At 40.2% G+C, this 275,571-nt stretch overlaps 6 protein-coding genes and 1 long non-coding RNA gene across 20 annotated transcripts; 2 read left to right on the forward strand and 5 right to left on the reverse strand.

Moving 5' to 3' along the window:
* Positions 1–16,752: 16,752 nt before the first annotated feature.
* Positions 16,753–25,973, reverse strand: LOC128137805 (programmed cell death 1 ligand 2-like). The gene is made up of 6 exons (XM_052779001.1): positions 25,908–25,973; positions 24,215–24,577; positions 22,840–23,124; positions 22,138–22,278; positions 21,343–21,384; positions 16,753–19,169 (listed from the first exon to the last, which is right to left on the reverse strand). The coding sequence occupies exons 1-6, from the start codon at positions 25,960–25,962 to the stop codon at positions 19,087–19,089; spliced, it is 969 nt and encodes a 322-aa protein (XP_052634961.1). The 5' UTR covers positions 25,963–25,973; the 3' UTR covers positions 16,753–19,086.
* Positions 25,974–36,707: 10,734 nt separating this feature from the next.
* On the reverse strand, positions 36,708–60,163 carry LOC128137374 (programmed cell death 1 ligand 1-like). 4 transcript variants are annotated; one of them, XM_052778252.1, is made up of 10 exons: positions 49,881–50,269; positions 48,671–48,883; positions 47,458–47,517; positions 45,487–45,555; positions 44,461–44,814; positions 43,693–43,974; positions 42,335–42,445; positions 39,793–39,843; positions 38,763–38,828; positions 36,708–37,760 (listed from the first exon to the last, which is right to left on the reverse strand). In XM_052778252.1, the coding sequence occupies exons 4-10, from the start codon at positions 45,539–45,541 to the stop codon at positions 37,738–37,740; spliced, it is 942 nt and encodes a 313-aa protein (XP_052634212.1). In that variant the 5' UTR covers positions 45,542–45,555; positions 47,458–47,517; positions 48,671–48,883; positions 49,881–50,269; the 3' UTR covers positions 36,708–37,737. The 4 variants fall into 4 exon arrangements, with proteins under 4 accessions (XP_052634212.1, XP_052634213.1, XP_052634211.1 ...); XM_052778253.1 differs by lacking the exon at positions 47,458–47,517 and adding an exon at positions 47,667–47,959; XM_052778251.1 differs by lacking the exons at positions 47,458–47,517; positions 49,881–50,269 and adding an exon at positions 59,842–60,163 and having other exon boundaries at positions 36,709–37,760.
* A 407-nt stretch (positions 60,164–60,570) lies between these two features.
* On the forward strand, positions 60,571–93,216 carry PLGRKT (plasminogen receptor with a C-terminal lysine). The gene is made up of 4 exons (XM_052778431.1): positions 60,571–60,769; positions 82,671–82,801; positions 83,796–83,905; positions 88,668–93,216. The coding sequence occupies exons 1-4, from the start codon at positions 60,689–60,691 to the stop codon at positions 88,787–88,789; spliced, it is 444 nt and encodes a 147-aa protein (XP_052634391.1). The 5' UTR covers positions 60,571–60,688; the 3' UTR covers positions 88,790–93,216.
* A 2,483-nt stretch (positions 93,217–95,699) lies between these two features.
* LOC128137047 (relaxin-3-like) lies at positions 95,700–98,882 on the forward strand. Its single transcript, XM_052777650.1, has 2 exons — positions 95,700–95,937; positions 98,242–98,882. Exons 1-2 carry the CDS (start codon positions 95,703–95,705, stop codon positions 98,607–98,609), a joined length of 603 nt encoding a protein of 200 aa, XP_052633610.1. The 5' UTR covers positions 95,700–95,702; the 3' UTR covers positions 98,610–98,882.
* A 7,307-nt stretch (positions 98,883–106,189) lies between these two features.
* Positions 106,190–112,584, reverse strand: LOC128137572 (uncharacterized). The gene is made up of 2 exons (XR_008233741.1): positions 110,402–112,584; positions 106,190–109,313 (listed from the first exon to the last, which is right to left on the reverse strand). It is a non-coding gene; the product is annotated as an uncharacterized LOC128137572 (long non-coding RNA).
* A 1,599-nt stretch (positions 112,585–114,183) lies between these two features.
* Positions 114,184–180,721, reverse strand: JAK2 (Janus kinase 2). 9 transcript variants are annotated; one of them, XM_052777455.1, is made up of 25 exons: positions 180,498–180,721; positions 168,619–168,763; positions 165,407–165,657; positions 155,654–155,777; positions 154,735–154,852; positions 154,002–154,147; positions 152,319–152,640; positions 149,809–149,928; positions 146,132–146,289; positions 144,591–144,702; positions 142,713–142,899; positions 140,577–140,704; positions 139,939–140,073; positions 138,205–138,292; positions 135,981–136,108; positions 135,014–135,152; positions 132,932–133,083; positions 131,717–131,867; positions 130,896–131,032; positions 130,184–130,373; positions 129,137–129,261; positions 123,920–124,092; positions 122,512–122,629; positions 120,597–120,710; positions 114,184–118,310 (listed from the first exon to the last, which is right to left on the reverse strand). In XM_052777455.1, exons 3-25 carry the CDS (start codon positions 165,624–165,626, stop codon positions 118,203–118,205), a joined length of 3,393 nt encoding a protein of 1,130 aa, XP_052633415.1. In that variant the 5' UTR covers positions 165,627–165,657; positions 168,619–168,763; positions 180,498–180,721; the 3' UTR covers positions 114,184–118,202. The 9 variants fall into 9 exon arrangements, with proteins under 9 accessions (XP_052633415.1, XP_052633420.1, XP_052633419.1 ...); XM_052777456.1 differs by lacking the exon at positions 114,184–118,310 and adding an exon at positions 118,335–119,070; XM_052777457.1 differs by lacking the exons at positions 114,184–118,310; positions 120,597–120,710; positions 122,512–122,629; positions 123,920–124,092 and adding exons at positions 124,786–124,916; positions 127,426–127,500.
* Positions 180,722–223,790: 43,069 nt separating this feature from the next.
* Positions 223,791–257,431, reverse strand: RCL1 (RNA terminal phosphate cyclase like 1). 3 transcript variants are annotated; one of them, XR_008233619.1, is made up of 10 exons: positions 257,262–257,431; positions 254,487–254,558; positions 253,479–253,654; positions 248,509–248,583; positions 247,108–247,232; positions 244,429–244,554; positions 240,762–240,918; positions 234,260–234,363; positions 226,007–226,981; positions 223,791–225,892 (listed from the first exon to the last, which is right to left on the reverse strand). XR_008233619.1 is itself a non-coding variant. In XM_052777991.1 (9 exons), exons 1-9 carry the CDS (start codon positions 257,410–257,412, stop codon positions 226,930–226,932), a joined length of 1,038 nt encoding a protein of 345 aa, XP_052633951.1. In that variant the 5' UTR covers positions 257,413–257,431; the 3' UTR covers positions 223,791–226,929. The 3 variants fall into 3 exon arrangements, 2 of the variants coding, with proteins under 2 accessions (XP_052633951.1, XP_052633950.1); XM_052777991.1 differs by having other exon boundaries at positions 223,791–226,981; XM_052777990.1 differs by lacking the exons at positions 223,791–225,892; positions 226,007–226,981 and adding an exon at positions 226,988–229,362.
* Positions 257,432–275,571: the final 18,140 nt, after the last annotated feature.

A 275,571-nucleotide genomic window follows, 5' to 3' on the forward strand; every position in this document is an offset into this window, starting at 1 on the left:
ATCCAGGGGCATTGAAATATTGTAAGTCTAGATACCTAAGTCCTGATATTAGCAGGCTAGTGAAAGGAAGGAGAGGACACTGCTGGTGGCAAAAGTAGATACAGGATGAAAATGTTGCAGGAGGGTAGGTATTCTGCACAGTTGCCACTGTTAAGACTCCTGGTATTGCTTTGCAGCTGTTGCCATGAACTGTCATTTAGATTGTGCAGCTAGCTCTCACCTAATGTTATATCTGCAGCTGTTGCATGAACAATTATGGAAGGTCAGTCCTTGTATGTGAAATTGAAGAAAAAGAAAGATCCCTCCCTCCACTATTATCACTACCAGCAATGTAGCTCAAAGCCAAAAAAAACTTAGACTGTTAGCGAAGCATGGTCATAGTCAATGGCATGACATTTTTGCCATGCTGCTTACAGATGCAGGCGTTAAGTCACATAAGCCACAGAAGGTGTGTGACAATGCATGAACATCTGTGTTATGTATATCAAAATATCTTTATTTAAAGTCATCTTGACTTCTTAGAACTGGTTATGGAACAAATGAGTCCTTTACCTTGCAGATTTCTGCTGCTGAAATGTGAAGGTTGCCATAGATTAGCCTGTTATTTAAACTGCCTGTTTCATTAGTCATCCTTTGACCCACCAAAAATGGACTTTTTCACTGAGAACAGATCCGTGTAAACAGAACAAGGTAGGGCAAATATTCAGCTCATTTTCCTATAGACCATCCACAGAGATGATTTCAGGGGGTGAATTATAATGGTTGTAAGGAAATATCAAATTATTAATATCAGAAATTATAAAAAAAAAAAAAACAAACCAGTAAAAGGGAAGTTACTTGCTATAACATGCTATAACACCACAGGAAAATCTTATGTATTTTAAAAGGAAAATTAAAAAAAACAAACAAACAGTGGATTGAATGCTAAGTCTAGGCAGCTGCAAAGCCATGAGTTTTATTAAAGCACAGAGAAAAATCACTCTGATTATTGCAGACATTTTCTGAATTCAGCCAAGAGAAATCGTAGGAGTATTCCTTTGAAGAGACGAAAGGGTCTCTTAAGGGGTTAAAGGGTTAGAAAGAAGGGTAAGAACAGTTTATTCTCTTGTTACTGCAAAATCAAAGTCAGCAATCAGTGCTTATATACAGTATATGACCTGAAATACTGGGACAATACTCATTTATAATAGCTAGACTCCATCATTGTACCACACAAAACAGTCATTCTGGGATAGACCAGTACAGTTCTTTTGGATTAATGGTTATGTTTATACTCTTTCTGTCAAATTATTTTTTATTTTTACACCCAGCTATGGTTAAATAAAATAAAAACCTGATTCTGAGCAAAGTTAAGTGCAAGTAATAAAATTAATTGGATACATTCCACCTGTTTTCCCTAGCAATTATTCACAAATGGTCACAAAATCATTTGGCAACTATTTACCATTTGATAATTTGTAAGTTTATGCAGTTAATAATTATTGGTTTCAGATCATTCTCTAATTTCCTGTAAATACTCACCATCCATTTTATAGTGGTATGTCATTTCACACAAGTCACACAGTACTGTTTTCATTTTCTCACTGGACAATTCATGTAACTTACCAGCAGTATAAACCAGTAGTGTTAGAACTCATGTTTCCAGAGTTTTGCAATAGAGTTTTGAAATAATGTCTCTGGGGTTTTTTCAGTGGATGAACTGAACAACTGACAGAGTTTTATTCTAAATTTTGGAAATGTACATATTATTCAGAAGTGGCTTTCACCAAGCATTCAAGAACCAAACCTAAAATTTGCAAGTAAATTAGTAAGTTTGCTAGTGAATTCTGAAGTGGAAATATATGTATATACAAATATTACAATAAAGTCATAGTTATGGTTTAGTTAGGTTAGAAATCAAATACATTTGGGCCCAGAATACTTTCTTATGTTTACTTGTCTCTGAGAAAATAGAAAGGGAAAGAAAATAGAGCTCTTATCCATATGTTAACAGCCATACAAAATATATAAAGCCAAATATGAAGGGAGAAACAGATTTGAAAGTTCTGGAAGCAACCCATATCACTTAATGGATTAATCATTGCCAGTGTCAATAAATACATGTGCCAAAACCATGGGCTATCAGATTGAACATAGCTACCAAAACATTTGCAGAAGATTTGGGTTCTTTGGAATAAAATCCATATAGAAACAATCCTGTGGACTTCAGTTTGGTTTTCATAACTGCTATAAATTCAGTATGGGGGGTATTTTTAAAAAAAATTCTTCTACATCAGTGAAAATATCCCTAGAAATACATTATCTTCTTTCAGACTTTATTATCTGGGTTTCAGTGACTGATGAATATGCTCTTAGTTTCATGAGTAGCCTACCACTGACGTGTTTGCTTTGTGCACACGATTACTTTGCCAAAAGCCATTGTGGTTTCTGAAAACGTCTAGAGAATTGCATTCCCTGAAGATGTTTGAAATTTGATACTAGGAAGCTGAAACGTCCAGAATCACAGATAATTTTTAAAGTCTTGGCTTTAGGAAATAAGTTATTCTTTTGGATTCTGGAACATGCAATGCAGCCTCTTAAGGAAAGCACCAACATTATGAACTGCAGGTCATTTAATTGGATTGGATCAACTCTGATCAATAAAGAGGCTATATACAAATGATATATGGCTTTCCAGGAGGAAAAAGTGATTGTAGAATGAGCTAAATGACTCTTGGTATGCATTTTCTAACATCATTTTCAGTATAAAGCAGTGCTGGAAAAACATTTTCTATGCACTGTAAACAAACTGACTGAAGAACCATGCAAGCTGCCATCTGTGGAAGGCAATTAATTAAGCTTTTATGGGGTGATGGCTGCATGTTTTTAACAGTTAACACCCTCTACCTGAAGTATGGGGTACACAGTATGGTTACAGTATATTACATGCATATGGGAATTGTGGACAAAATGGAGAGATAGGAGCTCTTGCATGTGGAAGCATTGGTAGATAGGATGACCTAGACTTGTATGTTATACATTTAAATTATTGGTTTTACTAGGTGTTTCTGGAATTTTATGAACATTTGCTGTGTTGTATCATCGGAAACTGACAGCAGTGCACTTGAATTATCTTGCTATACATATTAGATTGATACATGTTATCCATAACACTTGTGTTATGGATACAGTGTTACCTGTAATAGATCATGCCCTGACTTGCCTGTTGAATTTGAAGAAGAATGTTTTCAGTCTGAAGATGAACAGTGAAGGAAAACATACATGTTGGAGGCAGGAATCTGATCTGGTAGGCTGTTGGACATCATCTGCAGCCTGTGACACCATCTCTATCCAAGAAGCAGGATCCTGACTTACAGGTGTCAAGATGCAAAACACATTTGCAAGTATCTTCTTGAGCAGATACAAGGGACAAAGTAAAAGAAAAGAAGAAAACAGAGGGATTTTCTTGTCTATGATTAGTGGATATTAACCTTAATTTCATCTTCTGTGTGTCTTCATTGTAGGCACTTGTCTGGACTGAGATGCATATTAAATAACCTCTGACAGTGTTTTAAGGTGCCTATAGCATTAGCAGTGCCCTCTGCAGGCTTTTATTTGGTAAGCAGAGAGCTATAACAATTCCGCTCTATTTTGATAACGTTTTTATATGGTTCAACTAGTTCTTTTAAAATATTTTGCTAGCGGAGCATCATCTGAACTTTGGAGTTTTATTCCCAAGCTGCTTGGAAACAAACACAGAGTTCTGTAAGTGAACATCCATGAAGTGCTACGCAAACAAATTACACACTTGTTTCAAGACCCTGGTTTCCTATCACTTGTGTGTTACAACCATACAGCATCCTGGGCAACAGATATTCCAGTTTCCATCTCTCTTCCCCTTAGGAACTCATCTCTGTCTATACTGTCTATACTGATCTGGCTATGTCTGAAAGAAATGGGCGATCAATTCAGTTTTTAGTTCTTTGTGATCGGTGGCTACACTGAAAAAAAAATCAGCTTTTTTTATAAGGCAGATTCAGCCAAGTTGATACTGAGGTGGAGCTGCGCCAACATCCCTAAAATACAGCTGCAGGTACAACTGAAATTGTCACTGTCAGAGGAGGCATCATATTTTGAGCTGTTTCCTGTTCAAGTCCAATCCAAAAGAAATTATTTTCAAACTCTGTTTTTTTTTCTATGTGTTAATGATCTGTCTCTTGCAGCTTAAAATATCTTCCAGTTGCAGGACAAAACTCAGAAGTCATTTATCTCTTGGTAAATTACATGAAAACTGATTGCTCATTCCAAATCATCATTGATTAAATGGTAACCCATTCAATGCAAGAATATCATCAGCATAAAGTAGAGCCTTTTCATTACTGTATTTATGAGTAAATTGCTCTTCTTCATGCCTATCCCCTGCACATCAAAGTATATTTTCCAATCAGGAGGCTCAGAGCATTGAGGACAATTATATGCCAAGAGTTCTGACTTCTGGTCTGAGACCATCCAGGGACATCTGTGTGGTGTCTAGGAAGTCACCTAAGTCTTTATTGTTAAAATCTTGCTAATAATATGTGCCTCACCAAATTGTTATGTGTGTAAATTAGTTAAGGAGACAGATTCCAAGCTGTTTGTCAAGCAGAAGCTTGTACTTAATGTCAGCTGAAGATCTGAAGGGGCAAAAGATGCAACACCAGGACTAGCTGGTAATACATACACACACAAGAATCGTGAATACTGTCAGTTATATTCTTAGATGGACCTCACAAATATTAAATAACCTATCAGAAAAGTAAACCCATTAAAGAAGAATGCATTGGAAAAATTCTAGAGAGGTGGTTGACTTTATCCACATTTAGAAAGATCTCTAATTAACTATCCTGTGGCCTGTTTAGAGGTTTGACATTTGTAAATAAACACTGTGTGGAGCTATAGAGCTTGTTCTTCTGGGGATGTAAATTAGATAACATCAAAACAGCAAAATAAAAGGGCAAGTGCTATATGAACTTCTGCTTTTAGGCTACACTCCAGTAGTCACATTTTTTCAGTCACTGAACCATGCCAACCTTTCAGCAGTTCCTTAACAGAGTTAAATAGACATTTTCCTAAATGTAATCAAAGCACTTGTTTTCAATGATATGATCTTAATAAAAAATAGAGAAGCATTTCAGCTTTTGTAGACCATACCCACAAAACTTTTGAGTAGGAAGCAAACTGGTTGGAATGCTGGCAGAACAAAACAATTCTGTACATAGATGCTTACTTGTTTTGGTGAGCATGTTATGTGTCATTGGATGCCAGTTTTCCAGCTCAGATACTGCTTTATGACTTGGCTCAATACTTATAGTAAATAAAGGACAATTAATGCAAAATAAGGACATACTCAGGCAGAAATGTTTCCATTACTCATCTTTTTGGAATTGTATGATGAAACATAGCATCAATTGTTCTTAAACAATCCTGGGAACCATAGGTCTCAGATTGACTGACATATTTACAGTCTTATTAAAAATAATTACTAGGTTTTAGTAAGAATACTATACTTCCCTATTAAGAGTTATTTTTCTGTTTTACTTATGTAGGTCAACGAAAATTGTTGGCCAGCCCCGAATATGTTGCAATAATCTCTGTGACTGAAAATGCGCATGCCTGATAGAGAACAGATGCAGCAAGAAGTTTAGTCAGAAGACTCCAGTTTAGCAAGCATGTGCTTTAAGTGCTTTGGTGATTCACATTGGCTTCAGTGGTACTGAAATACATTAAACACTTTACTACTTTCAGTGTGCCCTACTGTGAAGATGAGAGTTTTTTATTCACACATTGAAAATTAGTGAAGCATGTTTTTAATGCACTCCTAAACCAGGGCTACAATATCAACTCTTAAACACTTTTTTAATCATTGAAGTTTTGCCCTAATAAATACCAGCTTAACATTACTTTACTGGTAGTAATGAGAACATTATTTTATTAGTGTGTTCAAGTTGTTCTTGCCACTTGAACACTGGTGGCTGTTCTCACCCTTTCACACCAAAAAGGGCACCAAGGGCAACAAGAATGATCAAAGGCCTCAGGACTGCAGGCTGCTGACTAGGATCTGACTCAGGGTTAAAGCCAGCAAACAGAATGTGGAAAATTTTGTACGTGACCTGAAAAGGACTGCGAATGTGAATGTACATGTAAGATGTGTGAGTGAGGGCATGTGCATGTTTCACTATTGACCTTCAAGACTGATAGCTGGAGAGGAGGAACTGGATCAGGCCAACTCCTGCATGTCCATGCTTATATGAGTGTGGTTTGTGTTTACATGGGAATCACGGAGGGAAGAGATGAGGGAGTGTATTGGGTCTGGCTGAGATGGAGTTAATACTCCCCATAGCAGCCCTCATAGCACTGTGCTCTGCATCAGTAGCTAGAAAGGTGTTGATAACACACCAGTGTTTTGGCTACTGCTGAGCAGTGCTGGCACAGCATCAAGGCTGTCTCTCCAACATTTTTGCCCCCCCCTCAACGGCAGGCTGGGGCAGGGCGAGATCTCGGGAGGGGACATAACCAGGACAGCTGACCTAAACTAACCAAACAGATATTCCATACCATATGACGTCAGCTCAGATATAAAAGCTAAGTAAAGGGAGACGGAAGGGGGGCATTTTTTGTCTTCTGGAGCAACCACTACGCGTACTGAAGCCCTGCTTCCCAGGAAGTGGCTAGACATCGCCTGCTGATGGGAAGTAGAGAATAATATAATTTGTTTTTCTTTGCTTTCGCGCGCGACCTTGGCTTTCAGTTTATTAAACTGTCCTTATCTTGACCCATGAGCCTTTGGTTATATTTTCTTCCCCCTGTCCAGTTAAGAAGGGGGAGTGATAGAGCGGCTTTGGTGGGCACCTGGCATCCAGCCAGGGTCAACCCACTACAGGGGGAAACATTGCAAAATCTTACCAAACTTGACAGTATGAATAAGAACCTGGTGTTCACTGTCCCTTCCAGTATAAGACCTAGGGAGTATCCAGTGAAGCTTGCTTTGGGTTAGGTACTGAATAAATGGAAGGAGGAAGTCAGTGGGTCCACTTCTTGAGTAGGCTGTTGTGTTGTAGACATGTCTTCTCCCCATTTTATGATTTTTTCCAAAATCAGTGGATCAGCCAGTATCTATTGTTCCTTGAAGAGCATGAAGAAGATTGCATGAAGAATAAAAATCATAATGTCCAGGATCAAAACCACTGTCATTTCTATGCCACCTCCATTTGGGATGCATGATACATAGTCCATGAGCGGTCCCTAACATTAAATGAGGCGAAATTCTAATGCTTCATCCACAGTATCCAATGATCCTCCTTCAGCTTTTACTCAGGCAACACATTTCAAAATGCCATGTTTGTGTTCTTCGACAGAGTATCCATTTTATCTAGAAACTGCATACAAATAGATAGAATTCTAATTAATCTCTATTGACATGGAAAAAGGAACCTTAGTGACTCACCAATTACAAATTAATTTTTAATAGGTGGATTTGCAAAATTTTATTTTCTGTTTAATTCCTTTGACAGACATCTGAGACCATATGGGGAGGCATACAGGCAAAACTGCGCTTGCAACCTTTGCTTTTTCAGGTGGAAAAAATTACAAGCTTGCAAGACTTGTAAGCCAGCACAGGACATGCATAACTGAAGTTAGTAGAACTATTAAGCATATAGGTCTTGTCCTGGAAACTGTTCAGTATTTGCAGCTTCATTGAACATAAAGGGACTTGCAAGAGCTCGGTGCCCCTCAGGATTTAGCTCTATGTATACGTGGGAAAGCCAGATATGCCATTGCTTAGCAAAATCTGGAGAAAAGCTGAATTTAAAAGGTCTTTGTCATGTGCACGTGCTGTCTTGAGTCATGTGATGTCCTTGGCCTTGTAAGACTTCTGTCTTGTGATCCTTTTCCCTAAGTTTTTTAACAGTCCTTGAAATACTGACATTTCATCCCTCCTTCCTTCATACTCCCACTAAGAACTGGATTTCAAAATAATATACCTCTTGCTGAGACAGTAAAACAAAATGCCCATGTTACAGGCAGAGTCTTGTGATGTGTTCCAAACGTGGCTGTAAAGGTCTGAAGAGAAGTTTCCAAATGTGATGTGAAAATCTGTATTAAGGAGCTGAAAACTGAGCTTCTGCCAGTAGAAGAATGCAAGAGTTACAGAAATACAGGATTTTGCACCAAGAACAGGACATTATAATTTCATTACTGATGAAACAGGTGGAACCACTTAGCAATCTGGTGTTTCAACATGTAAATGACAGGTAAAATACAAGCCTCCCTCATGTCAATAGCAATGGAAGCAATACCACTGTTATGCCCGTTTGACAAGGGCTAGGTGTCATTAAAAGTGTAAGAACACTAGAGATGGATTCCAAGCCTCTGTTACAAATGCATACATGCTGATAGTGCACAGCAAATAATTTTGTTAAAAAGAAGAAGAAAGAAAAACAGATCTCTCAGCGGTATTGCTGTTTTCCCTCAATGTTTCCTACAAGAAGCAACTCAAGCTGTTGCTCTCATGGCATTCAGAAACAGCCCTCACACACACCCAACACCCCTGGACAGAGCACAGTGCTTAGGCATCAGACAGCTTGTCTGATTGTATTTGTATAGTCTGACTTGAAATGGCACCTTAGTCAAATAGCATAAAATACTCAGATGTCTGTATTTGTAAAGTAAAGCCTTTATAGACTTACCAGCAAAAAGGGATTATTGGAGGCATCAACCAGACAGTGGCACTCTGACTAAGTTGATGTTATGTAGGTAAAAATGTTAACAAATATGTTGTCATTTTATTTTTGCTTTTTCTGTGGCTGTTGGCACATACTGCTCAGGAGAAATTTGAAATATGAAATACGCAGAGGAGGGCAGGGGGAGAGGAGAGGAACCAGACAGAAAATAGGACAGCAAACTACTAGTCTGGCACACAAAGAAACCTTTACTAATTTGCTAACAAATTCCTGATTAGAGACCCCCATCAAAATCCCACTGCTGTTTGAGACACACAGTATGCCAGGGTTATGTGCCCAACAGTGAGGACTTGTTAAATAACTGAATAGCAATACAATTTGCTTAGCTGTGAAACTGTTTTCTGTTCACATCCTCAGGGCTGCTTAGTAAAACATGCTGCAGATTTTTAGCAGTCTATTCCTGTTTTCTTTGGGGGGGGGGGGGAGTATCATAGTTACCATCTGTCATTGTCTTTTTTTAATAGTACTTGCATTGTTCTTCCATTTTGCCATGTTTTTCTTCTGTAAATGGTGGGATCTTATTATGAGGTCTTGTTTATAATTCTCCATTATTCTGTTTGGTATTAGGTTATTCTGTAGTACTTGAGCTGATGATTTATTCAACTGAAAATCACTTGGCCCCATACCATGATACCTTGTATAATGCACTCTTTAAGGTAAAAGGCCTTGCCTGAGCATGGTTGTTCAGTAAGGGCAGAACTAGTGCAAGGAAGGTCTCTACCGCTTGCTATTGCGTTATCAGCACTACCATTCTTCTGGTCTGCTACACTGTGAGAAGTAGCAAAGTTGCAAAGTCATGCTGTGTAGCTGTCGGAAGCAGCCCTGAGATGGCATCTCGTTAGATTTAACCAAGTTTTTTTTGAAAAAGAGAGAAGTGAATAGGTCACTAAAGCATGTAACCAATCCACCTAACCTGAGAGAAGATCTGCTAGCAGCATTGTGGTCAGCTCAGCAGAGCTTAACTGTAGAGAAACGGGGACAACTTTTGTTTCTTGATTACTTTCATATTTTCAGGCAGAAAAATCCATCTGAGTGGGTAAGGGATCAAGTTGGCTGTATTTCTGCTCAGAGTTTTCCAAATCCCTGCTTGGGTCTTGGACTGTTCCTGCTTTCCTAAGGAAAAAAATCGTGCTGCTGTGCAATGAAGAGCAACTGGAAGTTAAATGACTTTTCATTTTTGTTAACAGACAGTTATATTTTAGTATGAATATAATAGCTCTATGCATCTCTGCTTCCCTATTGCAAAAAACCCCTTTGGTATTTAAAAATAGCAGCATGCAGGGCTGTAGTTAAATACAACAGTTAAAGTAGAAGGAGCATAGCTGCTGCAGAAGTGGCTGCTCTAAGAATAGGAGTCACAGGAGATGTCCTGGTCTTGTACAAAGATGATTGCTATTAAAACCAGTAATAATGAACACAGGATGTTCTACAGAAGGCAACGGACTCATCATTGCCAGGGCACTATGTGCAAGAGTAGGCTTTATCTGCCCTGGCCAGCCTCATCGGTGACCCCACCAGTGCACCCTCTGCCTGTGGGCCTGGGAGCCCCCTTCAAGCTTATGCCCAGGCACCCAAGCCTTGCCTGAGCTGAGCTGTAAGTAGGTCTCTGCCCAGCTCTGTTCCCTGCCATCCTGACTTCCTGCTTTTCCTGGCTGGACCATGGGCCCATGCTATGGATTGCCCTGTCTCCAAGCCTGGCTGGCTGTGCCTAACTGGATCCCCTGGGTGGGTCTTGGACCTGACTTGTCACCCTGGCTGGTGAGGGTTTGTTGGGAGATTGTGTCACCAGCCCTGGTCCTGCTTAGGCACCGTGGGGCTGTGCCCTGCTGGGGATGGCATGGTGCTGAGGTTGCCCTGCGCTCCTGGTTCATGGCCCCTCGTGGGGCAGCCCTGCTCTTGCAGCTCACTGACACTTATTTTGCCATGCAAGGGTAGTAAAACTAGTTATATGGGGATGGTAGTGAAACCTCAAGTGATGTGGCTTTTATTCCTTCGATGTCCTTCAGTCTGCTTCTATTAAGGTACATGCTTGCCTTCTCCATCAGTAAAATAGTATGATAACGTTTACGCACACTTGGAAAATACTTGAGATTCTCAGGTAGGAGATACTGTGTTGATGCTTCACTAGCTTACAAAGCCATGAAGTCAGCTAATTAAATCCCTTTCTCAGGAAATTCTATGCTTCTTACAAAATAGATAGGTGACAAATAGCTAAATTCAGTACAAAAAAGTAGTCCCTCTCTTGAGTCTTCTTATGTGAACTCATACCCAGGATAGAAAACAGGGCCAAAATAGGCCACCTTGTTCCTTTTGAGAGCAGCTGTCTGAGTTTTTAATGCAGTTACTCCTACCTTTTCAGGAACATAGCCAGCTATTTTGCTGCTGCTTTTAGCAGCAACTCTTCCCCGAAGTTAGAAGTTCAAATAAACATGGTATTGTGATGCTGGGGTGTATGGCCTGCTGTTTGGGCAGACTCTTTATAAAAGCAGGTAAGTACTTCCCTGTGTTCAAGTATATTTGCTGTAGTACAGTCTGCTGTACTTCAGTGGGCTTCTGTAAATATGTCACACCTGCTTGTACAAAGCAGCTTGCAGCACTGAGATCTCCAATTACTAGTTTTTGGAGGAAAACAAGCACAACCTTATCCTGCTGTCCCAGCCTTCCAAAAGCGAGAGGAGGAACCTCCGTTTTCATGAACAAAAGTGGGTTTTTAAAAGACACTGCGTCCTGTTAAAAGGCTAATAAAAATAAAAGTTCAACTTAAATCTATCAAAGTGGAAAAATTCAAAGAATTAGGCTGAAAATACAAGCCAGATTCCCTAACTCCTTCCAGTCTTGTTTCTTTTAGTTCCCTGTGGCTTTTTGGATTTAATTAAGGATTTAAAAGCCTTTCAGGGACATTCATAGTCACAAGGTGGAGTTTAAACCAGGATGTGTCACTTTTGCCCCCAGAGACTGGCTAGCACTGTTTGTTTCAAATGCTTTTGTAGCTGTTCTTCACACAGCCTATCTTCATGGCACAAAGCCCAGTTCTGCAAAAAGCCATGTCATGTTGTGCCTGCAAACGGCACACACACACACGGGTTAGCTGGCCAGTGTGTGCAGAATCAGAGCAGCAGGCAGGGCAGTAACTTGTACCTGTCCTCTGCACGAGTGCTCCCACTGTCACACAGCTATGAAGTGAAAGGCTGGTGTGGAGCAAGCCTGAGCATCTACCTACACATGGGAATGACCAGCTCACAGCAGTCACCGCGTAGGACTGAAGAACAGTTTACCTTGTTCCTTATTCCTGCTGTGAGGCTTCTGGTTTCTAAACCAGCAGCAGGCCCCTTTACTAGAGTGTTCACTCCATGACACTGCAAGATGAGAGCTGTTTCTCATGACAAGTAAGGTTTCAATATATATCAAAGCAGTGCACATGTTCTCCTGGGAAAAACCCAGCTTTGAACAAGTGTCTGGCCAGACACCAAGGGCAAAACAGACCTTTTTTTTGTTTATAGGACTGAGCAATCAGAGTCTCTGAGTAGGAACTCAGTAGTGGATAACTGCAGCTTGTTACTCTTGTTTATTAAAGGGGGTTATGAAGGAAAATTAATACAGGCAACGCTTACTACGTGGGAAACAGTGTCTCAAACGTTACAACCCCAGGAAAGCTGGTGTCCTCACAGGTATAGGCCTCAGCATGTGGTAAAAAGGGTTTGTGTGATCTTTAAGACAGGAACGCAGAATTGGAGGAGGTCTTATGATTAGCATGTCCCCAATATCACAAGACCCAAGTCATACAATCCCTCCCATAAACTCATTGCACTCTAGCTGTAAACAAGTTTGGGGTTTGCTCTGCCACTTTTACTGAAAAGCTTCTTCTGAGCCTCCCTACTCAAACTCTCAAGAAGCCTTATCTCTACACTGCATTTAGCACAGAGCCACTTTATACCTTTGCTTCTATGCTACTATTGACTTTGTAAACAACTCTTTTCCATCCTGGTGGACTATTCCTCCAATAACCTAAATGAGATGTTTTTCTTAACAGCAATCCTGTCTTCCATCTCAAGCAGGCAGGGAAAATCCAAGGACTACTCAAGTAGTACAAAGGGCAATGACAAAAAGGACAACTATGCAGGCTTGGAAAAGGGAAGTTTAATTATCTCAGTTATGATCTTGTTTTGAAATACCATATCAAAGAGGAAGTCATATGTGTAGCCTAGAACTGGTGCTAAGTTATATGCGCAGTTGTGCTGCTGTAACTGACAGGGTACCTGAGGCAGATCAATTAAAGAATTAAGCTGAAAATATGCAGATCAAGACCCAGCACAGAGAAGAGGCATCAGTTGATAACCTTTGACTTGAGAAAATCCTTGACCTTCTCTACATGGGACTGTGAGCCCATCTGTCTAGTAAATTTTGCTAATCACTTCCTACTTCCTTCATAGCTTTCCCTATTTGAGTCAAGAATCTTTCAGCTTCTGCCCATTAGCAATTCTCCTGTCAGGCAAGATGCACAACTAAATCTCCATGTTTTAAACTGTAGCCAGTCACCTGGAAGCACCAAGAATGTTAAGTTATCCCAGTGCACAGTTTGGCTTCCAGCATAACGGCAACCTTGTCTGAAGTATCAGAGATTGGGTAAGGTCAGCAATGACTAACTGAGCACAGTTGGCTCGTACCCTGAAATGGCTTCCAGAGTATGTCTTGTTCAAGACTGTTTTGACTGATGCAAGAAAATTTTTCACACTCTTGTGCTTTTTCCACCTTGCTCTCTCCAATGGGGGGTACAATTGTACAACTCAACATTGTGGAAATCCTGGGAATACCTGACTCAACCAACTTCCTCCCAGTGGAGGCAACTGGGACTCTGATCTTCTGTTCTTTTGCAGCAATTGTCATACACGTTTTCAATGTTGGAAAACTGAACAGCCTTGTAGAGGTGAAGTTTGAGGATTGTTGTAAAGAACCTGAACAATCCTTCATAAACTGTTACATAGGGGCAAGTAAAACAACTGATCCAGTAGTTTCTTCTGAAGTTAAACTGTTAAATCTATGTCAACAGCAAAATGTATGGGAAGGCAGAATTCATTCCAATTCACAGCATATAGTAATCTTCATCCAGCTCAGTGAAATTTAGACTCTCATGTAAATAAGCTTCTCAGATGGCAATTCGCCAGATTCTCCAAGTTTGCTGAATCAGATTCTGCTCATGGCTTTGAGCATTTAACTAGTCCAGAAGCAGGCTCTATCTCTGACATCTTCCCCAATATATCTAGCAAGGTCTACACTTTGTGGTTTACATTTTACTTCACAACTCTTTAGGAGCATGAGGTATATGCATGACAATCATACAGAAAATCAGTCTTTGTTTGTGTGGAGGTCTAAATAAGATGCTTTTGCTTAATAAACTTACAGCTGTCTTGTTGCCTCAGTTTTCTCACCAGTCTGAGACAGCTCCCTGGACTAGGGTTGCAATATTTTGGGGATGTAGCAAAGGATCCCTCAGCAGTTCATGGCTTCTTATATGAACCAGGAAATTCTTTGAGCGCGCAGTGCTTCATCTGACTTTACTATTTTCACAAAAATTCTGGGTGCCTCTTGAAACAAATGTTGTTGACCACCTGTTCCCTTTTCCCACCAAAAGCTTCTCCTTTCTCAGTGACATTCTCAGGTTTATATGTCTCTTCACCGATATCTGGCTTCTTTGTTCTGCCAGGTTTTACTTTACTGCTCCATGAATACAAGGTGGAAAGAGTTATTTCACTGTTTGTCAATTTAGCATTTTGGTATAGCTGTTGCTGAGCTGGAGCATTGTTAAGACTGACAGTTGTCTGTTTTAGATCTGGGAGGAGTATGTTCATCATCTTACCTGAAAAAAAAAGTGGATTCCATACAACAATGCAGTCATCCAGTAGCACAGCAACCTTCTTGCTAGCAACATTTCCATTGCAATTAGGACTCCATTTCTGACTAGGTAGATTCCCCACTCCCACCGCAGAAAGCCTTGTGTTCACCAGCTGAAATTCATGTAATCATCTTGCCCCACTGCTTGAAAAACATATGTATGTAAGGAATGCACTTACACCTACTCTTCAAATTTCTACTGAGTATGGTTTGTTTTATTTCCTTATGTAAAGTGGTTTCTAACCCAGACTTTGCATGAAAGAGATTCCACTTCTCACTTGGAAAAGCCCATTAAGGAAAGAGGGTTGTGAGTAAACAAACCTCAGCTGCAGAAAAAGGGCAGTAAACACGAAACCCAAAAGTAAATAGAGCTGAACTCAATTAATGTTTTTTTCAAGTCAGCTTCTAACAATGTTCGCATGGTGCACTTAACCTGTCAGCTACTTTTTACTGTATGACTGCATATTGAAGTTGAATGAAATACTACAGTGCACTGGCTATAAAACAGCATTTCAGGGTACGATTGACAACATGCTGAAGAAAACCAGGATGTCTTGTCAAACCAGATGGCAGTCATTGATCTGGGGCTATACTTTCAGGCCATGCTTTCATCAGAGTATAAGAAAAGTCAGATAATTACAAAGGATACAGAAGCTAATTTGAACAACAAAAATACAATCAAAGGTTACTTTGGGTTAGAAGGGACTTCTGGAGGTCACTTAGTTGACCCTCACCCCCACAGAAAAAAAAGCCCACTTTGAAGCTAGATCTGTTCCAGTAATGGTGATTCTTTACACTATAGAGATGCTTTGTAAAACTTTTCTCCTTTGCTATTTTGTGAAGTAGGAATGTATTGGTTTTGGTGGCAAGCAGCATGTTTCTGTCAGGTGAAGGAAGAAATTCTGTAAGAAAAGATGACTGCTCCATTTCTTAAGAAAGGCATAGGATTTTGTTCATTGGCAATCCAAAACTCTAAAAGGCATTTCCAACTGCTCGCAGTTAGCCATGGTCAGAATCAGCTGGTAGTTTTCTGGTATGCAGACATAAGTCTTGTAACACTTAGGTTTCAACTGGCCATTAGAAATTCCTCTTCCAATTCAGTCTTTTTCCAAAGATACTAACATGCTTGATATTAACTGTTGCTTTCCACCACGTCTGCGCTAGTGGAAATCAAGTAATTGAGTGGGTTTAGGCTGTTGCCAGTATGAAAGTGAATAAGGTACAAAACAGAGGTAATCTTCCTCTCCTCTGTGCTCCTAATCACAGAGCAAACTGCAACTCACAGATACTAAAAATGTTGCTGTGGTAGAAAAGCCCAGATAAACCTACTGCAAGCCCTTAAAATCTATGGTAAATAGCAGAAGTGAGGAATGAGCAGGAAGACTCATCACCCAACTTGCCAGTTGCTCCTGTGCTAAAATGGCAAATATCTCACTCACAGTAAAGCAGGTCAGAGGATTGCAAAAGTAGTGTTCCTTAGCTGGACAAGAAGAATTAAATACTTAAAACCTATTTTTTTTATACTTGCCTGTGAAAAATGGTCATCGTTAAAATTCAGTGAACTATGTTTTTGATGACTATAAATCAGTGAGTAGATTCTTTGCACATCTGTTCATACAAACATTCCACCAACTGTAACTGAATCCATACCTTTATACAGTAGATTAACATGCTATTGCTTATGACATTCTCCTAGTTTGGACAAACATATGGAGCTGAATAGAGGAGGTACATATCAGAAAAGATAATGGAAGCTTCCTATGCAATGTATCCACTATGCCACTCTAAAATGCCAGTTGAGAGTGTCAGTAAGTTTTAAAGTCAATCCCTACAAACTTATCTTTATATTACATCTAAAAATATTTAATATTTCTTGGTCTAATAATATTGACTCACTGTAAACTCCAAATTTATAAAAAAACCCCAAACCAAACAAACAAAAAAAACCCCCAAACCCCAAACCCTTCAAGCATTTTTCAGGCAGTTTATCTGTATCTGAAAACTCTTACTTCAGCTGTTCCAGGATAACAGCGTGTAAAACAGTAGATGAAGCAGAAAGAACAGAGACTCATCGTATCACACACGTATCATATGCTCGGTGGTTTGCAGTAAAAAACAATTCACGCATGAATTCATAGACACATATAGACTGGCCAAGCTGCTGACTAGCTAACTTTCACACACTAAGATGTGACAATCATCCTGATTTATTCTGATTGCAGGTCATAAGTATCCAGTGACAGTTGATAAAAATAGAAACTTGTAAACCAAGATACATTTCTGGGTATTCTTATGGTTATTACAGTAAACAGGACTATTGCCCCCTTCATATGAAAGGGAGTGGATAGGGCATAGGATTGTTGTGCAAAGCTGAGCTGCCTCTGCCTGGGGATGCCAGGTGAAATATTTCGGTGTACAGACCATTAAGAGGGAAAGCAGGACAGTGTTTGCTATGCCTGTAAAATGAGCGGGAAGTGCTGCCCACACCTGTTCTTTCCTGCCCACACCAAGGCAACATTTACTCAGCAGCATAAGATAATGTCAGGATGACTTTCATTTCAGTAAGGAACAATGATAATCACCATAATCTAATTTCAAAGGCTGTGAGGTACTATTTGTGTTCATCCACATAAATTCAGTTTGAATTACTTCCATTTTATGATTATGAGGAAAAAAGAAACAGAAAAATGCAAAATGAAGTCCTTTCAGGAACACAGCAGGTTAGATTTTTCACCGTGGCTGACAAGGGGCTCATAGTTCCCAGTGGAGTACAAATCTGGTATGGGGAGAAACTGCATGACCTTATGCACTGACCCTAACCTATTGCTACATGGTGCAAGCCAGGTCAGTCCCCAAGCTGCTATTGCATCTGAAGCTAAGCAATGCTTCAAGAAGCTGCCTCTGATTCTCTGACATCTACCTGATTTGCCATGTCAGCAATGACATAGCAAGCCTAGTGCGGATTTGTCTCAGCTGAATCCAATGGCTACAAATGAGTATTTAAAGGTACAATACGTAGGTATTAAAGTAGAGGTGATGACAGAGAGAGATTCATTTTTCTCTTCCACAGGTAAAATCAACAGCAGCCCTGCTATTTAAAATCAGCTGTCCTGGTGAAACAGAAGAGGGTGTGAATGCTGTCTTTCTGGTCTCATAGCAGCACTGTAGGTCCACTTCGTGCTGGTGCAAATAGCTGCAAAGTGACACTGGAGAAGCAGCTCCCATCTAAATCCAGAGCAAGTGCTATGAAGAAAACCTTAACATTACTGATGCGATTATTTCTGTGAAACAGATAGCACTCTTCCAAGAGTACAGTAATGACAAAAGTAGTTTCCATGTGAACACTTTTCTTCAATCTTGTTATGTCTATCTTAGGAGAAAACACAGCTCACCAGAGCCAATGCTCTTTGAAAATAATATGACAAATCCTATCCAGTGCCCTTGCTTCACTATCTGATGACTATCTAAGATGCAAAGCTCTTTCCTGCTGGGTGTTTTTTCAAAACTGGCATGGTAGAAGCTACACCAAGCACAAAGTGTATTCAGAGTTGAATGAGGCATTTTTAGGCATTCCAGTAATAGAAAGTAAAACAGATAAGTGCCTGGCATGGAAAAGACTCATCTTTTCCTTTGAGAAAAGTTAAAGTTACTGTTTAAAAATAATCAGTGGAGAAATCTGGCTGAGCTTCATTTTCACTTTTGCTTCCAAATTCCTCCTAAAGAAAATTCTGTTGAGTAATCAGTTTAAATGTAAAAGTTCTTAATGTCACGTAGTATAGTATCACAGTTCATGTTTTTTTACCTGACTTACTTATGCAGTTTTACATAGACCGTGCATAAAAATTCTCTTCTGTGATATAATGTTGATTTACTGTTGGTGTTGGGATTTTGTTTTTGTCTTGTCCTTTGATTTAACTTCTACCTCTTATTGATTTTGTTATATGAAATATCTTCCATATATTGCCATGCTGGTGGGTACTTGTTGAAATTTCCAGTTTAATATGTTGGAAAGCTTGGAAATGAGATACAGGCATGTAATGATGTCTCCACCTGAAAGATGACTGTTTAGACATAAGATAGCGTATGCAGCTTTCATTCAAACTCCCACAAGATGTTTGAATCCAAGCACCATTCCTGAGACTGGAACAGTTAATAAAGGCATTCTTAAACAAAAATTCCTTGAGTAAGTCCAGAAGTAAGGTGTATCAAAGGCACTCAGATAACCTCTTCACAATGGTAAACCACATTTCATGACAGCATAATTCTCAGTAACTTCAAGATATGGTTTCAGAAGAGGCATAGCTTTCCATTGCTGCAGTGCCAATAAATCCCCATGAGTTCACTGTTCATCCCAAAGCTAAAGTGCTGTAACTTTCCTCTGAAGTCCCCAAAAACAGATACAAAATGTGCAAATTACAGCATGGGAGATGAATACTTTTCACAGACCCACACTCCCACTGTCTCTTGAAGCTGTGACAGTCGACAGGTATAAAGCCTCAGTTTGAGAGTTAAAATCATCTCCTTAAAGAAAGAAAATTGAATAGTATTATTTTTAAAATCTGCAATAATTTAAGCAAATAAATACCCTGATTTTAACAACTGAGTGGTAAAAGAGTGAAAGCCCTATCTTCATTGTACGCAAGCTTTTCTGGGCCATGCTGAAGTTACAATGGCTCCTTAAAGCTGCCATTAATTACAGAGACATCCTGTTGCAATCTTTTCAGAGGGAAGAGTTCTCTCCCTCTCTCTCTCTCTTTTATCTGTGGTCCAAATTCTGAATTTTCTATTACATCAAAGCTATCACTGACTATCAATCAGCCACATAAATGAAATAACAGAACTGAAATCTGGTTAGATAGCATCCACAGGAATGCTTGTCAGTAAAATCTGTGCATCTGAATAAAAGTTTGCAGAACTGGGACTTCAGCAATGAGGTCAAATGTCCTACATCTTCAGTGCTGATACAGCTTGAGCTGTAAGTTAACATGATAACATGAACAATCCTTGTTACTGTAACCAGGGCCATATGGGTCATTTCCAAGGATCTCTGGTAAAGTTATCTGTGGCTTTCATGCTTCAACTACCTACTCATCATGGAAAAAAGGTTCTTTCCAGTGTTGCTTAAAAATATATGATGCGCAGAAATATAAATGTTTGTCATATGACTTACTGTACGCTGCACAAAGATTTTCAGTCATTAAAATGAAGAAGTAAAAGAAAACCACAAAAAGCAGCTACCTCTCCTTTAATTTCTTCATTTCAGTAAGTGCGCAGACAAGGCTAGGGCCTACAAAGTGAAAAAAATCTACAACAGTAATACACCAAGCCATGGGAAGCCACGCTGCGCTCAGACAACGTGCGCTGGAATTGTGTCCAGGCATGCACCAACGCTGTCCTCCAGATTGCTGCTTGCCTTGGGCTTCTGTTCACTTGCACATGGCATAATTCCACCAAAGTTTCACACCGTCACGTGAAAAATAAGAAGGGGCCTTTGACTACAGCAAGTGCTGATTTCTGAAAGGTGAAAGTGTTTTTCTGAAAGTGTCATTTTGACTGTAGTATCTACTGATAGCAGTGAATTGGACAGCTATGGGTAAGATGCAAGCACTACAGTCTAAGGTGGCATGGGAATCAGTGAATTCATGCCCTTTCTGTCCAATCTCTAGTTTTCATTTCACCTACGAAAGTTTTTTTTAAGCTGGTGACTTCCTGATGTATGATTTTTTAGCAGTGAGAAACATGGGTGGCTTCTCAAGTAAATCTTGTCCTTGGAAAAGCCCAAAGCTGCCTATGCATCCAGAAACAGCTACGTATTGTTTCTTCAGGCCACTTGGTCAGCTGCATCACAGTTTTGCTTCAGTTTTGCTCCTTGGGGGAGAATCATTCATATTCCTGGAGCACATCAGGCAGCCTCGGGGCTAGCCTCAATAGGCTGTGTTAGGGTCTGCTTGGACACCAAGGAAATACAGCTGAACCCAATACCACCGTACCTAACACTGGCCACAGCCTCTCTCCTGACAATACATTAACCTATCTGACTTTTATTTATAGGTGACAAAACTGATTTATATAAGTAGGTGTTTTAAGAGCTTTCTCATAATATTGCTTTATAGTTTTCTATGGTGATTTCTTTTTTTCAGTTCAATTTTAGTACAGGACAGTTATATGCATCCTGATACTTTTTTAGGCATTACCTTCCCTCTGCAATGTGAAAATTCCAGGATGTCTAGAAAAGTCACATACTCATAAGATGAGAAGTGGCTCAGTGGATGATCTAATATTCCAGATAAATGAGGTATTATTGTATTTGTTGTTAAAACCTGCGGCCTGAGCAGACTATTGCCACAAAAATCTTGATGCCTTCCAGAACAACCAGCTTTCTGTGTGTATCCTACTCAGCTGAGGCTACTAGAACTGCAGTTAGTATGCAGAGATGTATACCAAGCCCTGTATGCAGACTATCTGTATCTCAGTAAAAGGGAACAAACATTTATAAATTTTTACATTGCCTGTGAGAAAGTCATAATGTTAGATACTGCATTTTTAGAAAATTGAAGAAAAGTTGAATTTAAATTCAAAACTAGCGCCTATTTTGATGTAACATTATTATAGTTGCCATCTACAGATTTATAAAAACCTTAGCTGTAAGCAAGAAAAAGCTGTAAGCATAAATATAGAAAACCCTATGACTTACTGTTGTCATCTTTCAGGTTAGGGTTCAGTTTTCTTTTCCTCTCTGTTAAAGTAAATATATACAAATTTAGCTTAAGCATTTCTAGATTTGAAAGAAGCAATACAATTCAACAAACTTTTAGATTAAACTGAGCTTTAAGTTTATTATTAACTCATACCAAATTCATAAACTTCTCCACACTTCTTCTCTTTTACAAATTTTGAACAAAATTCTGAAGTCCTTAATAGCAAGACCTTCATTTCATGAAAATAAATACATTTGTCTGAGTTTACTGGAGTCTATTCATAGGCAAGAAAAGACTAGAATAATAGCCTGTTTGCTTTATTACTTTTCCACTGTTGCACTTACAAACAAGGAAAGAAACACTATTCGTAATAGTCCAGTACAGCATACCATGTTAGTTATAGAGCCTTAATGGAGATCGAAAATAAAAATTCTGTGTCATAAACCATAGCTACACTGTCTTTTTAGCCATGAAGAAAAACACTATTCAAACTATGTTTTTACAGCCCTCCTTACCCAAGCCAAAGCTTGTTTGTGTTCTTTACAGAATAGCAGCTGGTCAGATAAATAAATGTATCTTCCCATATACCTTGTCTCATGTAAGTAACAAGGTGAGGAAAATAAAACCCAACTCAAATGATCCAAGATTTCATTTTAGAACAGAGCTCATCTAGAAATAAAATGTGACCAAAGTCACACAAGCATGCCTAAAGTCACTAAAATTTCCAAAAGATCATTCACAGAAAAAATAAAGAATAAGTGAAAAGATCCACTATCTGAAGTAAAATGTACCTTTTCTGGGTTGCCCATTCTTGAATGATTTTCTCTTTTTAAAGATTATTAGTGCAGAGGGAAGGACAGCTACCATCACACATGTGGGGACAATAAATAAGATCAGGGATTTTTGTCCACTATACTGTGTACTCATTAAAGCTGTCAAAAACATGAAAAGAAAGTAAATTTATAACTTACAAAACAGGCATCATTTATGAAGTTATCAGTGCTGATTCTCCAAAGTCTTGCTCTGACTGAACAAAAGATTCTTAAAATTTATCAGCATAGTGTTTTACACTTATTTTATGAATACTTTATTCTGCGATATTACTATAAGAAGCTTTACAAAAAATGAGTCAAATCTCTCATTTGTATGGCATTTGAGTAAGCACTACTGCAATTTATCTGTATCCCATCTGAAGAACAATTAATTAGAAGTCTAGATCAGGGAAGACACCCATGCAGATTAAAGAATTTCCTCTGTACTGGCAGCCAAATAATGGGAACTATCCTGAAATTAAAATATACAGAAAAATAGCAGACTGGTTTGTTGGACTGCAAGCTAGCTGAGGCTTCAAAGGCATAAATAATGCTGACTTGTTTCTTCTCCAGAGCACCAATATTACACTGTTTTCTAGAACCAAATTCCAGTGATGGATCATAGGACATGATGTATGTAGAAATACTCTCTGTCTTGTGCAAGTCCAAGGTGATACGAACCTAAAGTGGAAATGTGAGCTGAAGTTTCTCCATTCAGTTCTTTATTCCAGAACACGCAGCTGTAATTCTCACTCATACTTGGTTTGAACGTCAGGATGCTGGTGACATTGTAAAGACCATCTGTGGTCAGCGTATAGGTGGTATTTGCAGATCCACTGAGATTGAAGTTCTTCTCATTTTGCCAGAAAACCTCTGCCAAAGGAAAGCCTTCTGACTGGCACATAAAAACAAACTTGTCTTCACCTGGTTTTCTCATTACTTGTGTGTTTATTCTTTTGTAAGATGCTGCATAAGAAGAAGTTGAGTGAAATTACTTTATGTAACAATAGTAATCTTCCCACTTCACTTTCCCTTCTTCTCTTTAATGCCATATTTTGTCTATGGCTGTACCTGAGGAACACTTATTTGAAATAATGAAGGGTGTTTTGTTGAACAATTCAATATTCATTACTCAATCTTCTCATGCCTACAGTGACAGAACTTACTCCGCTACTTTATACAAGGCAGCAGTTGACACTGAATTTATAATCTATCAATACAGAGGAAACAAGTGAAGTCTCATGGGACTCTATTTTCACTTTTTGAATATGCCGCTTCAAGAAAAAGGCTGTTTTTAATGTTTGTTTTATCAGAGCTTATAAACAAGCGTGATATCTTCATCATATTAGAACAAAATGAACTTAGAATTTCTGTAAGGACAGTTCAGAGGAACCAATGTGGGTCTTAAAAATGGCTGTATCTATTTTTGTATTTGACAAAGCTCGTTATTTAAATGCCTGGGTGGGAAATGAATGCTGCCTTATATCACACAGACATACTGCAGTTAGTGGGAAACACCAGAGGCCTTTCAAAGGACTGATCTATCATGCTATCCAATAATGTATGCCTTTATTACTAATGTCTATTTGGCTTCGATGAACACAGAAGAATCACACTTCCTTGCTCTGGCAGCTGCCGTCACTTGGAGAATTCCCAGCCACTTGGGTCGTTGCAGCAGGGCTCCTAAGTAAATTAAAGCACCTCTGGGAAACTTTTGGGAGTGGCCAGAGGTGGCCCAACAGGGCAGGGGGTCAAATGAGAGGTGGGGACACTGCAGAAGAGGGTGTGGGAAGAAGGAAGAGGGATGAAGGGCAGAGGAGGAGCATTAGCTCCCCCTCTCTGGCCCAGGCTGCTCCTGGAGAAACTCAGCTGGCTGTTGAAGCAAAGACCAGCCAGCACCAAGACAACTGCTTTGGTTCACCTGGAGGCTGAGCACCAGGTCCTGGTGAGAGAATTAGCAACAAATTCCTCCAAATTACTCAATTTCTACAAGCCTGTAGGAATTTAGTAGAGACATCTCAATGAATATATACTTACATTCAACTCAGCCACTAACCTTTTACTTCCAAAGTAATGTACTTGTAGTCCACGCCCTGGTAGTCAATGAGACAAAGATATGATCCCGCATCTGTGATCTTCACCCTGGTGATCTGAAGGAGAGCTCGTCCTAATTTCAGTTCACTGTGCAGAAGTGCTGCTCTTCCTATGTAATCATGATGTTGGGATAGAGAGAAAGCCTTCCCATTGCGGAGCGTGTACACCTCTTTTGATTTCGACTGGCCCTGCCTTTTTTGCTCCCAAACAACAGTCAGGAGTCCTAGGTTTAATGAGCCGTTCACAGGGAATCTGCATTCCATGGTGACATTGCTCTCATACTCCACAATGTACAGCTGTTGGGGAACTTCAACTGTAAATAAAGCTACAGCAGGAAAAGAAAACAGTTTTTTTGTATTAAAATACGTTCTGATTTTCCTTACATTTGGGCAAAAAGGTGTCACGTAGTCAGCCATATAGTTACTGGTTTGACTAAAAGTTTTACGCGGTTTTTTTCCTACTCACACTAGCATTTTTACTATGTCAGTCATATTTATAGTGAATCATCTATATTCTGTATAGATTACAGAGTCTGAAAGACAAGGACAAAACAAGCAAGGGGTTTTTTTACATTTTAGAAATAACTTAAGGCTGAGTCAGTGAATACGCAGGGAGCACTGCGTATGAAACTATGAAACTTAGGACATATATGTCCTAATATTCTAGTAAAAGCAACAGTTAATTATGGAAATAGTAAATCTAATTTCATCATCCTTCACAAAGAGAAAATCCAGTGTAACCCCTGTGAAACAGAGCTGCATTGGATAAGCAGGTGTAACATGGAAGCATTGCTGTGTAGCAATTACAGTCTTCCACAAGCCTGGGACCATGTGAGTATCATTTGATCCAATGCATCTTCTCAGATACATGCAGCAGTTATTACAGAAAGTATATTAAAGTAATCTTTTTAGCCATTCACCAAATCTGAAATTCATACTGTTATGAAAAGTTTACCATTTTGAAGTGTAATTGATAAAGGAGAGTTATTTATGATATATCATTCAACATACCTTCTTACTACTTTCTATATTGGATGTACCATATATTGGTAGATTTAGTTCAGAAGCACTTGGAAGTATTCATAATGACATTCAAAAGAGAAGTTCATGCAACTGTTTATGCATCCCTTTTATTTCATGTGTTTGTGAAATACTTACAGGGAAGGCTTCAATTTCTCTTAGCAATGTTTGTTTATTCACTTTAATACAACCGTGATGAGGGAAAAAATAATATGAGAAAGCACTAAGCCCCTTCTGGGTTTTGGCCAAGCTGCTCCTGCTACAGGTGTGGCCAGGGGAATACATGTGTTTTTACTTCACTCTGCCTCTATATGCAACTGAGGTTGCTCTACTTTACAATTGGCTTAGGTTGCTTTGGTCACCCTCCCTCTCATAGCTGTGCCTGATGATGCTGGACGCCTCAGCTGCCAATACACTATGCTTTAAAGAAGCCTGGCTGTGGAAAGTGACAGGCATCTGTCCTGTGCTCAATTCGTACACAGTGCCTTCTGTGAAACGTTGCAAAGCAGCAGCTCCAGACATCACTGGCTATTGGTGCAAGTGTCATTGGAGGTGCTGAAGCCCACGCACTGAGGGCGTAGCGGTATTTGCTGCATTGGTTCTGCTGGTGGAATTGAAAGGCAGTTTCGCTCTCACCTGAAACCATGGAGAGCTGTGTTTCCAGCAGCAGCATTGGGAAGATCTGCAACATTTTCTCAGGTGGATCTGAAACAAAAGTAGTATTGCATCAGAACTTGCAACAACCACCTTCTCCTGCTGAGGTGGATTAGAGCCATGCTAGCCTTCAAAACCCATCGCAGCTAAAAATCAGCAAAACTAAAACCAGACATGAGGCTACCACTAGAAACAAGGAAAATCCTGATTAAAACAACCCGTGCACACACATGGAATATGAACCACTGACCTGTGGCAATGAAGAGAAATAAAATATTTCTACAACTTCACCCGTAAGGCTTTCACGATCTGTAGCTTGCAGGCAGTCTTAGATAGCCTGATGAGACAGCATTTTTACAGCAAATTCACATTGAAACTCTGCCTCTGAATAATAAAAATCAATTGCAGTTGGCTTCTCACATGTGGGAGAGCTTCATAAACATGCACAAGCAGACTTTTTTAACTGCCTGCACTAACACCTGATCTAGTTTGCAAGATCGCTAACCCCGATTTTGTTTCAACTCTACTTTGCATACTTTTTTGAGGATACTTATTGTCCAAGTTCTTTAACCTCAAGACCAGCAGATGCCTGGAACTCAGTGTGAGGTACTGGAAATCTCAGGGTAGGTAAATTAAAGTTCGCTTCAGAATGGATTAGGTATGAACACTTACTGCTGCTAATTCTTTCACTTTGCACATGGCAGTGCCTGACATGTACAAAATACCTTCTATTACTGACAGTAAACCAACTGCCCTGAAATAATGCAGAAAGAGAAAGTCCAGTTTTAGAGTGAGTATCTTCCTGTTCCAGTAATAACCAAACTATTGTTTGTACTTTTGTATACAGATCAACATAACTAAAAAGCAAAAAACAAAAACCAGGGACAACATTTAAAACAAAACTGATGAAATAATAGAAAAGAAGGAAGAATTACTTTGAATAAAGCATGCCAGCATATAGTATAATCTGAAAAATTAGTGAAGGAGATCCGGAAATAATCATAAGGAAGTAAAGAACAGAAGGAGCAATTTTAGACTTCCCCAGAGCTAGCCTTACTGGAGAGGGTTTTAAATTTTACTTCCCCGTTCATTTGTGGCTCAGCTTGAAACATTCTGGCTCTAATTTTCTCAGGTGCTGCATTTCTCTGATTGCTTCTACCTTTGAGCTCTCAGTACCTCAGAAAGACAGGCTCAAGCTTTAGCAAAATTAGCAGCCAAAATCAGAGGGCTTTTCCTAGAAATTTAGACTTCTATATTTTGATGTCACCGCTAAAGGTGACGTTTATGTCACAATAAAGGTAGATATGGAAACTACAGTAAGCAGACTTACTACATATGAATGAAAGCTAATTACATGTAGCAGAGGACTGAGTTGCCACTACTTAATCTGTGATAAATCATACCATAAATACACATACCATACATACATACGGTACACATATCATAAATAAATAGAAGAACCCAAACAGGGAAACATTTTCGCTTGTGATACTGAAAGCAGAGTCATGGAATGCTTGTGGTCATCAGCAAGGATCTGTATTAGAAGGATCAAGTATCTATCAGCAAGGATGTGTATTAGAAGCCATCCTTCTTTATTTCCATGATTTTACTAGTGGACATCAAGCTGTTGCACAACCTCAGTGCAATCTACCCATGCAAATTAATCATGTTGCTCTGCCAGGCATCCTGACATACTTCCATAAGGAAGGTCTGCACCAGCGTCTGAAATGTTATTTCTTCCAAGCTTGCAGTACCGACCATTCACGCTGTTACAGAATAGCCCTCATTTTCTCCCTACCTTTTGTAAAACATATACCATCCCCTACTATCCAGTAGTCCCTGTACACAACTATCGTAACACATTCATGCACAGCACTGTCTTTTTTTTCCTTTAAGCAAAAGGTCATTTCTAAAGCATATTCATCATCTGTCTGTTACAACTTCACGGTGATATAACAAAGGAACACTGCACCATAAAAATCAGCACTCAGTGGTTCTGGCAGCAAAGTCAGGAATTGAAATCCACATCTGAGAACATGAAGTCGCATGACATTTCAACAGCAATTCAGATCCTGTCGGTAAATGAATTTCCCAGACTGACCTGCAGAAGAAAAGGCAAGTTTTCACACAGTGCTGTGTGATTATGAAAATGAAGCTGAATAAACCTTTGAGGGTTGAGGTGATGAAAACCATAGCATCAGACATCTGAAAACCATCATGGCTTTTTATGAGTTGTAATAGTTCCAGTGAGGATGTAGGGACCAAGACTAAAAATTTGAATGGCAACAATGAACACAAAGGCATGACAATATGAATGGGAAAAGGGAGGAATATAATCTCTTTTAATACAGCTTTTTTATTTTACTGAAAGTACTAAGTTGAAACCCATACTTGACTTTCTGTGGCCCAAAAGGAACATATTCTGATAAGTTTTCTTAGTGAATGCTGAGTGAAATCCAGAGGGCAATGATAATAAATTGCTAAAATTCCCCAAAGGTCAAAACAGCACTATGTATAGTTTTCCTCCTTTTGATTCAGTTTATCATGTCTATGACTTTAGTCCTGGCCCCAGCTCACACACCCACAAGGATTATAACACTCATCTCCAAAAATAATGTCATTTTTTGCCAGTGCAATGCACCAGTCCACATAAAATCTCACGTTGTTGCCGAACATCCTCCTGGTAACGAGTGAGAAAGATATTTCTTGTTCCCTCAGAAAATTTAGACTTGGCATTCCCATTTCAAACTGCACAAGCTCTATGCTCCAGGCCACAATATTGGTTTCAACATATTATTCCATTTTCGTTATATAGACTTAATTCAGTTCTACAGACAGAAGTGAAGAGATGCTTGTCCTAACAGAGCTGTATATTATAAAGATGATCTCAGGAGGTAAAAGTGGTGGCAAAAGGGGAACATCAGACTCTGCTATATGCTTAAATCATGAAGCTCTTGAGCAAAAGCTGGGATACTTCTTTTAAGTAGCTGTGCTTTGTATAGATCTCTTTGGCATGTGTTTATTGTTATGGCTACTGGATCTTACCTTCGGGGAACACTCAGGTTGTGAACCAACACTGAGTTGACGAGGGAGGTTGGCACCAATCTGGTCAGAATTGTTAATGATTTCTCAGTTAGTAACAACTCCCACAGTGTTGACAATAATGAAGAGTTTGCAAGAAGCTTAGTAAGCAAAGGAACATGGAAATCACAGAATATTGTGCAATCTACTTCTTAGTAATAAAGATTGAAACCCACATATGAATAATGTGAACTGTGAATTCAATTCTATTCCTTTCATCTGTGTATCTGAAAGATCAAGTTCTTTTCTTAAATAAAAGGAGCATCTTAGTATAAGACCGTAGTACAAGACCCTCTGACACCACCTTGGGTTAGTAGCCTTGCTATGATTGTCCCTGCTCATTGCAGGGGAGTTGGACCAGATAACCTTTAAAGATTCCTTCCAACGCAAACCATTCTTTGATTCTAGGATTGCTGCCAACACAAGGATAACAAACGATCCTGTGCTGGATGAATCTTTCTTCTGCCATCTACTAAATGAACACAACCAGAGGCACAGTCACTGATTCAGGGATATTATAGCCTAACAAAACGTTGATAACCCTTTCCCGGAAACATCATTTCAGCTATTAAAATATTTGTATTCCAGCAAACGGATGATTAAGAACAGTAAACTCATTTAGCATTTACATAATGACACTTAGCAGCAGTAAGCGAGGAGAGTTTTGCAACCAAGAGCATATCTTCCACTAGAATAATCAGAACTGTTGAAAAATCTAAACAAGCGTCCAAGCACACCGGCTCTTCTCCAGGTTTAAAGCAGAAGTCAAACATACATAGAAGTTCACAATAATCACTCAGACTTCAGTCTGAAAGATTAAAGGATTAAAAGATCAAGGAAAGGGTACTTGGTCCTGTTAAAGTTAAGTAGGTATTGTAGACAGACCCTTGTTTGCATTGCATTTCCCTGCAGACCAAGTTAGCGTGTTGGCAGCCCTTAGGATGTGATCATCCTCAGTTTTAGCAGGTATAACACAGGTGCTCTTACAAAGTTCCTGGAAGAAAGCAGGGACATTGCACTCCACAGCTGGGAGCTGGGAGGAGGATGGTAACATCACCAGGCTGGCCAGGTGGCCTGTGTCCACCTCCACACCAACTGTCAAGTGCACTTTAGCAAACAAGGTATTGCAAGTTATCTGAAAGACTGGTGAGAAATCATGAGCTGATAGACTTTGTTATAGATTTGAAACAGCAATGTTGCAATTGATTTGTTCATTCCTACATTCAACATTTTTGCTTTGCTACTGACATACTCTATAACATTACACAGGTCAGCTCAGATCACTCTTTTCTTATTCCCTCGCCTTCTACAGCCTTTGTATTTTTGTACTGCAAAGGTGGTGCCTGCACAAAGCACAAAAAACCCCCAGTGCCCTCTGGAAATATCCCAGGAAGACAAACTCACCTGAATACCAGAAGCAAACAAGCTGTGTTAACATGGCATCCTACCTGGCTCCGTTTGGCCAAAAGAAAGCATCAGAGCAATAACAGGCTAATGTGACTGTACTGCTTCTCATGCCTAAGCTAGTTTGTTTTGGGGTAATTCAGATCTTTGTGCATGAAACTGAGTTTTATGCTCATTTTGTTGGAAAACAGGCTATTTTCTCATACATATATGTACACTGCAAAAGACTGAGGGGTCCCAGTCACTGTTTGCTTGCTTTGTCTTTCTCTGTTACTGAAACTCCTTTGTCTTCTGTGCATCTTGAAGTTTCAAAAGCTACCTTCCAATACTCTCATGTGTGCAAAAAGACACAAACTTTTCAGCATCCTCATGAAAGACTAAATTGATTTTCCTTCCAGTTTAAAAAAAAAAAAAAGTTTTTAAAAAAAAAGGTTTAAAAATCCTAGGTCAGAAAATAAACAACAAAAAAAGCAGCATTAGATCCTTACACAAACTACATCTGTTCTAGATCTTACCATCAGAAGGAAGGTACTTTTGTTTCCATTTCAAGGATTTAATAAAAAAACTAGCAGTGCATATTAAAATTTGTCCAAAGTCCGTTTCTCAGGCCTGTCTCAGTATGTTCCATGGACGTAAGTCTTCTGCCCACTTTCTCTCCAACCCACTTCACCCACGCACCCTCTCACCTGCTGTTCCTTCTCTGTTGTTGCACCCTTATTGCAGTCCCTTGTTGTCCACCTCACTACACAGTCAATCTGCTGTTGGGTCCATTGCTTTATATCCGATGTTCACATCACCTGTGACAGCCTATTTGCATCGTTTCAGTCTGCTCTCCGTCTCACTTCAGCTTTCAGGTGAAGAGATATAATTTCTCACTTCCTTCTTTGCTCATCCTTGCTGTAGATTTTTACTTTCTCTGCATTGTTTAACTGTCACCTGTTATATCTTTTTCACTGTCACTTTTTTTGTTCAATATCAAATACAATAACTCTAACACAACCTCAAATAAATTTTTTTTTCCATAGATGTTAGGATAAGATTGGGTTGAAATTTTGTTACAGAAAATGTCATTACATTTAAAATGCAGCTGTGTATTCTAGAGAACACACACCTTTCAGCTATTAGCAGCAGCACTGAACAATACAGGCTAATGCTTTGGCGTGATACACTGCAAATTTTCTCTGATATCACCAGCTTCTACAGAAAGAAAGACTTTTCGGGGAAGCACAAGAAATTGTCCTCTTCCTAGCCTGTCCTCCTCCTGGGAATGCAGAAGGTGAAAGTCCCCAGACTTGCTGTACAATCAAAACAACCTACCATCTGCAGGTAGGGGTTTAATAACAACTAAAAGAAAGTAAGCAGGAACATATAGATACAAATTCATACAGATTTTTTTTCTCCATGCAATTCTTCCCTGAAATTCAGAATGAAAGATTTATGAACAGCAACATCCCAATGCATAATGTGAAGAGGCTCACTAGCACCACTCTTCTGCCTTTGCCTATGACAGAAGATCGAGTTGCAAGACAGGTTCAGCTTCTGAAACTCTTTATTCCTCAGGGTTTGAAGCTATAGGGACCCGTGGTTTAGGATCTGGGACTTATCCAATCTCTGGTTCAGTGTCAGAGTCCACTCTCCACAAATAATTTGAAAATAAACGTAATTTAAGCAAATCTTAAGAATATAGGAAAAAAATCTGCAATCCATCAGTCAGAAACAGAGTAAATATCGATTTGCATTTTAGCAGCATTATACTCACATCAGATCTTTATGCAGTCATTGGAAGAATCGGGTTCATAAAACAGCTAAGATTTTCAAAGTTTTAACAAAGTAGTTCTATCCTATTTGCATGATAGCAGAAACTATCCAACTCTCATGATCAGTTTAAAACATGCACCGACAGCACAGCTTGTAGGCTGATCTTATTCTGGCTTTCTGTCATAAAACAATTGTGTTAAAAGGAAACCACCAAGTTTCTTAGGAATTTGTGAGCAGTTCCAGTTTCATTTTGATGTTTCATGCTGACCATACACTTGAGTTCAGTGCTCTGCACTGCTAGAAAAGTGCATCCAAACAAGTTTATTCAAAACACTGTCTAAAATTTATATGCTCAAATTCTGCTTTTAATTACACCCATAATTTTTTGCTGGATTTATACCCATGTAGAGCAGTATACAGCCTTGGCATCTGAACTTGCATTTACTAGGACTGTTCTGCATTCATGAAACTATTAAGTTACATTTTCTTAGTTTTCAGCATACAGCCTTGGCATCTGAACTTGCATTTACTAGGACTGTTCTGCATTCATGAAACTATTAAGTTACATTTTCTTAGTTTTCAGCATACAGCCTTGGCATCTGAACTTGCATTTACTAGGACTGTTCTGCATTCATGAAACTATTAAGTTACATTTTCTTAGTTTTCATCAGATTAATTTTACAAGAATCCCTTAATGATTACCTAACATTTGCAGAACACATGCCCTGTTCATTTTCATCTATATCTATACCCATATTATTAAAAAAAAACCAAACAAACAAATCACAATGAGGGTAGTCAAACACTGTTGCCAAGCGAGGTTGTGAATCTCCATCCTTGCCAATACACCAAACTCAACAGGACAAAGCCTGGGCAATTGGATTTAAGTTGGCCCTGCTTTGAGTGGAAGGTTGGACTAGGTGACTGCCAGAGCTCCTTTCGAACATAAAGTATTCTATTCTATTAAACAACCTTATTAATGGATGTCTCTGTGCATTTTACTGTTACTAGGTACTGTTTACTTCCATACTGCAGCTCGTCACTCTATCTTTTAATTTATGACCACATTATGAGTGGGAGACATAAAAGAGGTTACAGTGGTCTCTTCCCAGGTTTCTTGGATGCATTGGTGCTACAGGTGGGACACACATACTCTTTTGTGTCCAGTTAGTTCCTCATCACTTGGAATAATTGTGCTCTAGCTCCGCACAAATAATGGTTGTGGCTGTAGTCCCATGAATCCTGGCTGGTTTGGGACTATGTATGATGATTGCCTGTCTCACAGTTCCAGTCTGACTCAGACTGTGAAACTGTGTCTCCTGCTGCCAGGTGCAGAGCAATCCATCTCAACAAACCCAAAACCACTGGTATAACTTTTTTTTTTTTTCCCCTCAGTAAACTTATCCTGTGTAGCCCTATCACATAAAGTAATTCCTGGGTAGCCTGACCTTCTTCCAGAAAAACTCCAATGACCTCTTTGGCAGCTGTCAGCAGTCAATGGTTTGGCTGACTGGACACTTGAAGGAGAGAGAAAAGTCCCTAGGGCCAGAGTTGAGCTTGATCTATGATTTACAATTAAAGTCAAGTTTGCCTGATGTCCTAACAGTTTCAGTAAAAGCAAGAGGGAAGAGATGTCAGCAAGTGAGATCTGTGCTCTTTTTGTAAGTATGTGAGAGTGGGGAATTGAAACTTCCTAAGGCACTTCTTCTTGACTGATGCTTATGCCTACTGTTTCTCTTAACTCCATCTTCACCCTCCACCTGCCACCAACTCTCGAAGGCCTTGTTTGCTTTGTGGCCTTCCACACTAAGACAAATAGCCTATTTAGGGAGAAGTATTTATGCAAACACACCTTGCAATTAATAACATTTTTAAAGGATTTATTAATGGTAAAATAAAGAAAAAGGCAGAAAAATGTGAATGATGTGCAAGTTGTGCAAAGCCTATAGGCATTTTGAGGTGGTAAAGGCAGGAGATAACCCTCTGCCAGAAACATTGTAAAAGATAGATCTCCCACCTGGAGTCATGGTGATTCCCAGCAAATGCCTTTGCAGAATACCAGTGTGCTACCAAGGGAGACTCTCTACCTGCATGAACTCCTCAGGGAAGCCTTGTTTTGTTGATTGCTATGTTCCTTCTCTTCTGATTAGCCCTTTGCTTGCCTACCCCATTCACTACTTCCTCACTTGTTTGTTAAGGAGCCTCTACCTCCCCTGTGTCTAGGTGTCTGGCTTCCCTGCAGGTATTGAGACTTCTTCTGGAAGGAAAACAAAAGTGTTCCTTGTTCTCTTCCCACCTGACAGAAAAGGTATCCAAAGTTACTTCACAGTCACCATCACTGTCTTCTACTGATTTTGAGCCAGCTCTGGCTACAATAGGTTTTCTTCATGTACTCCTCTTTTGGGAACAGCTCAGAGCAATTGCCCAAGAGTCAGTGACCTGCCTGGGCCATCTCATGAGCCCAGCAGTACCTGGCAGGTACTTGGCTGGGACAATCACCTAGATTGCAGGACCAGAGAAATATGGAGGAGACAGGGAATTGGGGAGAAGATGCTGCAAAACCAGAAGTCCCACTGTTAACATCTGCAAAAGCCGAAATTCCACTGTTAACATCTCTGCCATTGTGCTGGTTAGCCCATGCTTGGAGGATGCACCATTGGTACATGTCACTCAAGGACACTGATTTTTTGGTCAAAAGGGAAGAGGGACGCTGCTCCATGAAAAGCCCTGCAGGTCAATAGCAATGATTCCTTTTTTCTTATTATTAGTTATTCTTTAATGTAATTGTTATTAGTAATAGCATTCATATTCTACAAAACTAAATGCCACACCACAAAACAGGCCATCAGACTGGTTCGTAATTACATTTTTCAAATGAATGAGTCCTGAACTCAAATACCAGTACGCCAATTTAGATTGTGCACATGATCCAGGCTTTTCAGAGCACTTTTGGGCATCTAACAATGCTTGGCCATTAGGAAGCAAAACGCAACTTACTGAAGCTGAGTCTGCTCTAGCTTCCTGCTGGATTTCATTTTCCAGCTATCCAAAATCACTGAAGTAGCATGCAAAAATTGTTAACTGAAGGAAAAAAATATTATTACAAATATGGTGTTTAACTACATTTTTTATGTTAGGATAGGAAGGATTTCCTCTTACCTCGTTCTCATGACCTAAATGTGTCACACTTTCAGTTAGGTGCATATTCTCCCTCTTTCACGAGTAGAAAGTAATTGTGCTGAAACAACTCATGGCATTGGAGGATGAGCATGTGGGCCTGTCTCCCTATATTCATAAAAATGAAGCCGAGACACTTAGCTTGTCCTAAAAGCCTAATTTGTAAAATTGCTAAAATTAAATCAGACAAGTTCTGGTTTGGATGCAGAGAAATATAAAGTAGACCTTATTTAGAGAGGACAGGTCTTTTCACATCATCTGTTATCTACCACACATCCTGCTTTTCTAATGAAGTAGCAAAATTTCAAGCTTCCTATCAACCACTCAGGAATTCAAGCACTGGCATTTTGGACAGTAGGTTCAGCTGCAGAATTTAAAAATGCATTTATCTCCCCTCATTTCATTATCTTACTCATCTGCTATACAGCACTGTCAACAGTAACTTACCTTTTCTCCGTCTGGGAAAAGATAAACATAACAGTTCCTGCTGTCTGGTGGAGCTTGATAAAGACATCAGCTTCGGTTCCATGATACTAAGCATGCACTAATAGCACTGCCTTGCAAAGATTGATAATAACTAAAAGGAGTAGACTTTTCACTTTTACTTTAATATGCAAACAGCTGTTGCAGTCTCAAAGAGGAAGTAGAAAATGAACAGATTGTCTGGAAGGGGAATTATTTATGTAGTGATATGAAATTAGTAGTGGTATGAAACTAAATCTGTGCATTGAGAAGAGTCAGTGCTTTTTCTACAAATGGCCCTAATATTTCCAAAGCCATTCTTGCACTGCAGGAATAATTAAAATTGGCCATCGCCTTCAGTGATACCCCTACTAAAAGCATGACCTCTAAAAGCATGTTGGGAAGCAGGAAGGGGTGTTCAAGTTCACATAGCATCCTTGAAGAATCAAACAGCAAGAATCAGTATCAGAATATGCAAGCCCTGCCATGAATTAGGGAAATCACTATGTAGTAACTATTTACTTAACTGAGGTCTACCAACTCCATTATGGTTTTGGGATATATTTCTCTATCCTACTACATAGGGCAGCTTGCTGAGATGTATATTAAACACAATTTCACATTAGCTAGATCAAATACTGCCAGCAGTGAAGCCCTGGGCCAAGGGCTGCATTCACATTCTTAGGACTGCACAGCAGACTCATTTACTTTAAACTGAAAAATAAAACCAGAGTCCAATGAGACTCCATCTGCCTCTTCTTTGTGGAAGCCATTAGAGGGATGACATGGGTGTAGACACTATTCTACACCCAAATCTTAGATACCTGATTTTCCCAGAAAGAGCACAAGTAGTGCTAACACTACTTATCAACAAGTCAAAGAGAGCAGGAAAAAAACCACAAGAAAAACACAACATATTTTATTAAAAAAATATAACTGTGAATAGCATTGTAATAAATAATTTTCATCTGTGTATGACCAAAAAAAAAAAAAGCTATTTTGCACCTAGCAAAATGTAACAAAGCAATAGCTTAAGAAATGGAATCCAGGAGCATGTTCCCTCAGCATTTCTTAAGTAATCACATGAGCATTTATTTCATGTCCTAGAAGTGAGAAGGTTCCCTTTCTTCTGTTCCCAAGATGAACAAAAAGGCAGTCCAAATCAAGCGCCGTTCTTCCAGAATGTCCAAAGCGTTGCATTATCCCCAAATAGTAAATCAGAATAGTAATGAGCGGTAACCAAGTAGTGCCAGCTATATCACAAGGAAATTAAATTCCCAAAACACTTTTCAGAGAAAGAGATCAAGAAGATCAGTATTATCTAATAATTGCCTAGCCATAGTTGCCAAGAGGGTTACAGCATCTATTTCAGGCTTAGCTGTGAGTATCCGGTATTTTAAGATCTACCGTAAGGACAGAAATTGCCCTGTCTGTACAGCATCTTGTCTTACTGCACCCTTATCTTTTATGAGGATCAAGTATTGAAAAAACTGTTCAAAAGCTGCAAAACAAAATCTCTGCAAGGAACTGAGAGCTCAGGTGGGGAAAAAAAAAAAGAAAAAAAGAAAGCCCAGAAGGTGGCCTATTCAAGAACTAGCTATGAAATTCATGATGGTCATAGACCTAAAGTGCTTTACCTTAAAAGATCTTTTTGACGTGTCTTTGACAGTGCATAAACTTGAGAAAGCAGAAACTTGGATATTTAAATAAATACCTCCAAACCTAGTCACAGAAGCCTGAATTCAAGGACTTTTTACACTAAAATAATTCTATTAACTTCACTGCAGTTTTTCCTGAGTTACAACAATATGGAAGAAGATTGCCATCGCAGAACAGAAATAAAAAAAGAATATCCCCTTAACAGACAGAACACAGAACATCTGAGCTGTCAAACTTTCACCACAGAGGAAAAAAGCTTCCCCTGCTTTCTCTAGGTCTTCTCAATTTGCATATCTGTAAAAGGAAGAATTATATGAATAAATTATCAAATTACAAAATTATGAAGTCACAAAACAGTTCATGGCTTTGGGACTCTTTCCTAGAGTTTGGAGGTAACAAAAAAATTTCCTTCATTGTCAAAATTAAAGATCTAAAATGAAATTACTTAAAAGGTCAAATAGAAAGAGATGATGATCATGGGAGGAAATAAAGTGGTAGTTCAAACACACTGGCAGGAAGCGCTCTTTAGCAAATACAGTGAAATTGCTGTGGCTTAGGTCCCCCATTCTTTTAAAATCTTCTTTTAAAGTCTTTCAAATACATTCAGTGCTCTATCTGGTGGTACCCCTAGCAGCATATCCCCAGGCCTTAACTCCTTGACTTGGAGATCTATACCTGCGGAACCAGCAGGCTTACCTTTGTTTATGTTTACTACAGTAAAGTGTAGCAGGGAGGGATTTGGGATGTAATTAATATAACTGCTTTAGAAATCAGCAAGAACATGAAAGAAAAACTTCAATAACTTCACCCTTCTGTTCCACACCACAGTATGTTTCAGAGATTTCAGAGATTCGGTCATTTATTTTCTTGCTTTGCTGAGACAGAATCTCACAGCTTCAGACTTGCTTGAGTGGCTGTGATGGGTTAAGGTCTCCCTGCCCATTGCCATCACCACTCCTTCAGTTGTGCTGGCACAACTGTTTCTGTAGCAAAAGTGTGAGCTAGAGAAAAGACTAATTTGGGTTGTTACATATCTCCACATCACATTTTCCTTTGCATGGTTTTTCTTTTTTCTTTTTTAAACCAGATTAATTATTTGATACAACTCCCAGTACACAATGAGCTATGATGGTGAGTTTGTAAGACAGAGAATGGGAGGCTGTACTTCTCTTGAAGACTCTGTCTGTTGAAACAAGGGACTAAACAAATCAGCCATGAATGAAGGCTCTGATGACAATGGATGATTTATGCTGTGTGCAATTTGTTACTATTTTTCCCTTTATCATTTATACTTACATTTCAGCTCTTTGTCTTCAAAAGAAGCATCTCTGCAGTCATATGTATCCTTATCTTTTGACAGCTCTTTAAACAAACATACATACAGATAACAGTCAGTGTAGCTTAAACTTTTCATGTAGTGATAAATCTTTGTTAACAGCTGCTATCTTAGGCTGTCCAGGAACTATGTGACTTAAATACAGATCGGGAGAAGAGATTAATACCAAATAATGTCCATTTTGGGCAAGTATTCTCAGGAGAGATTTTCTCAGGAAAATCCCAACTGCCAGTATGAACTAACTTTCACACAGCAGCTTAATTTGAATTGGTCTCCAAATAAAACCATACAACAAATTAAAAAAACCCCAAACTTGAGCCATCATGAGAGGGGGCTAAAGGATTTTAATCTCTTATTTCCCACTGTAAATATTAACTCTCTCCACTCTTTCCTCCATTTCTCACTGTCATGGTTGTACTGGCCATTCATTGAGCTTTGCTCATAGCAAGTAGCACGAGTATCCCAACAGGAGGAAAAAGAAACTGCTAGGGAAGCTAAAGCTTCTTCCTGTGTTTCTCTCAACAGGGCCAAACCCTCTGTCCTTAATGTTGTGACAAAGACCCTCAAATGCGCACTATAATACTGGAGAAAACACAGGATGATGCCAACACGGCTCAAATTGCAGCATAGGATCTGCACACCAGGATGTGCTGCCATCCTGAGGTATACGTTCCAGGGATCATGTCCCATCCTATCACAGACTTTCCAAAACACAGCACACCACTCTGTCTTTTTCTTGTGCATATCAGGACTGCATCTGCTCCTGGAACAAGTATGCTTTTCTTTCATGTTTTCGTTTCAAGAAGTTCACATAGTAATGAAAAGTCACTGTTCAAGTGTAATTTACAGTTATTACATAAATGAAAAGTAGAAAGTAAAATGAAAGTTGAATGTAAATCTGCATTTTGTTGCCACCATTACAAAGTAAATTCTCAAGCAATTATTTCTACAAAAATCACACTGAGCTAGATTTATGCTGTATGTACATACTTGCTGTTGATGAAGTAGCCACAGGTGTTCTGTTGTCCTTATTTGCTCTAGCTGAAAGAAAATAAGAGAGAAAAATCAAAAAGAAAACAAAATACCTACTTCAGATCTAATGGGGGCTTAAGCACACTGGTGGAAAGGGCTCACTTAGCATAGCATGATGATTGGCTCTCAAAACACTCAATTTCTTCAAAGACTTTAAAATATATTCTTCAGTGCCCCCAGTCTTGTCAGTTTCCTTTCCTATTCCCTTTCCTTGTTCCTAAGCCAGAACTCCATTGATGCTATACACTAACATCACTGGAAAATACTTGTTCAAATGGTTTTCCATTGTATATTTTCACCCAGAATTTGAACTTATTGGCAACAGGGAACAAGAAGGGGATCACCTTCTTAGTGCTTTTTGAGGGGACAAAAAGCCCATAATCCAGGAAGGTTCCTTTCCGAAAGAATCATTTGTCCGGTCATCTAGGACAGCTTGGGTTTTGAGAGAAAAACCTGTTGCTACTACTTTAGCTTATGAAACAACTTGCAGTTTATAATACACACAACACACATATATATTATATATAACATAATCATGATAATGACATACATCATGACATGTATATACATTATCATGTATACACACAAACAAGAAATATTACACAAACAACCTAGGAAACTTCTGACCTTCACTGAAATCCCCAGATGGGAATCTTCTCAGAAGTCAAGGATTTTGCTGTCCCTTCTTCTAGTTTCATATTCTGCTCCTATTCCTATCATGTTCTTAGGACAAGTATATTCTTACACGTTATCTACAGGCCCTCTACAGCCTGTTAGCATCACCTGCAAGCCTGGTAAGCTCATGAACACTTCTCCCAGGACATGTTTCCATAGCATGGATGCAGGAGATGAGTTTGTGACCAAAACACTGAATATCCACATTCAGTTCTTCTATCTTGTATTTATTTTATGAAACTTCAACATGAACGCTCAGTGTAGAGTTTGCTTATAGATCTTTTTGTTAATTTGCAGACAGAAATTAGGGCTGTTTCTGGTTTTCACTGTGGAAAAGAGAGCTGGCAGACAGGAAAGCCAACAGTTCTGCTATACCACCTCAGAAAGTACACCTCTCAGTGTGGAAGCTTTTGAGATACCACTTGAAAAGACAGTACAACTAGCCTTTGCATTAATTCCAGCTGAGTTTCATGCTACTACACGCATTTGCATCTCCTACAAAACTCAAGAATTTTGAGGGAGCATTTAGTCAACTATCTTGTTCAGGTTTTTGGAGCATTTCTGGTAATAATTTACAGAGTCATGCCAGTATGATATTACAATGCTAAGAGTACTGTATCAGCTTCAATGCCTCTTGTATTTTTTCTCTGCAGACAACTTGACAAAAAAAAATATTCAAAAAGTTATTTGGAAAAAAAGAAGTAGCTACGCAATGGCTAAAAAAAAATCCACAAATTTACTATACAGAGGAAGAGTTCTGGCCAAAACCATAATGTTCAGTAAAAACACTCTCCTTTCGACATTTTCAAATGAGTCCTATGGATGTTCTGAAATCTGTATGACGTTACTCTGCATGAAGAGTAAAAAAATATCCCTGAATATAAAATCCTCAAACACACGTCCCTTCCCTCCAAGGAAAAACAAACCACAAACAACCAAAGACAAAAACTGTAACAGTATTTATTTCAGATTAAGCAACATATTTCAAACATTTTTTCTTTAATTTGGGGGCAAACCGTATTCTTTTCATGCTCAGATACCCTAAAAATTATTTCTCCAAGTTTTTTCTTTTGTTAGCTAGCAAGCGAAAACAAATTACCACCAATGCTTTAGCTCTTCAGCATGCTGTGATGCTGAAAATGTCCAGTTCAAGTCAGTGAAGTGAACTGAAAAAGCTCAAAACCTAACAAGGAAATTAATCAAGTGGTATGAAGCCACAGTGGGAATACTCCCTCTTGTGAAAAAAAAATCTTTCAGACTCAAAACCTTGGACATATAACTTCATATGTAGTTCACCATTTTTGTGGTGTTTTAACCAGAATAAAGATATATGTAGAATTCATAACAATTAGATCACTTAAAAAACGCTCTAACAGTTCAGTGAAAATTTTCAGAGAATAAAGGAAAAAAAACCCTAAAAAACCTCCAGTGCCCTATGTGTTGCCAGCATTCTGGTTCCCAATCAAAAGGGAGGACACAGAATAGGAAACCTCCGTTTCCAGTAAGTGCATAAGCTGTGTTTTGATCTTTGAATAGATTAGACACTAATCTTTCTGCTCTACATCATTACCTATAAGAAAAGTTAATAGAGGTGCATGGCTAAGTGGTTTGTGAGAGGCTGACAACCTGTTCCACTCTGCTAACTTGCTAGTATTTAACTAAGTCAGATAAAGAAAAAGAAATAAACAATGTGGTAAAAAATCTAGTGATTTCAGGATGAAAGATCTAAGGCAGACTTCTATTATCTCATTCCACCTCTGCGAGGATGAATTAACAGACCATATTGAGAATAAGTGAGATATACTACAATAAATAATTTGAATACCTTTTCTTAGGCAGAGCATAACTAGAAGCACTGATCCAAATAAAGCAGTCACAATGAGAATTGCTCCAACAAAACGTCTGCTCTCAGTCCACAGAACACCATCAGCTGAATCTTCGAGAAAAACAAGTGGGGGAAAGACATTACATAATTGCATAAGCTTCTCCCTTTCATTTTCATTTTCACCATATTATTTTTGCCATGAGAACTTCAGACATGATAACAGCATTTTAGATTGTGTCTGAGTTCAGGTGCTGATGGTGCACTTCACCATATCTCACCCCAATAAAGGAAAAATAGGTAGGAGATATTAATATTTATCTTCACTTCCTGCATTCCATGTGATAGTGCCTTTGATTCCTATCACAAATCCTGCTTGTCACCAAGGTATGAAGCGTTACATCTAGCTTAGTTTCCCATCAGGACTACAGAAAAGAGCTGATTGAGAAAGAGAGTCTCTTTCATCTGGTAAAGCTCTGAATGCAAAGGCTAAGTGGCCTCCTTGAATCCCAGAGGTGTTTCTTGCTAAAACCAAACTTGGCCACTCACCACTCGTTGAAAGGACGACTTGGCTTTCTCACTCTCAGCTGCCTGTTTCCACCCCTTGCCAGTCCCAAAAAGTGTGCCAGCACAGGCGTTTTTAAAACTGCCTGATGAACAGGACCAGGAAAATGAGCTGACCAAGTAACCGTCTGATAAACAGTAATACTATTTTTGAGTTGGATCAGGTCTCCAGTCTGGCTGTGCAAGAAAGCTTGTGCAAACATATCAGGGTACAATGCAGAAATTAAAATAGTAATCAAAAGCAAAAGCAGTAGGGGTCGTGCCCAGTTAAATGTCTGATGAGAAATTGTATTGGTCTTCTCCATTCATGCATCTTCCTTCAATCCAGACTTTATGAGAAAAAAAATCTGTGTACAATTTGTTACATTTAAATATGCTCAAAGCAAAGGCTATCGTGGCAGGAAAAGACCATATTGTTCAAATTTATTTGACAGTTATCATCAGCAAAACAGAACATTCTTGGAAGGTGTGTTTAATTTATATGGGTGGGTTTTATTTCTAGGCTCCGAGCTATATGCTTTTCAAATAATGGAACTTTTTTTAACACTCAGACTCAATTTTCACATAACTGTAGGTCATGCAAAATTCCTATCCTTGAATTCTGTCCACACACGCATGATGAACATGTTAGTACAGTGGAAGTATACGCTCATAGCAAAACTTAACAACACAGGAATTTCTTTTTAGCCTGTTCAAAATTAGAAAGGAAAGAGAAACAAATCATGGCTGATTCAACTGGGACAAAATGACATAGTACCTTGAAGTGTATTACCATAAATGAAATTTAGAAATGTTACCTGCTATGTGTAAAACCGCAGATGTATTTTCTTGCAGCTCTTTGTTCCAGAATATACAGTAAAAAATCTCATCAGTTCTACTTTTGATTGTAAGGGTACTTGTCACACGATACAGCTGGTCACTTCCAGTTTCATAACTTGTGTTTGCCTTATCAGTCAAATCTTCATATTCTCTGTTTTGCCATATCACTTCAGCTTGTGGATATCCTTCTGACTGACATGTCAATTTCCATTTGTTGCCTCCTGTGCTCACCACTCCTTGGGTTATAGTTCTATAAGGAGCTAAACAAATGGAAGGAAATGATTATTAGTAGGAAGCTAGAAGAACAGCATATATTAGCAAGACACCTTTTTTCTATCCCCAGCCCCTGGGTTGAGCTTCTGTACATCAGCTTGTCTTTTGTAAATAATACTCTTGACAGGAAAAGTAAATATCACTATTGTGTCTCTCCATAGTAACTGGAGGTACAGGATTTATTACAATTTTGATGCTGTTTAGAAAACTGCATTAGCTTTTTGGTCTTTGCCCCATCTAAATGGTTTTGTAACACAATACCTTATATGTCATTATGGGAAATAAATGACAGAACATGGATTCAACCTAGTCGGAAACACAAAGTTAGACAGCTGCACAAGGGCCATGAGGCAGCTCCTGTCTCTGGAGAGGTTTCTGTAAATGCTAACCCAGACCTGTCTTCCTTCAGGGACTCCTCTGAAATCTTGTAACAGTATCAGACAGCGTTGAACCTCCTGCGGTTGCTCACTCACCCTTAACTCTCAGGTTAATGGTCTTGTAGTCGGCTCCCCCGTAGCCAATAAGACAGCGGTAAAACCCTGCATCTCTGAGCTTCACATCAGTGATCTGAAGGAGAGACTGTCCCAAGTTCAGATTCTCCTTCAACAATTTTATTCTTCCCCTAAAGTCACTGTGCTGACTTTTGAAGTCTTCCTCTCCTTTAAGAAGTACATAAACCTGCTTCTTTAACTTATCTTTCTTTTCCCAGCTGACACTTAAATCTCCAAACTTTAATTTCCCATTCACTGGAAATGTGCATTCCATGGTCACATTGTTACCATGTTCCACAGTGTAGAGTGACTGGGGAGCTTCAACTGTGAATAACGCTGAAAAACAAGATTTGGAAGAAAACTTAATTTTCCAATTATAAGCCCAGTCTTCAAAGTCATGTCTTACCATATACATAGGACATTTTGAGGACCAAAAGTATCTGCCCTGTTCAGAAAAGTTAAACATTTTTGCATGCACTTGCCCAAGTTTGGGACAAACTGGCCTATTTATACCTGCAGACACCTGCTTTGTGCACACACACAGTGTGGTGCTGTACTAAAAACAGGCGAAAGTGCGTGCACAGCCCCTCTGCTGTTGCTTTCAGAACACTGCCATGGTAGCAGGTGATTGTTAGTGCCTCAGATGGGAATGGTCTTTTTACATAAATGTCGATTGTTTTTACAAACAATGTTAAAGAATACATGACAATTCCCTGGTTTGACAACAAAACTTTTTGTGTAATGCAATTGGTACCTTGTCTGAAACAGTGGCTATGCTGAAACACTGACAGGGATTTCAACCTGGCCCCATATCAAAGAACACATATTAAGCACACATATCTACTTTAATGTAAAAGCATGCTAAGACCTTTTTATTTAAAGCATTAAGGAAAAAAACCCAAATGCTAGCACCTGAAGGAAGACCGAGGAATTAACATTTCTGTGCTTGTACATGGAAAGGAAACATACTTAAACAGTTCTACTGCTTCTTACGACTCAGCTTCTTACCATTTAGGAAATGCCAGTAGAGTAAAAATATATATAAAAGCAAAGGCTTTTCCATGATGTAGATAGAACCTAAAATGATAAAATAACAGACAAATATAAATACCTGCTCATTTTCTAACTTGCACTGTAAAATACACTTTGTAGTCACTCCACACAAAGAACCGAAGGCACTGAATTCCACTTTAACCAAAAACATCACAAAATTGCACCTTTAACTAAGTAGACGATCAGGCAGAAAGCTTCCTGCATGGGTCCAAGAAGAACATCTAATTTTATTTGCTTTAAACATTTGTCCTTGGTTATGGCAAAATGTATGCTTTATCACTATCTATCAATTTGTTAATAAATAATCACAGATAACCAACTGTTCCCCTAAACTGTAGCAGGGATTGTTGCTCCTGCTAGGAGGAGACTGGAGTTTTCTATACGTGTTCAGTGGAAGAAATAGAACTTAGTTCTTCCCCACCTGTTTGCCTTACTTTAACATACTGTGAACATACCCCGTTTTATAACACCTGGTCTCACAGTACTTATCACTGGACTCGTGAAGTTAACCTATACTGTGAACAGAATTCATGCGTTAATCAATCACTTAATGAGTATTTACAGAACAGTGCCTTTGTAAAACAGTGCAAAACCTGTCAGCATACAAACAAAATCTGTCATCTTTAATTTCTGCTGCTTTACATCTGAACATGTAAATTATTTCAATTTTCTGTCAGTTTTTCCCCTCTTTATTGACATAGCTTTTATACTCCTACACAACACTTCAACATTATGAAAGACTGACTAATGTCAACTCATACACTTAACCTTCACACACCCACTGCGTTTCCCGAGTGTGTATTTTATATCAGAGCAATACTAGTATCAAACACTGCCATCATTTTTCAAATTAATCTCAAGAAAAATTCAAACTCACTGTAGTGGAAATCTTTTGTGAGTACAGAGAAGTGTAGAATTTTATCTAAATAAAGTCCTTACTTTGGATACCCAAACAGCCACAAAAATAAGGAAAGATTGCCTTCAACTGTTTTCTAGTGGTAGTTCCAGCAGCTGTATAAGAAATTAGGTGACTGTAACATGCCTCACCCTTCCTAAATGATGAATTTAATCTAGACTGTGACTCTTACTATTTTTGGCAAGATGTTTTATTTTTCTTTCTCTGGTTGTCAACTGTAAGATGACAATAAAGTAACAATATTGTCCTGAATCATAAGACACGTATGCCTTTACAGTGTCGTGGCTAAAGGGAATTAGACTCCTCATAAAAATTTGACTCAGGCTACTTTTTTCCTCAGATTGGTACTGCCTGATCCCAATAGCAGGTTTGCAGAAGGCAACATAGATGGAGCCAAGAAAGGGAGTCAATCTAATAAATAGTTACGCAGGCATAAGCAATTACAAAAGGATGTTCTGCTACCAGGGAAGGGAAATAGAAGTAAGATCCTCAGGACGAAAGATGTGTTTCATTGATAAATAGATCCCAGGCTTCTTAATGTAGTTATGTATCCAATTCTTTCCTTAGCCACAAGTGATGTTCCTAAAAGCACTAGCAAACTGCTGCCTAATCCTGTGGGTACCCAAGAGTTTCTGGTCATGTGCACGCATGAGAGTGCCTCCATCATGATGCCACTGCCTGAGTAACAAGCAGTCCAGGGCACCAATTAAGGTCCAGAGTAAAGCTTCTTAAACAAGACAGAGGCATACCGATCTCACAAGTGTGCTGTGATCACACTTACTCTAGAGGCAAGCCTGCAGAAGAGCAAGCCACTGAGACTGATGTGTACAGGTGTGCACCTCTCTGCGCTCCCCATGCCAGAATGACCAAAGTTGTAGCACACTCAGCCCCCAAACACTTTCTGCTTTTTTTAAAGTAGAGGCTGTAGCTGAGAGACTGCTCAGAACAAATAGGATGTGCACTACAGTCACAGAAAGATACCTATACCAATGCATGCAACCCATACCCACTTTCTTGTCAGGAAATCTGAATGCCAGTATGAACTCCAGGAGAGGTGTTCTGATTGACTGCTGGAAAACGGGTGACAACAAGTAAGCTTTTACAGTTCCAAGACCCACACTTGTATCCTGCAATTGCTGAACCTTAATTTGCATGCTTTTTCCCACTGTAGAGAAAAACAAGCCTTACTACACAGAAAAGAAGTATGACTATTACTTACAAAATTCCTCAAGACTGACAAAGTCTGCCGCTGTACTCAATTTTTCACTTTCAGGGAGAAGAAAAGTAAGTCCAGGTCAAATCCACATGCCCATGAAAAAACCCACTCCAATAACCATTACAGACCCTTCTCCTGTTTCACCCTGAGCAGAAGGATCCCCTGGCTGGATTGGTTGAAGCAGCTCAAGACCTAGATGCCAGTCAAAGATCTTTACCAAAGCTGCAATCTTCTCTCTATTTTTCTTACAGAACCTACCACAATGCTTCTTCTCACCTCCTGCCAGCTTCTGACATCTATGGCAAACATAGTTTTATAAAAGCAAAAAGATATTCACTGTGCAAAATGCTCTTCAGTATTACTGCTGTATGTTTTCCTCACAATCAAATGAAGAAGACAGGAAAAACAGAACTATTTGCCCAAAGACTTCTTGTGACAGAACTTAAATGTTGATGTAACTTCACCTACTTCTTTAGGAAACTTCCCCATTATTGGAAAATTCCCCACTAGGGAAAATTCTCTATTGCTAACAGTGGTTCACTGTAACCAGAGAGAGAAACACTGGGAAAATCAGTACATAAAATGCCACAGGCATTTTAAGAAACATGTCTTCTTATCAAAGCTGTATGTGAGCAACAGCCCTTGGACTACCAGTAGAAAGAAGTCATCCATCTACACAAACTCAGGATCCCTACAGTATTAATCTCAAGCTGTGCCAAACAGCTGCTAACAATAACTGGACATTTCTACACAACTTACTCTTGTCTGCAAAGGTCATAATTAGGAATAATGGGAAGAGCATTACCTACCCTTCTCTGGTAAGAACAGATATTCTCTCCCCAAGATTTGAGCACAATGAAGGCCCTTGCCTTGCTACTGTATAGTGCAAGAAGAGTTGTTAAGCCTATACATTAGCTTAGCACTGTCTTTTTCTTTTTCTTGATTCTAGAAGTCATTCAAGAATACAGAAAAAACTGCAAGTATTGGAAGCCAAAAGATGTACTCACATTAACTTGCGGATCGTAGCAGGATAACCTGGTGAACAGCACAAAACAGAACTTTAAACCTATGTTTCAGTGTAAGTTCACCCAGTTATGTTGTCTTTGCATATCTCAGAAAAGGGTTGAGATTCTCAGAAGAGTTAAAATACTGTGAAACGACCACTTAAAAGTTTTCAGAAAGTATTTTCTTCTTTCCACTTGACAGCCCACTCACAGTATCTGTCATGGAAGCAAAAACACACAATACACAAAACTGGTTAGGAGTTAACCTTTTTACTCAATGTGTGGGAGGAACATGGAGACAGTGATACATGAAATAGCTGAATGTACACATTTAGGCTCTAATAACCTGAAACCACCTTAGGAGGTTGAGGGGGTGGATTTCTGCAATAGGTGAGACGGATGAAGGTTAGTTTCCACTGATTTCTTCTGTACTTAAAAACAGGTTTAATGACATTTTCTCAGAAAAAAAAGATGTAACAAAAAGAAACTGAAACAAATTTGTAAAATCCTAACTGTGAGACCACAGAAGCCGTTGATGTAGCTAGCTTTCAATGTCATGAATTTAGTTTCCTCTTCCTCGTTGCTTGCCTTGAGGTCACAAGAGTTGCTTTTACCATATAAGCATTTAGTAACAAATAAAAGGCCAGGACAGGTTTTTTTGTTTTGTTTTTTTTTGGCAGTTGTTTGTTTGTTTTATATATATGTCTCTCTCTATGTATACACATACGCGCATCTGTATGAATACATACACATACATACACACACACACACACACGTTTTACCGCACAGTTATATACTGCGGTTGGTCGAGTTTTGCCTGTTTTACCTCTGTTCTGCCACGGATTTTCCAGACAAATACCTCAGCCTTGCCCGTCTCTGGGTACTCCTTAGCAAACCGCACGACCGGAGCAGCCTTCATTCAGGGAGGGAGCGCCCGGGAAGGCGCCGGCAGCCGCCGGCCTGTGCCGCGGACGCCCCACGGCAGGACGCGGTCCGTGCGGCGCCAGGCCGGGGCACCCGCTGCCGCCAGCCCCTCGCCCCTCGCCGGGCTAAGCTCCGGGACCGGCCGCCTGCACCGTCCCCGGGCGCAGGAGGGGCCGGCGGGATGCAGAAACACCCGCTCCCGCCCTCGCAGACAGCGGACCCGGGGGCGGGGGGGTGGTGGGGCGGCAGAGACCCTCCCGGCCCACCCCCGGCCCGGCTCCCCCCGTACCTGGCGGACCCTCGGGGCGCTGCGGGCCGCCTCCCCCGGCGGCTGCTCCCGGCGGCGGCCGCTGGGACTCTGCGGGGCGGCGGCGGCCGCCCCGCCTCGACTCGCCTCAGCCCGACCCGGCCCTCCCCGGTCGCCGCCGGTGCGTAAGACCCCGGCCCCGGCCTTCCCCGCCCGCCCCCACTGCGGGGTCATCGGCGGGGACCGCGCCGGGAAATCCTGCCGGCTGCGGCCCTTCGCGGAAAGCCCCGGCGCCGGGCTCCCAGCCCCGCGTTTCCCAGCGCTCAGCCGGAGCGCGCGGGGAGCCCTCCCGGGCCACCTTCCCGTTCCCGAAAGCCAGCGGCTGTCAGGAAACAAAACCGAAAGCGGGCACCAGCGCCGCTCCCCGTTGCTTTCCTTCTCCCGAAAAGGTGTACCCGGCGGGAGCGGCACGACGCATGGCTCAGGCAGCTCGCCCTTTTTTTTTTTTTTCAACAGGAAACACTTTCGTGGTGAAATCCTATCCTTCACTCCCCGAACGGATGGCTTGCAGGGTGAAACCTACTTAGGTGGAGGAAGACTGGCGTCAAAGGACTGGCCATCTGTCTGACTACACAGCATCCGGGATGGCCATGAAGTCCAGGAGCTGCCTGCTGCTTCTCCAGAGACAGAGAAGCAGTCCAACTTTATTTAAACAGCTCTGTTCCCTGCCACTTAAAGATCCTGCTGAGGGATAAAACTCCCACTCAATAACCTGATAATACAACCTGATAATACACTATGATATACAGCTTCTTTGCTGTGATAATGTTTCTTATGAAACATAACCCGAGCAAGATGTCTGCCGCAACTTTCCTGAAAGAAAGCAACCCCAAAATAAGACTATTACTCAGGACATTAATCTACCAAAGAACCAAGGAGCCATTGCAAGAACAGTTTACTAGCGAGTACATTTACAGGGTGGAATATAAAGTAAAAAATGTAAGCCATGGCAGCACGCACGTGTCAGAGATGCGTACTGAAGGAGGGGAAGGACACCCAGCCCCCCATGTCTCTCTGTGCTGTAAGTATCAGGTATTGCCACCTGCAATACGAAGTTAACGTTTTCATGGGCCGTAAGCCAGCAGCTGCTTGAGAAGCCAGCAGCGTCCCTACCTGGAAGACATCGGGTTTTCTGTTGATACAGCACATTGCCGTGGAGATGGCCTGACAAGGACCCGTTTCATTCACTGACTTGGGTCCAAATCTTCCAAAATCAGGTAACACGAGCCCCTCAGAAAGGAGGATGTGGAATGTTAAGTTGTATGATAAAAGCTCCTCGGCACGCCCCCAGAGGGGCAATGGCAGGTGGGGAAGCCCAAATAACACCCTGTCCCTGCTGCTCCCAGGCCCATCACAGGAGATACCAGCCCATCAGAGACCCATCTCCACAAGCACAGAGGAGCACAGAGGCCCCAAGGCAGGTGGGAACGCAAATAAAAGGCTCAGGGGAAGGGACACCCTGCCTAGGGCACTCCCAGGAGAGCCTCAGCCCCAGGTCTGATGCCCACCAGACTGAGCCAACACCACAGCACCTTTCAGCCTGAGGGAGCCGCTGCCTGGTGGTGTGCTGTGGGACACATAATGGGATGCAGGGGAAGAGCATTTCGGCATTGCACAGGGCTTGTTATGAGATGCTTAGGGAAGGAACCAAAGGTTCCAAAGGGATATAGATCTAGGAGATTTTGGGAGGAACAAGTGTGAGACAACAGAGGGATAAGTGGTTAAAAAGGACCAGTTGCATAGAAATAGTTGCTGGATGATGCACTTGTCTGGCCATGCCCTGCACCCAGTCAGTGCAGTCTGTCCCCTTTTCTTGTTAAATCGCTTTCTGGCTTTTCTGACTCTTTATTCGGGGTGAGTGTGTGTGTATATGGGGGTCTGAGTGCCAGCAACTGGAGTCGTACCATGGGTCGGAGGACCCACGTGTCCCTAGTGCAGCAACTAGAGACCGGAGTGGGTGGACTTCAGTGCCAGCAACTGGAGTGAGATCTTGGCTGTAGGGGGCCCTGTGTCTGTGATGCCAGCAGCTGGACTGGGACCATGGGGCAGAGGGGCCCTGTGTCTGTGTGCTGGTGGCTGGGGACACTTGAGTGACACCAAGTGCCAGCCCCTGGGATGGGCATCGTGGTATAACCCCAGCTGGCAAATAAGCACCACACAGGTGCTCGCTCACTTCCCTCCCCTGCAGTGAGATGGGGGAGAGTATCAGAAAAAAGTAAAACTCGTGGGTTGAGATAAAGACAGTTTAATAAGACAGAAAGGAAAATAATAAGAAGAAGAACAACAATAATGACAATAATAATAATAAAAGAATTGGAATATACAAAACAAGTGATGCACAATGCAATTGCTCACGACTTGCTGACCAATGCCCAGTCAGTTTCCGAGCAGCAACCCGCCCTCCCCGGCCAACTCCCCCCAGCTTATATACTGGGCATGACATCAGATGATATGGAATACCCCTTTGGCCAGTTTGGGTCAGCTGTCCTGGCTGTGTCCCCTCCCAAATTCTTGTGCCCCTCCAGCCTTCTTGCTGGCTGGGCATGAGAAGCTGGAAAATCCTTAACTTAGTATAAACACCACTTAGTAGCAACTGAAAACATCAGCATGTTATCAACATTATTCTCCTACTAAATTCAAAACCAAACCACTATACCAGCTACTAGAAAGAAAATAAACTCTATCCCAGCCAAGACCAGGACAATGAGGCAAGTGACCAAAGGCCCATATTCCCTGGGTGCAACGCCCAGAGCAAGAGGGCGTGTGAGTGTGTGCACACAAGCAAAGATTCAGCTGGATGAGCCAGCAAGTACATGCGGTGCGTGGGAGGCAGGGGCTGGGATTCTCTGAAGGTAAGACCACAGAAGGAGCTGGGACCCTACTGAATGGTCCAAGGGAGTCCCAGACACCTGCTGGAGAGACCATGGGTCTGGGGAGTCTCTAGGGGAGAGACCCAGTGGGGATGTGGGGATGTCTCCAAGGGAGACACCACGGGCAGTTGGTACTGGGGGAGCAGGGGATTTCTGGCCAGCTCTAGGTGGAGGTGTGTGCGGGGCGAGTGGGGTTTATGCATGTAAGGGAGGTGTCAGTACCAGCAACTGGAGAGTGGCTGCAGACCTCGTGGACTCATGTGTCTAGATGCTAGACTAGGAGACTGGGATCCAGGGGCAGCTAGTGGACAGACTGAATGTCTGAGCACAGCTGCAGGAGGAATCCACCTTGTACGTATGTATATACATTCCCACCAGCAGACCTCTGTTATGCTCAGCCAGAGAGAGTAACATGATGAAGCTGTTGATGCTGTTTGTGCAAGTGCTCCGCATGTCTGTCTGTGTCATCTGTATGGCTGGCTGCGTGTACGTATATAATGTGGCGTATACATGAGCTCTGTGTGCATGTGCCTACTGGGAACACATGCTCAGCTCATACTGGTTGGACCTGTTGGCATGGGGCTGCAGCAGCCTCACCTCTCTTGGGCTGTCAGATCTGCCTGAATCTCCTGACATGCAGAACTGCTCCTTTCAGCCAGAATCACAGCATCAACAACTGTTACTCCCATTCTCTGTGTGTTAGATACCTTTCAAAATAAAAGACACAGAGCTACATTTGGAATGCAATAGCTGGAATGTTTTACTGTATTCTGTCATACACTCTGAACAACATTTATGGACTTAAGCTGCAAATTTACTACTGAACTTATACCCGCAAACCTACTGGTTGTAGTTGAAAATAATGTATTGTTTTCTGTAGAGAAATCAATTTTTCTACCTTTGTTCCTTTTATTGGCCTGCTGACTTAATGATCGATGTCTACCCCAACCTTAATACATGCCCTGCTCTGTTATTGGTGTATAGTTTTAGTTGCACTTTATTGCTAAATCTGACATTAGAGACAAGACTGAACTTCTATAACACGTGCGTTAGTGAAACTAATTCCATTTTCCATATGGAAGTGGAATATGGAAACATTTTCCAATTGGGAACTGAAAGTAGCTTATGCACAGTACGACTGCATCCTTCCTGAGGCTTCCGGAGCACAGGTTGGTTTTGCTGCACATCTCCCCTGTTTTCAAACAAGTACCTCAATGGAACTGTATAAAAACGTGCATTTACTCTTAGTATGCTGAAGAAAGAATACAGATTAGACCAAGCTTAATGACAGGTACACTTAAAGTATTATTTATGGCCAAAGGGGAAACAGAGCTTCTATATAAAACTAAGACTTTTTTGCTATCACACCAAGCCTGCATTCGTCTACACCACATAATTATGTTAGTCATAAAATCATGGTGGTACCATGCAAAGATAACGAAAAATAAAACAAATTAGCCACAGAAAATGGATCACTTAGTGAAACTGCTGCCAGAGACAAGCCAAATAACACCAAGCTGCAGGCAGGTCAAGAAAAGTTTAGACAGAGCAGGCCTGAAAAACCTCAGCCTGAGGCCTTGCAAACTCAGTACAAAGCTTATGGCCAGCTACTAGGACTGGAGATACAGTATCACAAGGCTACATGGTAACAACAGTTCCCTGGGACTACAGGGATTAGTTGTAGTAGTTACAGTGTACTGTAGCATACCTAGCATATGTAGTTTGTGTATTGGTCACATTTGGTATTTAATATGCAGTGTTACATACCTAAAATCCTTCTGTGGATCTAAAGACTGCAGGTCAAACAGAAGATAGGTGACTAAAGTTAACACCTGGCTTTACAAAGCTGTCTTCATTACCAGGAGGGCTAAAAGGTGTAGCCAACCGATACCTACGAGACCATGCCTCAGAGCACATCTGGTTCTCTGGAAATCCTTCTCACATCCACAGGGACTGCTGCAGAGGGTAACCAGAGCCCACCGTGATAACAGCAACAGCGTCCGTGACCTCTGCATACACCATAGAGAAGAGGACAGCAAGCTGTACAAACTCCATAACGATAATCCAGAAGTGTTAGAGAACTTCTCTAATGGTATCAATCATGATCAGGTACTGGAGGGCTCTGTTAGACTCACAAAATGTGACAATATGAGAAGGACAGTAGAAACAAAAAATTAAATGTTAAAAGCTTCTTCTATTCTTCAGTTTCTTACAGTGAAGAAAATGCTTTCTAGTAAACACTAAATCAAATCCCACTAGAAAGGAAGAAGATAATCAGATCATGGGAGTGTGTATCACCTGGTTAGCACTTGTGATGCAAGAATCCTTTTCCAAATGAAAAACCAAATAAGCAAATACGAGCTGAGCAAACATTATCCCTGGGAATTACTAAACAGCAGCATATCTCTTTACTAACTTCTTCACTTTGAAGTCACAGGTGAAACAAATCTATTCCACATGTTGTTATCCAGTGGGTTCCTCTCCAGCTGCAGATTTCACCACCTAAATTAACAACAGAATTTGGATTTTGCTTTTAAAATATCAGGAATTAGATGAGCAGGAATTAAAATTACCCATCCAGTTTTGTCCATGCAGTTCAGAAAAGAGGCACACTGGTCATGGGAACTGGTGCCAGACATGAAGGTAACCAGTACAACTAATTCAGCTCATATTTTGATAAGCTTTAAATTGTTTAGTAATAAACATGTCATTTGTAAATGGCAAATTTACCTATACAGCTAGGTAGTGTACATAAAAATAAAGCTACAAAACAGTCACAAAACCAGACAATACAGTCACTAACCAGTCTGAGAAGTCTCTTTCCAGTAAGAACAACAACTACAAAAACATTCCCAGAATGAAGAGGAAGCTTCTAGTTTAAGAGCAACTTTACTGAGCTGATAAGTGCTTTAGTTAACTAAGAGGATTAGATAACATTGGGATTTCCCTTATTGCAAACAAAAAAATGCTGTGTCAAAGCTAAAGGTTTACATTCACTCTGTGTACGTTCTCCAATTTTCAAAGTTCACATATCTATATATATTCTCGCACTTCCTTTTTTTCAAAAGTTGAATACTATGGGAAAACAAAACCCCCAGATCTTCAAGGATGTAATAATTTTTTGTCATTAACAGAAGATAGCAGAAATCTGGATTTTTTTGCTGAACACTCATACCCAAAATAGAAATAAGCAATTGTCACAAGTTAAAGAACTAATTATCATGGGGTTAAAAAAGTCTTACAGTCATCCATGTTTAGTCAGTACGCTTCTAGTGTACTCAGACAAATACATTGTGGTAAAATAGGGAAATTGGTCTGCTAAAGACTATGAACTTAGGGCATTGATTTTTATCTCTTTCAAACTGTTTAACTATTTTGATCCAGCAACTTTAAAGTTGTAAGGTATTAAAAAAGCATTTGCTGTCCCATTTTGAAAAATGTTGACAGATTTTGGAATTTAATTTTGTAGATAATCCTTCCAGTTCTATGGAATCAATCAGGCAGACTGATACAGATGTAACCTCCTTTCCAAATATTAATTCTACAGGCTACCTCTAGCATGATTTGCTTCCTTATTGATTTGGATTGTGAAACTGAAGCAGATAATGAATTGTTTTATGCCCAAACCATTATAGTAAAATTCAAACTGATTCATCCAAGTGCACTACGTATAAAGATAAGAGAAAGAGCGCTTGCTTTCTTTTAAACATTTCTTCTGGTTGTTCTTCTATGTTCCTTTTTCTTTCTTGTCATGTAAAAATCACATTTAACTTATCCAATAAACATCTGCATTGGCACAAGTTATACTTATTTCCATTTTTTGGTTACTTAATTCTTTTGGTTAAGTACCACAACCAAAATTTCTAAGATTTAATTATTTTTGGACCAACTATTTGTGGAGAAAATACATCTTATAATTTAAATCTTTAGAAAAAGATGACAAGAATGAAGGAGACATGACTGCCTGGCTAATGGCTGCCAGTTTTGTGTTCCTACAAAATGTCTTTATGGCTGTGTGTGGGTCTTCTGCAACAGCAGCAATCCCTATAGCTTTCTGGTCTAATGGAACACTGCCTGCCCCCAGAAATGCCAATGATCCAACAGCACCATACAATATATGATGCTGCCTGATTTTTTGCTCCATATCATGACCTGACAGATTGGTGGCAACAGGCCATAGCCTGGAGTACTGGGACAAGAGCCTGTGCCTAAGCCTAGGTTTTATACTGCTGTACTCCACAGGACAATGGTTCCCAGCTGATGATGTGCCAGCACATCACGAATAAGGCACCGTACTGAAGCAGACTTGGTGGCATGACTTAACCCAGCTCTTGTTCTTCATTATGCATTTGAAACACAGTGGTAGCAAGATGCTGATGGAGGCGTAAAACAGGTATCAATCAGCTAAGCAGGACAGAGATTCTGGATTTGACTGTGGCTTTTCAGAGGTGTTTCTGATTGCCTGTAACAGCCACTCAGATGAAGAGCAGCAATGTGGCTGGGGGCGTGGGAACCAGAACAGGACAGGCAATGTTCCCCAGTGCGGTGCCATAAATATTCACAATGTCAGTGAAGTCATACTGTTCAGCTCGTGTGTACAGCAGCAAGCAGGTATCAGCAAGGATAGGCGAGTGCTGCAGCCCCTGTTGCAGATGGGCTCCTCCCCAGCGTCTGCGGTCTGGTGTAGCTCAAACCTGCCTCCCCACCACATGCATAAACCATAGTGGCTCTTCATGCCCTGTGCAAAACTAGCCTCCATTCTCTCTGCTACTTCTGAAATCCTTAATCCTTTCTTCAAAAACTAGCCCCCTTTCCCTAGCAATCAGCCACAGTTTCCCCCCTTGTTCTCTATTCTTGTATTATTGAAATTTGCTGCCCCATCATGTTAACCCCTCCACAGAAACCAGACCTCTACAATACAGAGGTCTACCAGAGCTGCAATACAGAGTTCTACTGCACTCTGAAACATCTTTCTGCTTAAGGAAAGAAGAAATTTGGGCAGACCGAAATGGTTTGCTTGGCTGCGAGGGGCTTGGCGGGTGGGGGTGGATGATATCTTTGGTAACCTGCTTTGAAGAAGAATTACATTCTCTCAAATTTACCAGTGAGACACCCATCAATCACAGTTTTCTCCGATGAAGCCTCAGTAAAGAAACGCTTGTCAGTCGCTGCCAGTGCAGTACTACCATCTTGCGTGGAGCTGGAGTATAGCAGGAAATTTCTGCCCTGGATCTCTACTGCACCAGGAGCAGGCAACACCTCAGGGAGTTGCGTGCCACCTTCGTGTTCATCACAAAAGCCACTACTCCAGCCCACTTGGAGGATGGATTCTTCTACTCAAGGATGGACAGGTCTGTTACCAGCAGTGCGTAATTTCATCTATTAGTTATAATTTTTTCTGTCCTCCTCTGCCTTCTCACTCCCTGACCCTTTCTTACAGCATTGCTCTCTCCCTCCTTCTCAGTATGCCACTCTTTATTAATTTTTTCAGTTCCTTCCCATTATTATGCTAATCTCCATTTTTCATAACATTTTACACAACCACCCATCACTCATGTATCTAACAGACTTCCATGTAGCCTTCTACAAAACCTTACTACCTTCTTGGATTGCAAGCAATCAGAATTAAGTACACATAGTCCAATGCATCCTCCAGTTCTTTGCACAGGATTGTCATTTTGTGAGTCAGCTTCCCTGTTTCCCCCTCCCTTGGTTGTTGCTGTCATTCACTGTATCTTCATGACAGAGAATGTTTTGATTCTAGATACAACCTTACGAATGTACTAAAGCCCAGAGAATTTTGGCAGAACAGAGCTTTTCAATGTTCCTTTCCTATGACTCGCAGCTAGTTTAGATAAACCAAGACTTGTGCAAGGATTTTTATTCAAGTGAGCAATATAATACCTTCAGTAAAACTATTAACTGTAGGCAAAACCCTCCCTTTCAAAGGGGTATGCAGAATCTTGAGCCAGATGCCTTCATCCTTGCAAATGCTTACCTCTATAAGCAGTTAAATCAACACTCACTCTATACTGTAAATTGACAGTAGAAGTTTGACATGGACCAGTCTCTAAAACCTCTGGAGCTGAAAATACATGTTTTCATGTCATGTTTTTAAAGTTTGTAACTCCTTAGACACTAAAACTATGTGTGGTCAAGCGATTAAATACTTTTAAAAGTCACAGGCATTTCTAAAATATCACCAAAAAAAATCAAGTTCTTGGAAAGACTTGAGGTAAAAGTGTTAAGCAATTTTCCACAACAGAAAAAGAATGGCTTTTTTTCGTTACTTTTCTTCTATTTTTGCTGTGCCATTAAAAAAAGGCGAGAGAGAAAAAATGGGAAGAGACCTGTCTTCTCAGACATTTTTTTCAAAACCACAACCTTTGCAAAAACGTATGCATTTAGAAAATGAATTAATACTAACAACAAGCATCACTTGCAGGTAAAGACTTTAGCAGATATAAGTATGTGAAAATGACACTTATTACAACTGAATCTTGAACTAGAAGACTCTTTCTAGAAAAAGATGATTAATTCTTGTCGTAAGGCGAGATGGCAAATTCCACTATGAGATGGTGTTTGAAATGCCATATATTCTCATGGACTGGTGTTGGAAAATTTAATGAGGTACTCTTTAGTGCCAAAAGAATCACAGGAATCCTATCCAATATTTGTATCACTCTCTAAAAAGCCGGCTAGCAGAGCATAATTTTTGTCTCAACACTTCTTTAATTACAAAAATTTAATTTCTTTGGATTTCAAAGTCAGCCTTTAATTATGATGATGCCACGAAAACATTCTGACCCATGATGAAAGGCAGAGTAAGACAATAAGCCTAAGTGTCAAAAGCATTGAATTCCTTACTCTGCTAACTTACACTTAGTACCTGGTTGCATCATGCCCGAGTTGTGAACCTGCCAGGGCCCATGTATACATTTTACGCGGAGAAGAGATGTTGGAAGTTTCTCGGGACAGTTTCTATAGACAAATAAAAAAAAAAAAAAAAGGAAAATGACACACAGCCCGCTGCGGGACTGGCAGTTCCCATCCGGTGCATTTTCAATACCCACCCAAGCTGCAAAAACAGGACGAAACCCATCGCTTCTTCACACGTGTATGTTCTGGAGTTGCCTGAAACCTGCAACGTCATTCCAGTGCCACGATACTCCTCGGTTAAAAACGCACGTGGTACCAGTCCCACTCGAACGGAACCGCATTTTTTTCAGACAACTGGAGGATTTAGCTCAGAAAGAAAACAAAAACAGGCGAGACGAAGCGTTAACCTGGTTACAGAAACCAAGGGCCCAGCCACATACAAGCGGTGCCGTTCTCCCACAGGGACCTTTCAAATGGCGGCGGCCACTGCCCTCCCTCAGGGAGCACCCTCCGGCCGCGCGCACCCTGCCCCGCTCTCCCGCCCTCACGAGGCCGCGGAGCGCGGGGGCGGCCGGCAGCCCCGGCGGGGCGGGGCCAGGCGAAGGGCGGCGGGGCAGCCCGGCGCCAGTCCTTTAAACTCCGCCCGCCTCTACCGGCGCCAGCCAATCGCCGGCCGCAGACAGCGCGGGCGGGGAGGCCGGTGACCTGCCGCGGAGCCGGCCGCAGCCGTAGCCCCCTGCCTGTGGCCGATCGGCGCCTTTCTCGGAGGAGAGAAGAGGTGAGGTGAGGCGAGGCGCGGCGCGGCGCGGCCCGGTGCGGCGGGGCCCGGCCCGGCCCGCCGGGCGCCGGGGGGCGGCCCGCCCAGCGGAGGCGGGCGCCGAGGGCCCGCGGGAGCGGTCGGTTCCCCGCCGGCGGCCCGCCCCGGGGCAGGCTCCTCCCGGGGGCGGGCGAGGGCGAGGCTGAGGCTGAGGAGAGGCGCCCGCGTTTCCCGCCGCGCTTGCCGGCTCAACCCGCTTCGTCTCTTCTGCGCTACAGGGTACGATGGGGTTCGTTTTCTCGAAGTCCGTGAATGACAGCCTGAAAGCTCAGCAGGAGTTTATGGTCATGAACTCACGGCTTCAGGTAACGCATACGCCGGCGGCGGTGTGGAGGAAGGTCACCCGCGGCCCGCTGTCTGCACAGAGCTGGGCTTGCGGCTTCGCCCGCTGAGGTTTGCTCCCCTCCCAGGGTTAAAGGTGCTCCGCTGGCACGCTCCACCACGCCCGGTGTGGTCATCAAACGCAGCAGGTTCAGATGTGTAAAGCACCTATTCTCTGGATCTAACCACTTCCTCGGAAGTCTGTGTTAACAAGTTGTAGAGGTGCAAACCATCCTTGTGGCAGCCAGACCCTAAAATTGCAGTTTGTAACTTACCTTGAACAGCCCCCTGAAGCACTGCTGGGCTACTCCAGTCTTAAGCAACATGTACATGTTAAAGTGAATTGGTAACCGCGCGGTTACTAAAGCATGGATACCATTCTCCTAAAATATATGAGTTAAAAATGTTTTGATGCTTCTGCTATACACAGGCTTTCAAACAACTTTTTCTTTAGGTTCAGTTAGGTAACTGCAGTTACTCCACGTTACTAGGAAGGCGTGACACAGCTGTTCGCTGGTTTAGAAACCTCAAACTAAATAGGGTGTAGGGGATTTTTTTTATTCCCTCTCATAATAAAGTAGCAGTGGAGAAAGAGAAGGAAAACCAGTTGGACTAAGGTTCAGAAAGTTGTGCTGAACAGAACTTACAGGTGTAGCACTAGTTACAGCTTTCTGATTTGTTATTAGGTATCTTATGATCTGTAACATGTTTATATACTAAATGCTAGAGTGCAATCTGAAGGACGTGCCTGGAGTTTGTGCCTTTAGTTTTGCGTTTAGATTGAATACGGGTGAATTTACAGTGTTTAAAGTAGTGATGGATGAACTTCCAATTTATTAAGTTGCCAGTAGATGGCGTATTCTAGTTTTCAAAGCAGCGTGCAGATAGGTTTTGTAGGATCACATGTAAACTGAACTCTGAAGGTGACCCTGGAAACGTGGCTAGGAAAGAGAAAGCATAAGGAAGGATGATATAATAAAATACTGGCTATCTCTTAACTGTTTAAAGAAAGTCAACTTTTTTTCAATGTTTGTAAACATAATTTTCTGTCTATGCTGGGTTATATGTTTCTCAGATGCAACCATGTCTTGTGTACGAACAATTTATATTTATTTTTTTCCCTATACAGAGGGGCTCTTCTCTCCCCACAAGTTTTTGGAAATCCAAATGATGGGAGGGTTTTCAGTTTGAGAGAATGATGATGAAATTAGAGTGGAGGCTTGCTTCATGATCTGCTTCTCTGCTGTGCAGAATGAAAGACAGAGTGGAGGAAACAGCGTGAATTCAGGCTAGCATTTGTAGGGTGCTGCAGGCTTTGAACGGCAAACAGTCTTTGGCCTCCTGACCCCAGATGCCTAACAACTCTAGTTCTAGCCCAAATGCTCAGGCTAACATAAAAAATGAACTTCTTTGAGGACAGTTACAAAAAAGCCCTTTCAAGATTGCATACGAAATTTTTGTAAGTTGCTCTTTAGGAAATCTCCCTGTATTGTATTTCTTTGTTATGACAATAGTAATAGTCAACATGGTAGATTTCTTTCTAACGCTACAAATGCCTGATCATATCTGATTTGTACTACGTTTGCAGACATACCAGCTATGTTAGAAAACCTGCATCTTTTAAAAATGCATAAAGTGGGCAGTTACGTTGTGTGCAAAAGATGCAGTGGGGGCAAGGGGAGGACTAAATTTTGTGTCATAAGGGGTGGAAGAAAATAGGTCTGCTCCAGGCTTAGGAAGAGTGTAGGGAAGGGGGAAAGACTGCCAGTTTTCTTTTCCGTATGTGAGTAAATCCTGTGATGTGTCTGGAGTCTAGTGTTAGACAAACTACTTTCAGGCGATTTGTGGAAAATAGTATAGCCTGATTTATTTGCTTTTAGACAGAAATTGTAACTAGAAATACCTGGAGAAGTTAGGTCATGCTAGAACCGGAATGAAATAGCTTAACTTAAAGCATTAGATATTCTTATACAGTGAAATACTGGGATTTGGATGCTATGAGTTTTCCCATCTTCCTCTGAAAACCATCATATTTATTGATAAGATAGATGTTTCCACTTAAAGCAATACGATGTATTTGCTATGAGAGATTCAAAAATACTGATTTGTTTTAAATGTAAATCTATCCCAAAACAACATGTGATTGAAACCTCTTGGAGCTTTTCCTAGCTTCTGAATGTACTTTGGAGTGCCCGATGATTACAATGTTGAGGGAATAGGGTACTATTGTTACTCCAAGCCAATTGGTGTGGATCAAGAAGTCATCAAAATTGTTTCTCCTAGAATGCCCTCCCTACTAGCACTGATGGTGTGACACTGCTCAGAAATGAAGTCTTTGGGTTGACCTGGAACAAAACACCACAGGTGTTGGTGACACAGTCAGAATCTGTGAAGGCTTCTCCTGTTTCTTGGAGATGAGGAGGAGTCATAAAGTTACTGTAAATTGTTTGGAAGAGGATTATTGTGCTACCAGTTTCCACGACAGAACACTTCTTTTTGCCTTTTTTTTTTTTTTTTTTAAGCCAAAAATATAGGTATATGCTCTTCTCTGAATGGAGAGAAGATACAAAGCTGTTCAGTCGTTGACTTATCCTCTGTGGAGGATTATAGGTTGGAAGGAGACCGTTGCAAAAATAGAAAGGTGAGCAACATGACAGAAGTTGCTAAGGTCCCCTCCAAATCCCAAGCCTTGGTGCATGCTAAACCTCAGTCAGTTTTATAGGTGCTCTGATGTGTGCTGGACACCTAGACCAGCTCAACTACTTCAGAATAAGAGAATGTTAAAAGGCGTTGTAAAGTTGTGTGCATATTTTTTTCTTTATACCCTTCTTGGGATAATTCTGAAAAGAAGGGGTTGTGGCCTTTTGTATCTTAATGCTTTTTGGAAGAATAATAAAAACCCAGCTGTCAGTTTGCCTTGATGTTGAAGGACTTGCCAGTTGTTTGTATTGTCTTGGTATGGCTCCAGAATGAAATACCATTCTGTACCAAATGGAAACTGTTTATGGTAGAGTTTGTTGAGGCTTCATTTTTATCATGCGCCTGCTCCTTGAAGTGTAACTTGCAAAATTCTTTCCAAACAGTATATCAGATCTACAGCTCAAGCCTAGCATATGGCCTTGATAAGAGCTTTTAGCATGGCTGAATGGGTAAGAGAAGGTTGCAGGTCTCGGAGCATTTATAGCAGATTATTTATTTATCATGAGCTATGTGGGTGCTCTTAACACAATTAAAAGCAGGAATTTAATGTATTTCTTTTGTTGAAGTGCTATGGTCTGTACCTACTGTTGTGGTTAGGCTTTTATTCCTTGCTGTTTTTTTCAACAACCCAAATGTTCACCTTGAAAAAGCTATTTCAATAACTATTTACTAAGAAAGCCATTTTAAGATGTACAAGGCAATCTGGAAGAAAATACACATTTTGATAAGAATGCAGCAATATTTATGGCTGATCGTTCATTCCTCAGTATGGATTAGAACACTTGAAATGTAACTTATTCTGTTTGATATTTCTAGGCAGTGACATTCCTTGACCAACAGGTGGGTCTTTTCGTAGGAAGACTTTATTGTGATGAGACAGGCTTAAGTATGATAATATAAGTATGTCTTCAAATCATTAAAAAAAATATTAAAACAACCTTGTATACTCCATATGTAGTGTTATTTAGAGTGATAAGCAAAATCATGGTAGACGATCATGGCACAGTACAAATTAAAATTTTAAATTTAATTAAATTTTATTTCTTACTGTTAATGAATTTGATTCTAGGACTACATAGAGCAAAGCTTACTAAATTAACCTTGTGTTACAGAAGAATATTTCTGTGCTGATGTGTAAAAGACATTCTAAGTGCCACTTAAAAGACTTTTACTTTAGGGTATAGACATAAAAATGCCTAAGCTCTCAAAGAAATTTTTGCCAAGCTTTCTCATGCAGTAGAGGAATCAAAAATGCTTTCTTTTGTCTTTCTTTCATTTTTCTTTTGTTTTGAATGGAACCCTACCAAGTCAGTACTATGCCACTCCCTCCCTGCCACCCCCCATCCCCCTACCCCCAGTTAGATTTTACTTTATGCCCTGCTGTTATTTTTATAGAGGTGATATTGCTTTTGGCTCTAAAAAGCTGCTTTTCCTTGCTTTGCTTGGGAAAATCTACACAAGGGAAACCAAGTACTCAGTGAAATACACAAAAGGTAACCCTTCAGAGGAGGAGGCTGAGATTTTGTTTTATAAGGGGGGTTTGGGGTTATTTTTCCAGTGGTGTTATGAGAGTTGAATGACATGAGGATGTCTTGATGTGTGTGGGACTAATACTGCATAATAAACAGTGTTTTCTAGTCCGTGAAAATAAAAAAATTAAAGTCCTTGTAGCATTTTAAATCCTCGGTAGCTGTTTTCAATTATATCTCAATGTATAAGGTGTTTTCTTACTTAACGGGAAGAAATTTTTCATTGGAACTCCACAAATAATTGGTGGTACACTAGTCCTTTAATGACTAGCCCTTTTACTCTTTCACGTATTAGCTTGCAGTATCATTAATAATGACATCTGAATTAATGACTAGTTTATAGTTTTGTAATATCACTCTTTTTTTTAACATGAGATGGCCAAAATGGGGAGGCAGTATCTGACTGATTTGTTTCTGATATCTTTATGTATAACAATCATACCTAAGGCATTAAGCACTCTCTTGATGTTGTCTAGCTCTTGAAGTTTTCATCTAGATACTGTTGTTGGCAAACTGTACCAAAAAGCAATAAGGAGAAAGAGGAACACTGCTTTTGGTCAGAGAATGGAAGAGAAAAATCTGTTATATAAGCAACTGCCTAGTGAAGTGAATGAGGGGAGGTGAGCTCAAAAAGCAAGAATTGTGTAGCTGGAGTTTACGCCATGTGGAAAAGATTAATTTCTAGCTTTGTTGAATTGCTAACTGTGATACTGATCAGGTTCTAAACAATCAACTTCTTTCTTCAATAATTCAGAGCACAAGAAATTCTATAAACTATCGCAAAGCATTTTTACTCCATTAACAAAAAAACCCCAAACAAACCAAAAACCCAACAAACCAGAAAATGAAAAAACTCTGTTTTCTCTAAACAAAACAATAAATCACATTTCCCCCACCCTAAAAATTGTTCCTAGTATAGCAGCACAATAGGAGCATTTTGCTGTCATGGCAGATGTTAAGTAAACAAGTCTAGAACATATCTGGTCCTTGCAGAAGCTTTTATGAGTGACAATGTTCTGGAGTTTCTGCAGAGTTGATGGTTGTGGAGAAAGGAGGCCCGTACATGCAGAAGTACACATGTGCACAGCCTGAGGAAAAAGCAGGAAGAACAAGAGCTGTTTCTGGTCACAAAACTGCAGAATCATGGGAATAACTGAGATGTAGTAGGGTAGCAGGGCAGCTCATGCAACTGGAAATCTGTAATGGACAGATACAAGCTCTTCAGGAGAGATAGGTAGGGAAGACAAGGAGAAGGGCTGCCCGTGATGTGATGGAGTAGCTTGTGGGTTAAGGTCAGAGGAGAGGCCACCACAGTGGGAGTGTGCTGCAGACCACTGAGCAGGGTGATGAAGTACATGAAGCCTTTAAGCAACTGAAGAAAGCCTCTGGATTACTGACTCCGGTTCTCATGCAACTTCAGTCTCCCTAACATCTGCTGGAAGGGCCATAAAGCAGGACATAAGCAATTGAGTACATTTCTGGAAAATGTGAAGGATAACTGTTTGATAACAGGTGGGTACTGGATGGACCATCCAGGGCTCACGTGCAGCCGGATTTGTTACTCACAAATAGGGAAGAACTGATCTGGGGATGTAATATCAAAGGCAGTCCTGGTTGTGGTGGCGAGATCAGGGTCCTGAGGGGGCTGAGGAAGGCGGGTAGCACAGTGCAGACCCTGGACACTGGGAAAGCAGGTTTTGTCTTACTTGGGAAGCTAGTAGGTGAGATGCTATAGGAGGCAGCTCTGGAGGATAAAGGAGTTCAGGAAAGCTGACATGTTTAAGGACAACCTCATCCTAGTGGCCCTGGCAAGACAGAGCTCCTGGCGACAATACAGGTTGGGGGTTGACAGCTGGGGAGCCACTCTGTAGAGATGGAGGGGACACTGGAAGACAGCAACCCAAGCATAAGCCAGCAGTGTGCCCTGGCAGCAAAGAGAGTCAAAAGGATCAACAAGGCTTTATAAACAGTAGTGCAGCCATTAGTTTGAGGAAAATGACTGTTGCCTTCTGTTCAGTGCTTTTGTTAAATGCATTTAAATACTGCATCCAGTTTTTAGTTTTTGCCACCCCCTTCTCTTCCCTCAATACAAGAAAAATGTAGATGAAAAGGAGCAAGTTTAGCAGCTGACCATCAAGGTGGTCAAGGGCTGGAGCACTTCTTGAGAGGAGGCCAAGTGAGCTGGACTTACTCAGCCTGGAGAGGGATGCCTTCTGGAGTGCAGGATCCAACAGCAGCCCCTGAGCAACTGGGAGGAGGTTATCAAGAAAGCAGAGCCAGGGTGTTCCCAGTGGTGGACTGCAGAAGGGTGAGAGATAGTGAGCATACTTGAAACAGGATGAGGGGAGCAGTTCAGACTGAATATGAGGAGAAACCTTTTCCCCCATAAGGACAACCCAGCAATGGAACAGCGGTCCAGTGAAGCTGTGCAACCTCCATCCTTGGGGGTTTTCAAGGCCTGACTGGATAAAGCCCTCAAGCAACCTTGTCCAATCACATAGTTGACCCTGTTCTGAGCAGGACTTGCTGAGGTCATGTCCAACCTGAGTTATTCTATGATGCGCTGACCACCATGGAAGCAGGCACAGACTGTGGCCCACTGTATTTTGCGGATCCTGTGAGGCAGGATCTGCTCACATCTGCTTCTTCCCAGACTGAAAATGGTCTGCATTCCTGTTGAGCACCACATGCACAGCAGCACTATGTAGAAACAAGATGTGACTTAGTCTAACTTTTAACTGACAGTTTGCAGTCACATAGTTTAGGTATGTGTAAGCAATACTGATACAGAAGTAACATCACAAGGAAGGGAATTCAGAATTAAAGCCTCAGTGTGCCCCGCACGTCAGATTGCAAAAATTAAGCAAAAATCTGCTTAAACAAAAATCACAGGTAAGTTTCCCCAGCACTGCTTAATATTATGTATCTAGCAGTAGCACATACATAAATCTGTTAAAATCAGCAATTCCAGTAAAAAGCTATATCCATTATTTAAGCAAAACTTGTTATAAAAGTCTTGCTTTAAAACTACAGCAGGTTGGCTCTGCCAGACTTTCAGGGCAGATTGGACTGGTAAGAGTGGGAGACTGGAGGACTGGAATTCTTGAAAAATACAGGTTTTAGGAGAAAGTAATACAGCAGGAGCCAAAAATCACTGAAAGTGCTGGAAAGAAAAGAGACTAGTTAGTGTTTAAGGCGTATCATAATTTCTGTGGCTAACAGATTTTTGTTGTTGTTTTGGGATAGCAGTTCAGAGTGATTTGGAGTTTTGTTTGGTTGAGTTTTGGTTTTTTGTTTGTTTTGGGTTTTTTCTCCCAGCAAGAGAATTCCTTATCAGACAAGAGGATAATCTTCTCTGTGGGAAAGCATAATTGCATTCAGGAGTCAGATATTCCTCCAAATTAATCTTTGATGGGAGCCACATAACATTTGAGAAAATAAACAGGCTAGGAAAATAATATACTTCTGACAAATCTTGTATTTACCCATAATAAAAATGTTTGATTATAACCTCCTGTCTGCAATATGAATCTCTGGATAGTCTCACTCCCCTTCTCCTGCCATCACTGCTCTCTCCCTATTTTATTATGTCAGGCTGTAAAGTGCATTCTTCTCCCCAGGTAATATTGGATAGCCAGGAAACAGCCATAGATCTGCTTTCATAGCAGTTATATAGACTTGCTCCCTGTGTGGGCATGGGAGAGGTTCCATACTCCTTGGTGAAAAAAATGCCAATATCAAGTAAAGCTGGAAAAGCAAGGGGTTGATTTTCCTATTTTGACAATTTATTGCAATAACATCTTCTTTTCTGAAAATCCATGCCATCCTCTCCTTTTTCAAATCTTTTCCCTCTTTTGGGGTCCCCAGTGTCATACAGGCTCATTTTGAGCCATGGGAAGACGGAAGACTACATTATCCTATTCTAATGAGGGCCAGCCAGTGGTATTGAAGCTCCTCTGCAGTTCTGTACCTAATTGGATATGTTTATGCTCCTTTTTTTTTTTTTTTTTTTTTTCCCCTCCTTTGGTGGTGTTTTGGTTTTTTTTCCTGCTTTGTTGTAACAGCTCCTTTTGAAGCTTTGGCAGTGATGCAAAATAATAAGGGAAATAAAAACTAGCGGCATTTTTTTCCCAGTTAGCAAAAATTGTTAAGTTGAATAGTTGAGCAGATAGTATAAAACATTGCTAGGGTAACTCATCCTCCAGTGCAATAACGGATACTCTGACTTTTTAAAGATGAAAAAGAATATAGCAGTTTCTTCTGTAAGTAAAATGTTCTTTTGGACACAGCATAGAAATGCCAAAAACATATTTGACTCTTGCAGATTCTGTACCTGTAGAAATAACTTTATTAATCCAAATTATAAATCACAGGATTTCTACTTCTGAACATGACTCTTAAGTGTTCTGTGCTTTCATCTGTTCTTCAGCTGTTGCCTATGGAGAAAGATGTATGAATTTTGCACTGTATGTATGAGCTATGGCACATGCATTCATGGTTCAGCTTGTAGTGAAACTGCTGTTTCCATGTCTGCAAATGGCTTGAACGCTCTCAATCTCATAAGAATATGCTTTGGAACATTATTTCTTCATAACATTAATGTGTAAACATTAATTTCATTAGACTGTAATTTGATGTTATAAAAGTTGTGTGACAAAAGTATTTTTATTTGGAAAAACTATCAAGACCTCAGTGAAAGCATAGATAAATGCAACTTAATATCATATTTTTTCTTTACTTTAAACTATCAGTACTTGGTTAGAGGCAAAACATAGCATGATTGCATTACTTTTCTGCCAGGGTTGTATTGCCTTACGAGGTTTGCATTGAATGGCAATAAATGCAAGGAATGAGGGAGTTTTCTCTTCATGTTCAACAATTTATTCTTAAATCTGAAGTGAAAGTATAGAAGTACCCCATAGCAAGCTTCTTGATAGACCATGTCTTATGATCAAATTATAGCAGATTTTCTTCTGAATTAAAGTAATAGTAAAAAAATAAAGTCAGACCTGTTCTAAGTGATGGAAGAGAACCAGAACATTTCAATTTATATCCAGACACTCAGCAGTTTCTCAAAATAAAATCTGGCCATAATTCAATGAAATGTTGTTTGTGTAAAATTTTAGATTGGAGGATTGCTTTAGTATTCTGATTGTCCTGATGAATTGGAAAATGCCTGAAATAATAGGCTTTGGCATAATAGATAACAGAATAAATACCAGTCCAGAGCATTATATCCAAGAAGCAAAAGTTAAATAGATTAACCGAGTATCAGTCATTAGACTGCAGGAGCTTAAAAAAGACCTAGGTTGTACATATTTGTGCATAAATATCAAGTGTATTTGAAATATATTTATATTTATATACTGATATATAAGCTGAGTCAACAGCACAGATTCTTGTAAAAAGCAAATTTAATTGTGGATTTATTAACCAGGGGATAAAATTACTCAATTTGCACTGCTGGTGACTTTGCTAGGAAGAAGATTTTGATACTTCTTTTAATGAGCAGACAAGCTGTCAAAAGTTCAGAGGATGGTAGTAAGAATAATAAAAGCATTAGAACGTACAATGAAAGGGTGAAAAAATTCTTTGTCTGATGCTATAAACACATCTGTTATGAATTTTAAGTTTGTGTGTGTTGGTGGTGTATTTTTAATCCACTCAATTTTCTTATATGTCCTTCTAGAGATATTGAGTCTCTTCCATTGCAAAAGCAAGCAAGCAAGAATTGGGATAAGTATTAGGAGACTTTGAGTGCTTAACTGTCATTACATGGGTTACTAAGAAAGGCAGTGAAATCTGTCATTGGGGGTCTTGATTAGTTAAATAAACATCTATTTCAGCTCCCTGCTTTTGGGCTAATTTTAAGGGACCTCTGAATATGCTTTCTAGCCTTATCCTCATGACTATGCACACACAGAAGCTGAAGTACCTGAACAGAATGCAGGTCCATTTAACCAAAGGCTGACTAATGTGTAACGACTCTTTCATTCAGATTTATTTTGCACTTAATGCTGTTTCTTCCTTAGCAACATCTCTTTTCCAACCTTACCATTTCTAACCAGCTCAAACACATAAGTAAATGTGATAATTTTTTTTTAAATACAGAAAATACCTGTTTTTCAGAGTTAACACTGATTTCTGTGTGAATGCTATTATATTATATTGTGTTATGAGTGAGATTTTTATCTAGCTAAGATTGCAAGATGTTGTAACTTCAATTATACAGCTGTTTGTTATCGGTGTTTGGTTTTCACTCAGTGTCTTTTTGAAAATGTACACAACATTCTTAAGGTTTATATATGCCCAGTAAGAAATAAGTTTAAACCTTTCAACAGGAGTTTTAAGTTTGTTTCTTATTGCGAAGTATTTGATAATCTAGTTATCCTCCCAGTGGTTTTTGAAGTTCTTAGTTCTTAAGAAACAGAAATTTCTGTGGTAACATGTGCGACAGGATATAGTGAAAGAGACAGCTGAAGCGTTTTGAACACTTGTTCGAGTGAAAAACAAAATTACCCATTTGGCATAGAAAAAGTACAAGCAGTATTTGTACCTGCATAGTTAAGAAGATAAATGTTTTCTATACAAATATATACACCTTCCTTAAGTTATTGTTTTTGTGGGATTTGAATTGAATAATGGATTCTACTGTCCTTAGGACATATTAATACATAACACTCTGCTGAACTTCCTTTACTACTGCAGATACTGAGAATTTTGTGAGGGAGAGTTGAGGAAAACCTGACTTACTTATTAGGCAGCTCAGTGATCTCCTCTGCCCTCCTCTCCCCAGCTAGTTTTAAACTGGGAAAGAATTTGTATTTGAGTTTTTCATGGTTTTTAAAATGAGGTTTTATATGCATAATTTTTATTTCAGTTAAATTAAAAATGTATTAAGAATGTAAAGATGCTATTACAAGATAAGTGAGTAGGAGTTTCATGGGAAACTAGACAGTGGGCCACATTTTGTTTTAGTAATTCAACTTAAAGACAAATGCAAAATGTTAATGAAACCCAGAGGGGAAGAAAAAACTTCTGAAAAAGGAAAATATTAATGTCTGTTCGATGTGTGGTAGACTAAGAGTACTCCATCTTAGACAGGTAAGACAAATTGACCTAATAAGCCTATCATTTTTTCTTGGTAGGGACTTGTATCTTTTACAAGTTCCTGTCCTTAGCCTAGGATACTTTTTGAGTAATGAGCTAAAAGTAGGAATGGAAAAGACAGTATAAGATAGTATAAGTAAGGGCAGGGGGAGATGCTCTGTTTTATTTGAAGATTAAGTATATTTGCAAATAGTGTTGTGGGATTCTGTTGGGATTTTTCTTACTAAATTCAACTAACCCGTTACTCAGTCAACATACTATTGATTTATCAGTTGATCATAAGAAAGGCTTTGAAAGGCATAAGAGTGCTATGTTTTCACTCTTGGCAGGAAAAAGAATGGCTAATGTTAAAATGTCAATGAGTTTCTGAACAATAAAACTTCTTTTCATGCCTTATCACTTCCATTGATCAAAAGAGAACTGACACATGCTTCTGCATAGGCTGCTTTCTATAGGGTGCTTCCTGCCCTAATAAACCTTTGTGTGATGACATTCTTTCCATCAACAGATTTGCCAACTTATCTTTGTTAGTAAAAGATCGGCCACCTCTAGCATGATACCTGAAAAATTTAATTTTTCCTAACATCTTAGACACTGAGTAATTTTCTGCAGGGTTTTGTAAGTCCCTAAGCTTTTCCTCTCTAAAGTTTTCACTAAGAATTAGTCAAAAGGATTTTTTTTAAGTTCTATTACAATGAAAACAATTGTTTCATCTTCCATGTGAAGTAAAATGTAAGCAAGCTTTCCCTTTCCTGACTACTACCATCCTTTTCCCTTTGGGATGGGAAATAGCTAGATTTGTTCTCTATTGACAAGATACTAGTAGTGCTTATGGCATCTCTAATGCATTTGTCTTGAAGCATTGGAAAAATTATTTTGCCCCTTAGGTGATCAGGGCTCAATTCAGGAAATAAATGCTCTCTGGTAACAATTCTATATCCTTATTAGTTTGCGTGCATCAAATGGAACGGAACAAGATGAATGATATCTGTACTGAGGAAGATTAGAACAATCTATCTCACAGGAAAAAAGCCAGTTTGGTTGGTATTAGCTGAGAGATTGTATACTCTGCCTGATCACTCTAAAGAAATAAATGCAGTGGTTTACAAAGAACAGATTTTAATAGCTATTTCTAAGATGCAAGCACTACCAGCAAAAGATGCAAAACAGACTGATTGCTTCATCAGTAATGAGACAAATATTAATTAAATATCTTCAGTGGAATCAGTTTTGCCAGTCTTTTTGCTGGGGAATATCTGTGACTAGTACATACCATTGTGTATGCAGCTTGCTTAGGTAAAACTTTTGTCTTGCTTAGAGGTGCAGCTGCAGCTAACCCTTACATGTGTAGGCTTAGTTTGTTGTGGGGATTTAACTAACTTCAAAGAAAAAATGCCTTCTGAAGCTGCCTCCTTTAACGCTATGAATTTTCCGTAGTTCATTCCTTCTTAGTAGAGCAAACCTACCATTTTAGTCTTCTGCTGTTAAGTCCACTGAAGTCAAGTCTGGCCATTTAGTTGTTTTTCTATGAAATATTATTTCTTGAATGCTAAGTTAAAAAAAAAAGGGGGGGGGGGGGCAGGGGAGGAGCCCTGTATTGAGCAGAACTCGTGAGAGCCCAGGAAGTACAATGGATAAGTAAAGAGATCTTGTACCTATTTTAATTCCATAACAAAAATGGTGTAAAGAGAGCCATAGTAATTTTGCAAGCCAGAATCTTAAATGGATAGGAAGAAACATCTTATTTGCAGTTGTTGTTGGTATTATAATACCCTTTCATACTTCAGTATCATTTTACAGCCATTTCTTCTGGTTTTCATTTATGATTCAATGCTCTGAGTCTTTATTTCTTTTTTAAAAAAAGGGTTTATGAGGCACAGAAGGAGCATACCTAGAGGCATTATTGAGGGATGGAAGTAATAAATCAAATAGTACTTACTTATTCAGTTATTAGTCAGATTTCAAAATTAATTGATGTTGTGACGTTAAGTCTGTCTTACACTGCTTGAACTATTTTACTATTCCTACAGCATGGGTACCTTTTTTTTTTTTTTTTTTAATATAACTGGCTACCCAATGACTTTGGTTTGTCTTTATAGAGCTTGTATAAAACTCCTGAGAATTCTAAACACTGATAACAGTACCTTAAAACTTTGCTTACTCTGTAGATAAGATTATTAAATGCAGGTGGAGGACAACCTTCATCACTCTGCTGCATGTTCGTTGCTCAAAGATCATACAGCAGAAGCATGGAAATGCTAGGTTACTGCCAAGAAATATTACTTTCATACCACAGACCATTGGATTGAGCCTCTCCTTTGCACAGCTTAAAACGTCAAATGGATTTAGGTGCTTTTGGTATTATTTTCTTGTTATATGGCATGTGATTCCAGTAACTTATTGACAACAACAGGAATATAAAAGATTTTTTTCAGTGCAGTTTACATTCTAGCTTGTGGCTAATATTGTGAGACCCCTTTCTTTTTATGATAGCTCTTAGCCTGTAAATATTTTGTAATGTGTCTCTGCGCTTGGAAGCTTTAAAAATTGAGTTTTCTTTTTAGGGAGTGTAGTTTCTTGCAGTGCTAATAATTTTAATTGCTCTGTGTACTTGATGTGAAAAATACTTGCAAACAAGCTTTGAGGAGGCAGGATAAAACATTTAAGTCTGCTTTATTTTAACTGTTTGATCTAGAGGCCCATTTCCTGACACTCCTGAGTGCATGCTGGTCATAGAACCAAGCAGACACTGCGTAATTATTACAAGTTATCATCTCTGTATTGCACTCTGGTGGCTTACAATAGAGGTCTAAACATAGGCATCACTATTCTGTTTTCCATTTAGCTTTGCTAAAGAACATTTGCAGCAGCTTCTGGTTTTGCACTTTGATTAGGAAGGATGACACCTAGAACGAGTCACATAAGCCTTTAATCTTTTGTCTGCTTATGAAATGCCAGGTGCATTGCTACTGCAAGGGGTTTGTGGAGTTACTTAGCTATACTAACTGCACACCAACTTTTATATGTGTTTTGTAAGTGATTTGCAGATTTTTATATGTGTGACTCTCACATTTTTGAAAAAATAAGCCTTATTTTCGTTGTGCCTCTGAGTACTCAGAAGTTAGAAGTTACTAGCTGTTTAAAGAACATTTTCAGACTCTCTGATCATTAAAAAACTGTAAGTGAAAATAACATTCTATTATAGGCACAGTAGCCGTGACCTATAACAGATGTGCAAGAGATTAGCCTGTGACAAAACTGGTGGTTCTTTTAACATGAGTGTAAGGATATTCCAACAGTTTCTTCATGTTTCTCTTTTCTTAGGTTTAGATAGTGAGTTTCAGAACTTAAGCAGAGATGGTGTATATTAATCTTGCTGATAATTCCTTCAAAGGTAGATTAATTCCTTTTCTGTCTGAATATCTGTTTCCCAAGCTGTCAGCATAATTGTCTTAATGATGTTGACATGACAGTTCCCTGAATAGGTTTACTGCCACAACCACTCTCAAGCCAAGTGTTTGCCCTGCCCACTATTTTAGAGGGGTTGGGGAAGACAGTGTATGTGCCAGGAGAGCCATTAAATATATCAGGTTGCAAACAGAGGCTTTATCCAGGCGTGGTTACTATCTCTTCCTCTCTCCAGATACATTTTGACCTGCATGAAATACATAGGATCACAGAATGGTTTGCATTGGAAGGGACCTTAATATCACCTAGTTCCAACTCCCCTGCCATGGGCAGGGACACCTTCCACTAGACCAGGTTGCTCAAAGCCCCATCCAACCTGGCCTGGAACACTTCCAGGGATGGGGCATCCACAGCTTCTCTGGGCAACCTCTTCCAGTGCCTCACCACCCTCACAGTAAAGAATTTCTTCCTTGCACATCTGATCTAAATCTACCCTCTTTCAGTTTAAAACTGTTACCCCTTGTCCTGTCACTACACTCCCTGTTGAAGAGTCCCTTCCCATCTTTCCTGTAGGCCCCCTTTAGGTCCTGGAAGGCTGCTATAAGGTCTCCCCCCAGAGCCTTCTCTTCTCCAGCCTGAACAACCCCAACTCTCGCAGCCTGTCCTCATGGGGAGGTGCTCCAGCCCCCTGATTATCTTTGTGGCCTTTCTCTGGACCCACTCAAGGAAGTCCATGTCCTTCTTACATTGGGGGTCCATGCCAAAGCTGGATGCAGTACTCCAGGTGGGTCTCACGAGAGTGGAGTAAAGGGGGAGAATCACCTCCCTCAACCTGCTGGCCACACTTCTTTTGATGCAGCCCAGAATGCGACTGGCTTTCTGGGCTGCAAAGGCACATCAGAGAAATTGTGTTTAATACGCATGGACAGTGAGGAGAGAGCATTTTGCACTGGCTCTGCTTTCCATTTCTGTTGAGCCTTTGTACACCACCTTGAATCCCATTTGTTTTGCTTTGTGCATCAGCTTAATACAAAATGCAAGTAGCATCTGTTCCTTCCTACAGCATGTGAACATGAAATGGGAAGGCAGAAAGAGAGAGAGAAAACAAGCTAAGAGCATAAAGTATCAGAAATTTCCAGTCTATCTACCAGTGCTGATGTGGCTTGTAATCCAGAGAGGACTGTTTATTTTTTTGCAAGTTGTCAAAGTTGATTAAATTATTTCAGATGATAATTTTCTCTCACTGGATTTTAATCAATGAAATGATGGTATAAATGCTCTTTTCTGTGGTTTGACATCATTGTGACAGTCTGAAGAATAATCAATAGAAATGATAAGGATGGTTACCACTGGCTAGTTTATTAGCATTATCAGTTTCACAGTAACTGACCTTTTCCCTCTCCGCCTCACTTCTCTTCATCTGTCATGTTTCATTTTGTCAGATTGATTTCCTTTTACTATAGCAGTTGGTATGTGGCAGACTTCAAATGCTAATCAGCCCTTACAGTTTCTCACACGGTGTTGAGAAACTACTAGCTGTATTTAAAGAAAAATGGGAAAGTTATTTCTAATTGGGTCCTCCTGAGAGTGTTATAAAATAGAAAATGTTACTTGCTACTAGTACCCATTTTATTTTGAAATACTAAACTCGAATTTTAAAATTACATGATCAATATTTATTACCAGTAAAGAAGTTGCTACTGTCATTTGAGGAAATCTGTACATTATGGAATTAAACTTGCAGAAATTTATATAGGTTATATTTAATTATGATATTAACTGTACTTGTATATGTGTCTCTAAAACATGCTCTGATTGTTGCAGGATGCGATTTCTTAACAGGAATAGAAAAGCATGCTTTGATGTGTACCCACACATCCACATCACAGCTTCAGTTCTTTTGTGCCATGCACAGCAACCTGGCTGGGAAAATCACAGCATCACCCTTCTTCCCATGGTAAATCTGCACCTGAGACTACCTATTGTTTTTATGCAAGCATAGTCATGTAAATAGTTCCTATTGAAGTTTTTATGGCTATATAGGTTCATAGAATGGTTTGGGTTTGAAGGGACCTTAAAGATCATCTAGTTCCAACCCTGCTGCCATGGGCAGGGACACCTTCCACTAGACCAGGTTGCTCAAAGCCCCATCCAGCCTGGCCTGGAACACTTCCAGGGATGGGGCATCCACAACTTCTCTGGGCAACCTGTTGCTGTGCCTCACCACCCTCACAGTGAAGAACTTCTTCCTTACATCTAATCTAAATCTACCCTTTTTCAGTTTAAGCTGTTACCCCTTGTCCCATCACTACATGCCCTTGTAAAAAGTCCCTTCCCATCTTTCCTGTAGGCCCCCTTTAGGTCCTGGAAGGCTGCTATAAGGTCTCCCCCCAGAGCCTTCTCTTCTGCGGGCTGAAAAACCCCAACTCTCTCAGCCTGTCTTCATAGGAGAGGTGTTCTGGCCCTCTGATCATTTTCATGGCCCTTCTCTGGACTCGCTCGAGCAGGACCATGTCTTTATGTTGGGGGCCCCAGAGCTGAATGCAGTACTCCAGGTAGGGTCTCACGAGAGCCAAGTGGAGGGGGAAGATACAGATGGGAGGATTATGTGTTTAAAATGAAATAGAATTTATTCCATAAGACATGGCACTTGGATTGTGAACTGTTGTTCACCTGATGTGTATGATGTACACCTGTGGCTTGTTTCCTGAGTAACCAATTTTTCCCATCAGTGAGATTATTCTAAGTAAACTACAGCACACCTGTGCTAAGTTTGAATGATACACTTTTTTTTAATCTTATCACCTATAAAGTTCTACGTATGAAGTTATGGTTTTCAGTAAAATGAATACCTACTGTTCTTCAGTTGTGGTTCTGATCTGCCATAATGGGAGAAGAAGTAATCTGAAACATCATTGCAAAGTAAGGCCCAAGGCAGTAGGCCTCGGCCTGGCCTTTGTCATAAAATCTGCATGTTAATAGGTCAAAAGCCTTCTCCACCCTTTCACTACCCCAGTGTGGCTGGCATTTTCAATAGAACACATGTGGAGGAAAATAAGACACAATTACTACGAAATTAACAGCTCAAAATGGGATATTGATTTGAACTGCAGTCAAACATGATTTGGTTTTTATCTTTCATCTAATTTGGAGTCACCTTTTGTGGTGGACTCCTAAGTCTTTCCCTATATAGATCTGCTTTCAAATCCTGACTTGCTTAAGATTAATGTAATCTGAATGCAATAGTTTCGCCTTATGATCTACCAGTAGTTGTTTGCCAGTGTAAAGTCAACGTACCTGGGTATCCTGGTCATTCAAAACTGTCAGAACTCAAGATGCTCAGTTCAGATTGGCATGTTAAATGGGTTAGCACAAGGATATTACCCCTGAATTTTTTGAAATTTTGAAAGATTGAGGTGCATAGGAGTTGCTTGAGTGCCCATGTAGGTGCTTAATTTTGCAACTTAGACCATCCAAAGTTCATTTAAATGCATATACTCTTTTAGTGTCAAACATTGCTCATAAACCTATTTAGCTGATCAGGTGTTGGGTCCAGTCATATTAAAGCAGTCTTTGATGACACAGGGTAGGTAGGTGCCCTGCCTTATGTCTGCTCTGTCAGAGTCTGCCAGATGGGTGTTCCCTGTCATGCTGAACACGTGTTATTGGAGCCCACACGTGGAATGTGACGGCAGCATTGCCCCATGTCATTCAGCAGTGCAGTGGCTATGGTGCTCTCTGAAAAGAGCTCAGGCATACTCCAAACTGTTTTTTCTACAATTATTCCAGTAAGTTTAAGTTGTGTGATGAAACAGTATATTCTGGGACAATTTTGTCCTTAATTGTTGCCCAGTTTTCCCTTTCCTTAAGGAAAGCTTGAAATTCAGTGAAGTCAGTGTGGAATTGCCCTGGAACACTGACTAAATCTCTTCATTATGCAGATTCCCATTGCAGTCCTACAGCTACAGCACTATAGTCTTTTGTTCTGGCAAGATGAAACTATGCCAAGTGACAAAACTGATCTTGGAAATGGAAAGCAAGAATGAAGATTTTTTCAGAATAAAGGATGACAGAGCAAAGGGCATTTCTGGCATTTGGGAGAGGTATTCCTGGGTTTGGCATAAAATTGCATAGGTTCAGAGAGATTTTGGAGCACATTTAGTGATGTTTGTGTGTTATTATTAGATTTTCCCCATATAACTTATGACTAAATAAAAATATATTTAAAATGAAACTTCTTCAGCAGTGATGTAGATTACTTAGCATCCCTGTAAATATCTCAGTGCTTTCTTGGTGCTACCTTGTAAGTTTATGGACAAAATAGATCTTGTACAGTAAACTGTTCATTGTAACATCATACAACTTCAGTAATAGCAAGAATTAAATAATTAATTTAGCTAAATGTCACTAGATCTACTTTTTACTGCCTTCTGTGCATCAAGATTCCTCTGAAACCTTTTTTTTGGCTGGCTATGCCACATTTCCCCATGTACACATGAAATGCTCATTCTAAGATTCATCAGTCTAAAGCTTCCCTCTGACACATCTTTTTTTAAAAAAGTAATTTAAATACATTATTCTGTTTCATCTAGGTAAGATTTTACATCCACATTGAGGAAGTTTGCTCAAAGGAAAGGAATTATGAGCATTTTTCTGTGTGTTTTTCCCCTTGTCTTATTTTGGATGGTGTACCATGTAGAAAGTTGAGGGTTGGGTTTTTTAAGTGGAAAAAAAATCCTTCTCGTTAGAAAAGAATATGAAATATTGTTTTATTATGTTATCTAGCTGCTGTTTATAATATACAGAACAAGTTGTTTTCATTTATATTAAGTTATTTATATAAATTACTTGTAGATACACATGAAAGTATCCTTGGGCTTCTGAAATTTGATATGACAGGCTCCTACAGAAGGAGGTTTGTTTGACCTTAGTGTCTGTGACTTTAGTATCTTTTTCTTTCAGTACTTGGGTTTTAAAGAGCTATCAAGAAGCTATCAACTTGTGTGAGGGGTTTTTTGTTTTGTTTTTAAAGAAATCATGTTAGGACCCTTTAGTTTATTTTTGTAGATTTAAACTTACAGCTTTCTTTTTATTCCATGCTTACTTCTTTCTACACTCTGTGCATATTGAACTGTCTGTTTTTCTTCTTCTCCATTAAGTTTCTTTTTAGCAAGACCTATATTTCATGAGCATATCCCTGTCCCACTTCCTCCCCCTGTACTTCTTCAAATTGAAGCTCATTTAGGGTAATACTGTGCATCTTGGAAGCACAGTCTCCTTATCTGTGCTGACAGGTGAACAAAGGATCCCTTAATAATTTTCACATGTGTGCAAAGTACTCACATAAGCAAATTGAAGGGGAAAATAGAGGTCATTAAATTGATATTACGTGTCATTATTTTATCTTGTCACCTTAACCCTCAGCAATTTACCAGGCTTAGGATATTGGGGACCACAATGGAGCTAATTAAGGGGCAGTGTGCTTGTTTACTTTAGAATTTCCAAGTGTCTCATAGGTGACAAAATCTAATTATTTTGATATTTTATTAAGTGGTTTGTCAGCCATTATATAATTACTTCTTCTGAAAAAAGCAATCTGGAAATTATGGATATCAGGAAGGTAGAGCCTGTTGATATTTTTTGTGAGAACAACAATTGCAATATAAGTCTTGAGGAAAGAGAAACAGATGAAACAGTATTGTGGGACTACAGTGAATGTTGTTTTTCCTACTGTGTACAATTATATGTAATTAGATCTGTCCTTTTTTTATTATGCTGTCTAAAAAATTAATTCTACCTATCTAGGTGCTGAATGAGATGGTAAATAAGATAGCAAGATCAACATAGTCTGACGAAATAATTAGTAACAATTTAACAGAAACTGTTCTGTTCAGGCTAAATCAATAGTAATGGAGATGAATAAATGGGTAGAAACCTTAAGTAATTACAAATCCTTTAAATTATTCTTGAATTAGAAAGCAGGAGAAAAGAACAGATTTAATTGCTTTTATAGGTGCATGAGAAGGGAACTTTCTGAATTTGCTCTTTGTTCTTTCTTTTCTAGAATACGCTTTTTTAGCCAGCTGGTATTCTGTTTCCTGTATCTTGTTGGACTTCTTAAGCAACTCGGTTAGCTAGGCTAGACATACCAACTCGGGTATTCTGTTTTTTCCCCCAAAATGAGTTACAAACAGTAATGGGAAGAAGCAGACTTCTTATTTTATTAACTAATTTCTGTACTCTGGTTTCAGACTGCTTATTTTTGGCACAATTCTTATTTTTTGCATCACTCTAAGGAGGAAAGACCATTGTTCTTTTTGGTGTTCTGTACACTAGAGAAGAACTTTTAAGAAATACTAAATTTACCTTTATTTAATGGAAATATGCCAGTATGTTTAGATGAGGCATGTAATTTAAAAAAAAAAATCTAATAGTCTGGTTTTTATTCTTATGCACGATAGAATGTTCTAATTTGATGACTGCATATACTGTCTAGATTGTACTTTTTGCACTGTTGTTTTAAATTTTAGTTATAGAAGTATTTTCTCATGGACTTTTGATATATATTCCAGTAGCTTTAAAAGATCTGATATCTTCCCCATCTTTTTTCTATATTTGTAAACTATGGTGTTTCAGAAGAGTTACTGGCTTTATGATGCGTCACAAAGAAAAGAAATCCTCGAAGGGCAAAGAGGTGTAAAGATTGACTGTAAAGATACTATCAGCTAAATTAAAATCAAGCAGAATAAGTTGGAAAGCAACTAGACAGTACCCTTTGAATCACCATGGAAATGCAAAGGTCAGAGAACCTTAACCTATGGAGTGCTGCTAAGACCTGGGGAGCTCTCAAAACCTAACACTGGTATTTTGGTTTTCTTGACCTTGAGAAGCATCATTAGAAAGATTCTGCATTAAAGCATTTGCTAATTGACCTAAATGATTTCTTGGTATAAACTATTCTGAGTTATTACTGAAGACAACCATTCTCAATCAAAAGCTATGAATAACTGAAATAAAAGAACAGAAAAGAAACCTTCTCGCTTAGTGTTTTGGATTTATAGACTAATGAGAGATTGACTCGGACTTTAAAATAAAAAATGGATGACTTAATTTTGTTTAACCTCTCTCTCTTCTTTAGCTGGAAAGGCAACTACTGATGCAGAACCAGATGAGAGAGAGACAAACAGCCATGCAGATTGCTTGGACACGGGAATTTCTCAAATATTTTGCGACATTTTTTGGACTTGCTGCTGTAGGTTTAACAGCTGGGTATGAAGTTTATTTCCTAATAGAAAATATAAATATATTACATTTATATTTCTATATTGCTGGATCTTCCTTTTGCATTATAAGAGGTAGTTATTTTTATCCAGTAACTGCTCAGAGGTTAATTAAATGACAGAGTGACTCTGATTTCTGTCTGCTTCCAGTTGTGTTTTGGTTATGTCTGTACTGCAGACTTACATAAAAGCAGAGACATGTGAGCTGACAATAAAGTGATACAGCTGAGTATCATTGTACCGAAAAGTTCAGTGTAAAGTAAAAGTTGTGTGTGGAACAGGAGGAATTGTTTAAAAGCCATGCTATTTTCCTGTCTGTATTGTGATTTAATAAACTATTAATGAGCAACAAATCCCCCATCATCTGGGTTTTTTAATATGTCAGTGAACAAGTGGACATATTCTGAAATCTGTTCACTTAAAATTTGAATCAAGAAGCTCACCCAAGGGCAAAAAAACGTGGACAATAAAGCTGTGTTGTATGGGGAAGAACTTGCCTTATAGGATTTTTGTTTGGTAACATGTTTTTCTTGTGCTATAACATGATTAGAGGAAATGTAGGAAATATTTGTGGGTTTATGTACATAGGACAGAGATTAAATGCATGTTATGCATTATGCATTCTCTGTGGACTCAGATGCATTTGGAACTGAACGTAGTATCTTGATTGCTACATGTTGCATGTGGCTGGATAGATATATGCACGTGCACATGCATGCTACACAAGTTAGATAATCCTGGTTTTGTTAGATATATTAAAATATTCTTTTTTAATAACCTTGGGTTGATAGTTGAGCAAGAAGGCAAGCAGAACATGAATGCTTCTGATGAAATTAAGACCTCGACTTGTTATTCTTTGATTAGAGATTGTAGAAGGATACACAAGTCCTAGACAGTCAAGGTCAACCTAAACTAACAGTGCTGATGTGCTGAATGTCCTAAATAATCTTATTTTTCCTTCTTTTTTTTTTTTTTTTTAACAGAGCAATAAAAAAGAAGAACCCAGGAGTTTTACTGCCAATAGTTCCCCTGAGCTTTATATTTGCCTATCAATATGATATGGGCTATGGAACGCTGTTGCAAAGGATAAAAGGTGTGTGTATATAAGTCTGTCTGCTTCACACATAGAACCAAGCGTATTTCACATAACGTCTTATCTTTTTAGAAAGGCTGGGAGAAAACTTGCAATAGATTTTCTCTTTTTTTTTTTTTTTTTTTGGACAAAAATCTTACTCTTTCATTTCCTTTCTTCTCTGTTACAATCAGATACTTTCCCAGTCAAGAGTACTCACTCTACTTTTACAGCCTTTCCCTCCATTTAAGAGTGTTTGTTAATTTCTCCTCTCTTGTTTCAAAAAATGTGAATTCTAAGGCTATAAATACAGCTGAAGTAATAATTGTGTATTTGGGAGAAATGACAGATCTAGTGATTTCCTTCCATATTCCCCTCTGATGCTGCTGTTTTGGCAAGGGGTAGGGATGATAAAAGCAGATAAAGGGATACAGACAGGAATCATGCCCTTATACCTTCATGACCAAACACAATCCATCAGCTGATCATCTTGCCACGGTGCCCTGCTAAGATGGAAAGAAGAAAGGTGAGTCCCAGAAAGTGGGGTCTTGGCTCATAGTTACCAGTGGCAGATCTGATTAAGTGATGGGTGTTGAGAATTATGGAGGTGCATTTATGTTAGCTCTGGTTCCTGGTGAAGGAGACATGCTAAGAGAGTGTTCACTGTAAGTGAAGACAGCATTGCGCCATGGCTTGTCACCTTCACAAATCATCTTAGGTAACTATCTTGATTTTCCCATCTGCTACTGACACAAACATACTGAAACAAAATAAAAATTTGTTTCAGTGCTTGGTCTTAGCCTCCAGAGCTAAAAGCTAGGTTTCCTAATTCTGTGTACTTCATTGAAAATAATGATATGTTAATTAGACAAACTCTGAGATATTTTCTGCTGCATACAGGTGCAAATATATTTTGGTGATGCAGCAATGTATATCTGTAAACACTTCCTAAACCCTGCTAAATACATTTCTTTGGAGTTTAATAGGAAGAGGCAGCTAAGCACAGGGAGAAAAACTGGGTGGCTCTTGGAAATCAGAGTTTTGAAAAGGACATTAGTACATACAATGCAGAAGGAACGCTTGGAATTTAGGATTTGTTAATAATTTTTTTTTTTAAGAAATGAGGTCTTTTCATTCCAGAATTTTGAAAGAGTGGGCATATTATAATGCAAACCCCACGGCAAGAGTATGTAATGTGTTTACTGAGGACCCTGTGGTCCTGTATAGGTTGAAGAGGGGCAATGTGGTATCCTATTGCTTTCCAAACAGGAAAAGTCATCTTCATAACTTCAGATCCACTAGGGTAACTTCAGCAGCATGCAAGGCTTGTGAAAAGGTTTTGGAGAAAAGAAGCTATGGAGCCAAATGGACAATAAGATAAAATGAAATATGCCAAACTAACTCTGTCTTTTCCAGGAAAATAATTTCTTTTCCAAAAGAAATGTGGTAGATCTACTATAAACTCATGAAAGCATTTAGTGTGGTATCCCATGAAGATTAAGTTAGCATGAAGGACATGGAAATTAGTAGACAAGTAAGCATTGGAGTAAAGAGAAGACGTTGAAGGTTTGTGCTTAAAGAGGAAAGCTAGGCTTTAGCAGCATTGTTAGCAATATTCCTCAAGATTTGGTCTGGACTGGCTTTTGTTTTGTATTTGAAATTACGAGTAGGTTATACTAATCAAATCTGTGGATGACAAACTTGATTGGTGTCATCAACAGAGAAGAAATAAACTGTAGTACAAGAACTGATGAGCTGAAGAACTGAGATAATAAAATAGGATTCAATTGGATAAGGAGGTCAGTGAGAAGCTAGATGCTAATAGGGATTTCTACCATCAGAACTCACCACCTGGAAATGGTAGAAAAAGGGAAAAACCTGAATGTATTAGGTGGTCACAGAATGAGTATGATCCAGTAGTGTGATGAAATTATGAGAGTCAAGTGATATCTGGAAACTTCAGTTGAGGTTTCCTAGTATCACAGCATGGTAGAGGTTGGAAGGGACCTCTAGAGGTTTTCTGGTCCACTCCCCCTGCTCAAGCAGGATCACCTAGAGCGAGTTGCCCAGAAAAATGTCAAGATGGGTTTTGAGGGTCTCCAAGGATGGATATTTGACAACCTTAGTACAGATAGGAAGGTACTGATGCAGGAAAACAGTAATACCTTCCTTGGAAATTTATACGTAATTTGGATCACTTCTGTATAAGGAATCTAGAGTTACTTAAGAGTTAAAATTATTAGGGAGTGCCAAGCTGCCTTGTGAGAGAAAACAAAGTGATTAGTTTGTTTAGCCTTGTAAAAAGACATGAGAGATTTGGGTCTACAGATCCTACTTACAGGATAGGATAAAGGAAAGTAAGAGAAGGAAATTAAACTAATTACTAATTATCAGCACTAGAATAAAAGGAAGTGGACTAGCCTGAATGAATCTGGGCTGGAAATCAGAAGAAGTTTTGTAATTATGTGGAAATCAGGTTCAGGAGTTAATTTTTATTTTCGGTTAAAATTAGTTAGTTGAAGAGAATGTTTTATGACACAATTGACCTGCAGCCACAATGCTTGTTCTTACTACTCAGCTGATCCGTGTGTCCACTCCCATACTACTTTCTCAACCACTTCTCTGCTTGCCCATGTATTCTGTTGGTGCATGCCATGCCTCACCTCTGTGGTGTAATGATGAATGTATATACCACTCCCTTTATTGTTCCCTCCTTAACTGGTCTCTTTCCTCCAGGGTATGCCTGTCTTCAGCCTAACAGCCAATTCCCTCTCCAACACTAATCTGCAATTACTTCCGTGCTGCACAATCATCTTTGTATCTGAACCACCTTGATCAAACAGCCCTGCAGTTGCTGTCCTTCATTCTTTGGAATCAGTTTATATCCCTGGAAGGTTTCTTTATTCCTCTTTCACCAGGCATTTTGTCTCTGATCTTGCTTACAGTTAATTTTTTCTTCTGTCTCTAGCCTACTTGTCCAAACATTTTCTCATGACTTTCTTATTCTCCCACATTGAAATCGGAGGGTTTTTTCCCTGCTTTATAGGTTGGGCTAATTAAAGCAAAAACTGAGGACATAGTGGTAAATAGCTGGTTTGAGTTCTGCTTGTGCTGTTGAAAAGCCATAAGTGTGCCAGGGCCATGTATCAGAACTGAATCTTGTGGGGATGGCAGGGTTACAGAACAGCCCTCAGGTGCACTATCTTTTCTGAATGGCTGAGGGCACTTAGAATCAGTCATGAATCTGCTATCTAAGTTTTTGGCCTTGCTGTTCTGCTTTTCCTCCCAGTTCAGGTACATATTGCTGGTGTTCTTCAGACAAATGATGAGAGGAGGGGAGGGATTATATAGCCAGCCTCCAACTGCACAGAACTTCTCCACTAAGCAATGAAACTCCGGCTACCTTTTCCAAAATTTAGATAGCTCACTCCTTGTATCCTGAGTCATGAGAGAAGGATGGTGACTGGGCAATCTGCTCTAGTGCATGTGAGTCACAGGCAAAGAGACTTGAATATCTATAACAACTGTCACCTAAGATCTCTTGCTATTCCATAATCAGATGCTATATGCAACTGACTGACATTGTGTTATTACCAGTTACTGGAAGTGGTAACCAGTGTCATCCTGTTGGATATTACTGATGTGTGGAGATCCCAAGCACCATAATACTACCAAAACTGCAGTGGAGATTTCAGCATTCAGACCTGTTTTAAAGAATGACCATAATCTCGACTGCATTACAATATTCATTCAGGTTTATTGCACATAAATGCAGCTTCATATTACTGCCCTAATGATCAAGTTAGGAGTTAAGGCATAGGTAAAAAAGATTGTTGGTATTGTACCCAATGACATCAGCCAAAACAAACACATTCTTTGCCTAATCTTCATCCTTTCTTATATCACAATCAGACCACCACAACTTACGTATGATGTTCAATCTGTATCTTTGTTTTCTGGATTCTCTGTCCTGGATGTTGTCATTCCAGCGTTACCCAAAGCATTCTGCACCCTCCAACTTCTCCCTGCTATGTTGTTAAGACTGCATGTTTAGGTAACTGTCTTAGCAAATCTTTTTGTGAGCAGTATGCTTTGACCAATGCTTCTTCAGGTCCTGTGCTACCCACTTTCTGCCTGTAGCCTGACATCTTTTAGCCTAGGCCTGAGACAAGAAGAAAAATTGTGCCCAAATGTGGCACGTCTAGGATACTGTGTACAGGGAATTTACTTGTTAAAGCTTATGTATGCTTTTATGTGTATGCCTGATCTACCCTCTTCTCAGACTCCTAATTGGTCAAATACAGTATGGGGTTGGTACAAAGTATGTGGTGATGCTAAGTCCTGGCTGTATCTCATGCCTCCATTCCAAAGCACATGTATAATAAATCTCTAAATGAAACATTACTATAACTCAGTGTAGTTTTTAGAGAAAGGGGCTAACAGAAATGGCAACAACAATAGCACAATTGATTATTTTGGCTGAAGTTCTTTCAAACAAATGCAGCCTGAGGCAGATATTCAGTTCAGACCAAACACTTCTATATGCAGTTATCCCACCAGTCCAAAATTCCTTAAAGACAACTTTAATGCTACATTGGCATCAGCTTCTTTGTGAAATACATAGCTGTGACCTGGTATTTTGTTGTTCTGGCCCAAACAAGAATAGTGAAATCGGTTTCAGGGGTTTGGGGCTTGTTGTTTGTGTTTCGTTTTTTTTTTTACTTCCTTTCCTTTCTCACAGTAAGGGTAAGGAAATTTATTTAATTTCTTTATTTTTTTGAAGGTGAGGCAGAGAACATATTGGACACACAGAGCACTTTGCTACAATTGCCGAAAGGACCGCTCACTTATGAAGACCTGGAGAAGATCAGAAGATCACAGAGCAAGTTCTTCATAGAAAAATAGGACGACTGCATTAAAGCTTAATATCCAAAATGTGATTCTAATACTGGGTTTGGACATAAATGAATCATTAAAATTTTGAGAAAATTATGAGCTTTTATAAAATCAAAATATAATTCATTTTCTTAAATCGGTACTTTCTAAAGCAATAATTTTCATATTGTATGTATCTCTTGAAAATATCCATTGTTGCTGTAGTATATTTTTCTTGTTTAGAACGAAATACTGAATTTCCACTGCCTATTTAGAGTCTGAAAATAACTTTCACCTGTAATAAAAATGTCTGGTACTGACCAAACTCACTATAACCAAAAAAAAAAAAGTTAATTGGTAGTTACAAATTTGTATAAATATGGTCATAATTTTCAAATATATTTAAGGATGCACAGATGAATTTGAAGTCAGGAATAGACAGTCAAATTCTCTGAAGAATATAACACTTTTTATTTGCTGTTCTTTAGGCAGTAAACTCACCATCTCTGTTTCAAATTCTGGAATAAACAGCTTTCATCAGAAGTAGGTTCAGAAGTAAACACGTCACTTGCTAACTGTGTGTTTTACTCTTAGGAAAAACTGCATTAAAGTATGAGCAGAGATAATTTCTCAAAAAGAGAAAACAAATTATGTAGCTATTTCCTGAACCTTTTTCATGCTTGTTTAACATTCTGAAACTCAGGATAATTTGTTTACATAAAATCAGAGTTTCACTACTAAGATGAATATTAACTTTGGCTAACAGCAAGCAAAATTATTAATGTATGTTTTTGTAATGGGTAGATCCAAGGGGCCTTACAAATACTGAAAAACTGAGGGATTTTTTGCATGCCTTTACTCTAGCATGGTCTATACTGAGGATCTAATTTTAGTATATTTTAGTGTTCTGATGTTACACTTGGCAAAAAAAAAAAAAGCATCTTTCTGTATTGGAAATTTTGTTTAAAAACAGATTGTTTTGTGTTTTGGATGGAAACTCTTCTAACATTAGTCTAATTGTGGAATGAAAACCAAATGCTCAAAAAGCATCCAATACTGAATTAAGCCTAAGTCTGTATTTACAATTTGTTGAGTTAAAAATTAAATTCCAGCTGGAGATAATGCCCCAAATCTGGTTTTGAAGATTACTTGACTAAAATTAGAATATTGTTACACACAGACAGGTGAATATATAATAAAACAAAAGCTCCTCAATGTAGAAGACATTAATAGTGCAGTTTCCATAGCTGTGTAAGATTGATTTCTGAAGGTGCATTCACTTCTGCATTCAATCACTTCTGTAATTGGTTCTGTCACCTGCACGTTAACAACGCATACAATCTGTAACAGATTTCAAATGTGATACATTTTAATGTGCAGAGTGATAAAATGGGTTATAATAGCATGTTTGGTTATAATAGTTTGGTCTACACTTTGGCTGTTTAGGATTTACAGCAGTGATTTTAATTGTCTTGGAAGGTGTGCCTCAACTCAGCCTATGGTGCTACCCATGTCCTCTGAGCTCACAAAATGCAGCCCGAGACCACCTCACTTTTTCTGCCTGTCCTATTAGATAATCCCTCACCACTTGCTGCTATATTACGTACTACTTTTAGGATGTATGCATCCCTGTTTATTTGTTTTGCTTTGAGTAACAGATCATCTACTACCTTTCCTCCAAGTTCTGAAGTCCACCTTGCTTTAATTTTGAAGAAGTTGTAACAGCCTTTTGTGTTTTGATCTGTCATCTAATGATACTCTTTCTTCCAAGAAAGAAAAACAATCCAGCTTGTTTTGGTATTTGTATGTCTCCACTTGTGCCTCTTAACCTACCTTTTAATCCTATGAAAGACATTTTTACAAGAGAGCAGTTTTAGTAGTCCATACAGCAGTTTTACTTACAAATCCTAGAAAATTAGGAAATACCCTAATCCTTTCCACTGTGAATTAGGAATTAATATCTGTGTGTTTGGAATAGATTGCTGGCTGTAGTGTTGGCTTAAAAGGTGGTGTTAAACGAAGCAAGCAGGCTAAGCAAAATAACAACCCAGATGATAGCAGTTTTAGGAGATAACAGGATAGCTACTTATTACTCCATCCTAGCTAAATTTGAATTTTTTTTCTCCCAAAAGTTAACTTAGATCAATAGTGTTAATCCATTGCAAGACTCCACACTAAAAAGTGATGGAAATGGAGCAAGTTTAATTCAGTGTTACACAGTGAGTATCAATCAGTGAAAGTTACCAAATCTATAAGGGAAAAGCAACAGGCTGTAAGCAGGACAGTCTAATGCCAAACCCAGAAATTGATTTAAACAGGCTGCATAGAATGTGCCAATGATTTGAAGAACTTAAGGGTTAGTCACCTTTACTGCCTTTATTTTTTACTGTTAGCTTTGCTTTTTTCTTGATAAATAGAGGCTTTTGTTTTGAAGATGCTCATTCTTTGTTACAGAGTATTAATCAAAATGCTTGCATGTCTCAAGCCCAGTCATATCTGTCACATAGATATCCGGCTACAGAGTGGTTGAACTGTATGATTTCCTTTAGAGAACAATGAAAGAAAGCAGGAGAGCTTACTTTTGACAGGTTCTACTTCAGGGAGTAGGTGTTTACAGCACAAGTTGCCCGTAATCATCATACCAGTTGTACTCATAGAAATAAATAAATAAAACACCTAAAACATCCTGCTCCCTTCTGTCATTGGTGCTCAACTGGCTTCAGCTGTAAAACTTACTTTAATATGTCACAGAAACTGTCTTCATGAACTGTTTTCATGAATCACTGGGGAAGAGAAGGAGAATAACTGCAGGGGGAGCTTGTTCTGACCTGAGGGCACTACTCTTACTACCTTAATCCTGTTGGTTTTTCTGGTCATAATGTCTGACAGCCATGTCTCCTGAATCAGTGTCACTTGGAGCAGGATTCTTCCAGGAAAGTGAGAAGTCAGTCACGATTAGGATGTCAAAATTAAAGTCTCTGTGTTCTCATTATGGATATGTCTCATTTAGAATCCAAGAAAGTGCACGCTACTTCTGAGCCACAACTGCCTGCCTGACACTTACCTTGTTAATCTGGTTTTGATAGGATACATGAGTATTGTTGAGAAACAAGCAAAAAGTGACTTATGGGGAGTCCAGTTTGGGCCCCTTCCTCCATTCCTTGGATGAATGATTTAACTTTCCTGAACCTTTCCTTACGATAGGGAAAGTTGATTCTTGCAGCCCCTTCCTAAATGTTTTTAAGTTATTTTATGACTATGACTGCATATCACTGCTTTTAAAAGTAAAAGGGGAAAGCACTTATGTGGACATAGGCAAATGAGATCATTTCTGCATTATTATTTAATTGGTTAATCGGTCTTGGAATTCATTATATAAAAATGCTTGGATTTCTTCATTTTGTTAGCTATTAGCTTGCTTAAAGGTGAACTGCTTCTAAAACCCACAATCATCTGATGAAGATAGCTGGATAACACTGATACTTAGTCACCAATCACATGCATGCAGTGGTATTTCACATTTCCTGCACAATCCTGTCTGGTACTGAGCAAACTTAAGAAATATTTTAAATTCATGTTTGGGCAGCTTTCAAAAACTAAGTAGTTCTTGCAGCAGTGAATTGCATGAATTTGAAGTGAAGTCTCTGAAAAAAGACTGATGAAGTCTGCATTTCTTTCCTACCTCTGAACTTCTGTGTAGATTGTCTGACACTTAACATGTGAATAAGCCTTTCATTCAAGGTATTCAAGGTTATCAAGGTATTGTTAAAAGGCATCTTCTTTATTTAGCCACCTGTTTTCATGAAACATCGTCTACCTTTTATACACTTTGATTGCTGTTGGCCAACAGATTCAAAATTTAGTGCAAGGGAAAGAAGTGGTACAATCATCTTTACCTTATTTTAGGAAACTAAAAAATACAAAATACTTGCATTGAGACAGTATGCTGCGTGTACCTATCCTGATCCTACAGATCACAAATGGAATTTCATTTCTTTGCTCTGCTGTTGTCTGTTGTTTGTAATACAAACAGTAAGAAGGTGGATAGTTACTTCAGAATTGTTGTATTTAAATTATTTATTTTCTTCTGCATGTATTGTTTTGAATAGAAGTAGTTGTTCTAGCTATGATGAACAGATAAACAAACCTAGCCTCTGACTTGATTTAAATTGATGGCAAGTTACTGAGAGATTGCCAGTTAGGCTTTTCTGTATAAAATCCTGTATGGTTTAAAGTTATATGACTAACATGGTAAGTTTCTTTACAACCTGCTACTCAAATCACAGTATAGTTGAAAGCCCTAGATGCAAAGGCAATGTTACTAAAATACAGCTGGAGGAAAAATACTGAGCAATACACCCTACTAGTGAAACTGCATTAAGCATAGTAACATTAAGCAATGTCAAACTACCACCAGCTCATTCAGATACGATCCTTAATAAAACTCATTAAGTCGCTGCCTGTTGTTGCAGTCTTTAATCCTAGCAAGAGAACGTTCGTAGCCAATGCTTTTCAACAAGAAGAGTGATGAAGAGGGCTGCAGTGAGGGCTCCCCTGAGGAATTATGAATGTCTTGAAAAGACATTTCCTCCAAGGCCTCTGACAACTTGTGCTCTATCACCCACCAACAAGCACGACGGAAAGCACAGAAAGTATTGTCTTTCACATTTAGTAGCCCTGATGAAGAAGCAGGTGAGGTCAGAAAAACTGTTTTGAATTATTTGTTTTCCGGTCTCTTGAGCACTTGCATTTAGCAGCTGTAGTCAGAGGTTACGTGCTTCAGACAGTTCCAAAAATGAGGTTCTTCTTACAAAAAACCCTAAAGGTGGCCATCATAATGCCTGCCTTTTTGCTTAGGGAAGAGTTAGATGTGGTGCCATAATAAGTGATGGTCCAGTTAAATGTGAAACTAAAGCATGTGGAGAGTCAGGAGTTTTCCAGCTAGACTGACAAATCAGCCTGCTATTGGGGGACATCTCTCAAAATTCCCTGGTAAAAACTCTGAGAAAAACGTATCTGACATTTTGCTGCTTCCAAAATTTTGGATCCATCTTGCTGGATCCAAGACTGGATCCAATATTGGGCATGGGCATCAAAGTAGGGTATAAAATAAATTATATTGGTTTACAAGCTAAGTCAGTCAGTCACCAGGTCAGTCACTGCCTGACTCAGGAGGCACCTTCCTTATTGCCCTGAAAGTCCTGGTAGTGCTCTTGCACATGACTACAGCTCTCCAGTCACTGAAAACAATTCCCTTGTCTAAAAGACTACTTACAGTCCACGAGTAAGTTCACCTGATGTGATGTGTATTTTCAGACATGTGTTGTCCATGTCACCAACAAGACCAAGCTGGTGCTCTCTTTAAAAATGCAAGTTTTGATTACCCCCGCACAGCTTGTCTGTAACAAAATAGCAGTTAAGACTTTGAGGGAGAAACAGATTGAGGTTTTGCTCTTCAGGAATTTCGGATTGGCAGCCTCCACTTCTGCGGACTGCATCCTAGTAACAGCCTGGACAGTAGTTACGTGTCTACTGTTGAAGCAGTACCACTGTCTAAAACATTTAAGAGTGGACCAAAAAGAAAGTCCAAGTATAGACAACTTTGCAGGTTGCTCACTATTCCAGCACTCCACGGCCTCTTTCTAGATCCAGCTCAGCATAAAACACCCAAGTCCTCCTTGAGAAGGTGACTGGAGTCTCTGTCAGCACAGGTGAATTGTTCACCTTTGTACACTAAGCTGCGGACGCCTGTGTTCAGGTGCTCTCCTTCTAGATTGAGTTTTGAGGGTTTTTCTCTATATGCTAGCAGTACTCAAGGGATAGAAAGCATAACCCTCAAGCAAAAGGATCTACAGAGAAGAGCTTCATTGTATTTTTAGAGAGATGAACTTTTCTGGCTTTCCACAGCCATGACTGTTTACAAAAGGGCACAGCAGCCACTTCTTGTCCTATTGTGCGGAAAAAAAAACCCCAAAGCAAAGTTTAGTTTCACAGGGCGCATAGTTCTGCTTGGTGAATCCCAAGAACGCTACCCTTGTCACTGAGATCCTGCTGGGGGCTGCTGGGGAAACACACGGGCGCGGAGCTCCATGTCCACAGGACACGTGTGTCAGAGCTGAGGCATCTCTGACGCTTGGGTACCTATGGCTGCCACTGGACGTGGGTCTCGAGAATGACAAACTTGAGGAGGAATTCAGGCTTTTAAATCCCGCCTCAAGCATCCACGGCTTAAGTAGTTCTGTGGAAGCGTGTTTATTCTACTTTACTTGCTTCTGCCTTTCTGCTTCAGCCAGCATTTTTAGGATGTAGGAGTAGTTACGCAGATTCTAGACCTGCAAGGGAAAAAACAGAGGAGCAGGAGTTTTTCAGACTTTTAAGAGTCATTTGAGAGGGCATCGGCAACCGGTACTTGACCACACACGGGAAAAGCTGGGACGAGACGGAGCGCCCGGCGAGGGGGGATGGAGCCTGTCTCCGGGTCGCTGGGGTGCCGGGAGCCCGAGGAGGGAGGCCGAAGGCGGGGTGCATCTTCGCCGAGGCGTGAGAAGCGGCGGCAGCAAGCAAGGGGCAGAAAGAGGAGGGAGTCCTCCCCGAGGGCGCCTCGACGCCGCTTGCAGGCAGAAGGACCGCCCGCCGAGGGAGCTGCCGGCGGCACCGGGGCGGGGAGCCGCGGGGGGGGCCGGGGGGGGCTCGCCCCGGCGCGGGGCGCCCTCGCCGGGGCCGGGGCCGGGGCCGGGGCCGGGGCCGGGGCCGGGGCCGGGGCCGGGGCGGTGACTCAGCGCCGCCCTCAGCGCATAAAAGGCGGGAGGCGGGCGGGCGGCGGCGGCGGCAGGGCACGCGGGGCGGCGGCGGTTAGCGCTCGAGGCCGCGAGTCGTGGGCGGCGGGTCCGCCTGGGAGCGGGACGGGACAGGACAGGACGGGACGGGGCGGGCGGGCGGCGCCATGGGGGCTAAGCTGCCGCTCCTCTGCGCCGCGGCTGCGCTGCTTTGCGCGGCGCCGCCGGGGCAGCCCGGAGCCCGGGGCGCGGCGGCGGGCGCCGTGCTCCCAGCGGGCGAGGAGGACGGGTACGGGGTGAAGCTGTGCGGCCGGGAGTTCATCCGCGCCGTCATCTTCACCTGCGGCGGGTCCCGCTGGAAGCGGCTCTCCCTGCTGGCGATGGAGCCGGCGCCCGCGGCCGGTGAGTGTCCGCGGAGCGGGCGCGGGTGGACGGGGCGGGGCGAGGCCAGCGGCCGCGCCGGACGGGGCAGCCCTGTCAGGCGGTCCTGGCGCGGCGGCGGTGGGTGCCCGGTCCCGCGGGCGGAAGTGGCTCTCGGGGCGCCTCGCCTCGCCTCGCCGGGGAGAGAGGTGCTGTGAGGAGAAATGGCGGGGTGGGGGGCAGCGGGGAAGGGCCAGCGCCCCGCGGCGCTCCTCGCTCCTCCCGCCGGAGGCGCGGCGGGAGCGGCCCCGTCCTTCTCGCTGCCGGTGCCGGTCGGCGCTTCCCCTGGCTTCTGAGAGGAAACCCGCAAATTTAGAGGAAAAGGCAGCGGGCAGTCGCTGGGGCGTTAGTAGCCGGGATGACCTGCGAAGTTTTTGGTCTGTTCAGAGACATTGGTCTGCACAGGGCCGAGCAGCCCTGCGGGCGGCCGAGGCTCACTGAACTCTCTGCATTTAAAAAAAACCACAAACAAGAAATCACACTTTTTTCTTCTTGGCCACGCAGGGAGGTGCGATGCACCCTTGGAGGCGGTAGGGCGTGCCTCTGGCTATGGCTTCGCTCCCTTCCCAAAGCTGGGTAACTCTTCGGGCTGGGGAGGCCTGGCTCGATTTTCCCTCTCTGCCAGGAGCTTTAAAGCTGCGCCCCTCGTCTTTCTGGGCTGTGCTCGGGGCATTGCTGGGTGTGGAATCGTTTGGGGTTTTTATCACTCGCGTGTGCTGCTCTGTACAAAAGACTTGGCACGCTGGAGGGTGGATGGGACTCTGGTGCTTCAGGTTACCATTTGAACAGCAAGAACTGCTTTAGGAATCTTTGGTGAAACAGTTAATGGGTAAAAATACTCCTCAGAGAATTTTACTGTCGGGTGTGCATTAAGAAAGTGTAAGCAGATGTTTCTGGGGCTGTGTTCTCAAACTACGGTAACGTAACAGAGTAATTTTAAGTGATGACTCTCATTTATGTTGATATTTTGAATATTGAAAATAGCATTTTTAACAAGGGCAAAAGTTGGAATTACGGCTAAAATGTGCAATGGAAGAGCTTTTTTCTTGCTTAGACATGCTGTTAATGAAATAACATTGAACCTCAGGCAGTTAATGAAGCCAGTATTTTGGGTTTCTTGGGAGTTTTTTGCTTGTTTCCGACAGGTTGAGTAGAAGATAAGTTACCTCTGTGATTATAACAAATTACCTACGCACAGCCTCTGCTGGGATTGTGTTCTCTCCCAGCAAACTTTTCTTTCCATCTTATTAGCAGTAGCTTCTGAGAGCATCAGTCACTAAGGAGCCCCCACTGTGCTGCATGCTAACTAAAAGTCTTCCCTGCCCCAGAAGACACTGAATAGCAGTTACTGTCTAACTAGTAAAGTAACTACAACCACTTTTGGTTTTGTACATATTCAGGCAGCTGTTCCATCTGAACGTTAGCTTCTATATGTTAATTAGCCATATTAAAGTAAATACAACATTCACTGGATGTTCTCACGTTCTTTCAGCTTTCTGAAACAAAAACCATATTAACAGCATTAAGACCACATGACAAACACTTATTTTGGATTTTTTTGACTTAAGAATTGAAGGAGTTGCTTTTTTCACATTAGCTGAAGTAAGCAATGCCACTTGCCTTGCAGAAGCCAAGAGAAACAGTATGAGGTGAAAGGAAGTAGAGCTGGATTTTTGAGAACACTTCAGTCAGTGAGACAAAGCATGTTTCTAAGTAAATTCTGCAAGCCTCTGTTATGCCTTGGGAGATGAAAAGAGTGGAACGCATCGGCTGAAAATAGCTATAGAAAAATACAATCTATAAGAAGCAGTTTACATACAATATTTGCTTATTTAGTTCTCCCTACATTTGTTCTTCATATGATGCTAGTTTGTGTGATTGTGCATGGGAAAGGAGTGATCTAATCTAATTCATGAGCCACATGATATAGCTCTGTGTGGTTTCTGGGTACGTGTCTTTACAACAGAAATTTATTTCTGTAGAAATATTGAGATTTCTATATCAGTAACACTGCGGTTGTGATGGGATGTCTATACCTCAGTCACAGTTGTAGCTGTGTACTCTCCATGTCTAACAGGCAGCATAGCCTTTAAAACATAAGGATTCACCTATAAGTAAGCTATAAGTAAATCATGGAGTAGAGAGACTGCAGTAGTGACAGTTCTCCTAGATAGCCGTGCTTTGCTTATTACTAACCAAATGGGTTTTACTGCTATTTCGTAGAGCTATGTGTTCCTTTTGATGCTCCTACAATCTGAACTTAGAGTCTGTCTTCTCTTTAAACAGATTCTGCACGAACAGCAAGTAACAAACTACTGGGAAACTTCAGGCTGCCATCAATTTTAGGTCCTGAAGGGGAGCAACTGCAGAGAACCAGCCCGTTTCTTGGATGGGAGACGTTTAAGGACTTGGATAGTTCAAATGACTATAATGAATATGTACCTGTGGCAGATGACTTCAAAGAACTTGTTCGCCAGGTAGAGGAAGCTGTTCAGAAGGACAGGGGAGGAACAGGAATTCCAAACCCCATGGGATCAAACAGTTATCTTTGGGCCAGGTACCCCAGAAGAAAACGGGAATCTCTGGGTTTGGCAGGAATGTGTTGCAAATGGGGCTGTACAAAAGCTGAAATTAGTACTATATGCAGAGTTTAAAATCCTCTCTGCACTTATGCATGAAATCAATGTTCGTTGGAGTGCTACTTGATTGAATACTGTATGGAGGAAGAAAACTCTCACTGTATTTTATTTTGTCTGTATGTGCCAGTCAATACTGCTGGTTTTCTTAAAAAAAAAAAAAAAAAAATCCACAAGTGTAATTGTAATGACTTTGTTTTGCTGCAGTAACTTTTAATCTATATTTTTTACTAAGTCTTTTCATTTTAATTTCAAGCCTTTACACTTGCATTACAAATGTATTATATCTTTGTAACACTTTAGGAAGAACTTCAGTGTTTCATTAAAGTATAATTATACCAAGTGTTACTGAATTGTTCTTTCTCTGTCCACAGAAAGAACATCCAGCGATGTTCTTGAAATGAGATTCATGGTACAAAGCTGTACAGAAAGGATATTTTGCCACTTGAAACTCCACTCAACACTGACTCAGCTCGATGATTATTTTGAACACGCTTTTTCCATTTTCTTGTAGTTGCAGAATTGTTTTATGCAATAGACTCCGTCTTTCTAGAAACTTTACCACAATACAACACTTGCAGCCTAAATATTTCTTCATATTCATGGATGGGCTTAAATAGTTAGCGGATGAAGTATCAACACTTTCATTATTCCTTGGTTACCTTACTTCCCTATTTTTTACTACTACTGCTAAGTGAGAGTCTTGGACGTGTTTTAAGTAACTTATTCTACAGACACTCCAACATCTTCCTGTCTGTTCTTACGGTATGCTGGTCTACACTTCTTCAGATGTATTTCTACGTTGCTAAGTGCTACTGTATTTATAAATAGCTAATTTAATCTTTGTAGTTTCTAAGCTTTTTGCCTTCCTGGCTGTTTTTCTCAGCTGTAACAAGTTGCATTTCCAGAGATGTTGTTGAAGACTTGAGGTTTTTGTTTTTTCTGACCTTTATGATGTTCATGGTAACCTAGCCTTGTAGCAGTAGTTGACTCAGAGTATACTTCATAGCTTAGACTGCACAGTTGTTACCTTTGGCGTCATTCTTCAAATTGTCTTTTGAAAAGTGTTCTTTGACTGAACTACTGCTTAGTGAAATTATTGTATCAGTTTTTTATCACTTTTCCTAAGATGATATTGTTATTCCAGCAATTGGGCATCAATTAATCCTTTTTATTTTTTTAAACCATGTCAATTTTATTCAGTAGAGACTGGGCAGAATGGACATTCACTGTGAATGCTGTTATCTTCCAGCTGAAAAGCACTGTCTTCTGTCATTGTAACAATAATGTTTAGCAAGAAATTAGTTACCTTCTTCCACACCATTGTTGTAGTGACTGTAAGATGCTTTTTGTCACTCTGAGTGGAGAAGGTAACTGTAAACTTTTGCTATAGTTTTCTTTGCAACAGGCTCGCTAAACTTCTATAGCTTAGCTTCCAGCAACTTCACTTCACAAATAGTTTTGGGTTTGGAGACTCCTAGTTTAGATCAGGATTTCCTAGAAGAATGCAGGAGGAGTTTGAGGGGAAGTATTCTTTATTTTGAGGTAGGAGACAGGGCTTTGGGAGTTAAGATTCCTTAGTAAGGTGAAGACTAAATGGTACACGGAATCCCTAAGAAAAGGGAAAAATGTGAAAATGCCATTCTTGATGAAACTGAAAATTAGCCTGTATGCATTGTTCATTTTGCTAGAAAACTTTCTGCCAAGCTTTTAAAAAGGAATACTGGGAAAGGCGAATACGATGTTTATTCTGCTTGCTTGCCCCAGTAGCGCTGGTCTGGCCAGGTACACAGCTTGCATGTGTAGTGAGCAGGCTTTCTTATATCCTGAGTGAAACAAAGATGTAGTTAAAACCTTAAATTTGTCAGCTTCAGTCCTGAACAGAACAAGCTGGTGTTTAACTTGCCAGCTTAGATATAACCTGTTGGTAAAACTATAAATAGTTTAAGTGGAAATTAGTTAAATCTCAATTAGTTTGAGATTAACTGTTTCATGCTGAGACAGAATTATAAACAGAAAAATCAGTCTTTATCTGACAAAACCAGGCATTTTTCAGAGGTATGTGTCAAGATAGGGCAGTGTGCATAACCCAGAGAAAGGGTGAAATGGGTGTTTTCATCTGGTTTCTTAACAGGCCTCATCATAGTCTGTAACGGCTTTAGGAGGTCAGCCATGACACAGATACATGGCTCAGACTGAAAGTCAGTCTGTATTTCAGAGTAAGGAAGTGTTTGTCTCTGTGTACACACTAGAGTGTGCAAAGGTTTTCTTTATTTAAAGCAAATTGAGTTTTCAAAGACCTCTAAGGTTTTCTGTGTGGGTAGGCCATATTTTATAATGGTTTCTTTGCAATGTAGCCAAAAAGGTGACAATTATGTGTCATTCGATTGCGACTAGTCTAGAGGATGCCATCTGCTCCTGCTCACATGACTCAGTGTCCAAAACCCATTTTTTTAAGACCAAAAGGAAACCTTTTACATAAAATGAGGTGTCTGACTAGTTACATGGGGGAAGCAAACACATTTTGGAGCAGACAGCTCAAAATGTAAAATAATTATATTGATCCAAATAGCAAACCGAAAGGACATTGTCTCTGCTGAAAGCTCCTCTGGGAGTTCTGCCATATGTATATAGCAGCATAAACGTGAGCAGAGCAGTTCAAAGCAGCACACTGTTTTCGATCACAACTGTTCAGAAACATACATTTTTTCACAAGGAATAAGCTTTTTTCACCCATTTCATTCACAGAGCAATGAGCTATTCAGAAAAGCATTGTTTTAGCAACTTGCTACTTACAGAAATCACAGTCCCATTGATGTAGTCTTAACCCAGAGGAAGTGTCCAATTTCTGGGTAATCTGTTAAGGTGTGTGAGCCACCTTCTGCACAATTATTCTGAGGGAGTTTGTGAGTAGAAAATAATCCATCAGCACATTCCCATATTAGCACAGCTATTTGTGTCTGCAAGCGTTTTTATTATTCTGGATGGTTTGGGGATTTTTTTTTTCACTGTGGGTATAGTCCAGTTCAGGTCTGACTATGAAGTAACTCCTTGAACAATGCCCAGAGACATGGGAACAATCCACAGCAGTATATACAACAGGTTTTCCAGCTCTATTCCCTGTTGTTGCCCTGTTTAAAACCTGACAGAACTCTTCATGTAAAGCATTCAGCAATGGGAAGATTGTGATATAGCTAAAGCCAAGTACCTCAAATGACGATAAGGTGTAAGTTTGACCATACACAGAATGTTAAACGTGCTACAGAGGGCTATCTAACAAATCCCCAGGACACGGCTCCCTTCTATATTTAGTCCTCTTTGGTCAGTTGCTTACTTTGCCAGCTGTTTAAACCATACAGGAAAAAAAAAATCTAGATTCCTGCGTTACTGAAGTAGATGTGCTGTCCTCTTTTTTTTTTACATCTGCTGATAGGCAGGAAAAAAGTTAACCTTTATGTCTACATTCTGGCAAAGCCAGAGACAAACTTAGAGTTAGCGCTCTGAGTTTTTGGAAGACTTTCTGAGACTACCATCCTTCCTCCTCAGCAGGCAGCAGAGAATCAACAGAAAATGCAAGCTCCTTTCCTACTCAGCAGAACAGAACCTGGATAGATTTGTATCCCATCTGCTGCTCTGCAGTCACTCACCAGTATTAGCAAGTAGATGAAAGAGGGTCCTTTCCTCATTTGTGCCACATTGCCATCATGTGTAGAATGAATTTTTTCATTGCACAACTTCTCTGTATCTTGGGAACAAACAGCTGAGCTGTTGGCTCCTTTCCCTGGATTTTAGCTCCAACAGTTACTTGAGTGTTACTCTGACTGCTTTGTGGTCAGGTCTTGCTATCAAATACTGCACCACCACAGTGTGCTTGTCCAGTACTATTTTCTGACCTATTCACTCTAAGAGAGCCAGCACTAATAGGAAGGAAAGTAAATTCACCAGTCTGTGCATCAGCCTCTTTTCCTCCACCTAACCACCCCACTATCTACATTTTTTCCTGGAAGTGTCCTATACTTGATTTGCAATGCTAAAAGTTCCTCAACTGCAGCCTACTCGCTGTTTTAACCTTAAAGTGTGTAAAGCCAGATGTGTAGCTATGACTCTTCAAGAGAACATCATCAACACAGCAGAGTGAGTTAGTGTATCTATCTCTTGCATACAGAAACTCAGGTGAGAACCAAAACGAGGCTTCCAGCCTTTGTGCCTTGAAAACTTCTGGGTACTGCCCTTCCAAGTAGGCCAGCCAAACAGGCCCCAGCAAGATGTGCCTCTTCTTCACCTTGTCTGGATCGCCTTCTTTGGATTGTACTGTCTGACCTGAGACTCTCCAGGTCCTTGCAGTTTCTGTGAAATCTCAGCCAGCAAATGCCTTCTGGCATGGAGGAGTGCCTCTTGCAGGAACTGTTATGTCCAGACAAGCTGAAAGTGCAGTGCAGTGAGATCACGCTTTCTGCCTCTGCACCAGAACTGGATCACCATGGTTTCAGCTGTCCTGGTATCATTCTTCAGTGGCTTATTCAAACAACGCTAGCACAAAGTTGTTCCCTGTGTCAGCGAACTGGTGTAAAGAGTTTGCCTGTCACTATATCCTTCTGGCACTGCAGAAGTTATTGAGCTGAGCAGCAACTAGGCTTGGCACCAAGCGTCACTGTTGAAGAGCTTCTTTGTCTCTCTAGTTTTCCCTCTTTTTGTCCCTGTGCCAAGAGATGGAATCTCCTGAGGTGCTTCCTATGCAGCAACACAGTGTGACGATATGCTTATTCCTCCTGCTCGTTTTTTGTTTCAGCTCATAACATGGGGCTGAGGGCTCCAGTGCAGTGCCACGTTGACCCCAGCAGTCTTGTGCCCTCTGTGCAGAGCTCCCAAGAGGCAGAGACTTCAGTAGGCAGGTCAACTTTCCTGCCTTGCTGAGATGTGATAGCTGTCGGTCTTGGCGTCTTCCAATAACATTAGGGGCTGGTGTGTTCTACAATGGGCTGATGACAGCTAGAACACCTTGCTGGTTTGAGGGGCAGGAAGATTTATCCTGCAGATCTTTCGAGCCCTGATACAAGGAACGACGTCGGCCGGGTTACCTGAACAACTAGGCACCTTTTCAGAACCTCGTAAGGTTTGTAGCAGTATTGCTGCACTTTTACTGCAGAGGAAAGTCTGGTACTTTTCACACCTTTTCAGACTTCCTACATTACCAGCATTCATCTTACATCTCTCAGCACTAGGTCTCTTGGGTCTCTTCCACCCTCACTGAGTGCTGCATGAGAGACAGAAGCATGTGTGTGTATCATCTAAATCAGAAGGCTCAGAAACTGAATAGGTCATGGAGGAAGGCATAGTCTTCTGCATTGTTCCAGTTGTCCAGCAACCAGTCAGACCTTGTTTGTCTAATTTTGTTTAACCTTCAACTTCGGTTTAGTTTTGCAGGCTCATCCACCTGATATGAGAGAAGTATTCTCAGCTTTGCTTTTGGAAACTTAGGTGACTTCCAGCCTGGCACTGAAGACTGCGTAGATATACCTTCCTGTCTATCCTCTCAGCTGTTTGTTTGCATTGCCTCTTAGAGGTGCAGAGTGCAGATATCTTCAAAGAGATAGACTCATCTTGGGGAGGACCTTTTATTCATTGGAACCTCACCCTTTACGGTCCACATGTCCTCTTTTCAAGGATTTTTAGACTACCCTGCAATTCCTGGGAATCCTTCCAAAATTTATATGAGGAGCACATCTTACAATTTCTTTCTATCCCCCTCAGACTCTACTTGTGGCAGACCCTCAGTAATTACAGCTTTGTCAATCCACCTTCGAACATTCACAAGCTTTTTCTTTTATTGTGGTTCCAAGCTTGCCCAAAACTTTACTCAGTCAACAAGTCCATCTCAAACTTTGTCAGTGAGCTGGGTTTGAGCTTGCACAGGGTCCCAGGCCACACAGAAAGGCCATACTGGAAGCTAAATATCATTATCAATGATGAGAGAGTCTGTTAAAAAATAGACTCCAGCTATGATCAGAGCTATGTACCTATTCAAAATTCAAACCTCATTAAATCACAGTGGCTTGGGCTTCAAAAAAGCACCTGTCCTGCTCATAGTATAATCCTTTTGCATGGAAGTGTATGTAAGTGAACTTTCGGTGGTGTTCCTAACTTGGCTTAGCTATGCTCTCTTTCAGACTTGCAGCATCTGATAATCTCTTAAATTTTTCCTTTGAGCCTAAATTTAACCATAAGCTTAGATTACAGCTAAACTAAATTAGTTGACCTGAACAGGTAATTAGAGGATCCAAAAAAACCCCCATGACAGAGTCCCCTCCTATCTATGAAGACGTCATCAAGAAGCCAGGCTTTTCACAGCAGTACATTGTGAGAGGATGAGAGACAATGGTGATAAAGTCAAACACCAGAGGCTCAGGCAGGAGATAAGAAGGAGCCTTTGCCCACGAGCACAGCCCGGCAGCGGGGCCAGGATGCAGGGAAGTTGTGCTGTCTCCAGCCTTGGGGAGTTTTCAAGCCCCGAGTGGGTAATGTCTTGAGGAACCTTGTCTCATCCTGCAGCTGAGCCTGCTGTGGGCAGGGTGTGGGACAAGAGCCTGGCTAAGGTCCCCTGGGACTTCCCCTGCAGGAGTGCAGCCGGGACTGGCTGCAGAAAGGATATAAACCAAGGAGTCACATACAAGACAGCAATCGGTATAAAGACTTAGATGTGGAAGGAAGTATTTTCCTGATGTGCTATTGATGGAGGTAAGCAAAAACATCTTAGTTTCTTATATACAAATACATATTCATTATATACTATTGTTTATTATATACTAATAGATAACTAGCATATATATACACATGCTAATTAGTTTATAACAGTAATGCAAGAGGATAGGAAACAGGAATGGCTAGATGTCTTAAATCATACTCAAAATTGTCTCTTTATTGGCACAATAGAGATTTGGTTGGACAGTTCCCACAGACAAGCACGGTCTGTTTAGGAAAGACAGCCAAAACTAAAAGGCTGTTTCAACGAGGTGTGTGCTTATTCTTTAGTCCAGAAGGGCTATCAGAGGCTAGAGTGACTAGACATTTCTCAGTAAAAGCAATATTGCTGTCATGTAAGGGACTACAGTAGGCTGTAAATAAAGAAGATAATGGAGATGAGTCTTTCTCTTGGTGACCAAAGGACTTATCAAAAGCATAAAAACTTCATACTAATGGGAAATTTCAATTACCATTTTGATGAGAAAGGACACAGACTACCCAGAAAATTCTGGAAAAGTGTTGAAGCACTCTGCAGAAGATGGAGAAAACAGCTGGGGGGGGGGGGGAAATGTGCTGTTTAATTACAACCACTACAAAAGATCTGGCTGAGAATGTGGACATGGCAGGCATCATAAGAAAGAATGACCATGGTATAGTCATCATTTTCAGAAAAGAAAGGAGCATTAAAACAAATCATGACATAGAGAAGGGAAAAAAAAAAAGTATCTAATGGCTCCCCCTATGCTCCATTTTTTACTGAAATCACCAAGTGCAATCGACTAGCACAACTGCACCAGTGATCCAGGGCTGAGACTTGAGACTAGGCTAATGTCGCGGATGAGTGGAATGCACCTCACTCCAAAGACAGAAGCAGCAGTATGTTTTACTGAGGTAAAGTAATAATTTGACAGAGTTCAATAAATTCGATGGAATTTAACAAATTTTAACAGTGGTTTGACAAGGTTCACCTTATTAATTACTGCATGGAAGAAACATCCAAAAGAAAATTGAGTTAGAAATGAGTTAGAACACAGAGACAGGAGACGGAAAGAGTAGGGAAGACTCTCCCATTGAGTCATGAGGTTCAGAATGGACCCTCTTGCTTTCTAAACTCCTTATGGAGCCTAGGTGCAGCTAGGTCCAATCTTAAGTCTCAGACTTGGTCAACAGTTTATGTCTAATGGAAGAGATACAAAGAGTATCAGTGGACAGGGAGATTGAACCAGGCTATCACAATCAAGTCCTTTTATCATACCAATTACTAAGTACCCCAAGTTGATAGTTTTCTGCTATTTATAAAGAAATCATAATTATGAGATCCTGTAAAATGGACTAGGGTTTTTTTATATCTCTGCAGATCTACCTCTTCTGCCATACTGAAGTTATTCTTGATAGATATTTATCCAATATGCAGTGAGGATCTCATAACCTCTATGGGAAGTCTATTCCAGTGATTACTTTTCCTTGCTTTTAAAAAGTCTTTTCGGATTCTCAAATACATTTCTGTAATCTAAACACATTGCTCTTTGTCCTACACTGGTTGTGTAAAATTTCTTTCTTTCATCTCTACTGCTGCTTTTAGAATAGCTGAAGACTTCTGCAAGTTCTTGCCTCAGTCGTCTTTGCTCTGTATAAAACAACTGCCATTTCTACATTCTTTCTTTATAAGCCACATTTTCTGTATCTTTGATAATTCTTGTTACTGTTTTACAGACTTTCTCCTTCCTTAACTGTGGTGTCCAAAACTGGACATGGTAGTGCGGGCCTTATTTGTTCCCAGCAGAAGAAATATTTCGCATATCTTCCAGTTAAAATTCTCATTTATATATCCCTGTATGATGTTTGCCTGTTTTTACAATATGATATTGTTATCTCACTCTGTGATCATCTACAACACCAGATTCTTCTGTATAGCCAGACATCCCTTGTATTTATGCTTTTGATTATTCCTAAATGTAGTAAATAATTTCCCTAATTTTTGAAAATCAGTCTGGACTCTTCCAACATAATTTCAGTCCCTTTGTCCTTAATGCCATCTGCAAATACCTCTGCACCTTTTCTCTCATTCTTTCTGCATCTGCATTGTCTCTCTTCCTTCATGCGAGCAAGTAATGAAACTATCAAATACTACTAGACCAAAGAGAGGATGGTCTGAACTCAGTTTGGTCCATCTCTCCTCCTTGACAGCACACCTTTGATAAATGGCTGGAACACCATACTAAGAGGGTCTGACAGTACTCCTCTTACAAATAGTTTAGTGCAGTTTATGCTACTCTAGATTATTTGCAAAGATTGTCAATAGCTGGAATCGAGCTTCCCTACTTTTTGCATGCATACTCTTGACTAATATTCTTTTCTTAGCAGAAGAAATGAATGATAAATGGAAAGCAGAATGGTATACATTTATACTGAAAAGATACTTATGTCAGTTCCTTTAAATCCACTAGACAGTCCTCACACCTAAGGAATTTAGTATTCTCTCACCTTGGGAACTCTCCTGTGATTTCTGAAAGATTTGCCAAACATGTCTCTCCTCTCCCCCATTTAGAAATTCAGTTTGCAGTGGAATTCCAACCTGTTCAGTCCTTAATAGAGAAGTACTTTTAGCCTTTGGAAATAATTTTTTTTTCATTTGCAATTAAAATATTCTTTTAAATATCAGTATCTTTGGCTAAGTGAATAGCGGGATTCATGTCTTTATGTCAGATGCTCTTCTGTTGAAGGCTGAAGCCAAGCTTAGGTTTAACCTTAAATTTTATTCAAAGTCTTTTTAGAGGTCCATTCAGAGGTAGAAGGTAAGAACCTGCATGTGCTTATTTGTAAGCTCCACACTTCCCATACAGAAGTTGCTGTACATGGACTATATGTTAAGTTTGATTTACCTTTTCAATTGATAGGTCAGTATTGCCGAGGAGAAGCCACTTCCAATAGCAACCTGACTGAGAGTTTTTAACGACATAGTTAGAAAAGCCCATTGATCTGATTAGAGCTCAATCAGCTCTAGCTTATGCAACACATCTAGCACCCACATTTAATAGCTGTTCTTTTCAACTCCTCGTGATGTAATTGTTTAGCTTTTGTTGTTTCATCGTTCGAGTTAGATGTACTCAATAATACACTAGATGATTGCTAACTGGAGTTCTTGTTGGGGGGAATTACTGCAATTTTAAATGCATTTCAATACACTTGAGCTATATACTCAGTTATATTTATCTGTTACTATTGTAACTATTTCTTATAATTGATTGTTGTCTATTGACTTTGTTCTATTGTTACTATTTGATTTCTTAATAAAGTTTTACAAAAGTTCTGTAAAAAATGTTTTATATATATAAAGACTAAAGTTAAAATGAGTGGTCTACGTTCAGTAAAACTGTAGACAAGATTATAGCAGCAAAGTGAAATCACTAATAGCTATTACATTTGTAGGATTTTTTTTTTCTTTTTAAGAAATCAGTAATACGATGGCAGCTGTATTGCAGAGGTAATGAAATACAATGTTAATTTTCTCCCACCATGCAGCATTCAATCACACACCGCCCAGCTAAAATTGATTGTATATACCTAAAATATATACCCACCACACACTTTGAACTCAAACAGGTTTTTTTGCTATCCTTGCTTAGGTAGTCTGACTTGCAGCAATTCTGATACAACTCTGCAATAATATCATTTTTTCTTCTAGCATACTTAATCCAACTTTTGGTTCTCCTCACATTTCCAGTTCTTCTGAGAGCCTTTTATAAGGTGGCAGTTGTATTTATTGAAGTCATCTGACATAATGACATTCTTATTATTGCTCATTATTACAAAGAAACAAATTGGTTGAGATCTCTTGTCTGTGTAATCAGATTTATCTCCACAGATGCACTAGTTCAAGACCCAAGACTGACTGAAAATTTTGTTTCCATTCAGTCATTTGTGATGCAAGCAGAGTATGTTTGACATCTTCCTCTCTGTTCAACCATGCATTTTGAAAATCTGAAAATACAGACAAAAGAAAGCAAGGTAAGGATGATAATTTGAATAAAAAGGTGTTTTGGAGAGATGCAAAAGTTTTGCCAGGGTGCCTGAGGGAAAGGTACTTACAAAAGATGGCTGGGAGCTTTCATTCTAAACTTAAAATCCTTAAAAATGATTCTTCATTGAATCTTAATTTTAAAGCCATCTCAGTTTCACAGACACTCCTATTTCTTAAGTGCCTATGCACTCCTGTGTCTTTTGTTGATGCCCCAAAACCTTTTATTAGTGAGTGGCTTGGTGGCTATTTCAGGTGGCAAAGCCAAAATTCAGTGCCAGGAAAGCATTTGTTTTCCTACATGGCATCCAATGGGTCTACCTTAGCAGGCCCTCAGTCTGGTGGATGAGGCTGTTAATGGAAAACACACTCTGAAATAACTGTACGCTTCTGTTCAGGTGGGGGTGGGTAACATCAAACCATCTGACATTGCTAAGCTTGACGTGTTAAGCAGACCAGGCATGGGACAGGCTTCTCACTCGCTCATCTCACACACCCGTACACAATCGCCTGACACCAGCCCCAGTTATCACCCCCGTGTGCCAGCAGGGTTAAGCCCAGAGGACCACTTCGCCCCTTCCTACCCACCCCACAATAGGGCTTTGCAGTGGCGGCTCAGCTCTGACGCAGAGCAGCTCCACCTCAGCCACATCCTCCCTCTGCGCGGTGCTGGACTTCCCACATTCCCTTCCATACACCTCTGTGCTGGATTGCCACACAGCATGCTCCCCTCCCATTCTAAAGCAAGGCTTCACCTTTGCCAGCACAGTCACAATCCTGGTTGGCCTGCTCCAAATCTCCATACACTTCACCAGCTGAGCACACCAGTGGGAGCTGAATGACCAGTGACGGAGCCACCTGTTCCCAAGGGCCCAACAGCCCCAGTACAGGACACTAAAGCTCCCCTAGGGCAGCCTTTTTCTTCCCTGTCATACTGTTCCTGTAACAGCATGGTTGCCCAGACACTTGCAACATGGCATGTCCCAAAAGCCTTCGTAAAGAGGCCGTGATATCCCCATATCAACTTCCTTGTAGCCTTTGAGTTACACACCTTACAGCAAGGTAATAAAATCTTGCTTAGTCCTGAGAAATGAAGGGCATATTCAGCACCATGCTGATGTGCAAGTATTGTTTATTTAGTTCTTCTCCACAGATTTGAAGTTTAAGTTGCATCTCATAAAGACCTGTCAATATTGGATACCATTCTGCTTTCCATTTATCATTAATTTCTTCTGCTAAGAAAAGAACATTAGTCAAGGGTATGGATGCAAAATATAGGGAAGCCCAGTTCCAGCTATCCATTCATCAAACTGTGTGTTCATGTTCTAAATACAACCTCACACTCCTGAACTCTGGTCCATGCTCCAGTAATCTGCAGTTTTGGGTGAGAAGCTCATATGTGCTTTCTATAGCTTTTGCTGACATTCCCTAGCAATTGTAATTTAGCTCTATTAGTTCATCTTTTTTTAATGACAGCATTACAGAAAACGACTTATCTATGCCACCTGCCACAATCTGCACCACAGCCATGGTGCAAAAGGATGCACTCCAGCAGGGCAAGCCCCAGGGCTTGCAAAGGCCTCATGGAAAGGTCCCCTCCACAACGCCCTTGCAAATGCTTGGCTGTCGCACAGCTGCTTAGAGACTCGGGGATCCTCCTCCCCAGTTGTGCCTGACAGCGAGCAAGCCTTGCACCCTGAGCTCCACATCATACGTGCCTTGGGACCTGCGCCTGCATTGACCCGACAGCAACAACAGTGCACCAGAATTACCAGGTAAGTAGCTCTCAGTTTTGCCTGCTGTGACAACCAGCCGTCACAGGGACTCCCCACGCAGAGCATGCTGCCAGCTCTTATGCAGCAGCACGGGCGGACGCTGCGCAGCGGCACAGGGTATCGAGGCAGACCCCTGCCACGCTGGGCGCCAGCCTCCCAGCTGCACCAGCAACTCAGGCATGATGAGGCAGCGCCAGCAAGTACCGAACTGCCCAGACCTCCTTTTGTTCAACTTCGTGCTTCTTAAGCGCTGCAAAGCTTCAGAGTTAGCATTACTTCAGATGTAGCTCAAACGCTTTTTTGAAGGCATTTAAGTAGCACTATGGTTTTACAAATACTCTAGGAAGGAGGAGTTGAAAAAATGACCTCGTTTATTGCAACATTTTTCAGATTTCATTCTTCCAGTCCTGTTTCTTTTGACTTGTTCACATCAGCAGTATCCGTCTCTGTGAATTGCATGCATGGGGTTACTACACGCTTGGATTTCCCACGTCTTACCTTTCAGTCCAATTTTGTGGCTTTAACATGAGAACTTTTGCTTTCTAGACTACTGTTTGCCTTCAAACTCTTATTTTCTGGAGTCAGTACTGTGTAGCATATCACATGCTTCACATGAATGCAAGCCAGATGTGCAGTACAGTCACAAACAGGTTGTACAGATGAGAGCAGCTACCTCCTGTACAAACACAGGAACGAACACAAACAGAAATCATGCTTGCTCCTGTAGCACCAAGCTTGTTACTCTCATGCTACACAGCCCCTTTATACATTTCAGATGAGAAACTCTGGAAAATATATGGCAACCCAATGTGTGCACACACTTACCTTCTCAAACCAAAACCTTAATCTGGTTTAACTCCAGAATAGGACATACTACTATACACAGTTTCAAACCTGTCAGGGTACTCAGCTTTTTTTCATGAAGTCTCAGAATAAAGTTGACAAATGGAATGAACTTGAAGAATTCCACAGAGTTAAATCTTCCTCTACAGAAATAGTGTAATTCAGAGGAGAGGTAGGTTGCTTAATCAAAAAAACCCCCAAACCTCAAAACAACTGAACAAAAAAGCCACAGCCATGTCTCAGGTGAGACGTGGGCAGAATTCAAATGTCAAAATTGGATCCTAAAATAACAGCTCCGTTACCACCCATACTTTCAGTAGTGATCTTACCTTGTTGCAGACACCACTATTTCACTTTTTAAAGTAAGCTTACATGGATGTGAGCTTTTTTTTTTAATATAAGTTCACTAAAAGTTTCACATCTTTATAACACGAAAGGGAAAATTAATTAGAGGAAACATGAGTGATGCACAGTTGTTTTTATACAGGAGTTGCTTTGGTTTTTTTGAATGATATTCTTCAATGAGCTGAAGTTTCAAGGCGCACTTCCATATGGAAAATGCAACTGAACACAAAACAGATGCACAGCAGATTAGCTGTTGCAGTCTTGCAGAAGTATAAGGTAGGTTGAATAACATACTAAACTGAGTTACTTTCTCATTCCCTGAAAAAAAATAACCAAACCCAACACAATACAGTTCATCCAAACTCAATACTTGCTGTGCTGCAGTATTAATTTAGCTAAAAGCTCTTGAATCCTTTCCACTCCTGGATGTTTCTGCATTGCTCAAAATAATTAGTCACATAAAACTTGAAGCATTTTAAGCTTTACCTTGTTGTTCTGCTTTTACTACTATTACTTAACTATAATCTTAATATTTAAAGTGTCTGCACTTGGTCCTAGTGATTGGCGCTTTATCTATTCATTTGTCTGCATTTCTAGGGCAGACTCAGCTGTGTTAGTACTCTATAGAAGACAAATATCTGAACTAGTATCTGCTGCCTTGGTTGCTTTATACAATTAACATAGTGAGTTGGTTTTTTTTGTTTTTTTTTTTCTTTTAAATGCCTTCCTGAATCCTTCCTGAAATTATGACACAGTATTTTTGGGTTATCTTTGCAAATACTGGACATTCTTATTTCTTTCCTTATTACTATCCACAAATAATGTTTCACTCAGTCTGACTGCAGTTTGACAGGTTTCTAAACCTACATTTCAGAACTCATTAAAACCACTATGAATATTTATCACAAAGAACAAGCAGAACATCACAGTATTGCATAACATGAAAATGAATTGAAGGCTATATTGTTCCACACTTTATGACATGGGGACAACATGCTTCATGACATTATTACACTTACTACAGTATTTTCTTCTTCAAACTTTTTCATTTTCCCAGAAATTTGTTCTCTAGAACAATTAAAGATCCCCAATTATGTCAGTAGGTGTGGGGAGGAACAGCAGGAACACTGCCTATAATAACCTTTAAACTTCATTGGGATGGTATTTTGTCACATAAAATAAAATAAAATCTTCAGGCAATCTGCTCTGAGAATAAGATGCCTTTTATGTGTGGGAAGGGGTAAGTGAACTAGCTTAATTTTTACTTCCACCACAGTCGAGTAGCTTAAGTATATATTTGCACACTTGTATTTATTTGCATATTTTCCATTTTGCCATTGTACTTCTCAAAATTTAACAGCAGCAGCATTCAACTCTGTTCAAGTTATGTGGTGGTAATTTTCATGTAAAGTTACAGGAACATCATATGAAAAGACAACAAAGTAATGCAAATCAAGAAGTGGTTTCATAAGAGTTTGTGTTAGAAATTCTAAAGAACTATAGTCTGATAACAGCCAATCTGTTAGCAGTCCCTGTCTTACAGACTTGCTTCTCTCTAAATATTGAGAGTAAAAGGAGTGCTTCTTCATCCTAAAATAATTAGCTTAATGAAAACTTAAAAAAAAACAAATTACCCCCCTTCCCCCCCAAGTCTTATTGTTAGGGAGCACCCAACAGATGACCTTTACTTTGGTACATGCAAGTCCCTTCCAAAAGATAAACACTACATATGGCTATTCTGGGAAGGTCACAAAGTTGTATGTGCTGTATTCTACCCCTTTAAACAGACCAGCTCTCTTCAGCAGTGACTTTAACACCAGTAACTAATTTTAGGTATTATATAAAAGAAAATCTTGGCAGGCATGTGCCATTCATTGTATTTAGTTATTTTATTTTCACTATCCAAACTCAAACGAAATGCACAGTGAAGTTTCAGGTATTGATACAGTTTTCTAAAAAATATCCCTTTCATGTTCTCTTCAATAAACCATGCATTCAAACGTTTGCAGTCCAACCATAAGCAGGAGGTGTCTTTTTTTTTCCCTCCTCCCTAAAGGGACTTTTTCTACTTTAATATAAAGTATTGTAAACCTCTTACTCAAAAAGCAAAATTCAGAAAAAGCTTCTTAACCAAACATCTTTTCAAAACTGCTCTCTGGCATGGCACAACCTTAAGCAGTTTCTTCTGGTGTAATAATTCTTGTATTTTTCAGTCAGGGTAGGCCTCAGGGAGTATTTTATATTTAAGGCAGACAATACACAGTTTAGAAATATATTAGCACATATTTGTCTTGGTGTGGTATTTTCAGTAGACATCAGTTTTTCATAAATCATTATGTATTTCACATTTCAGAAAGCTTCTTCAGTATTGAACATCAGCCTTCTTCCATCAGTCTGGTGGTTGTTCTATGCTTCTACTTCTGCTCTCAGAACTCTATCCTCCAGGTGTTTGTGATCATACATTCCTGGAAAGCTTGCTTTCTTTACACAAGAGTTACATTTCTTCTTACTTTATACAATAACATCTTTCCCCATACATTTCAAGGCAGTTGGTCAACATCTCAACTAAATGCAACAATTAAAAACTTACTTTCTGGAAACCAATTAAAATAATTTTTACATATCTTTTTACAGTTATATTCATCTGTACATTTAGTAACAATTATCTCAACTATGGAAGCTTTTATTAAATAATAGGACTTGACAAGAATATGGGTTTCTTTTCCTGAAAACTCATTCCTCCTCTGGCTTACTGCATGACTGTTGCAAGGTTGTGGAATCTATTTAAAAACTGATTTTGAAACTTAACATATTTATACTGATACACAACAGACCAATATTATACTAGACAATACTTGTTTGCAGAGTTCTATAAGATATATTGTGCACTTACAGAAAAATTCTTTCACTTCAAATACAACTGCAAAGCAGTAGTTAATATTTTAGTTCTACATTGTAGCAGCAGTCATGTATGCATAAACCAGCACTTTTTCTACGAAAAAAAAAAAATCACAGCATTTTAGGTAGCATAATGATTACACTAAAGTATGACAAATGCAATGCCAGCTGAACAAAGTTTCTAAAACAGAGAACTGAGTCTGTTAATACAAAGGCTATATAAAAATACAGCATTATACAATGCTACTATAAATCTGAATGTTTTGAAATGCAGTGTTCCTTGTTCTTGAAAAAGGTTACTACAATTGGCAGTAGAAAATTCAGCAAAATCACTGCATTTACATCCTCAACAGCTTTTTGAGAAAACCATTGGGTCTGCTCCAGGACCTAAATGTTGATGCTGCAGATGATCACACATCCCTCAACAGTCCTAAGCACTACTTGGTCCTATTCACCCAGCTAAGAATACTCATCCCAAATGATCAAGCCCTTTGCACAGATAGACTTGTTACAAAAGACTATACGTTCCTGACCAACAGCACAAAATTATACTGCAGTGTAAAGATATGGCTTTCTCTAAAAATTAGAAAGTATTAAAGAAAACAATTCCACAAGACACTTAAAAATTATCCTTGAGTTCAACACTGTATTTATGCAATCAAATAGACTATGTAATCAGTCATAGTGTAGTAGAACAAGAAAGACTTTTTATTCACTTGAAAAAATAGCAGAGCGGAAGAGTTCTTCATTGCATTACACAAACTTCCCTGAGATTTTTACATAAATTATGTTTAGTCTACTGTATATTGGAAACCAGTTAGCTACTGAGTGTCATACACTGCGAATTTTACATAATTCCTGCATATGTTATTCAGCTAAAATGCTATTTCAATGCTTTAAAGCTTTATCTTCTTTTGTTACAAAAACCACGTATACACAACCAAGACTACAAATGCAAAGACATTTTTTGCACAAAATTTTAAATCTTCAAAGCAATGTATAGAAATGGAGAAAACATGTTAAGTTGAACAAAGCACTTTGAAGTTCTTTGCAGCTTAAAAACTGATTGTGAAATTAGTTTTAAAAACTACCTATGCAAGTGCTTGGTGGCAAGAAAACCAGCAGAAATATTATTAAATGCAATGGGCAGAAAGAGGGCTGATGCTGCCCTCCCTATTTAGCAATCTCCCATATTATAAAATAATTTTGTATGAGCAAGTATGGGAGAGAAACATCACAGTGGTACAAAACATTGCTATACTGGCACTATGTTACACTAAGTAAGGATTTTTCTATTTTTTAAAGTTGAGGTACTTAAACTTCTGATAAGATGGATGTAGTTAACCACAAATCTTAAGGAGGCCCCATAGTGAAAGTAACTCCTCTGTTTCACTGACTCTCTGCCACAAATTTTAAAAACTAACACTTCATTTTAAATACAAATCTGGATGTCAGGTCAGTTTGCCAAGTTGTATATCCCCTTAATTGAACTTCTCTCAGCAAAAGTCCAAGAAGAACAAGCATTGTACTTCACAAACAATAATGCTTAAGAATAAGACAAAACAAACAAACAAATAGATTATTTGAACTAAAAATAAACAAAACCTGCAACTTTACTGCTTTGAGATATGAGATTATCCCCAAGTTTTATGCCTGGAGGCAAAACCAAAGAGTTGTCTTGTCCATATTTCAAAAGCTGAATTTTACAGCATAAGTAATCTGTTCAGGTAGTTCTGATCTCCTTCCAGTTCTCAGTAACTGGGATCATGTCCTTGCCCCCCACTGAGTGTGGAGCAGTTGCACTTGTAATTCTTCCTTCCAAATAGTCTTATGTTGGGTATTACCACAGAAAGAAATAGGAGGTAACCTGGGCCACTTCATTACACAATAGACTCGATGTGGTTGTGACTGGCCATATCAGATACTGGGCCATAAGCACTCTTTTTGTGTATTGGAAGGAAGGTATAAGGTGACCATCTTAACAGGAAAGTGAGGAACTGTGAAATGGAGGGCATTTTCTAGATTCTTAATTCTGCTTTAAAAAGTTCCCAATTTACAGATACACTTATGACTGCATGAAAATTACAAAGATGGAAAGAATAAGAGCAGCATTTAAAATCAGTATGTTCAGCTTTTTCATATTCAGAAACAAACTGAAGACACTGCCTTGTATAAAATGGCTTCATTTCTACTCGTTATCACTGTATCTTCAGTTATATAAAGGGAATCTAATACTTACTCAGAGGAAGAGTAAGAAAAACTGGATAACATGTTTGCTTTTAATTTTAAATTAAAATTTCCACATAGATGAGTAGGTTTTCTGGCTCTCCAAATTAAGAACAATTTGCTCCCTTTCCCTCAAAATACTTACAGAACATCACAGCCTATTATCTCTCTTTGCATATATTGCTGGCTGATAACTGATTCAGGCACATGAAAAGTTTCTGGGTTACATAACCACTTCTATTTTGTTATACGGAGAAGCCATTTCTGCATCAACAATGAAAAAATTATAAAACTGTATTAACAAACACAAGCCCTTGCGCAACACACAAAACAGGGTGCCAAGTCACTATATACTCAGTGTGAAAGGACTTCTAGAAGTCTTTTCTGTGCATCCCCATTTCAACAAGGAAATACACTGTCTTTTCATCTCTTAATCTCACCACATTTTAAGTCATCTCTTTTTTGTATTGCCAAGTAAGGCAAATAATGGTGTTGTAGACTGACCATATATTAGACTATTTTATTTAGAAAAATAACTTCTCTCCCTATTGAGAATTTCAACACATTCTTATAGTAACAAATATATCCCGATAAAGAAAACCAGCAGGATTCCTCAGTATGCAGATTGAGATAGGATATTTGCCACACAGATTTTACTTCCAGCAAAGGTAAGATGCACATGTGTACATACATCAATTATACACAGCAGACCAAGTACATTTTGTTCTGCATTCCAACACATCCTTTGAAGGAGGGATAGTTTTCTCATCCACCCATGTTGTCCCTTATATGATCCACTCGTTGAGCAAGATCCCTAAAGGTGGGGCGCTGGGTAACATTATTGTTCCAGCATTCTTTCATGATAGCATAAATCTGGAGAAAAAACAAAGAAAATCAGTAGTAGGTAAACAGATGTTACAAATAGTTAATAGTTACTCTGATCTGGTCCAAAGAACATCCAACTTAACTTTATGCTTCTAAGCAACAGTGGCACAAAAGTGTGCCTAAAATCTTCCTATACCAATCAGTTCATCTGCTTGATCCCAATGACAGCAAGAAGTGAGAATAGCTAACTCTGCAAAAGCCCTTATTATAAAAGGAGGGGGTTTTTTTTTAGAGTTAGTCTAGAAATTCAGTCAGCTAGTTTTTGAAACTTTTAAGAGACACATGTTATTTTGCTAAGTTTTTATCTTCTTGCTTGCTCTTATTTTTTGGTAAGCTAAAAAAAGTTTAAAATGACAAATGCTTTACAAGTCTGACCAAAAATCAGATTTACAAAGACAGCAATTCTAAAATTATGCTTCCCCTGTAATGTTAACATACACTTTTCCACATCTGTATATTAAATTCTTAATTATTCTTCATATATAATCAGAAATAAGCCAGAAAAGTTACTGTGCAAACTGAACCCACTTCTAGTAGAAGTAGATTTAAATTACTTTTGGAGGAGATTTCCATTACAATAGGCATTTGACAACAGCTTTCTCTTTTCCCAAACATGTACCTGATACCTGGTCACAAAACAACTTGCCAAGCTCTTCACCTGTACTCCTCTCACCAATTTAACTCAGACTACTATTACCAACTTCTCATACTTCTTCCAACGATTTTTTACATGTTGCCTAAGAACAATCTGCAGAGCTCCCAGGAAAAAAAAAAAAAAGTAGTGTCAGTTCCTTATTTTTCAGCAAATGTGAAACTCCTGCATTGACCAAGCTGCTTGAGACCCAAGTCTCAAGCAGCTTGTAAGCTACAGACATCTGGAAGATTTAGTATCTGTGATGACTGGCCTTCAGAATCAAAACGGGAGAAGCACAGTTTCTGACAAAAAAGAGACATTTTCATCTTGCTTTTATATCTGAAGAAATGTCAGACATTGAAACCTTTGCATTAGTCCGGATACAATTTCAGTAAAACAGATTATGTATTATCTCATACATATGACATTCAGGTTATCTACAAGAAGCCAAACCTTTGCAATTCAACAATGGCTGTACTTGTACATACAATGCTAGAAAGGTTACTTCAGAGACTTCTTTGATTCTCTATAGACTATTTCTTCCCCCGTGGCTTCCCTGCCCCACCTGTACCATTCTTTCTCTTCTTTGCTAGACCACTTGACCCTGATCCTCCTCTGTCTCCAGCTTTGAATGGATTATTTCTCAACTTATTGCCAAGTGTGCTTGATTTTAAAGGGATGCAGCAATTGATCTGAGCTGGAAGTTACACATGTTAAAAAGCATAACTATTTTACTTACCTTCTTTCCCTACTGATTCACCTACTCAGCCCTACCAGTTTGACTCAAGCTGAAGTGCACCCTGCTCTGAAGAACAGAGAACTACAAGACTTAGAAGTAGCATGAAAGGATTTTTTAAAACATCTGGAGTATTAACAAAAAAAAAAAAGGACACTGAATTAATCTGTGTGCCTTGAGGATGGCTTTACATACATATACACTTCAGTATCTACGAAGAACATGAATACAAATCTGAAGACCCTGAACATCTAAAATCTGATTCATATACTTAACTGGGCCTACAGTCTGCAGGTAGCTCTTGGCTGAGAATGTTTGACAGTGAATAATATACATGATAAACATTGGTATTCCTATGCTTGGGGAGGGAAGAGCAAGTGAAAGAAAATAATCAAGATAAGGAGTTCTTTAAATCTTGGAATTAAATGTGAAAAACCTTATGTAGATATTAAGGTACTTCTGCTAAACGTTACAGACTTCAAGAGAATCCACAGTTCACAGCTTTGAACAAGAATCTCTATGTGGGGCACCCATGGAACAAGTTCTATTTACTAATCTCTATATGGGGCACCCATGGAACAAGTTCTATTTACTAATCTCATTGCCTTAATAAATTCATATTTTTGAAATAGAAGCCCGAGTGCCCCAGTACAGCAGTCAGTCATAATAGTCCTACTTCATATATTTAGAAAGACTACATTCTAGGCTCCTGAGGGAATGCAATCTAAACAATCAGAAATGTGATTATACTCATCAGGCAACTGAAAGTAACAGCACAGCCGTTCCGCTTGTATAAATACTTGAATAACACAAGCAGAACAAAACACAAGGTTTGCATCTACCACGTACTCACCCTGACTGAGCACTTTTCAGACTATAGTAACATATTAATACAATACTTCACCTCATCAGGGCATCCATCTGGTCTCGGTAGTCGTCCATTACTCTTCAAAAGCTCTATCAAATGAAATACAATCATTTGCCCTTGTTTATCATTGCCGATCATGCGCATGAATTCCTGAAACAGAAGGCTAACTGTCATAAATAATTTTCAAAGAAAAAATTATGCTGCAATGTTCTTGCCAGGGAAAATCTGCTATAAGAAGAATAAATAATAATAATAATAGAGAACAGTATGTAACAATGATAAAATTATAAATTACAAGTCCAGAGAATATAACAATAATTACAGATTTTTTTGTGTGTGGATAAAAATAGGATGATACATACACAATTTAAAGCAGTAAGTGAAAAATATTAAAATAATGTTGATTAGCATCTGACGATTAACTAGTTTTAAAAGGATAAACCTCACACCTAATTCTAAAGAGCTCTCTGAAACATTAAAACAAGATCTTGATGCTTTGAAAAATCCCAGTCAAACAGAAAACAGGTAGTATCATACTGATGTATGAAAAAAAAGATTAACAGGATTAATCAGTAACTACAGGCCAGAAAGAGTAGCATAATTAAAGCCAGCAAAAATGGCTTAGATAAATCTTGCTATCCAAAACCCAACGTAACTCAAAAAGTAGATTAAAATCTCACTCAGGTTGCCAGAGATCAAAAGTAAATGACGGAGTCCTATTAACTGAAAATAATTTTAAACACACCATGAAGGAATTATTTTTCTTCCAATGCTACACACATTTCTTTAATAATCTTTGACATGAAAATGGGAAACAACTGTTGGTAGAATCTGCAAATGGCCAAAGTTGAGGAAACAATGTACAAATATAGAGACCATGACAGTTAAAAAGACTGCTTTGGCTAATTGATGAAATCAATTTTTCTTGATACATATCTAGTAGGATAACCAACCTGATGAAGTGGTGAATGCACATGTAGAGTTGATTTATTCGACGTATATTCCACCTGAGCCCATGACTTACTCTACCACTTTTCATTTCATAATCCTTCTGAAGAACTCTAGGTGTCTGCAGTATTTGTGTTATTATGCAAGAAGAGCTGCCCCTGCCTTGAGAGTTCTTCTTTGATAGCTTAGTCATTGTATAGAATTACTAAGAGGTCCACTGAGGTCAATGCAGAGATCTCCCAAGTGCATTTTTGCCTATCATCATTGTTCAGCTCTCAAAACTACATTTGCCAGGACTGAGACTCTAGCCAAGGGTAAGAACAGCTGCAGTAAATATATAAGGCTCATCTCTCCTCTGTTATGCCTGCAAAGGACTGTAGGTATAAGTAAGATCGTGAATCTCATTTCCAATTGGAGAACTGTTATTCAGTGTACAAGTAGTACTTTTCTCCGTCCACTGTAAATTTGTCTTAAAAGGTGCCTGTCAACGGTCTGCAAAAAGCCACTCCCTTTCCTTCTTGAACTTCAATACTAACTTGGGTTCTGGTAACATAACAAAATAACTTTTAAGTTACCTTATTTAACTCAACTTAATGTTTACGTATTTGTTTGGCTCGGCCTTAGATTTGGAATAGCATTAAAAATACATGCCATGTTGCAATGAAACAGTTGCGTCTGGGATCAGTCTCCACAAAGGATGAGAAAGAACAATCTGTAATGAGAGATTTTAAAATCTTTTTCAAACGGTTAGGAGTTACAGGATGGGTAAGATCTGCACAGACTATCAGGTAATTTTCAGATCTCCTTTCCTTCTTATGGCTTGATACGAATACTTCTTAGCATGTTGCTGCTCCTGATTGGATGCTGCCTCATAAACACTAAGGTATTTCCAGAAAAGCATCGGTAAATATCAACCTATTTAGGTATAGGAACAATCTATATCTTTTAAAAAATTTAGATAAAGAAACAAAAAACCTCTGACAACCATTAACTATGTACTTACAGCTGGTGGGCTTTTGCTCTTGTCAATATACGTGAAGAGTTCATACAAGACCACACCAAAACTCCACACATCTGAGGCCACAGAAAATTTGCTTTCTGTCAGAGATTCTGGAGCATACCTGCAACACATGGTAAAAGAAGTATTGTTCTGTCTAACGTGTCTTTTTGGTTTTGAAGATATGTCTTTTAATAAGACTGACTTTTTTTCATGAATAAGTGTTCTTTGTACACAGGCATTAGCACGTTCCTTCTACTACCTTCACTAGTAACTATTCTTTTAATAATAGTTAACTGGTATTGAAAACACAAACCCCCTTAAGCAAACAGCTAGTGATAACTATATCCAAGTTTTTGTTTTTCCAACAAAGCCATAGATATTTTTCTTATCTGTAGTGTGAGTAAACAAGATTTTGATGTGATAAGGAAGGCCTGAAAAGACCATTATAGCCAGCAAGCATCCTTCCACCACTTTCAGTGAGTCTTGAACTGTCTCCCAGCTACTTCTGGACTTAAATTTTACAACTCCCAATAACATCAACTACTAAGATGCTATTTTGTATTATTTATACTTTAGATATGACATTTTTACAGTGCCTAAGGCAGACTAAAATATAGACTAAAATCACATGTACAAAATGGCATTTTCTTTTGCTATCGGGACATAAAATGGTTTTTATCAGTTATCTGCCAGCGTATTTTCTAAGGTACATCTAGGTCTATAGAACGGAACAGAAGTATATATTTTGCATTCTGAATACAGTCTACCAATTTCCATTTCATAATCCTTCAGTCTCCCACAGACTACACAGAGTGTTCTTCTCCTTTCCAAGCTAAGTGCAGCTCCTTGGAGCATTATGTATTTTGGAGTAACTTAGGCCTTTTCTGGAAACTCAATGCCCAAATACAGACATCTACCTGAATATTCAACTCAGCATTTTATCCTTGCTAATTGCAGTCTGTGGGATTTAACTCCACTTGGTCAACAGGGGGTCTCTCCAACAGATCTCAGCTACAAGATATGAATGACCAGTGTTCAGGGAACCGAAAGGTCCAAAACTTTGAAAGCATCCTGGGGAACGAGCCCTTTTAGATTTCTTTTATCTTTGAATATCTTCCCTGTTGCATACTATTTCTTTTAAGTATTCTGGTAATTTTTAGTTTTGGGGGGGGGGTGTTGTTTGTTTTGTTTTGGGGTTTTTTTGTTTGTTCTGTTTGTTTGTTTGTTTTTAAATATGTTGAAAAATCCTACAAGCTGTTCTGTACAGTCAAACATCATGCATGTGACTTTCACAATGCTGGGCAACTGACTTGGAGTTTACACTTAAAAATCCCACAATATGCAAAACAATTGGCTGGAACTGCAAAAACTGAAAACATGCCATAATTTCACATACCAAAAGAAGACTTACCAAAATATAGGGCTTTCACCAGGTTCTTTTACTTTGTAGTATTCTTTGTCTTGTGGCAAGACTTTTGTCAATCCAAAATCTCCAATTTTAACTCTGTTCTCATTCTCCACTAAGATATTTCTTGTTGCTAAATCCCGGTGAACGTATCTTTTTGTACCCAGATACTCCATGCCCTAGGTGTAAAGTTCACAAACATGAGGAAGAGAGTTACTTTTACCATTAAGTAGCTGTACTTTCCCTAAAGGGATGCATTAACCTCAAAGTTAAAGCCAAACACAGATTGTTACCAACACTGGTGTGCTTGAACATTTGTATTCTCTGAGGAATTACTTCTTCCAAAACCAGGGACTTCCCTTAACTGAAGGGAGACAGACTGAGCACCTGTCAGAGCTGAGTGTTTGTAGATTATGTAGCTGGATAGCTGTTACAGCTACTTTCTGTTGCCAAATGCAGTTTGCCGGTGATAGACAGAAGAAAAAATTTGGGCTAAGCTACACAGTCCAGGGCAGATGAGAAGGCTGTCCTATTTACCCATTTAATTTAATTATTTTTCTTCACTTAGTACATCTGCTTTCCTGATTGCTTTATGAAAGTATATATTATGATTCCTTGAATTTGACAACTATTCTCTGACTGTTTTCCCACCTGTGTGTCCTGTTTCTCTTCTGTATGGACCATCACTCACCAACACAGTTCTGCTTATTGTTATATTCCCATGGATTGCTGTAGCAAAACATGGGTCCAAAGCCACGCTGCCTTTTGCTGCTGCTGATCCCTTCTTACCAACGCATGTAATTCTTTTTGCTAACAATGAAATGTGGAAGAAGCCAGCGTGTGTAGTGGTATTACTAAAAAAAGACGGTCTTGCTTACACAGCAATAATAAATGGTGGACAGAAGTTGACACTGCAGAATGTCGAGAGATACCCGACTTGTACGTGAAAGGAAACACAAAGCAAGCTGTCATTTTCAGAGTTTCATAAGAAAGCATCTCGCTCCTTCAACACAACCGAAAAGCGACAAGTTACGCTAAGAGCATCGTTGAACTCAAAAGTTTCGGACATCAACGTTAAGATTTCTCTCTCCCTCTCCTTCTTCTTCGGAAGTAGTGTGACTCCGCAGCCCAACCAACCTTCCGCTCAGGCGCCTGTTGCCTCCTCGCGCCGCTAGGGGGCGCCGCCGTGCAGCCCCTAGCCCCCTTCCCAAAGCGCCGGCCGCCAGCGCCGGTCCACCGCCGCCCCGAACGACACCGCCCCGAGCCCGGCTTTTCCCCAGGAAGCCGTCTGCGTTCCCGGTACGACCCGTCCGCGTAAATGCTGTAGCTTTTTGTTACTGCTACAAGTGCACTGAGAACCGTCCTGAAGTTTCTCTGAGGACAGCAATTTCTCTGTTCGCCTGGAAAATACTTATTCTAAGAGAGATACTTAATTGAAATCGTGCAAATTCTAAGTGGAAGTCATAGCCCTGTGGCACTACTTCTAACAATGGAGTTGAGTTTCGTTATGTCATTTCCAACGTTTCTCTCATTAAAACTGTGCTATCCAGCAAGGACACCAGAAGGGCTTTAAGCACTAAGAGACGGAAAAATAAATTTATTCTTGGCCTCTTCTCCTATCAGCCAGCCTTAACAAAATACAGGGCAATAGAGCAAAAAAGAACATCCCAAAAATCAGATGCACAGAGAAGTTAACTTCTTTATTTGCTACTCTGTTGTCAGGATTCTTTAAAGCTGAATATAAAGTCCTACTTCTTGCCACCAGACAAGCTATACAAATGGCACAAGCTGCACCTGATGACAGCTGCGCTAATTTGCATCTACAGACACATCACCACTAGCAAACGCCATCTCTGAAAACGCTGCTTTGCACACTATGAGATATGCACAAAAAAAAAAAAAATCACCTGTAAGCCAGGAACCCTTTACCAGTACAGTGGCAAGGAATCAAAACACAGCAAGCAAGCAAAACCACTCATCTTAACCCTCAAGTGTGGGCATGCCTTCGTTTCTCTCATACATTTGACAGAAAAGCAGCAAGGCAGAGGGAGAAAGACTTTTGATTTAAAAAAGACCCCAAATAACAGAGTGACAGAAATGCACAGCAAAAAGAAGAGATATGAGATGTTGAAAGAGCAAACATTGCAAGAGAAGCAAAAACCGCTAAAGGAAAGGGGGAAATGTGATCAGCTAAAAGAAGAAGAAAAACCATTCAGATTCCATTTTCCTAATACTAGGTATTATGTTTTTAATTAAGTTGTTTTGAAGTAACAGAATGCTGCAGATTAGAGTGAAATCTTAAACGATCAATATAACCTCTGCTTGCAGGTCATACAGCAACAACAGTGCAAAGCAAGACACATACACTGTAATTATTAGACTTTGATCGCCTTGGAAGTAAAGGAAAGATACTTCTCTAAGAGAAAGCCCTATATGCAGACTTCCCCCATTTTCATACTGTGTGTACCTACGCTTTGCCACATGAAAGCAGGATGTTTTCCCATGTAAGTATCTGCAGAAGGCATATTCTAGCTCCCTTCGTCTTGGTTTGTGCTTGGTACTTAGGAAGCAGTCATTTCATCTGCTATTTGGATTTTTCACATTATCATTCTGCAGACGTGTAATACTTCGATGCTTCTTTTATATATGTGTATGTATACACATTAAGAATCATCTTCTTTGTACCTTCTGAACACAGTTCCTTTCCCACAGTTTCCTGCCATATTTGCACTGCCTGCAAAGGCCAAAGTCCACCTTCCGGTCCTCCTATCAGATACCTCTGTCTCAGAGAGCAGGGTCCTAAGATATGTTGCCACTGTTGTTCCTTCGGGCTTTGAATAAAACTTTGGATAAGGCCTAAAGACTTAGATATGCAAGCTTCACAGCTTCTTATGAGAGTAAGGCTCCTTATGACCCCTCAGGTCATAGGCTGAGATGGCCACAGAATAAAACAGGTAAGTGGCTGCAGCCTTTGCGTGTTTGAAAATCCCTGTTGCATCTTTATTCTATGAAAGATTCACTGTCACCATCTTTCTAGGTGGTGCCGAGTGTTAGACACTTCCAGCTCTTTGCTTTGAAGGAAGATTTTTTTCAGTGACTTACCAGCACTGATAATAACAGTTATTTTGTTGCAGAAATAATACTGAGAGAATTTCTTACGCCTGTTACTGGAGAATGACTTCTTGGTTTTGAGACACAAATCAGAGGGCTTTTAACTCTCTTTGAGTGGGTGGTCCTATGTTCAATCCTTCCTCTCTGTGAAAAAGATTGACACTTCCCACAGACTTGTCAACATTTTCTGTTTTCCAACCTCACTGTACATTGCTTGCCCATCAAGGAGTTTTTGCTGGAGACTACCCACCTAGCCTTGCTTCAGTGAAGCACATGAATAGGTGAGCTCAGCTGCTAAAAGTACATGCAGCATTCTTTTGTACATGCCCCAGCTTCAGTAGCTAAAAGGTTTACCAAGTCAGTCCAGGTTCAAGCAGGGAACACGATCAAGCTCTGCTCACCCGGTGAAAGTCTGAATGCCTGGAGAAGACCTCAGCTCTGGCAGAGACTCTCCTGCCTGACTTATCAGGCCTTTTCTGTGGATATTGCAGAAAGAAAGTCTTCTGCTCTGAATGTGGCAGGGCAAAATTACCAGACATAAGAATATCTGTGGGCTACATACCCTGAAGAACACTCATTAATGTTAAGTAACCTACTGTTTCCACATCTTTGATGTGGGTATTGGGGAAAGGAATTTAAAAATATTTCTGGTACGTGCCTTGAGGTGCTGTGTCTTCTCCCCCCCCTTCTCTCTCTTCCCTCTGACCCCTCCCCCCCCTTTTTTTTTCCCTTTACCCAAACTACCAAACCTGTAATGAAGTCTAAAGTGTCCATAGTTTCTTGTATCTAAAGCATAACAACAGAATAAAACTAGGGTAGGCATAAGCCCTTTTTCTGAGGAAATGAGGTATTACAATAAAGATCAGATGTTTGCCCCCCTTTTCAGAATTTTATGAAGGGTGTTCAGTACCAACCATTGAGACTAGCAAATAATTTATTACAGTGTCCTGGTTCCAGGTGGGATAGAGTTAATTTTCTTCTTAGTAGCTGGTACAGTGTATTGGATTTAGTGTGAGGATAATATTGATAATGCACCGATGTTTTAGGATAAGCGCTGCTTAGCAACAGCTAAGTTAAGGATTTCCCAGTTTCCCACGCTCTGCCAGCAAGCAGGTGTACAAGAAACAGGAGGGAGCACAGCCAGGACAGCTGACCCGAACTAGCCAAAGAGATGTTCCATACCACAGAATGTCATGCTCAGTACAGAAACTGGGGGGAGTTGGCTGGGAGGGGTGGATCACTGCTCTGGCATCGGTCAGCAGGTGGTGAGCAATTGCATTGTTTATCACTTGTCTTTTTCTTGGTTTGTTTTTTTTTTAATTTTTTTTTTTAAATTTTATTTTCTTATATTCCTTTTCATTACAATTATTATTATGTTTTTTTATTATTATTGGTAGTATTAAATTTTATTTTAGTTATTATATCATTCTTATCTCAACCCTAAGTTTTAGGTTTTTTTCCCCGATTCTCCTCCCCATCCCACTGGGGGTGGGGGGGAAGTGAGCAAGTGGCTGCATGGTGCTGAGTTGCCAGTTAGGCTTAAACCACAACATACAGCTTTGGGCACTTCTATGGCCTCTAGTTCTTCATACAGAAATCATATACCTTGCTCTTTCTGCTAAACAAGCTAATATTATTTACAGCTTAAAGTAAATTTCTTAAACACATACATGCTATTATTAGTGGTTTTACAGCTGAATGTCTAAGTTCTGAAAAATAAGTTATAGTATGTCATGAACAGTTTGCCTGGGTGAGTACATTAACTCCTGCAAAATTTTATTTCAGCTCTTATTAGGGAGAAAGAGGTTTTGATTCTTCTGAATGAAATATAAGCTAAGCAAACTATAAAATAAACAAAAATAAATGGAGTATGTTCTGCCTCAGTCAGCAGATAGGCCAGTCTCAGCATCCTGTATTAAGATACTCAGAAGTTGTCATGTTTAGTGCATGAGTATGTATCACTACTTTTTTTAGGGTTATGGGGTGCTACCAGCCCAACAGTATTATAAAAGATACAACAAAACAACCAATGATGGTTGTTTTGAGACAAATGAGAAGAGACCAAAGAGACAAAAATTTGTTGAAAAATGTCAATAATCTGAAATTTCCTACCTTGCATATCTGAGATGCATACAGCAAAAGCTTCTTGTGGTCCAGCCTTTCCTTGTGTTTCTGCAGATAATCTCGTAAACTTCCATATGGTAAGTACTCCATAATTAACCTTAGATTCCTACGACCTTTGACAACAAAAATAAAAAATACACTTAAGTTTTCTGTCATTTTCCAATGACAATTTTTGAAATACAAATATTTACAAATGTCTATGAATAAAAGTAATAGAAAATAGTCTTAACATCAAAAAACTAATTTATCATATGTACATCACTATGCAATTTTTCATATATTAAACTGCATTTCTTCAGGAAATACCATTTATTTAAACACAACAATAATGTGGATGTGCTTGATATACAGAGCATCACTAATCAAGATAACCTCATCAGTACTGTAGCTACTATTGCTAAAGCAAAGCAAAAGTGCCACATGTATATTTGTGTTTACGTAATTCCTCCTCACTGCTGAGATTAAACTCAGAATGGCAACTGACATCAACTGGTCAGCAATTTTAACATCCTTCAAAACTTAGTCTGATTTTGAACCAAGATTTTTCTTTTTACAGAACCCATGCTTTCATTCATCAGCTTCAACAGCATCAGCAATTCACTCAAACACATCCATTTCTGAAACTTCTTCCTGTCTGGTCTTTTATTTTATAGGCTGTACAAGAACCAATAATACCCAGTCGGGGATATTACATTGAGCAAAAACCAATAACAGTTACAAAATGGTTGCATTTTCCCACTTAATCCTAAATTCTTTTCTAGGAAGGCTTTTATGCTTTAAGATAAAGAAACTGGGTAACCAGTCAAAATGATACTTTCTCTAAATCAATCAAATTATGCAATGAGCTGACTAAATAAAATGTCCACCTTGTACTGAGAAGCAGTATATGACAGACACTACTTCCTTTGATTTGTACTCTCTAAGTCCTGGTAAAGTTAGGACAAGTCAGTGATTTTCACAAACACTTACCTCTCTGAATTTCTCAGTATGCATACTTAGGTGTACACCTGAAGGTGTATTCAGTATAGCACATACCTGCGCTGTAGCATACTCCTTTGTATTTAACAATGTTATCATGCTGCAGAGATTTAAGTATTTCGATTTCTCTTTCAAAGTCCCTAAGGTGCTCTTCTGTGCTATGTTGCAGCTTTTTCACAGCCACCACCTCCCCAGTATTATCCTGCAGTGGGTCATATCGGCACATCTCAACACTGCCAAAGTTTCCCTAGATCACAAATGGAAATACTTGAATTAAAAACAAGTCCACATCATTGTTTCTTTCTCAGTGCTTGTTCATACTGCCTCAGTGCTCGTTCGTACTGCCTCAGTGCTCACTGTATAACCATTAAGGTGACCACAGTTAATTATTTAAGTGAAATGTCACAAAAACTCCGAGAGAAGAGGACTGCAGGAGAAGGGGGGAGGAAGGGGGGAGGGAGAGGGGAAGGGGGGGGGGCGGAAGGGGGGGCGCAAACATGTCAGATGCAGCTCTGCATTACTCAAAAAGATTTTGGCCTTTCAGTGTGGCTGGATTTTTTCTAGAGGTCAGCTGTCTTTCTTCTAGCTAAATGATACTGTGAAACTGAAAAAAGATCTAGAAGGAACTGCATGTTCTGGTCAGATATGACTGAAATTATTAATTTCTGTAACAGAAGTCTCAATGTAAATAATGTATATGGGATCATCAAAAGATAACTGAAAAAGATAGTTCTTTCCTAGGCAATTAGAGAATTTCAAAACATCCTACCTTGCCAAGTTGCTGTAAAAACTTAAGATGTCTTTCTTCAAATTGTGTTGGGTCACGATCTTCAAAAGCGCCAGAAAATCCAAGTGCTCCAATTCTCATATTTGGCAACATATCACTTTCTGTCAGTAGCTCGTAATCTGAGGGGTAGGAGGAAGAAGGGAAGAGAGAAAGGGAACAGGCGGCACAGAGAAGCAAATAGGAGAATGAAGAAATTTATTACAATCGTGGCATGTACTACCTTTGCTTGGCATACCCCAAGCTCAGTAGAATATTAACAACCACCCTAATTTCTATATAGTAACTTGCAGTCAAAGACAAAGATGTTTTACAAAAATGCCAAATGACTTGTCTTGAGTCATAGCAAGTCTTGCTTTAATTTCCAATTTTCTTTTTTGCAGGCTTATGGTACTTCAAATTTAGTGACTATTGTGCAACAACTCCATTACTGCAGAGGGGAGAAATGTAAACTTCACAAGGGCTTGTGACAACGCATGTCTTCCACTTGGAAAAAAGAAAGATACCTATTTATTTTATTGAGAGAAAAAAGAAAGACAGTCACAAACATAACGTACTTGGTTAAGAGACTAGAATGTTTGGGATGGACATAATCAAACCGCAAAACTTCTTTGAATGATAATGCTAACTTCTAATGTGTTCTCTTTTAGAACAAACTAAAAAGCAGTAACATAGAGTCCTTACGAACTCAGATTTCTGGGGCTGCTTTGGAGAGTGGTTGTGGGTCAACATACCGGAAAGGAAATGAACCAACAAGAATCAGGGTTCTTTTTGTCTAGTGTGTTCTTCTTGTATCACAGACTCACCTGGAGTGAACAAACTATTCAAGTCGCGTATAATTGCTCTAAATGAAGGCCTGAAATCTGGCTCATAATCCATACAGTTGTTTATAAGGTTTGCTAGTTCTGTCCAGTTGGGGGCAGGAAGCTGGTGCCTATCTTCATAAAACTGTAGTTTCTGGAATTAAATAGATAAAAGCCATTTTAATATACAACCATGAAGAGTTGCAGAAGCCTTAACATTCTCACCAGAGCAGCCAAAAGATACAACTCTCAGCCTGGACTTGTTATCTCACTAAATGCACATCTGACCAATTTACATCAAAAGCAAAGGCTGACAACGTAGCAAGACTGGCCTAATTTAGAGTAATCTGTTCAGAAATTCCCAGTCAGTTACTGGTGGAAGATGATAAAACAGCAAAAGATAATGAGAAAGGTGGTGTCTCCTTTACTGGCAATTTCGTAAAACCTCAACTGGATGGGTCCAGCAGAAAATTCTATCCACTTGTGAGCTGGCTGACCTCCTCCAGTTGTGAAAAGCTTCACGAGTATTATGACAGAATGTATATTAGTACAGGAGAGGAGGGCAACTTCTGAAATACCTAGATATCTATAAGCTAGGCCCAGGTAGATCTCAGAGCTTATTGTAAGAGCTGATCAGACCACCTCAGAAATCAGATCAGGCTTTGTGAGAAGGTAACAGTCCATTTATAAAAATAATATTACAAATCTTTTGTAGAGTAGAAAAGGAAATAATCTTTTTGCTTCCAACTAAGGAAGCAAATACATAAAAACCAGTATTTCTATGGAATGTGTTTCCCCTCCATCTCCTGCCCCTAATTGAGAAGTTAACATTTCTGGTTTAGCTAAGATAGAATTGTCTGCAACACACAAAGTCTGACAATATTTAAGATGGTCAATTACTAGAATAAAGCCAATTAAAATCCATGTACATTGCTCGGAATACTTTTTGTTTAAAGTGATATACTGTTGCAACAATGCAACAGAAATATGAACAAGATAATACTGGCAACTGTACTTAAAAAAATAAAAATCAAAACTGACAACATAAAAACAAACCTGAAATCATCACTTCTGATCATTATCTACCAGTGAAAGTGTCCTTTTACTACAGTGCTCATGGGCCACACCACTTCACATGCTGATATAGTTACAACAGCAGATGTTTTAAATTAGAACTGTCCAAAGAACTGTTATGACTGCAGACCCAGTAATACTTACTCTTGAAGAATCCAATGCACTCAGAGGTTTGTCTCCTCCACTGCAGATTTCCCACAAAGTAGTACCAAAACTCCATTTGTCTGTGGCCAGACTTAATTGTTTGGGATTCTCAATACATTCAGGTGGAACCCATGGTATTCTCTCAAGAAGAACTGTGCAATCACACAAAGGAAACATCATGTCAAGATGAATAAGAAAACCCCAGAAAATTCTATAACATATTTGATTTAGTAAAAATTACTTTAGTATACATAGGTATTTCATTCTGTAATGTGCTTTTAATACTGTCCTGGTTTCAGCTGGGATAGACTTAATTTTCTTCTTAGTAGCTGGTACAGTGTATTTTGAATTTAGTGTGAGAATAATGTTGATAACACACTGATGTTTTAGTTGTTGCTAAGTAGCGCTTAGGATCTAAGTTAAGGATTTTTCTCTTTCCCATGATCTCCCAGCAAGCAGGTGTACAAGAAGCTGGGAGGGAGCATGGCCAGGACAGCTGACCCGAACTAGCCAAAGGGATATTCCATACCACAGAACATCATACTCAGTATATAAACCAGGGGGAGTTGGCTGGGTGGGGTGGATTGCTGCTCTGGCATCAGTCAGTGGGTGGCAAGCAATTGCACTGTGCATCACTTTTTTGTTTGTTTGTTTTTAATTATTTTATTATATTCCTTTTCATTACTATCACTATTATTATTATTATATTTTATTGTTATTATTGTTAGTGTTACACCTTATTTTACTTTTTATTAAATTGTTCTTATCTCAACCAATGAGTTTTACTTTTTTTAATGATTTGCCTCACCATCCCACGGGGGGGGGGGGGGGGGGGGGGGGGGAGCGAGCGAGCAGCTGCATGGTGCCGAGTTGCTGGCTGGGCTTAAACCACAACAAATACCTTTCCAAAGTTTTGTTCCTGCCTAAAAACAAAGCTACAGAATATGTACAAAGATAGTATTTATAAATCAGAGTGGAGGACCATTACTTTTATTGTAAAAGAAGCCTAAAGTTATACAACTGCCTTAACATCATTTCCACATTTTATTTTTGCTCCAACTGCTCTATTTCCCACAATGTTACCAAGATTTAGTAGCTACCACAAAGGAACTAGATGGCAAAGAGTAAAAGTACTTTGCTAGTGTTTGGCACATTATGGCACAGCAAAAGGCACTATAACAAAGAATTTAATCTTACTTGATTTTTAAACTTTTGATACTGATTGTAGTAACAAGGTAAGAGATGGTATGGTACTGATGCAGATTTAGAGCTCCTTAAAATGAGACCTTGTAAGATTAATGTAGGCTTCTCATTTAAAAAGGGAATTTAAATTTTTTTTTGAAAATTATGATACTGCATTGCTTATAGCCTCTTAGATGTGTTATTACTTTTATCATGTATAAAATTACCAAATATAAAGTAAGTTCATTTTTCCAAAATTATTAAAAAGACTAGATAAAGAATAGTCAGGTTATTTCAGTTTCATTAGCATAACAATCTTGCACACACTTTTGATTTCTTTTCACTTAATTTTGCTGTTTATAAAGCTTAGAATAGCCTCAATGGCAGATGATAATCCATATTTTTAGCATCATCTTGGTTTCAGGTATTCAACAAGAAATGCACTGAAGGTGATTTTCCACTGCCAGGTAGCATTTTCAAAAGTGCACTGACTTTCAGCTCTGAAAGCTTCTCCAAGCTATAGAAAACAACAATTTAATCTTGATCTATAACAGGATACTAAGTCCAGCAGCTACCTGCAGATGCAAGAGACTTACTCATGGTACATTATAGCATACTAATAGTATTACCAGTTAAAAAAAAAGTGGAAAATGAGAACAGCAGGGAAAAAACCCTCACACGATGGAGAATTGTCTTTTATTTCCTGTAGCTGTTTGTTGATAAAGAAGATACACTCAAAACTGCTGACTAGGAATCCAGAGATTATTTTAAAGTGACAGATGGATGAAGGAACTTTATAACAGAAGTACTTTAGATGGTGGTCAGAAAAAAACCAAAAACCACCCAAATTTATTTCTCAAGTCAGAAGCATTAAACAAAAAAGCCGACACGAAGACTTACTATCTCTTGGCAAAACTGTAATACTGATGCCAGGATCACTTAGTTTTATAAACGGAAGGTTTCCAGACTTCCTGTCTTCCTCTCTGATAAGCAAGATGTTTTTTGCACAAACATTCCCATGAACAAGGCCTTTATCCTCCTATGAACAGAAATGAACCTTTTACATACTGACAAAAAAAATCTTACAGTTAAAGAGGTATTTAAAAACCAATACTTTACAGCATGAGGGAAACATCAGCAAAGAAAATAATGATCATAGATTAAGTTGATCAAATCTCAGACATCTCAGCTGTTCCTCTCAGTCTTATAGTTTATAGCCAATTTTCATTCATTTTAATTATCTACCTGAAGTTTTAAGTTTAAAACTATTTAATGTATGTTAACTCAGAAGAATACTGATCCATCAGTATGATCCATTTAAAATGAACATAAGAACATTTAAACTCTGTTAAAGGGAAGACTTATCTAATCACATATCCTGTCTCAAATAACAGCCTTTATGTTGAATTAAACAGACTCTAAGGTTGGGACCTAATGCACAAAAAGAACGTACTCGCAGTCTGAACAGCACAATGTTTTCCCCTCCCAGTGATTAACTACCAACACTACCAGGAAATAGTTTATGTTCAGCATCATGAGCTGAAGTGGTAAAACCAGGAAGGTCTGATTCCTGGGGGGAAAAAAAAAAAAAAAAAAAAGAGAGAGAGAAAAAATTTTTTACTGCAAATGTGTTTTTATTTCACACTAAACCATAAAGCATTAAAAAAGAATGGGAAATTCAATTACACTTTGTGCAAGATACAAAGGTCTGTCCTTGGCTATCCACTAACTATGTGGTATATGCCATGCCTATATTCAAATACCCTCCAGAGTTTCAAGAAGTAGGGTAATAGCTCAGCCATTCTACATGTATTAGCCTGAAACATTTGAATTTAGCCATAACAAAACTGAGGAATAAACAACTTACCAGAAAATGCATGGCTAATGCCAACTGTTTGGCTACTTCCAGCTTCCACAAGATATTGATAACATTTTTGTTCTTTTTCAAATACGTGTCCAAGGATCCAAATTTTACATATTCTTGCACAAGGATGTCTGATTTAAAATAGTAAAAAGAGTAACAATTAAAACCAACAACAAACAATGGAATTTCAGGACAGATTCATTACTCTAGTACTACCCATCTCTTTCTTTGATACCTCGTTGGTGAGATAACTATAAATTTGAAGCTATATGACATCTGAGTATTGCCACAAATACTCCATGTTCTTTTTACCTCTTCAAGGTGTGGAAGTTTGCCTAATTTCTTCTCAAATGCAAAATTACTAGATTTAATAGCTTTTTACAGAATAGGTTTCCACCTTAACAAATCGACTGAGCATCCTTCCACCCTCACTTGAAAGGCACAATAATGTAAATTCTGATAAAACATAGTAGTGCACAGCAATATCAATGTAGTGAGTCAAATAACATTCAAGTCATTCATTCTATTCTTAGTCAAAAATACGATGCTTTGCTAACAAAAGATGCTCCTCTTGAAAACAGATTAATATTTGTGCTAAAAAAAAAAAAATGTGTGTATATATATAAGACATATGCCTCCATGCAGACATCCAGTGAATAACCCAGGAAGCAAGATCCATTTCATAGCACTGCACAGTCTTCATCAGTTTCAATACAACAATTTCAAACTGCATGATCAAACTCTTGCCTTCAGCTGCAAGATGCTCACATTGCAGTGCTTCTCATTTAGACTCTAAAGACACTGGAAACTACTGGTATTATATTTGGTTGTAACAAACGGATTTTTATAACAAATTCATTTTATAGAGAGCAAACTTTTTTTTTTTTTTACAGTTATGTGAAGTAATTTTCATCAGATCTGTACATCAAGTATGTAACCCACAGAAAAAATAACAACCTCTCTTCCCATTTCTTAGTAACTGCCTCGTACTAAACTGTAATAAGTGTCTTCAGAAATAGAACCATCTATAGAGGGCAACTGTGATCTCAAGGAAAAATAAGTAACCGTATACATCTTTGGATAATTTTTTTTTTTTTTTTAAATTATACACTTGATCTACCCGGAATTTTATATACAGTCCCTGTGCATGGTACAATGAATAAACTAGAAAAAACACTCATAGGCATTTTTGCGAAGAAACTGACATAACAAGCTCTTGGCCAAACATAATGCTGTGCCTTTTCCATCCTCCTAAGATAAGCAGCTCCTGATACAGAATCCACCCTCACTTTTGCAAATTCCTTCTCTCTGAATGCAGGCAACTGTTTACATAATATGCTTATACAGTTATTACAAAATGCTGCCTTTTGTTACAAATTTCTAATCACAGAAAAAAAAATGGTTTTAGGGCAAACCAACATTTCTGCCTAAAGACCGAATAAAGAAGAAAAACTGCCAAAGTGAGACCCAGCAGCACATATTCAAAGGTAGCACACATAAGCATATGACAACCATCCAAAATAAAGATTTATTTACAAGACGTTATAAATGTATTTCAAGTGTTCTAAAAAAAAAAAAAACAAAAAAAAAACCTTATTAATACATAGTCACAATGCAGTAAGCTAACCTGAAACCACATTCTACATCTGTTGACAATGCAAAGATTTTACCTTTGTTAATATTTTGTAGTGTTTCTGTTAAAATAATGGGACCTCATGTTTTCAGAATGGGATCTCTAAACCAAACTTCCCAAAGCTGTATTTGTGCTCACAAAGTCAGCACATGGGTGGGAAAGAGCGGCAGTTTAAATTTCTGATCCCAGTAAACTAAGATTTTCTTGGGTAGCCAAGCACTTCCCTTTCTAGCTAACCACAGGTGATACAATGTAGGGGTACAATTTTTCTGGCATTTCAAAAGCTCGTTTCAGAAGTTCAGCAAAACTTTTCAAAAGTGAGATTTTCAGAACAGACACGACTGAGTCATTTACAGAGGTTACTATTCACACTGACTGTATTCACACAATTATTTCATTTTCTGTGTTTTCACCATATTAATTAGTTCTCATATACCAAGACTAATACTACTGCAATGTGAACATGTATTGGGTGTCCAGCTGGTGTGACAGGTTGTTTTTGTTTTTTCCCCTGCCTTTACCCAGAGCCAAAGGCAACCTCTAATTAGGCAGCTGTATAAAATTAGTACAAAAAGATCATTAATTTCTACTTACTTTCCTCTCCACATACGCAGACTCCATAATTTAACACCAAATGTTTGTAAGAAAGCTGGCTCATCATACTTGCTGCCTCAAAGAAGGACTTTGAAGAAGGAGAGATTGAGAGAATAAATATCAGTGAAAAGAAAACCCCAAAACATTACATGATTTCTAATAAATTTATTAAAACCATGTGCATTTTTAAAAACATTTCAACTTCCACATTATTGCAAAGACCCTGTGTAACGTATATTGTTTACGGTTGGTTTAGGTTTGTTTTTTTCTTTTTTTAAATAACTGATAATCCACATTCCAGAAAGGTTAGCAATCTCTTTTTCTGAAGGCAGGTGTATCTCAACGTTTTAAAAAGAATCTTCTCTTCCATGTCAATTAGCTAAGTAAAGTAAACCACAGACAAATTCATGATGCACTATTGAGTTTCCAATAATACACTGATTCCAATAATACACTACTGTACACTAAGTCCAATAATACACTAATAATACACTATTGAGATTCCAATAATACACTAATTCAGAACAGTCTGAATAATACACTATTCAGTTTCCAATTTATTTCTTCCTAGTACATTATTAACTTAAAAGACAAGTATTATATCACTCATCCACTACTGTGAGACCTTACCTAACCTTGTCAGGAAGGTTTCAGATGCTTTTATTTCTTTAGTTATTTTTTAATTTTCTTTAGTGACATCTCCAGCTACACTAGCTTGTGTACTGATTATTCACCCAACAAAACAAGGTAAAAATTAGCATATTTTCCTTCAGGTGAATATATTTGTATTTCTGCACTCTTAGTCCTTTTAACAACTGATTTTCACTTAACTTTAGAATTTAAGTATGTTACCCAGCTTATTAAAACTAAAATAAGGGTTATAGTTTCTTTACTGTTTTCAATTGTCCAAAGTGTATGCCTATGTTGCTTATGAATATTAGTTTTCTGAAATTTCTTTTCCTTTTTTGCTTACATTTTCTTACAGATTTGTCTAAAGTAATTGAAAAGTTCAGTACACAATGGACTAGTTCTCCTGGCTGCAAATACAGCTAGATTAATTAGGAATTTGATTCAACTGCATCATCAAAATAAACAATAAACAGCCGTATAAAGTTACATTAATACATTAAAGACTTTAACAAGATGTGGTAGTGTTTAAAATTAAATTCTCACATACACAATCTTGGGCTCAATTACATTACCAGTGCATTAGTTTTTGCACAAAGGCATTTCAGGTTTGCTCACAGCTTCACTCAAACAGTGAAAAGTCTAACTGAATATGGATGATTCTACATATGGCAAGTGTTTCTCATACATAAACACTTCTGATTTTTTATGACCTGATGTGAAATGTTGATTTTACTGGAGAATCAGTGCAACTCCAAAACATTGAACATAGCCTACCAAAAGAAAGTAGTTTTCCATAAATGTTGGTCCCTCATCTGTACATAATGAATTTACTGGTAAAGGCAATTCTGTGGCCATGCCACTGTTCTCTGGCCCTCATTGGGAAGCTCTGAATTCTCTGATGGATGGTGGGGAGAGGGGAAATGAAGTACATAGGTGTACTTCCCAAAGCCAATCTCAAATCCATTCTCCCAGTGACACAAGGCCAAGAATGAGCTTGGTTCAACACACAGCCCTCCACCAATGTAAAAAATACTCTTTTATTTTAAGAAAAGTAATGCTCAACATAAGGACGAATGTTATATAGCAGTTGACAATCACACCAACCTCAGAGTAGTTTCTATGCACTTTATCCAGCACCTTTAAAAGAACTTCAGTTTGATGGAGCTGGCCATAGTCTCCCACTTCTTTCCTTACACCTTTGAAAATCTTAGTAAACGTGCCCTGTCCAAGACTCTCCTCCTAAAAGGCAGGAAGGATACAGATAGGAAAAAAAATCAGTAATCTCTACCTGTTTTGAAAAGATCTCTTAAACAACTACCTTAAGTAAGGCATATGCAAATGTTTACAGCTCATACACCTCTAGAGTCAGACTGAGGGGACAAGGAAGCAACTATAATCAGAAACATCTTACATCTTTGCTTATTTTTTTATTGACTCCTCAAGGATCTCAGAAAATAACTTGCTGCAAGAACCAGAGAGAAAGGAATTGCTATTAAAGATGTATTTAGATATCCCTACAATAATGAAAACAAGTGTCAAAAGGACACTTAATTAAAAAAACCACTTGCTTGTATTAATGGAAAATTAAAAAAAAAAATTCTTTTCTCTCACAACTCTAAGGAAAGATTAGAGCAAAATCTCCTAGCTAAGATAAGGCTCTTTTACACATATACTGAGTTTTTTAAAACTTCGTGTGTATTAAACAAACCATCTGCAGTGGAAGAAGCAACTAATGGACTTACAAATATTAAATCCTCATTCCGGATTTTGTGAAAGACCATCTGGTTGACATTATTGTGTCTCTGTAGCGTAGGTGATGAAGGTACATCAGAAACACTATTGCTTCTGAAGACTAGGAGATTTGATTTATCTGGGAAAAGAAAGGGGGTGGGGGAAAGAAAAACAAAGTAAATTTGTAAAATATGAAACTAAACCAGTACTATTTCACAAGGATTATTAATGAGAAGCTGTTAACCCAACAAAAAGAAGGTATCACATTGAGATCAGTTTATTCAAAAAGCCACACAGTATTTCATTAAACAAATTCGAAGTCCAATTTTTTTCTCATCAGCAAAACACATTTAGGTTCACTCAGCTATTTCAAGTTTCAGTGCTCCTACATTCTGAAAATATTCCTGCCTCCTTTCACATTTGAACTTCTGTATTTGTGGTAACAATCAGGGATGGGTAAAGGGGATGTAAGTTACCTTTTTCTTTTATATTACAAAGTCATTCTGTTAAACATGTGCATACCTTTGATGCCTCTTTAAAGCTTTTACATATTTTTAGCCTGGCAGCACCTTAGTGATCCTCATTGCCTTACATTTACCAGAGTAATTATTCTTCAAGTGATTTTGAAAAAAGGGTCTCCATAAAGCAGACCAGGTCTGTTAGTAAAACATATTCATGGCTATATGCGTGCATGCGTATGTGACTATATTTAATCAATAATTTATAATTCTGATGCATATACATTTTTGGTTTCAATAGAAATAAGGTTACAAAATTATTCTCTGTAGTGTGCATATGTATTTACTTGTCAAATCTTTTCCAAGCTTTTGAATTCATTGGCTAATTTCAGTCAAATCTGAAAGAAGTGAAAGTGATAACAAATAGTCTGTTCTCTCAAGTTTTTGTTTAAGTAGGGACTTGGACAGAGACAGACTTACTAATATTAACTGTTAATAGTACTACTTAGAATAAGCAAAAAGGGCAGGTGTTATCAGAATTCATAAAGGAGAAAGATACTAGGAATATCAAAGTTAGGCAAAAACCTTTAATGTAAATTCAAGAAAAATCCACTCAGGCAGGAGCTCTATTCCATGTGTATTTTCAGTGTTAAAAAGAATTTGAGATCACACTGCAGCCTTGGCATAATTCAGCTGTCAACAAACAATGAAAGAAATTAACTGGCATTGTTTGTTCCATTAATTATGGAACTATCCTCAGTGAGAAATGATACATTTAGTAGCTCTTTCCTTCTTAAGCCAGGAAAACACTTGACTGAAGAAGAAACGCTGCTGCATACAATCCACTGCAATTAAGAAACCAGTTTTGCTTCTAACCATGGAACTGGCTTCCGGAATACCATCTTATAACAAAGTAAAATTTGGCAGACACTAGGACTGAAAACTATGCCTAAGAAGATGCACAAATAAGTCAGTGAAATTTAAAAAAAACCCCACAAACATATGTATCTATATATATGTCGTGGTTTAACCCCAGCCAGCAACTAAGCACCACGCAGCCGCTCACTCACTCCCCCCCACCCAGTGGGATGGGGGAGAAAATTGGGAAAAGAAGCAAAACCCGTGGGTTGAGATAAGAACAGTTTAATAGAACAGAAAAGAAGAAACTAATAATGATAATGATAACACTAACAAAATGACAACAGCAATAATAGAAGGATTGAAATGTACAAATGATGCGCAGTGCAATTGCTCACCACCCACCGATCAACACCGAGTTAGTCCCGGAGCGGCGATTCCCCGCCCCGACTCCCCGGTTCCTAAACTAGATGGGACATCACATGGTATGGAATACCCCTCTGGCCAGTTTGGGCCAGGTGCCCTGGCTGTGTCCTGTGCCAACTTCTTGTGCCCCTCCAGCTTTCTCGCTGGCTGGGCATGAGAAGCTGAAAAATCCTTGACTTTAGTCTAAACACTACTGAGCAACAACTGAAAACATCAGTGTGTTATCAACATTCTTCACATACTGAACTCAAAACATAGCACTGTACCAGCTACTAGGAAGACAGTTAACTCTATCCCAGCTGAAACCAGGACAACCTACCAGAGTGTCATTTAATGTTAACTTATTTTTAAATCTTTAATTTAAAAGATGGAAACTCTTCTGCTTAGAAATAATTTCTCTCTTACCTTTTGGTTTTGGAGGACAGCACTTGATGAACTGGAAAATTATGCTGTCTGAACGGACGGTTTCTGTCTGGTAACAGGTCAGCAGATCCTTAAGATTACCAAAACTTCTCTTGGTTCCACTAAGGTTATATTCTCCATTCTCATTCTTTGTAATTAAGCAGTGCTTATAATCAGTGGTATTCTCACGCTGCAGAGGTTTTTTCCATTAAAAATAAAATTGATCAATATTTAGTATTTGAAAGCTTATTTAAATGTATAGCACTCTACTAATTAAAGAAAGAATGCTTCAGCAAAATACTACCATAATTTGTTATTTTGTTCTCACTGTATAAAAGTGATTCTGAGAAAACATGATTCCACTCCCATCACTGGAATTAGCTCAGTGATGCTAAGAAAAACAAATGTTACGAAATCTGCAAAGATGGACCTGAGAAAACAGATAACAGATCCTAGGAAAGATCCTTCAGAGCTAGTAATGAAAGCTTCTTCACCCTTACATTCCAACAAAATTTTTAGAAGCAATAGCCCAAATGCTCACACTCCATGTTCTTCTGGCAAGCATTTGGAGATGTCAGCTGTATTTCTATTTTTCTGTCATCTACAGTACAGTTCTAAGCAATTAGTTCCTAGCAGAGATTTTCAATATGCACTGAATTATTTTTACAATGAGTCTTGAAATGATCCCATTGAACATTTTTAAACAAGAGGAGCTTTTAATAGTGTTTTCATGGTCCTTCACATCAACACTGTAGAAAATGTTCCAACAAATTCTGAATCATAAAAGCCTTCTAACAGCTTACCCAGAAAGACTCAGAATGAGAAAAAAAAAAAAATGTAGCTAGGTCACTTGATGGCAGACTTAACTCAGAAACTTAACTCTCAGGCTTTGACCCTCTCAGCTTGCTCAGGGATGGATCTCTTAGTCTAAAAATCTCCCTATGAAACACACTTCACTGACTGGACATAAAATTTTTGTGAACCTGATCTTAAAATGGCTGTTTACTTCTCCATCCACACATCAACATTATTTTGTCATTTTCAGAGATGTACATATATCTCTGACAGTATTTAGTGAACTTGCTAGCTTGCTGCAAACCAGCAGGAAAACCCATATATTACCTTCGTTAGTTAAAAACCCAATGGTAGCTCTGTTGATTTAATTAAAGAGAAGCCCATCCTTGGAACAAGATCATGCAATTATGTAACAGCAATATTAAAGTACTGTATTATCACTAACTGCAATCTCACAGAGCAGAGGTACATCTGGTTCTTTAGCCACATGAGAATTGCAGGCTTTTCAAGGGTGACTCCCACGCTAGCTAACACCAGATATCCAGCAGATCTGTGTTGATGTAACAGCTGCCAAATAATCTGGCTGGCCCCACAGTGGGGATGGGGAAAGGACCCAAACCCAGAAGAACCTGTTAAGGAGAGACACTCAGATCACCAAGGGCTGTATACTCAGTCTAACTAAGCCCTATTTGGAAGAGGGGAGGAAGGTGGGTAGGCAGAAATGCCAGGAAAAAATCCAACTAAAAAAACCCCCCCAAAACAAACCTTAAGAAAAAAAACCCCAAACATTTACTACATGTCCCAAGAGCCATGTCACCATCCCCACAATTCTCAAGCTCTCTTCCCTCCACCTGTCTGCTTCTCCTAGGCATATGGTATGTGTCATAGTGATTCTTTACCATACAAGTATTTTGATGTTTCTCACAAGACCCTGAAAGTTGGCCAATCTGACAGAAGTAGCTATAGAATATACACATCAGACAAACATTCTGGAGAGAAAATTCAGAATAATGTACTGAACATCCCAGGCTCCTTACTACAATGCAACAAAGATTACACAGGTACTATCTAAGGCAGAATACAAACCTCAATAGCAAAGGTGAGGAAGTATTTTTTAAAATCTTTAGGACTGCAACGAAGAACGTAGAAACCAGTCTGATTACCTGCTTTCTTCAGTTTACTGATAGCAAAGTCCATGCTATAATAAAAAAGAAAAAGTTTAATATTGCATAATTTCAAAATCCAGGAACATCAGAGATTGGCCAATGAGCACTATTACCAGATACCTAATACAACAACAATTCAAACTCAATTTTTTACAGCTTCCTTTAAGTTAATCTTTTTGTCCCTTTATTTTCCAATATTCAGGGTGGCTGCTTATGTAGAGAAAAGTATATTAAAAATTCTTAATACTGAAAACACCACAATTATTTATTTGATGAGAAATCTTACAGCCTAAAAAAGTATATTCCCCTAAGCTTATGATATGACTTTCAACATCCATTATGGAAGAAGCTGTAATAAAAGTGCCTAATGAATAAGCTAAAATAACAAAATATTTTTGTGGATGAAAAAGGTGGGTTTAACTTGGGAAAGGGCTAACAAGAAAGAGGAGTTGAAATAAAACATCATTTGTTACTACAAGAACCAATTTCCCTTTAAACAAGCCTTGCTAACTGACTATTTCTGTCCTCAGGGAATGAAAAATAGAATGACTTGGAAAGGTCTAGACTCATTGCACATCCTTCTAAACAGCCCTAAATAAAAGTCAATATACAGCATTAGTCATTACTGCAAGAAATGTGGTTAGAACTCTGTAGGTCTCCATCCCTCTCCTCCTTCATCTCTTCTGAATGTTATAGCACCTATCCTCTTTCTGTCATTGCTACAGAACTATTCTGTATTAGCTGAGTAGACAGTGCTAGTTTCAGGCAACATACCTTGCACATATCCACTTTCAAGCTTTCTGTAGCTAAAGCAAATACCCATTTTATTCTGCCTAACAAAACATTTCTAGGTCCCCATGTGTGCTTTTGCAAACAATAAACAATACTATATGAACTATTAAAAAAAGTTAAAAAAATTCAATGAAGGTACTAAATTCCTCCTCTAAAAAACAAAGAAAGCAAACAAAGAGACAACATTGCTTAAAAACAAACAAACCCTCCAATTTATACGGCTAGCAGTTCACTGCAATCCTTGCTCAAATATTGAAGAGAGTGTTATCTGAATTTGCTTTCTTCTCCTTGGCAACTCAGATAATACAACTGCTAGAGGCTGCAGTGAAAACATCATCTCATGCTGTCTATGACACGGTATGTTGCTGCCATGGTAGTAATTATAATTCTGTAAAATCAGCATCATGACTTTCCTACCTGCCTCACTTGAAGAAAAAAAGAATTCTAAGGGAACAAAATTAAAGCCAGAGTCTTTCAATTCATTTTTTAGAATACGTCAAGAAGGCATTGTATTTTGCAAAGCAAAAAATAATAGGAAAAATTTAAAGCATTTATGTTATATAAATGTAACAAATACACATTTCAAGATGTCCATCATTTTTCACAGTCAACTAAAGTTCATCGTTCAAAAATAGTATCACGGTGTTACATTGCTAAAAAATTGCTTACAAAATAGGTCCATGGCAGTTGCTTTGGATATTTTCAAGGACTGATGGTGGTGCTACTTCTTTACAGAGATAATGGTGGGCATCCGCAGTTAATCTGTAATATCCATCGATTAATGATACAAAGGAGAGAGCTTCTCTTAATGACTGAAATTCAGCCTCCTGTTAAATTGCCAGGGGATAAGGGGGGGTGGGGGAGAGAGAAAGAATTTAAATTTTTAATAGGCAACACAAAATTCCTGGATATGGTAATGGTATAAAAGATAGAAATATATGCATATATTGAAGCTATCACGATTGTTTTTAACTATTATTTGTACAGTTCTCCTTCCTGGTGCCACCCAAAACTTGTCAGCAATCTTCAATGTTCAAAATTAAACCCAAACCAAACAAATCTGCCATCAAAAACCCCTTTAAATACATGAAACAGCAGAGGAATGCTGACAAGAGGGCAAAAAGGAACATCTGAAAGGGAAAAACTGAGTAGATACAACTCAGCATGGCAGGCACATACTGCACTGCCAACAGAGTGATAACTTTTTTCCTAAAGGAAAGCCTTCGCTTATCAAAGATTTATGGGGCTGTCTTCAAGTAGCAAAGAAAAATCTCTAGAAAAGCACTTGCCTGAAAATTTATCTAGTAGTCAGCAAAAACTGGCATCCTGACCTGGATCAGAGATGGAAGCTGACCTTTAACTACTATGAAGAGAGGTGCAATGGATGGAAGCAGGGAGAAAAATAATGTGATCAAAGGAAAATGGGGTGTGGAAAATGTCTATGCAGAATAGATTGAACAGGTAACAGCAGGGTAAAATTAAATCCATTTGTAACAACATATTTATTACTGCCAATAAGAGTAAATATAGTCTATTTTTATGTAATTATCTGTATTTTCTTAATATTTTATCAGCTGTATCAGAGCATTAAGGAGAGTCTTTAACAGAGAAGTTACTCTACCATCTACAGAGTCATACTAGATTTCATTCAATAGCACAGGCCAACAAAACAGGTTTTTGTATGTGCTGCACAAGTTTGGCCATGACACTAGGGACACACTTAGTGGCTGAACACAATTCCTTGACAAGTTCTTTGCTAGACAGCAAGAAAAAAGCTGGTGCTTTTGATCACGTGCCAAGAATTTGTTTGGAGCCTTCAAACTCTTTATTAAAAGAGGACCTGGAAACAACTATCTTTCCAGTTGTTTCAACATGATGGGAAAACACCCCACAAACAACAGACCTAGAAATCCAGCCATTTTAATCAATCCATGTATCCTAAAACTGTGTAAAGTACATTTCTAAATGAATTCTACTAACTGTGTAACCGGTTAAACTAAATCACAAATTCTAATTTACATATCAGCTAATTCTGCTCTGTAAAGTGTCCACACACAAATCAAACAAAACAGGAACTACTGCACTTTTTCCTACTCTACCTTACTCTTCAGTAGCTTTTTTAGACAAGCTCTTAGAAAGTCACTTTTACCCTCAGAAGCATATGCAGTCAAATACCTAACTACTGCTATTGAGAATTTTTAAGGAGAATTTTAATGGCTCAAGATTAAGGAAGCCTCCTCCACCAATCTGAAATATTATTATGCTCTCAGCATCATAGATGGACATCACAGATATTCCAGCTACTCTTATGTCTCAATAAAAAGCCTTGAAAAAATTTCAAATTCTTAACAAGTCATTAATTCTGTGCCATTAATGCAGGAAATGAATGCAAATCACAATTCTACTATAAATGAAAGTAAACCATATGCCTTTTTAAAAAAAGCACCATTAGAGAGACAATGAAACTAGTTAATGCTTATTGAAATATTTTTGGAATTTTTAAAAGTTATTTTTACAGAAAACAAGTACATAAACTGTACACAGCTCTTACACACACACACACACACACACAGAGAGAAGGAAGCTCTCCGGTCACACAAATGCCTGAGATAAGGAGCTCTGAAGGCCCACAGATCAGTCACAGAGATAAAGGAAGAAACAACTTGCATTGGCTTTGCATGGCAAGAGGGCTACAGGGGTGGCTTCTGTGAGAAGCTGCTAGAAGCTTCCCCCATGTCCGACAGAGCCAATGCCAGCTGGCTCCAAGACACATCTGCCACTGGCCAAGGCCGAGCCCATCAGTGACGGTGGTAGTGCCTCTGCGATAACATATGTAAGAAAGGGGAAAAAAAAAACCTCGAGAGCAGCAACAGCTGCCAGAGAGAGGAGTGAGAATACGTGAGAGAAACAACCCTGCAGACACCAAGGTCAGTGGTGAAGGAGGGGGAGGAGGTGCTCCAGGCACCAGAGCAGAGATTCCCCTGCAGCCCATGGGGAAGACCATGGTGAGGCAGGCTGTCCCCCTGCAGCCCATGGAGGTCCACAGTGGAGCAGATATCCACCTGCAGCGTGGAGGACCCCACGCCGGAGCAGGTGGGTGCCTGAAGGAGGCTGTGACACCGTGGGAAGCCTGTGCTGGAGCAGGCTCCTGGCAGGACCTGTGGACCCATGGAGAGAGGAGCCCACGCTGGAGCAGGTTTTCTGGCAGGACTTGTGACCCCGTGGGGGACCCATGCTGGAGCAGGCTGTGCCTGAAGGACTGCAGCCCATGGAAGGGACCCACACTGGAGCAGTTCATGAAGAACTGCAGCCCATGGGAAGGACCCACGTTGGAAAAGTTCATGGAGAACTGTCTCCCATGGGAGGGACCCTACACTGGAGCAGAGGAAGAGTGAGGAGTCCTCCCTGTGAGGAGGAAGGAGCAGCAGAGGTGATGAACTGACCACAACCCCCACTCCCTGTTCCCCTGTGCTGCTGGGCAGGAGGAGGTAGAGAAAATCAGGAGTGGAGTTGAGCCCAGGAAGGAGGGAGGCGTGGGGGGAAGGTGTTTTTAAGATTTGGTTTTATTTCTCATTACCCTACACTGGTTTGATTGGCAATAAATTAAATTAATTTCCCCGAGTCGAGTCTGTTTTGCCCACGACAGTAATTGGTGAACGATCTCTCCCTGTCCTTATCTCAACCCACAAGTCTTGTTGTATTTTTCGCTCCCTGTCCAGCTGAGGAGGGGGAGTGATAGAGCAGCTTTGCTAGGCACGTAGCATCCAGCCAGGGTCAACCCACCACACAACTATGTGACAGTTATACCTGCTGGAAAGCCTGACTCAAGTGCAATGCTGGCATTCAAACTAAAACAACTTAACTTTTTACATTCATGTATAAAATACTTTAAGATCGTCTTTCAAGAATTTTAAATAGTAAAAGCAATTACATTAATTTTATTGCAATACTCATGTTCTGTGTATCGTCATTCCTTCAGAGCATTTTGAAGTCTTTTTCAATGTATTCGTCACTGGCAGACAGCTTACCATGACAGCGTGAAAACAGTATGCTTGATAACTAAAACCACAGACTCAGGTTTAAGACTCCAATAAGGAAAGGAACCAATCTGTGTATCAGAAATTACCCTCAGCTACAAACACCTATTTCTGTTTCAGTCCATGTACAGACCTTTGAACGCAAAAGACCTCTGGTGTTCGGATACACTGCTTATACTGCTGAAATGCATTTAGTTTTACCTCATGCTTAATTAACATGGTGATTAGTTATACAATACTATAAATACCACAGCAATCACACAGTCTGCTCAAAGCAACATCTATTGAAAAAACAGCAAGTAAACAGACCAGATTCTTGCTGTCTTGTTTGTGAATGGTGACAATTCTTCTCTCACTGGAGCCTTCTTGGCTTGCTTGCTTAATGCTGACATCAATTATATCAGGAAAATCACAGTATGTTTGTAAATCCTGAAATAAATATTGGTTATATAGTGTCAGTAATAACATAAATACCAACTAAAAATCCCCACCAATTTGCAGCATTAGAATTCCAACAACTCTGAACTTGTAAGCTAGCAACAAAGAGGACCATAAAACCTTAAATATGCCATTACAAATAAAGAAAGGAGTTGTGTGTTTACAGGACCATCACTAGGAGCATCAATTAAAAAAAGCAAAAAGATCCAGGAACCATGAATGGAAATATCCATATATGGGTTGGGTTTTTTTTTTTTACTGCAGATACTTCTTTGCTCTGTAGTATTTTGTGAGGCTTAACAATGGAACATTTTGATTAGTCTTTTGGGGGAACCTTTTCTTGGGGGGGAAACTTATTATTGGCATCCTGATTGCAGAGTTTTAGAAAGCCTGTTAACAATCCCAAATGTCATGGCTTCATTCAGAGTGATACAAGCTGCAAAATCTGCTGCCAAAGAGATGAAAGTAGTATGAATGAAGAAAGGGTCTAAGAGAAGGTTCTCCTATCAGCCACCCATGGTCATCACTGACTAGGTAACGTGAAGCACTGATCCTAATTACATGGGAAATCCAAGACACATCTTCCTTTGATAGCAAGTTCAGGTAGTTTGAGATACTATGATATTCTGTACCACTTCCTTCAGTCTTTCACAAGTCAAATTACAATGTTATATAAATCATACTTTGTTTTGTTTTCAGTACAACTTCAGATGCTAAGTAACATCCTTAAAAAAAGGTAGATTCATCTAAGATTATTCTTCCAAAGCAAGTAGATTTTATTCAAGTCAGAATACGCCATTTATATGGCTGCAAGCATACCCTAATACATAAACAGGTTAATAATCAAGGCTGTAAGACTCAGTGGGTATCAGCTAGAATTAATCAGCTCAAATGCATTGAAGTCCCTGAAGCTCTATTTGTTCATCTGGTTGTTGGAAATGTGAACCAGCAAAACAAACTTCTTCATGATCTACCCCACATATGTCATTCCTGCCTTTAAAAAAATATTAACATACTGAATCAAAACAAAATTTTTAAAGATTCATCAGTACAGTTTGCTGAAACAAGAGTTATGATCACATTTACAAGCAGCCTTATTCATTTACTAAGTTTTCATAACCAATTTTATCAACAGTTTCTGTATCAGTGAAAATATATTCAGCCTATGCCATGTCTCTGTCAATAAGTGGGATGATATTATTAATTATGAAAAAATAATTTGGTGGTCTCTATAGGAAATACAACCAGTTTAAACACCACTCTTACTAAAGCCTTGGTTGCCAGGCCCCAACAGCATAGTATGCATAAGTTCCGTACATCTGAAACTAGAAATTGCAAAACCTGACATTTATGTTAGCTGCTGCCAGAGCAACTGGCACTTACAGGCAATTTAGGAAAGGGCTATGTATCAGCCCTCTGATACATAACAACTATGAATGAGGTAACTGGACTTAACGTCAATCTACAAATATTCTAAAAGCACACTTAAAAAAATCTGGGTATGTAATCAGATTATTTATTTTTTTTAAATATTACCAAAAAAATAGCATTTTTATAAGTTATTATAGCACACTGTAAAAATGCAACCTTTTGTAGTTTGGTCTTGACTGCTATATATAATTCATCAAAACTGCCAAACTAACAGATGCAATTATTTTGGAAAACTGACAGGTGCTCCACTTTGCCTTTAATTTTACCTTGGAAAATGCCCACAGTCTCAATGTATACTGCCATAAGTTTGTATCAGATTCTGGTAAATTTGACAAAATGAACAGTCATGCTGGGAAGTCATGCACAGAAGAAATAATAATACTGATAAATGAAAATGCAACAGCACATAATTACTAGCACTCACTGGAACCATTTAGCATCCAATTCCAAAACAAACTGTCTATGGACTTCGCAGTCACAGAAATGTCACTTTAAATTTGCTAGCTCAGACACTGGTAGGAGTCTAACTGCAGCAGGAGAGAGGTACAGGGAAATTTACCTGGTTTTTTGAGTCCTTAAACCCCTTCTTTCAAAGAGAATTTGAGGAATTTGTGCATTTTACCTACACTTGGGGGCAGGGTCATTACTTTTCCACACTGATTTTTTTTTTACAGTAATGAGGGTCCAACACTAAATTTTTCATTTGTCAAGCACAGAAGTATTACATGTTCAAGTATTGACTTTCTTCTAATACTTCAATAAAAAACTAATTTTAAATCCTGTACTGTTTAAGTCAATACATTTCTGTGAGCCTCAGCTGTACGGAAATTGTATCATCACCGTGAAGTAAAATTAACCTACCAAATTTACACGGGGTAAATCAGAACTTCGAACACAAGCCAATCACTCATTATAAACTGCACAATTATTTAAGTAATAAAAGAAATTACCTGCTCTGCCAGTGCCTCACAGTCTTTAAGTTTTCCTCTTGAGCACTGAATTCCACCATTTCCAGTTATTACAATGGTTGCAAAACTTCCCTCTCCAGAAGGATCTCCACCAGGTTCTTTTACTTCAAAAACCTCTGAATAGAAGGCAGACTGAAGGGTTTCCAGATTTATAAGATACTTAAGTTTCAAGTTTCTGGCAGTAGCTTTGCATTGGCCAAACTGTTGTATAAATTTGCGGAACCTGTACCTTATTCTTTTTCTCGTCAAAATGTGGTAGTCTTGGATTTTTGCTCGCACACATTTAGGCAAAAACATTTTGTAGCTGTGAACACATAACCACCAAAAAACCTACTTTTATCCATTAAATCCAGCAAAGATAACTAGTTCTGTGCTAAACAAGTCAACATGAAAGTATCTTTTCCTCTAAATGTAACCTTATTCTCTAAACTGTAGGGTAACAAGGATCCTTTCTTCAATCTGTACCATGTTCTTTCAAATACAGCCCTGTCTCTTCTATCTTCCATTTTTTGTCCTCACTGAGTTTCAACATATATTACATAATGCATTTTCCATATACCCAGACATGTCTGTTCTAGTCATTACTGAAGTTTTGAGGTAAGGCAGCAGAAGTTACACAGTTGCTTTGTTTGGTGTAGAAGTTGGAAAGAAGATACTGCACAGATGGAGGCAACTACATGGCTAGAGGACAGACTTCCTGGCTGAAAATACAGGTGGTAGAACTTAACACTGTGGTTGCTTCTCACTGAAGTTCCTGTATCACAGTCCATATTCTATATCAAGGGGCAAAAGAGTTGCAATAAGCTGGCCAATTCATTGCCTCATTCTGTTTTTTACTCCTCCTGGTAGATTTCATTAAAAGATGAACATCAAGCGTTAAGTACCAAGCAGGGACAGAATTAATTCAGCTGGAGTGGAAACTGATTAGGTTAATAAACCAAAGTGAATTGATAAACTCAAGCAAGTTTAGCAGCAATCTGCCCAAGATGGTTAAGAGACTGGAGCACATGACATGACAGAAGAGGCATAAGGGAGCTTGATTTGTTCAGCCTGGAGAAAAGGCGGCTCAGGTAAAGTGTTCTACTAATTGTCTTCAACTAACAGATGGTTACGGAGAAGACTGAATTAGACTCTTCTCAGACATGGACAGTGAAAGGACAAGAGGCAACAGAGTATAATCAGTATCACAGAGGAGACTGACTAGATAAAGAGAAAATCCTCCTCAATGAGGGTGATCATACATAGGACAAAGCTGCCCAGAGATATAATGGAATCTCCATCCCTGGACATTTTCAAAACCTGACTGGACGAGGCCCTGAGTAACTTCATCTAACTTTGAAGTTGGCCCTGATCTGAACAAGGGGTTGGATCTGATGACTTCCAGAGCTCTCTCCCAACTCAAATTATTGCTTACATCCTTTCCCACCTGAGTAGCTGCTGCCTTACCTCTCATTAAGAGCCAAATCCGTGTACTCAAACATGAATGGCCATCATGGTACAAGCCTTCTATTAATTTCTAGTTTATATGATAGGTAGCTTATGAAATCACCATGCTAGAATAAATCAATTGCCACCAGCTGAACATCTCCTCCCAGATGCTAATGTGCAAAAATATTGGGTTTAGGTATCAAATAGGTGTGATACAGTTATGAAGTATGGAGTCACCTGACTGAATTGTAAACAGCCAGTGGGGTTTGGTCCTTTTCTTTGGCCACTCTCATCATATCCAGAACAGCCATTCCAAGGCATTCTTCTTGTGTTTCATGAGTAACAGGCATCTGTATCCATCCATCCAAAAAATCATCTCGCCACTGACAAAGAAGAATGCAAGAAAGCAAATTATAACTGTAGCACTGCTGCTCATCAAAGAAAGTTTTTTGGGGTGTGTGTGTGGGTTTTTTGTTTTGTTTTGGGGGTTTTGTTTGTTTGTTTTTTGCTTGTTTGGGGTTTTTTTGTGGGTTGTTTTTTTTTTTTAAAGACTGCATTCTTCTGAGTGAACCCCTTTGTCTACAAAAAGCTGCACGTGTTCATAATGGATACAAGCTACCATCATGCTTAGAAACACTGTTTTCAAAATATTTTCATTTCAAATCTCAAAAAGGTCCATATGGGGAGGATATTGCTGTACATTGTATCAGTCCAAAATGGAAGTCACAGTGAAGGACTTCCACATGCTAGTGGCACAAGAAAGGAGCTACACACTCTCACTGCTCTCCCCACAACTGCCATTTGAGCTTCATCTCTCCAAATACACAATACGACATGGAATTTAGTTTTCATCTTGAGTGGGCTTCAAGCTGTCAAAAGAGCCTACAGTTACTATCAGAAGACGTGAAAGGTAATAAATACAAACAACCTTTACCAATCTGCATTAAAAAATAATCCAAGTAAATCATACCTGTGCAAATAGGTAAGACATGACAAGATCATCAAGAACAGGGCTTTCTGCACCTCGAAGAATGCCATACCGATATGCTCTGCTGGTACCATTGCAATACCAGTGGGGAAAATAAAACCTGTTAGGAAATATTTAAGCAAACATCAATAAACAGATACCTTCGCTTACCAACACCAGATATTATCACTTTTCATAGACATGTGATTAGTGCTGGCTGGTTTGGAGGACCAATATGAAGCCCCAGTTAGTCAATGGAAGGCTTTGGATCCAGTTCTTGGGGTCTTAAGAGTAACACAACATTTAAGCAGGGTGATAAACTCTACTGGTAGGAACAAGGAGCCCTGCAAAGTTATCCTCACTAATCAGAATATAGAGCATTTTGTGTTACTGTCTTCCAGTTTCCTTTCAGACAGTTCCAAAAAAAAAAAAAAGCAAACCACTCAGGCCACATTTATGCAATGTAAATAAACAAAATCTTTTACATAAGGAAAACTGTGACTGTAGCTTTAGACGTCCACATTCAAAAATCAGGTTAGAGAAAAAGGGTTCTATTGCAGACATCTGCCTGACTACACACAATAATTACTCTGCATTTCAGAAATCAGAATTTCAAACAGGTAAGCACAGACAAGATAAGATGTACCATTAATAAGAAAAATTATTTTTACTTCTGCTGTATTTTTTATTGTTTCTTCAATCTGACATGGCAAACATATGGTATATAGCCAATCGATAAAGTATGTTATTCAAACTCACTCCAATAATTTTGATTCTTTTACTGTCTCTTATCCAGATATCACCAACAATCTGTCCATAACTTCTTAGAGAAACTATGGTTCAACTAAATATCTTATTGATTGTGTTTTCTCACATAGTTTTGTTTTACCATGGAAAGTGCATAAAATATGATTTAGATTACCTTATCCGGTAAAGCAGAATGAGTCTGGTTGCTTCATCTACATGAAAGATGTGATTTGGGGGATACCACATTCTGTCTGTTTCACTCATGAGTGCAAACATGTTATGATACACTGGCATGATACCTAAACAAAAAACAGAGAAATAAACATTTATAGGAAATTGTTTTCACAAAGAATCAACCTTACTAAAAAAAAAAATTGTGGGTTAAAAGTAGCAGATTGGCACGTACTCTCCAACTATTCATTGCACTGCTCTATCACTGTCAACAGCATTGCAGTCATCACCCCATAACCTGCAGACTGTTTTTGCTCGTGTATTTTCTCATTCTTCCTTTATGTTCTCTGACTGCAGACTGTGTTCACCTGTTATCCTATACTTCACTGTTAGATTACAAGATTTTCTCTGTGTGGCATTTAATAAAATGGCTTCTTAGCCTCTCTGTTTAGTAACAGCTAACAACAGTACATTACCTTTTTCCTTACCTTTTCCAAAAATAGATGTCAGCATTGAGATTTTAGACTGATGCAAAATTAGAAGCAATACAAAGAAATTCGTTATGATGAGGACAACCACTTGCCATTTACATTTTAGTAGCTCAGTTGACAAAAAAACCAAACATATACTGTTAATTAAGCAAAACTGGAAAATATTTTTTTCCCCTCAACAATTCAGGATTGTTTTAATGAGAATTGACAAGCAATCCTACTTAATCACAAACTATGGAAACCAGCTGAGCATCGACTCTTCAGCAGCACCAATATTTTACTTTGGCTCCCAGCTGAAAGTAGAGCCTAACATAAGACAGATACCACAGCATTGTACTACGCTGCCATGTTGTGCATCCATGCAATGCCAGTGCTACGATCTGGAAAACAGGTTAAATGCCTGAGAACTGACAGCACAAAGGGCTGAACTTCAACCACTGACAGATATTTTGAAGACAGAAAGAGATACAGGTCTAGAGGTTAGAAAGTAGGATGAAAATTACAGTGTGAAAGTCACAGTAGGTCATAACAAGAAAACTATGTTTAAATCAAAGCAAGATACTTTGGAGGAAGAAGGCAAAACATATTGAAAAAAAAAACAAGATAAAGACAACAAAAGTAACTTAAAATGACGTTAGAGATGAAAGAATTCTAGGAAAAGGTGAAGTACCCACAACCGTGCTCAAAGACTTAGAATGAAATCATTGAAATTCACACAAGAAACCAGGAGAAGAAAAACCACAACACCCTTATTTATTTCTTTCTGTTCTAAACAACATCTAGGTAACTACTGAAGAGGCCAGACCCAAATTTCTTTTGTCACATCTAAAGTGCATGTAAGACAACCCATTAGAAACAAGTAATCAGCTCCACATACAAACTGCATAAGCTTGTGGAACAAAAACTAATTCAGTCCTGAAGAACAACTAACTTAAATTTGTTACAAAATGGGGTTTGTCTCTGTAGGGAGCCAGTAAGAGGGCTAAGAACAAGAGGTCTGTTGTGCAGATGTCAGATTAAACTGCTGAAATCTACAGACTAATCAGCTGACACTTGTTTAAACTAAAGCTCACCAAAATATACCAGAACTACATGTCCTAACACATGATTTTCTATGAAAAGGAGTCACAGACTTACAGGAAACTATAGAAATGGAAAGCATTATGTAAAGTAACCAAAGAGAAACCAAAACTAAACAAACCCCCCAAAGGAATAACCCTGAAGGGATTAGTAACTGAAGGATTGGCTGTAAATCTAGATGTTGCAAATTTATGGTGCAGTAAGACATATTTGATCCATCAGTTTTGAGAAATATCAAGTTAACTCTATTTTATGGAGTTAAAAAGAAATCTATCCCATGTAACCAAACATGGTTCTCATTTGATGTGTGAAATGGGATCAACTAGATTACATTACAGATCAGTTGTCTATAAAGCAGTAACAACTGACTTAGCAGTTTTAAGGCTGTGTGGTGTCTGTATCCCAAATACTTTCACATCAATTACAGTGTAATGCTTGTGAATCACCAGCCTATTTCAGGATTCTAGCCAGATGCTAAACACCGTTCAAGGCAATGTTGAGCATTTACCTAGTCTCACTAATACATTTCCCCTATTATCAATCCCACGTAAGCACAGCAAACATGAAAAAATTTCCAAGTCATATTCTTAAATTCAAATGTTATGCTGCTGTATTTCACCAAATACACTACACCCCACCTTTCAAAAAAACCAAACCAAACCAAAAAAACCCACAGATATTTCAATCCAGATCATATCATTGCCATTCTGAAACTTTAACTATGCAAGGAACATGACTTTGGAATTCCCTCTACAAATCAGAAATGTTGGCATTAAAAAGAAAAAAAAAAAAAAATCGAAAAAAATCCTCCTTCCTGTCTTCCTGTGTATGAAAAGTAATCTATGCACTCATCCATCCCTCATACTTTAGCATTTTTAATTCTGAGTGGTAACTTTCACTGCCAGTGCTCAATGACATACAGATCATATGTGTTTTTCAAGAAAAGGAGTTACACTTTTTTCTTTTTTTCTCCCCCTTAAGAATTACACATTTGCGCCAGAATATTGCTACACTTGAAAAAGTTCAGTGATTATACAAATAAAGCAAATCCCCTTATTAGTGTCTTAAAAATTGGCCACAAAAGTCTGGTGAAAGCAGAGGCCAGAAATGTCTCTTTTAATGTAATTCTTACCAGCACTTTTAATTACAGGGACTTTTCAAGCAAATGATAACTGCAGTATTTAAGTGCTTTCTTCAGAAACAATGAAAACCAAAAGACTGGGGCTGGGGGTGGAGGTGCGTGGGGGGTGGGGAATCAAAGTCTTCTGATAAAGCCTAGACATGTCAACAACAGTGAAAACTGCTGAGAAATGTATCTTCAACGCAAGCAAAATCAGAAAAGCTGTTCACAACAGGTACTAAAAAATCTCCCCTGGATTTCTACACTGCACTAACCATGCTATCAAATCAATCAATGATTAATTAGGAGAGGAGACAGTGACTCAGAGATAATAAAGCAGTATTGTTCTCCACTTTGCTTCTCCAGCAAGACCTATTAAATAAATTTTCTGGACTACTGCAAAGACAAAAACCTATCTCTTGGCAAGTATTTTATTTGGTATGTAAGGCTAAATAAAGGAGCCTCATCATGCTATACAGACTGTCAAGTAACATCATGAAAGGTTATACCTCAAACTTCTACCTGAAGCCTAAAATAAGAATGATTTGCATAGTAGTTTCTTCCTTTCCTCATTACAATTTGAAAGCTCCACACCCAGACAAGTCACACTACTTCTTTTACCCTGAAGCAGCTAAGAAAGTAAAATTTTACTGTACTTCCTCCGTTGGCGTTAGGTACCCTTCCACCCATATAGTATATTTTCATTAGGTAATGTCCCTCTGTAAAGAAAAAATAAAAACCCAGAAACTGTACATCATAAAAAGCCAGACACCACTATGAAATGTGGAAGCGATGTGTAGCCTACAGTAGAAATAGTGTCTTACAAAACTGTCAATTCAGGAATATAAGTAAGTCACCAGACATATACAGATGAAAGCAATTAGTTGCATGGAGTTAATTATTCAAAACAATTTTAAAATCTCCAATTTTCAAAGTCCAGTACAAACATTAGTCAGTTCTCACATACAATTGTCAAGTAAACTATCTAAAACTTACGAAATCTTGTACATACCAGATGGAAAATCACTTGGCTTCTCTTACATAAAAATATCTTACCCTCATCTTTCATACAAACTGAAGTCTTACTGAACTCTGGCATCACATTCAGTGTCACTACCCTGTCAACCAAATGTTTTCTGAATAGTTAATCAGAGCACAGGTTTCCTTTCTTGGCAAAACAGAATTGCCCAGAGCTCTGACTAATTAATTCCTTGGGGGTGGGTGTTTGTGTGTGGATTTTCAGGAAAGGCTACCACTTAAGAAAAACACAAAACAAAGCAAAACCCCACAAACCCCCAAAACCGCCTCCCCCCCCCCCAACTCACAATGGGCAGTTACAATCAATGATAACTCTGAGCCACGTGAATTCTGGAAATTCAGCATGTTAAGGATAAATCTGCTTAAAATTCTCTAGCTACTAACAAGGAATCTCCTCTGAACCATACAAGCAAAGAGGTACTACAGATCATCCCAATCATCACATTATGCAACACAGCCCCTCCCTTGAAAATGTTTAATTGACTGCAGACACTGTCAGTGCTTAGTCACATTAAATGTTTTGAAACAGTGTTTTCACTTTGGTATAATTAAAAATTCTCTGTTATCTTATGGCCTTCCGGGAGGCACCAGCAGTTTTCAAGGAAAGTACCATGGAACTTCCAATCTATTTTCAAATCAGATGGATGAGAATTAAAAGGTTCCTAGGTGGAGTTTCAGGATATCAACATTAAAACAAACACACACACACAGAAGCCAACAAATAGAAGGTCTTTTGTTAACTGCTAGCTGCCTGTAACACAGCAACCCAGTCAGGATTATCAAACTGGTTCCCTCTTGGGATTCTAGTTCCATTAAAAAGTTAAGATTTCAGGATTTAAGAAGGGAAGGGGGAAAATCAGAACAGAAGCCTGTCAGAAAGCAGATAAATGAAGTCAGATAGATACATCCTACAGAACTGTAGGGTTCATATACACTAGGGGGACAAGCCATAGCAGAAATGCAAGATGCTAAACAGAACTATGCTCCTTGGTTGACTTTGCCACAACATTTTTCAGTGTGCTATTTAAAAGTTAAAGTCACTAGCTCTGCATACTTTGCCAATAATTTAAGATTTTCAAGAACATGGCACAAATTTATTTGGCTAACACCAAAGCAATGCTTTCCTTATAATTGTGCTTTTTTAAACTGTGATTTACTAAATCACTTACCTAGAGTAATATAAAAATACTTTCACTTCATTAACTTTAATTCAGTAACAATTGGATTATACATACAAGTGATGCATATATTTTTTACGCATATTTTTCAGCCAATTGAATAAATCAACAAATAGTTAGTTTGAAAATTAAATTATTTTTCTATGTAATACTGGTCTTGTATGTAATGTATTATTGTGGTAAGTTACAGTGTACAGTCCACAGCTGGTTGTTTGGTGTTTTGGTTTGGTTTTTTTAATTACTTTATCCGATGATAAAAACCCTTAAATCCACTTACAAGAGACTGAGCAGTATCTTATTGCAAAATTATTGGTATAGATTAGTTACACTAATATAGTATAAAAAACATCCTTCTTATTTGTATACAAATAAGTACATCCAAGATTCAAATTCAAAGGCCTCAGATGTTCCCAGTAGTCTGTATCTGATTTACCTACACCACAACAAAATTCAGTTCACGTTATTTTCAGTTACACCTTCTAATATTTAAACACAGATTTCTAGATTTTTTTATAATTTACACTTTGAGTAAAATAAAAATTATAAACAAAGTTTATAGTTATTCTGTAAACAATCACATTTATTTATTCTGTAAAATATCACATCAAGCTTGCATTATCACTCTCTCACATCAACGCTGATGGCTTTCCTGAACTATTACTACTATTTGTGTTTGAATGGCCTTGACTGCTTGATAGTTCTATAAACTGGTTGTAAACACATTAAAAACAGCTTAAAAGAGAAATTTCATTTAAGATTATTTGAGAGAGTGGAGCAAGTGAAAGGGTTTAAGATCATGATTTGGGAAAACAAGTCTCTGCTACTGTATTTAGAGGACACATCTAACAATTATTCTGTAACCTCTAGAACAATTTATTCATCATATTTCATTTCCACCATCAGCTAATTCCTTTAATACTACCTTCTCTCTTAGGCTGAGAGCAAAGACTTCCCTTGTTTTTGGTGTGACATTTATAATTTTTTACATGGCAATCAACATACTAGTTAACATAAAAGAGCTGAACTACGACACTGACTAGTCAATTTAAACTTAATTTCAAGACACTTCATTTATTCTTGCATTTCTGGTTAGAAAATGTGATACTCGGTTTCATGTTCAGACAGTTTTCCATATAAAACTATGAACCTACAAGAAGTTTCCTATTTATTATATTTTTCCAGAAATGGAAAGGTTTTTTAAAATAAAATAAGAAAAGGCTTAGCTTCTGCATGCATGCCTCAAATTGGCATGCAACTACAGAATAATATTTAGACAAAGTAATATTTATATAGCCCATACATGCCATATACAACAGATCTAAAGTCAAGTCGGCACAGACTGGAAAACCTTCAATTGTTTGAACTGTGTGAAAGGTACATAACAAGACTGTCTCTGTGACTGCTGCTGTTTGCCTAGATCCAGTCCTGCTTGCCACCAATAACAAAGTCATACTTTGATGTAACCAGCTCTGCTATCAACAGATCTAACAAATGCTCAGATCACAGAGAAAGTTAATTAACAATTACCAAGTTTGTTATATTTCGGACATGCCTACTACCTGAACCACTCTCTTCTTTATGAAGTATTCTGATTCAGAGCTAACTCCAGAAAAGACAAGTCTTGCCAACATGTTATTTGATTGTATAGGCTTTGCAGACCTACATGTTCTGCAATGCAACCACAAAACCTCCTAGAAAAAAACAGAAAATAATAGTAAGTGCTACCTCATGATTTAAGCACTAATAACTGTTACGAAAGAGAACAAAAACCTGCAGCCATTTCAGCCTTTTCCACCAATTTAGAAAGAAATGAATTTACAAATTCTTTTGAGAAAAACGTTGTATAATACTGCCATAGCAGCTGCCAGGCAGAAACCACTCTTCAGAGGACTTCATCTACCTCAGCTCTACAAGGATAAATGCTCAACATGATAAAACACTTTATTTATACAAGTGAGTATAAATCACTACTGATACACTTTAGAAACTCCGGTGAAGAATGCTGAAACAGTAGAAAAATATAAAAACAACTTGATTAAGAGTACTATTCATACAAAATAATTTTTAAAACAGTAAAGTATAAAAGGATACATCTAGATGCTAGTTACTAGCCATACCAGCAAAACAGAAACTGGTATCCAAGGAAGCTAGAAGCCTTGAAAAGGACTGGTGAGGTCTGACAAAACAAGCAATAGAGTATGAAGTCTTCAGATGATGTCACAGGAAACAAGACTAATTAGATTTGTGGATTAGCAGGAATTGGATTCTGTATGTTTGTGATGTGGGTGAGAAGAATATCATACATGGCCTGTGCTGCACATTTTCCTGGGAAACTGGAGATAGTGCAGAAGACAGGCAAAAAATTAGAACAGTCACAACATTCAAGCTAAAGAAATCAATCAGTTTAAGTTTTATCAAAAATAAGACCTAAAGATAAATTGATTATGGCACATAAATATCTCCCTAGGGCTGGTGATTGGGAAAGGCAAAGAAAAACATAGGCTGAATAAACATCTGAAAACTGAAGCAAGAAAAAACTCAAACCAGAGAAAAAGGAAGAAAAAAGTAGATAATCCAGCAATAACAGTAGAAACAGCTAATCAAACTACCAAGGTAGTTACTATTCCAGTGAATTCAGACTAGCATTGGAGATCTTCTGGAAGGTGAGCTGATTCATTGAAAGGATAACTGATTCATTAGAAGAGTAACTGAAAAAATTGTGTTCAGATGACTTGTTATTCCCCTATCACAAAAACAATCTAGTCAGATAGGAAGCAAAGGAAGCAAGGCACCTGATGTCATGGTTGATGACACAGTATATTCTTTCAAAGACCATGTTATTTTGAACATACTGAATCTGATGGATACAAGCCCTCTTCAGTTTAATATTCTGGCAAGTTGGTACATGAATATTTAAGTTAAACAAAGAAGCATTTTTTCCCACCACTATCTAGTAAAACTGTTCTCTATTTCACTCCCTCAGCAATACCCACAGTGACTACAACAGTATTTATTTCCATTTAACAAATATTTAACTATCACCTAATGTAAAAATTCAATACTACTTTAGCAGTCAGAAAATTAAGAACCCCCTACCCTCCCCCAGCCTTACACACCCTTAGTTGCTGTACCTGAGGGTCTGAACTAAGCTGACAAACCTAACAGAGGCAAAACCGAAGCCCAAAAAACATGGGCACCAGTGCTAAGAAATCTATCCTTATTACAGAAATGAGTATGGGCATATTTTATAAAGTGGGGAGACAATACTTTTTTTTTTTCTTCAACTGGAGAAAAAAGACTATAGAATCTTGGGGACACAGTGGAAGGTATCTGGAAGATCTTGATTTGAGTCACCATCAAAAAGATACCTTAACTTTGAGAACACTCCCAGGTCCATCTGTCAAACTCAGACCTACAAGGTCATTAAAGCAGCACAATCTCACACAGCTGAAACTTTGCAAACCTCTGAATACCATACTGCTTCTTCATGGTCTCCCAGAGTAAATCCCAGGCAGTGCTTCTGCTGAACTCATCTGTGCTTATCTGCCTAAAGCTCTCATATTACATGAAGAGCAACTATACAAACGCAGATCTTAGACTCTGCCACACCTAAAGAACTCCAAGGAATAACAGGGCTTAAACCCAGAAGAATCTTTGTGAAACTAGCATATACAAGCAAATTACCGACTCACAGCATGCTACTCAGGCAGTACAGGACATTCAACAGCACAGAAAAAACTGACAGATGCCTCCCAAAAGTAGTCATCAAAACCATATTTAAAAACAGTATAGCAATCAAAAGACAAATATCATAAAGGTGTAAGATGTCTGGAGATAATAAAATGTACAGTCAGAGACAGCAGCTTCGTATTTGTGACCCACTAGAAAAGAAAGATTTGGAATTACAAGCCTTTTAAATTCATTTGCACCTGAAAGCTAAAAGACAAATCCAGCCTTGTACTACTGAGAGCCCAAAAGATATGGAGATACTCTGTGTACGTGTGTGTGCGTGTGCGCACATGTGCATGAGGAACAAAAAGACAGTCACTATAATATCCAAAGTTTATTGGAATTAATCTTTTTTACTCACAAATTCAACATACTTTTGCAATGAAAGATGCACACACAAAATGAATGCTTGAATTATTTTACTATGGGTCTCAGCACCTGTTCATGTTAAGCTCTGGGTAAATGTAAGAATTCAAAGACTTTTAGATATAAACATGTTTTGTTTATTTATTTATTTCAAATACACTACCCTGTCATATACTCACTTTATTTCCTAAACGATTATGAAAAGCATTAACGACACACATACACAAGCAGTCATGTTATATCTAACAGAACAGTTTCCATCTGCAAAGTGATTAAGCATGTATAATATACAATATACACATAACTTCCAGGACCAATCTGTTTTGCAGGGTTGCAGGAAGTAATTCAAGCTATTTCCAGCTGCTGCTGTGATTTAACTATCCAAACTACATCTCAGCTCAACGAAAGAAGACTTCCAGGTAAAGGATAGTATACCCTCAAATTATTTGAAAAAAGATGGCAGTCACCCAATTATAATCTCAGTTTCACAACCATTCTGACAGGAACAGTTTTGCAGCCTGGTGCCAATTACTTCTGATACTGATTACTTCCAAAAGAATAGAGAGATTAGCATTTCCGTTAAAATGCCACCATTTTTATGAGCTCTGGATTATTAAAAACTTTCTGAAAGAACAGAGAGATTAGCATTTCTGTTAAAACGCCACCATCTTGATGCACTCTGGATTATTAAAAGCTTTCTTGCATTAAGTTGAATTTTACCCCTTCATTACGAAAACCATTAAGTATATACTTACCACAGGCTTTACAGGCAACAGCACAAATCTCCTCTGCAACATATTCTCCAGCTGGAAATTGAAGGTAGTCTCCTCCTGTCTTCCCAGGAGAATGATAAAGGTACACTTGAAGCAATGGTTCTGTCTGCTTGGGTGCACTGGTATTCCCACGAATGTCACCATTCTGGTGGACAGTAGAAGTTGCTGTGCCTTCCGTATTTGTCATTGTAAGACAGGCCATTGTTTGTTTTGGTTCTGTTCAGAGCATTTGCCTAAAAGAAATGTAAGCAGTACTTCTTGACTAAGTGTATTTGGTTTTGCTTGTAATACTCCTATTTAATGATAGTACTGTTCTGACACCAGAAAACCACTAACAGCTGAGGACAAGAGAATGGCTGATAACGTTTACTAAAACTTGAATTTCTCTTTGATTTAATACATAGCCCTACTCTGAAAAATAACAGACACTATGACAGGAAAAACAAAGATATAAATTGGGAGTCTAACTAGAGGATTTATTACTTCTCGCTGGATTTTAGACAGTGTGTGCTCACCTGTCCAACTAAAACATGCTAGTTAAACCTGAAAGCCAAAATAATCCCTTTAATGACATCTGTGCCACTTATTATATTCCCAGTTTAAATGCAAAGATTGCACTGAGAACATACAAGACAAAACAACTAGCTAGGTCACAAACTGGCACTGATGAAGAGAAGGGTAAGAATAGCACCTTTCAGCTGAGTTTTAGTCTTAAGCAGACACTTAAAAGAAAACATGCTAACTGAGGTGAGACTCTAAGTAAGCATACTTGTTCTGTATCTATGAATGGAAGGACTTCCAAGACCTCCTCCTTTCAGACTAATCATTTAAGTCAATTCATAATGAACTCAAGCTAAAAATCTTCTCTGATAAATGTAATTAAAGAAGAGAAGAGACTAATAACTCAGTATAAAACCACAGGTATATTGGATAATGCAAAAAACCCCCCAAATTAAAAAAAAAAAGTGAGATTGACAGCATATTCCAAAAGCCAGCTGAAGAATGTCTTTGCTCTTCTGCAACTCTATCATAATTTTTAATCTATATAATCCATGCTTATGATAAAAGCTTTGATCACAGTCTATAAGGCTTGCTGTTATTAAAACTGATTCCAGGTAACTACCACCTGGAATCCAGCATTTTGTATTTTGAAAATGCAGAATAGGTCTAAACAAGACATTTTTTAGAATCATAGAATGGTTTGGGCCACAATGAGGTCTCCCCAGGGCCTTCTTTTCTCGAGGCTGAACAACCTCAACTCTCTCAGCCGTTTTTCATAGGAGAGGTGTTCCAGTCATCTGATCATTTTTCGGGCCCTCCTCTGGACTCGTTCTAACCGGTCCATGTCCTCCTTGTGCTGGGGATCCAGAGCTGGATGCAGGACTCCCCAGTGGGGTCTCATAAGAGCAGTGCACAGGAGGAGAATCACATCCCTTGACCTGCTGGTCACGCTTTTTATATGATACAATTGGTCTTCTGGGCTGCAAGCGCACATAGCCAGCTCATGTCTCATTTTTGATCTACCAGTATCTCCAAGTCCTTCTCTGCAGGGCTGCTCTCAATCCATTCACCTCCCAGTCTGACACTGGGGATTGCTCCAACCCAGGTGCAGGTCCTTGCACCTGGCCTTGTTGAACTTCATGAGGTTCATACAGGCCCACTTCTCAACCCAGTCAAGGTCCCTCTGAATGGCATTCCTTCCCTGAAGCCCATCAGCTCCACTATTCTTAGAATAGAATCATAGAATCATTTAGGTTGGAAAAGACCTTTAAGACCATCGAGTCCAACTGTTAACCTAGCACTGCCAAGTCCTCCACTAAACCAGGTCCCTAAGTGCCACATCTACACGTCTTGTAAATAGCTCCAGGGACAGTGACTCAACCACTTCCCTGGGCAACTTGTTCCAATGCTTGACAACTCTTTCAGTGAAGAAACTTTCCCCAACATCCAATGTAAACCTCCCCTCATGCAACTTGAGGCTGTTTCCTCTTAGCAGACAAGTCTCCAATTGGACACACTCAGTTTTCCCTTCTTTGCTCCATCCAAAGACCATTGCATCAGCACAACAGAAACATTAAACATGGCAAAAAAATTTAATTGTTCTTCATCCAGAATAAAAAGTTGAGCACTTTGAGACTAAACATATTGGGAGATGTTAATCTACCTGTTTGCAGAACATATTTCAGTATCATTTTCTGGGGTATACAGAACAGATTTGTTATCATATTGTAATTCAAGAGAATTTCTGTGTTTGTGTAAAGAATGTAAATGTTCATGTAAAGAATTCCCATAGCTGTATAAATAGATTTAATATACCCAGAACCGGACTTTTGTAGGTAAGTTACTCAGTACCACAGAAATACGTATTTGTTTGTCAAAAAGGAGCTATGTACCAGGTCCACACACATCTGAAAGTGGTTGTCTGACATAATCAAGACTCAGTGAAAATGCAAAGTGGCCTGTCCATTTATCCACGTAACAAGAACGTGTAACAAAATCTGGATGGAATATAAACATCTTGATTTGGAGATCAAAGCTACCAACTATAAAAATCTGATTCTGGTACTGATGAACAGAGGATTTGATCCAATAGGATTATTTTAATGTTCCTAATCTGGATAATATTTCAAGTCACAGCTTCTAAAGGATGAGATTAATCAGCCCCCATATTGCTCTAACCACAATCACCAGCATCTACAATGCAACATGTTTACATGCAATTCTCTGCTGCTGTCTGTACCTCCAATGCACCTAACTGAGGGTTAATTTTACCAACCATGCTGAGCTGCACTGATTCATATGGTTCTTTTTAAGTTAACTAGGAAGAAATTAATTGAGATTGAAACCCACCACTTATGCAAGAAATTCCAGTAAAATGTGGAGGATATACAAAATCCTCATGATTTAATAATATGCAGCATTCACAGCCCCATTCAGAACAACATTTTTTATTTCTTATGGGCAATGGGCTCTACCAGTTTTGCAAAATCTAAACTCTGTTCTTCAAAATAATCCTCCCCCACCTTCAGTTTATCTCCATCCCCCCACCCCTCACCCCCCCGGGAGGGCAGCAGCATTTCTAAGGAAACTTCCAGGGCTAGGACCTTAAGACATACCACTTCAAACATACAACTTTGGAAGTTCAACAATCAGAGCATTCTCTCACTACAGATAAATCCCTGACTGTTAATTACCTTTTATCACTTGAGAAATCTCTGTATGAAACATGAGAGTGATGAAGCCCTTTAAAAAAGCACGTCAGAAGCCACCCACTTGCTGCTGGTATCCACAGGTGGTCAGACAAAGCAGGCACACAAGCAGTGGTGGAACATCATGTATCTGCAATAAAAACACATTTAATATTAAAAGAACTTTAATGGCTGTGAATCATATATAATGCATCATTATTTAAGAATTCAAACCTGTGTTTAGGTACAGACAGAGTGATCCACTCCTATCTCATTTGCCCAAATTCCTGTTGTCTTTGCCAAGAACTTTTTAAATTCAGGTTTTTTTAAAAACAAAGTTAAAAAAATTTTTTTTTTTAAAAACACATTTTCAGTACTGAGGCTGCTCCTCAGTTCTAGCAAGAAATTGGTGTATGAAACAGACACCTGACTTGAAATATAATTACCAATATTTTTTTTGCACTCACCATGTTTTTCTTTTCTGTGAATACAGCATCAGTTTAAAAAAACTGTTGATGGCATTACAAGAAGAAAAGAGAAATGAAAAAGAAAAAGTAATTACAAAAAGAGACATGGTATATTCACTTCATGTAGTAACACTCCCTTCAGCCAGAATAATTAATTCTATTTGAAAACTGACAACAGCTACTCATTTCAGTTCATGTGGAAGTTAACACCAAGTGTCTCGTAGCAGGAAGGACAAAGGCACACCCACCCTTGCTCTCTTTGCACAACATTTCTGTGGTTGCAAGAAACACCATTTGAAAGCACTTAAGCACAACAGCAGTTTCCTGCACCAGTAAAAAAATAAATTCCCTTTTTTGACCCGCCCAACATAGGAAAGGGCCTGACAGAGAAGCAAAAATTATTTAAAAAACTGAATAGATGGGAAAAAATTACAATGGAACTTCAAAGGGGGCAGAATTCAGAATGGAAGAACTCCGCAAGTTTTATATTTGATGACTCTTCAGACAGAAATCTCCCTGGACAGGAGAGAAGGAAATCAACACAATTTCCTCAGCACGATGTGCTGTGTCTACTGAGTCTATCACCAATAGCCCAGGAAAAAGGAACCCATCTCAGTGGGCAGCAGATTCAGCTTCTCTCCCCACAGAAGTCAGACTATTACGGCAATGATTAGCATTTCTCCCCTTGCAATACTGGCTTTAGACATTAGCAGTTTTGCCTTGTTTGGACAGCTGTGTATTTTGTATGTACCTCCAGGGATTCTCCTTCAAATGCTGTCTAGCCAGCCAATTAAGATCTCATCCAAAGTCCAGTACAGTCAATGCAAGTTTTCCAGACCTGTATTAAAGGGCTGGAGGGGGAGAGCAGGGGTTGTCTGGGGCAAAGCAGTCTATCACTGACCTACTGAGCACACATTCCATGCACACTGATCTGAGAGCACTGGCTTCAAAGCACAGAACACCACCTGCTCATGCAGATTTCAGATTGAAGGGCATTGCTGGGTATTCTAAATTATTTTCTATTTTAAAAGTACTGTTCCATGCTCAGAACTGCCTTGCATTCATCATTCCCAGTCAGGCTCTCGAGTTTGAGCTGCATGAAGATTTACGTGACTGTAGTTAATTATGTAGTTTTTCCATAAATTCCAGATCAATTGCATAACTTCATTAGCTATACGAGACAGCTGCTAATGAACTGAGGGAACAAACAAGGTTAAGCTAAGAACTCAAGCGACTTCTACTCTCTGCTAGCAGACCCCAGTGGAATAAGGGTTGCAACATTTTGAACAAGCTCAGTGACATTGAAGCTTGCATTTCAAATGCAAAAATTGGATAAAGCAGCCTAATATCAAGTCTATCCTTCTTCACATGACAAACAAAAATGATCGCTTGCTTATGAAAGAGCAGCTCATAGCTCTAGACAAAAAGCAAGGAACCTTGGAGATGAAAAACTCCAAGCTGAACAGGCTCATGGTGGTTATAGTAACATATTTCTCCCTCCCTCTCTCTGGTTTTTTTTTTTTTTTTTTTTTGGTAAGAGTCAACCACTTCTTCTGTACACATTTACAGGCATACCTATTTACAGGATCTGCATCAAGACCTTATAAAGCTATTCAGTTTACATACTTTCAGGCTGAGTAAGTCTCATCGGACACAACTTGTCCTTTCAGCAGCAGAGTTGCAAAGAATGTTACCTACATTCCTGGCTGTACCAATTTGACAGTGCACAATTTTGCCAGTGACCTAGCTCCTCCATTTCCCCTTTCCCTCCAATTTGCTCAAGTCTACACCAGCTTAAATTTCTGGCAGCTGCAAGGATTTAAATGCCCAATTCCAAAACAAACTTGGAGTCTAATGAAACTCAGTCGAAACAAATCAGGCCATCATCTCAAAGTTGCCATTATCTGCAAACAGCACAATACGGAATTTGTTATACAGAGGAGATTCTACAACCTCTAACAGTCACTTCTCAGCAAGCCTTCAGAATTCCTAGAAATACAGTTAGTGTTTATTGCACCTGTGTCACTGAGTACCTTGAATACTCAATTTACTACCAAGAGAGGAGAAAGATCAAAATAGCATTTTCTTTTGACAAGTAAGGCCTTGAAGACATAGGTTGTCTCCCAAAAACTCAACATGTTTATTGCCAGTAGACTAGGTCATCTTGTGTAAACTGAAGATGACAAAAATGCGCAAACTTTCCATCTGCTTATACACATGCATCCTTCTTTCAAGAAATTTGAATGAACATTGTAAACATCAATCACAAAAGCCTTCCCAAGTAATGGTAGGTAGGTGGTTAAGATTGTAGGTAAGAGACTAGAAAAGTCTCACAAAAAGTGCTAACAGGTCTTACATTAGTCAGTAGTAATGGGAGAACATCATTAAGTTCTGAAGAGTATTATGTATCTTGTTACAGAACCACCAAAATAAATTTTTTACCTCTAACACCAAGATTAGACTAAGAAGAAAAGTCAGTTTCCCATTTGTAATTGTTTTGGTTAGCTTGTTTGGTTTACACTTAATATGTATACTTACTATTTAATTATAGTGTTGACAGTTCAGTTTGAATATACAGACAAATGGAACATAACTAAACTTTCCCATAACACGCACCCATCAGGCCTGTTATGCTATGAAAACTTTAAAATCTTAAAAGGTAACAATAGTATTCGTATTCTGCATACAACATGTAGTATTCCTTGCATATCTGGTCTGATTTGCTTTGCGTATGCAGGTTTGTTTTGGCGGGGTTTTTTTTAAACACAAGAGAATAATAGATTCAAGGAACTAAATGCATATGCTACTTTGACAGGCAATAAAGTATTGTATTTTTTAAAACATCAGCATGTGCAGAAATGCCACTGCTCTTTAATGGACAAACAAGAGATTTTGAAGTCTTTGTTCACTCAGAACATACTACATCAGCTAGTATTTCACAAAAAATTCACAGCAACAGATTCACATCTTTCCACCACATATTCACAAGAAAACATTCTTCTAACTTTATCAAAGTACTCAACAATACCTTTAAAAATACTAAGCAATCTGGAAAATCTCGGAACTTTTTCCATTGCTTAGACAACAGATGCCAAGTTTAAACATAAAGTTAATCTGTGCTTTAAATGCATCACCTTCTGCATTAAGAAAACTCTGTTATCTTTTCCCAGGTAATATTTGTTCTGACTTTAAAAACAGCTTTCACAACAACATAAAGTACTGTCTTAAAACATATTTAAAGATGTTTAGCAGAGAAAGAGTATGCCTTCAGTTTTCATGGTCTTTTTCTAACATGCTCTGCCTATTGGGAGATCTAGAAGTTGCCCTGCCACGAGGTAAAGCCACTGACACACAAAAACAACTGCTCATACAAGAAACAACTGGAAAAATTAAGTGATTCCAAAGGAATTTTCCTGTTATCAGCTGTACATTAGCATCACACAAGGATTTTTAATATAGCAAAATTTGAAGGCACATGGTAGCAAGCAGATACAGAAGGAAGATGGCAGACTAACTATCAATGACAAAACATATGCTAAAAAAAGTGGGGAAGATAACATTTGCTTACAGTTTTCACTTGGCAAACCACTGCCTGTACCAGCAATTCAGCAAGAGTCCATGAACTTTTGCACAAGGGAAGAGTAATGATCCTGGCCTGATCCACTCGCGTGACACACAGGGACTAAGTGGATAGAAGCTGTTAGTTCGAGGATTTTAATCTTTTCATTCTGATTAGGAATAAAAAAAAAAATAATTGCGACTTCTAAGTTCTTCACAACAGAATGAAGCCCTTGCTCTAGCTTATCCCAGGAAGAAAGCTACTTCAGGGTGCTGTCAGAAAAGCAGAATGAACAAGACATCCTAGAAGCCTCAGCATTACAGTAACCTGTGAAGTAGGTGAGTTACCACAAAAGCAATCAAATCAAAGACCTGCCCCCAAGCAACAGCTTTGCTTAGGTTCCATCAGAACTTTGGCAAAAGTCAGTCCGTATCTGCAAAACATTTCAATTTCACCATGCTGATAAATTTCAGCAAAAGACTATTTCATCAGAAAATTTCGAAGCAATTCAAAGGGTTGCCCAATTGTTTTGGCAAAGACTATCTCCAGTGGCATCTGAGGATCCTTAGTCCATTCAGAGCCACCGTTATCTGCACAGAGGACATAGGAAAAGTAACCACAATAGGTCAGAAAGGCCTTTTGCATGAAATATGTGAAAAATGCCACCAATTTCCCGTTATTCCCTTACACATCTCTCAAATTCTTCTAAAGTGATGCAATAAAAGATGACAACAGCAAAATTAGGACTAAGTGATATTTTCACAAGTCTGTCACATCATACTAGACTTTGTTTTGTGAACTGTACTAAAAACTGAATTCTGTTTAATAGCTCAGACCATGAAATAAGGGTTAATTAGTAGAGCATAGGTCTTCCCTAATTGATTCTTTGACTTCTTTCAAGAAGACATAAAAAAGGAATTGCCAATGCTCCTGTATGCATGGAGCAAATTAACTCAAAAGTAAAAAGTGTTTCTGAGGATTGCTTGTTACTAGTCTCATTCTGATGGGTGACTTTTGGTTACAAAAAATGGAGAACTACTGTCCTACATTGAACAATCAAAGCACTGGCTTCTATGTAAAAACAACTACCAGTGAATTACCAAGAAATTAGGAGACAATAAAAATAGGTTAAAAAAAAAAAATCACATTTCAAAGTGGAAAAAATATTCCAACTCACCACTAAAAGAGAATTTTTTTTTTTCTATTAAAAGGCATTTTTGTTGAAAACACCATCTAAGGGAAAAACCTTTCAATGACCTCTAGAGAACTAATATGACAGTTATAGGTACACTCACAAGTTAAAATAAATATTGAAAGTGCAAACAAAAGCAAAAAGTACAACAGCAGCAAAGTAGTCTGTCAAATTGCTTGGCTTTCTTAAACACTGCAAGATTGAGATTGTGGGGCAGTGATGCTGGAAAACACTTTTGAAGAAAGCAGGCTATCCTCTTCCAAATGCAATTCCCAGTGTCATAATTGAAGAGGGATTTGTCAAAACACGAACCAACAGTTGTTGCTACAGTACTGTGTGGCAAAAGAATAGCATCAACAGTTGCATAACAGATGCCAGTTTAGCAGATGCTGTCAAGAACCAAGCAGGCTACACTAAGCTATCAGAAGTCATACACATTTCATGTTGCATCCTGAGAGTGCTGAACAGTGGCACAGCAGACACCAGCCCTATTGCAATGGAAAAGGCTTTAAAACTGTTACTCTGCTCTCAGCCTCCAAAGACCTGTCCTTTCTCCTGTAGCAGGCAGGGATTGCTCAGGTAAATGTCTGCTCTCAACACCTTAACTGTGGAAGAAAGAACAGCCAAGACCCACCACTTGTCATACTTTGGCACTTCTGAAGGGCGTCAGACCTTCAACAAAGTTCTTTATCCTCTCCAACCATGGGAGTGCTCTGGAGCTCTGAGTCTATAAAAAAAATGTATCTTCTGGGCAAATAACAATGCAACAGTTTCATCAAGCAGAGTTATATCCTGGTAGAAAATGCAAGGTTCTCCTCCTTCACAGAAGATAAAGGGTTTCACACAGCAAACATTTCTGTGAGGAAAACCAGCCATAACTCTTTCCAGTTGCCATTAGCTGTTAGGATAAATTGCCCAGCTTGCGGTTGTTCAGGAAGCTCTTCCCAAGACCTAGATTTTAAAAAGTTAAACTCTTTTGGACTTTCCCTCTGAATTCTGTCATCTCCCTTTTCTTGCCCTCTTATCTCACTTCCCCAGTCTGGCAACTTCCCTCCTTAGAGGTTAGTAAAACTACTGCCTCTACAGTAACTGTCATGTGTGTTTACACTGTGCGCAGTAACTCAAGAGGGCTGAAGAGCTAGAATTTTCTCCCTGTGAACCAGAAGCAGAAGATTATGTAGTGGGGGGGAAGGGCAGTAACACTGCCAGCCTCCTGTAGGCAAATAGGAGGTACACAGAAGAAGGAAGAGCCAAAGTAAAGACAAAAGTGTGAAAACAAGTTTTAAAAACCTTTCTCCTCCACCAGTTAAGCCACTTTTATTTTATGGCTTACTCTCTTCCAACACAGCTTGAATTTAGTAACATCAAAAAAATGGGGGACAAAATGAAGTATAGAAAGACCCTGACTAGTGGCCAAGTATCAGAATAGCTTAAGAAAAAACTGTTACTCAAAGGCAGATCAAGGAAATTTGCAGTCACCTTATGTATACTGAGAAATAATTGCACAGAACAGTATTGCTATGCCTCTTTGCTGTATTGTTCTAGATGAAAAGGCATTTCCAGTTTCAACAACCAGAATATCATGACCGAGAGACTACTCTTCTCTGTCAAAATTCTAAATCTCTACCTTTAGAGATTAAAATTACACTTCTACGCTTTACTATACAGGGTAAAGTACCATGGAGAGTATAATCACAATGCCAGCCACCTTTTCTGCCTACAAAAAGACAAAACAAGAAGAGATCCACTACGTTCTTCACAATATTATATTCATAAGATGTCCCCCTGCCGCTCCCACTGTTGTGGGTTCTTTCTCTCCCAGTTTTTACCACTTGACAAAAGCAAAGGGTAAAGTGGTTTTGGACAAGAACATTGGATATGTTGCATGACAAAACATGCATGACCTTCTCTCCTGTAACATTTTTCAGTAAAAAATGCGGGGGATGGAAAGACTAGTAAATCTGAGACAGTCATCAAAAAATGTGAAAACATTTCCATGAATGAAGTTATCCCCTTACTTCTATCCCAGAAGTAAGGGTGGGATAACTTGTGCTTCAGCAAATTAGCCCTTTGCAGAAGTAACTGTCAGCATGTAAACAGGATAACATTTAAGTCAGAGTGAATCAGCAATCTCTACTGAACAGCCAAGAGCAATAGATGCCAGTGGCTCCTTTGGACTCCTCAGAAAGACTCTCTTCATCTTCAGCCTACCCTCCTTTTTCAGCTTCGGTTTAGAAATTGTATATCATAGGCCAGACCTGATGCAAATTTCATGTACGAATTCCCTCAAGGTGCACGGGTTTCTAGGGGATTTTGGTGTTGTTTCCAGCTCCCCCACAGCTTTGGAAAAGTGCTTAAAGTTTTATGGAGGAAACAAAGCTAGCTCTTTACAATGACACATCAGTTACAGAAACCTGGAACACTAATATTATTTAGAAGTGCTTAACTTTGAATTACATTTGTTTGTAGAACATGTAATTCCATATAATGCAAACTACAGAAGTTGTCTTACCTTACATTTTTATTTAAGTTTTCTTTGGTATTGCAGGAGCAGCTAAAAACCTAGGCAAGATTAGAGCCTGAAGCTCTAAATCAGCTAATAAAAAACCTGCCTTAAAAACAAAACAAACAAACCCCCACAAAACAAACAAAAAACCTACCCCAAAAACCACAACACTTCCCTCCTTGCCCCCCAACTTAGATCCTATACAGATTCAACAAAGCTACAAATGGGCATTGTGCATGAACTAAATCACATCTATAAATTCTTACAGAAGCAGGGCCTGGTCACATAATGTGATACAACAAAACAAAAAAGACCCTCCGAGACATCCAAACAACAATCCTGTGAGACAGTGCCACAGAAATATTTGAAATTAAGTGATTTCTGTAAATGAAAGTTTAATTAAATACGAATACTCTAAAAAACAGAACTATATAAATGCATTCACAAGCCTATCAAATAATGATTTAGAGTTTAATTACCGTATATATAAAGATTGCAATTTCTGTTATTCTTTGATAGAAGGGCTGAAGTATTTTTAAAAAAGTAATACATAATTTTTTTAAACCCTATTTTAATGCTTCATATTGTTGAATAATTTACGATAGCAATGTTGACATTTTATCTTTATAATTCAGGAAAATGTACTTGCTTGATAGTTTACTTAATGCTTCCTTAATCATCTATGGCCTGAGAGCTCTCCACTTGTTCCCTATCTGAAATACCAGCCAGCTTTTGCAAAGATACAGCACTACGTGCTTTGCCAAGATCACATTATCTCTGTAAACACAGATTGTCAGAAAAAAATGGAAGCCAAAAAACCCAGGGCTCTGAAAGTAAACAAAGGTTCATCATAAAACGTACCATTAGTGGAGATTCTGCAAAACTCTAATGAAAATGACAGGGAAAAAGAAAAGTTTAGTTAAGACAACCATATCTTCACAATGTAACATTTCAAATATTCTGTGTTCTCTTGTACATTTTAAAAAAAAAAAAAAAAAAAAAGGAGAGACAGACTCATGCTTCCCCACCACCACTGGAGGAGAGTCAAATTATCATCCTATGTGTCCAGTAGTTACAGAACTGTTTTGAGTATGATTATGGAATTCAATTGTACGCTTTACTTTTCAGAGAAAGAAAATATTCCCAATTAAGATACACTCAACAAGGAGCTCCCTATATTCATATTGCATATTTCCCCAAGTTCTGAAACAAGAATGACACAAAACTTTTTTTATGATTTTTGATATTACATCCTGAAAAAGCATAAGGAAATTGCAGAAAGCAAGAGTGTGAGAATTGTGCCCCAATAGATCAAAAAGCTCCGGCAGACTACTTGACACGGATTCAAGAAAAACAACATAATGGAAAAGCAAATAATGATTTAAATAGGGGATACAATGGCTGTAGTATAAATACCTATTTCAAATACAACTTTTTTTCTCTCTCTTAGAAACTAGAGTATCAAACTACTGGAACAAACAGTCAAGAAGGCAGTAGATTCTGTATTTCTTGATTTTAAAACATCAAAAGTAGATGCACTGTTGCAAAATAGGCTTTAGATAAACCCGTGTTACTGAACTTGGTGGTGGAAGAAAGCCGAAATGTAACTGGTCTATGATATATAGAAGATTAGGTAAGATACAGTGTTCTTTTCCGATTTCAAAATGCACTGCTATAGATTGTGCTATTATCAGTTCCTTTATGAGAAGGCATTATAAAATAAAGATGCAACACTTAGAGCATGACAGCATTTTTAAACTGATAAGTTGTTTATAAAAAAGTTATGTTACAAAATTCCCCACTGAACAATTATTCAACTATTCTTAAAAGTCTACCTGATGACAAAAAACTAGAAAAAATTTAGAACACTCAAGTCTCTCGGTACATAAGTCAAATTCCAACACAAGCTTTGCCTCTGAGCCCTTAAGTCTAGGGCTTTCATCTACATTTCAATCGCGGGTGAGTTCCCACTACTTTAAGGAAAGTTCTGCAGAGGTACCCACTCAATAATGCGAAGCAAGACACATTGGTTCTTCCTGCTAGACCCCACTCCAAGACAGAAATCATACTGGTTTCATCTTGCCTAAAGGTGGTATTTTCCCCACCCACTTTTGGATGGAAAACTCAAATCTACCTAAGGTGATCCATTCAAAATTTAGGATACTCTAGTCTCTAAATAACAGAACAAGATGGGCTTTTTCCTAGATCAGTCTCAAACTCGCAAACCACTTCAGTTTTCTACAGAACTTTTCAGCATATTATACATACTTATTTGCAGCTTCACCTCAGCTTTGCCAGACTAAGAATTTCAGACCTCTCTGCCAGGGTTTGGAACAAGCTACTGCAAAGGAGTAGACTTTCATGGACCTGAAGAACCACTTCCCAAGGCAAAACAGGAAAAGGTTCAGTATTCCACACTACTTAACATGTAGCCTATGAAGAGATGATAAAAACAAGCTATGTGATACAAATGAAAAACCCAGCTAGCCCCCCCCAAAAGACCTGTTAAAGATACTGCAGTCTCTTTGACACTTTTTATTTCATTGAATACAATTGTGTCTAATTAGATAAGCTGGAGCTAAGTCTAGAATACAAGTGAAATACAGTGTATTACAGCCAAGTTTTTTTGGAACTTGCGAACTACACTGAGTAAGACATGTCTCCAACTGAACTAGTTACTCTAAGAGGTTTTTGCACATACATTTTCAAGAATAAGACAGATTGCTGAGACCCACTGAAATCAACGAGAAGTTTAAAACTGACCATGGTCTCTCCTCTCTTCACGCATTCTTTGAGCTCCTGAAGATATACCCTAACAAACTACAAATTACAATTAATACTGTTAGTTACTGGATTTGTTAAATGTATATTGCAATTAGCAAACTATATCCAATTAAATATCCTAAGCAGGAATTAAAAATGTCTGAATGGACCACTTCTGACCAGGCATTTATAGATACTGGTATCTATAAATGGATATCCCTCTAGTCCCTCCTGCCCGTAAGTGTTTGCCACACCTGCTCACCTACAAGGAAACCATCTTTTAAATAGATTTTTTTTTTTCTTAATTGATACATAGTAACTTTGACCACTAGTACATGGAAGAAATAGCCCACCCACACATAGATCCAAACTAAACATCATTGTATTTGTCTGCCAATTCATCAAATAATGACTGAATTGAGTTTCATTTTGTTAAAGCAAATAAGCTCACAGTGCAACTACATCCCTCTGGCTGGCACAGAGACAAAAAGAAAATGTAAAAAAACCCACCCAAATAACAGGACAAGCCAGACCATGGCCTTAATTTTTTAGATCACTGATGGCATTCTTTGGTATCAAATTTATTTAAAAACAAAACCCCACAATGCAGCTTTGCTGTAGAAGACAGAGCATACTTCTGTCACTGACAAACTTAGCCTCAGTGCCATCAGGTTACTTCCACTATTCTAGGCAATCTTTACCTATTTGCACAACCCCATAGCTATGCATAGCAATCTTCGTATTTGCAGTTTGCATTGCACTTCAGTACTAGGGTGCTTTACATAAAACAATGTCACCTTTCTTATTTTCTAGATGTAACACAACTACAAAGGTCTAAACTATCTGCATTTAAGTTCATGCTGTAAGCCACTAGTAGATCAGATACAAACACAATTCTTTGTTTCACAAAATAATTAATAGAACAAATTTCATTGTAAAGAAAGAACTACCTCATAATTCCTTTCAAGGAAGGTAAATAGCCGAAAAATTAAGTAACACCATAAAGGAAGTGCTGCTGAAATCTCCAAACTGCTTAAACACTGCAAAAGGAAATCCATTTTAGAATTCAACCCTTACCATAACTCTTGCCATGCAGTGTGTCTCAGTTTCATTTTTCAGTTTTAGTACATAGGGGAAACCTCAGGCAGGGGAAAGAAAAAAGAAACTCTCCTGAACACACAGAGTTCAATACAAAGGGCATGTGTAAGAAAAAAACGAACCCTACCGAAGGGAAAAAAAAAAGGCATTAAGAGGGAAAGACATAGGTGCAATATATTTAACATGTCTCAAAGTAACACAATGATTCTGCAAACTGGTCAAGATTTCCACTCTCAATTACTCTTCAGAGTTCAGTAAAAAGAGAATTAGGTAACAACTGTGACACTACTATGAACATACCTATCAAAGCCTGTGGCTGTATTGTTCAGTACCTCATAGGTGACCAAGATATCCCTCATGCCTTCAACAGAAACAGGATTCTTAGTGGCTCTGTGGTACTGATCCAGTCTAAATGCCATTACTCTGTAAACTTAATGCCTCTGCATTATTCCCAGCAGTAAATAAAATAAGTTCACAGAACTGGGCTCTTGTTATTCTTCCATCCCCATTCAGGACTCATGGGTTCTAAAATAAGTGAAGCTTATCTCATTTAACAGATGCTTCCCCTCCCACTCCCCTGAAAACTGTTCATAGACAGTATCACATTTAACACTTGACCTCATCAACCTACTGGCATAAGCAGCATACGTCACCGTGACCACATATAGAGATAGTATAAGCTGCAACAGATCCTGCCAGTCACTTCAGACAGACACAGTCAGAATTGCAAGATGTGGTATAGCAGTTTCTTTTTGAGAGAAGAAGCTAAGGTAGTTTGATGACTCTCATAATCAATAAAGGATGTTAGAGACCCCCTAAAACCAAAATAATCTAAGAAGTGGTAGAGCATAACTGAGTCTTCCCTTGTGCTTCCTTTTACCAGCCACATGCTTTTGTTGACAGCGAGACAGTGTAATGGAAGGGTTCATCCTCTGGCGAAGGATTCCACCTCATCTAATGCAGAAACTTCCAAAAGCCAAATTATCCCTCTTAGACTATGTCCTTCTAAACAATGTATGCACAGCATCTGAGTCACACCTGAAGACTTCTGCTCATTTTAGGTGTTGTACACAGTCTCTGCCAGAAAGAAGAAAAAGTGGGAAATAGGAAAAACAAGCAAATCCTTGGGCAAAAAAAAAAGACAGAATCAAGAGAGAAAAGAGGACAGAATGACAGTTATCACAAACTGACTATTACAGCAGAACGCGAGATCTTCTACAAAGATTTAAGAATCCCTTACTCTAAAACACAGACGTTGCTTTAATGGTCCTCAAGTTTGGAATGTGTTATTAGGTTAAAAGCACAGATGAGTATGCCTACTCTGACCCCAAAGATCTCAAAAGACAGCTGCTTTTCCTCTTTCCCCATCCCTATTCCCCCCCCATCAAGCTTCTCTAACAGAGAGAAATTCTCCTCTCACCTCCCACCCACAACTGGTACAGAACCAGGTTCAAATTTTAACTGAAATAATCTCAGTCACTTAGCATTTACTCTACCTTGTTTAAAACTAATTAAAATTGCTTTAAACTAATTAAAAGTTAGTGGATTGCTAGGCAGGCATAACCATAATACACACAAGGTGAAACAGATGATTATGCACAGGCAAATGAAAAAAACCTAGCAGGTTGGAACCTGCTTGATCTCAGTAGGTACAGGAAAATACATAGTTAAGTACTGAACAAGACCAAAAGCCTGGACTTCATTTGATCCTAGAAAAATCCAAAAAGAGGAAGGAAATTAAGGCATCCTGCCACAATCAACTTCTGCCAAAGCATTCTGTTTTGTTTTAGCCTTTGGAAATGTAATTGAGTACAAATGAAAACTTGGGAAGAAGTATAAACTACTACTGGGAAGAAAATACCTTCTCACAGTGATTATTTGCTGAAGGGCAATGACAGACACCAGAGCAGTGAGATAGTCCACGATAGAAAAGGAGTGAAGTAAAAGCAGGAGCCTCAGTTCAAGTGGAAGGCGGAGACAGCACACTGAGTCACACGTGGGACAGAAATCAAGAAAACTAGGAAAAGGGTAGATGTTTGTCCTTACTTTATCTCCTGCACCTCTACATTCTTATCTTGTAAGAAATGAGTATATACGACTCTCTCACTCCCCTCCCATCTCTGGCAGATATGGTCTCTCCTAATCAGGTCCCAGACTCACCCCAGTAAACCAAGTCTATGTGACTCCCCACCAAGGACTGTCCTTTCCCAGTTCCTTTAGGTTCTGTGGGTCTGCCCAGCACCCCCATGCTACCAAATCAGATACTGGAGAATATACGGCAAGGATCACATCCCATACCACAGGGTAACAAATTCATTAATTTTCCATTCCCATGGTGTCCAAATCATAGCTATATGTAAGCAGAAATAAGAAGCAGGAATAGCTGCTGTTAAAAATATACCACAGGTGGTTGGGTGGTTCCCCCCCCCTCTCTCCTTTTTGGAGGGAAGAGAAAGTATTACTTTAATCCTTATCAAATATTTCTTTTGTTCTTCCATCACTCTCCAAGCAACATTTAGTTATTCCTTTAGACTGCTGGAAAAAAGTTGATGGAGGAGGATTTGATCACATTGCCGAGTGTCCTGGTTTAGGCTGGAATAAAGTTAATTTTCTTCCTAGTAGCTGGTATAGTGCTGTGTTTTGGGTTTAGGATGAGAATAATGTTGATAACACGCTGATGTTTTAGTTGTTGCTAAGCAGTTTTTATACTAAGTCAAGGACTTTCCAGCTTTTCATACTGCCCTGCCAGCGGAGGCTGGGAGTGCACAAGAAACTGGGAGGGGACACAGCCAGACAGCTGACCCAAATGAGCCAAAGGGGTATTCCATACCATATTACATCATGCCCAGTATATAAACTGGGGGGAGTTGGGAGGGGCACCGTGGCTCAGGGATTGGCTGGGTGTCAGTCAGCGGGTGGTGAACAATTGTATTCTGCCTCACTTGTTTTGAATATTCTAGTAGTAGTAGTATCCCTGCCTTTTCTGTCCTATTAAACTGTCAATATCTCAACCCACGAGTTTTACTCCCCCCCCCCCCAATTCTCTCCCCCATCCCACTGCGGGGGTGGGGAGTGAGCGAGTGACTGTGTCATGCTTAGTTGCTGGCTGGGGTTAAACCATGACATGGAGCCTCAGGGGTTGGTGATGAAGATCTTTAAGCCAAGGATTTCAGTCATTTCCTCTTTAAACATGGGGAGTAAATGGGAGACACCTCAAAGGCAGCTAATGCCTTTGAGCATCAGAAGTGCAGCTAATGCCTTTGAGCATCAGAAGTGCAGCTAATGCCTTTGAGCATCAGAAGTGCAGCTAATGCCTTTGAGCATCAGAAGTGCAGCTAATGCCTTTGAGCATCAGAAGTGCAGCTAATGCCTTTGAGCATCAGAAGTGCAGCTAATGCCTTTGAGCATCAGAAGTGCAGCTAATGCCTTTGAGCATCTGAAGTGCAGCTAATGCCTTTGAGCATCTGAAGTGCAGCTAATGCCTTTGAGCATCTGAAGTGCAGCTAATGCCTTTGAGCATCTGAAGTGCAGCTAATGCCTTTGAGCATCTGAAGTGCAGCTAATGCCTTTGAGCATCTGAAGTGCAGCTAATGCCTTTGAGCATCTGAAGTGCAGCTAATGCCTTTGAGCATCTGAAGTGCAGCTAATGCCTTTGAGCATCTGAAGTGCAGCTAATGCCTTTGAGCATCTGAAGTGCAGCTAATGCCTTTGAGCATCTGAAGTGCAGCTAATGCCTTTGAGCATCTGAAGTGCAGCTAATGCCTTTGAGCATCTGAAGTGCAGCTAATGCCTTTGAGCATCTGAAGTGCAGCTAATGCCTTTGAGCATCTGAAGTGCAGCTAATGCCTTTGAGCATCTGAAGTGCAGCTAATGCCTTTGAGCATCTGAAGTGCAGCTAATGCCTTTGAGCATCTGAAGTGCAGCTAATGCCTTTGAGCATTAAAATTACAAGTGCCACCCTCCCGTTGCTGACATTTCCAGACCTTTTTGCTTAAGGCGGCAGAATAAATGAAACCTATAAAAACATATTTTAAACAGACAGAAAATGAGAGGTGGGAGAAAAGATCTTGGGGGGGGGGGGGGGGGGAATCCATCAGGGGTGATTCGTGGGAGGAAAAAAAAAGAAGGCTTAAGGAGTCTTTCAGCAGAGCACTTTAGCAAGACCATGTTAACACAGATGTCCAAATCATCTTTTGAAACTTATTGTTTGTGCAGCATGTAAAAATACCAGTAAAAGTGACTTATTCCTCAATAAACTTGAACCAGCATGGCACAAGAGGACATGCTACACATATTCCTAATGAGAAAATAAAAAAATGTTTAGAGTCTCAAACTATTGACAAAGATTACCTGTTACAGACCCAGCTAGTCTTACTGAAAGAAACCAGAACAGTTAATACTTGTAGCAACAAGCTCCTCCTGAAGAACAAAGCTGCTCTAACCCCTGTGGTTCCAGCCACGTACTCTGTGATCCGCCACTCTCAAGCAGAACAGGGAAGTAGCTGCGTTATTTTCTTATCACCTGGAACACACAATAAGCCAAACTACAAATGATTATAAGCATCTGGCTGTCTCCCAAGTGCATACAAAACAGAACTGAAGAAATGGTTCTCCACAATCCACCAGCTCACATGCGTGGATTTCACAGCTCTTCAAATTTTTCTTGGGCAGTCTATGCAAATGTCTGCTCTGATACATTAGTTCTGCCTCTTCCTGGACACAAGAAATTACTTAGTTTTCCACAGAGCTTTTAAAACACCCAGCCTAAATATGAACAGGCTTCAGCAAGGTGTGCCAACTATTCCAGTGATTCTACATAAATTTTTGTAAAGGTATATAAAATACATCAACGTCAGCCAATTTCTTCTCTAGCCAAACAAACATGCAATCAGTACTACGTGTTTCAGTGCTCTACTCACTGGTGGTCTTGATGGACAATCAGCTCCCAGACAGCTTTTGAAGCAGCTTGTCATCTCCTGGTTACTTGCCACAGGGCTTCCCCCTGCAACACACCTTGTTTTTGTAATATGAGTCTGAAGGCTTTGCAACCATACAGAAGCTGAAGAGGTCCAAGTACAGATTAAGGAGTAAGAAACCTCGATGTTCAGAAGCACTAAAAGCAAGGGCAACACAATTAGCTGATCCTCACCTGTCAATGCTAAGTTAACATTGGTCTTTCTACTGCCTGATACCTCAGCCGCCCTGTTCATTTAGGTTTGAGAGAGGTTGTACGATATCCAACACACAGCAACCCTCCCACAGTGGATGGTGTATGTTTTATCTATTCACTGAAGCAGCTGTCAAAGTTAATTAAATGCACTTGTGGTACAACTGCTTCCCTCAGCTACTTTACATACCATTATCATAAAATATATAATGGACTTATGGAAAACTAGAGACAGGTACCTGCCTTTCAAGTAGTTCTTTTGCTCAGCCTTTGGAAAGAATTCAAATTAAAGATAACTGCTTTTTTACTTCAAGAATTTGCCTAAATTGCAAGACTAGTGTGGGTTTTTTTAATTCATAGTATGTAGGTTTTATGATCAGTAAAGTATCAGTTTTACAATCAGTAGGTATCACAGCAGGATACAGTTCATCACAAATGATTTTGTGATTAACAGTTTCCCTAGACTACCAATGTGATGAGCTTGAAAAATTTAATTTCCCTTCTACCACCAGTACATGATGTGAATTTCTTACTGACTACTGCCCAGATTCAACTGTCTACTGTACAGGAGAAGAAACGGGCAGAGTGATGCCCAGTAAATTCCTAATTATTACTATTTAATACTTCTTTGGATGTTGCTCACAGTGGCTGCTTGAAGCCCGGTGGCCACTGCAGACATACCAGACAATACAACAGCTTTTGACAAAACCTCTTATGGACTGATACTTTATATTAGCATAGACAGTCTGAAAGAAATTAATTAGTGCTTATGGCCATGTAATTTTCAAGTATGTGAACTTAGCAACAAAGATAACAAACACAGGCCATATTTTTTGGACAGACACATCATCACAAAGCTATCACGTTGCATGCATTTTCCACTACAGCCACTGCCTAATTGCATTCCTTCCTTTTTTTCATTGAAGACTCAGAACAGGTATCTTTCTTGATTCAAAAGCTGAACTCCTAAATAGTTGCTTCCTTCCAAAATGAGCCCCATTCTTTCATCCTTAATAATCTCTTGATCCTCATAGTCCAAGGTGCTACTTTTACTCCTCCAGCGGAGGAGGAACACCTACACTCCATGATAACTGATCAACAATGAAAGAAAGGCTCAATTCTTTACACTCACTAGTTACGAAACAGTTCTTCATTAGCCTATCACTTCCATTTCCTTCAACTATATGAAGCATTCATTCCTCCTGTTCCTCAAACTGCTATACAACCATTCTGACACCAGTAAATCCAACCCCTGTTTTGAAGAATCTCTAGAGAAATTAGTTACAGCAACTAAGGTTCTTTTATTTCTTTATAGCAGTTTTGGAGTGGTTTTGACTTAATGCATATAAAGCTTACTCCATATACTTAGTCACCTTTTGCTTTCCTGAGCATTCTGCTCTAAATGCACTTTTTGCTTACTGGCAGAGATCCAGTGAGCATGTTTCAGAGTCACCCATAAGACCAAAAGCTAGAGGTCTTTCCTCAGCCAGCCTCAGTGTTCAGCACATTGTATGATTTCAAACCAGTTTTGCTTTTTAACTGCCCACAGAACAATTCTGTTACAAGTATTTATTCTGCACCTAAACTACAACAGAAGAACATGATTTTGAGAGTTAATTCTCTCCCTGTATGTTTTTTTCAAGACATTTGCTTGTTTGCTTGCTTCAGAACAGGCATACAGGATAAATCCAAAGGCACATCTAGCTCTTCTAACAGTGGCCAAGAATGAAGGCCCAGGAAAGAGCTCAGGAATAGGACAAGCCTACAACAGTACTTTCCCAGTGTAATTTCACAGTGATTTGAGATTTACAAACATCTTAAGCCAGGATGAATACAAAATCATCTTTGTGTTCTTTACAAACAACACCTGAAAAGAGGTAGAACAAGTGCTCATTTGTTGATCAGGCTCTTTACAGTACAACTACTGTAGTCCTTGTTAATATCACATTCAAGACTTCTTGTATTCGTCTATCTTCAGAAAATCTCTTACCTATGATTAAGACAGAATGGTATTAAATCATTTGCAGGGATTGCCTTCACACATTATACTCCTTTCCTTCTTTCCCGATTTTAGGACAGTCAGACTTTCTACATCAAAGGTGTTTTATTTGAGAGTTTCACTCATTATTCTTTCCCCATACATTTTACTCTAACACCACATTACCTTGTATCTTTAATCCTTTTCCCAGCAGCATCATTCCCATGTCACTGCCAAAAGCCTACAGCAGCGTTTCAGGCACTGATCAAGACCAGCAACATGTAACAAGGAAAGAGCTTTAACTGCTTGGCAGAAGAAAGATACTGGCAGCTGTTAAGTAAAAAAAAAACAAAAAAACAAACCACCACCACCCCCCCCAAAAACCCCAGCTGGCATAGTGCACAAAGGAAGAAAGCGACCACTGCATTTCATTTTCTTAAGTCAGTTCTGAGTGAAAAAGTGACTGATCAGCACTATTATACATCATCTGGTTATACCATACAAAATCTTTTAAAAGAAGAAAAAAACCTTCAGTGTATTTTTGAAACAAATTCAAGTAAGTTAATGCATTTTCACATTGCCAGATGATGGATTAAATTAATTTGTACTGCCTAATCATACCATGACTACAGTGAATATCTAAATGTTCCCAATTACTCAAGAGTTACCGTTTTCTCCGAGGTAAGTATTTTTGTTAAGTCTTAGGTTTGAGTGTCACAACAGATTGGTGGATGAATCACATATAAATCGCTCTATTCTCTTACTTGACTTTACAAAGATGTTTTCCTGCTAAGTGATAAATGCTAACGCCAAGATGAACTGGACATTTTTATGTGAACATTTAAGATGACTAGCACTTATTTTTGTTCCAAACACATATGAATTGCTATGTGTCATTTACTTCTACAGCACCTTGACAATATTTCAGTTCCTACCAACCATGCTTTTTTTTTCTTTGCAAAATTGTTAATTCAATCATTTCTAACTGTTAATACAAACAAACTGAATTAACATTCTGTTGGGCTCATCACTGTAGGGAGAAGAGATTTTTACGCTTCTGTACAATGCCCTATGCCCTACTCTTAGCACCTATTGTAATGCACATCCTTCTTCCTCCTCAGCTTCCACTCATTTCAATTCCTTATTGATACACCCTCAACCCTAAAAAAACACGTCTCTCTAGCACTCCTAACAGCTCAGAAAACCTCAACTTCTCACCCTTGGTTAGCTTTTGCTGCATTCCTGTCTTTGCCTGATCTCCCACTGAGCCAAAGGAGGTATTAATTCTCACAGTTAGCCAAAGGACCACCATTAAACAATATTCTGCTCTCTGATAATGCATCTCTTGTCTACAATGTTCAGCCCCACAATTCCACCTTCCACCCATTCTGCAACTTCTCTCCATCAGCTCTGGCCACTTCTCATTTGATTTACTTTCTGTTCTTTTCTCAGTCTACTCAAATGATTACTGAATCTCTCCACTTACCCCTTTATTTCTGCCCCCTCCATTCTGCCCATTCTCCCAGCTGCTCTCACTCTTTCTCTTACCTCACTTCAGCATCTCCGTGAGCTTCTTTTTCCACTCAAGCTGAGGACCACCTTGTAACTCATCAGCCTGAACTTCCAGAACATATGATTCTTCTCTAACATTGTGATTTTACTAGGAAAAGGACATTCTCTCCAGCATAACTGAAACCCATGCTGCTTAACTTGCATTTCAGACTCCATTCTCCTGCCTCTGCTCCTTCCTGTTCCAATTTCTTCCCAGGGCGAACAAACTACTAAATGGCCTCACCTCTGTGCCCTTCTCACCGATTTTTTCCTTCTACTACTTTTCCTCTACTTGATGATGTCACAAATTGACATGTCTGTCTAATCCCGTCCTTTGATTCCTGTATTTCCACTAATTCCATTCCATTTTCTGACCTTGCCCATTCTTTCCTCTTGTTCTACTCTTTCATCTTCACAGGCAGCTTCTGTTTCCTATTCATTCCTCACCAGACCAATGCAAAAACCCAGTCTCCCTGTCCCAATTATTGTTTGAAATAAACCTCTTGCATACTGCTTCTCTTGCCAAGAGGCACTCTCCATAAAACATTGTATTGGGTTTACCTAATAAACCCAATACAAACATTCATCATACCAGTGATGCATTTGCATTCAGTTTCCATCTTAAGATTCTGACACCTACCCCCCCAAAAAAGTAAAAGAAAAAAAACTAAAAAGATGTTGAAGTGCTGCCTGCCAACTTGACCATTATTGGCTCCTCGCCCTTCCTCCTCATCTGGCTCTATTTGCTGTATACCATCTTGCGTGTAGAGTGTAGGCCAATATTTCTGTTCAGCATTTGTGTATCGCCTATGCAGCAGAGTCCCCAGCCAAGTTTAGAGTTTTTGAGAAGTTGGACAAACATTGACTATACCTAGAAAAATACATTATAAGGAAAATACTGCACAATTAAAGGTACTTAATAGGCTCAGGGAAGTCCTGTAGGACAGATACAACTGCTTGAGAGCAGTAACTTGAGAGTTACTGTTTTCTCCGAGGTAAGTATATTTCTTAAGTCTTAGGTTTGAGTGTCACAACAGATCGGTGGATGAATCATAAATCGATGAAACATATAAATCGCTCTATTCTCTTACTTGACTTTACAAAAATGTTTTCCTGCTAAATGATAAATGCTAACACCAAGATGAACTGGACATTTTTATGTGAACATTTAAGATGACTAGCACTTATTTTTGTTCCAAACACATACGAATTGCTATGTGTCATTTACTTCTACAGCACCTTGATAATATTTCAGTTCCTACCAACCATGCTTTTTTTTTTTTCTTTCATGCAGTTGAAACAAGAAAGTTTCAACTCCATGAAACATTCAGTTCTAATTTCTAAGGCAGATGATGATTACCAGTCTTTTGAGACCAGTAACACAAATCTGAGCACTACTAAGTTTCCAAAATGTATCTGTTTTCCTGCTTATAAAGAATGAAGACAGGGAAAAGTAAGAGCTGAGGCACTCCTATTGGGATACTTCTAATTTGCAAAGTAGATTGAACTTTTTCATCTTCTTCAACAGAAGTATTATAGCATTAGGCAAACTAAGCTTACAATTCAAATAAAAGTAACCTAAAATATACAAAAATGCAAAAGGAAGCATATGGAATGCAACTGAACTGATTTTGATCATCTGCCTTTATAATAATGATGACGTATAAAAGGGAGCAGATTCTTATAAATCATATGTGGTATTATCCTAAAAGAGAAAAACATAGCGAGTATTATAGGGTTTTTTTATACCCACAAGACTCCAGGCCTCTGTCACCACTATCAGATTAATTCAGTGTTCAGTTCTCACCCAAAACTAGTATTAGACTTAGGATAAAGATGGCTTTGTATTGAAATCATCACTGGGGTAGGTTGGTGGGAAGAAAAAAAAATATTAGGAACACCTTTTGTAGGAATATACAGACAGGTGACAGTTACTGCTAGATTCATATTGCAGATGGATATTCATCTATCTTGTCAATTGTATGGCACAGATTTGGACAGCTTAATGTTCTGGCCAACTTCTGCCATGTTTTCAGAGGTTTACAAGGATTCACTTAGCTGAATTAAAATATAAAAATCACTCAAAAGAGCAATTGATTTTGATGGGCATTAGGTATGTCTGACAATTCTGAAAATCACTCTGGACTTCAAACATGAAAATCATCAGACCAGAAGATATTTGAGTTCTAGCATTAAGTTGGAGATAATCATTTGAGGAAAAAAAAAAAAAGTACGATCCCACATAATTCCTAATTTCCATATAATTTCCTCTTTCTCTTCTAATGTCTCCTCTCTCCATCTTTTCTTGCCACTTTCTACAGTTGTTTTCTGCCATCCTACTGACTAGGCAATCTGCTTTTTCTGTGACCCAAAAGGGAAAGAGAATCACAGTAACTTAACTAACTTAGAAGACACAGAGACGTTATCATCCACTCAACAATTCAACTTCCAAGTAACGAAATCAAACTCAAAACAGCACATCTGACAGATCTGTTTGGACATGAAGAAAATACCTACCATGAGCAGTCCTTGCATCACGTAAGAAAGACAAGCCATTATAAAATAACCTGATACTAAAGTAACTGGGTAAACAGGACAAGAAAGGAAAAGAAAGCAGGCCACTTCCCTCTCAAGGGAAGACATAGAACATGGCAGCAAGATTAGGCAGGACTTCAAATCCATTTGGCAAGGACCATGACTCACAACCCCATGGAACACAACATGGGGTGAGGTAGAATTATACAACTTAAGTATTCAGAGATCTTGAAAGGACCTGAAGAGGGAGGCAGCTGATCTTCTCCAGCGATGCCTCCTGACCCTTAAGTAGGAAAAGACAAGCATATACTAAAGGAAAAATCCTGGTTCTGCTTTTATTAAGGCATAGCCGATTATACATGTTGACCAGCAGAGAGAGCCGCATGAACTGGAAAGCCTGCATCTCAAATAGGGCACTAGACAACACAGACTGACTGCAACAGCAGTAGGGGAAGCATTCAATTAATAATGTAAGGTAAGGATATTAGGTACACCTATGTGGTCCACACAAAAATTGACAGACCACAAGAAAATTGAACCCACAAACCCACATTCATTCAATTCTCATACAAATGCTAGGCATCTTGTTAACGTATGAGAAGAATGCAGACAGTTCTGAAAAGCTGGAGTTCTGAAAAAGTTCTTATATAAGTGGCGTTCTTGAAAACATCAACACAATTTACAGTACTTATTTAAGTGAGCTGTTGGCAAAGCCATGGAAGCGGGGGCGGGGGGGCGGGGCAAACGTTATCATTATTGCAACTTGAAACAAAATCTTTTGAACGCATGGGGGATCAACGTGTAATTTATAAAGTCCAAAGAAACTTTACCTTATATACTCTATCTTTCAGGATGTGTTCCTGATTAATAATTCTACATGCTAGTTTTTCAGTACATAAATAGATCCATTTAACCATTTAAACCCCATGAAAAAGCAGAGAAATTTTGAAATAGAAGAAAGTATACTTAAATATAAGTATTTCATTACTAAAAGAATTAGGTATGTTGGCTTTGGATATCCATTATTTCCATCTCAAATTACAGAACTATCTAGAACAGCAGCAGCCAAGAGCTGGCATTAATCACAGACCAACACAAACAAAATTAACAATGGCAGCAAGACCCATAATCACACTGCTTTTTCTCCTAGTTTAAAGGGTTTAATAAAGCTACACATTTCTTTGAGAGATACCTACTGTATAAACATGCCACAGAAATAAAAATCCAGTGAACCAAGTGCATTTACTTACAAATTTACCTGCAAGACACAGTTACGTTTTGAGTTGAATAAGCAGCTCAACTGATTTTGAATGCCTACAAAACCAGCCACACTCCTATTTTATCATTACCAAAACATAATATTACTCTAATTATTTAACTATTAAGTAACTCTAGTACCAAATTTACCAAAAAAAAAAAAAAAAAAAAAAAGAGTCTCAAATATGAAGGTTAAGGCATCCTAATTTCTTCTTGGAGGAGAGTGGTTTCACACTAGCTTAAACCTGTGAAAATCTGGAACACTAAAGTCCTACTCTCACTTTCATCTTGTATTCCTACTTGCTCCCTTATGTCAGCACTTCTATTTGTACTGAGAACATTCAGTAAACCAATTCCAGTTAGGACTACTTTGAAGTTTTCAGCAGGATCAGTTCTCTGTATTTTTTCACTTCACAGACCCAGGACTGCTAGCACAGGTGCAGAGAAATGTACGGGAACATGTCCCAGTCTAACACTGACATACACTGACATGGAACTGTATCCTCAGTGAACGCACCACTGAAAATCGAAGTTTCTCTAAAACTACTGGAGAACCAGCAGAGTTAAGAAAAAGCTGGTTCATGACCAGAAACCTACATTCGCTTAGAGAAAGACTCAAGGAAAATCTGAAAATAAAAGATTTCATACAGGAAAAAGGCCATGAGCATACTTCTTTCATAGTAAGACACTTAACCAAAAATATCTGTACATGTTCAGCAACCTTTTGCAAGTATTTCAACTTAGTACCCCATTAAGTTCCACTTCAAGAAACAAGTGAAAAACATACTGTAGAGAGGTTGCTATATATACTAATTAGAGTCTCCAAGTAATTATCAACAGGGAATTAAAACCAAGCAGGGTTGTTTACCCTGGGGTTATGATTATTTACACACCGGTGCAATTCAAACAAACATTTTCTTTGGTATGAAACAATACACTGTTTTCATATAGTAACAAAACCAAAAGTCACAACTATTACAGGTGAAAGTGACAACACTGATATAAATTATAATTAATAATAAGAAATCATAGCCTAATATAGTCAGAAGGGACCTATGGTGGTCATTTGGTCCAATACCCCTGCTCAAAGCAGGGTCAAATTATGACAGGCTCAAAGCCCATCTAGTGAAGTTTTTACCATCTTCAAAGATGGATATTTCACAACCCCTCTGAACAGCTTGTTCCAGTGTTTGACCCCCCTCCTGCTGAAAAAAAACTTTCCTTAATACCTAACAAAAATTTCCCATGTTTTCACGTGTCTGTTGTCTCTCATCCAAACACCATGTACCTTCAAAAAAAAAAAAATCCAGTTCCATATTCTTTACAAACTCCTATCAGGTAGCTGGAGACAACAAACAAATGTCTCCTCAGACTTCTCAAAATGGAAACACACAGCTCTCTTAGGCCCTCATACATCATGTACTCCACCCCTACTCATCTTTGGCGGTCCTTCACTGGACTTATTCCAGCATGCCAATGTTAATCTAGTACTAAGAAGCTCTGAACCGGAATGGCACAATCAGACAAAATGACTGCCCTTTCAAATAAAACCTTCTTTCAAAAGAAATATATTTTAATGATACAAATGCAGAGTTAGATACCCAAGAAAACTGCAGGCTACACCTAGAAAACAACTAAGTGTGCCCTGAAAAGTAGTAGTTATAATAACTACTGACATAGTGAGAATGAATTCAATACAAATTTTCAATATAATTCAGCAGTAAAAATATCTTATAAGCACCACCCATATATATATAGAACAGGTTATGTCTTCTTTATACATACACACATACAACGTTATGCACATTCCATTTTACTTATATACTTTATATATAAAAATGTGTATATATATATATATATATATATAAAAGGGACCTAGTCATTAAAGGTGGAGACAATTTTACCTTTACATATCACCTGGCTGAAATCCCAAACAGGAATACAGTTCTGTAGTCCCTGCAGGAGTGACATTTATTTAATATTATTCTAGTTTGAATACTAGATAGATAATAAATTACAAATATTAAAATTCTTAACAATTGCAAAAATTCAAGACTATATCAAAGAATAAAACTGTCATTGATAAACATTTGTTGTCACTGTTGAAGTTGTACATATTTGACACAATCACTGAAATTGCTGGAGCAGCTTCTGACTCACACAAGTCTGTAAAACAATTGCAAGACCTGCATGAGAAGGAACAGCAACCCAAAATTCTACTCTTACTTAGGAACATTGCTATGCAACAAAACCAAACACGAAGTGGCTGGTTCAGTTTTAAACTTTCTTTGGGCTAACAAGATCTAATTTTTTTTTTTTTTTTCCAAGCAGTGCAGACCAAACTTTACAATGAGACAAGCCCTTTCCTCAAACTTGAAGGATGTTTCATAGTACTCTACAATACACTTTGCTAGACTATATGATGGAAACTTCTATTTTAGTCCAGTAACTTCAATGACCAGCAAATTCCATCTGTATATAATAAAAAAAAAGTTAATGTGGAGACACAGACCAATTCCTGAAAATGCACAGTACCTTTCTGGATTCTAGATAAAGGTAGAACAGAATTCAAAAACACCCTTTGTGACAGGACAGGTCATGGGATGGTTATATCAGCCAGCAAATAAGTACTCTCAATTTGACAACAAAATGAAATAATTTCAGAGGAGAACCATTTTAGTGAGGCAAAGATGTTCCTAATTGTAAAATGTTTGGAGATTAAATGATTTCTTCCCTTTGCAACTACAATGAAGTATTTGTGTCTCTCTGCAATCTGGTCTGCCAATAAATACAAGCAAGGACTATAACCTGCTTTGTGCTGTCCTCTTTCTGCCCTCCTGCCCCTAACTCTCTGTTATATTTAAAAGGTTCAAGTGAAGTGGAAATTGGTATGGGAGTTTTCCCATACCTCTTCTCAACACTTAATTTACATTGCAAGAAAGATATAGGACATGGAAGCTTGTTAAACTTACACCAAGAAAATCAAGGATTTAATAATAAACAATAGGACCTGCTACACAGAAATGTTCTCAAAGTAACAAGTCCAGTGGGTGCTAAATGTACTACTTGGTGGTTGCCTCCAAAATGCTGTATCTTCTCTTCTCTCTAGAACAACCACTTTTTAATTACCTCAGCAGTAACTTAGAAATCAACCTTAATTAAAAAGTAAACTTGTTACATAAAACCTGCTTAGATTTATTCAGCTACTAGCTGAGTCACATATTACTCAAATATTTTTATCACATTCACATAGCTCAAAATGAAAATGGAGAAGCATTCAAATTAATTTTGTGGATTTCATAAGGCTTTGGCTGAAAGCCAAAGCAGTGAAACAATATTTGAATCCTGACAGCAAAAAAATTAGAAATCAAATTAAACAAGCTGCAGCTCAGTCAGATTAAGGAGTCTAACATGTTTACTTGTTGGTTTTGTATATTAATATAATGCATTTTTCAATCTGAGTCCTGAAAGAGCTGGGTACTTTAAACTAGGCAAATATCAGAAGCTAGGTTTCTAATGATAATACTGAACCTTTTGAATAGTGGTGTTTGGTTATTTTTAAATGTACAGGAACAAAAAAATATGAACTAGATGCAGTTCCTCTTTAAAGATACATAAATCTGTCTGCTTCAAGGGCTGTAATCATATATGCAGTTACGATTGTTCTTTCGTTCTTAACATTTTATGGACCTTATTTTATACTGAATGCAATCAAATAACAGAATCAGTGCCTTGACGAAAGCCACCTGTATGTATCCCTAAAACAGTATTTCTTTGAATTCCTTCAACTACTACAACAATACTGTTATAGGTGCAAGGATTTTGCCAGCTGAATGCCCACCCCTTATCACCACAGCAGCAGTGCTACATACAAATAAAACAATGATGAATACAAACCTTCTAGCCTTCTCCATATATGTTACTCCACTCCAGTTAATTCGGTTGTCCTTTGACTCAACCAACAGGCTCCCGGCAGCACGGAAAACCCCATCTTATGGAGCCAGCCCTTCAGGAACAGCTGCAGTAGCATGGCCTTACCTGCCTGCTAGGCCCCAGACATCGAAGAACATGTCAGTACTCCAAACTTTTAACCCTTTCTCTTTTTTCATCCCTCTCAGTGCTTTCTGCTCAAGAACCTCATTCCTCTTGTTTATCAGACTTCTTTGTAGGAAGTGTTGGTAACAGTGACACTAAGCTTCCACACACCTTCTCATCCCAGCCTTCCCAAACATCTTCCCGTTAATGCTGTCTACCTCACCTCACTAGCAATTCTACTCTATAAGCAAGCAAAAACAGTAAACACTTGTGCTGTTGTTCTCCTTTATACTCTGCTTTTATGTGTTTGTGAGTAACTGACATACTGGTTGGGAAAATTCTATCACACCACTAATATGGGAGGTACAGCTAGAGAGAGGCTTCACATGCCAGTGCCCAGATCCTGGTGAATGGACAATGTGTTCATTGAAACAAGTGTATTTTCCACTACGGCCAAAACAGCTGAAATGTCATTACATCTTTTTCCTTCTACAAATCCAATGCTGTCCCATATGTAGTCCAATTGTCTTCCTAGAGCTGCAGTTCCTCTCAATCAGTCCTTTCTGTATTGCCTTTGCTCAGCTGCTGAAAAGCCCCTTTAATGGCCCTTCATATCAGGAGCTTTTCCAATGTGGTAGCACAACTCAGTCAAGTGACTAAAGATTTCTCCCTTTACCCCACAAATGCAAATATATTGCCTTTACTGGGCCTGCAAAGCCTCAAAATACTTCTCAAGCTGAGTCTCCAGTCTAGCAGTACTATAATTATGTTGGCAGCTAAATCCCTTTCAACTTTTTTCCTCTGGTTTTATGTTCTTCCCTTCTCTTTTATACATCATAATCCTCTCCCTACCCTCAAAGACAAAAGAAAAAAAAGGAGGGAAAAAGAGGGGGAAAAAAGAAACCCCACACCCTCTTCTGTTCTTTCCTATTTAATCTATACCCCTGCTCTATTCTGTATTTTGTAAAAGTTCTCCACTTGAAATTCCTTTTCCTTTGTTTATTTTGGGCATTCTCCATTTCCCATTTCCTCCTTCCTTTCCTACCAGCAGGATTCCTCAAAAGAACTCATTCTGCCTCATTGAGAGGTTTGGGTTTGGTTTTTTTTCCCTTTCTGTAGAAGACAAAAAAGCCAGCTCTCCCTAGTATTTCATTTCGTTATCACTCAAGAGCATACAAGTTGCTTTTAGAGTTGATAATCTGCAATGTCTTCTTGTGTAACGGCTGTCAAGTTAGTAATTAGAAATAATCCATTAAATTATTCATCAGGCTACTTATGTGACCACTGAACTTTACAAGATGGGATTACCTGCAAACAGGCTGCACTCAGAGATTGACTTCTAATGGGAAACAAGTTAACTTAGAAATTTATATAAACCCTAGAAATATATATGGAAAATGTATCTAGAAAAAGGTTCTAGAAAACCCATTTGTATGCTATCATTAAGAGTAGTGTTGCCAAATTTTTCTTGCTCCTGTGCTGCAAATTACTTCATTTCTAACAAACCCTGATCAAGTTTAAATTACAGTGTTACTTTCATTCATTCCAGTACTATTAGTGAGCTAAAAATCAGAGGTTTTTTTCATCTTCTACTTTTTGTGTGAAAGAAACACACAATTGCATATGTCAAATGATGTTACTGTTATTGAGCATAGATGTCACACATTTGTTCCAAATAAATAGTTTAATTATCCTAGTAGTCTTGATAGTAAACATGACATTCTTTACTCAACCAGGATTTCCAGGTTACAAGGGCAAAAACGAAAAGACAAATTAACAAACTGACACTCCCACATACAGTCTGTAATCCACGGCTGACCTGCCATTTCTTTCATTACTTGTACACACTGTTTAACACTTTAAGTATGGCTGTAATCATATAATGAGATTTGCTAAAGCCAGACTGTATGAACTAGTCCAACAGTAGCATTTTGATGATCTATTTGCTAAACAAGAATACTTTTCAAATGTTTTGAAACTAGCAGAAACAGTAGCATTAGTAATAATACATTTGCAGTGCTCTAACTGAATTTTTAAAGCATGTGAAATTTTCTAATCATGACCTATATTAACCCCCATGTTCCATAAAACAGTTGAATGTTATAATTTTATCTACAGAGTTATAAATGCATATTTATGCATGCAATGATACTCTACTAAAGACTCCCTCTCATAAAAAATGTCAGAATTGTATAACATTTTATGGTAAACATTGCATGTACAATTATGTATTTATGAGTGTGAAATTGTTTGAGTAACTTAATTCTAGTCTTATGTAGCAATTCACTAACCATCATTAGTACTGTGATCTGATATTTTAATTATGCCTTCAAAAGGACCGCACCCATTACACAGATAAAAGAGAAGGAAATAAAAGTATGTAGGAACAAACAGGAAAGGAGAGATCACAAATTACAATTGCAAAACTAATCCTGTACACCATCTGTGACAGTAAGAGATGTGATAAAACAAAAAGGTTAAACTGCTACTTTATTCCACCACACAGTCTAAATGAGGAAAGGACCACAATCCGAAATACGTATTTCTGCTCATTCCAGCGTTAAGAAACTAAAAAGCTATTGGTGAAAAATAAGCAAGGAATGTGTGCATGCATGCATGGTAGATACGGCATTTGCTGGGGAAATAAACCCTCATTTTTTTTAGAGATAATTTTAGTTCAAATTACGAATTCTTTAATGCTCACATATATAGCCCTCATCGTGAATAAAAAGTGAGCAAGGCAGTTGAGCACAGCCTAAGCAGCAGCCCTAAAAGCCTGCCAGCATCAATCTTTTTCTAGATCAATTGTCTATACAGAGGTTACAAAAGAAAATTTCCAGTGTCTTATCACAAGAAAGGACTTCTCCATTCTCAAAACATCAGCTTCACTGAAATTTGAAATTACACAGTACTTTCCAACAGCTGTAACTGCTGGAATAATTAAACATGTACATTAACAGTTAAGGTTAAACAGACACATCCAAGGACTTGCATTGATTGCATTTCCAGTACAGAACCACTCATCTAGCCACACTTTCTTGCACCTTTTTACCCATCTGTCATCTGGGGTTTTTTTTTCCCCTCATTCATAATACATTTTGACTTCCTCCCATTATCCCTGTATTTCAGACTAAACATCAGTTCTTGCACAGTCTACTGCCAAGACACGTGCCAGTCTCTTTTCCTTACAGACAAATATTGATTCTTCTTATTCCCCACACTTCAAAATAAATTCTAATCACAGTACCACACCCTTGCCCACTGAGGCTAACAGAACTGAGTCTTCTCACAATCTGTTTTTCACAAGCAATTTGTTTCTTCCACTAACAAATCAAAACTAATTTCCTCTTCAAAACCAGCAACAGTTCTCCTCCACTTGAAAATCAATTTTCCAGCCTCCCAGACAATTTTGATACAGTTTACCCCAGCTTGCAAATATAACTATATTTGGCATACAGTTTCTGATCTTAGTATTTCTTTTATGTAATGTGCTTTTTGGTTATTTTATTTTATTCCCATTTTCCCATCTAGAGGCACTCAAAACTTGCCTGGGGAGTTTGCTCTAGCAAATCTGAGAACGACAATGGATCCAGAAAGACAAAAGGTTGCTTCACCAATGTAAACTGGAAGATTAAATACTTGGCTGGATCTGGGCCCTGAAGTCTCGTTCCAAGTAGGTCAGACCTTGCCTACTATCAAGATCAGCCAGCAATCTTAAAACCTTGACTTAAAAACTTGACTCTGAGAACAACAGCACAGCTAATGGCTCTTTTATTAATGGGTCTGGAGAAAGCAATGTAAGAAAGCAACAAAGCCACAATAGGAGAGATGTGACTGAACATGACAGTAAAGTTCTGAAAAAGAAGAGTAAAGAGATGGTAAGAAGGTAAAGAACAGAGAGGCATCTGGAGGAATGAAGAGACAAAGCTGTTTACATACTTGCTCCCTCCTTACTTTAAGCCATTTTATTTCCAGAATCCTATTGAGCTCCTGCTTCTGCCTGTAAACTCACCTCCTGCTTCACTACTGGGAGGAAGGAAAGCAACAATGTTTTTCGTGTTGTGGGAAAAGAAGAAAATTTCTTTTCTTACAGCACAGGAAACATAACCATTCAGAAGAGTAAGGATATATTATGCTCTCCCCACAGTATCTTTGAAAAAGACTGTCTTTTTTTATTCATAGGTTTCAAACAGTTATCTTGTGTGTGGTGCAGTACCGTTCATATTAGAAAGTCCATGTTTACAATTTAAAAAAACTTTTACTTTTTCTATCATCTGCTGTGTAAGCTTACCAAACCAGTCTACAAGTCCATTTAAGTCTGTTGCTGCATCTTGTGTGTTTTAGCCAGGGAGGCTTTTATACTGTTCTTGTTCCCTTAGCCTCTCTTCCTTCTCCTTAGTGTGCTATCAGGGAGGATGATTTCCTGTCTTATTTCCCTGACAGCACAAGTTTGTCCATCAGTTTTGTTTGCTTTGTTTCTTTCTCTAAAGGATCAGTAAGTAACAGGAAATTATGTCAAGATGAGAAAGATACTGCACCAAACAATAGATAAGTATTTAAATTCCTTATAATGGATTATAACAAATTAAGTATTGGATGAGAATTTATATTGGCTTTTGAACCAATGAGACGAGCAAAGATAGTTTCAACTAATAACACCATAGAGGTAATACATGCACACTTACTGCTTCTGAACAGATATATTTCTCAGAGGAAAACAATTAAGACACAGATATTTTGCTTAACAATTTGAGATTTCTTACAAATTCTTCTTTCCCCTTTTGAACTAATCTTAAATAATCAAGAAAACAGCCTAACATTTTAGCTCATCTTAATTTGGTAATAGAGGCATCAACATGGAATTTAAAAAGCAATATAAAACAAAAAGAAACAGAAACAGAAGGCAAGTGTTCTAACATTACATACATAATTAGCTTCTCAAGTACAAGAGTAAATCTCAGTAAGAAAAGAACTTTAGGAATAAATAATTTCAATAGTACAAGCTCTTATTAAAGAAATATAGACATTAAATGATGCAAAAAATGGCATACTGATTCATCATACATCTATGTTCCTCAAGGGAAGAAACTTACTTTCCACAATTAACTTTATTAGTAAGCAAAGAGGTTACAGAGCAACTGTTAAGAAAGGCAAATATTAAAACTAACTTGACTTGTGAACTCGTACTCAAGAATCTGCTTGATAAAAGAACCAAATCCCACTGGCATACCCTTGTAACCAGCTCTAGAAGACATTCCAGCAAAACAGAATGCAATGGTCTCAACTGGCTAAAGTTTAATGACTTGATAAAAACAAAAGGCCGTAATACTCCAAAAGTTCCAGTTGGTTTAACAGTCCATGAATCTTACAGAACCAAAGGGAATTAAAAAAACCAAACAAAACCACCAAATATAAATATGTGTATTACATGCATATAAACTATGTATCATTAAGTACTCAGCAATCTGAGGGCAAGACAGATTGATTTATTCAAGTTAATTGAAAATAGCTTAAGTTATGATTGAAATTGAAGAGAACATTTAATATAAATCACTCATTTTGCACATTTATTTTTTAAGCTGTTGTTCCTCACATTTAATCACCGAAGCAGTCAAATAGTTCTTTGTACTAATTGTTTTTTAATTAAACAAGACACATTATGTTGCATTTTTATGTAAGAACTGATAGAACTTAATGTGTTCTATCTAGACTTTGAGTTTTAATTAATTACGTTAAGCTAACAAGCACATTGGCTATGGTTTTCAAGACAGTAATTTTTAACTTATTTCTGGCATGCTGCATTTAGAAAATTGAAATGTAACAAAAACATATACAAAACTAAAGAAAAATCTACAGCTGACATTATTAAATACAACACTCTAAAGAAATGTTACATAACCAAATAAATTTAGCAAAACACGTTTTACATTTCAAGCTGAGCAGTTCATTAAAGAAGGGAAGCACTACAATTATATAAACTGAACAGATTGTTTCTGGTCAAAATGTCCTTCAAGGGTTTAAAACGTATGTATCTCATCATCTTAGGGTTATTTTTATACATAAACTGGGAGAGGAAAACGTTCCCAGTTTGGTTGTTGGAAAGTCTCTGACCACCTACTGTCCTGGCTTTTCTTTAGAACTTTACCAATATTCAGATTGTACACGAATTTAAAATTCTGTGTCCAGGCCCTATCCCATCCCCCCAGTACAGAAAAAACACTGACAAACAGGAACAAGTTCACAGCAGAGGCCACTAACATTGTCAGGGACTGTAGCACAGACCCTGTGCGGACAGACTGGGGAGCAGGGCATGTTCCACCTGAAGAAGAGAAGACTTTGGGGGAACCTAAGAGTAGCCCCCAGTACCCACAAGGAGGTTATTCAGAAGACAGAGCCAGGCTCTTTACAGGACAAGAGACAACAGGCATAAGTTGAAACAGAAGAGGTTCCAAGAGGATATAAGGAGAAAGCTTGTCATCCTGAGGACAGCCCAGCAGTGGATGTGTTGTCTTCATCCTTGGAGGTTTTTATGACCTGACTGGATACAGCTTCGACACCCATTCTGACCTCATTACTGACCCTGCTTTTGGCAGGAGTTTGGAGCAGAAACCTACTGAGGTTCCCTCCACACTAAATTATTCTGTGATTCTATGAATGCAGTATCTCTATAAAAGTCACATTATTTGACTAAATTTAGGCCTTAGCAGAATCAGAATAATAACCTTCAAATGGTCTTCTTTAAAACAAACAGTAATTTAAAGAAATCCTTTTCATCTATGTCAACTGCCTGTCCACCCAAGATGAGGGATGATATGCTCTTCTCTTCCTCCTGCGTGTCCCCTTAGTGTGAAAAGAGACCACCACTCCTCCAGGCTCCACACATATTTAACCTATTGTCTTAACAGTATGATAAAGGGCACTTGAGGTCACTTCCCCTTAGGAATTCTTAGGCAGAAATACTTAGAGCTACATTGCGGCAAGTCAAAACAATACTGCTTTTCTTAGCCAAGATAGACTTCAGATGTGGGAGAAGGAGAAAAGTAGTTTGACACATTAACACAAAGCGCCAAGTACCCTACATGCTGTTTAAAAGTAAAGCTTTTCCGTATTTCTAGAAATGGCTTCAAGTAATCTGAAGCTGCTCAAAGATATTTCACAGAAGTTGGTAGAGCAGTCCACAAGGCTACTGCAGGAATAAGAAACTAGGCAGACAATGCCTTCTAGCTTATTATGGCATGTGGTTAACTTGCTGTAGTATCAGGTAATTAAAAACTTCAAATTTCCTTCCAAAAAGTCTGACTGTAAGAAATGTTATTTCACCACCGTGCACAGTCTTCTAATCACAGCACAATATCTTAAACGATAAAACGAGACATCATGTATTATCAACTCACCCCCAAATTTTTACCTCAGGTTCAAGAGTTCCAAAAAATTATGTGTCAAAACTCACAGAACCACCATAAAATTGACAAATATTACAATCTTCTTTACAAAACAAAGTAAAAACATTTTAACATTCTAAAGTTAGTTTAAAACTCAGTTTTGTGAGTTCACAGGCAAAAATATTGATAAGCTATCAGTCTGAGCAAGCGGCACAGCTCTTAGAAAACAGCTTGGAAAAGTACCAAAGACCAAGAAAATTATGGTATAGCTTAAGTCTGCTGCAGTCTAAAGATACCCTTCTAAACACTGTTAATATACTTGAACCAGCTTGGGTAGGAAAAGCAACATCAAGTTTTCAGTGCCCTCTGCAATTTATACTGCTGTGCCTTCCAGCTGCTGAAACATGAGCTAGTTGAGGTACATCCATGTGTGTTACAAACACACATGCAACTGTATTGCAGACATAGCTTCCAATTGCTTTGGTTCTGACTTACACTGGTGTAATCTCATTAACCTCAACCAAATAAACCTCCTGGCTTATTTATTGCCCACTTTGACCTGAGTCTATTTCATAATACTGCTTTCAGGTCTGCCAATGCACAACAATGAAAAGTGAAGATTCCAGCTCATTTTTTACACCCGCCTTGCACAGGGCCCGTAAGTCCTACTAACAGTTTTGCATTCTCATTATCACAAACTTAAGTCTAACATGCTTCTCCCCAACTTCTGCAACCATGCTTCCAAAATACTCATTGGAATTCAGTGGAACTCCATCACCCTTTCAATGCCCCAAACACCATTTTGGTGTGCTAGGCTCCAGTTTTAGGGATCAAAAGACTCATAGGAATAGAATGTCCTAATGCTAGCCCGCCACCTTGAAATCACCTTTAACTGAAGCCAAGTTAAGACATAAGCAACCACAAGTATTTATTCACAAAACCCCTGATAGACAGCACAGTTACAAAGGTTTCTGAAGACCCAGGTATAGGGCAATCAAAAGATAACCGTGCACCTATTTACACAGTTGTTAGAACAGTTCCAAAGTTTCAACCTTTTGGGAGCCAGCTGTTGGACTGACACATGCTTTATTGCCCACAGCTGAGGATATGGGTCTTGTGCAATCCCATGTCCTCAGATTCCACTGGGAACCCAAAATTTCTTTTGTAGCTCAGTCCATCTTTGGGGTTATCCAGGATGTGGTTACACAACATTTTCTCTGGCACTGCAAGCCAGCTTAAGAAGTTATCCTGTCCATTCCCCTTCCCTTGTGCCACTTGTTCCAAAAGAGGAAAAAAAAAATTATTTTTTACTTAGGTCGCAGTTGTGATACAGTTTACAGCACAGCCCTACAAAGAGCTGTTGTGTTTACAAAACTGAGGGAGCAGCAAATTCCAGTGTTTCTGAGAGGCTGAGGAAAGAAACAGCCTTGTGTGCCAGAAACAGCTGAAGAGGACATGTAACACCCATCATGAAACTACCACCTCTACCTTACTCCGAGATCTCTGGGACTTCATGGTTTATAATTCCTGACAGAAAGGCCAAAACTCTTTTTCTGCTTGGATTCCCACCTATTCTCCCTAGCATTAGGAATTCTCCTGTCGCTTGGCCATCAGTTGCTAAGTAGGTAGAGTCTGCTTTCTACCGCTGCAAAGAGTATCAAGGTATCAAAATATAAAAAACCCAAAAGAGTGTCACTGTTTTATTCAGTGTAGAACTCAGAAAACTATGCATAGCAGACAATTTGTCAATATAATAAAAATAAATCTGTTGCTTAAAACCTGCATATTAACACTGATCTTAATACACAGAAGTGGGCATTCAAATCTCACAACTAATCTGAGACTCTAAAGAGTACAACCTTGTAGAACTGGCTTAAATCTGATTTTACAAGACAATAAAAACTGAAGACATTTCTATGTACATATTATTATACGACTATAATATATTCCATATTAAAATAAAACTTCTGGTGGTTCAAAAAAGAATCCAAAGAGAGAACCCTATAGTGCCAGTGCTGCAAAGTATGGCAAAATACTGTCAGGAATAAGCTTAGAAATGCCAGTTATAATTTCCAAAATCAGTTTGCACAAGAAGCAGCTCTCTCCATGCGAGGTATATTTCATAGTGAGAGGAAGTGTCTTTCGTAGTTTGATGATAAAGTTGAAAAACATGCAAGCTTTCAGGTTCACCAACCCTCTTGGCAGTCTTTGCGCAACCTATAAAATGGAAATAGTTTGGCTTTGTGTCCGATTTTGATTCCTTCCACTATAATGAAAGGGTTTTAAAGGTTTCACTTAATTGGCCTCTTTTTACTCCCTCCATTTTCTGAGGATAACATTTTGCCTTCTTTATCTTTGTAGACTGTAGGACTGGAATAAGAATGTTTTTGATTCTGCTTGTCCCTGAGGGGATGCCCCCTTATACAGACCAGTTGCTATTTGGCCCCAACTCCTGATTTCTGGGCGCACAGGAGTACTCCTTCATGTAGACGGGATGCAGCAAACATGTAAGAGGCTTTATTTCCCCTGTGCATTTTGCCAACCTTTTGTTCCTTTGCTTCAGAGAGAAGCATATAGAGCTGGGAATTGCTGTCTGTGGCAAATGTGTTATAGTTAACTTATGAACAAACATAATACAGTATTGCTCATCTTGCAGAACCAGCATCAAACATTAAAGAATGTCAGAATTCCCCACGACTGGGAAATGCTGCAAAAGAGAAGATTTTTGCTGGCTTATACTGCTTACTTTAGTATGCAGTGCACCAACTATACCACATGTAACAGACTTTTTTTCTTCTCAATATCATCCTCCAACATGAACCCTCACTTGAGAGCTGTATTTTGAAGAGGCTTTTGTCTTTATAACCTCAGAGCATCCTATGTTATTTGACTATCTTAATAGGTTTCCAAAGCACCTTTTTAACTCACAAAAGCTCCTCTTTTATTAGGAATTAATAGTTGTTTTCCAATAGCCTTTGTCCTCAAATGCTCCTGCATTAGTCTCCTACTCAAGTTTTACCTAGTATATTCAGTAAAACTCAGACAACACTTGCGGCCCTACCTCTATAACTGAATCCATGCAAGCAATCCCATAATTTCACTTTGAGGTTAACGGGACTCCCAATCTAAATACACTTGAACAACTGAGGCCTCTAAGAATTTTTCAAGAAACACAGGTATCAAATTTACTGTATATTTATATGTATCAAGATTAGACATTTAAAAGTCAAAGTTTTTCATACTTTAAAAATATCTCACAGTGCTGGAAACCCAGGCTGTAGCAAAACAGGTTGAAGAATGATGAACATTTCGCTCATAACTACGAAATCCTAGTAGTCAACTGTGACCAATGGAGAACAAAGATGGAAAATATTTATTTAAAACATACTAGACATGTTCTTAAAGATCCATTTTATATATACATGTGTCAATGCTAGACTAAGAGATTTTAAGACTATTCCTCTAAAATATATATAAAAAAAAAATCTCACAGTTCTCATCCCCATAGTCTGTTTTTGGGAAACAGGATGAATTAGTTTGTGTAAAAAAAGTCTCACAAACTGATTTCAACTGATTTGATAATTATTCTTATTAAAGGCTACAAAAAAGAAATCCTCAAGACCAATAAAGTCACATAAAGAAACATTATTTAATTAATTATACATGCAAATAGCTTTAATCACATAACTTTGAACATATATAATATATAATTCATTTATTTAAAACACTTGTAAAAGACTTCCTTAAACCCTGAAATCTACTGCAACTGCTCGAGCACACAAGCAAAATGGTAAAAGGAATACCAGCTAAGACAGCTCCACCAGACTGTCAATAAAAATTTTAAAATCACGAACACATAGTTCAAGAACCGGGATAAATATCAGAGACTTTTCTACATGAGGATGCACACAGAGTGAGAAATACCACACTATACATATTTATGCAAGCATATAAGCACTTTCAAAGTCCCAGCCTAAGTAATCAATCTTCAGTTTAATAAATCCGTAAAATGCTCCAGCTCTATTTCCTAGGCCTGGCATTGAATATATTTTTCAGCTTTCTAGTAAGTATTGAACAGCAACCTAAAACCAACTTCAGTGATAACCAGTTAACATGAGACTTGAGCAGGATCAAAATTGAGAGCTAGCAAAGCAAAAAAACAGAATACAGGTAACATCTGATGTCAACAAATACAAAATAATAAACTCCTGAAAAAAATAACTTGCAGCTATTCCCACATGGCATTGAATTTTAAGACAAAAGTAAGCAGATAAACAAAATAACCATGCACAGGATGTGCAGCTCAACAGAATCTCTGCTTAATACAGGCACACGCAAGACAAGAAACAAAGTGTTCCAATGAACAAAGAATGGGATGGAAAACATTCTTACTTCATCTGGAATATTGTCGTTGGTAACATCACAGAAAACACAGAAAACCAGAATCAATTCATAGATTTATCTGAGCTATGGACAAATGCTAGAGATACTAGGAAAAAAAAAACAAACCCAAAACCAACCAAAACACCCCAAACAGAAGAAAGCCTGAAGAAGGGACAGAGGTACAGAAAATCAAAACATCAAGAGCCAATGCCTTTCTTCCTAAAGATGTTCAACCATGACTGAAAAGCAATCTACTAACAACAAAAGGAAATGTGTAATAATACTGTGGAAGTCACTGTCAAAGACATAGATGCAGAGACACAGCATAAAAGGTCAGTGCTTGTATTGATTTTAAATCAATAGTTGGCTGCACCACATTGGATTTTTTTTTTCTGCAAGTCAGATTTAAATATTTATGTTTGACTGTGTGATACAGTGACTGCATAACCAAAATTAGATGGACAATTATCTTCCCCGCAAGTCATTCTACCTGTCTACTCAAGAAGTACTTAGATTTTCCTCTAGAGAAAACTGCTTTCTAGTACAGGTCAACGGGACAGAAAGCAAGCTAGGAATTACTTTTAAAGATCAAATCAGCTGTACCTCAATACCCACAATAACACAAGGGGATTGTATCATTGTCCATGTGAATTGGATCTCTCTACATTCAGTACTGCATAACCCAGAGAGCTTAACATTGGAGTGAGGCATCACCTTTTTTCTTCCAGCATCTCACAGGCTGCACCTGAGAGCAACAAGATACCTTACAGTTGTACTGTGTAGCTCTCACTGTATTGCAAGGTGTATAACCCATTGAAGGGACAGATATAACGTACTCTCTGGATCAACACAGCATGCAGCAAAAGCACCTACTTGTATGTGGCAAATAAAGCTGAGTACAGTTCTTCCAGCAGAACTACTATAAAGAAGCTTCATTGTACATACACATTTTTGTTTTGTTTTTCAAGTCTCCATAAAGACAGATCTACATTATGGAAAAATCTGCAAAATCACATATCCACAAATTCAAGAAAGTTCCTCATTTACCTTCTGATAAAGAAATCACATCTGAAACAAGTTAAGAGAAATACAAATGCAAGCATGAGCTCAAATGTTGACTCAGATCTTGCTAGTCCTACTCATATTAATCATCTTACTGGGCTCACGCTGAGAACCCTGTGGGTGGACATATGAATTCATATGGAACCCACCAAAACCAGTGCACAGCCAGGATGAGAGGCTTTGAAACAGCAGCTCTATTAAGTTAAATGGAAAAAATATAACTGTGTATTGCCTAATAACAGTGTTAATATTTGCACACAAGCCTAGGTAAAAAAAAAGGGGGGGGAAGGGGCGGTTATGACAGAAATGCTAGCCTATAATAGCACAGTAGCACTAGGATACGGTAATTCAGGTTGAACAGCACCTCAGGAGGTCATCTAGTTCAACCTACTACTCAAAGCTCCCGTAATTTTTATAAAAAAGCCACAAGGTTTAGGTTGCCTTCTTCCACATCGGTTATTTTTTCAAAACACCATTAAAACAAGGGATTTTTTTAAATTATTGCATGTTTAATTATGTTACTCTGCTTTCTAATTTAAGTTTTGTAACTTCTGATAATAGTTCCCTTTTATCCATAACTAACACCGTTTAATTCATGTTATCTGTTTAATATTACTGTATTTCCAAAACTTGTTTATTTCCCTCTTAAGGGTCTTTCAGCCAAGATGCTAGATTATTTCCTGTAACTGCAAACATCATCACTTAGCTTTTAGTTTATATAAGGTCATACTGTAAAAATGCCGCAGAGCTGAGATAAAGAGACCGATGGCAAAAATGACAACCCTGTTCTGTAACTGCTTTTCTTACAACTTCAGCAAGAAGATGCCATTGCTATTACAAGATGACATTGACTTTAGTAGTATTCTGTGGTCATGCATTACATTAACTCCACGTAATTTGGAAATTGTTATTCTACAGAGATTTCAACTTCGTTCGTTCTTTGCCCAATCACCACCCTTAACAGTTACACGTGAGAAGCAGCAGCAGTCTCCTTTCATTTTCCATTCCGCAGTTCCAGTCAATCTGATTTCATCAACAAGAACGTCGAACCATTTTCTGAATTCTGTGAACTTCGTGCTCATTAAAACTTCCTCTCCCAGCGGCAAATACTACTTCCCTATGTTGCTGTCATTTGCGCTTTACGGAAATGAAAAACTCTGTAAACAGCTCAGATTGAAGGCTTCTCTGGAAAACGCACCACCACTTAAAATCCCTATCATTTCACACTGTAATACTGAAGTTGTTTACTACAAAATTCTCCATTTACACCACTGAAGTCACTTGGGACTCATTCTCATCAAGTAGAAGACAGTGATGGCTCCTGTGTTGCTACTGAATCCTCAAATTACTGTCACCAACCCTAAGAAGGGAAGATAAACGGGCATGCCCAAGGAACATTACTACAATGTTACTGCCATATCAATTACTAGGAAAACTGGGCAGAGGGGAAGAAAAGAAGTTAATCCATATAACTGATCCAAACTACCCTTTTGAACAGCGCGTACAACTTCTCTACAATCTCCTGTCAATATCGGTTTTCCATAAAATACAAACTTTAGAAATATTTCTCTCTCACTTAAACTACATATATATTAGATTTGACTAACAATAGAACCAATGGAGAAGCAGATGATAAATTCAAAAGCTGTACAGGGCTAAGATGTCAGAAACACTGACCATTAAGCAACTAACCTCAAGCACAAAATCACATCTGAAACTAAAGGTAGCCATCACAATCTTCCCAATTACGTTTCCCTCTGCCCAACGACCAAAAAGAATATAGCCTATGTCTCTCTGGCAACAAATAATTTACGAATAACTAAAGCAAGGTGTTACTTTCTCACCTGTCACAGACTGCAGACGTGAGAAAGGGAAATTTGAAGACTGAGCCCATCAGGCTCTAATTAGCCTTCAGCTGCACCCCCCCCCCCCCAAACACCCCCCCCAAAAAACCCTGAAGAAGTTTTACCTGCAATTCTTTTCTAAAAACAAGAAAAAAAAATTCTCCTGTGAAAGTAAATGAAATTCATTAATTCATAGCCCACATCTGAGGGAACACTTCCCCACCCAGAAGCAAATTCAATACAGCCAGAGAGAGGAAAAAGCACAGATGCTTCTGTGACTGCTCGCCCTCCTTCTGCAGCGAGAGGTTTGGGGTTGGTTGTTTTGTTTGTTTGGTTGGTTTGTTTTTTTTTTTTCTTTCCCTTAACGGCACAAGTAAGCATTCTCGAGGAAGTTCTCCAGCAAAACACACCACCTTGGCCGAGGGACGGCGGACTTCCAGGTCCTCTACCGGCCAGGTCAGACCCGGCCCGGCCAGCCCGTTTGCGCGGGGAGGGGGACGGCGACGACGGCGGGGGGGGACACACACGCACGCGACGGTGACCTATACACACACCGCCAGACAAGAACGGCCTTCCGTGCCGGCCGAGAGCCCTTCTGCCCCTCTCTCCCCCCCCCCCCCGGTACGGCCTGCAGAGGGGCGCCTGCGTCCCGCGTCCCTTGCCCCGTGCCCCCCGCCGGGCCCCGCCGCGCGCCCCCGCCCTCTCGGCTCCAAGCACTCACACGCCGCGGGGTACCGGGTAGGGGCGGCCGCCGCACGCCGCTCCCGGGCCGGCCGGGCGGCCGGCGGGGTCTTCCCGTTAGCGGGACGGGGCGCGGGATACGCCGAGGTGTAACCGCCACCCCGGCCACCCGCCTCCCCTCTCTCACACTCACACGCACCCCCCACACCCCCCCGGCCCCGGTCGCTGCGGGCAGCGGGCGACGGCCGCCGGGCGGCGCTGGCCCCACTCACCCCGGCGGCGGCGGCTGGGCAGACCGGCGCGCGCAGGCAGCTTCCCCGTGGGCGCCCGCTCCCTCGCCATGCACGGCGCCGGGGCGGGCGGCGGCAGCGGCAGCAGCAGCGCCGTGCCGAGCCGCGCTCTGCCCGCTGCCTCCGCGCGGCCGCCCCGCCCCGCCCTGCCCTGCCGCGCGGGGGAGCGGAGCGGAGCGGAGGGGCGGGGCAGCCGCCCTCCCGCTGGGCGGGGCGCGAGCCGCCGGTCTCCCGTCGCCTGCGTCATCACGCAGCTGCTAGGCGACGCGCGGGGCATGGCTGGGGCCGGCCGTCGGCTCCGGCGAGGCCCCCCTCTGGCCGCGCCCGCCCGCCGGCCGGGACGGCGCCGCGGCTCCGCCCCGCCCCCAGCCGCCGAGCCCCTCGCACAGCCGCCCGCTCGGGCGGCCTCCGCGGCGGCGGCGAGGTGTCGCTGGCCTCGGGGAAGCCCTCCTGGGGGTCGGTTGCCGGCAGCGCAGCGTCCGCAGGGCGAGCGCGGAGCGGCCGGCCCACGGAGAGGGCAGTCTCCCGCGTGGGCACCAGAGCGGGCGGCAGGGGTGCGTAAAGGCGGGAAGGGCAACCTCCCGTCTGCGGGCGGCTGCCGCTCTCCGACCCCCCGCTCCCCGGTGCCGGTGGGTAGAAGGCCTTCGTGTCTGACAAGTTTCCGCCTGCCCGCGCCAGCGGGAGCCGCTGTGAGGCGAAAACAACGGCAGCGAGGCAGAAGGCCTCGGACCGGCAGGCACAAGTTTCAGGCACAGACCTTGCCTTGTTCAGCCGCGGTAGACAAAAGCAGCGCATCTCTGCGCTGTGGTCTCGCCTCGCGGTAGTGCGGGTGTTAGTTGGGCCAAAGGAAAAGCGCACGGGTTGGGCGGGTTTTTTTTTCAGCAATGCACGCGTGTGCTAGTTCTGTCCGAGCTCCCAGGATTTATGGCACAGTTCTAACCTTGCAGATGTACGCTTTTCCGTAACTTACATGGTGAGCCTGTTCCTTAATTTCTTGTCTGTGCCAAGTAAACGTGGTTCATCTGAAAGCTCTGGAGCTAGGTTGGCTCTTACAGACGAGCAAAAAGAAAAAGAGCTTGCTTGCCCACCCGAAGACGTGGCGAGTTATGGAAAGAACACCAGAGTGGGGGGACTTGATCTACAGATAGGTACTGTGAAGTCTGCATCCAGGAGACAAAGGAAGAACAGAAGTTGGGACAGGGGAAAGTTGAAAAGCCCTGTAAAAGTTTGTTAGATGATGAGTCTCAAAACTACCAACAGGCTCGTGCTCGTAACTTTCAGTGATTTCAAAGCAAGCTGTTAACTGTCAGCTAACAATTTGGTACTGTCAAATAAAACACGATTATTTAAGGACAAGCTTATCACTGCCATTTCTGCGGTGTTATATGTGTTTTTTTACTCGTCGTGCAGAAGAAAAGAGCATGCCCGCGTCACACAACATCGTCTTACAGAAAACAAAATGTAGCCCAGTTCAGAACTAGAATTTAACACGTGTACATTGCTTTGCATATTTGGTTTCCTTGAGCATGCAGTTTAAAGGATACCTGGTGGTTTTGAAATAATTACAGCATGTTTTCTTCTAGTAAATCTAGTCCTTGATCTCACTGAAAGTTTCTGTGGTATTACATCCTCCAATAATTTGCTTTTCATTTTTAACGTTTTCCAGGCTGCAGCATGGAAAACTCACACAAGCATCTACTGCAGTGACACTGAAAACTTCCTGCAAACAGGGAAAGGAAACAAACTGTGAAATAAAAATGTTCTGATGCCTCCCAGATATAATCACTTAATATACTACCAATGTTGCAGACACTTATTTAGCTAACGGTTGCAAAAGCATTCCAGACGCCTTTAGAAGGCCTTGAACAGAATAAACAAGACAACAAAAAAAGAAAGATGCCAATTAGAAGAACACAGGTACACATTCCAAGATAAAGGGAACTTGGCACGAAGAACCTCAATTTGGCAGTTTATCTTGACCAATTAGGCTGAGACAAGTTTTGCATGTTTTAGTTAGTATAACCAATTGTGTCCTATGTTTATGCGCGTGGACAGAGTTAGTATAACCAATTATATTTTAGCTTATGGCGCGTGGACAGCTGATGTTTAGCTTGACAAGGTATATAAGCATGCTATTTGGGCAATAAAGGGAGAACAACTTTAACCGTATCGGTGTCCGGTTGTTACTCGGCTCACGTCTCCAGATGGTTTCCTGCTACAACGAATATCCACACCACTTAAAAGACCAGGAGTGTAGCGTACCACATTGGTTGTGATCACTGCATATCTAAGACTCTGCTCATCAAGATCTCTGTGGACAGAACACTGCAAATGCAAAGAATCCTACTGAAATAGATGGGAAATCCTTATATTGTTAAGTTTCAACGTTTTGTCAGGGTCGGGTTTATTTGGACCTGCAAAACTTGCCAGACTCTTGTCTGATAAAGCACACCATCAGTTGACAAGATTGTGAAAGTCCAATCTGTGTTAGGACTCCAAACATTACAGCTTATCTAATGATACCAGGCATTTTTACTTTTGTTTGTCTTCTATTATATTTAGTTTAAACATATTTTAGCATAGTATAGCAAGAAACGCTGTTGTCCTATGAAATACCATTTTTCAGTAGTCTGTTCAGGGTTCTTCATTGCCTTCAATAGTGTTCCTGCTATTCTGCTATATTTTAACAAGTCCTTTCAAAGGCATCTGCACCCAAAAACTGTCAGCATCTCAGATTTGCATCTTATTACCATTTAAGCATCCCCCTTTTTCTTTGGTAGATGACCATACACAGTCTCCATATATTTGCATGTTAATACGCTTGGGTACAAGCGTCAGCCTGTGACACGCAAGAACCTAAGAGGACTGAAGTATCATTTATCTACGTCCTGTTTACACATTTCGTTTCACACATTCACACCATGTCAAACACAACTATGCGTAGGGTGTAGTAACACAGGCATAACCACAGAATCCTAAATTAAACAGGGATGTAAAACACTAAACTTACTAAACATACCCCCAAATAATGGACAAAAATACCACTAATTATACATGAAATGTGATTTTTACAACTGTTGTAACAACTTGCCTTCAGAGTTTGCATTTCAAAGCAAATTACAAAACTTGCCGTCCGTGCAAAAGTCTTAGTTTTACTTTCTTCATTACTTCTGTGTTCCAAATTCTGAGATTAGCCTACAGACCAGGAAATAGATTTTGTTTCATTTTCGTATTCGAACAGCTAAAATCGATAGAAGCAGTTTTGTTGTAGTTACCTCAAAAATTCTCATAGTTGGATTTAGATTTATCATTTTCAGCTGAAATTCAAGCACATTCTGTATTCAGGATGGGGGGGGGGCATTATTTGCAAAACCACGAATTAGAACAAGGCTAAGGAAGTTACTCATTTAAGTCAAATCTTTGAAGTCAGACTGTCTGCACGTATGTCACTTTTCCTTCTACTTTTGTTGTAGGGTGTTCTTAATGTTTATAGATAAGTACCTATGTTGTAATGGTTTTTCTCCTTCTCTTTGTGTAGGCCCAGCCTTAAGAGAAAAACATATTTCGGTTTAAAAAAGGTGTTTTTTCTTTAAATATATGGCACAAAGAACACTCTTGAAGGAAACTTTTTCATTATTTACAGTCATTCTCAGAAACCTATTTCCTTGAATGATATTAGTGAATACCTCCTTCCTGGAGGAGAAGAGAGGGACAAGAACCTGTAAATACAGGTTTGCATATGATTCCGCTCCCGAAAGGACACACTTCTAATTCATCCGCTTTGGAAGAAAAAACCTAGGAAAAAAAGCTGTCTCTTGGCATTGAAGGTCCAATGGTAAGCGTAAGTTCCTCCCCTTCTAGACATTCAGTTGGTAACTGTTCCTCTGAGAGACAATAGAGAGCACCTAAAAAACCCACCCTAATGCATTTCTGCAAAGACTGCTTTTGGAGCATATACCTAAGAATGCAAAATGTACTTCCCCAGGCACTAAATTCTACCCTGAACATTGCTCCTGGTGGAAGATGCAATTCTTTGGCACTACCCTCTCTAACAGCCAGCCCCCTGTGTTCTTGATCAGGTACAAAATGCTGCATCATGCAACGATGCCAGAGGAAAGATGACAAAACCAAAAACAAACAAGCAAACAAAACCCCCAAACAACCAAAAAAACCACAGGAAAAAACCCTGTACGGACAGGCATCAGTTCAATTGCTGAACAACTGAAAAGCACTCAGACACTACAATGACTAACGCAGTACGAGGCCTTCTATAAAACGGAGAGGAATAAAATCAGATAATGCTCCCCTCTCCTCTGTATCCGTCACCGCCCTGTCGCCCTTCTGTAGCATTCTCTGGGGGCTAGGTAAGCTGCCGCTTTCCAACAGCTCTCTCGGATTCCCTCCAAGTGGTACAAGAAGACAGTGAAGAAGTCTGCTTTATAGCCTACAGTCGTCAGGAATAGCGCTCTACCTGACAGATTCCTGGTTTGTTAGATGGGCGTGGGGTGTGCCAGATGTGCAGTGGCAATAAAACTTGGATTTGAAAAAAAGATGACATAGTGGTATTGCTGTGTTTCTTACCTATATTGTTAGCATAAACACAGATCAACCACGTGTAGTGCATAACATTTTCATCTGTATCTTTCAGACTGAGTTATTCTGGTTTTGTTGGTTTCAATAGTTTCTGATAGGTTTTCTGCAAATAGAGGAAGATTAAGTAATTTTTTAATTTACTCTTTAATGAAGCTGATTGCCTCATGGGAACAGCAATGCCTGCACTGGTCTCTGCACTGCCCATGGCTCTATTAAACGTTCCAAACCTTTGAACCCTCCCATCTATGTGGTTCAGCACAGGTTGGTGTGGATCTGATCTGGAGATGGAGTAAATTCATTTCTGCCAAGTTAGTTGAGTCACAACTGAGCAGCAGCATAGGATTTCCTTTTAAGGAACATGCGCCTTTCTCCTATTATAGGATAAAACCTAGCGTGCAGCCAACAGTTATGTAGCTGGAAAAAGCAGGCAGGCAAGTCAGTGCAAGCAATTGTCTTAACTGTAGAACTTCTTGAAAATAAATTTTGAAATACAGTCCACTGATGGGAAATGGCTTGGTATAAATGGCATTACAGGGAACCACAAATCTACTGTCACTCTGTGACTTCCAAAGCTTTTTGCTTAGTGTTGGGGTAAACAGACACATATGCTAGCACCATCCAGTGAGGAAAAGACTCCATAAGAAAAGTCTGAGGTTCTCCTTCCTTAACAAAATCTGCTAACAGAATGAAACAAAACAACCTGAGTTGAAGGAGAACCTTGAAGTGTAGACACTGCAAACCTCAGCTTGCAGTGTCTGCCAGTGGCTCTGCAGTCAAAAGTCCCAGTGATTGCAATACAGATGCTTCTGGAATCCATCAGTATAGGTCTCCATTGAGTTACACTTTATTTCTTAATCAAATTTTGCTTGCATAGGTTTTGTTTTGTTGTTTTCCCCCCAGGACTATTTCATCTTTAGAGCAGGATATCCTCTGTGTTTAACTGATGCCTAAACACAATGATACGGGATTTCATACTGGTTTTGGTTATACTGTTACACAAATTGAATGTATTTATATTCATAATAAAGAAGAGCTAAAGTTGTGCCTTCCCAGGTCTACCTACCACCAGGAAAATATAACTCCCCCCAAAATGTATTTAAAAATCCCTTGGGAGCAGGGAAGTCTACTAGCTTGAAAACCTCTTGTAACAGGTTTTGGAGGGACTGGGGTTTCTTTTTTTTCTTTCGAAAGATCTAAGCAAAATCACCTCAGCCTTTCTTACATTAGTCAAACATGGGAAACAGCCCACTTCCCTCACATACACAAACCAGTATTTCTGCTTTCAGCCTTGGAGTTTCCAAACATTTAGAGGGACTCAGAAATTGACCAGAAATACTCTCATGCAAGATTAAGAGTTCCCAGCCCAGGTTCATGTAAATACCTTCTCCAGGACTTCATCCTCTGCAGTGTTCAAGACTGCATAACGACCTGGCATCAGTTTGTGGAAAGTAAGTTTGTTTTTGAAATAGATATTTTCACGAGTGTACATATATTAGATTTATTATGTTTCGAGGTATCTGTGGACATTTATACAGAAACCTCTGTTAATGATTTTTCAAATTAAGGTTTCTAGAAATTAAATATGTACTGATTAATGATATCTGATTTTAAATGCAATGAACTGCAGGTCTGGCAATGTGCTTTTGTTTTGCATTATTATGGAAAGTTAACCTTCCTGAGCTTGTTTGGCAACACTTACCTATCTGTGAAAGTCAGGAAGCTTCAAAAGTTAATGTTTATATAAATTAATTTAAGTCAGTAATTTCTTATCCTGTTGGGGTTTTTTATTATTATTTAATCTGTTCGTGTAATTTAATCTGCCTTAGCCAGTGTGACAGGATGTGAGTGTGATACAGCTAGAAACTAAAAGGACAAAAGACAACAGAACAGGATAACTACACCCCTTTAAGGTCAACTGTTGAAATTTTGGAATTTCCTCACTTGAGAGCTCAACCTTAATGATATTTTTGAATTTTTAAAAAATTTTTTTATGTATGCTTAAGATACAATTACTAGGCTACTTGAACGCAATATGGAAGTTAATGTAATAAAACTGAACCAAGTTTATCTTGTACATTTTCCAAACCACCTACTGTATTCACATCAATCACCAGAGACCTTGAAAAGCAAGAACCTTTAATACACACACAAATATATGAACAAGAACCTTTTATGAACTGTTTCTAAAACTCTTTAAATTGCTTACAGTAAATTCAAAGTGAAACATTTCATTTGTTTGTAGCTAATTTTTCCACTTGGTATTCTCATCTTAGACAGTGAAGCAAAGACACTGAGTTTCACTTTTGTTTCTACTCAGTACAAATTGTACTATCATACAATTGCAAGTTGTGTTTTGATTCACAGTCCTGGAAAAGGATGAGCAGAGTTTAATTTAAAATCAGAAACATATTTCAGTTTGAAATAAATTCTAAAAATATGCATTGTGCTGATTTTTCAAAAGTGCTAAGTAATTATAGCTCAAATTAGAGTCAGTACAGGATGCTTTGCTTTATCAGTATTTCTGAAAAAGTAAGTTACTTCAGGAAGCATCTAGATACCAATGTTGGTATCAAATATGCACACTGGCAAAACTGTAACATCAAAACATTTTAGGTTAAAAATAATTAACTATCTTTAGCTGAGCTGTTTCGCTCTTGAATCTTTTGGCCAATTTCAGTTAAAAGTAGCAGAAGCACAAGGGTTTCACAAAGCAGCAGATTTCCCTGTCTGGATTCAAAAAGGTACCCTGTTAGGTACCTGTGCAAACCAGCTAAAAAGCAGTTCTTATAAAGAGAGAAGTCTGTCCCACAGGCCACCACTTGGGTAACACTGCTTTAATTAATTAATTGTCAGGTCAGACTCTACATAATTTTAATTACTTAGAAACTTTTACTGTTGCTCTAGAATTACATTGGTACAAACAACATCAAACCTGTGTCAGTCGCTCTTCTTTTTCTCCTCCTTTATTTTTGGACTCCAGTCAGATCGGTTAGGTCTTTTCTTTGTAACTAAAACAATAAATCAAATTCAGCTGTTTTCATTTCCTATTTCCAAAAAAAAGTCACCCAGCAACTGTTACGTTGAAAAACATTGGTTCCTCATTCCACTTTTTGTAGCGTAATGGAAATAAACCACATATTGGAGCTCTTGGGGAGAGCATTTCAGGACCTAGAAATAGCTTCCACAAACTCCTTTTCTTGGAGGAGGAAGATTTTTAGATAAGCAGTTCCAGCAAGTGTTCAGTGTTCCCTCACACCGAGGCAAACATGCAAAATAAAGCATGAAAGTTCTCCCTTAGGCAAAGGCATATGTATCACTAGCTATTGAGGTCCCTAACCTGCCTTCTGTGGGATTACAACAGATATCACTGAGCTAGTTGCACGTGAGGCAGAAACAGCAGTTAACTCAGTTTGATCCTTGCAGGGAGTAGCTTCAAAATACGTCATTCCGAAGGTACATTTCACGTGAAGGCCCAAACCAATTAGAAGTGTTTACCTAATTGCTTGAAAGAGTACAACTAGTTCTTATCCACAGAGATGAAGGAAAGCTATTTTTCATTGTTTTTGCTAAATACCCTATCCAGTGCTGAGCACTGTTGAATCTGGCATTCCGGGGGCCAGAGAAGGCACCAGAATGCCCCGCCACCCTGGTGCCGCCTTTGACACAGCTAGACCTGGGGGGTAGACCCAGTCCTCCAAGATGACCCACGTGAGTCCATCCCTCCCGGTTTTGAATGACTTCTCTTCTGGTTCCTCTGCTGCTACACAATTGAGTCAGCCATAGGTGGAAAGCCTAGAGCTACAAGCAAACCCAGCTGGAGCTATTTTTGATCAGCAAAAATTGTGAAAACAGGAACTGGTTTGTGTAGAAGAGATGCTGCAGCAGGCAACAGAAATAAATATTCTGCTGATCTACAGATGGGCTACCATTCGGTGAATGGCAGAGGAAGCAAGGGGCAAAGATTGTAAAGGAGGCTGCTTTTACTTGGAACTGCCACTTTTCTGCTTCCCCCCAAAAGTGAAACTAACTTATTATGCCACACACACAGCTTGCCGAGTTTAGTATTTGGCTACCAGCTGCAGTAACACCAGCAGGAATGGATTGTCATGAGAACAGTGGGCGAGATACAGCTACTGAAATCCTTAGCACCTGCATTTCTTGGTCTGTCATATGAGCTAGTGCTGCAAAAATATTCTGGCAAGGGTTGTGATTTTTTTTTTTATTCCCTATAAAATGTTAGTGCAATAAAGAACAATATTTTAAAATAGTTTAAAATATTTTAAATATAAGGAGATAATTGAAACATTAGCACAGTTACATTCGTTTCTTCCGTTGCGTGCTTTTGTTTCTCTGTGACATTTTTTCCCACTTTTTTTTCTAATTTGTATTTCCCGCCCTGCTGCTTTGAAAAGCAAGGAACTAAAAAGTAGTATCCAGTCCCCAGAACTCCTACTCTTAAGACAACACTGTCTTTGTGTTGGAAATAGTCTTTGTAGTAGCAGTGGTAGACACCCTATTTAATGAAACACAGGGCTTTGGCCACTGGAGGTATTGTTAAGTAAACACAACACTAGGTCTGCTTCCTTAACAGAGGTCCTAAAAGAATGCAGTCTTTCAGCCTCCTAAGAGTGGAGCTGTGTGTCAAGATTTTCTCTTGTGCAACCCATAGCCCCAGGACTTGATAAGAACGTGCCCATTGTCCCTTTAGTAGTATGATGTGCCATCAGTTTTAAAGCAGCCAGTACATTTTAATGCCAATCAGCAAGAAACTTTGAGTGTCAGTAAATAGTTTGCTTTCTTGCTCCACTTTAGAACTCAGAGGATTCAGCTAGAAGACCATTACTTTTCCTCTGTGTGTCAGATAAGGCTTTCTGACCCAAAAGCTGAAATTTTTTTCCTTTGAGTTTCTTATGCGTTACTCATGGGGTGGAAACATACTGGATCCCACAAGGATCTCTAGCACTGTAAGAACCATGAGCTGAAAGCTGACCAAGTAGAATAATTACTTGTTTTTAAACAGCGAGCGATTAAATGCTAGAACAAATTCACAAAACTGTGTAATAGAAATACCATGTCTCAGTTTTCCTGGTGAAGACTGGAGGCCCCTTCTGAAAATTGTCATTTCCCCTGAAGGAGGAAGAACATATATAATATACAGGAGGTCAGACTCTGTGTAATTAGCAACCCCTCTTGGTCCTAAACTCTCTGACTTCAAGGTGGCAAGCCTTCAAAGAGACCTCTGAGATGGAAGAGATGAGGACAATGCTTTGTTTCCACAGCAGGGGCTACTAGGGCACATTTAGTTAGAAGAACTCCAATAGATCTATTCACTTTCCCATTTCATAAACCCTGGATGAAAGTCTGTCCCTGCAGTGAGGCAGATCAGTGACTGCCAGACAAAAGAGAGGGAAGTTGTCTGGGTGAGTGGCCAGGGAGACAGCCTGCAGAGAAACCTGTCTACATGCCAGGGAATGGAGAAGGGAAACAATCCCGCAACTTGGAACCCCACAGCAGCATGGTGTGGACTGTTCTTCCAGCTTGTACAATAGAGGAAAGGCCATGGAGCCAACAGGAGGAGGGAGAACAGATCAGCAGAGAAAGGGATGCACTACAAAGCAAATCTCTCTCAAGTAAAAATGGCAGGGTTTAATCTTTACAAGAATCTAATGTAGACAAAATAATCCAAGCAAATCCTATGAATGAAACAAACAAACAAAACAAAGAGCAGAAATAAGCCGGGGAGATTTGGGCTTGTAGAGCCGCAACATGCTTATAGCCCTTATAAGGTGAGGGAAGTGTTTGCACAGGTCTGAGAGTCTGTGGATCTTGATATTTTCTAGTCCAGCTCCCTGTGGGACACAAATGAATCACTTCATTCTTCTGTACCACAGGCACAAAGGCAGTTCTCCAAAACACAGACTTTGGAACAGACGATAAAAATCCACGAAGCCAGGAATTTCATTACATGAATGCAAACAATGCACCTTTTTATATTTATATGCCTATGACTTAGCAAAAACAATTCAAATAGTTCATTAGTTAATAGCATTGCTCTTGCCCGGGTGAGATACAAGGCAGCAGAAATCAATGAGAGATTTTACTGAAATCTGAAAAGGTATGAAAACAGAAGTTTCAGTCAAGTTCTCTCACAGCAGCTTTCTTCGAAAGCTGGGTCAGTGAAGAAAATGCCACAAACGTAAGCATGGTTTTTACTCCGTGTTTCAGTCAGGCAAGTGACAATTTTGATAATTTCCTGTATTTTCCTTACAATATCTCAACAGCTATTCAGCAATTTCTCACCAAATTGCTCCTTTCTGTGTAAACCTGTGGGGCTGGGGAGGGAAAAGAAGGCTAAAAGGATTCTGTAATATCCATCTTCTTGGCTATTAGTTACACCTTCTTCTCATTAACACTTCTTACCGTAAATTTCAAGTCTTAAAAACCATCTGCTTACAATGCTTATTTAACTCTGCAAGCTGAAACAGATGTTCATTCTTTATTTGTACTTTGAAACTGAAAATTAAGAAGAAAAACTATTTACGCAGCTGCCACATTCTTCCTGTTACAAGGCCAGCCACAGATGGTGTAGCTTTAGATTAGCCCCCCTAACCCCCCCATCATGCTCTTATTGAGTAAGAAGCTGTTAAGGAGCCTGTGCATTGTGTAATAGCTTGTTCTTCTAAGATGCTTGCTCTACATACCATGGAAAAAGCCAGATCTTTTCAAACCAGCTCTTCTTCACTTTGAATCCATACATCATTACTTAGAAAAGACTAGAACAAGATCTTGGCACTGTTTCAAGGGAAAACTCGCTACTGACATTAATAGTGAAGGATGAAGAAACAGTATTTTTATTAACAACCCGACAAACACATTTCCAAAAGAAATGGGTATAACGTTTTCTAGGCTGTCTTATTTAGCCCTGATTTATTGTGGATCTTTTCTTCAAAAGTACATTACATACGTTATTTAAGTCACAAAGAACAAAGTGAAAATAGTGGCTAATACACTTGTGGTGTGAATTATGAAGTGGATTTTTACATTCAGTGCTCAGAAACATTATGCGGTAGAAACCCTTTTCTGCAGACACATTCTGAATCTGTAGATGTGTTTCTATATACACATACTTAAACAAATCTCTTACGAAGCCTTACTGAATTGGGCACCTTCTGAATGCTGACACACAAACTGTAAGGGTCACCCCCCCCTTTTTTCTCACTTTGGTGATGTTAAAAAAAAAAGAGAATAAATAATCAAAACTTATGCATATTTTGATCTAGATCCAGCTTGCAGATGTGTAGTAGTTTATAACTCATCAAAACTACATTTCCAGACACATGGAAGAGAATTGTCTTCCCTGATGGTGCTGAGGAATGCCCATTCAGAACCACAGTCCTACCTTACAGATTATATCTACATTCATCACTGGCTAAAGCAACTTTTTTCCTTATCCGTGGAGACAGCTGATAATTGGAAAAGGTGTAAGTAACTTTCAGGGAGCAGAGTGGTTGCCAGTTAGATGCAAGGTAAGAAGGAGTAAGACATTTGTTCTCAAATGGTGTGACTTTCGATGCAGCCTGCAAACAAGGGTGCCCTACTGAGCCCATGACATTTTGTATAATGGGATGTGTCACAGACATGTAGTGATCATCACTGGAATCAAACCCTTAATCCTACTAGCTCATCCATCATTAAGCACCAGGTACCTCACATGAATCAGTCTCCACAAGGACCCTACAGATTTTCACCATGGGCTCACTGTTAAAGGAGCACTGATGTTTGTTGTGTGAACAGTACAGGGGATGCTGCTGCCAGTGAAGTGTGGCCAAACCAATACAGAGAAGAGTGGGGTGAGCGTGGACCATCTGGCAGACATACAGCATGAAGGCAAATGTACAAAGACACCAGTCTACCCCTGGTGTGCACAAAGGGCTCCCCCTCAACATCTGCACAGGTGTGCAGAGGGGTTGCCAGCAGTGGCAGGCTCCTGGCCACTTCACTTCTGTGGGCTCCTGGCCACCGTTCATCCTGATGTAAAAAGTTGCTTTTGGACATCGTTTTCTTGTGGTTATATCCTTCAATGATACCAGTCTATAACAAAACATTTTCTCTGTGGGTCTCCTTATTGCTACCTCCACAAGCACCGTTGTTTCTATACCCTGTAGTACACAGGGAATGTAAGTCTGGGCACTCTTCTTGGTGTGTATATATAATAATCTTACTGTTCCAGGAAAGAGATTAGCACTCACCCCTAACATCTATTGCTACAGGTATACTACAAATCATCCTAACAAATCTGTCTTACAACAATGTCACAACTTTATCTAGCACAAGTGCTATTTGGACACAGCGATGCTCTGATGCAGTGCATGACTTACGGTCATTACACAAACAATGCTGTCACCACAGAGTTCAACCCCCGCACTCTCTTCCCTGCAGGACTTTCTGTCTTTTACCCCTCCCACTGACAACAGGTAATAGGTGTTCTTCAGAGCTTGTCAGTGCTGCTCCTGTATCAGACACAAGGAAAACTGTACATATCCCACCAAGAATGATCTTTTAAGACAGAGCTTACCAAGACCTAAGCAGTAACTGTAGAAGATGCCCCTTCCACTTTTTTTTTTTATTTAGAGTTGCCCTGACACAGTTGCATGTCTCACTTGGTATCCCCTAGGATCTAGACTAAATGAAAATGCTTTCATCAGACATACACAATAGAAGGGTGGAGATGACCATACAATATCAGAAAATGAGAAAGAAACTCATTGGCAAAATTAGCCCTCCTGAAAGCTGGTACTTTTCTTCTTTGTCTTTTTTTCCTCCTGTTGGTGTCTCAAGACCATGACTGAAAAACGGGGAAGTGAATGTTGGAGCTTGCAAGCAGCAGAGTTATGCCTCAGCGGCTTGAAACAAAATCCACTTGACTCATAATGTCGCCTGTGGGGAAGGAGAAGAGAGACAGTACCTACACTCTGGCACTAACATAATCACCATTTTGAAAGCATTACCCGAGACAGCCATGTACTTACTGTTTTGGCCTAGCTAACTTACCTACTGTGTGCTTCCCCAGGCAGTTATTGCACTGGCTTCTAGTCATATGCCTTCAGTAAAGTGCATTGGCTTGGACTGAAGCAATTTCACCTTCAGCATAATCTCTGCTACTCCAGAACCTGTCCTACAGCAAGTTAACATGAATTTTCCATAACCACAGAAGGTGCAGTCAAGTTACCATCATAGCTTAGAAATGGAAGAGAGTTTGACAACAGATACTACAAAAATGAAAGTGGGTGCAAGGTAAAGGCACGTTTTGCAAATACTTTCCACATCACCACTGTAGCAGCCTTTCCTGTTAGGCAAGTTTAAAGGAAGAGATTCTCCATTTAATGAGGTGTTCTAATTAGTTCCTCCCCAAACTATTTTTCTGTGCATTCTTCACCCTCTCCCCCTATACATTAAAATTATTGCAATTAAAAGGCACATTACAAAATGCTTCTGTTAATTAGTCCCCTCCCACAACTGTACCTCTTTATGGTCCAGCCTCAAAGATTTCTGTAAGCAGAAAAGTTTCGAATCACAGCAGAAGGGTATTATCAGAGTTGTTCACCCAAAGGGATTACCTAAATTGCTGATGGGTAGCTCAAAGAGTACAGGATTATTCTCATACAGCTAATCAGTGCACATTCAAGTCATCTGAGTATTAAATCTGCCACGATGGACTGAGAGGAAAGATGCATCTCCTAGTAACTAGCATCCTTACCATAAAGTCTGTGGCTACAAAGAGTACGAATCGTCTTCATCAAAAATTAATTTCCTCTGTCCAGCTCGAAAACTGATCTTACTGCTTGTGGGATCAGTCCACCAAAACAGGTTTTAATAGCTGTTCTGCCGATACACAAACAGCTTCCATCTGCAGCATTTCCTCCCAGTAAGTACTTTTCACAGAATGTGAAGGTCAAACAATTTTAAGAAGGGTCTTACCTAAAACCTCCTCTGGAATTCTTCCTGTTTCTCCAGAGACTGGCTGTTCTGGAAAAACATAGTCCTTTCATACACATATCTTTTTCTCTGTAAAGTGATAAGCAATTCTGAGTCATAGCAAGCGTTGTGCTGTAGAGCTATGCAATTTGCAGCAGGGCTAAGTGTTAGCAGTCTAACTTTAACACTGAGCTTTACTTAAGCATGGGTAATTTTACGACATAATTACTCTATTGCTAAAGAATCTGCTACCTGGGCAACACGTTTCTCTATGTTTGGTGAAACTGGAACACTTGGAAAAGCTGTCACAGCTTCAAAGTTAAGAGCTTTAAAAGTTTAAAAATAAAGCTTTTGATTTTTGAAGTTGTGACAATACTTCCAAATTTTTACTTAGGCCAGTTTTAGAAATCAGAGCTGTACTACAAACTTGTATCTTTAATTAGCGTAAGCTTTATATTTTAATTCTAGTGGCTATTAATCTCAGCTTGTACATTTCACCTTTTGGATCACTGGCTCCCTGTATTTAGGGTAATTTTAATTTGGAGAGTTTCTAGCTTTTTCATTGCATAGGTGACAGCAGGGAGCAAGGTAAATTCTTCCTTGTCCACATACTTTTTTCCTAATGTAACTTTAAATTCAAAAAAATATAGTAAAATAATTTTATTTCACATTCTACTGTTTTATTTAGGGTTTCCTTAGCTGCAAATCAAATTTTGGAAAGCTATTAAATTGTAAGAGCCTCCTTGCCCTCTCCCTTCATCCCACCTTTCATTCTGGCAACACCCACAGCTGTTCTTTTGATGTATCAGTTCAAAATAGCCATTTATCTTTTGAAATGCCAACTTATAGGGCTGGGAAAAAGGTTTCTGGGGGTTTTTTTTTTGGTTGCTGTTTGTTTTGTTTTAAAGGGAAATAAAACCTTATTTAGGAAAAAATACTTTATTTTTCCAAAACATGTTTAGACAGATTGCAACAAGAACAAAGTACAGTACAAAAATGACTCACACAGCCTGCAATAGTTAATAAAACACTAATCAAATACCTAACTTTTTGTCAAAGTCCTTTTGGGTACAAAATACATTTTTCATATTACAGAGGTAATGCCCACTTTACGGTGGCATCAGATAAAGTTTGTAAGACCATTATAACACAGTCACTAGTATTTGCTCTCTATATATACCAGCTTTTGACATGGTTTTTTTTTTACTCCAGATGCACTGAGTGTAGTCTGAAGTCAAGTATAAAGTTCTTTCCTTGTGTCAGGAGTTCAGCATTAACTTCAGCAGGTTTGCCTGGAATCTACCAAAAGCCTTTCTTGGGTAAATATTTATATCCTGGTAGAAGCTTTTTGCACCTGTCAATCCAAGCAGCGCCCATACACCATTATCCCTTTTTTCAAAAGGGAGCAGCTGCACAAAATGCGATGGCATAACTGAATAAATTTTTCTCCCTCAAAGCCTACAGCTTTTTTTGCTACCTTTCACAACTAATTGTGAACTGCAGTGTGTGGCATGCCAAACAAACCTAAAAAGAATATATGTGATAAGTCAAAAACTGTCAAGGAGTTTTCTCCTCCCATGCCCATCTTTGCAGAGGAGGCTAAAACAAGTCAGTATAGGTTGTGATCTCTTCTGCAGTATTCTAACATTAAGGAAGATTAAAAGATGGGTATTTTCTTTCCTCCTATGAAACTGTAATTTAGTCAACATAAGCAGGAGTGAAGCATTTGACAAATTCTATTCACATGCAATGTATGAACAAAAAATTATCGTCACACCTTTACTTTTATTTCCATGCCAATATTGTCTCTGCGATTACGTCAAGAATCTAATATTTCTGTTGTCATCATTTGTTTTGCACTGCAAAGCTTGTTTTGGTCAATCTTGTTTTCCCTTTCTATCTAAACCTTTCAGAAAAAGCTAAGAGTGAAGTCTGTAGATACACAAAACTAGAGCATCCACTGCATTAAAGCTTGAGGGCGCAGGGACATAAGAGGCACTTGTGTCCCATGCAGTGGAATACAGTGCAAAGAGTCCCAAGCCAGCTGAGACTCCAGCCAGCCATTCCATGCAGCACAGAATACTGGCATTGCATTTATAAACAGCACAGGTCTAAATAGCCTAAAGTCAGCTATATTGTTTACATGCAGCAAGCTTGGGTTCCTCTGCACTGGAATCATCACTGGCTTCCCTGTGCCAGAATAAGCACAGGGAAAGGCAGGTTTTATCAGATCTTTGCAGCGGTTTCTGTCACCCCATTTCACGAAGTCTGCAGATGTTTCTTATCTTATAGTTTTGCTAAGGTTGGAAAATCCAATGCCAACACACGTCATTAAGACTTTCTCCCCACCCATGTGCTCTTCCTCAGGGGTCTTTGTTTCAATTTTAAACATGGTCTGGAAGAAGCTTCTCAAGTGTCGCAGAAACTCAATTCTGAGGGAGAGAAAACAAGTGTTTAAGAAACAAAACAGAAAGCCCATTAGCAGTATGTACTAACGCGGACAGTGAACAGAACATGAATATATTGCTTAGTACAGAGCAACAAGCCTACAGGCTCCAAACATTCTTCTCACTTGTGTTGTAGAGGTGGCTAGTGACCCCTACTGAAACCACTGCACTCTCTGTATAAGCAGAGAGAAAGAATGCCTGCTAACATGGCAAGACAAAATGTTGAGGGAAGAAGAAAGAAAGGAGAAAGAAGAGATGTAGCCAGGCAAGGTCACTTCCTTATGATGCTGACTCTCCATTAGGGCCATAGGAAACCCATTCCAACCTGTGGTACTCCCCCCACCCCAAAGTTTAAAGCAGAAATAAAAGATAAACAGGGACAGCCAAAGAGCTTGGCCTTGGGTGCATACTTTAAGAAGAGAGACATCAGATCCTAAAGCATGTGTTTGATTTTTATTACTAACTTGTCCACTTCTTAGTGAAATGTTTCATTAGAATCACATTCAGTCTCAGAATTCTTCCTGTTTTCTCTCATTTTCAGAAAAAAGAAAAAAAAAGTAATTTTCCTTTCATCACTTTAGAATGAGAGGCACGAAAAGACTAAACAGACACAATGCTCCTAAACGCACACTGACTGGAGGGCAAGTGACAGGAAAAACTACTGAAAAGTATAAAAAAAACCCCCAAACAAAACAAAAACAGCCAAGAAAACATTCCTATGGGCTTACCCAAAACAGGGAACAAGCAATTACACCAAAAGGCTACAAATACAAAATTGGCAATAGCTCCTGACGGAAGTCTGGTCTCTTCCAGTCATGGCCACAAGCAAGTCTGCAGTCTTGAGCTAAGGTTTAATCTCCTGCAGCAACTGGTATGTGCCCTTCTTAGGTTAAGTTTAACCTTTAAAGAAAGGGAATGTGCACATCAAGTCCACACATTTGTTTGGCTGGCAATCTGGAAAAAGTCTCTGCTCTACATGCTGAGAGCATAATAGCAAGCTAATCACACTTACATCATTATACCAAATCAAGAGAAAGTACCCAGAAAATGGGAACCAGGAGACCAAGAGGGTAGGACTGTCCCCACTGCAACACCATGAGGCCTCTGAAAACCTCCTGGCAGCTCCTATTCACAGAAATTGTAAATATGCACAACAGAAGTTGCAGGAGCAAGAATTGCCTTATCCACTTCAGTAGGGCAAGCTGCTGCTCCTGGGCTCAGGTATGTGCATGGGGAGAGGAGGGAAACAGTAGGAGCCAGACAAAGAGAGGCTGCTGTTACCTGTACTGTTCTGTGCTTACCAAGATCTGAGTTATCCCTGGGGCAGTCAGCTGAACATCTCTGCAGCGTGAATGTGGGCACATGGCTCCCCATTTATACCTTTCTACCTCACCTTCCTGGGCTGGTAACAGGCCTTAGCATGGATACCAGCTCTCTCATCTCTCAAATGGATTAACAGTGAAAAGCACCTTTTCTTCCATGTCTCCCCAGCTGCAAAGTTTCTGGTTGCTGCTATAATATGCAAATGGGCATATGCTGGCACAAATGCTTCAGTAAAGCTGACAGGCAACAAGCTCTGTACCAGCCTTCTCCTTAGCTGGGTCCTTTCCCAGAGCTCTGGCACTCTGACAGGAAAGCAGCCAAGCCCAAAACAGCAGGATCAGCATGCTGAACTGCAAGGAGGGCACCGAATAAACTGTACAAATGCCAGAGGCAGCATGCGAGCCAGATGCTCAGGGAAAAATCCTAAAAACTGATCAGCAAATTCTGCAACATGTTGGTGGGATCAGTTCAGCCTGTACCTCTCTTTGCACATATGTAGGCTACCACGCTTCTCTAATTCTCCCTTTTGAATAAAGGCAGAGTGAGAAAAAGCAAGAGAGCTTTGCCACAGCCATGAGCGGGAGTGCAGGGGGGGCTGCCTGGGGATGTTGGGGGAGAATTTTGGAGCAGAGAGAGTCCAGCTCTGACTTGCAGCAGTAGAAGCACAAGTGGTAAGAGCCCTGGAAACAGGCAAACAAGATGGGGGGAGGTCAGGGGTATGTGACAGAAGTGCAGCAGAAAGCAGGTTTGTATTAGCTTGAGGTTGATATGGGTCGCGTGTGGGAAGGTTTGCACCTCAAATTAATAGTGGAGGCTGCACCAAACATACATGTACAGAGAAGTTTTATTTTGCAGGAAGTTTAGACTGTGTGGTCAGGCAAGAACAAGGCAGAGCTGAACACTTTTCCTCAGGCCCAGGGACAGCTACATGAGCCACACTGGAGGTTTCCTCAGAGCCAGTGGCTTTCAAATAAAGAACAATCGGACTACCAAAAAAAAAAAAAAAGTCCGTTTACCTAAGTGCTATCTTTTCCCAGAAGCAACACCAAAAGGTACACAACCACTTCACACGTCTTAGCTCACTGTCAGGGCAAAGTGACCAACTCGTGGATCAGTGCAAGAACAGACCTGCGCGCCAGCAACACCTTCTTGGTTCGACTACCCCGAGACAAGCGCAGGACACAGTCTGGCAGCGCCGGCGGCCCCGGTATTGCTGCCCCGCGTCCCGCCGGGGACGTTCCCCGGCCGCTGCCCGGGAGGAGCCAGGCCTGACCGGCAGCTGCCGGCCGCAACCTGCGGCCAGTGCCCGGACGCGCGGGCCGCCAGGGGGCGCCGCGCTGCCTGCGGGCCCCGGCCCCGGCCCCGGCCCCGGCCCCGGCCCGAGGGGCAGCGGGTGGGGAGGAGGGAGACGACCGGTCGAGGGTCTGGGTGCGGGCGGGCACGGTCACCCCCGACCCCGGGCAGGGCTCGGGCAGCAATCGAAAGCGGCAGCCCGGCCGGGCAGAGGCGCCCTGCCCGAGGCAGGCCCGCCTCGGGGGCTGCACCTGGCCTTGTCCCCTCCCCTTGAAGCCCCTAAACCTCTGTGCAACCAAGGGCCGGGGCACTCAAGCTTTCCCTTTGCTCTCCTTCATGTACCCCGGGCTCACGCCAGTTCACCTGCACGCACCTGTCCTGCAAGACCTATCTCTGCCAGGTGGCAATACAGCCAGCACACTGCATTTGATTTTAAGCTCAGCTTGACAGAGAGGCACTTAACTTCCGTGAGATCTGGAGCATCAGATGAGAGGAAGTAATCCAGATGGCCGCAGGCCAAGTGGTCTTTTTGGGACTGGTGTCCCCAGTGCCTCTGAGGACAGCCATGCTCATGGTGTTGCCTGCCTGCCCACCCCTCACCCCCCTGCCCTGTGCCATTCGTGGGGGCAAAGGATGCCTCCTGTGGAAATACTTGGGAGACGGTTTCTCCTCCTGATGGATGTATTCCAAAGCACCACGTCCCCACACAGTGCTCTCATCCGCCAACTGAACCGTCACATTCATGCTACATTGTGCTAGACAGGGAAGCCACTCTAGCATAACACGGCTTATAAATAGCTTCAGCTTCTGCAGGGTGAAAATGTTAAATGTAGAGATGTCAGAGCCCCAAGAGAGAAAAGAAGGGACAATGAAGCGGAACATGACAGTACTGCAATTTACTTCCAAAGCCTGGGCATCTAATGAGTTGCTCAGGAGCCAAATTTCCCAGCCCTTTATGAGCTGCCTTAGTGAGGCCACAGGGGTGCTGCAGACAGAGCTGTGTGATCTCTGAATAGATCCTCACAGGACTGATGAGTCACAGATTCTCACAGAATCACAAATTTTAGGATCTCAAGTGACACACGCTGCTTCAGGATGTCTGCTCCTGACCTTCATTCCTGCCACACACTCCTAGCTTGGAAGAAGTGACAACCCACCCATGTGAAATCAGCCTGCTTACAAAATAAAAGTGCGCTTGCGTGATTTTCATAACAAAAAAAAAACCAAACAAAAAAAGACTGGACAATGACAAGTGATTGGTTGTTTCACATGCTTGAACTGTGCACTTCAAATACCAGTATCTACTCTCTGTAAGCCTTTCACATGGATACTTACCTTAACCCTGTGCAATGGGAGGCTTCCCTGTCTTCCCCTCAAAATCTTATGAATGTTGTTTCCAAGATAACAGGGGTTGAGAATAGCAGTTAGGCAATTTCTAGCTCTCAATGTGATGGCACCACCATTCTTCAGTTATCACAGTACTGTACCTTTCATGTATACAGCACCGGTACCATGATAACTGAAAAAGGACAGTTCATAGTCTTATTATTTGATGCCTTTATCAGATAAACAACCCTCCCTCCATTTGATTAAAGGAAAACTGCTCAGTCTCTAGGTATAACTGTGATCTAGTCAATCACTTGTCAGTCTGATAGAGTAAATGAAATTTTTGATACTCGATGCCCTCTCCCTAACCTGCCTGTTGCAACTGGCAACGTAAGAAACTTAGTTTTTTCCTATCCTCTGAACAACTGCCAGCCGCAAAGCTTTAATAAAAATCGAGACTGAAGGATTAGATAGAAGTCCGCTGCCCAATAGGGCTAAAGCTTTGGGGCTGCACATAGCTCCACGAATTGAACTCCTAAGCTGCTTCCTGTGGACAACCACAGCTTTAGCATTTGGCTAGCCATTTGAAACATGCCATTTAATGCCACAGCTAGAGAGAGATCACTAGGAAAACACGGTAGTGTATGCTAGGCAACAAAAAGCAAACTGATGTAGGCATACAATCCAAGACCAAGAACCAACAATAAACCCCATCTCTGCAATTCTCAGAACCAGGAATAATATAGAACAGTACAGGAATCATCTTCTAACACAAAGAAATAAACACTAGGTAACTTAGACCACCTGTCTCGCTTGAGGATGGATACAAGTTGTTCTATTCATAGCCACGAGCAAAGTCTTCCATATACACAAAATAGCTGTGCAATAAAACTTGTGAATTAAACAAGACTGGGTAATTGAACTGAACAAAACAACTTACGTGTATGGAGACAGAGGTCCTAACAGGACTTTGGAAACATCCCGTTGTCCAAGGGTCATGAGGAGCAGAGCAAGGCTCTGATTTGTTGAATCTACACAGCCTCCCTGCAAACCAAAATGTTTTAATAATTAATCTCTGTACAAACCAGAAATTGGGATGGGAGGAGAGTAATGAGGGAGAAAGATACACTTAAAAAGGCTGAATTACTGCTCCCAATTTTCAAAGGCCAAAAAGATAAAAATCTAGGTTTTGTAACAATGACATTAATTTCACATGTCAGGTGGGAAAGGAACAGAACTAAAACAAAACCCAGTAACAAGGTCCCATTAAAGATCCCTCCCATCTCTCCCAACCTGTTCTCTTCTAACATCACAGAATGTAAGCACTGCAGAATTTCTTTGCAGTAAACTGAAAACAGGCATGAATTATAGTTCATGTGCATTTGAAGATGTGGCACTTTATGGTAACTATAAATTTATATTTGGACAAATAGTTCAGTGTTAGCAGGCACGAAACAGCAAGTTAAAAGTTGTTTCACACACATCCACCTAAGACCTTGCTGCTAACTTTTGTGGTTTAACATTTGCAAAACATTTTTCCCCCCATATTTAAAATGGGAAGATTTTTTTTTTTTTTGCTATGTGAAAAAGCCATGCATAAAATTATGTAGAACTACACATACTCTTGTACATATTTGACTGTAGTAAGTCATACATGCATGGTAAACTGTTTTATATGCAGAAGGTGTTAACCATGATGCATATGTAAATTAGAATTGGAAGGCTTGCTTTGTTTACCAAGCTTGAACATAAATTAAAAGGGATACTTCCAGTCAAGACTGCTGTAGACAGAATTTACCAAAACTATTACTATGCAAACACATTGAAAATACAAAAATTATCTGTCATAACATTATTTCAGACTGTCCTCATATCAACCCTGATCCACAGCCACATGAAACCTGTGAACAGTTTCCTGCTGGATCAGGCCTAATGCTATGCCCTCTGAATATGTTCTCTGGAGAGACCAAAACTAAAAATTCATCCTTTTAAAACCAAATTCTCTAACGAGGTAAACTGACAGTTTTGTGGGCAATGAGTAACCTGTCATCATTTTAAGAGATAACACCATCCAAAAAGGCAAGAGGGTGCAAAATAAATTTTGGACTACATAGATTAAGAAAACACAATGACGTGACAACCTCAGCACATTTACTAAGTGAGAGGCCAGAAAGGAGGACCTTTCCAAGGAGAGTTACTGAAGGTTTAATTTTCAAGATAGCCTAGCTTCAGTGTGACAAGTCTCAGCTCTGTTCTTCTGAAAAAGCCTCTGCACTTCATGCAACAAATGATACACCACAAGAAAGGAAACAACTTCATTACGTTCACTACCATGACTTAACTCCTAGCAACATGCTCTTACAGCAGCCCTCACCCTTTTAACTGCGTGAACCTGCCATACCAAGTGAAATTCATGCACTCAACCTAATGCTCTCTGTGGGACTAATAAAAATTGTGCTGTATCTTGAGTGAACATGGTACCTGCAGAATTTGCTGGTGCGATCTAGGGCCACAGCTCTCACCAGCTATATTTGCCAATCTGAAACATGTACAAGAATCAGATGAGAGTTTGGTAAGGAGTATTCCTGACACAGGACTTCTGTATTTGTAGTTCGGTTAATAATTCAAAATGCTTTTTATCACTTGGATGAAAACTTCACCTTTTCTGAGCTTTTTTTTTGTTTTTCTAAAGCTGAAAACATTATAAAAAATGTATTTTTATGACCAAATTTATACAAAAGCTTCAATCAGCATGGAGACAACCACATCCTAAACAACATAGAAAAACATGATGCATCTATCACGTCCTAGCTGCTTACATAAGCTCTCTTGCTGCAGTAAGTCAGTTGTCCCTACTGTTGTTGTGCACTAACAATGCGCTGTTATGCCCATTCCCATATAGTCAGCTGCCAGACAGGGAAATTAAGTGATCTGCTTGTAATCTAATGATGACAGAACAGTAACTTGTGTCAAATGAGGGACATGCCACGCTGAAGGAGGCCAACTTTTTTCTCTCAATCCACCTGCCACTTACTCAAGAATTCAAAATCAAAAACAACCCTCCCAAGAGAAATGGGATGGGCAAAGTCAGAGCCAAAGTACTGAGATGCATTCCAAAATATCTGATGCTTGTTACCAACCTCGGATGCAGCTTCTAGTTCATATTAACTCAGTTTATGGCAGTTTCTCCATTATTGTTTCCATTGAAAACAGAGCCAGATCCAGCTGGATGTGACAATTAGAGACACATATCACTTAAAATCCTGTCCATTTTGAAATATTGTTATACAAATAGAGGGTAGATTTAGATTAGATGTGTAAGGAAGAAATTCTTCACTGTGAGGGTGGTGAGGCACTGCAACAGGTTGCCCAGAGAAGCTGTGGATGCCCCATCCCTGGAAGTGTTCCAGGCCAGGTTGGATGGGGCTTTGAGCAACCTGGTCTAGTAGAAGGTGTCCCTGCCCATGGCAGGGGAGTTGGAACTAAATGATCTTTAAGGTCCCTTCAAACCCAAACCATTCTGTGATTCTAAGATGAAATACCACAGCTGACACGCACATACTAATATCACAACTCTGGGTATTGGACAACAGTGTTTCAAAGAGGATTATTCTCTGAGCTTGACTGCAGCTTTGATTTAGTCTTCATTATATTTTGGCATACACACAATTTCCTCCCTTACCTGTGTACACACTTGCATGCCTCAATAATGTGTTATGTGAAGTGCAGACGTTGGTTCATTTCCCCCTGTCCCCCCCAGAAGAATGGAGCACAGCCTTGTCATACTGATGTAAGGCCCTCTTGGAAATTAAGCCTTCAGTGAAATGCTTCACTCATTTTAGCTCTAGCTAAATAAAACAGCCTTACCCCTCCTGCCCCCGCAAGCCCCTCTAACAACTCGATCTTTCTTCATTAAAGAACTCAGCCTTAAATAAGTATTGCATCCTCGCCTATTTTTCATGATCACAAGGAATATAAACATTCAATGCTTTTCCAGTTCTTCCAGGCCTTTCCATTCTGCCAGTCACCTGCTATATAAAGCTACCATAACCAATGCCTTTCAAAGACGAGAGGAAAATCCTTATTGGCCTTCTACAATTAAGCTTAGGTAAGAACTGTGTATGGATTTGTAAAGACAATGCTAGCCAGTCACTCCACACCTTCTCTTTCAGTGCCACTGCCATTAGCACTGTGCCACTTATTATTAGTCAATTAGCTCCGACATCTTTCCATCAACAAATATACATAAAAAAAGCTCCACTGATTCCAAGAATTGTACGACCTCTTTCATTTCTTTTTGAAGGCTGAGTAAAAGGGACCATTTAGCACTTAGCAAGACTCAAATCCTTAGATTTCCTAGGTGGATAATAGCAAGGAGTAAGCAAGCACTTCAAGAGATGTCCCTGGGGCCCTTTAAACAGTAATGAACTCCAGCAGATTTGTGGGTGACCCCGACAGCTAAAACCCTTCTACAGAGAATTATGTCCAATGCTCCCAGGATGCCCTTTTGTGGTCAATCCTCCCTGGCGCCTGCAGCACAGTACCTACAGGCAAGGACACAGATGGAGAAACAAATCTCATCAAGAGAGGATCTAAACACAGGGAGAGAAATTCTCCTTTGAGCCCTGTAAAGAGAGTGGGACTTAAAGAGTGCCTGTTCAGAGCAACCTATTCTTGCTGTGCATTCACAGCTTTCCCAAATTTTCACTGTTTCACTAGTCATCTTATCTAGACAAAGAAACTTAAAAAAAAAGTATCTTCAAACTAAACAAACACTGCATGCTTTACAACATGTTTTTATATCCTCTCTGGGGTCAATGCAAGATCAAACTGACCTAAGCTAAAAAAAAAAAAAAAAAAAAAAAAAATCAATCAATCAGGAACCCAATTCCTGGCTAGAGCTGTGTGAGCATGTGTGTCATAGATAAATTCAAGTGTGCACTCTGAAAACTACAGAACAAACCCCATCATATTGCCTGTGACAGAGGGAGTGGGGAATTAATGAACAGTGAATAAGGACTGAGCACTCCAGTGGATAAGCAGCACAATAGCCAAAAATGCTAACAAACAAGAACTTTTCCACCGTGAGCTGCTGCAGCGGAGGACCGCAAGCAGCCCATACTCTGCCCAGCAATTGTCAGTCACTCTTGCACTGAAATGGCCCACACATAAAATAGCCTTCCAGGAGTGCCATCGGTACCACAGCAGACCACAGCTAACAACCTCACTCAGAATCTGGTCTTCAAAGACACCGAAACCTCATGGCCTATCACTTTATCATTCAAAGACTTGCCTGACCCTGCTTCCTCCTCAAAATGTTGGGGTTTTTTTCTGTTGTCCCAAGATCTTCACTATCCTGGTGCTTTGCAGAATTTGACTCATCACATTCAAATGGCTGCAGTACACTAAAGCAGAAAATTACCTGGTTCAGACCTCTCCAGCCCTCTTCATTTCAGAAGTTCTCTGACACCTGACTCTGAAGAAAGTATAATATCTGGACAAACTCCCTCACTAGTTTCAATCTGTCAAGTGCTGGATGGTTTTCAAAGGAAAAAAAAACATCTATTGCTGCTGATAAAAGTATGTGGAAATTGGATTTTTCATGCCTCCAATCATCTGACTGCCTGAAGACGTTTTGCAAGAGGTTTACACAAAGCAACAAATGTACCAAGTCTTTTTTTTTTTTTTTTTGGAGGGTTGGGGGGAGGAAGCTGAAAGATTTTACAATTCACCTTTCAAATAAAAATAGCTACCTGTCACTACATAACTGTACAAACAGACAGATGTTTCAGTCACTGGTTGTGACTGCATTTTCCATGCATGCTGGACTTTTCAAATGCAAGGTGTCTGGACAGTACCCAGGAAGAATATTTGTTTGTGGCGTTTCTATGAGATAAGAACCCTGAGCTAGAAAGGGAAAGTCCTCTAGCAACATGGTGCATATACTGAATAAACAAAGACAAAATATTAATGGAAGACTGGAACAAGTGAGCAAGTTGGTAATTCAGACAGATGAAGGGTTTTTGCAGCAGGGAAACGAAAATGAGCACAGATGAACAATCTATTACAGGCATGGATGTGATTTATGAGGTTAAGGAGTATTTTTATAATTGACTACATCACCTAACACAGAATCTCATTAATGCCATTTTTAATACTTTGCAAAGTCCTATCGGGTTATTCCAGTTCAGAGCAATTCTCTTAAAACAGCAAGTACGATTTGTAGATGACTGCCTCCTAAAGGCCAAACGTGTTTTGTCAACACTAACAGCTACTTAGTCTAACGTTTGTGGAGCAGGTATTAAATCAGAAACCACTCTGATGTTAATTGCCTTTTCCGGTTTCAGCTGGGATAGAGTTGTCTTCCTAGTAGCTGGTATAGTGCTATGTTTTGGGTTCAGTATGCAAAGAATGTTGATAACACACTGATGTTTTCAGTTGTTGCTAAGCAGTCCTTATCCGAATTCAAGGATTTTTCAGCTTCTCATACCCAGCCAGCAAGAAGGCTGAAGGGGCACAAGAAGTTGGGAGGGGACACAGCCAGGGCAGCTGACCCAAACTGGCCAAAGGGGTATTCCATACCATGTGACATCATGCCTAGTATATAAACTGGGGGAGGGGGGGCGGGGGAATCACCGCTCGGGAACTAACTGGGCATTGCTCGGTGGGTGGTAAGCAATTGCATTGTGCATCACTTGTATATTCCAATCCTTTTATTATTACTACTGTCATTTTATTAGTGTTATCATTATCAGTATTAGGTTCTTCTTTTCTGTTCTATTAAACCATTCTTATCACAACCCACAAGTTTTACTTCTTTTCCCAATTCTCTCCCCCATCCCAATGGGTGGGGGGGAAGTGAGTGAGCGGCTGCGTGGTGCCTAGTTGCTGGCTGGGGTTAAACCACAACACTTGTATTGCCAATCGCCTCTTTTCACTTTGAGTTCAATACCATCAGATCTCAGCATATTTGACTTTGTGATGATCACCATAAAGTGGCCAGCACTGAGGCTAGCTACTTTTTTTTTTCCCCCTCCTTCTTCCTCATGTGTTTTCCCACTCATAATGCCCCATTCCAACCACTAGTTTAAGAGCATTGACTCTATTACAACTTCATTATTAAAAGAAATAACAGCCAATGTGAGGCCAACTGAATTCTGTTACAGACAGAAAGCAACAAAAGAAAAAATTTGCCACTACTATGATTCACAGTAACATCTCCTGGACATGGGAAATAACATGGCCCAGTAAGTCACTACACTGTTAATGGAACCACGCAAAACCACTCCTTACCTGGATGAAGATGACACTGGCAGCATCAGATCATTTCTCTATTTGGATCTGAGCCTGTCTGAGGGTGCCCCAAACCACTTCTTCCTTTACCAATACGTCATCACCTTCTTCCCTTACAGCTATACACACAAAGCATATTGACCACTTACCCTGTAGACCTCCTCAAGCAACAGCTTAGCACAATTCTGGCCAAGTTCCTCGGGAAGCACAGCTGCTCCCTGGCCCTGAGGGTTTGAGGCTAGCTCAGCACTGAGAATAGTGCCATTGATTGTTTCTGCAGTAAGGCACATGCCAAAACCTGGTGATCTGAAAGGAAGGGAAAGAGTGCATTTGCTTTAAGGACAAAAATCAAGTAGTGAGCCAAGAACTACTCCCAGCCAACCTCCTCCTCAAGTCATGAACAGCTCCTCACCCAGAACAATATTGGGAATCTGGACTTGCTGACAAATGTCCTGTTCTACACACTTGATTCACGCTGGAAAAAACTTTAACAACAGTATTTAAAAGTTAACCCCCAAACCCCACTTGCCCCAAATCCACCGTGCTGGCTATTCCAGGCACAAACTCTTTGGAAAGAAAAAAAGAATAATAAAACACCCAAGCCTCAGACATACCCTCCTCTACTAAAAAAATAGTATCTTTCACATTTATTTAATTGACATTTGATGAATATTTCAAAGGTATCTGGAGTTTCTTCCCTGCAACATTCAAAAACAAAACTAACTTTCTTGAGGGACTGAGCTCTTTCCCTGGAAGCTTCAATATTTAGCAAGATTAGATCATAGCCATGGCATCAAACAGAATAAAAAAAAAAAGTTGATCCACATCACTTGTTGTCCTGGTTTTGGCTGGGATTGAGTTAATTTTCTTTCTAGTAGCTGGTAAAGTGTTAGGGTTTGAATTTAGTATGAGAAGAATGTTTATAACCCACTGATGTTTTCAGTTGTTGCAAAGCAGTGTTTAGTCTAAGGTCAAGGGTTTTTCAGCTTCTCGTGCCCAGCCAGCAAGAAGGCTGGAGGGGCACAAGAAGTTGGGAGAGGACACAGCCAGGGCAGCTGACCCAAACTGGCCAAAGGGGTATTCCATACCATGTGAAGTCATGCCTAGTATTTAAACTGGCAGAAGTGGGCTGGGTGGATCGCCGCTCGGGAACTAACTGGGCATCGGTCGGCAGGTGGTGAGCAATTGCATTGTGCATCACTTGCTCTGTATATTCCAATTTTTTATTATTATTATTATTATTATATTGTCATTTTATTATTGTTATTATTATCGTTATCAGTTTCTTCCTTTCCGTCCTATAAACTGTTCTTATTTCAACCCACAAGTTTTACTTGTTTTTCCCTGATTCTGTCCCCCATCCCATTCAGTGGGGAGAAGTGAGTGAGCAGCTGCGCAGTGCTTCGTTGCTGGCTGGGGTTAAACCATGACACTTGTATTTCCAATTGCTTCTTTTCACTTTGAGTTCAATACCATCCAAATTACAACTGTGTAAGAATTCTGAACACACGATTTGAAGAAAGAAACCAAAACACCCTATTTTCCTTTGAGTTTAGGATCCTACAAAATGGTATTGTGAGAGTTAAGAAACACTTTTGCTACAACAAAGTCACCGATGGCCGAGTACAGCTTGCTGAGAAATCAGAAGGTTGTAAGTAACAAAAAAAAATAGTCATAAGATCCTCTTATTTATAGGCTCTGGAAAAGCACCAATAACTAGCCATTCAAATAAGGTTAACTTAACTTTACTCCACATAGAGGGTTTCCCATAGTTCTGGGCTCCTGCTGCCTCCACCACCCAACTTCTTAATTAAAATAGTCCCACTGACTCAAAACTGTAAGGAATGTCACCAACATCAACAACCCACAAAACAACCCCAAACACCATACACAGAAACTCTCCCAGTGCCAGAAAAACAACAGTTCCTCCAGAGGCATTTCAGTTGGGCAGGAACAAAAAGATATCAGTGGTTCCCCCTCACATTTAACTGCCTGCACTTGCTGAACAACACAGAAGGTATGTGAAAGATGTTTCTCTTCTCCTTTCCTTCCTCTGAAAGAGAGAGATCTACACAGCAAGAAAAGAACAGTGTCAAAGATGTTATTTTTTGGACAAGTATCCTTTAATAACTATACCCCCGGCAGATTTTGTTAGCGTTCAGTAGCATGTGTCAATCTGCCTAAATAAAAATTAAAATCATCCAGTGCCTCATGTATGTGCAGACAGTATTAGGAAGCATCTGCACAGGCAAACTTTTTTGCTGCAAATGCTCAAAACAGAACCGGGAAGTTTTTGTTTAGAGACACATTATAGGTGGCAGAAGATATAATGTATTTCCTGAAGGTTTTGGCACTGTGGAAGGGATACAGTCCACAGTCCAACGCCTTATATTCTGAAATCAGGGCTTGGTTTGGGCTGAGCACAGGTGGGCTGAACTAGTCCTCACCAGAGGCAGCACTGCCAACAATGAGGCATACTGCTTTCCTTCCTTGTCCTGCTAAGACACACACACACAAGCACTGGGAACCAGGTAATAAAAAAAGCTTTGCCAAAGTGTCACAATGTTAGTATCACGTATACTGCAATTGTACTGCCGCCATACTTATGCTGAATGTGACAGCACAGCAGCATCAGAAAGCCACATCCACCAGCAAGGTGGAGGGGGATTCAGTTCCTCTTCCCAAGCTATTATTAATCCCTCTGCACAGGCTAGCCATGCAAGTAGCAGATGTAATGCTGCTGCCCCAATTAATTTTTTTTCACTTTATAGACAGATTAAAAAAAAAAAAAAAAAAAAAAAAAAGACTGCAAAACCACACAGCTCCCAAAAAAGTTTTCACAATTTTGATCACTGTTAACAGTCTGGAGCCACAAGACTTACTTACCTGGGATATTAAATATGATGAAGGATTGCAAAAGAGGAAAAAATAAGTGAGTCAACAATTTTTAGATTTGTAAACCAAACAAATTTTCTTTAAGGTAGTGTTTCAAAAAGCAGAAACAGTGAAAAAAAATGTGCATGTTTGGATTGAGCATTGTCATGGTTTAACCCCAGCCAGCAACTAAGTACCACGCAGCCACTCACTCACTTCCCGCACAGTGGGATGGGGGGATAGAATCAAAAGTGAGAAAATTCCTGGGCTGAGATAGACAGTTTAATAGGTAAAGCAAAACACACTCGTGCAAGTAAAGCAAACCAAGGAATTCATTCAGCCCTTCACATTGGCAGGCAGGTGTTCAGCCATCTCCAGGAAAGCAGGGTTCTATGATGCATAACGGTTACTTGGGAAGACAAAATGCCATCACTCCTGAATGTCCCCTCCTTCCTTCTTCTTCCCCCAGCCATATATGCTATGTGAAAGGACATTCCTTCAGCTATTTATGTAATGCTACAGCAGAAGACAACCCATACAGCTCAAACACTTTCTAAAACAGTTTGGTCCCATCCTTAATACTACCATTTCCATCAGAAGGTGTACAGTCAAGTTCGAATGTTGGTTTTCACACTATAGCATGGCACCTCTGATCTTAATCTCACTTCAAAGCAACAGGTTTAAAACTGTTGCTGTTAGTGGCAGTAACAATGTATTACATTCCTTGTTTCAGAAAACACACAACTTATATCCCTGTACCATCAGTGACACAAATGTATCTAATTGAGTCATTCAATTTTTTCCCCAGGAGGAATATTTATTTCAAGTCAGCAAAATAGAAGATCACTGTCTAAAATTCAATAAAATTACAAATCAGAACACCCTAACAGATGAACAAATGCAGAATTACATTTCTGTTCCCTGTGAATACTGGATACTCACTTTCCAGAGCTGACCCCCTTCATATGATCTGTGTAGATATAAATGTCTGGGAGGAATTTATTCAGGATGCTCCTTGCAGATTCCACCATTCTGTTTGCCATCTGTGGTGACACTCTGACAGAGTATCTACATTTCCAAGCTAAGAAATTTAATTGTGGTCACAAAAGAAAATTAAACCAGAGACTGACAAAAGTGTCCAAGAGGTCCCAATGCATTATTTCAGCAAAGTGGTTTTGTCCTGTACATCCATTCATGAGCACTGGTCCATTTTCCTAAGAGCTTCCTACAGTCTTTTCACTGATGTATGTTGAAGTGAAGTACACAGAACATGTGCAGAACAGCTTACTGTGACTAGGCAAACATCTATCTTAAAAATGCCATTCAGTAATTTTAAACTGCTTTTCTGTCAACCTGTGCTTTCTTATGAGGGAGGAAGTTCTGCATGCTCTGCTCTTCTTATACTACTAAAAGATGGTGATGAGTGAAGTTTCTCTAAATTAGCAGCAAGAAATCCTGTCTTTCTATTTCTATCAGGGAGAAATTGGGTAGATGAAATTAAAGACAAATGTTTTAACAAAAGAAAAAATTAGTTTCAAAAGGCTAAAAAAAAAAAAAAAAAAAGAAAATCTTTGCTCTCTCCAGCTATTTTGCAGTGATGTGAGGCTATCGCATTCACTGGTTCTCTAGTCACTCAGCATGTGAAGGTAATGGTTCCAGGGAAGAAGAAATTACCACCTTCCTGCTCACCCCACCCACCTCCTCACAGTACACAAGAGATGAACTGCCTTTATGCCCTTTTACCCAGGTGCTGCTTCAGTGATATTCCCAACAGATCTTCAAATGTACAAAGCACATAGTGCTCCAAATTCCATCCCAACTATAATGCAGACTCATGCTCTGCACGTTTAACCACCCATCTGTGCCCACATGCACACAGCAATGCAGGGAAACAGTCTCAAACCTCCCAGCTGGCAGAAGGGAATTTCCTTTTCTACGAATTCCTCTTGCATTTTCTTGTGGAGTAGGTAAACCAAAAGCTTTAATATCTTAATGGCAAAACCAGTCAATAATAATCAAATAACTGATCGTTCTGCACAGTTGGTGTACTCAGTATTTTGGATGACTATAAAAGGTTGCTGCAACACAAGCTCCCCAGCTGCGAGGAAGATTTGCTCAGTTGAATCTTGAAGGGACAAAAATGCACATATAAAAGATCTAAGCACTTATCCTTCCAGATGTTTTGTTTTCTACTGGTTTGAAGGACCACTTAATGGTTAAACTAAAATGACATTGCCTCTCACTGGGCTTACTAAAGGCAAACCTTCATCCCTGAGAAAAAGCCCAGGAAAACCTAAAGGAAAGTGGAAGTTCAAAAACCTGTAGCTCACATACATCGACCAAATCCAAAGTGGCCCAGAATGGTGCTGTGTATTAACATCAATTTAGAAAGATGGCACTAAAGCCATGATCATTGCTTCCTCCTTCACACAGAAACAGAGAATAGAACTACTTACTACAGAGGTGGATGGGGGCACAAGGAAATTACTTTCTTCATGGAAAGACCATGACAAACACCACTAAAAGTACAATGACCTGCCTCCTTTTTATTCAACAGCATATGCACCCAGTAAAATTGCTCTCACTTGGCAAAGCTGCACTCATCCAAATGCTGCAGTTTGGGAACAGAGGTCATAGTGTCCTGTTCTCACACACAATTATGTTGGTATGCCACAAAGTAAAAGGAGGAACAGGCTGCAAGTCTGCCCATGTGGCAGGAAACCTGCCCCCGTGGCAGGAAACCTGCCCCCATTCCTGCATTCCTTTTGAGTAATCAAAGCCAGATCATTTTTGGGACTCTCATAATCACAAATTAAACTACAAGTTGACCAATGCTCAAGAGAGAGCAGGAGCTCATGAAATACAACCTATAGCATACCTTACCTGCAAGGCATTTCTGCCTTCTTCCTACAGTGACAGCAGATTCATGACAGATACCATGTAAGAACCAGAAGAGAAAAATAAAGGAAAAAAAAACCCAAATGCAAAACATTAACTAGATGTGCAGTTCTGTTTGCAAAAGTGAGTACTCCACAACAACATTTTGTGCCCTTATCTTTGTGCACAAGTAATACCTCCTCCACTTCCATCTCCAATGGTACTACTGAAGGTGAAGAGCTAACAAACTGCTTTTCATAACACAACAAAAAGCTCAGTTCACATGTGTGCTGTGAGGTGTAAACTGAACTAAGACTTAAGCTCCCATCTAACATTCTGCTAGACTCATTAACAGCCAAGATGCCACCTATTCAATACTTAACAAAACTACATTTTTGTTACTACTGGATTTACACACAAGGCAAGACTCCTTTTAGTGCTGCTACATTATGTGATGGAAGGTATTTTAACTTTTTCTTGCTATTGAAAAAATTTTAAATGGTGCTGTTCAGTTTTAAATTTATTTACTTGCCTACTAACACTTTTTGAACAGCAGCGTTCTGAACATAGCAGTTTTGAGACATGGTCTTGAAATCTATTTGCGTGATCCCTCTGCGTAACGTCACCCTGTGTTATCTGGACACTTGCTCAGCCACATAGGTGCACTTCCGTAACTTCAAGTTGGGAGACTTATTTTTAAGGCAAACTTGTTTAAAAGAAAAACAAACAAACAAACAAGGATACGCAGTTCCTCTGATGCGCTTGATTTTGCCAGGGTCTGTGAACTGAATAGGCTGCAAGACCTTTCTCACTGGGCAAGCAAACAGTATCTCTCCACCCCCTTTGGGAGGCATTCCTCTACGGTTGATCTAGAAACAGTAACGGAGGAAAAAAGCAAGTTAGTAAAGAGCACAAGGAATGTACTTACACACTCAAAAATGATAGCTTTTATTTCACATATAATAAAATGTTCTCAGTAGGGGTATTATGTGAACATAGGTGAGAAAAAGACATCCTAAAGGCAGAACTGGATTTTGCACTGAACCTATATGCAAAAATTCATTTCTTTTTTCCTCCTCTCTCTAAAGTGCAGTAGTGCATGGCTTCTCAATGGAAAACAAAACAAAACCAGACAAACAAAAACCCAAGAACTTTACCAGGAAGGCAACCTTAGCTTAAGATTGGTCTCTTAATACCAAATCTGTATCTCACTGCTGAAGAAAGTCTAGAAGTGTTCGATGCTTAGTATGTATATGGGGGACCAGAATGAACACATTCCCACAAACAGGCCTGGCCAGCCCGAACCTGTCCCACCACTCCAGCCAACATCCATAAGGATGGGGATGGAACATGGGCTCATGGGTGGGTCTGGCTCAGGGGGCCCGTGGCCAGGCAGGGCAGGGCTGTGGGAAGCTGGAGACCGGCCCTGCTGTGGAGTCGCTGGAGCAGGGGCTGACAGTCCCAGAGCGATGACATGTCCTGGGCTATGGGCAGGTTGGGAGGAGGCACCTGGTGGCAGGGGGCTTGGTAGAGCAAACAAAGACTAGTAGTGCAGCTAGGGCCTTCACACATTTTAAATGAGCATTGAAAGGCTACAGTTTCTTTCTCCAACCCAAAAAAATCTATTCTACATCCAGATCTACTGGGCCTGTGAAGAGTGTAGTCTTTAAAGAAAAGTTTCCTTCCTGTATTTTCCAAACTGGAAGCAAACCCCAATCACCCAAACACAGATCCAGCTCCTCTACCGGTGAAGGAGGCAAAAGATTCTACTATTATTCCCTAGCCCTAAGCACAGGGCAGGAAGAGCAAGTGGAAGGAAAGAGAAATTAAATGAACTGAAGAGGAACAATAAAGCAAAAAAGTTTCTTAACTTGCATAGATCTTGCAGACTAAGAAAAGTCACTACTTTCTCCCTACCCTCCCTACCTATAGCCTTTGCATCTCTCTTCTACCACATCTTCAATCACTGTGTGGCTGGTATGCCATTTAAAACATGCCAAGAACAAGAGGCAATTTTAGAAGTTGTGTGCAGCTACAACTAGAAATCTGCTAGATACAGATACTGGCAGCAAGCACATGGCCCTGTGAAGCAGTGCAAAAGTACCATTTCAACATGTGCTAGGAAAGAGGAACAAATTGTCTTACCTTGATTTCCAGACTTTCACCATCAATTCCAAACTTCTTCAGTAGGGGTAGAGCTGTTGCCTTAAGAACATCAACCTATAGAACACAGAATTAAAAAAGCAGACTCTTTATTGGAAGTTACATAAGTCAGTAATTTAAAAATCATTGCATTATGAGGTGCCTAACAAAGGCAAGGCTTCCCCATACTATGTATTCTATGGAAAGACATGGGAATGCAGCACAGAGAGCTTTGGCTACTCTTAGACTACCACAGTATCTCATTACTCAAAAAATTTGCTAGAACATATTGCTGGGAGGTGCAATTTCCCATTCTGGATTTCTTCCTCAGCCTGATTTTTATTTCTATTATCATTCAGCTAAACCAGCTCATTTGTTTCTCTGAACACAGCTATTGAAAAAATTATATTCTTCTGTCATTGCTAAAAAATTCCTACAGCTAAATAAATTATGATTGCAAGAACCTTTGCATTTTGGAGCAGGCCCTTGATTTGGCAGGAAGAACCTCATCCTTCTGTGAAGAACTTCTTCTCATCTGTTTCTGAGAAACAGAAGCTTCTAGGTAACTTCTGTTGAAATACTCAGAAGAATCTGAAGTGGGTGACACATCATCCATGCACTCCCTTTGAGCCAGATGCTCAGCAGATCCAGGTCTGAGCAGGATTTTACTTGCCATTGCTCCTCCTAATTGCTGACATAAGACAACAGTGACTGCCATCTTCTTCCCTCTGCTGAAACTTCAGTAGCACTGCTGAAGGTGACAAAAATGATTTAGCAGTGCAACAGCACTGGTAGTTACCCAAGACAAGCAGCTTGGGACAGACAGGACCAGGACAGCATGACCAAAGAGGAACTAAATTCAGATGAAGGAAACAAGCATGCAGTAGACACCAGCTGAGGAGGCAGGAAAAAAGCACCCTCCTTGCCACACCTTCAGCCAGAATCCACAATTATTAAGTTTCATTCTCTCTGTTTTGCAGAGAGTGCAAGCCACTGACGAAGTAGTAGCATGTACCTCACCTACAAAGCTGTGAACAACCTGTTAGAGCTACCTGAGTAGCTACAGTTCTCATTCTTCAAACTCTGCTGGCCAACATACTTCCTTTCTTACAGAGAGGCATTTGGTAATGGTAATATCAATACTTGAATGTCTTCATTAAAAACAACTGTAAGTCAATGATTATTTTTTATATTTATATATTTTATATTTTTTACAGCCAGGCTACCTTAATTCAGCCCCTCAGTAGTATTCATTAATCTCACAAATTTGACTTTTAGAGCAAAAACCTTTACTAACACGCATGTGCACACACATAGACACACATGAATACCACTGGCAGAAGTTCCGACAAGCTGATCTGGTTCACATGAAAGTTACACAATATTTCTCCCCCTTTCTTATGAAACAAAATACACCAGTAAAAAAAGTAAAGCTTCACTGTGTAGGTTAGGAACTCCCTTTCCCTCCTCCATTTCCACTTTTACAATTCTTTGGACTGAAGTCTGTATCTCTGGAGAAAGCATGTTATGCCAGCATTGAGAAGCTGGATCAATTCTGAGTCCGGTTTGTCTGTTTCCAAAAATGTCAAGACTTGTCAGTTTTTAGTCCTCAGACAAATTCCAGGCATTATACTTAACAGGTACCAGACAGACACATAATAAGAGACTCTGTTCCAATTTGCAGACTAAATAAAGAAGGTAATCAGCAGTATCTGCAGAAGCTGAAAAGGCTGTTCTGCTTAGCAGACGAGTGGGAGTTCAGGCAGGAGAGGTTAAGTACGTCACTGGAAATCACAAGACGGTAGCAGAACTGAGACCTAAAACTGTATTTTCTAGTCTCTTGCGTATACTCAGCCATAAAACCATCCTTCAGCTTCATCACACAACCAAGGGCATACCTCGCCACAAATGCCAACAACTTGCTAAGTCCCATAGACATTGCTTGTTCACAAACCAGTGTGAATACAACCTTTTTGCCTTTAAAGAAATCTACAATAATTAAAAAAAAAAAACAGAAAAAAAGAAAAGTAACTTTACTAACTCTTAGTGGTTTGCAGAATCCCTTAGTCAGTGCAAAGCTGGAAAACAACCAGACACAGACCCTACAGCACACGGCTACCTAGGAAAGGGGCAAGCATTAGCTGGCCCACACAGGCCTTAGCACTGCACAGAAGAGCATTTATCCCTGCCATACATACAGCATTATGTTTTGGGGACAATGACCTAGACTTGGGGGAGGGGTGGGGAAGAGTGAAACCAGAGTTGAGGAGGAAAAAAAAAAAAAAACCCACAGAAAAGTCAGTAGGAAAAACTTGTTTTCCTGGGATTACAGACAACTGCTGAATTTTTATTAACATTGAAGATTATTGCTCCCAAGCCAAAACTTCATATGCTAGTCTCCTGCCAGCATGAAAGTCATTTCAGTTCAAAGTCCCACTGCATAGCTGTAAAAAAAACTTAAACACTTGCAAACCTAAACATTAAGAATGATTATTTTAAAACCAGGTTATTGCAGCACTACATACCTGTCAGATAACAACATGTAGAGAAGGAAAGGAAAATAAGAGCTACCATTTGTGTGCCACCTCCCTTCCCTTCATAAAGGCAGTTTACAAACACCCTCCCCCCCACATGCTCTCTATACAGAGAAACTTGAAACTACCTCAACTCTATACACCAGTCGCACATGGCTGGTCCCACAAGCTATCCCCAGTCAGGTCTCATCAGTGGCCATGCAGAAAAACATAATGCAAATGTAGGCTGCCAGTGAACAGTTCAGGCTGGTATTCCAAAGCCACGCCTCTTCCCGACAAGTGTGAGCAAAGTAGTATCCCTCTCACTCATTTAGGATGTGTATCACTCACACACAATTATCAACACGGTCCAACTTGAAACAAGTGCACATTACCCTGTATCTCAGTGGCCACAGTACTCTTTTGGAGATAAGAGAGGTTCTTGGATGAAGAGCAGCAGGGAAAACTCCTTGCCCATTTTAAACTACCCACAATATATTTACATTGGTTTGCCTTTCCCCCTTCTCCTTGGAAAGCCAGGAAGTGTACAGACAGATAGACAAATTTAAGCATCCCTTTTTGGGCAAGCATAGCTAATAAATGTTCACCCAGTTTCTAAATACCTTCTGCCTACTGAAAAATAAAAGCCCAAATCAATTTAAAACCAAGTTTCCATTTACTTAAACACATAAATCACTTAGGGTAGCACTTAAACTTGTGCTTTTAATCTCAGCAACCTGCAGAGCCATACGCTATACAAAACAGCTTGTAAAACTCCTTTAAGTAGTTTATTGGTGTGCACCAGGTTTAATGTTGACTCAGGCAAGTTAAACGGACATAAACCACGTTTAAACCAGTTTTAGGAATTGGTATTCAGTTATCACCACTTAAAAAGTTACTACACATCAGCTGAGTCACAGTAACTACAGTTGTGCTTCTACAGCACAATGAACTTACAATATAACTCCTTAGCATGTACAACTGAATTTTATTTACACTTAGTGTCAGGTACTGTGATCCAGCTGATGTATGCCAACACCTGTCTGTGTCTGAGCTTTGGCCAGTCCAAGCCCCCTTCAAGTACAAACTAACTGGCTCAAATTCTTACACCCATGTCAACTAAAATTGTTTAATCTCTATTGGCCCATGTGACTGATGCCTGAAAAGGGATAATTTCCAGAATAAAGACTCAGTGGCTTAGGTGAGTGTCCAAACTTACTTGAAAGCAACATTAAGATTGGACAGCTCTTCATCTCCAAATTCTTAAAAAATTTCTCCATTGTGATTAAAAAGATGCAGTCAACCAAAAGAGACTTCTTTGATTCCCGCTACTTACCATTTCTATTAAGTACTTTTAATCACGGTGACTGAAAGGTTAGCAAAACATGCTTCCCATTTTACTTTTTTCTTTTTTTTTTTCTTCTTTTTTTTGACAGTGCTGTGTATCACCCACTTCAATCATCTGACTCATGAGGGTGTCTCCCAGAGCCACAGGTGAGAGAACAAGTTTTTTAAATGACAAGAGAAGCACAGTTGAAAAGCCATAAATACCAGCAGGACTCAGAGGCTCATCTAGTATCTGCAATTATACTTCATAGTATTTGTATTCATTGGAACTGGTTAAATTTTCACATAACAATGTTTCCTTGATCTACTCAGAGGAAGAGGCAGTCTCCAATCACCATTCAAAAGGTAAACACAGCAGTGCTGTCCTCCAAAAGCCATTATGTTTGGGTTTTCTTGGGGTGTGGGTGGGGTAGAAGGAACATTACTTCAGTGTTTTAATCCCACGTTATCCATAGCTCTTTTTTGTAACAACATTGCTAAAACAAAGGACTGTAAATCAGCAGTAACAGAAATCAAGGCAAGCATTTCATAGTCATTTGATCTAATGCACCTTCTAGCACCTTTCTGAAGAATCAGAGTTATTACATATTTTTGCTACTGTAATTTCATAATTGTCACGACTTCTGTTTCTAATAGAAAGAAGGCTTCACAGCAGCATTGGTATAACTATGCCCAGCATCCAACAGAAGAGAAAGAGTCCTTCCTTGTTACACTCAAATTTTAAAGACAGTTTCCTCTTTTTACAGTAAATACATGCATGGGGTAGGAGAAACAACCCATCTAATTTCTAAGAGAACAGTAGAAGCAAACCAGTGGCAGGGCCCCACATCACATTTAAAGGGAGTTTCCAGCGGAGAAGACAGATGCAGTACAGAACTGAAAGTCAAAAGGTGGATTACAAACTGCAGTTTGGAGTGTGATGCAAAAAGGGAGCAACAGCTTAGCAGATGCTTGTTTGATTCAGAGAGTTTGCTGGCAGATGCAGTAACACTGGATACTTCTGGATGTGAGGGATGATAAAAGTGCAACATGTTTTATACACCTCTTCTTGATATTTTTTTTCTTTTTTGAAAAAAAAATATCCTCCTCTGGTACTTAAATTTTATTACTTACCGAAGGATCTACTTGATCGTTTGTTACTCCCCTCAGGACAATCTTCAATGGATGTTTCATGAAAGGTGCCAAGCAGAGCAGACTTTCCAAATAGTAGCCAATACTACGACTGGGGCTGCAGTCATGTTCCAACGAGCCTCCATGCAGAAGTCCAGGCTGATAATACAAGGTAGTACCTGGGGGAGATGCCAGGGGAGCAAACCAAATGAGAGTGCTGTCAGCACACTGGCTGTTACTACAGCATAAAGACAGTTTGCAACAATGTATACAGGCAAATTAGAGACAAAAGAATTTATGAAAGATGGTAGCACTTCCAGCATGCTATTTCTATGTCTGCAGTTAATAAATGGACTAACACACGTGTCTGTCTGTCTTGCATATAATTTCTCCTCCTTTCCTCTTCTTCCCCAAAATAAAGGATCTCTTAGCAATTGCCAAAATGCTGATACAAGCAACTATTATCCCTCACAGCAACTAAATCTTCACCAGACCAACAGGTCATTGCTGTCTTGGCATACCTGGTTGTAGTTCATCTGCTTTACTGACCAACCATAATCCCCCCCCCCCCCCCAAAAAAAAAAAGAGGACAAGAACAAGATGAGATTTTTATGTGGGATGCTTGTTGCTCAAACCAACCCCTTTTCTGAGCGTGACTAGGCAAGCAGTCTTGCTCAGAAGTTTGCCTTTGTGGAAGGCAAACCTTCCCCCTACAAAAATCTGTTCTAGTTCAGAGGGACTTTCCCCCACTACGAAATCTTGAATACCAAACAAAATACTACTTTTAATTCTTGAGCAATACAGTTTCCTTAACTCTCTGCACTATGGTGGAGAGCTGATCATCTTGCATGCGATCAATTACTACAACACTTCTCATCTTGCTTATTTCTGATCTTCTCAGTCAATGACATTTGAACACCTACCTCTGTCAAGACAAAACCTTGATTTCACTGCAGCAACTGGTAGAGCCCAGAAGACCAGAACAGAGGAAGAAGGGAAAACAGGTCTCACCTGTTTGGTTTATTTCAATCCGAGAGCCGTTGGTCACTTTGTCAATCAGGCGAATAAAACTTGCTTCAAAATCTAAGGATTAGAACAAAGACAAAGTTTTAAAGTTCCTTAAATTTATTCCTGGAAAAAATAAGAAACTTCAACACCACACTTGCACATTTTTCCCTTTCCTGCCTTTCACGACAGTAAGTCCACCTTCACTCTTCAACTTGTGGTATAATTCTACCACATGAGAAAAGGCAATTCACTATAAAACCCAGAGGTGTTAATTTGAGCCTCCATGCTTATACGCATCTCAAATCAATTCAGATGCCCCCAGATGTGACAGCTGGACTAGCCACACTCCTCTCCCTGGCACACAGCAAGTGATACAAGTTGACACTTCTGACCACAGTAGCCTGAGAGATCACTCAAGCCCAGGATAAGACCTTTGACAGTTAACAGTTTGCTCAGTATGAAGCAATACAAATCCTAGCAAACAGGACCCTGTGTATTTAAGCACAACAAGCTCATAGCAGCTTCCCATTATTCTCTGTAAAAGTCTTAGTTTAAAAGAAGGGGACATTCAGATGTGAGGTGCTGCTGCTGCATAGCTGTTCCACAAACACAATTAGCTATCTGCAGACTTTCAAACTTTCCATTTCCAAAACTGTCATTGACATAATAAAGGCTAGAGAAACCGCAAGTCTCCCCATCACCTCTCTTCTTGCTTACTGTGTACACTGTAACAGTTCATGTGGAACTAATTCCTCAGTTTCTCCAGTTTGTGTGGACTCCCACTCAGAGACAAAGGAAAGGACAAAAATATTTAACAACAAAAAAAAAAAAAGATGAGGAATATGCTAGTATTCTAGTATTTAGGTATCCCAAGCTGGTACAGACTCAGTATCAAGGAAAATATGTGAACATATGCATGCAGAGTTCAATACCCAGGTTAAGTTTTAAGGACCAATAGCACCTGCATAACAGTTGGCAGGCTGCAGAACTTCCTCAGCAATAATCCTCTGTTACTTCTTAAACAGTAATCAGATTTTTCTTTCTATATAAGCTTTTAGGATGCAATAAACATTTAAACCAAAGAGCTACCTGCAGAAATTACAGTTTGTTAATATTTGCATAATATGGTTGACGCCCCAGTCACACAATGCTGGTTCTGCTCTCTGTCACAGTAACTTCTAAATTTAAAGTTTGTATGACAGGACTGGTACCTCTTCCAGTACAAGAGTGCATCCCTGTGAATACACATTTTGCCTCTTGGAGAACAAACCTGTAGAAGAGTCTTCACTGCAAATGTTCCAGTCATGAAAAGCAGAGAGAACTGCATGTTGAATCACCGACACAAATCAGGGTTTGTTGTTCTTATTTTTCTGTTACAATCACAGTTTACATTTTAACCCACACTTGAAAAAGGTGATTCAAAAACCTTTAAAAAAAAAACATGGCAAACCCAACAAACTTCACCACCACCACCAAACATCCTGTGGTAATAATAAGTACTTTGGGTCACAGTAACTGTTAAGTCAAGTACACAAGAGTGTTTTGACAGTTTTGGAGGAGAACTTCCAGCTATAAACGGAAGCCTCCTCAGGAAGCAGAGCAGCACCTTCACCGGTCCTATCCCTGTTCTGAACTTGCACACCTCGCCCAAAAAATAAGCGAACGCCACAATAATGTTTCTTCCCCAACCTCCACCCGACTGCCTTCTTACTTCAGCTCAATGAGGAGAGTTGCCCTAGGGTGCCAAAGGTCCTGTACAGGAATGAAGAGGGTACTCCCTAAGCAGGGTTTCCCTCAGAGGAGTCCGCAGTGTGGGAAGCTTTCAGAAATGAGAAGTAAACAGACTTCACGTCTTTCACCTTTATTACCGGCAAAAATCGCAGCACAAAGCCTGACCCGTTAGGTCTGTGGGAACCCGGGCTCCCGTAGGGAGAGGGAGGACACGACGCTGGGCAGGCACTGCTGGGCAGGCGGAGCGCGGCGGGCAGAGCCCCAGCAAATTCTGCGGCTTTCGCCCGCAGAGCCCGCTCTTACCGAGACGCCAACCTGCTCCGAGGCTGCCAGCGAAGCGCACGCACAGCCTGGCCGGCGCCTTGGACCCACGCTCGGCATCTCCTCCCGCTGCCCCTCGCCCGCAACGCCTCACGTCGGGACCTGAGCGAAACCGGTTGCCCTGCGGGGCGGGAAGGGGGGGGGGGGGGGGGCCGGGCCCGCCCCACCCCACCGGGGCGGCTCGGGCAGGGCAGCACCGGTGCCCGGTCGCCCGGTGCGCACCGCCCGGGACCGGCGGGAGGAGCGAGCGCGACCTCCCGGGAAGGCAGAGCTGCAGCGGCAAGCCGCACCGCCGCCAGCGCCCGGTCCCCCCACGAGCACACCGGCTTCCATCGGACCCCGGGCGGGCCGGTGCCGGTGCCGCCCTCCCCGCTCCGGCCTCTTCCAGCCAGCGCCTCGCGTCGCGCCCACGTCTCCCTCTCCCACAGCCCCGCCGCTGCCAGCCCCGCCCGAGACGGCGCCGGCGACTCGCCGGGCGTGCGCGGGGCGGCCCAGGGGGAGACCCCGTCCACGGGCAGACAGCGGCACGCAGCCGGGACCCCCTGCCCCGCCGCCCCCCGCGGCACCCGCCGGGACGGGGACGGGGCTGCCGCGGCCCCCGGCGCGGGGCTGCCCCTGCCCGGCAGCAAGCCCCCGCCACGGCCGGCGCCGGGGCTCCCCCCGCCCGCCCGCCCGCTCCCTCGCTCCCTCCCTCCTCCCCCGGTGGCCGCCGGTGCCGCCGCTCACCGCGGAGGCCGGGGTCCTCCTCCTTGGCACGGATCTTGCGGATCTTCAGCGGCCGCCCGCTGAGCGTGGACAGCACCAGCCGCTGCCGCAGGAAGTTGCACCCCGCGTAGCTGAGGCACTGCGCCTCGCCCGTCGCCGCGCCGCCCGCCATGCCGCCGCTGCCCCGCCGTGCCCGCCGCGCCCACGTGGTTGGGAACAGGAAGCGCTGGGACAGCGGCGGGGTCAAAGGGCGCGGGGCGGGGCGGTGGCGGCCGGCAGGGGGCGGGGACTGCGCGCCGTGCCGGTGGCGGGCAGGGCAGGGCCGGACCGGGCCGGGCCGGGCCGGGCCGTGCCAGCAGGTCGAGTCAGTCGCGACAGCGAGCCCTGCCCCGAGGCAGCTCGGCCGGGTGACAGCTGAGCCCTCGTGACGGCCGCTGGCGCTGCCAGCCGTGCCGCTCCGCCGGCAGGTGCGAGTCCTGCCTGCGCCGGCCGTCCCCTCCCGGGGCGAAGCGTGGTGCCTGCACCCGGGCACTGTCCCCACATCGCAGTGCCTTCCTTCGGGGGGCACGTTCCCTCTGGCAGTCCTTTTCGGTGACGGATCCCTGGCTGTCTTAAGGAAAGCTAAGCAGAGGAATGAGTGGGATTTCCAGTCTCCAGGCCAGCCCGTTTACCTACCGACAGTGGCAGAGCACGGCTGTGCTTACAGAAGAGAACGAGTGAAGCTTTCAGTCCGTATTTAACGAGAAACGTGCATGACAGTAGAGGCGTGACAGTGTCAACTACTAGGCTACATTTATGCATGCGGGGAAAGAAGTTTCTTAGAATAGAATAGAATAGACTATTTCAGTTGGAAGGGACCCAAAACAATCATGTAGTCCAGCTGCCTGACCAATTCCAGGCTGACCAAAAGTTCATACGTGTTGCTAACGGCATTGCCCCAACGCCTCTTAAAACACCGACAGGCTTGGGGCATCGACCACCTCTCCAGGAAGCCTGTTCCAGCGTTTGACCTCCCTCTCGATAAAGAAATGCTTCCTAATGTCCAGTCTGAACCTCCCCTCATGTAGCTTTGAACCATTCCCACACGTCCCATCACTGGATCCCAGGTAGAAGAGGTCAGCACCCCCCTCTCCCATTCCCCTCCTCAGGAAGCAGGGGAGAGAGCAATGAGGTCACCCCTCAGCCTCCTTCTTTCCAAACTAGACAGACCCAGAGTCCTTAGCCGCTCCTCACAGGACATGCCTTCCAGCCTTTCACCAACTTTGTTGCCCTCCTCCGGATGCCTTCAAGGACCTTCACGTGCTTCTTAAATTGTGGGGCCCAGAACTGCGCACAGTACTCAAGGTGAGGCCACACCAACGCTGAATGGAGCTGGGCAATTGCCTCTTTTGACCGGCTGGTCATGCTGTGATTGACGCACCCCAGGATGGGGTTTCCCCTCTTGGCTGCCAGGGCACACTGCTGACTCGTGTTGAGCCTGTTGCCAACCAGCACCCCCAGATCCTTTCTGCAGGGCTGCTCTCCAGCCACTCCGCTCCCAGTCTATACTTGTGCCTGGCATTGCCCTGTCCCAGGTGCAGAATCCAGCATTTGGTCTTGTTAAATTTGATGCCACTGATGATTGTCCAATGCTCCAATCTATCAGATCCCTCTGCAGGGCCTCTTGTCCCTCAAGACAGTTAACAGCACCTCCCAGTTTGGTATCATCAGCCATGAACAGAAAAGATCGGATCATTTTCCTTACAAGTAACACCACCACTTTTTTTTTTTTGGTAAGTTGTTTTCCAGAGACTAAAACATATTTTTTTTTTTTATAACCATGATAGAGATGATTTACAAGAACTATGCAGGAATTAGACCTCCTTTTGTTAGCTGCTTGCTGACTCAGCTTTTCTGATCAGTGTGCAGAAGGATCATTTGTTGTTTTGATAAACCAGTCTGCAAGCTATGTATCATAGAATCATAGAATGGTTTGGGTTGGAAGGGACCTTTAAAGATCATCTAGTCTGACCCCCCTGCCATGGGCAGGGCCATCTTCCACTAGATCAGGTTGCTGACAAACCCATCCAACCTGACTTTGAATGCTTCCAGGGATGGGGCATCCACAACTTCTCTGGGCAACCTGTTCCAGTGTCTCATCACCCTCATCATAACAAAGTTCTTCCTTATGTCCAGTCTAAACCTATACTCTTTCAGTTTAAAACTATTGTCCCTGGCAAAAAGTCTCTCTCCATCGTTCTTATAAGCCCCCCTTATATATTGAAAGATATATACAATAAGGTATATACAATAAGGTCTCCCTGCAGCCTTCTCTTCTCCAGGCTGAACAACACCAGCTCAGGCTTTCTTCACAGGAGGGGTGTTCCAGCTCTCTGACCATTTTTGTGGCCCTCCTCTGTACTGGCTCTATCAGGTCCTTGTTCTTCAGCTGGAGACCCCTGAGCTGGACGCCGTACTCCACGTGGGGTCTCAGAAGAGCGGAGTAAAGGGGGACAATCCCCTCCCTCGACCTGCTGGCCATGCTGATTTTGTGCAGCCCAGGATACGGTTGGCTTTCTGGGTTGTGAGCGCACATTGCCAACTCATGTCCAGTTTTTCAACGATCAGTATCCCCAAGTCATCCTCTGCAGGGCTGCTCTCAATTCCTTCATCCCTCAGTCTGTACTGATCATGGGGGCTGCCCTGACCCAAGTGCAGGACTTTGCACTTGGCCTTGTTGAACCTCATGGGGTACACATGAGCCCACTTCTCGAGCTTGTCCAGGTCCCTCTGGATGGAGAGTGGCTTGGCAACTACATCAGCCAGTTCCCTCAGGACCCTGGGATGCATCTCACTGGGTCCCATGGACATGTGTATGTTCAGGTTCCTTTGGTGGTCTTGAACCTGATCTTCTCCTACAGTGGAAGGGACTTCATTCCACCAGTCACTGCCCTGAATTTCAGGGGCTTGAGAGCTGTGGGAAGAGAGATTACCATTGAAAATTGAGGCAACAAAATTGCCGAGTACCTCAGCCTGCTCCATGTCTGCTATTACCAGCTCTTCTGTCTTATTTACCACAGGGGGTGCATTTTCTTTAATCTTCCTTTTCTGGCCAATGTGCCTGTAAAAGCCATTCTTATTTTTCTTTGCATCCCTTGCTAGATTCAGTATAGTGATATCTGTCAAAATTCGACTAGTATGGTCCTCAAGAGAGAAACTTTGTCTTTACCAGTAGCTATGGAAATTGGATGACAGTTACCTTCCTGCAGAGTTTCATGTTGTGAAATGAGCAATTTCATACAGTTAGACTTGAATTGTTACTGAATCTTGCATAAGCTTGTATCCCAAATCATGGACTTGTCCCTGAGTGAACATGCTGTGATAATTTTAAAGGGATAGCTTCTGTATTTTAACATTCAACTATATGCCTTATTCTACTTTTAAAACTACAAATGTTTTTCATACATCTGCATTTATTTTTTTGTGCTTTGTTCTGGATTGCAGGTAACTTATGCCTTTGAATCACATCTGACCCATAACAAGCCAGTTTTACCTTTCTGTAAGCTGCTACAGTAGATGAAAGCACAGAAGTTTGAAATGAGATTTCAGTTGTATTAATGTTTCCTTCTGTCCTTTACGTTGGCTGCAGCCTAAATCACATTTCACCTGCCTAGTTACACATTTATTATTGTGGTAAGGAGCATTTCAAGGCTATAGTCACCAGGACATCATAGTAGTCACTCAGAGAGAACTTTTGTCTGTTTCACAAAGATGTTTTTTGAAATAAGATCAATACTGTGTTTGTGCAGGCTTTTTAGCAGTGAGAGACCACATCAGCTAACTGGTGCTAACCCATGAGGGGCTCACAAGCTTTTCATATCCCCAGTGATACACTAATTTCCACAAGAACTGTGAAAAAAGTTGCAGCATTTTGTTTGTTTGTTTGTTTTAAATGAACTGGAGTGCTGTCCCACACTAGCCTGCTCCATTTCTTCCTTAGCTAGCTGAGGCAAGGAGGCAGCAAACTGAAATTCCTCAGCTAAGCAAGGGTAGTAATACAATACTACAGAAGTGTTGAGTCTTCCTGTCTTCTGCTATTATTTCTACTACTGGCACTTTTAAGGCCTCAAACAAGATCTAATATTGATCTGTGCTCTATGCACGTAGTGAGAGACTAGGTGTTCTCCCCTGAATTCCAGCAGAGAGACATGATGGAAGAAATTTAAGAAAAGACTTAGCCAACATCAGTGGCTGAGCTGCTACAGGTCAAATCTTTCAACTGTCAGGCCTTCTGGTAAAACAAAGGATGATCAAGGTGAGGTCCTGGATTCTCCAGCTGGATCTATTTAGAAGAGGGGGGGGTGTGTGGCATGGGGATAAATTAAGAAATAGGCAGCAGAGGGAAAGGTAGGTGGATCTTCCCTAGAATTAGTTGGAGGAGCAGTTTTGGAAGAGTATGATGTGTTTCCAGAGTAGGATGAGGCAGGCTGAAGACTGGGGAGAGCAGTAGAAGAGTCATGTGTTCATTTTCTCTTAACCGAACTGGTGGCCTGGCTTTTTGAAGTTCCTAAAAGGTCCCTGGCTATCTATTTCAGGGCAGAGTTTAAGCAATGTACGGAAAGACTCTCTGTTTTCTTCAGGAAAAAGTAACTACCTATCTGGGAGCAAGGAAAGGAGAACAGAAAGTTCCTACAGGAAATAAAGGCCAGCTGGGCAAAAAGCAAGAGACAAAAGGTGCAAGTGTCAGAGAGTATGTTGTCCCAGTTCACTGTCCATAAGGTTGTGAAAAGCAAACTGTGCTGTTGGAGGGATAAATGCTAGGAAGCAAGGGAATGACTGCACCTACGCTTTGAGGAGCTGGTAAAGGGCTTTTCATTTCCTTCCAGGTCCCAGATCTGTGGGAGCAAGAGTAGACCTGAAGTGACACGACTGATTTGGCAGTTGGTCAAAACATCAGAAAACCTCCTTCTTGGTGTGCCTTTAACCTAGAGGAAACCTCTGTTGCTTGTCAGCGCAGACACAGGATGATGCTATGGATACGTAACCGGTGAGCCATTTGCGGACATTTGGATTTACTGATGTAAGTGTGCTCTAATGCAGAACCAGTGTAATAACCCCAGGCATAATTGGACAGGGAACTTCTTGTCTACAGTGTTAACAGACAATATGGTATTTACAAGCTCATAGTCTTCTGTGTATTATAGCAGTTGCTTGTTTGAGACAAAAAAATATGATGGATTTGGAATAGGAACATTTACAGGGAGGCAAATCTAGCCTTGAAGCAATGTTAATCCTCAAATGTACCACATAAAACTGCTTGAAAACAATTGACAGACCTATTCTTGACAGAGACTGTCTTGCCAATTTAACTTCTTAATGGGAACACAGTGACTTCATTTAAAAATGGGGATGTTCCAGCTGGTAAGTTCAAGATGCTTCAAGAGTCTTTATACATGTGACTTCTCAGTGACAACATCCTCTCTACACCACCTACCTCCTCTGCCATGCAGTTCGTCCCTGATAAGTTCCTGTTTAAAACAACTGAAACACCTCTCTCCACTGCTGATTAGTTTCATTAGCTGCTGTATTGACCACCAAGGTAAACGTTTTGCAAACTACCAGCATAATAAATGCCAAATTGACCAAAGACCTGTCCCAGGTTTTATATGTTGTGTGTCCACAGTCACAAAGTTCCTTTGCCAAGGCTGCTTGTTCTAATATCACTAAGGGGAAGAAATTAAACCAACTTCTGATTGCATTACAAATTATATGGGGATGGGGATGCAAAGTATATGGCAGCAACTGACAGGAAGGAAGAAGTATTCTTACAGCTCAAATGTTAGTCTAGTTTTGCACTGCATGCTTATCCCAATGAATTATGTCTTTTCAGGCTGGAGATATGAAGTGATACACTTCCTTTTGGTAAGCTTAAGAGGCAACCTAGACTGTCTAGGCAGGTGTGATCTTTTGGACCAGCTGAGAACAGACAGGGCAACATTTGGAAGACTGCCATTTGAGGTTTTTTAAATGCTTGGAACCATGCTATAAAACAAACTGTCGTAAAATACCTCATTCTTTAAGCATGCTGCTGTCACAGATCTGCATTCTGGTTGCTTGCTAAACAATGTATGATATAAACATGGACGTTAGTTAATGTGATATCACTATATTATTCAGGAGTAAATACTGCTTTTTTTCCCATGGAAGAAGGAGAATTAATCAAATTTAGTGATTGGAATGACTTTGCTGCAGTGTTCTTTTTATCCTGTTCCTTTATTTTCCTTCTTTTTTTATTCTTTTTGTTCCCATCCTCTCTGTATATCACAGAGTCACAGAATGGTTGAGGTTGGCAGGGACGTCTGGAGGTCATCTGGTCCAACCCCCCCTCTCAAGCAGGGCCACCCAGAGTTGGCTGCCCAGGTCCATGTTGCAGCGACTGAATTAAGCGCTCAAGCTATCTGTACAAGATTCTGTTTATTTCACAAGAGGATCAAACTTATATATGTTTCAACAAAGATCTGGAAAGAACTAACAGCTTACAGCCAATACTACTAACACAGGAGCTCATATCTGGCTCAGCTGGGATGTTTGCCAGTCCTCAGAACAGTTAAAAATAAAAACATTCCATACATGTACGCATGACTGTCTATAGCCACATCTTCCCAGGCATACACAAGGCCATCCTCCAACCTGGCCTTGTAAAACTAGTTCTTCAAAGGCTTGGCAAACATGCAGCACAACAAATTCTAACAGTTCACTCTTGAAAACAAATGCCAGCTATTCCAAGCTGCTCCCACACATGTCCAGACAGCTTTTGAATATCTCCAAGAAGGGAGACTTCACAAACTCGCTGGGCAACTGGTGCCTGGGCTTGGTCACCCTCACAGTAAAAAAGTGTCTCCTGACATTCAGGAGGAACCTCCTGTGTTTCAGTCTGTGCCCATTGTGTAACTGTTCACTCAACTCCCGCTCAGGTGTTGGCTAACACACAGCTTGCGCTAAAACCTGATGCATGCTGGGAGCAGTCCCATTCGGTCAAAGTGAGAGCAACGTGTAGGCACGACATGGTGACCAGAAAGGGCTGAAGGTCATTATGCAGCCACTTTCACCTGCAGCTTGCTGTCTCCTGCAGCCATGATGCTTTCATGTTGGTTGTCTGGCACTTTCTTCAGGGTCTGCTAACTCATGGAAATGTTACAGACCAAACTTCCAAGCTGGAAGGTATAAACACATTAGCCTACCCAAAAACTTTTTGAAGCAGACCCAACAGCATCTGGACTGCTTAGGTTTTTGTGGTTCCTACTGTAATACAGGGCATCCCCACACCATGACAAAGGAGGAAGGATGAGCACTCTCATTGTTGGCTAGGTAACTATTTTGCTCCTAGGTGCACGAATCACAAGTTATGAGCAGTGAGTTATGACTTAGAGAACTCATGAGAAAGAAATCTCATGACTTAAATGATGAGTTGGGGAATTCATATGTTAGACTAGTCTGTACAAAGGGGATTGAGCTCCTGTTTGTCATGTTTGTTTTCTCTCCTAATGAACTCATCAGGTTTAATTTACAGAGTACATGCTCATGCAAATTTGAGAGATCTGAATGGACCATGACACCACTGCCTCTTGCCTCGGGCAGGCGGTGGCAGGGAGGATGCCCAGCACCTTGCCCCGGCAGCAGGACTTTCCCTGGCACGAGTGAGCCTCAGGTTTCCACAGCTGCCCGCCACGCTCTCCAAGGCCGGGCGTTTGGGGGTCCTTTGCCACCTGGGTGGGAGAAGGGAAGGAGGGAGAAGCTGCCGCCTCAACCAGGGCGGGAGCTGGTCCTGCAGCGGGGGCCGGGCTGGCGGAGGAAGACTCGCGGAGCCTGCTCTCACACTTTACACGCCAGGGGTAACGCTGCTTTTTGCTGTGGTTTCTTGGCAGAACAGGATCCCCAGAGCCTTTCGGGTTTTGAAGCTTGGCATAGAGAGCAACTGGGGAAAACCGGGGTACATCTGTATTTATCGAGTGCAGGTGTGTGGGAAGATGGTGGGAACAAAAGCCATCAGCGTGAGGCATGTGGAGACCTTCCCTCAGTAAGAAATAAAGAGGAACTTGGGGAAACAGAGCAGAGGGATGTGGCTGTTTGTTAGGCTGGTGCAGAGCAACGTAATTTCAGAGGCCCTCTCAAAGCTGCCAGCTTCTGCCTTTTGCAGGCTGAGGCCTTCCTCAGGCTTTCCGCTTTCTCTCCACCACGGGGGTGTTTCCTAACCGAGCAAAAGGAGGCAGCGCTCCCGTAGCCTTTCCTTGCCTAAGTTCCTTGGCGGAATCCTCTGGCACAAGGGCCGCCCCCCCATCTTGCCCCAGGAAGGAGTTGTCAGAGCCCGGCAGTGTTTGGGCGTCACAATCCCCAACGCACGGGCCCACTCCATTCAGGGGGCACCGTGGCTCTGGGGACAGGGTCTAGTGGTGGCCCACGTGGGGTGCTGCCATGCCTGGGACCCGCCAGGGGTGTCTGAGGTGTGTGAGGAGGCCAGAGCAGCCTGACCGCCGGGGAGGAGGCGGATGCTGGCTCAGCTCCCCTGTGCCCACCTGCACTCCCAGGCACAGCCCTCCGCCCTGCCAGGGACCTGGCACCCCAGACACGAGGGCCCGGACCACAGCTTCCTTGTGCAAAGGCACACGTGTGTGAGGGCCCGTGTGATGGGCGATGGGCCGGGGGTGGCCATTGTGGCAGCATAGACGCCTGTGAACAGGGCATCAGTGTTTTTGCGGCACCAGGATCAGCCGGACGAGACGGGAGAGGGGGCACAGCCCCCTGTGATGCCCTGTGGACCCAGGTATAGGTGTGTGGTGGACCACCAGCTCCAGATCTGCCCATCGCTTGGGATGTGCGGCCCAGCTGAAGTGGGGCTTCTCCGAGGCACCGTGCAGGGCGATGGAAGGAGAGGTTTCTCTCCCCGCCTGTGGAGCCTGGCGCTGGTGCTCACCGCAGCAGGGAGGGGAAATGGGGAGTAGTGCTGCGGCCCTTAGCACTACCTAACTATCCGTTGGTGACGTCAGGTACAGCTGGTGCCTACCAGAGGGCTACCCGGACGATTCCTGTCTGGGCAGCTCTGCCAATACCTTTCCATGGGGCCACTTTGGTGCTACGAGGTGCTCATGTTGTGCGAGGGGCTGCCCTTTTGTGCTGAGCACTGGCTAATGTCCCCCCCGGCAGCCCATAGCCAAACTGGCAGCAGTTTGGTACAGGCTCCAAAGGAGGCAAAGGCCTGAGCCATAGCCAGGCCAAGAACTCCTCTAGGAAACCCATGAGGGAGGAGAGTGACGCAGTGAAAGTTGCGGGTACAAGGAGTCTCGTGCATACCTCTCCCATTGTAAGCAACGTGATTACAAGCCAACCACTTCGTCCCGTAAATATGGCAGCCTAAGTGAGCCTTCTCTGAGCTCTCCCTGCTAGGCAGTGTGGCTGCACGTTGCTGATCTCCAGCAATGAGATCTTTTGGCAACAACAGATTGTCGGATGAGCCCAATTTGAATTCTCCCTGGACGGCAACTGGCCTGCATGGCAGGCAACCCTCCCCTTGAGCAGGGATGCCCCTCAGTATTAAGAGATATTAGTTGTTTCACTTAAATAAGTGAGTTTTGAATAGGAGGAACCACTTAAAGTTATAATGTTGAGTGATTTAGTATGCTGTTTGCTTAGCTTTACTTACTTCGCATGAGTAGCTAGATTTGCTGAAGCTTTAGGCCGCAAGCTGTTAACTTGTACTGGGCTTTACTGAACGTGTACCTACCTAGTCAAAACAGGGGCCTCCAGAGGCAGCATAAATCAGAAGGTAAGGAGGCTTGAAGGCTACAACGGTCAACAGCACCTGCAACTCAACAAGATAACGGAGGGCCTGTCTGGAGACAGAGAAGGAATCCAATAAGGAAGGAACCAGAAGGTGTCAGGCCAGAACCACTGTTGCACCGAAGGGCATGTGGAAGACGCGCCAAGAGAGCGTGAAGAATGTGTGAGGGGCGGATGAATAGTGTGTACGGGTATAATTGCCCAGCGGTTTGTTTGCTCGGGTTGGTCCCTCCCCGGAGGCACCCCGCTGGAGCTGACCCTGCTGCTGTACCACTCTATTAAATTACCTATTTGTATAAGACGATGCCCAAGAGCCTGTTTCAGGAAACCAAGGGCTTGAACTTTGGAGCAACCTAGCACCGGATGCCTGCACCGATCGGGAAGTGATTAATAGCATGCTAAGCTTTGAAATCCTAACTAAGGGATATAAAGGATTGATTCTGCACATGTAATTCCCCTGGCCATAAACTCTTCACCAAGTCTGGGACTAAGAGTGGACCCAGCCTCTGCTGGAGAGGAAAGTTTCTGAACTCTGAGTAGTAGTTTCGAAAGCAAGGGCGTCCCTTCTGAACCTTGTGACTCAACGGGAGGTTTTCCATACCCTTTGAGTGTCTTAGCCATAAACCATTGACCAGGTCTGAGACTAAGTTTGGATCTAGCCACACCTAAGCTACATGAGGAGTTTAGAAAGCAAGGGGGTCCGTTCTGAACCTTGTGACTCAATGGGAGGATCTCCCTTCTTGCACCTCTGATGTCTGTGCAAATCATCCTAAAAAGATTCTAACTCAATTTTCCTTTGTATGTTTCTCCCGTGTAGAAAGTAAAAGCGCGAACCTTGCCATTGAACTCTGTTAAGTTGCACTTTTAGGGATTCTTTATGGATCCTAAATCGCTCATCTGGGACACCTCTGCTTGGGCACCTCTGCTCTCCTTCTGCCCGGCCCTCCTCGTTTGCCTTGGAATGTCATGTGGGAATAGGCAAGTTCAGGTGCACAGTTACAAGTGTCGTCAAGCTACTTCACAGGACAGGGTGTGGGAGGTTGGTGGGCTGCTGCCCCACAGCTCCCCTGCCACTGTCCTCTGTTGGCAGGGAAGTGGGACCGCATTGGTGCAAGCATCATTTCCCATGGAAGTCTCTGTCAGAAACACTTGGAAGAAAAGCATCTGCTCAACAGTCTGCAAGAGGACAGCTGTAAGCTTAGAATCGTAGAGTGGCTGAGGTTGGAAGGGACCGCTGCAGGCCCTCCAGTCCAAGGCCCCTGCTGCAGCAGGGCCGCCCAGAGCTGGTTGCCCTGCATTGTGTCCTGATGGCTTGTGAATATCTCCAAGGTAGGAGACTCCGCAGCCTCTCTGGGCAACCCGTGCCAGGGCTCAGTCTCCCTCAGGGTAGAAAAGTGTTTCCTGATGTGAAGGTGGCACCTCCTGTGTTTCAGTCTGTGCCCATTGCCTCTGGTGCTGTCACTGGGCGCCACTGAGAAGAGCCTAGCTCCGTCTTCAGTGCACCCCTGCTTCGGGTATCTGTATATGTGGATGAGGTCCCCCCCCGTGCCTTCTCCTCCCTAGGCTGAACTGTCCCAGCTCTCTCAGCCTTTCCTCATAGGAGAGATGCTCCAGTCCCTTCACCGTCTTACTGGCCCTTCACTGGCGTATGTCCACGTCTCTCTTGTACTGGTGAGCCCAGAACTGGACACAGCACCCCAGGCGTGGCCTCACCAGTGCTGAGGAGAGGGCAAGGATCACCTCCCTCGACCTGCTGGCAGCGCTCCTCCTGTCACAGTGCAGGATACCATTTGCCACCTCTGCCGCAAGGGCACATTGCTGGCTCACGTTCAACTTGGGTTTCACTAGGACCCTATGGTCCTTTTCAGCAAAGTTGCTTTCTAGTAGTGTTTTCCTCAGCATGTACCTTTGCATAAGGCTGTTCCTGGGTGCGGGTCTTTGCACTTGTAGCTGTTGAACTTCATGATGGTGAGTGTGTGTGTCTGTGTTGGGTCTGTGTGTATGCATGCGCACACATGCCAATTAAAAAAGATATCATTCCTGTCCGGTTCCCAAGTTGCATATTTCTAGGGCTTTATGGGGAGTTTCTGTCTTTTAGATCTTGTCCTGAATGCCAATACTGGAAATGCAAGTGCATGAAACACTCAGAGCAGGTAACCTCTTGCATTGCCAATTTGTTCCTTTTTTACAGTTTGCTGGCATGTTGGTGACGGGGAGTGCCCTGAAAAAATTCTTTACTGTGAGAGTGGTGAGGCGGTGGAACAGGTTGTCCAGAAAAGCTGTGGATGCCCCATCCCTGGAAGTGTTCCAGGTCAGGTTGGATGGGGCTTTGAGCAACCTGGTCTAGTGGAAGGTGTCCCTGCCCATGGCAGGGGAGTTGGAACTAAATGATCTTTAAAGGTCCCTTCCAACCCAAAGCATTCTATGATTCTGTGTTGACATTCAGGAAAATAAGGAGTTGCTACACTTAGATTCAACATGCTTTCCAAAAAACATACTGTGGTCAGGTCAACTGGCAGTAGAGAACTTTCTTGAGTAGTAAGATACTTAACTTCGGGGGTGCATATGAACTGAAAAGTAAGAGTTTGCATGTGTGTAGAAGTTTCCTTTGCATCATTATCATGACATAACATGTTTCCACAATCTGAATAGACTATGTGGTGGGTTGACCCTGCCTGGACACCAGGTGCCCACCAAAGCCATTCTATCACTCCCCCCTCCTCAGCTGGGCAGGGGAGAGAAAATATAACAAAGGACTCGTGGGTCAAGATAAGGACAGGAGAGATCACTCACCAATTACCATCATGGGCAAAACAGACTCAGCTTGGGAAAAATTAACTCAATTTATTACCAATCAACCAGAGTAGGGTAATGAGAAATAAAACCAAATCTCAGAACACCTTCCCTCCACCCCTCCCTTCTTCCCGGGCACAGCTTTACTCCCGGATTCTCTACCTACCCCCCCCCAGCAGCGCAGGGGCATGGGGAATGGGGTTTACAGTCAGTTCATCACACGTTATTTCTGCTGCTTCATCCTCAGGGGCAGGACTCACTACACTCTTCCCCTGCTCCAGCGTGGAGTCTGTCCCACGGGAGACAGTCCTCCACAAACTTTTCCAGTGTGGGTCCTTCCCACAGGCTGCAGTTCTTCATGAACTGCTCCAGCATGGGTCCCTTCTATGGCATGCAGTCCTTCAGGAGCACACTGCTCCAGCATGGGTCCCCTGTGGGGTCACAAGTCCTGCCAGAAAACCTGCTCTGTGGGCTCCTCTCTTCACAGATGCGTGGGTCCTGCCAGGAACCTGCTCCAGCGTGGGCTTCCCACAGGGTCACATCCTCCTTTGGGCCCCCACCTGCTCTGGCGTGGGGTCCTCCATGGGCTGCAGGGGGACAGCCTGCCTCGCCATGGTCTTCACCACGGGCTGCAGGGGAATCTCTGCTCTGGCGCCTGGAGCATCTCCTCCCTCTCCTTCTTCACTGACCTGGGTGTCTGCGGGGCTATTTCTCTCACATATTCTCACTCCTCTCTCCGGCTGCCATTTCTGTCTGTCCCAGCAACTTTTCTTCCTTCTTAAATATGTTGTCACAGCGGCACTACCACTATCGCTGATTGGCACGGCCTTGGCTGGCGGCGGGTCCATCTTAGAGCCGGCTGGTATTGGCTCTGTTGGACACAGGGGAAGCTTCCAGCAGCTTCTCACAGAAGCCACCCCTGTAACCCCCCCGCCCCCCCCACTACCAAAACCTTGGCACACAAAGCCAATACAGACTACCAATAATGGGAAAAAAACACAGAATACTTGTGTTGGAATTCCAAATTTATACTGTTTCCTCTGGCATGTATCCAATCTCTGCAAAGTATCCATGTTCGTCAAAGCATATATTATGTAACAGAGTAATTCACCTAATAGTACATTTAATATGAAAGGTATTGAAAAGGAATAAAAACTACATGAATGGCAAGTGCTGCATGTCACCCTAACCTAGATAAGCAAGAACAATTGGAGCTAAAGCTAATCAGGAGTCTTTCAACACTTGAACATAGGTTGTATGCATAAAATGAAGATTCACTAAAGCTATCACAGGTGAAATAATACTCAAAAAGCAGTGACTCTTAACTCTGGTCATTTTTAATAGGGATCCTTTACGGATTCAGCCAAAACCACAGAACATCTCCACAGACTGCACACACTGCTTGCTTGGTATCTGCTCATAAGCAACACAGCTACCCTTAACGCGGTCAGAATAAAGTGGCAGTTTAAGACCTGCAGTAACACTTTGGGTCACTAGATGCCTCCACACCCACGTCTGAAGGTGCTGTCGCTCTGCTCGGACGCGCGGTGCTTTTAGACACTCACACTGCGGTATTTATTTAATAGAGGCTTGTTTCTTAGGCTGTACTCTTGTATTTGAGCTGGAGGTGTGATGTGTGCCATCCAATCTACTTAAAACATCTAACGTATTGTCCAATATTTGGTAAAATGAGGAAACATGCAACTCCACAATGACTTACCTTGCAGATGATATTTTTATTTCTCTCCTCTCTCTCCAAATGCACTGCATGTAAACGAGAGGATCAATGCTGCCTGGTCATGTTTCAGAAATAAAATGAATCTTATTAGGATTATTTATTTTAATCTGCCCCAATCTAACCACTAATAATACATGTTCTCGTTCACTTTTTAATCAACTATTTAGAGCAGATAAACGTGGATCATTCTGGTCTCATGACAGCTAACCCTGACGAAAGATCTTCCTATATGGTCTCTATGAAGCTCTGAGGATCACAAGTGTTAAGAACCTTCTCTTGTCTACATAACAGCAGTTTTGGGAATTGCATGGCATCTTAGCACTGCTCCTGCCATGTGTGGTTGTTGTGAATTCAAAAATTCAATAGATTCATGCAGTAGACTACCAGTCATTAGCATGTAGATCCTTTGGAAAAAAAGGGCCTGACAAAAATGAAGGGAGATTGCTCCAAGTTTACATAAAGAAGAAAAATTCAATTTTGGATGAGGTGATGCAAGTGAAGAATCTACTTCCAGCCCTGTTAAGAAAAGAACCATGATCAAAGCAACAAAGCAGGAAGCTGGTCTTTATGAATTCAAGAAACAACAGGGCAAAAATTTGCAGAGTTTTCAAAAAAGCAGGAAACCAAATTTAAGAGTTTCCATTATGACAAAAAGGTAACTTCAAATCAGATTTAAATGTAAATCTAATCCTTCTTCTTCCAAATGCTGAACATCATCTTTGTTATAGCTCCAAGCCTTGGTTGCTGTTTTTCAGTTTTATTTTCAGATCTTGAATTATTTCATAGAATCATAGAATGTTTTGGGTTGGAAGGGACCTTTAAAGATCATTTAGTTCCAACTCCCCTGCCATGGGCAGGGACACCTTCCACTAGACCAGGTTGCTCAAAGCCCCATCCAACCTGGCCTGGAACACTTCCAGGGATGGGGCATCCACAGCTTCTCTGGGCAACCTGTTGCAGTGCCTCACTCACAGTAAAGAATTTTTTCCTAATGTCTAATCTAAACCTACCTTCTTTCAGTTTAAAACTGTTGCCCCTTGTCCTGTCACTACAGGCCCTGTTAAATAGTCCCTCCCCATCCTTCCTGTAGGCCCCCTTTAAGTGTTGAAAGGCTGCTATAAGGTCTCCCCCCAGAGCCTTCTCTTCTCCAGGCTGAACAACCCCAACTCTCTCAGCCTGTCCTCACAGGAGAGGTGTTCCAGCCCTCTGATCATTTTTGAGGCCCTCCTCTGGACCCACTCCAACAGGTTCATGTCTTTATTGTGCTGGGGACCCCTGAGCTGGATGCAGCACTCCAGCTGGGATTTCACAAGAGTGGAGTAGAGGGTGACAATCACCTCCCTCGACGTGCTGGTCATCCTTCTTGTGATCCAGCCCAGGATATGGTTGGCTTTCTGGGCTACAAGCACAAATTTCTGGCTCATGTTTAATTTTTTGTATATCAGTATCCCCAAGTTCTTCTCCGCTCAATCCATTCACAACCTAGTCTGTACTGATACTGGGGACTTCCCCGACCCAGGTGCAAAGGCAAAAAATCAAAACCAGAAAAATTATATATCCAAATCAAAAGAACACATCTGTGCTGAAACAAAGCATGAGAAAGTTTCTTAAAGGAAGCAGGCTTAGAAATTTGTGAAAAACGAGGATCAAAAAATGACAGCTGGAATACAGCCTTAGCTCATGTATGCAATGCCCAAGATTTCTAAGATAAGGGCAAAAATGTGTAGAGCTATTCATGTACAGAGGAACACATCTGTATTATTAGAAAAAGAGTTTTTTGTCACATTTTTGAGAAATCAAAAGAATACAGCTTTCTGTGTGTGAGACTTTTTTTGCCAACTGCAGCCTTGAAGTAGGATATGACAGAAAAGAGAGTGTCTTGCGCAGCTGAGATTCTGTTCTGTGATGCACTGAGCAGAACTATGGGAAAACTATAGGAGGGAGGAAGGTAAAAAACATACGTATCTCATCATATCCCCTCCCACCTAATAAATCTATGTCCAAACTTCTCTGCACAAAAATTCTTAAAACATTCTTGATAAATTGGTGGTTTGTTTTCCTGCTTGCAAACAATTAAATTCAGCCAAATTTCTGCACAGTTCCTTTGGGTTTCAGATTTTGGAGGGTATTTTGGAATTCCAGAGCAAACAGTGGCAAATTCATGATGATATTTAATGGAAAAGAAGTCTGACACTTTCTGTTCCCTATTTTCAGGGAACAATTTTGTCTCTTTTAATTTCTTTCATTCACAGGCCTTTTAGACATAATTACAGGGTACTAGTTAAAGAACAGTTTGCTATGAGGTTGTGAATTATGGGATGTGGTAGAGGATGGACGCTCCCACTGAAATCAAGAGGGTCTTCCTCTGTGAAGACAGCTATGTAAAATGCTTCCAGGTGCTGCTACTGGAGCTATGGAAGTTTTCCACTGCATTGTCTGAACTCTGTATCAGTGAACCCTTTGATTTGCGCAGAAAATGCCTAGTCCCGGAGGTCTAGTTCAAATGAACCCTTTGCTCTGGTTCATTTCTCTTCCTTTGTGTACTCCCCTACTCTCCCATACATGTATTTTTAGTTCTGTCCGTCTCATCCTTTTGCTGTAGCTTCCGATGACTTACTATCATCTGTTAACAATTTGCAAGTATCTGTTTCATGTCAAGGCATGTGAAAACAAAATCGGGAAAACAGTCTTCCTCAAAACTGACTCACTTCATTGGCAGCCAGAATGTCCTCATGTAACTGAGGTAAGATACTTCTGAAAACAATCACTGGCAGGTAGACCGAAAAGCACTAATCAGCTCATATAATTTAAGTATATCTGTAACGAGAGCTGTATCCGTCATAAAGGGATCTAATGACACAGAAGAAGGATTTCCTTCTCCTTGGACTGCTGGTAGCTTGTTGTCCTAAAAGTTCAAGGATTTCTGGAGTCAGGACAAAGATTTGTATTAACTGCCCAGAGGTGCCACAGAGAGGCTGAATGGCAGGTCATAGATGTATAAATGTCCTGATCTGGACAGTCCTTACAATTTAATCTCATAATGTAAAGCTGTTACTGGCTTGCTGTTAATACTTGGGAAAGATGTTTATTTTCATGAAAGTAATGGTTGGGGAACATGACAGTCTCCTGTTATTTTAATTGCTTATCGAGATAAATAATACAGAAAAGGCCATTACAGAAATTTCTGATAGCTCTGCTTTCTGCTAATGTATGAGGCCTCCAAGTGTCCAGAAAGATGACGCTGTTTTCTAAATTTCTGTTGGTTCACATATCTCCCAAGTGTGTTCACACAGCCTCAGAAACACAGCTATGTCACCTCTGCTTTACTTTAACTGTATTTTCCTGTCAGCTCTATTTCAAGGGATGCCTAAACAATCTGTGATGAGTGCTTTTTATAGGATTAAAGCAGGACTCCTTCATTAGAGACTACAAATATATCTCAAAAGAAAGACTGGGAAGACAGAAATGTTTTGCAAACAACTAAAATACTGTATTTGGTCATTATCTACTTGTTAACTATGTAGCCCTGTAATAAAGTATAGCCATTGCTTGTAACAGGCCATAAGCCGTGTACCGGATTTCCAAGGCCTCAGGACTGAAGCTTGTGAGACTTGCTCTGTCTGAACATTTTTTGGCCTGCTTGCAGCTTTGCCTCGTTTAACTGTGACAGCAGTTTCTCCGCTTTATGAGTTTTCTATGGCTAATTTATTTTTCTTTTTTTATCTTTGCATGCTACAATGATAGTTTTAAATAGGTAATAGTAACAGGCAGTTACAGTGTAGAATGACATTTATGACTCTAATATGATGAGATAATGTAGAGAAATGCAGGTCTTGCACAATACCAGAGCCTTGCACAATACCAGATCCCATGAGTGGAGACATGGGATACAGCATACATAGGCTGATAAGAGATGGAGCACAGGGTTGGCATTGGAGACCTCACAGCTACAAACAATTCACCAGTGGTCAGTTAGAGAAATGCAGA

The sequence above is a fragment of the Harpia harpyja genome, chromosome Z (assembly GCF_026419915.1).
Source record: "Harpia harpyja isolate bHarHar1 chromosome Z, bHarHar1 primary haplotype, whole genome shotgun sequence".
Classification (NCBI taxonomy): Eukaryota; Metazoa; Chordata; class Aves; order Accipitriformes; family Accipitridae; genus Harpia; species Harpia harpyja.

Excerpts from the sequence above, each read along its gene's own strand:
- LOC128137805 (XM_052779001.1), bottom strand. The coding sequence starts at position 25,962 with ATGTTGCAGATCTTCCCAATGCTGCTGCTGGAAACACAGCTCTCCATG. Across the intron at positions 24,578-25,907 it reads ACAGCTCTCCATGGTTTCAG|CTTTATTTACAGTTGAAGTT; the intron begins GTGAGAGCGAAA and ends TTCCTGCTGTAG. Across the intron at positions 22,279-22,839 it reads AGCTCACATTTCCACTTTAG|CTTTAATGAGTACACAGTAT; the intron begins GTTCGTATCACC and ends TGTTTTTGACAG.
- LOC128137374 (XM_052778252.1), bottom strand. The coding sequence starts at position 45,541 with ATGGAAAAGCCTTTGCTTTTATATATATTTTTACTCTACTGGCATTTC. Across the intron at positions 43,975-44,460 it reads CATTAACCTGAGAGTTAAGG|CTCCTTATAGAACTATAACC; the intron begins GTGAGTGAGCAA and ends CCATTTGTTTAG. Across the intron at positions 42,446-43,692 it reads TGCGGTTTTACACATAGCAG|ATTCAGCTGATGGTGTTCTG; the intron begins GTAACATTTCTA and ends TTTTTCTCGAAG.
- PLGRKT (XM_052778431.1), top strand. The coding sequence starts at position 60,689 with ATGGGGTTCGTTTTCTCGAAGTCCGTGAATGACAGCCTGAAAGCTCAG. Across the intron at positions 60,770-82,670 it reads TCATGAACTCACGGCTTCAG|CTGGAAAGGCAACTACTGAT; the intron begins GTAACGCATACG and ends TCTCTTCTTTAG. Across the intron at positions 83,906-88,667 it reads GCTGTTGCAAAGGATAAAAG|GTGAGGCAGAGAACATATTG; the intron begins GTGTGTGTATAT and ends ATTTTTTTGAAG.
- LOC128137047 (XM_052777650.1), top strand. The coding sequence starts at position 95,703 with ATGGGGGCTAAGCTGCCGCTCCTCTGCGCCGCGGCTGCGCTGCTTTGC. Across the intron at positions 95,938-98,241 it reads GGAGCCGGCGCCCGCGGCCG|ATTCTGCACGAACAGCAAGT; the intron begins GTGAGTGTCCGC and ends CTCTTTAAACAG.
- JAK2 (XM_052777455.1), bottom strand. The coding sequence starts at position 165,626 with ATGGCCTGTCTTACAATGACAAATACGGAAGGCACAGCAACTTCTACT. Across the intron at positions 152,641-154,001 it reads GCTGTTTACAATTCAGTCAG|CTACAAAATGTTTTTGCCTA; the intron begins GTGACTCCATAC and ends ATGTGTTCACAG. Across the intron at positions 140,705-142,712 it reads CTGTCCTCCAAAACCAAAAG|ATAAATCAAATCTCCTAGTC; the intron begins GTAAGAGAGAAA and ends TTCTTTTCCCAG.
- RCL1 (XM_052777990.1), bottom strand. The coding sequence starts at position 257,412 with ATGGCGGGCGGCGCGGCGACGGGCGAGGCGCAGTGCCTCAGCTACGCG. Across the intron at positions 254,559-257,261 it reads GGAGGACCCCGGCCTCCGCG|ATTTTGAAGCAAGTTTTATT; the intron begins GTGAGCGGCGGC and ends TCTAATCCTTAG. Across the intron at positions 248,584-253,478 it reads ACGATCAAGTAGATCCTTCG|GTTGATGTTCTTAAGGCAAC; the intron begins GTAAGTAATAAA and ends TGTGTTCTATAG.